Raw genomic sequence first — 288,327 nt, 5'->3', positions numbered from 1 at the left:
AAATGTAAGAGACTATCATGTGAGCACACACAAAACAAAAAAACTATTAAATCCTCCCTTGGAAAGCAACCATCACGAGCCATTGTACTCTGTATGACACCAAGTTATAGTCCCATTCTAGCTAGTGTTTGGAAGAAAACTAATCAAAGTTGAGCTACATTAATGAGATGAGCAGAAACAAAATGTCACTTGTATTTATCTTGCCAATTAATCTGTGACTTTTGGTGCAGCTGATAAATCAAAGGATTTGGTCCCAGTGACATAATCAGAAGGGGGAGGAAAGGTCACATTTATTAGGGATGAGTACAATAGAACACAAAAAAGCTATGTTAGTACAATGTAATGACAAGATATTTCTAAGAGTGATTTTAAAAGATCCTGGAGTAAGAGTATCTTCTGAGCCACGGGTAATTCACAGCAACTCACTTCATAAAGGAAAATTATTGACATCAAATGCCTTCATGATGCAGGAGGTGTGCAAACTGTGCAAACAGGATCCACTGTATACCTATGGCGATCCTTTAAGGTTGATGGAATCCCCCATCTTACAGCTGAAGAATTTTGCCCTCCTGGAGCATTTGACATTGCTTAGCTGCCTTGAGTTCTTTGTTTTGTTTTTATTCCTACACTGTGGTGCATCCACGCTATGGCATGTTGCACAGCCGTTAACCAAAAAATAGGTCAATTTATATTCTTGAATTCTCTTCTGTCTTCTATTGGACTGTCTCTTCCTAGTTTTCTGCTTACCATCCTGGCTACTTTTTCTCAAGCTTTTCTTCCCCGCCCCCTCCCCCCCCCCCCCCCCCCCAGGATTTTCTGCTTCTATCTGCCCTTAAATATTAGTGTCCTTCAGCTTTTGTCCTGGAGGTCTTTCCTCTACAACCCTCTCCCCATCCATGTCTAAGACCCATGTTTCCTGATCCATTTCTTTAGTCCGGCTTTTGAAGACCTGTTCCACTTCAGATTTATAATTTTTAAAGCTGAATTTGTCTTTTTTCCCTGCCTAAAACCTACTTCTAGGTTCAGCATCTCAGTTCACTAAGTTTCCCAAAACAGACACAAAGCTTGTCCTCGATTCTGTCTTCACTCCCTACTGATGCTACCAAGATTTCTTTAAATTTGACCCTTTTTTTTTTTTTTCCATCTTTACTATCCTGGTTCTGGCTGTTGTTACCTTTTTTTACTTGGACTATTACAACAGTCCCTTAACCTCTCTCATTTGCTCTTTCCCACCAATCCCTAAAATCTGTGCCAGTGTGATTTTTCTAAAGATAACATTAACACTCCCCCATTATAAAGTTATTTAATAAGTTGCTATTCCACATAAGAAAAATTACGAACTCTTAAATATAACTTACATAATCATGATCTGGCCCCATCTTAGCTCTTCAACCTTGTTATTTTCATTCTAATACTGAATTATAATAAGTCTGGCTCGTCTTTGTGAAATACATTCCTCTCTTAATGTCTTGTAAGCCACCTTAACTAATGCCAAAGCTTGTTAATGCAGGATAGCTGGTGTCCATGTTCTCAGTCGTGTGGAGAAAATAATCTACAGAAGTAGAGAACAAACTTAACCCGCAAAGACAAGCAAAAATCACCGGCAGAGGTAAGACCTGTGGCATTTTTTTGGTCCTTATATCTTAACCATCCTTGATGCCAGCCGAGTCTACCCATGGGTTGATAAATAAGCAAATCCTACTTTTTCATTTGAGCTAGTTGGAAATGGATTTGTCACTTGCCATCTGAATATTCCTGACTAATACTTAATATTCAGTTCCTTTAAATCATGCTTTCCTGTATCATGGTAAATGTACTATGTACTCTCTGCAGAAAGACTGTTTAATCCTTTTTCTCTCTCTTCTTTGCCTAACTCATTGAGTTAGGTCTCCCCTTAGATACCATTTCCTTTGGGAAGGGTATACCTCCCACTCAACCCCTACCCCAGTCTAGGTTGCATACCCTTTCTATGTCCTTCTAGAACATCCTATATTTCATATTGCAGTACTCACCACAGTATATAAAAACAGCCTATAAATTTACCTATAGTCCTCTTGACATATGTTCTGTTAGGATGGAGACTTTCTCACTTACTGTTGCAACCCAAATACTGATACCTTCAATAAATATTTATGAGATGAATATTTTAGAGTTCTCATCTAAGAATATCAAGTATTTCAAGATCATACAACGAATAAATGGCAGAGCTAGGGTTCCTTCCCAAGAGAATCTGATTCCAATGTTAATTCCAAATGAAGCCAGGGTTGAATGGATCACTATCCAGTGTCACGTTCTGAGTTTCATATATTAAGAAGGTGTGCTTTAAATTCTGCAAAAACAAATCTAGTGGGAGTCAAAAATTTGATAAAGGAGCAAAACCTCAGCCATAGGCTCTTAAAGAGGAACCAAGAAATTGGAATTATTTGACCAGAGAAAGGTATATGGTCAAAAGAAGATGTAACATTGTATGTCTCTCTTCTTAGAAGCATCAACTGTAGCATGAAGAATAAAGAATTTCTTGAGAAACACATTGGTGGAGTTATGAAATCTAGAGAGGTTTTCAAATTAGAATCCATTAATCAATTAAGACTTACAAGAGCCCCCCCCCCCCCGACCGCCCTCAAGCCAAGGAATAGATGAAATATTCTCTTAGAATGTCCCTGGGTCTTGTGACTGACTGCTGTGGGAGGGCCAGTTTTTATGGTGGAGTAGGCCATGTTTCATCCACTGATTGGCCTTTCATCTGCATACCATTCCCCTTCTGCTCTTCATTTGAAGAAAGGCCTAATCCTATAACCACAGACTTGGTCCCCAAACCAATCGTTGTGCTCCATCTGGGATTTCTATGAGGCTTGATAAAAGAAATGCTCTCTGGCTGCTCTGATGATGGCAGGAAACGTACATCTGGAGCTTCCAGGAGTCATACTCCTCATGACAGGGGGAACACCCAGTTGCAGCAGGAAGAAATGAAGCTAATACAGAATGAGGGGCTTGGGATATAAGGGAGGAAGAAGGAAAGTGGGAAAGGGTGAGAGACAGAATGATCAAGAGGATGGTATTCAGATTCCCAGGTTCTGACTTCTTTTGATTTCCCTCCGTCTTTATTCCCTTAGGCAAATTGGAGGTTCTTTTCAAACACATACAACCTAAAGAACACTGATTACTTCATATATATATATATATATATATATATATATATATATGTATATATATACACACATATATGTATATATATACACACATATATGTATACACACACACACACACACACACATATATATATATATATGCTTTTTTAAAATAGTATTCTGTATTAGTTTCATTTCTTCCTGCTGTAACTGGATATTCTCCATGTCACAAGAAGTATGACTTCTGGAAACTCCAGATGTACATTATATAGATAGAAGATAGATGATAGATGATGATGATAGATAGATGATAGATAGATAGATAGATAGATAGATAGATAGATAGATACAGAGAAGAACAAGATTAGGATGAGAGGAAATACTTGGCATTAACTTTTCATCATATTGCCCTAAAGGTAGCAAGTTTTAATAAATAATGACATGTTTTTTTGCCAATCCCTTGATCTTCTTGTTTTTGCTTGGATCTGTCTTTAAGGCCCAGAGAATCTGTGTTGAAAGCTTTGGGATTATTTTAATGAAGTCAAGAATACTCATATATCCTCCTTCTTTAGTCTACACCAAAGATTGGCAAACTTTTTCTCTAAAGGGCCAGATAGTGAATCTTTTAGTCCTTGTGGAGCATAGAGCCCCTGCCACTGTACTGTAAAGATAGCCAAAGACAATGCATAAAGGAATTGGTATGGCTGTATTCCACTAAAATTTTCCATAAACAGAAAGCATGCTAGATTTGGCCTGCAGGTTGTAGACACCTGTTATATATGATCTGAATGCTTGCTGCAAAAATGATTATTTCAATAGAAAATAGAGCATTTTGAGATCTTCAGATATCACAAGCCCTTCTGTTTCTTTCCTATAATCCCTTCTATTTTAAGTTGGCAAGCACTCAACATTATCTCAGCTGCTGCATTTGTACACTATTTTAAGTAATTGGAAATGAAATACTTTTGTCCTTCACCATCTTGGCCGACCTTGTTCTTACCATTCCCTATATGTTACTAATGGAGCTTGAAATTAAATGTCATTTCTGTTTGTCTGTTAACACATACACGGAATTCTGTATAAGGTACATGCCTTTTAAAGAACTGATCCATTGGAAAACATGGGTTTGAGCAAGATGAGATGACTTCTTTTGGTCTGTGTGTTCTTTCTCCTTTTAAGACTTAAAAAATGGGAAGCAATTACCAAAACTGCCCATTAATACATTAATGATAATCCGATTTGTGATCTGCACTCCAAATGCTTTTTCAGGTTCTGTAGGGGTTCTGATTCCTGTTAAGTTTATGCATCCTGGTGGAATTAGACTTTTTTTTTTTCCCCATAAAGGCAACTTGAACATCTTTACATTCCCTTAGCCCTGGCCAATTACCTCCTGTGGTGGTTTTAAGGTTTTTCCACAAAATCTTTAACAGCCATCCCTTTAATAAGTAGAATCTAGTTTCCATTCCCTTGAGTATGGGTTAGACTTAGTCACTGGCTTTTAACAAATAAAATTGAAGGGAAGTGATGGTGTGTGACTCAGAGATTAGGTCACAAAGACAATGCAGCGTCTTCTATGTTCTCTCTTGGAAGCCAGGTACCAGCCTTATGTTGAGACTTACATTTGTGTGGCAAGAAATTGAGGCCTCTGGCTAGCCAACAACCAGTGAGAAACTGAGGCCTCCTGTCCACAGCCGCCTGAGTGAGTTTGGAGCAGAGCTTCCAGCACTAGTCTAGCCATCAGACTACGAGTTGAATGCAACCTCATTGGAAACCCTGAACCAGAACGACCCAGACAAGTCGTTCCCAGATTCCTGGACCACACAAACTGAGATAATAAATGTTTATTCTTTTAGGTTGCGGAGTAATTGGTTACACAGCAGTAGATAACCAATACATCTTCTAAGGAGTGTTTATAACTCAAAGTAGAGATGCCAGTGGTGAAGAGGATACACAGCTGCCTGGTAAACCTGGGTGTCGAGCCAGTTGCTTTGCTGGAAGCCACATCTAGATGCAATGGTGACAGAAGGTGAAGTTCAACTTACTGAGTTAAATAAATTGAACCCGGTTTATTTGTTCAAAGTATTAGATTATTTGGGGGCAGATATTAGTAGCCTCTGACACAGTGTTACTCAACTTGGATTCACACCTGAAGAATTTCTGAACGAGGAATACCTGGGCTCCGCTTCCAGGCACTCTGGATGACCAGCACTGGGGGGTAGTCTGGGCTTCAGGATTTATTTTAAATCCTCAGGTGTTTCTAAAGTGCAGCTAAGATTTAGATTAAGTTAAAAGAAGGAAAGAGTAATGTTCCTGCCCCAACATCTCCCTACCAGATGGTAAATTACAATTTAAATTCTGGGATTTCTAGATAAGGCTTGGCAAGAGAAATGCTCCCTGGCTCCTCTGATGATTAAAACAAGTCTCAGACCAACTCAGCAAAGCAAATATTTATAGGTAACCAGAACAGACATTAAGCTTCCCTGAAGTCTTTATCAAGGCCCAGATCCCCATCCTTTAGGCCTTCTAGACAGGCAAAAGGTGTGAAAGAGTTGCTCAGGACCAATCCTATAATATCCCAGGCACAGGATGGAGCTAAATTTCTGGCCAGATCCTGTGCCTGATAAGCTTACGAGGCCCATGTCTTCCTGCAATGGGCGCTAGGTTTACCAGGTGCACGGACCTCTCTTGGGCTGGGGGGAGGGGTCAGTACCTGTACAGCTCACCCACCTATTTTGAATACAATTCATTCATTTCTAGAATGAAAAAAAAAAAAGCATCTTTAATACCCATGGTACTAACAAAACAATGCTGCTTTAAGTGAAGAGAGTAAAAGATCTTGTGGTAGTGGTCTCTGGAGTATGAGACCACCAGTTTCCCAGCCCTGGATGCATATTAGAGCCACCAGAGAAACTTTTTTAAAAGAGCCCTGTCCTGACCCTGGTCTAATCAAACAAGAAATTCTGACGGCAGAGCCTGGACATTGGTCTTTTTATTTTATTTTGTTTTATTTTATTTTTTTAAGATTTTATTTATTTATTCATGAGAGGCAGAGAGAGAGAGGCAGAGAAACAGGCAGAGGGAGGAGCAGGCTCCATGCAGGGAGCCTGATGTGAGACTCGATCCCGGGTCTCCAGGATCATGCCTTGGGCTGAAGGCAGGTGCTAAACGGCTGAGCCACTCAGGCCGCCCTTTATTTTATTTTTTTTATTTTGATTTTTTAAAAATAAAATTTTTTTTAAATAAAATTTTTTAATTTTTAATTTTTAATTTCATTTATTTATTTGAGAGAGAGTGAGGGAGAGAGAGAGGCAGAGAGAGAACATAAGGCAGGGAGGAGCAGAGGGAAAGGGAGAAGCAGGCTACCCACTAAGCAGGGAGCCCTATTGGAGGCTGGATCCCAGGACCCTGGGATTATGACCTGAACTGAAGACAGATGCTTAACTAACTGAGCCACCCAGGTGCCCAACATTGTTTTTTTAAAAAAAACTCTCAACGAGTCATGATCACCAGGGAGTAGGGTGGCAGGGAGGCGTGATCCTAAGGGGTTGGACACTCAGTGGAGCAGTTTTGGGTGGAGAAACTCTTCTGGATTCTGTGAGAGTGTTACACAAATCTACAGACGTATGAGCACTCTCAGAACTGTACCACAAGGGGGACACCTGGGTGGCTCAGCGGTTTAGCTCCTGCCTTAGGCCCAGGGCATGATCCTGGAGTCCCAGGATAGAGTCCTGCATGGGGCTCCCTGCATGGAGCCTGCTTGTCTCTCTGCCTCTCTCTTTCTCTCTCTCTGTCTCTCATGAATAAAGAAAGAAAGAACTGTACAACAAAAGAGAAGGTCGATCTTATTACATAATTTTAAAAATAAAATGTAACTATTAAATTCTTTTTAAAAGCCTCCACTGATTCTAACGTACAGCCAGCACTGGGAGGCCACTGGGTTGGATTCCTTCAAGAGATGAGCCATCTCAGAACCATCTTCGGAACATGTTTCCATATGGAAAAGTTTCCATAGTTGGGGCACCAGCAGCAGGAACTGCCTACGTTAACAAGCCGCCCCTGCCCCCCACGTCACGTATCCATGTATATGAGCACACCCTACTATCTATGCTGAAGTAGTCTAAAGTAAATCAAAAAATAAATTAATTAAATAAAATAAATTAAAAAAATAAAGTAAATCAAAAATACTCTAACAGTGAGATATAGCTGCCTTTTCCCCATTCACACTGGGGAATGTCACAACATCGCAGTGGAGAATTGCATGAGTCACTAGTTCTATTAATCTCTGCTCGTGGAGAAAACATTCATAATGCAATTGCTTTGCCTCAAAAAACACTGTTTCTCAAACCCATAAACTGTGGTTTTGTTTTGTTTTTTTAATAGAATAACAAAGAATCCCAAAAGGAGAGGAGTTTGGCAGTTTAATTAGTTTCTGAGTAAAATCATAGGAAGAAATAAACACATCTCGTATCACAAAACAGGGTGCAGAGAATATGTGTTTATATCAATGACATAAAAGTTTCAAGAAACAGCTCATGCCTTTTCCGTTTTATTCTATTTCATGGCAGGGTTAGTCATGACTCGTTATCTCGATATCAGGAGGCACGAATGGTGAGAAAAATCACAGTGAAAATAGTCTGGGCCACTATAGCCATGTGTCTGTGCATCTTCCTGCCACGCGGCCAGGAGACACAGGCATTTGGTCCCTGGCTGTATCATTCTCAAGCTTTCTCAAGTTGGGCAAGTTTCTCCACTTTTGTGTGCCTCCACCTGCTTACTCATTAAATGGGAACAACTGCAACAGCCTGTGGGCTGTGGTTGGGAACCACTGAATCCTTATCTGAAGCACTCAATTCCCAAGTTCCTCTTCCCTCCCTTATAGTTAAGACTCACTCAGAGAGAGCCCCATGCAAGCCCTAAACTGTTTCTTAGCTTAGAGGCCACAAGACTAAACCTAACCTTATGGTCATTTTTTTTTTTTTAATGTTGAAAGTCAAGTTTTGTTTGTTTGGTCTTTTATATTATTTATCACGTTTATTTTAATTCCAGTGGCGTTAACATAAGGTGCTGTATTAGTTTCAGGTGCACAACATAGTGATTCAACAATTCTGCACGTGACTCGCCCCTCATGGTGATAAATGTACTCTTAATCCCCTATTTCAACACCCCCGCCCCCCCCCAACCATCAGTGAGTTCTCTACAGTTAAGAGTCCATATGAGACTATAAGAGTCTATAAGAGTTTTATGGTTTGTCTCTTTTTTCCTTTGTTTTGTTTAACTTCTACACACAAGTCAAATCATACGGTATTTGTCTTTCTTGGATTGTAGTGTGGTTTTCTTTCTTTTTAAGATTAGAGAGAGAGGGGAAAAGAGAGAGAGAGAGAGAGAGAGAAAGCAGGGGGCAGGGAGGAGCAGAGGGAGAGAGAGAATATCAAGCAGACTCCCCCCCCCCCCAGCCCAGGGCCCAACACTGGGCTCCATCCCACGACCCTGAGATCATGACCTGAGAAGAAACCAAGAGGCCGACGCTTGACGCTTAACCGAGACACCCAGGTCCCCCCGACTGTTTTCCTTTAATGGTGTGCGTGCTAACTAGGTCTTATATGAAATATTCAAGTATCTTAAAAACAGTATATGTAGTTTAATGCTCAGTGATTCAGGACAGTCTAGGCTGGAGGCGGGAAAGGGGTCAGGCAACTGTTGTGGCCACAGAGGACCGAGTCGTTTTGAGACAGACGGATCAGCCCCAGCACACCCTCCCTTTAAAGAACCAGAGAAGTCTCTCTGCTGTGGATTTGCTGGTGGCAGCAGGTAGTGTCCGAGGGGCAGGGTCATCCCGGCTGAGGAGCGTGTGCCGAGCAGCCCGGAGAAGGGGAGGCCGCACCAGCCCCACTGAGCCCTCGGCTCCCTCCCGGCCCTGGGGGACCTGGGGGATCTGGGGGATCTGGAGGCCCTGGGGGAGCTGGAGGCCCTGGGGGAGCTGGAGGCCCTGGGGGACCTGGGGGAGCTGGAGGCCCTGGGGGATCTGGAGGCCCTGGGGGACCTGGGGGACCTGGGGAACCTGGGGGAGCTGGGGGAGCTGGGGGACCTAGCCCGCCCGGGGGGTGTCCTCACGGACTCAGAGGCCTTCCCCAAACCTCAGCGGCTGGAAACATCTGCTCCACAGACGGAAATAGAAATCATGCAGGATGCAAACTAGTACCACGGGACGAGCCAAGGCAGCTGCCTTCAGGGCTCAGCTTCTGTTTCTGGTATTTGGGGCAGAGGCAGGGCAGGGGCAGGGAGGGACAGGGGTAGGGAGGGACAGGGGTAGGGCAGGGACAGGGAGGGGCAGGGACAGGGCAGGGACAGGGAGGGGTGGGGCAGAGACAGGGCAGGAGCAGGGAGGGGCAGGGAGGGGAGGGGCAGGGACAGGGCAGGGACAGGGAGGGGCAGGGAGGGGAGGGGCAGGGACAGGGCAGGGGCAGGGAGGGGCAGGGAGGGGAGGGTCAGGGACAGGGCAGGGACAGGGAGGGGCAGGGACAGGGCAGGGACAGGGCAGGGGCAGGGAGGGGCGGGGAGGGGCAGGGAGGGGAGAGGCAGAGACAGGGCAGGAGCAGGGAGGGGCAGGGGCAGGGAGGGGCAGGGTGGGGCAGGGGCAGACGCTTAACCGCTTAACCGTCTGGGTCCTAGACAGCGTCCTCATTGACTGTGAAATGCAGACCCTTTAGGATAGGCCTAGCCATTAGCTGGTAAATCTCTTCTATGATGACTTCAAGAGACGGCATTAATTTTACGTGTATCTGAGAACCTGATATAAGCATATGATCTGGTTTAATGAGGAGGTGGCTCAGCAACCTCATCTGTATGGAGAATTGATGAATTAAGAGGTAATACAGGGGAACCCTGGGTGGCGCAGCGGTTTGGCGCCTGCCTTTGGCCCAGGGCGCGATCCTGGAGACCCGGGATCGAATCCCACGTCGGGCTCCCGGTGCATGGAGCCTGCTTCTCCCTCTGCCTGTGTCTCTGCCTCATTCTCTCTCTCTCTCTGTGACTATCACAAATAAATAAAAATTAAAAAAAAAAATTAAAAAAAAAAAAAAAAAAGAGGTAATACAGTATTGTGTATATTCCCTAACCCACAATTTGAGGGGAAATCACTCAATTATTAAACTGCCTCCCTAATACTTTTCTTCCACTTAGAAATTATAATTATGCCTTTACCTTACATATGAAAAATTAATGAACTTTTACGTTTCAATGGCTAGGATAAAGATCTAGTTACCAACTTCATCTCATAGTCTTCTCTTGTGTCTTTCTGTTATTTCCCTAGAGATAGAGCTCCAGTCTATCTTTATAGGTGATGCCAACAGCAAGTAAGCTTTTCTGGTGATTCAAACACACTTAAGTCCCAAATGTAAAATTTGAAAAAAATTCCAACTGTAAATATTACTTTTGTGCCAACTGAAAATCATACATTTTTCCATGTTGCTTGGAAATGTACTTAGCCTCTTCAGTAGTATTTCTTAGAAAGTGAAGAAATAGCTAAAATAACAAAAAGTAGTAGTTCTAGGTTCCTATTAATAGTGTCATTATTTTTAAGTATATTTGAGTTGTGTTTTCAGTATTTAATGTACTTATCAAGTGATATCAGAAGCAAAGTCTAAATGAATCATTTTTCTTTGTCCTTCTTAGTCCAAACTGAAAATATTCCTGGAGTAAAAAGGGAGGACATGGATGAGCAAATAAAACAAATGGTTCAAGTGCTTTTGTATAATCACAAATGGCTTTGTGCAGTTAGAACTGACTTTAGCAATTTTTTCTTTTGTGAACTTAGTCAAATAATTGCCAAATCCATTATTCAACAATTTAACATTTATTTAATGAATGGATTAACTGGAGCTTTTGAGATTATTTCCAAAGCCATTGTATATTTTTATGAACAACCAAGAAGGAAAGGTCATCATTTCGTAAAGATAACGGGAGGAGGCCTGACTTGTCTTTCACTAAAAGTTCTATCCAATTAATTGTACAATATGAGAAACCTAAAGCATTATCTTTCAGGCAGGAAAGAAATGGTCTATTGTTAATGGAGAAACTATGGTATTAGTTTCACATCACCATATAGCATCAAATAATTAACCGGCAGAGATTAAGTTTATTCAGAAGCTTAAATAAGCGATTTACACTGCTTTGAAAAGTGATTATTAGATAAATGAAGATCGTATATGTTTACAATAGAAAAGAGTGATACTATAAAAAATAGTTTTTCTGGTTAATGTCAACATAATTGAGGTGTCAGCAAATTTCTTCTTTTTTTTTTAAGATTTTATTTATTTATTCATGAGAGACAGAGAGAGAGAGATTGGCAGAGACACAGGCAGAGGGAGAAGCAGGCTCCATGCAGGGAGCCTGATGGGGACTCGATTCCGGGTCTCCAGGATCACGCCCTGGGCTGAAGCTGGCGGTAAACCGCTGGGCCACCGGGGCTGCCCAAGGAAGGTGTCAGCATATTTCTACCTAACAATGAACGCATCCCAAAACTTGGCATTAGTGTCTCCATTAGCTTCTGGAGCTGCCATAACAAATTAGCACACGCTGGGTGCCTTAGAACCATGGAAATGTATTTTCTCACAGTTTTAGAGGCTAGAAGTCCAAAGTCAACGTGTCTGCAAGGTTCATTCCTTCCGTTCTGAGGGAGGTTTGGAGGGAGAGTTTGTTCCAGGCCTCCCTCCTGGCCTCTGGTGCTTGCCAGAAATCCTTGGTGCTCCTTAGCTTGCAGCTGTAGCACTTTCCTATGTGTCTCTGGCATCACATGGTGTTTTCCCTGTAAGTCTCTATGTTGTCACATCAGCTTCTTATAAAGGCATGTGCTGTTGGATTGGAGGCCCAGTCTAGTCTAGTACGATTTGTCACTTCTGCAAAGACCCTATTTCCAAATAAGGTCACGTTCTGAGGATCTGGATAGACAGGGATTTTGAGGGACAGTCCAGTAGAATGTCTTAACCATTGGAAAGAAAAAATGAAGAGTTTAAGAAAGTGGCTCAGAATATATTTTTGGTATTCATGTGCTTAAACCAACAAACAAGTGTATTTGGGAAGTATGTTATTAAATTTTATCAGACTAAAGAATTAGGAAATAACTATTAATACTATATGCAGAAAATGTTGGCATAGTCTCCATACACATTATCGGAAAGAATCAATAAATATTTATTGAACATTTCCTATGCCCCAGGCACATCTTTGTAGAATATTGGTCTTTCATTTATCTGAACATTACTATTGATTAAAATATTCATTATATCCACTCTTGATTGCTTGTAATACATAAAGTAGGGCATGAATTGTTGGAAAAAGGAAAACAAGAAAGACCTAGCACTTTTCCTCAAAAGCTTTCAAATAAAGGCCTACTTACTCTATTGTAAAGGTTTGGTAAGTGAGGGTATGACAGGTTGCTACCTATTGGGCAGGTAGTCATGGGCAGGTTAATAAACATTTCTGTATCACACTTTATCTGTAAATAGGGATGGTGAGATGTGTATCTATCTCAGAAGATTGTTGGGAGGATTGAATGAGTATATGCATGAGAAGTGTTCAGAGCCATGCACGAATGAGGAAGCTGTTTATAGGTGTTAGTTACTATTACAAAAGAAAAAAAAAGCTGGTGCATTACCAACATTTAAGGATGATATGAGAGTATTGTGTAAAATCTTTTTGGGACCCAAATATTCTCCATAAAGTGGTTTCCAGAAAACATTGGGTAACCTGATGGTTATAAATTATTTATTTGAGACACCAATTCATTATTGGCAGGAATCATTTGTCTGTTTTAAGTAATGAGTGGATACTTTTTCCTTGGATAATGTAATGATTTATTCTGGAGTTGAGCTTGCTGTTAAAAGCGAATCAGGTGGAAAACTTAAAACACTCGAAGAATTTGAATTCTACTGGTGTGTTTTTGGTATATTTGGGTTTGAATGTTTCCTGCTGACATGTCCTGGGACAATGGTTGCGACAGAAGTCTGTACTTGTCTTCTTTCACCCCATAAAAAGAAACATTGGCCCAAGCAAAATAGAATCGTCACCTTGAGCAGACCCTTGTCATGGGTTTCTGTCCCCAAAGAAGAATCTCTTCTGCCACTGTTTACCTCTCAGACCAACTACTTCCTGGGATGTGTATTGACATAGACAGAAACATACCACCCTAGAGTAGTTAAATTACCCTGATTCTGATGTTTTCTTCCCCCTAGCCCAGCTAAGGCTAGTAGTGAAATTGAATGGAGCCTGGGTGACCCCACAAAGCTTGTATGAGTGCAGTTGTATCATTGACTATTAGGCAGTGCCATTTATTTATTTATTTATTTATTTATTTATTTATTTATTTATTTATTTATTCATTCATTCATTCATTCATTGACCAGCCATACTCAAGGGCATTTACGGGTAGGAAATAGTGGGAGGAAGTGAATTTAGGTGCTTAAGATAGGGACATGCAAAATCTATAGATTGCAGCTGTAATCCACCCAGTGTGTTCATTAAGGTACAACTGGGTGGAGAAATCTGTGCTGGACCGGCTTCCACAACTCCCTGGAGGATGGCAAACCAGAGGTTCCATAGCTACAATTTTGCAACATCCATAACCTGAAAAAGAGGCCGCTGCATCCTTCTCCTATATACTTAAATGTGTCTTCAGTTTCTTCTATTATGCCTACTTCCTGCAAGTGATTTTTATGGTCCTTAAGAAGAGAAGGATAAGAATAAATTTTTACAAAATTAAACTAATGCCAGATACGAGTCTTAAGTATTAATTAGGAAAGCTGTAAAATATCATTTCCTAGGAGACTGATAAATGTTCTAGGTTAAACGGATTCCACGGTAAAGTAAGTTTGAGAAATAGGTTAGACTAAAATTGTTAGGGTAACCATATAATTTATTGTCCAAGCTAAGATACTTTTGAGACAGAAAGGGAGCACTATTGATAACTGTGCCAGAACAAAGGCATACAGCGGGATTGTGCCGGGCAAAAATTGATATATGGTCACCCGACTTATTGCACATCATATTAGAACCTTTAGAATAATAGTAAACGTTTGCTTAGAAAGAAAATAATGTAGAGTATTTTAAAAAATAGATATATGGAACATGTTGAGGGTCTGGGTGAAATAGCATTTGTGAAATGTCAGTTTTAATTGTGTACTTAGGAACAGTGGTTTCTGCATCCCCATCCTCATTTCAAATTTTAAAAGAAAGTACATAAAAACCAAAGGGAATTACCATCTCTATATAAATTTAAATGTCTATGGATGATGTTAAATTCTTTAATGAGGACTTTAATTGTGCAGTATAAATCCTTGGGATTAAAGGTTTCTAAGGATGGCTGATATCCTATTAACTTTTTAATAATGTTATAATACCCCAGGAGGAAATTAGGTCTGTCCCTAAAGAGCATTAGAACAGTCTGCCTATTTTGCCCACATTTTTATCATGGTGACTTTTGATTCTAAGAGTCTTTTACAATTGTTTCAGGAGAATGCTTTATTGTAAGTCCCATTTATTTGTGGGCATCCGATCATTTAAGAGCAGATTTCCTTGTTGCTGAACTATCCCTCTTATAGTGTTGGCAAATATTTCCAACTTTATAAAATGATAATGAGAGTTTAATGGCTTTCTTTACCTTCCAGGAAAAATGGTTTCTAGCACATTAGAGATACAGGACTTTGCTTTCTCTGGAAAGACAAAAACCAAAATTGACCCTAGTTCTCAAGATTTAATTCACCAGTGGTTAATTGGATATTATTCTCAGCATGTTTCAGTCTGTTTTCAAGGAGATCTAAACCCACTGATTAAAAACTAGCAAGATGAGGAAAGAGCAGAGAATCGTGGCCTGAAGCATGAAGAAAGTAGGACACTGTCGTTCAAAAGAAAATTAAGTCTTTCAAATAATGGAACAGCATGAAGAGACAGACTTGTGCTGTTAGCTATACCTAGAACACTGGCTTGAACCGAGGTAGGCAAAGGAAGGCTACCAGGGGGGTAAGAGGCAGGTGCATGGGAAAAGTTAGAGGTTGCTGGGGGAGAGTAACAGTTACAGGGAAAACTCAGCCTGCCTTGGATTAACGGCTGGAACATTGCAGGCACTCCACAAAAAAAGGTCAATATTCGGTGAGTATTTGTTGAGTGAACGAAAGACTCCCAGTAATCAGATCTTCCCTCAGTGTTTTGCTAATGTTAACACATTGACTAGGAAATGCTGTTTGAATGTAGAGATAAAATGATGGTTTAGAACAGCTCTTCTGATTTTCTTAAGATCCTGAAACAGAGGAGAAGATAAAATTTACATTCCCTCCCTTTTCCCTTGAGCAAATTATTAAGATTCAGATTCTTTGCAAGTTTAGAAATGATAATATTTGCTCTATCTTCCTCACCTGTTTGTTTGAGGATCAAATGAGATAGTTGTAAGAATGTATTATGAAAGCATATTAGGTTTTTATTCGGAGGGAATATCAATGATTTCCCTTAGAAAGCCTTTTCTCATCCAGCAAGTGATCAAGTCTTTGCACACAGAGGAGATGCAACGTGGAGACGCATGGTTGCCACATGCGTATATGCTATTATTGGAGCGGCATGAATCAGTGATTCTGAACTTTTCAGTATGCATTAGATTCACCTGCACAGCTTTTACAGCATACCTGTGTCTATGTCTTGCTCCAAGAAATCCTGATTTAATTCGTCTGAATAGAGCCCAGGAACTGGTATGTTTCCAAAGCTCCCTAGATAATTCTGTATGGAGGCAGAGTTGAGAATTACCGGTTTAGACCAAAGCTGGGGGTGGGGAAAGAGAGAAAGGAGAGGGAAATAGAACCTATTGTTTCTCCTGTATGAATTCAGCAAGTATTTACTGAATATCTATTATGTAATAGACATTGTTCCAAGCACGGGGCACATATTAGGATTAACATAGACAAAATCTCTACCTTCTTCTTGAGTTTTATATTCTAGTTGGGAAAGGCAGACAATAAATACCTATTTCATTGATTCTAAGACATCTATTTTCCATAATTTAAAATCTCTAGAACTATTATGTAGCTCATAGTGGATACATAAGAAAGCATGGCAACATAATAGTTATTAGGCAGTTTAGTGGTAAATAGAGCAATGGCACTTATCATTTTGGAGATCTGAGTTTTAATGGAATATAATAATAAAATTCTAGATAGAGTTAAGGGAGATGAACCTCTCCATAATCAACAAAACATCATCCTTTAATCCAAAAGTTGAAAATCTTAATTAACATAATCTTAATTAACAAAGCAATCCTTAATAAACTATCAACCTAAATAAACACCGTGATCCCTTCAGCAAGGTTTCACTTCCCTGGATCAGCACCATAATGCTTTCAGGAATTTTAAATATTTTACTGAACAAATACTGTGAACTTTTTCAGTGTATGTTATCAGTTTTGAGACTCAATTATCCATGAGTTTCTCCACATCTTGAGAAGTGAGGCATTGACTACGTCTTGTTTCAACTATCGTTTAAAGGATGTTTGTATAGCAAACAGCCTTGGAAGAAAGGTAGTATTCCTCTCCAAAGCAAAGGGCAGGCGTGCTTACTGTAAAATGTAATAAAGATAATGTGTCCCTCTAAAACAAGGAATGATTATCTTATTTTCCACTGTAAAATATTCCAGTTCCCTAAGCTCAGGGTTCCTCTTCTGTAGACATCCTGCTGCATGTTCAGGCTTCATATTACCCTTTTTGCATTCCCTTTTGGGAAATGGGGCTTAGGAAACCAGCACAAAAGATGCTTATACTCTAGCTACCACTACTATTGCGATGAATAATAAACTATTCTGCGTCTTTGACCAAGAAATGTTATACCATCAATGGACATTCATGAAATTGTGGTTGGCTGACTGGTTAGCATGCAGGGAAGATAAATTTCAGACTGTTCCTAGTTCTTATCAATTAGTATTCAAATAGGCTTTTTTGAATTTTGCTAATTTAGGATATGGAGATGATTAATAGAATACAGTGTCCTAAGGGGCAAGGCAGCCAACATAAATACTGCTAAACGTAAGTAGTCAAAAGAAACCACAGCTAGGAGACTGAGGGCAGTTTCCCCAATGAAAAGTCATAATCTCTGGCCTGACTTCTAGAGATGAGCCAGTTTTCAAACCCAGAACCCACTTAGTGAAATGAAGGTTGGGTTCCCAGGAAAAAGGGCACTGAAAGACGTGTGGTAGCAATTCCCCAGTATTGCCCCAAAGGGACCCACAAAGTAGCAACATACAATCCCCCTGTTGCAGTTGGGCTAGTTGGGAGTCAGATAAATAAATGGAATCTTGGCCCAGGTCCTACTCATAATAGTCCATAAACCACTGGTGGTCATTTTTCCATTCTGAAATGAATAATTATAACAGGTGTACCCAGCAGTTGAAAGAACCCCCATATTGATTGCCTGGTCTGTGGGATAAGAGTGGTCACAAGGGAGAGGCCAGTTGGAGCTCCCCTATCCCCTGCCAAAATAGTAAATCACAATTATTTTATGTTTCATGGGGGAATGGCAGGGATTATTTCTGCCTTTAAACTAAAGATGCAGAATTGATGGTCCCCATCATATTCTATTCAAACCAGAAAAATCCTGAAGGATGGGAGTAAATTGTGCCAGATGTGTGATGTCTTTGCCAAAACAGGATACCTGGATTAAGGTATGTAACATGCAGCCTTTGATATGGTGAATTCATCCTTTTCTAATCCTTTAGGAAGAGAGTCAGAAATGGTTCACCTTCACTTGGGATGGATAAGAGTATACATTTGTGATCTTGTTCCAGATCTTTGTTAAATTTTCTCTTCTCTCACAATATAGTCAAAAGGACCTGGGCTGTTGAGATAATCTTCAGGACATCACATTGGTTCCTTATAACAGTTATATGTTACATTGACCAGACATGCAAGAATTGGCAGATACATCAAAGACCAGAAAGGGAGGAAATAAAACCCTTTAGGTCCTCAACAGTGTAGGTTATAAGACTTCCATGCTCTGGGGCACATTGGGATATCCCCTCAGAAATAAGGAACCAATTGTTGTACCTCCCACCTTTTAGAAAGAACACAGTGCCTGGTAGGCCATTTCAGGGCTAAAGACAGTAGATTCCAGAGTTGGAAAATGATTCTAACTTAGCTACCGAGTGATGTAAAGGCTGGGAACATTGAAGCTGGCAGAGGAAATACTTCAAGAAAGGAAGGCAAGGGAGGGGAGGAGAGAGAGGAAAAGGAAGGAGGGGGTGTGGGGGATAGGTGACAGACCCGAAGGAGGAGAGGATCTTACACTTAGATGTTTCTCACAATGTAGTTTTTTCTCTCAAAGTGTCTAAGCACTCTCTTCCTCACCATGACTTTGCCAAGGCTATCCTTTTACAAATTAAAATAGGCAAGGTCAGTCCAATACGGAGACATGACAACATTTCCAAAGAGATGAGCTGCTTGGCCCTCAGACATAAATAATCCATCCAATTTAAATATGGCTGGAAAGAAGAATTAGAGGAGTTTTAAGTAGATTTTTATGGCTGTATCACAGAATTATTTCTCACAATACCATTCTTATTATGAAAAATTAAAAATAGCTTAAGTGCTAAGGAAAAGAGAATAGCCAAATAGATTGCTGCATATTCAGACCTCGGGTGGGATACCATGTAGTAATTAACAAGACTGTTTAAGAAAAATGCTCATGAAAAAAATGCTCATGTTATAATAAATCTATATCCATATATATCACACCATGTAGACAGAAGGTATGTAATAAATCATTATCAGTAGGAGCAGCATCAACATATTCATAACAATAAAAAAGAAAAATATCAACCATTTATTTATTCTACAAATAGTTTATTGAGAGTAATTGTCAATATAATATCCATGAAAGCAGGGATTTTTTTTTCTTTCCATATTCCCAGAACCTAGAACAGTGCTTGGTCCATTTTTAGGAGCTCAGTAAGTATCTATTAAGTGCTTTTTTGAAAATTTATGATGGTATACGACATAGTTTCAATTGTTTATAATCTCTTTAAAATACTTTGTCATGGGGCTCCTGGGGGCTCAGCTGGTTAAGCATCAGACTCTTGACTTTAGGTCAGGTCACTATCTCAGGGTCATGGGATCAGGCCCTATGTCTGCTCCACATTGGGCATGGAGTCTGCTTAAATTTCTCTCTCTCCCCTTCCCCTCCCTGCTCGCTCGCTCTCCTGTTCTCTCTCTTGCTCTGAATGACAAAAGACTTTGTCATGGACAACGGGATATAAATGTGTATATATCAGTTTTTATGTATAACCCATAGACATTTGGTTAACAATTCAAGGATTCTAATACACATTTCAGAGGTGATTGGTAATATTTGAAAGACATTGATCCACACTCCAGGAGTATCTACACCAGGGTTTCAGATAAGATCTCTATGTGATTTTTTTAAATAGGGTTTGCTATTTAGCATAAGGGATGCTGGAGGTACTTTCTCATTGGTGGAAGGAGTGATGTTCCAACTATGTTGATCAGATAGAAATACTTTATAGACACATGCAAATTTGCCTGAATGGTGTGTTGAAACTTTCTTCAAATTTTTATTTGAATTTTCACTAACATACAGTGCAATATTGGCTTCAGGAGTGGAATTCAGTGATTCATCACTTAATGAGCACCCAGTGCTCATCATCACAAGTGTTCTCCTTAATCCCCATCATCCATCTAGTGCATCCCCCACCACTTCCCCTTCAGCAACCCTCAGTTTGTTCTCTCTCAGAGTCTCTTATAGTTTGTCTCCTTCACTATTTCCCACCCCGCCCCCCACCCCTTCCCATATTCTCATCTGTTTTGTTTCAGGGGGACTTATTTCGCTTAGCATAATACACTCTAGGTCCATCCGCATTGTGAATGGCAAGATTTCATTCCTTGTGATGGCTAAGTAGTAATCCATTGTGTATCTATACCACATCTTCTTTATCCAGTCATCAGTCAATGGACATCTGGGCTCTTTTCATAGTTTGGCTGCTGTAGATAATGCTGCCATAAACATTAGAGTGCACGTACCCCTCCAAATCTGTATTTTTGTATCCTTTGGGTAAATACCTAGTAGTGCAATTGCTGGGTCCTAGGGTAGTTCTATTTTTTAACTTGTTAAGGAACCCCCATACTGTTTTCCAGAGTGGCTGCACTAGTTTGCCTTCCCTGAAGAGTGTACTAATTCTTGAGAGCTCAGATTTAGATTTCATTATCTATTCTTTTTTTAAAAGAATTTATTTATTCATAAGAGACAGAGAGAGAGAGAGAGAGAGAGAGATGCAGGCCGAGGGAGAAGCAGGCTCCATGCAGGGAGCCCAATGCGGGCCTCGATCCCAGGACTCCAGGATCACGCCCTGGGCCGAAGGCAGGCACTAAACTGCTGAGTCATCCAAGGATCCCCCTCATTATCTATTCTAATTAGAAAGATCACTGCTCTCCACCTTAGAATAGGGTGAGTATCTCTGTCTTAGAATGACACTTCCATGAAGATTGCTGAGGTTTCCTGGAGATAGAGAACTGGTGGTGCTGCAAGTCATGGAATGTTTGCATGTCTCGCAGACATCACTGAGCCTTGCTCTCATCCTTACAGATCCCTGATGGCCAGGTAGCCAGAGAGGAGTCTTGATTACTGTAGGTCACCAGTATTCACCATCAAGAACCTGACAATTGTGAGGACACACATTCACTTGGGTTAGATCACAGCAGACAAATGTCAGCATCATCCCCATTTTATAGATGTCCTCATTTCTAAGCTAAGGCTTAGAAAAATAAGTGATTTGTCAAGGTGATTAAGACTTGTCAGAAGGAGAGGTGGGATGGAAATTGGAGTATCATTCGAACATCCCTTTCCTTGTACTTAAAGTCGATGGGAAAAAGATAGCAAATTATGTTCTTACCAAGGGAGAAAAGGAACACCAAGCCAAAAGTTATGCATTAAAAAAAAAAGCCTAAAAGAAATTTTAGCAAAAATGTTACTAATAGCCAGTGGGATAATGGACAATTATTTTCTTTCTACCTTTCTATAGTATATAAAATTTTTGCAGCATTTTCACATTTATGAAGAGAAAGAAAACCTAAGCTTTGTTTGATTTCTTTTCAAAACATTTTTGGCTGAAGAAACTGTTCTATCCATGTTTCTTCAAAATAGAATATGTAGAGATAAAAATATATTTATAGGCCAAATAAAGTTCTTGTGTCATAGGCCTAAAATATATTTATGCTGTTGACAGAATTTTTGAAATACACAGAATCCTCACCAATGTATTACTTTTTCTATTAGTAGAGTATTTTTTAATTTTCCATAATTCATTTCTTAAAAGCAGAATATTGGTTTTATTGACTAAAATATAGTGTTGCTCATTATTTTAGAGTCACATCAGAAGAAATGTTGAAAAGGAGTAGAACTAAATCAAACCTCTATGTTTTGCTTTAAATTTTCTTGTGCATTGTTTATGTGAATATAATAATAAAATGCATTGCAAATCTTACTAAGGATACCCTGGATGAAAGGAGGTTATATTTATGTTTCCTGTTGTTAATAATGGGAGAACTGTAGTATGTTTCTCTAATATGCAGGTTGGGTTTTTTAAGCTGATAAATTTGAACATTACAAATATGTACATAATTGACACCACAGATGAATAACTCCAATATGGTGACAATCATTACCCAAAATTTTCATTAGAGCAATTGCTCACTAAGTTTTGTATTGTTACTTTTCAATGTGCAAGATATTTTGAAATGCAGGCTTTAAATACACTAAGAACAAAAAGGGAAGCCAACATGATAGTGGGATTTTTTTTTCTGTAAAGGAAGTCGGGTGGATGGGATGGCAACCTTTGATCTCTGACTCTTCTCTCTCCAATTATTTGTGTTCATCATTGTTTTGGTTTACACATGTGCTTGAACCGCATTTTTGCATTATTTTGATTAACTTCAGTAAACATACTACCTACTGGTTGAAACGTATTCTGATTTTGCTAACAATTGCTGGAGTTGTATTACGTTCTTACATAGTGGACTATTTCTATTTCTTTTATACAAAAGTAAATTAATACATTGATTTTGTCATTAATGTAAAATGTCAATGGGTGTATGAAGGCCTCTTTTTTTGGTGGTTATGGTTATAAAATATAAAACGGCTTGTCTGAGACGGGTAGAGAAGTGACTAGAACTGCCATTTAGCACTGCCAGGGAAGAAGACTTCAGCTTCAGTAGTGGTCCAGCTGACTGGTGGGGAGTGTTGCACTAACCTAGATGGGTCACTAAAGTCTCCACCATAACTTAGATTCTAAAGATTTTAAAGCCGCTTGCTCTACAATGTGGGAATATAAACCAGAGAAAGGAATAAGTCTTTGGCTTATTAGGGTAAAAAATGTGTACTGGATGCGAGTTATTCTAGGTAACTTCTCACTGTTTCACTGTAGTGCTCCCTTCCTAAAGCTCTTCCATATAAGGCAAACATTATCTGATAATATTGTCATCCAACACTTGGGCGTCTATTAAAATGCTGCATAATACCTATCCAGCCTAAAAAAAAGCAAACCAAAAAAAAAAAACGAAAATAAATGTTATGCTATAAATGAAAGTTGGGCTCATTTTTGCTTCAACATAGAAGAAAGTCACTTTATCTTTTCCATATAAATGTAACTGATTAGTTTTTGAACAGACAAGAACAATGGACTTTGTTTTCTGTTTTACGCAAGTTGGAAGAACTTTCAAATTATAACTCGGTTGTACCTTGGGTTCTCTGTTAGTGAAACTAACAGTATTTTTAAAAATGTTATAAGTTCCTTTAGTTTGTTTTTAGATAGCTTGTGTGAGTGTGTGCACTGAATTATTTGTTTCAAAAGAAAATCTCCAGCTTCCGGGGATTTCTTAGACTCCATTGTGTCACCATTAATTTTTGTACGGATTTCTTTTCTGAGTAGATTGCCAATTCCTTGAGGAGAGAGACTGTTCTTGTTTTTTTTGTTTTGTTTTGTTTTGTTTTTGTTTTAGTTTTTGTTTTTGTGTGTGTGCCTTGATCCTCCCTAATGCCAGTGACTGCAACACACCGACTAAATGGAATTGAAGTTACACATTTATAAAGAAAGTAAGAAAGAGAATGGGGAGGAGGAAGAGGAAAAAGAGGAGCAGAGGAAGGAAGTGGAAGAGAAGAAAGAAGAGGAAGAGGAGGAGAAAAAGGAGGAGGGGGAGAGAGAGAGAGCAAAAGGAATTGGGAGGGAGAGAAAAGTTGGAGAGAGTCAGAGAAAAACAACCAAGGTATTTAATAGGGAGGAAGTGCCCTCTTAGCAAAACTCAAAGCACCCAGGATTATTTTGCATGCTAGAGAAATAAACTTGCTTTAGGCTGCACATGTAAAAAAAATAAAATAAAATAAAGTCAGCTTCCAATGTAGCGGGCAAAATGGACCTGAGACCATAAAAAATGTCTTGGCCAGAAAAATAAAATGATAGCACCAAATAGGTAAAATGGCAGGGATCTCTGTGCTCTTGACTTCCATTAGCATTTAGGGGAAAAAATTAAACCAGACACAAGAAAGAGTACTTCCAATATGGGAAGAGGATAGAACAAAGGAGGAGTCCTAGAGGGGAGGCAATGAAAATGAGACCTGAAGAATATTATAGCTTTGGGTCCTCAAAGGAGAAAGAGGAGAAAGTCTGGAAGGCAGAGGGCTCAGCATGAGCAAAGGCACAGGAAGGGGCGGCGCTGATGGAAGGGTGTTGCATCGGGAGCAGCTGATACGCAGGGTAGCCGGGAGCTGAACCCAGGTCTGCATTGAACCTAGGTCAGTTAGACAAATGTTTCTTCTCTTCTGGAACTTCGACTCTTGCTCTTAAATGCTCAAAGCTCCTTCAAAGCTTTGAGATATATTCCCTGAGTCCTGCAGCATCAGAATGTAAGGGGGGTGACTAGCGATTTCCCTGGATGGCATTTCTAAACTGAGAGATTGGGCAGAGTGGGGAAGTTGGGGGTTAGAAACTCCCAGGGTTGTCAGTGATTTTAGAGAGCATCTGGTTTTCCTCTTTTCTTTGCAAGCATTGCCATTAAAGCTCAGAGAGGTTAGGCAACTTGGACAAAACAAATAGCCGGCTAGAGTCAGAGCTGAGCCCAGGCCCCGGTGAGCTGCCCTGTGCTTCAAGGGGTCCTTCCTCAGGGTGATGTCATGGGAGAAGCCCAGGTTGTAGAAGGCAGACGGGGCTGGATTCAAGCCATTACTCCTTCCTATGTGAACCAGGGAATTTCATGGAGCTACTGTCAGCTTTTTAAAAGTGAGGATAAACATGTTTGTTTCATGGGTTTGTTTTATTTTTTTTTATTTTTTTTTTTTAAAGATTTTTATTTATTTATGATAGTCACACAGAGAGAGAGAGAGAGGCAGAGACATAGGCAGAGGGAGAAGCAGGCTCCATGCACCGGGAGCCCGACGTGGGATTCAATCCCGGGTCTCCAGGATCACGCCCTGGGCCAAAGGCAGGCGCTAAACCGCTGCGCCACCCAGGGATCCCTCATGGGTTTGTTTTAGTGATAAAATACTATCCTACAAAGGTTAAGGTTAAGAACATAAAAAAAAAAAGTTCTGAAACACTCTATGCCTTGACACCTGCTGCAGAACCAATGTTTGCGCTATAGACTGAATGTTCCCATCCCGCCCCCACCTCCCCCAACCACCCTGGGGGTTCATAGAGAAAACAGCCATTATGAACCAGAGAGTGGGTTCTCCTCCAACACCAAATCTGCCAGTGCATCGACCTTGGACTTTCCGGCCTCTGAAACTTTGAGAAATAAATTTATGTCATTCGTAAGCCATCCAGTCTATGATTTTCTATTATAGCTGCCCAAGCAGATGAAGACAGCTCAGATTCCCCCTCAGATTCAATTCACGTGGAGGCCTAATCCCCAGTGTGGTTCGGAAATGAGACCTTGGGAGATGTTAGGTCATAAGGATGGAGCCCTCCTGAATGGAATTGGTGCCTTTGTAAGAGACCAGAGAGATAGCTAGCTCTCTTTCTCTCCCTGCCATGTTGAGGATGTACTGAGAAGAAGCCAAGTGCAAACCAGAAAGAAGTCTCTTACCAGGAACCAGATTGGCACCTTGGTCTTCGATTTTCCAGGATCTAGAACTATGACAAATAGATGCTTGTTATTAAGGGCACCCAGTTTGTCGTAGCTGCTGGAACTAGGAAATACCCTCATATCTGATGGGAGGATAACAGTACCTACTCATAGAATTTTTGTAAGGATTAAACTGGTCAGTCCCTCAAAAAGAAATTGGTAGGAAATATCAGAAAGGGAGACAGAACATGGAAGACTCCTAACTCTGGGAAAAGAACTAGGGATGGTAGAAGGGGAGGAGGGCGGGGGGTGGGGTGACTGGGTGGCGCGCACTGAGGGGGGCACTTGACGGGATGAGCACTGGGTGTTATTCTGTATGTTGGCAAATTGAACACCGATAAAAAATAAATTTATTATTAAAATTAAAAAAAAGAAAAAAATTAGTTAATCCACAGAAGTGTTTAGGACAGTGCCTAACACGCAGTTATTGCTCAGTAGATAGACGTTATTGTCATCATCATCATCATCATCATCATCATCAATCATCATCATTGGAGCAGAATCTAGGGTTTGAATACTCCTTCCAATGCTTCTTATCTATGTGACCTTGGTGAACTTCTCTGAACCTCAATCTCCTCACCTGTGAAATGAAAACAATAGTACCTGCTTAAGAGAATAACTGTGATGATAACCAAACAAACAATAGTAAAGAGCTCAGAGCAGGCTCCGTGTACACCTAGCACTCCACAAAACTGCTAGCTCCTTTTAGCTGTCTGAGAACCCCCAAAAGATTGCTTTGTGCTTCTCATTTTATATCCAAGTGATATAATTTTATGGACTCTACAAAAACTGTAGAATGACAGTTTAGAACGAGTCTTAATGTAAATATTGAAATAAGCCAAGGAGAAACACTTAACACCCAAAGGTCTGAGTAAAAAATGCTGCATATCCCAACTATTGACCTTATGTGGAGAGTTGGCATTTTTAGTATATGTGGTGCCGAAGCGAGCACGGGAGATGGCATTTTTAAAACTTTAAACTGATATATTTAAATGCTAGTTACCACTAATTGCTTATTCTGAGGAACTGATAATTGCTTCTCTGTGCCCTGAGGCTCTTGTTTCATTAAAACTGAAGCAATTGTAGCTTCTGGGGAGGGAAGGTATTTCAAAGAACAAATAAGTAATTGCTCAACTTGGAGCAATTTCTAAAATATAATTATATAGTCTTTGTGTACATATTTTTAGGGGAAAAGATTTATTTTTAAAATTGTATTCTTTAGTTAAAAATTTATTTTTAGGGGTGGCTGGGTAGCTCAGTTGGTTAAGCATCCGCCTTCAGCTCAGGTCATGATCCAGGGGCCGTCATCCATCATCAGGCTCTCTGCTCAGCGGGGAGTCTGCTTCTCCCTCTTCCTCTGTCCCTCCCCCCTCTACTCATGTTCTTTCCTTTTTTTCCTCTCAAATAAATAAAATCCTTGAGAAGTAAAAATATTTATAGGTATTTATAGATTTTACAGTCACATGGTTCAGAATTCAAGAAGTATAAAAGGATGTCTGGTGAGAATTCTCCCTTGCTCTTCTGAGCTTTATTTATCCACTGCTTTTCTGCACAATCCGTATTACTGATGTTCAGCTTAACCTTCCAGATACATCTTGGAGATCTTACAGATTAGCACATAAAGAGCCACTTCATTATATTCGATGTCTTCGTAATAGCCCACTGTATGAATTTACCATAATTTTTATTTAACCAGTTTCATGTTGATGGACATGTAGGGTTCTAATCTTTCACTATTACAAATTATCCCACATGAATAATCTCATTAAAAGGCCATTCTATGAGAGCATGATCATATCTGCAGTATAAATTCCTTTTTTTTTTTGCAGTATAAATTCCTAAACGTAAAATTGCTATTCGAGGCCATGTGTATTTAAAAGTTGCTAAATATTGCCAAATTATCGTCCGTACTGTTGGTACTAAATTACATTCCAACTGGAAATGTATGAAAATTCTTCAATCTAGATATCTTAAGGTCTAATATGAGACACCAGATTTTTGGCTTCCCCAACTTGAGTTCCCAGAAGGGGAAGGGGTGGAGACAATGGAATCATCACTCCACCTGAATATCTAGTTTGATGTGAGTAGTCACCAGAGAGTTCCCAGTCTGACATGGCTCTGAATTCCACATGCCACGGTGGCCACAGCTTAGCAAGGGCAGGGAGAGGTTCCCAGAACTGTGGGTCTGATGGCAGCTTTGAGAAGCCCCCTCATACCAGTGGAGCACAGAAGAAATACCTGAGAGTTTCTGGGGTACACATAAGGCATGGACATGCTGAGGAGAGCAGTGGAAGAGAAGAGGACTAGGTTTGGGACCAGAAGCCACGGAGAGCAGAGATCTTATAATCTATGGTGATGGCCAGGACTGCTGTTAGCAGTAACAAGAGACACCCAAGAGACCAGATGGGACCTGATGGGTAACTATGTCGAGTGTCTTCTCCTGGGCCAAGCAATGGGGACAGAGAACATAGCAGGAGGAGACACCAGCCAAAGACCAAATAAGACCAGTACCCATCACCCCCCTAATGACAGAGTAGTATTTAAACTTGAATTCCACCTGAGTGTAGAGCAAGGACCCCATACTCTGTGTCTTCACCTCCTCATCTCGGATATTTCTTTCTTGATTTCCCTGATGCTTTTACCTTGGAACTTTTATTTCACTGGTTCCTTGGGTAGTGCACTTCTAGTTGCAGACTGTAACATCTACCCCCATTAATTTAAACATAAAGAGATGAATATTATTGGGAGACTCGTGGGAACTCCAGGGTCCTGGGAACAAGGCTAAGATATAAAACCAGCAGCTCACAAAACTCAGTAGAAACCACAGTCACCACTGCTCACCGCTCAGATTCCATGACGCTGGGGAAGGGATGCTAGCAATCCGGCCACAGTATCCCAGAAGCCCCAGAAACTGCTGTCACCATGCCCACCTGTTTGAAAAAGACTTCTTGTAACAAGCAGTTCCCCTCATTGCTCACTGTCACATCACAAATGCACAAAGACTTGGAACCAGACCATACATGGAGCCCTGGTCAGAAGACGACCTGGAAAATCCTTTGTTAGGATTCCTGGTCCACAGTACAAGAAGAAAAGTAAGACAGATGTCAGGATGAGTGTGCATCAGCCAAACCCAAGCACCGGCCTCACCCCACATTTCCACTGTGACCTTATGCTGAAGAGTTCCAGGTATCTATGTACCTACGCCTCGGGTCTGCATTTTCAGCTTCCTGGTAGACAGAAAAAATGACTTGCCCACAGTGTTTAAGCAAAACTTCTTTTGAAATAACAATTTTTGTGGTGATTCTTTCTCCTAAATCTAGACTTGCCCTCTTATATTGTGCAATTTTAGATGAGGTCTCTGGAAACATGTTTCCACCCCCCACCTCCATTTCTGAGTTTTTATTTGGAACAGGTCTCCGAGGTGTAATCTTTCTGCTGATTGCCAACAGCATGGTTATCTTGTCAGCTGGAAATGAGTGGAAGGACGAACAATTGTTTTTTAAAGACAAGACACAGCAACGTACTAAAATGCAAGGTGATTGACCATAGGGTGCTCTCCTCCTCTACTAAATAAAGTCTTAATTGTTGTGGTTTTTCTGAAGAGGAACATTTACAGCCGGGAGGTCCCTTGATAACACCCACGACCACTGTTCCCACTGGTCTGACCACTTCTTAGAGTATCCTATTCCCAGTCCCTGTCCGCTAGTCATTTCCTGGGTTACCATGGAGCTTTGCTGTTTCCTCTGGGTTTTTTTTTTTTCCTCCCTTTCTCTTCATTCACACATATTCCAAGATTTCTTCTATCCAATGTTTGCTGTTACTCTGTTTTACTGCTAAGACAAGAGTATCTGTGTGTGTGTGTGTGTGTGTGTGTGTGTCTTACAACCACAGACGTTTATTTCTTATCGTGACATATATCCCATATTGGTTGGTGGAGGCATCTGTGCCACTTAGTCACTCTGGGACCCAGGCTTTGAACTTTGCCAGGGCAGGGAGACAACGAGAGGGCCATGCCATTTGTGGATGGTGCAAAGAGTCTGTGTTGGGATGTTTGGGCGAATATCTGGGGAGTAGCACTATTTATGCCTCGGATCATTTCAGATGGACGGAGCAGATGGCCTTCCTGGTAATGTCCTTCAGCCCCATCCTCCTTCCTTTCACACATGGGTGGGAGCAGAGAATCAGGGACCCAGAGGGGACAAGGGCACAGCATTGACCCAAGCGTCACCCCTCCAGGCCCCGGCCCACTTGTTCGCTGGCTCCTTCTTCTTTGTCATTTTTATCTCATTAGTCTGCTGCAGCACATTGTTAGGTTGTGACCTTTATGTTGAAGAGTTCCAAATATATACATGTGTATCTCAGATCTGCATTTTCAACTTCCTGCCCCTAAACTCCTGGTGGTTCAGCTGCTCCAAATTAGTTTTTTTTTTTTAATACATTTTTATGTGTAGAAAGCAGGAAGGGAACACACATTGCAGTAAAAGGAATCCTGTGAGATTCACGTGTAGAGGGAGCTTTGTCCAGTGTGGCTGGAACATAGATTTCTAGTCTGTGAGCCCAAGAGCATGATTCTGAGAACCAACAGCGAGGATATTAATTTAAACAAACATGGAGGTGCCTTTGGGTGGGAGAAATGCAACAGCTTATACAAGGCGGAGGGAATGCATATCTTTATCTCCTTTTTCATTTTCTTTTTTTCCCCCTACCCACCCCCCCTTTTCCTTTTAACTGATACACACTCCCCAAGCACCAAATATGGTTGACCTAGAGGCTGGGGGTTGGGGGGCACAGCCTGAAAGCTCGTGGTGGTTGGGAAATGTTGACTTTCTCCTCTTTGCATTTCATCTTCTTTCTACTTAAAGAAAATTGTGTATATCTTTTCTTTGGTTTCCTGCCTGTAGCTTTTGAAAAGCTTATTCTCTCAACTCCATTGGCATTTTGCCTGCTTGAGGTCTCCGAGAGAAATACTTCCTGAAATGCAGTTCTCTCTCACGCTTTTGTTTTTCTTGGCCAGCATCTGCTTCAGTCTTGACTATTTAGTAAACTTTGTGAAGAATTGTTCAAGGCTTTTGGGCATTAGGAATGGCACATTAATTATTTCATTTTCAAGAAACAAGTGCTTTAAAAAAGTGGAACACGAGTGATTTTAACTTCTCATTATTCTTTTGAAGCTTCTCTAGAAAATGCCCTTTTTTCCTTAGGCACAGAAACTCGTTGTTTAAAGCTACAAGGGTGAATGATTTTATTTTCACTATGGGATTGCTCCTGCAAAAACCAGATATTGATTCTTTTGTTAGATGTACAGTAAAGTCATTTTTAAAAACTTGTTCCTTCTTTTTCTTTAAAGATGAGCCTTTTAAATGCATGTTCCAGCTCTTTCTGATAAATCACTGCCTAACTTTAGTTCTCTACATCATTTCATACTTTTTTTCTGTGTGTGGCAATAACGTGATAGAAAAGGAATTTGGAGAAATGAATACATAAAAGATTGTGTCAAATCTTATGATTTTTCCCTTAAGAGTTTGAGGGAAGCCATTTTGCACAAAGCACTCCTAGGGAGAATAAAGAATTCGCAGAAGAGATTTTTAGTCAAAGAAGGCTTTTCACATAATGAAACAGTAGCATCCTGTATCTTGTATTTATTGAGGAATGATAGAAAACAGTATTTCTCTCTAACAGAGAACAACAACTTTAGATTGACTATATGATAAGGTGGTTGTGCATTTAATTATACATGTTTATTTTATTTGCCACTGATAGGAGTACAGACAGTAATATTTATGGAACATGACTTGGCATTCTCCATCAAAATTTAAAACACACATGCTTTTAGGTGCAACAATTGCACTTTTAGAAAATTGTTCAGCAGATACATCTGCACATGTGGTAAATGACCAATGTATAAGCTGACCACTAAGTCAACCAAGTTGGAAAACGATGTACATGCTCAAATGTTGGATTAAATAAAAATTGTAGCACATCTGTAGAACGGATTACCTGTGTTAAAAAAAAAAAAAAAAAAAACTGAGGAGGCACTGCAAAATGATCCCCAAGGTAGTTTGTTAAGTGAAAAATCAAGGGGCAGAACAGCACTATGACATGCTACTATTTGTCTCCCAAAGGGAGAAATAAGTAAATATATACTTTTGTTACATATAATATACCACTGACATGTTCCCAAAATATATTTGTAAAGACACTCAATAATCCTAAATAACGTTAGCTGCAAGTAGGGAGCAAAATTAGGCTAGGGTGGGAGGCGAACGTTCACCAGTGGTGTTTTGGTGAATGTTCAACAACTCGGTAAGGGTGGAGGAGGGACGGGATTTGTAGTATTTGCAAATTTCCATGGTATAAATATGCCCAACACGTCCTCTTTTAAGATACCAATGTGGTGTCAGTGAACACGGAGTTGGGAAGAGATGTGTACAATGGCCCCTGTGAGCCGGAGACAGCAATCTCCAGCACAACCCTGCCTTTCAATATTTCCCACGTTGCAGCTTTTGCATTTTGAACTATATGAACTTATTCAAAACATAAGAAATCAAAAAAGTAGGTAAAATTTAAAAATCTAAGTGTTCTAGCCGAACCATTTGTTATCCAGTAACCAGATATTTTAAACAGCAGAACCAAGGCTTTGTAATAGCAAAAACAAGAATAATAGACCTAAGAAAAATTATGTATCTTTTCACCAGGTTTCAAATATCACTATTAGTGCTGAAATAAAAAGTAAATTGGAACAGAACTTCAGAAAGATTGTGAGATTTCTGGTTTTACAGTATTTAGCATTATCTTTAATAAATGACTTCAGTATTCATCAGTGTTTGACATGTAAACAATCTCTGAGCAAATGGAGAGAATTTTCTTAGTAGAAAAACCAGTAAGAAGCTCTTTCCTGCAAACTTTCTATTCCATTTCTAGGCCTGAAGATTGACGCTTCCTGATACTTGGTTACAGTTTCCCCTTTCCAAAGTTATTAATTCTCAGTCCCACAAGCAGGGGAGAAATGGATTTAGAGGGCATCTCCTGCTCCCCACCGTAACCAACTCCTCTCCAACCCATATATTATAAGTGCTCTTCACTAGCTTAAGGGTACAAGTATGATCATGACTTTTTTTAGTGAAATTATCTGAACCCCTCCTATAATAGACTTTGCAAGGCTTTATTATCCCCTTCTGTTCCCCAAATGAATCAGGAACACCAAAGGCTTACTTGATCAAGGAAGCTAGCCGTGCTTCCCAATGTCTCAAGGAGAGACAACATAGAAACTGAGTGATCCAGTTGGCCCCAGTCTGGGGATGCCATTGTTTCTGTTGTTGCCCCACTGTGCTAAAACAAGTGAAAGCTAACAGTGTGGTGGTTCCTCAAGAAGTTAAAAATAGAGCTACCTATGACCCAGCAACTGCACTACTGGGTATTTGCCTTAAAGATACAGATGTAGTGAAACATGGGGGCACCTGCACCCCAGTGTTCCTAGTAGCAAAGTCCACAATAGCCAAACTGTGGAAGAAGCCACGATGTCCTTCGACGGATGAATGGATAGAGAAGAGGTGTTATATATACACAATGGGATATTTCTCAACCAGAAAGCATGAATATCTACCATTTACATCAATGTGGGTGGAGCTGGAGGGTATTATGCTGAATGAAAATACGTCAATCAGAGAAGGACAATTATCATATGGTCTCATATGTGGAGTATAAGAAATAGTGAAAGGACCATAAGGGAAGGGGGAAAACTGAGTGAGGAAAAATTAAAGAAGAAGACAAACCATGAAAGACTCCTAACTCTGGGAAACAAACAAAGGGTTGCAGAAGGGAAGGTGAGTGGGGTGGGGGGGAATGGGGTAACTAGATGATGGGCATTAAGGAAGGCATGTGATAAGATGAGCTTTGAGTGTTACATGTTGGCAAATTGAATTTAAGTTAAAAGCGAAACAAAAAAAACAAAAAACCCTAGTTCTACACGATATAATATATCCTCATTCACTCTTGCAGCAATGCTTATGTTAATGAGACCCATATCTACCCCAGAGTTGGATCATTTTGGGGCTTCCAAGATCACAGCTCTTGCATTTACATCTTGTGGTAGAGTCTGCTGGTGTCTCACATACCCTTTGCAAGGCTGTTGTACCCATCCCACATTCCACAGCTCTTAGGAGTTTTTGACTGCTAAGAGCTCACAACTGTCACTTTCTCTAAACACTGAGCTTGGAGATCAGGAGCATCTTGTCTGGGAGGTAACGCTGTGCCTTCTGACCCTGGGGTAACCCGCAGCTAATCACTGACTAATGCTACAATAAGAAGGCCAGCCCCCTTACCTCAAGATGGACTACCCCTGAAGCTAGCACAAAGCCTACAATGCAGCTGAGATTCAATAAAAATATATTGATGAATGAATAAATAAGGAGCTACTTGAATATACGCTGCAGTATACAAAAAGCAAATATTTAATGAAGACAATGTATGAATATTTTCCCTTGGTTTCTAAGTTGCAAATCATGGTAAGAAAGATCTTCCCTTTGAGAGCTTAACAAAAGATTGTGTTCATGTTTTTTCAAGTACTTTTTAAGATTTCTTTTTTTTTTTTATGATCAATGCACACTTGAGTTTTTCACTTTTGTGGCTAACTTGGATCATTATACTACCATAGCTTTATATTTAAGCCATTGTGTCCTCCAAATTTGAAGCCATAGCTTCTTTTCCAGTTTAAACACAAAGGAGACCTAATTATTTTAGGGTGCTTGCGGGTTGCAACATGATTAGAACTGAAATAGTAGGGCAGCCTGGGTGGCTCAGTGGTTTAGCGCCGCCTTCAGCCCAGGGTGTGATCCTGGAGTCCCAGGATCGAGTCCCACCTCCGGCTCTCTGCATAGAGCCTGCTTCTCCCTCTGCCTCTGTGTCTATCATGAATAAATAAACAAAATCTTAAAAAAAAACCAAAACCTGAAATAGTATATTCATGAGATAATGGAAATATGTTTGGAGAAGTGCAGAAAGCAGGTCAGACAAATAAGTATTGCTATAAATAAGTACATACAATAGGCAACCCCCAAAGCGTACTAATTTTGGAAATCAAGCCATCAGCCATCTAATGTGTTTGGCAAGAAGACAGGAGGCTGAAGCCAGCTGACCATTGTAAAGAACAGATGGTTGTCCTCAGGTGACAAAATATGTAACATGAGCCATAGCAGATAATCATCAATAGGTTGAAAAGATCTTAATGACCTAAAATTTATCTCAACTTAACCCGCCTTAAGGAAAAGGACACCCGTCTCCCCAGCTTCCTCAGGCAGTTTATTGTGATGGATAAGCATGTGAAGATCAAATATTGACCTGAGCTTTATTGATAAGGTGGAAGAGGACTGCAGGGCAGAAGGTGCCAGACTTTCTCTGCTCTTGGGGCCCTCAATGTCTCTGGTTCTTTCTTTTTTCTTTTTCCTTTTCCACAGAGTTCTTAGGACAGAAGAAATACTGGACAGTTCAGTGTATTAAGTAATCATATCCAAATGATTTCCTAAGTGTTTATGTCCTAGCAACTCAGTAGCCATTTGAAGAAATAATACACGTAACATTGAAATTAAAAAAAAGATAATATCATTCCTGAAACTGGGCACCACTGCCTTCATTTCCTGTTCCACATAAATTTGGTGTGCGGTACTTGCTTTTTATCACAGCAACTGTGGAAAACCCAGGTTCTAAAAGATCCATCCATCAAAGGAATGTTACGGGGTCTGAAAATTAACTCAGACTTGTAATTCACGAGCCATCTGATAGACACTAAAGACCAGTGTGTTTCCCTCAAAAATATAGACTATCCACAGCTCCCCATAATTTTCAGCCTTACCTTGAGGTGGTTTGGCACAAATTTGGGGAGCTGTGCCTTAGGGCGTTTGGAGGTAAACAGACATCAGAACAGGATCAGGGAACAGAAGAACATCTAAGAGATCATCTCTTTGGATGATCAACACTGAGCAAAACTAAGATTCATTGAGTTGATGAGAGGCCTCATAATTTGTTTGCAGTTACACATCAACATGAATTTGCTGAACTCTCTTTCTAAGGAATAGAATTAGTTTTTTAAGATAAAACAACTTCTTCTCTTGAGATCCCATCAGAATTCTTGAGTAAAATAAGGTCAACCTGTTACTACTTTGGTGGGCATAATCCAGGAGCCATGTAGGTCGGACAAGGTGTGATTTGTTTTCCTCTCGGAGTACACTAAGCTGTTCTTCTGGCATTTTGTTAAAGGACACAGTGTCAGAGCTATTATCTATGAGAGGGGCCAGGAAATGACTCTGCGTCTAATCACTACCAAGCCTGGAGATATTTTATTAGATGAATGAAATATTAGTCTCCTCCATCATCTTAATTGTGTTCCAAATTAGATCCCCAAATTAAATCCTTATCTCCTGTCTTTTATTGCTTAACTTACTTTTTTTAATTTTAACTTTTTTTTTTACTGCTATGACAACATATTCATTGTGTGTTATAATTTATCAAATGTCTGCTGTAATCACTAGGTAAAACAACAAGCTACTTCTAGCTCCTAGGACAATTATGAAAAATACTCCTTTCCCTTCCCCCATGCTCTGCAGAATTTACATGATTCTAGAATGTGTCATCTGTGAAAGGAAAAAGAAAAGGAAAAGATTACTTTTAAATAAAAAGATTTATTTTTTTTTCTAGTGTCTATTTCATCCTATGCACTTTAGAAACCTTGATGAATTTAGAACTTACAAAAAAGTTTTGAAGTATATAGAACAGTCTCCTTTTTACCGGGGAGGAAAATCCTCTTCAGAACTACTAAGTGCTTGAATGGAAATTCAAACACCAATATCCATGGGGTTTTTGTTTGCTTGTTTGGTTGGTTTGTTGGTTTGGGTTGGGTTTTGTTTATTTGTTTACCTTATACTATCTTTAGGACACTTCGACAGAGCAACCTGGTAATTACAGTCTTACATCTGATCTATGTCCCTCTATCCTAGTATCACAAGCCAAGTTTGAGCCAAGTCAGGGTTAGGACCCCATGTGAACAAATCATTTATGCTGTGCCCCCTTAGATTCCAGAGTTGAGATCATGAGGGTATTAACACTTAGAACCTTCAGCAAAGAATCCAAAGAAACATGAGCTCAAGGAAGATCAAGCTTCATGTGGGCAGAGGCCTTAGAAAACATTTATTTCCATTCCAGGATATTATAGCCAAGACAGTAAGAACCAGGGTAGTTAAACCACTGTCTCAAATTAGTAAGGAGTTGGGTTTAGGACCAAGTCACCAAACACCAAATCTAGAGTTCTTTCTTTTATGTCACCAAGTCTTGTTTCTATCATGGGTCTTTTCCTTCCTTCCTTCCTTCCTTCCTTCCTTCCTTCCTTCCTTCCTTCCTTCCTTCCTTCCTTCCTTCCTTCCTTCCTTCTTCCTTCCTTCTTTCTTCCTTCTTCCTTCTTCCTTCTTCCTTCTTCCTTCCTTCCTTCCTTCCTTCCTTCCTTCCTTCCTTCCTTCCTTCCTTCCTTCCTTCCTTCCTTTCTTTCCTTTTTCTTACACAACACAATATTACATGTTCATTATAGAAAAATTTTATAATATAGGTATATAGTAAGTAATAAAAATCGAATTATCCAAAATATTTCCACTCAAGATAATCACGTCTGTTAAGGCTTCTTTCTATGCATGTATATTCATATATATTTTTAAAATATAATTCCGTCATGGTGCCTAGTAATCATTTTTTTGGCCTAGTAACCACTTTTAACCTGATATTTTTAATTCTCTTTTTATATAAATAAGTTTATCTGTATCATAATTTTTTATGTCATGGCATAGTTTGTGATGTTTAGGCTCTTCCAATTTGTTTCTGTATTTCCATAAACCTCTCATTATATAAAAGATACAGATATCTTTCTACCTATCTGTTTGTCTACCTATCTATCACTGATTTATCAAGATATATTCCTAGAAATACAATTCCAATAACAAAGCATGTGTATTAGAGTTCTCCACAGAAATGGAACCAATAGGATGCACATGGATAGAGAAATAAATCTATGCTACAAAATTGGCCCACAAGATTATGGAGACTGAGAAGTCTCTAGATCAGTAGAGTGATTCAGCAAGCTGGAGATCCAGAAGAGCCAATGATGTAGTTCCAGTCAAAAGGCCGTAGGTTTAAAACATAAGAAGAGTCTGTGTTTCAGTTCAAATCCAAAGACAAGAAAAAGCTGATACCTGACTTTAAAGACAGTGAGACAGGAGAAATTCTGTCCTACAGAGGGAGGGTCAGCCTGTCTGTTCTATTCAAGGCTTCAGCTGATTGGATGAGCATCACCTTCACCCCCAGCCTCCCTTAGAAAGAACAATCTGCTTTGCTCAGTGTACCAATTTAACTGCTAATCTCATCCCAAAAAGCCTTCATAGACACATCCAGAAGAATGTTTAACCAAACATTGATATATCCTGTGGCCCAATTAGGTTTACACATGAAATTAATCATCACGTAGAACAATTTTAAAATTTTTGAGTCTTATTGCCAAGCTGGCCTCTGAAAATTCTGTCCCAATTCAGAAGGCAAACGCCAGCAGTGGAGTCCACCCTGTCCTCCATCCTTGCCACACTAGTCGTCATTCTTTTGAAATCTGTGGCTAGTATACAGTTGGTCTTTATTATTCACGAACTCTGCATTTGTGAATTTGCTTACTCATTAAACTTTATTCATAACCTCAAAGTCAAACAGCATTTTCCTGGTCATTTGTGGACATGTGCAGAGTAGTGAAAAACTGTTCCCAGTTGAGGTCAAGCAAGGCAACACAGTGCGTCCTTGTTTCAACACTCAAGTATCTTTTTCATGGTCAATTTAGTGCCACAATTTTTGCATTTGGGGGCTTGTTTTGGTGATTTTGCTGTTCAAATGGCCCCCAAGCACTATGCTAAGATGCTATCTCCTTTTTAAATTTTTATTTATTTTTTATTTTATTTTTTGTTTTTTTTTGTGTGTGTGTGTATGGAAGGAAATGGTGATGTGCCTTCTGGAGAAACTACCTGGGTTAGATTAATTTCATTCAGGGATGAGTTACAGTGTTATTGGCTGTGAGTTCAATGCTAATGAAACAATATGGTTTATCCAGAAAAAGGAAAAGAAAGTTCACTGCTTCTATGTAAGGCTGCTTGGAAAGTGCTAAAGAACATCTGCAGCTTATGAGGAAGTTATGAAAAGAATGGAAAGGAGGCTAAATATGGAGATTCATGAGATGATGACTGATTAAAAACCAACAATAATAATAATGCAAGGTTGATAGCATTGTCGAAGAAATTTATGTGCATGTTCCCAGGGTGAGGATCATAGTAAACCCTTTTAAGCTAGTGTTTTATCATACAGAAATACTGCATATAATTAAACAAATATTACATATACTTAAAGTCATAAATTTCTCAGTTGAAGAAAACTTGTGATCAAAAGCTTTCTGGAATCTAATCTTACATTTCCCCTTGGACCAATGGCTCGGTATTCACTATTCAGTGTTCACAGCTACTTTACCAACTGAGAACCATCATTTCCTCTTATCTTAATTTACATATCTTTTATTATAATTGAAATCGGACTTTTGATATTCAATAACCATACTTATCCTTTGTCAAGAGGCAGTACAATGTAGTACTTAAGAATGTGTTTACTGTCTGAAAGACATTCTGACTTCATGCTCAGCACCAAGACATCTGTGTTCTAAAATGTTTTCTTCCATTCATATGTGAATTTCCTCATATTGCTTTTACTTTCTGAACTTTTCTTTTCACTTATAGAAATGAGGGCATATAGTTTCCAATTCTAAGATTTTTGGCTTTATCATCTGTAAAATGAGGGTGTTATATCCTACATCAATTCTAAATTTATCACCATAATGTATATTTTGGGAATCAGTGACTATTATAATCTTTTACTGGAGGCAGAGTATAACTGGTGGGATGGTCTCTTGAGATGTCTACGTTCTGTGATTCCGTCTTGAAAGGCTAATGTGCCTGAAGAATTTTAAAGTAATACTATTCTTGGGAGTAGTTACATATATAATTTTGGATCTTGGGGCTGGTCTAATTTCCTGGCATTATGTTGACTCAGCTTAGTCAATGAAACCTGGATTCTTATTTCATCAAACAACAATTCCAATTCTTATTCTATATTATTATAACATGATTATCTATTTTGTTCTTTATGTCTTCATTTGTCTCCAGTTGCACATAGAGACAAATCAACCCTGGAGACAAATCAACATTTTCGCTTCTTGATATACTTGACTATGACATAATTGCTGCTAATAAGTGAAGAAATTTATGATAATTTTTGCTAAAGAAAAACACATTTTTTCCTTAGCAAAACACATACAGTCACCAAAACACATACTTACAATGCTCAAATTCCAACTACAGTAAATCTTCAGTGCATAGTATGTAGAAGAGGTAAAGGTAACACTAGAAAGCCATTTTTGTAACAGAATTTGTAGCTTTTCTCTAAGATGTGGAAGTTTTTACTTTGTCCTCTATACCTATCCATATGACCAGATGTTTCGCAGCTGCTTGTTCTCACTTACTTTCTTATAATCAGGCCTAGAATCTCTACTCACATCTCTGTATAAACTGTGCTCTGATATATCTAGCTCGCCAAAGTAAATTCCCAGAAGTTTCCAATCTAGAATTATAACATCTTAGAATTTTTTCTAATTTTTTTTGGAATTACCAATGATGCTTGCATTTAAATGGTTAGATATTAATGATGGGAAGCATATGCTCTAGGAAAGGAATTGATTTATCTTTGTGTAGCAAACACTTGTCATTTTTAGCTGTTTGGTATCTTTTATATAAATTCTCTATATCTTGATAATTTCCCATACTCTGAGTTTTGGGTCTCTAAAGGAGAATCCAGAAACTTCACTTCTCCAGATTGCTTTGGCCAGGGGCCAAAAGCACGAATTCAGATTTTGTCATTCACAGTCTGTAAAACTGATCCAAAAGTAAGCAACCTCAGTAGGTAACATCCATTCTTCTGGAATGGGTGGTAGCTGGAATGTATAGTATTTGGCTTTACGAATGTCTTTAATGGGCCAAATCTCTGCATGTTGGTGGATACACAGCCTCTCCCCTGTTTTACTAACCCATCTAATGAAACCACGAGTTCCCCAGTATCCTTACCAAATTTTTTCTCTACTTAAGATTAATTAGAATGCATTTTGTTATTTGCCTATTTAAAACATTCAAATATTAATTTAAAATGTTCAAAGATTTTGGGGTGCCTGGGTGGAAACATCTGATTCTTGGTTTTGACTCAAATCATGATCTCAGGGTTGTGAGATCAAGCTCCACAGCAGACTTCACGTTGGATCTGGAGCCTGCTCAAGATTCTCTCCCCCTCCCTCTGCCCCTCCTCCCTCAACTGTGTGTGTGTGTGTGTGTGTGTGTGTGTGTATGTGTGTGTGTCTACGCCTGTCTGTGTCTGTTTGCAAGGATACTCATGCTCTAAAAAAAATTCAAAGATTTTTATCAAATACCATACACAAAGGTTTTAAGAGTGAAAGAGTCATAATAAATATCACTTTTCTACCTTTCTTCCTTTCTAGACCCTTTACCCAGACATACTCACTTTCAACAACTTTAGCTGATTTGTCTGATATTTCCCCTCTTTCACATATAAATTATACATATATATATATAAATTTTTATCATATTTAGATATTACCTGTTGATTGTATATTTCTCTTTTATGCTCACTGCTCTTCCTTTCCTCTATCTTCCCAATATTTTTGCAAAACATTTGCTTAAATCATTGGTCACTATTTACTATGTAGCTGTTGTTTATTAATAAATGAGGTAGTATGGCATTATCATATTATACCTTTTTCAGTCTCTTCCTTAGAGTTCTTTGCTTTGCTCCTACCTTGTTTCATTTTATTTTGAATATACCTTTATTAACATACCTCTGTTGGATCACTCAAATACTCATTACTATCTTTTCAAATGTTCAAATAAATCTGATCATTTGTAGATTTTTTATCTGTCTGCCTGTTTCAGTCTGTACTGTTTGCTTTCTAGACTACGGCATGGTTGTCCTGGTGGGTCTCCACTCTGTGGCTGTCTTGTTTTGAGTGCTCTAGTTTAGGCACCAGTCTACTGCTTTCTAGTCTTACCACTATATTTTACCAAGCACATCCTACAGTAGATTCCTGAAAATGGACACATGGGACTCAGAGTCCCTGCACTTTTGTACACTCTGTATTTATTCCTCACGCATCAACATTTGAGTATAATCTTGAATATTTTTCCCATAGCGTTTTTCTATGGGCAGCACTTCTCTTTTTACTGAGAAATAATCTTCTATTGTGTTTTAATTCATTTGACACAAACTCATTATTAACTCATGGCCATTACTAAAGTGAGCATAACTGGCATATGCATTTTTAGGTGGGCATTTTCATAATTGAATATATTTTGCTGCCACTAAAAGAGACTAAGTACCCTGCAGTGTGAAATTTGTGAAATATGTGTCATTAAAGTAGCATGAACAATGTACACTTACCACTCTTTGGTTATCATCTTCAAGACCCAAGAATATTTGGTGAACTGTAAAGAATAACTGGACTTATGACTTGATATCTGTTGCCAGCTGGAAAAATTAGAACTCTGCATTGCATATTATCATTTCTAACACTATCTATCAGATAAATGCTGAGATTCACAGGTGTATGAAGATTCTTTGTGCTATTGTTTGTTGCCAGAAATCCCAGCTTCTCCCATTAATACAAAGACCTTTTGAAATGAAAGCCCAAAACCATAAACTTTAAGATTTTAACATTAAGATAAAAATGATATAACTTTTTATATCTTTTTATATATAACTTTTTATATCATTTTATCTTAATATTAAATGATATAAATGATATAAAGATGATATAAAAAGTGTTAAGTAAAATATACAGGTAGTTTCTATGAAAGTCAGCTTAGATCCTCTAGAAAATTCTGGGCCAACCTATAAAAACATCTCTTTGAAAAATAGCAATCCAGAAGTCTCTAAATATTTTATTTTTAGATAATACATCACATCTGTATTTCAACATTTCCTTATGCAGTATTGTGCACACAGGAGGCACTCAATAAATAATAGTATGTGGAATAAATGAATGAGAGATGTAGTAAGTGTTTAAATAAGAAAAGTCAGAATTGTTTTTTGTTTGTTGGTTTTTTTGCAGTGGAATCCATGTGATTATATAAATTCTGCCTTCATGGTAAATTAGGAAGTTTCATTATCTAAAAATTTCACTTCTGTGCTCGCTCTGGCAATACGTATACTAAATTGGACCAACACAGAGAAGATTGGCATGGCCCTGTGCAAGGATGACATGTAAAAATTTCACTTTCTCCTCCTCCATTTTCTTCTCAACATTGTACTTGGGCACTGAATTCTATGTCGTGTCGTCATCTCTGCCACTTGATTGTGAACTTTAGGAGAATTAGGTCTGTGATTAATTTACCTTTGTCTTTACCTCAGCAACTACTGTTTTACTTTGCACCCAGAGGGAGTTCAATCAGTGTCTGTAGAGATAACTTATGAAGTGACTCTTTGATTGACTATCCACCAAATTCAACAATATGATAGTACCTTTCTAATGAAGGAATAAGACATGGGAGTTACATGGAAAAACATATTAAAGTAAGCAATGGGACAATAACATACAGACAGCCTGGATAAATAGGAGGACACATCTTTAAAGAAATTCATCTAAAAATTTCACAATAATTTAATGATTTTATGATCTTCGGAAGACACCTTTAAATAATACAAGGAGAATATGGTCTTTAACCAATAAGGGGCTTGATTAGTGCCCTGATCTTATTAGGATTAAAATAATACTTTGATAATAGCAAATTAAAGAATTTAATTTCACAAAAGCCTTTTAAAAGAAACAGGCCTTTTGAGGCCTACTCATGCAAATATTTGGAAAGAGGGGCACCTGGATAGCTCAGTCTGTTAAGCATCTGCCTTCAGTTCAGGTCATGATCTCAGGGTCCTGGGATCGAGCCTGGAGTTGGGCTCCTTGCTCAGCGGAGAGTCTGCTTCTCTCTTCCTCTGCCCCGACTCCCGCTCATGTGCACATCCACGTGTGCTCTCTCCCTCTCTTTCTCAAATAAATAAATAAAACCTCTTTAAAAAAAGTTGGAAAGAGAACTTTTTCTTCATGACTAGAGAAACGATGAAAAAATGAATAAAAGAATCAGAGTAAACATAAATATGTTAATTTGAGGGAAAAGTTAGTTAGGTCTTGGAATTTAATTGGGAAACCCACTTGAGATTTTCCAGTTCTTTCATGATCTTATTGTGTTCACTCATCTAATGAGTAATAGCTGTTTATCATTTCTTACAGTAACACTGAAATGAAGCATCATAAAGTTCACCTCTAGAGTGAATGCTGACTCAAATTGCCATGTTTCCTTGCTTACCTCTTTCTCTGAATCTCCTTGGCTGCTAGGTGAAATGAAGATTCCTTGAGAGCAGGGCTTGCTTACTTTGCAGAAGTCTAAAATCATGCCACTGCACACATGGCATTTAGAAGTATTCTTTAATGTTGATTAAAGGGTTTTTTTTCTATTCATTACAGATTTTCTATTTGATTACTTACAACTTGCTATTATATAAATCAGAAGTCCGGTGCTTATGAAATTTCATTAGCTTCTGAACTATTTAAGAGACAGTGAATGTTGTCCTTGGATCAAATTAGTCAGAAGACAGAGGTGATGATGGAGAGTCCAGTCCCATTACAGTTACCATTTGTTTTCCCTTCACAAAGGGAATCTACGTCCCTGACACAAACCTCTCCCTGTGTCTATTTCTATTTAGATGAGATTCAGGCATATGCGACTGGTTCAGTTCAATCTGTCAGAAGATCTGAGTAAGAAGCTCTAGTATCACGAATCCAGGTTAATAGTATAATTTTTGTAGAAGGACAACCCTTTACCAAAGTCATGGTCACACTTATTGAGCAATAAGGTCAAGTTTAAAGCTGAATAACTCCTTTTTTAGTCTACTGGATGCTTAGAAACATTCCAAACCTGGAAACGAATATGTATTTTGTATACTCTGAAAACTTTAATATGTTTTTTTCCTCTCTGGACTTTAAAGTAAAAGGGCTAATGGGGAGGCAAATATATTTATTTATTAATAACTCATCATTAATCAAAAATCATTTATTATTAAAAGCATTTCTCTTCATGCTACTCTGGGCAAATTATAAGGCAACATCAACTTTGGAAAATTAGTTAAGTCTTTCTAATTTCTCTGCTCCAGTAAGCATGTTGTAAGGCTTCTATTTGGTAGTAAATTATTGATAGACATTGAAATAACAATTTTTTAAAATTAGTACTGGAATAATTTAAACGAGTGAAAAAAAAGTACTTTAGTCCAAATGATATCTGTTATGTTCAAATTTTCAGCCATTAAATTATGTTTCTAGGACTGTAGAGAAAATAAAAACTAATTTTCTTTTTAATCATGGCTTCTCCTGATTAAGATAATTAATGTTGGTTATAGGAAATTGGAAATGCAAAAAGTTACAAAGAATAAAAGTAAATGGCCGACTCATATCTTGTATTAAGAATTTAATTTCATATAACATTTTTGGAGGATGGTTTGGCGATACTATTTTTAAAAGCACATAATCTATAACCTAGCAATAACCTCCTAGGTGTTTAAGAAATAACTGTTTTAGTAAGGGAAGATACATCCCTAGAGACAGCCTTGAAATATTTCTCTTAATAGCAAAGAACACAATCAAAAGAAGTTCATTAATAAGAGTATAGCAAAACAAGTTATGGGTTTACATTATTTAAAACTTGATTTATTCAACAAGTATTTGTTAAGAACCTGAATGTGGTAGGAGTAACCTAACTGCTTGGATATGGCAGTAGACAAAAAACTCTTTATCCAATGAAACTTCTCTATGGAAGAAAATAGACAATAAGCATAATAAATGAGTAAATTACGTAGCATGTTGGGAGGTGAGCGGTATAATGCAGTACAATAAAAAGAATGATGTAGATATATGTGTACAGAGCTGAAAATATGTCCACAGTGTATCTGTAAGAAAAAAAAAATAAAAATAAGTTTTGTACATATATATCAGGACTTTTTATAAAAACTACATACGTGAATATATGTGTAAATATTCATAAATGTGTCTTCATAAACTTAGGATTACATCTATAAAGTCATGTTTCAAATTGTTGCTATGACATAACTCCAGTGTGAGATGTGGGAGGAGAGAAGACACATCAATGTATATACACACTGTGGTAGATTGATAGGTGCTTTCTTTTTTCTTTATATATATATATATTTTTTAGTGTTTTTCAAATTAAAATTATTTTTTTGCTACTCAGGTAAAATGATTTTAACGTTTTGAGGGGCTTCTTTTCAGTATGTATTTAAATCTCTGATAACAAGGACAGCCCCAATGGCCCAGCGGTTTAGGCCACCTTTAGCCCAGGGGGTGATTCTGGAGACCCAGGATTGAGTCCCACATCGGGCTCCCTGCAAGGAGCCTGCTTCTCCCTCTGCCTGTGTCTCTGCCTCTCTCTCTCTCTCTCTCTGTCTCTCATGAATAAATAAATAAAATCTTTTAAAAAAATTTCTGATAACGATGAAATAATCCATGGTTCTTCTAATTTCAGGAACTCAGTACCATTTAGTATTGAAGTAAAGCTACGGACCCTCTTGCAAGAAGCCTGCACACACACCCAAAGGGGATTACAGTGATTAATTATCTGAAGCATATCTGGTTTAGAGCTGCTGCTATGAAGTAAAGAGACTAATTTTCTTTTGAAAAACAGACCAAACCTTTTGACTTTATGTTATAGTAATGTCATTTAAAAGAATATTTAATAACAAAAAATATGCAGATCAAATTTGTATTTCTTTTTCTTTTAAGTTTTTTTTTTATTTGAGAGAGAGAGAGATAGCAAGAGAGAGAGAGAGAGAGAGCACAAGCAGGGGAGAGGAAGAAGTAGGTTCCCTGCTGAGCTGGCAGCCCGATGTGGGGCTCCATCCAGGGACCTGGGGATCATGACCTGAGCTGAAGGCAGACACTTAACCGACTGAGCCCCCCAGGGGCCCCTCTATTTGTTTTTCTATATTTGGAATTATACTCTCAATGATCTATTTATGCCTAACAAGCTTACTAAGTCTTAACTAAATATATTAAAATAGTTCTCAACTAATTCTGGGTGCTTTAATGTGGAAAGCTACCTGTCCCCCCCACCACACACAGCCCCATATATGAAGATGTGCCCTTCATCATTATTCAGATATCAGGATTGAGTCTGCATCTGATTTATTGTTATGCTACTCTGTTCAACTAGCAATGTATTTTGAATGTGATGTGCTAATAAATAATCAAGATACAAAATAAATGTATATAATACAACCCTGTACGTCAGCATACTTTTTAATGATAAGCTAAGGTGTTTTGCAAAAAATCATGGATAAACCTTCCTTCCAAACATTAGTAATGTTTCCAGAATGATTAAAGTAAGAATGTTGCTAGGATTCAAAATTTAAAAGGCAGTATGAAGTGATTTCAGTTAGAATAGATTTCTGTCTAAGGTAGGGAGAGTTGAATGAGAGTTTAAATAAATTTTAAACGTAATTTTCTTAGCTAGAAATGTCAGCTATCAAAAGTTGTTTATCAGCGTCAGGTATTTAATGACTGTTGATTAATGATTTTCTCAAAATTATGTCTTGATTTCAGAAACAGTCTTATAGCTTAGTGACATTTTCACTTTGCTGGGAAGGTATATACCAATTTCATTTCTCTATCATGTTCATGTTTTGAAGTTAATTGCAGATCCATGGATCTACTTGACGTTCTCTATTGCTCTGATCATTCAACGGTGCGATTTCTTTTAATTCTAGAGATCTTAAAATACTGGTACAGTTTTACATTTGATCCAGGAGTGAATGTAGCCTTTCCTCGGTGGTAAGGAGAATTAATCCATGGCAATCTTGGTGATACTACGAAACACAAACGAAAATTATGAAGTGTTAATTTCATAATGGCAGAGCTAGCTTAATGCTATCTATGTTAGCAATTTTTCTGCTTCACTTATTCATCTTTAGATAAATACCACCTGGGAACAAGTGCTGTTTCACGTCCCATATGCACAGGTGCACATTACATTACATCAGTTGATTTTAGAGTCTGGGTGTCAGCCATGCTGACTATTAGCCCATAGCTGGGATTAGGTGACACAAAACTATTCAGTCCATCTTGCAAGTGTGACTTGATTCAGGTGGTTTGGCTTGTTTGTTTCATGAACACCGTCTTGGCTCTGTACGTTGGCAGGAGTATTTCAGTTTTACAGTTAACATATAAAATTTTAAATGCCATATTCGGGGAACATTTATAAGAATGTTCCCTGCTGTCTCCATCATTTTCCACCCATCGTCAAAACTTGACAGGTAGCCTTGTGATGAATACTCTAAAGGACCAAGAAAGTTATCTTTCACTAAGATATGTTACCATTGGGATAAATCAGATCTTGACTAAAAGCCAAACCCTTAATTCCGAGTGATATTAGGAATATTACTCATGTCCTGGGTGTGCCAAAATGTCTTGGTTGGCATATTAATGAATAAATTAAGTTTATTGTGGGTTTACTGGAGGAGATTCTGATTTTTTTTTTTTTTGAGATTTTGCTTTACCCGATCTCAATAACAATAGTAAAAAAAAATGATGAGAACTCATCTAAACTAAGCATGTACTATATGAAAGACTGCTAAATATTTTATATGATTATTTTATCTGGTAAGGATTCACCTTGTTATGAGGCAGATAGTGCTATTATTCTCATTTTATTTTTTAAGATTTTATATATTTACTTGAGAGAGAGAGAGAGCAAGAGCACATTAGCGGGGGAGAGGGGCAGAGAGAGAAGGAGAAGCAGGTTCTCTGCTCAAACCCAGGACCCTGGGATCATGGCCTGAGCCTAAGGTAGACATTTGACGGAGCCACTCAGGTGCTCTATTCTCATTTTATATATGAGGAAATAGATACTCTGTGTTATTCATTTTCTTTTGCTTTGTAGCATATCATCACAAACTTAGCAGCTCAAGGTAACACCTACTTATTAGCTCACAGTTCTCTAGGGCAGAAGTCCTGGCATGGCATGACTTGGTTCTCTGCTCAGGATCTCACGGTGCCAAAATCAAGGTGTCCACTGGGCTGCTTTCCCATCTAGAGCCTCTGAAGAAGAATCGACTTCCAACCTCATTCAGGCTGTTGGTAGACTCTCATTCCTTGAGACTATAGAACTGAGATTCCAGTCTCCTTGCTGGAGGTCAGTTGGGGGTTACTCTCAGCTCCCAGAGGCCCCCTACATTTTTTGCCATGTGGCTCCCTATATCTTTAAAGCAGGCAACGTGAATATCTCCTGTCAAATCTCTGTCTCCTTTGTCTTTGACGCTAGAGACAGATTTAAAAGGTGTTTCGGTCAGGTCTATCTTTCTTAAAGTCAACTATACCTTATGACATAATCTAGTCAGGGAGGGACCGTCCTGTCATATTCACTGTTCACACTCATACTAAGGAGGAGGGCATTGTACAAGGGTTGAGTCCTTGCAGGTGATCTTAGAACTCTGCACAACTAAGTTACCTACACAGCAGAGCTGAAAACTGGCCAACTCTAGAGCTTTGCCATATAGTCCCGTATATTGAATTTAAAGAGACAGATTAGTGGGAAATGTCTGGCCATTATATTATTGAATGGTACCTCTTGGAATTCTGGGGCCATCCTGACTAGACCATGTCATCTCTTACTTCATTCTAAACCCATATCTGTTTCATGACCTTTAAATGTTATCACCATGATACATGCCTTTAATTTAAAAAGTCAGGGAACACCATAAAGCTTACTTTTATTTTTTATTTTGGAACAAATTTAACTTACAGAAAAGCTACAAAATTTAGAAATTCCATGTACTTACCATCCAGGTTCCCTAATTGTTCATATTCTATCACATTTGCCTTATTAGTATCTCTATGTGTATATTATTTATTAATAGCTTTGTAGAGATACAATACACCATAAAATTTGCCTGTTAAAAGTGTACAATTCAAGAGGGGGGAGAGGCAGGGAGGAAAGTAGACAATTTAGTTATTTCTACAGAGTTGTGCAATCATCATTCTAATTTTCTTTTTTTTTTTCATCTTTGAAAAGATTTATTGTTCACTTTTGAACACACGTTGCAAGGAGGGGACAGGTCCAGCCTGGGAGCCTGCTCCATCATTCTAATTTTCGAACACTTCCATTATCCCCCAAAGAAACTTTGTATCCATTATCAATCATTTTCCTCCTCCTACCACTTAGCCCAAGCCAACCACTGATCTACTTTTTATCTCTACAGAGTTGCCAGTTCTGGCCATTTCATATAGACAGGAGGTGCTACTGCTGAATAATTTATCGTGGTATTGGTCCAGGGGTGAAATGATACCCAAAGTTGCTAAAGTCTCATTTAAAAAAGAATGTAGTATTAAGTTGATAAAGCATTCTTTCTAAATCCTTTAAAATATAATTTCTGGGACATCTGGGTTCCTATAGTTGATATATTAGTAATTTATTGTCCCAACTTCAACAAATTGTTAAAGATCTTCAGAGTTTTAACAAATTTATTTGCTTATTTATTTTTAAAACTTTGTTTTCCTGGGGATTCAATAGACTTTATTGTTCTTAGGTGTAGCCTGAATAATGACAATTTCCTTTTTTACTGTTTCTTTAAATATACAACATGCAACAATTCTGTATTTTAAATATTTAATCAAAACAAGCTTATAACAAAATGTGTGGCTTTTGGTGACTGGTTTCTTTTAATTAAGCAAAAAGTTTCTGAGTTTATCCATGTTATAGCACCTATCCATACTTAATTCCTTTTTATGGCCAAATAATATTCCATTTTATAGATGTACTGCATTTTATCCATTCTTCAGTTGATAAACGTTTGGGTTGTTTTGCTTTTCAGCTACTATGAATGATGCTGCTGTGAACATGTATGTACAAGTTTTATGTGGGCATAAGTATTCATTTTGGGGAGTAGATACCTAGAATTGGGATTTCTGGGTCATCTGGTCACTCCATCTTTAACATTTTGAGAAACTGACAATCTGTTTTCTAAAGTAGCTGTACTATTTACCTTTCCATTGAGCAATGTATGAGCATTCTAATTGTTCCACATGTTCATCAACATTTACTATTGCCTATCTTTTTAATTGTAGTTTTCTTAGAGCATGTGAAATATTATTTCATTGTGGTTTATTTGCATTTCCCTAATGACTAAAGATAATGAGCATTAAGAACAGTTCATGTTCTAATTGGCAATTTATTTATCTTTGTAGCATTGCCTATTCAGATCATTTTCCCCATTTTTAAATTGTTTTGTCTTTGAGCTGTAAGTTATTTGTATATTCAGGAGTTCTTTATGTATCACTGGTGTCCTTTGAAGCACACCATTTAAAATTTTGATGAAGTTCCAGTTTATCTATTTTATGTTCTTAGTGACTTGTGCTTTAAGTATCATATCTAGGAAAACATTACCCAATTCAAAGTCATATTTGCACTTTCAAAGAGTATTAAAGTTTAGTTCTTACATTTAGGTTTGGATTTTTGGGTTAACTTTTAACATGTGAGGTAGAAGTCCAACTGTATTCTTTTGCTTGTCAATATCTGGTTGTCCAAGCACTATATGTCAAAAGATGATTTTTTTCCCCATTAAATTGCTTGACATCCTGTTGAAAATCAATTGCCCATAAATGTTTGGGTTTATTTCTGGATTCTAAATTCTATTCCATTGATCTTTATGTCTCTCTTTATGTCAGTACCACACATTCTTAATTACTGCAATTTTGTAGTGTGTATGAAATTGGCAAACATTCATCCCCCAACTTAATTCTTCTTTTTCAAGATTGTGTTGGCTACTCTGAGTCTGTTGTATTTCCATATGTTTTTTAAGATCACTTTGTCAATTAAAAAAAAAAATCTTCCAATGGGATTTTGATTACATTGAACCTGTGGATCAATTTGGAAAGTTTTGCCATCTTAACATGAAGTCTTTCCATTCATCAACAGAGATGCCTTTCCGTTTATTTAAGTGCTTTTCAATTCCTTTCAACAACGTTTTATAATTTTCAGTGTGTAGGTCTTGTACTTCTTTTGTTACTTTTATTATTAAGTATTATTCTTTTTGATGCTATTATAAATGAAATTGTTTTTAAGTTCATTTTCAGATTGTTCAAAGCTAGTGCATAGAAATGCAATTGACTTCTGTAGGTTGGTCTTGTGAACTATAACCTTGCTGAATTCATTCATTACTACTACTCTCACGTAGAGTATTTTCTACGTGAAAGATTATTTCATCTGCAAATAGAAGTAGTTTTGACTTTTTACTTTCTATCTGAAAAGTCTATTTTACCTGGCTAGAAACTTCTAATAATGCTTTTATATAAAACATTTTTCTTCTGCTTCAAGATTCAATCCAAGATTGTGGTCTGTGTATACCAATAATAGTTCAATAGACACCTCCAGTCTGGTAGTTTTCCTTAGTGTTTTCTTGTCTTTTGTGACTTTGATATTTTTGAAGAGTACAGGCTACTCATTTGCTAGAATTCTTCAACATTAGTTTGCCTGATGTTTTCTCATGATCAGATCCAGGAAGTGACTTTTGGTGGGAAATCCACAGAAATGGTTCTGTGCACTCTGAATGAGGCATATGTAATGTTGTTTTGCCCCATTACTCATGATAACCTCTAATGTTTTGGTAGAGTTATATCTACTCAGTTTACCCACTCTAAAGTTTGTCAATAAGTGTGTGTGTGTGTGTGTGTGTGTGTGTGTAGGTATATATACATATATATCTCCTGTTATTCAACAAACTCATCCACTTGGCCTATCATCCATTGATGATTCATTCCTGAATCAGTTATTATGATAATTGCTAAATACCAATTATTTTATTTTTATTAGGCCTTATATTTTATATTTATTTACTCATTCATTCATTCACTCATTCATTTTTATTTAAATTCACTTTGCTAACAAATAGTATAACACTCAGCGCTCATTTCATCACATGCCTTCCTTAATGCCCATCACCTACTTACCCCATCCCCTCATCCATCTCCTGTCCTGCAGCCCTTTGTTTCCCAGAGTTAGGATTTGTCTTCCTTTCTAATTTTTCCCCACTCAGTTTCCCCCTCTTCCCTTATGGTCTCTTTCACTATTTCTTATAGTCCACATATGAGTGAGACCATATGATAATTGTTTTTCTCCGATTAACTTATTTCACTCAGCGCAGTACTCTCCAGTTTCATCCACAATAATGTAAAGAGTAGGTATTCATCCTTTCTGATGGCTAATATTCCATTGTATATATAGACCCCATCTTCTTTATCCATTCATCTGTCGAAGGACATCATGGCGCCTTCCACAGTTTGGCTATTGTGGACGTTGCTGCTAGGAACATCGGGGTGCAGGTGTCCCATTGTTTCACTCCATCTGTATCTTTGGGGTAAATATCCAGTAGTGCAATTGCTGGGTCATAGGGTAGCTCTATTTTTAACTTCTTGAGGAACCTCCACACTGTTTTCTAGAGTGGCTACATCAGCTTGCATTCCCGCCAACAATGCAAGAGGGTTCCCCTTTCTCCACATTCTCCCCGACATTTGTTGTTTTCTGTCTAGTTAATTTTAGCCATTCTCACTGGTGTAAAGTGGTATCTAATTTTGGTTTTGATTTATATTTCCCTGATGACAAGTGATATGGAGCATTTATTCACATGCCTGCTGGCCATGTGTTCTTTGGAGAAATGTCCTTTCATGTCTTCTGCCCATTTCTTGACTGAAAGTTTATTTTTGGGTGTTGAGTTTGACAAGTTCTTTATAGATCTTGGATACTAGCCTTTTATCTGATATGTCACTTACAAATATCTTCTCCCATTATGTAGATTGCCTTTTAGTTTTGCCCACTGTTCGCTTTGCTGTGCAGAAGCTTTTTATCCTGATGAAGTCCCAATAGTTCATTATTGCTTTTGTTTCCCTTGCATTTATAGCTGTGTCTTGTAAGAAATTGCTGTGGCTGAGTTCAAAAAGGTTGCTGCCTATGTTCTCCTCTAGAATTTTGATGAATTCTTGAATCACATTTAGATCTTTCAATCATTTTGAGTTTATCTTAGTGTATGATATAAGAGAATGGTCCAGTTTCATTCTTCTGCACGTGGCTGTCCAATTTTCTCAACACCATTTGATTAATATACTATCTTTTTTACATTGGATATCCTTTTCTGCTTTGTCAAAGATTAGTTGACCATACAGTTGAGGTATGGCTTTCCTTCTCCACTTTAAAAAAACACTCATTTTTATATAAATATGGAATTATGAATTCCTTTTTCACTCAGTAAGTTGCAATTATTACTCACCTTATTGATTTTGATGCTAAAATTATTTAACTTTTGGCTAATTGGAGCCCCTTCAAGCTAGCTGCTGTGCCCTTTTCAGTTTCCTTCAGCCATTTTATTATAACAAGATATTCTAGGCTTGTCTTGTACTTTTTCTGTTTAAGCCCCGGAATCAGCCATTTCTCCAAGGAGTGCTGAATGTTTTTTTTTTTTTTTTTTTAATTTACTAAGAATTAAGAATATTATTTAGAAACAAAGATCTAAGTACTAGATGTTCTCATTGCTACTGAGGTATTATTACTTCTGAGCCTCTCAGAGGGCAGAGGTAGGAAAGATACCTTCAAACATACACACATACACATATACTTGCATCTATACCTGTTTCCATATGTGATTTTTAAAAATGAGCTTACACTAATATATCCAAGTATAATCCAACATTACAGGGTTCATTTAATATTTGTCTGTATCTTTCCATATTTGGACCTTGTTCTGTAGATGTTGCTGACCTGAGACTCCTCAAAAAAAAAAAGATAAAAGATAACCAGTATTTTGTAAGAGAATAAAAAGGGGGTGGGGAAGAAGAAGTGAGAAGAGGGAAGGAGAAGAGGAAGAGTCCATAAGGGCTTTGATGAGAATCTGTACAACTGCCAGGCCATGCCCTTCACAATGTCTCCAAAGACAATGACTTTCAACCCTTCAGCTGTTTCTTCTGATATTTAACTTCATGCTAATACTCTTCATTCTTGATTGAAAATAAGAAGTAGATATCAACTGTAGCCTTCCCACTGTAGGGGACTGTTATTTTTTTATACCACTGATAAACTAAACTTTACTTGAGCAATTGGTTCTTCTGAGGGTCTTTTTGAATGTTAACAGATGACATTGAGAGCTATGATTTCTGATATTGCTCCTGTTTCAAATTAATTCCCACATTTTATTGCCACTTGCTTTCCAGAGGAGTTATATGTGGTCAACACTTGCAAAGCAAAAGATATAATTTTTGTAGAAAAGTTTATTGAAAAGATGACTTGATGACAAATTGTATCCTAAAGAGGGATGGATAAGACACTCTGGAATAAGTTTGACTGAAACTAAACATTAGTCAAGTCTACTCAAAATATTTCTGGGTAAAATGTAAGCTGGGTATACAGAGAAATAACAATTGCACAGAAGTAATTAAAGAACCACCCATAAGAAATTTTATAGAATAATGTCAACAAAGAGCTATACTAATAAAAAGCACTACTAATACTGCAAATTTTAAGTATAATTTCCCTTTGGAAAAAAATTTTTAGTACATTTTCCCTGGTGTATTCTTCTATTTCTCCTAATCATTGACTTCCTACCTAGTAAGTATTAGTAAAGGGTAAAGCCTCTGAAATGTAAAAATTTTGAAATGACATTTTTCCTTTTTTATATATTTCAAAACAACTGAATACAATACAAAGCTCAATATTGTGTCGGTGTAACTGAACCAATGTGAGGTTGCTTCCTGGTGAGTCACAGAAACTGCACCAGGTGGTTGTGGCTTAAAGAGCACTTTATTTGTAGCAAATAAGGAGGTCTTGGGAAATGGCTTCCAAAGCCATGACTCCCCCAAGAGAGGGTAAATGGGTACCTTTTGTTTAGGGTTAGGATGAATATTTAGATAAGGAAGCCTTGTCATCATATGTAGAGGTGGACATAAAGTCCCTCACATGCCTTAAGGAAACATGCCTTAGATACATTGTATGTTATGTAAATCAGGCTGATGTTCCTCCTTGGGCAAAGATTTTAGTATCATAATGAGGTAAAGGTAATTGTAGATCATTCCAGAGGTCACTCTGAAGTCCATCTGTACAGGTGCTGGTCAAAAGGTTTTAGTTCAAAAGATCTGGATGGTCTGTGCCACCAGGAGGCTTTGGAGGGCAGTGGCCATCACCTGAGGGGTGGTTTCAGGTTTCATTTGCCTGAGCTCAGAGGTGAGCCAGAAAGAATTGCTTCAGGAAAAATGTGAGACAAATGTTAGTGAGTACAAGCAGGTGGGCAGCAAAGGTCGGTCTCGGGGTCAAGCTGGTGTCAACAGCGCCTGCATTGCAACATGGCTCTGTTGTTACTAAACACAAACATATATTTATGATCGTATTTAAAATCTGATGCCAACCAAGAGCAAATAGTGTTGGTTGGCTTCAGCTGGAGTTAATATAGAGCAAAATTACATGTGCAGGTTGTTCTGTGCATATCAGAAGGAGAGAGATAATAGTACTGTGTCCTCTTTCACTTGGGCCTTTCTTAGTAAGAAGAACACAGGAAACTGTGTGGAGGTTGATTTTCAAAACATCTTCCCAGAGCATTAACTAAACCACAAAATTGCACTCTTTCTTTCTAACCATAGCCGTGTTGTAATGGCGACATTCATCATTCATTATTACTGACACCCAGGGACCATGAGAAATTCAGCAAAACCTTTTTTTAAACCTCAATTTACAGTCCCTGGTGGGGTGACCTTGGACAAGTGAATCAAGTTATTTTTTCAGCACAGTTACCTCGGTGGCTGTACGTGAAGAAGAATATTTCCCTTGCAGGTTGTTATGAAGATTAGGGAAAATGTTTTACAACCGTGTCTAGCTTGCAATAAATGGTAGTTGTTGATAATCTATTCAACACGGAAACAGAGCAAAAGAAAATTAAGTATACAGGCATACACGGAGTAGGAAGGGCGAACTCATTTGCAGTGAAGAATTTGAGAAATGTGTTCTAGGCCCGGAAGAATTGGGTTAACTTATCACAAGTGGAGTGTTTGTAACCGAAAGGTGAGAGGAAGATTTCAGAGGCTTGCTCAAGCCAGAGAGGAGGCAGGCATGTCACACTTTTTTCTACGTCTTTTGTTAGGAGATTCTGTGCTGGAAACTTTGCAAATCAGATTTTGTGCAGTGTGACAGAAAAGGAGATAGGAAGTTTAAAACTTTTTGTTTGGTCCTTCAATACATTCAGAGGCCTTTAAATATTGCCCTTGACATATTTGTATGGATGGTTGAAAGAAGATAAAGCAAATTCTAGGAATGCAATTTCAAAATTTTAGTCACATAGGACACATAGGAGAAATTTTTGCAAAGGAATTGTTTCAGATGGGGCAGCCTGGGTCGCTCAGCAGTTTAGCACCTGCCTTCAGCCCAGGGCCTGATCCTGGAGACCCGGGATCGAGTCCCACATTGGGCTCCCTGCATGGAGCCTGCTTCTCCCTCTGCCTGTGTCTCTGCCTCTGTGTGTGTGTGTCTCTCATGAATAAATAAATAAAATCTTTTTTAAAAAAGGAATTGTTTCAGATCAAGAACTTTCGAGAATTAAAGTTCTCTAATGGAACCAACTTGTCGGATCTTTTATGACTCACAAGATTCAATTTGCTACTGAGATGGCAAGACATTGAATGCAGTTGTCTTAAAAACTCAGGGAAGGAAAACAAGTCTGTTATTGATTTGTTCAAGGAGGTGGTAGCTCAGATTCAAACTGATTATGTGTGTAGTTGGGATGCCAGTTTGATCCGCAGCTGTGTGCACTGCTGGAGCTGAAACATGACTGGGCATGTCTGGAGGACGAGTGGCACTGGTTCACCAGAAATCTATATTAGAAATGAAGCCCCTTTTAAGAGAAAGTCATCCTAAAGGAAAGAGGAGTCGAGGCATGGGGTAGGTCCATTGGCAAGGACTCTGTCACCCAAAATTGCCAAGAGGCAATTTTGCATGTAGCATGGTTGATTTTAGATTTTCAACTCCCTCCAAACCTTCCACCAATTTCCTGGGATTCACGTTTAGGGGACTATAAATCTTCTATTTTTTTTTAAATCACAAATTCGTTTCTCTTAACAGCTATTGGAGTTACTGAGGTATAAATAGTCCTTTTTGTTTACCCATGTGTCACAGTGTAACACCAAAGAGTAATAGAGGAAGGGGGTGTCCCGAAACCCCATCCACCCACTTCCATTTCTTCATGAACTGTGCATGAACTGTCTTCCCTGAGCTGAAGACTCCAGGGAGCCAAGATCCCTTTGGCCACTTAAGGGTTCTAGACAGTGGTGGGGTGCCTGTGAGGGTCGTAGTGACAATCATCAAGAGCTGAGTCAGCTGTGAGCCTCGGATGTTCTCAGATGGGAGGCACCTTCACTTGGCTACATGGAAGAAAAACAGGCCCAAGAGGGAAGAAAGGAAGAAAGTGGCTGACGTTCAGTCATTCAATAAGCAATTGTTATTATTGACTAATTGACTAAATCCCTAGAATATTTGGATGCCAGGCCGTGGAACAGAGTTGCAAGAGCCTGGCAGTCCTCAGGAGCCAGTGGAAAGTCAGTGCCCTGTGGAATATGGAATGTACTTCTTCTTTTTTAAAGATTTTATTTATTTGAGAGAGAGAGAAAGTGAGAGACAGAGCACATGAGCTGGAGGGGGAGGAGGCGGAGGGAGAAGCAGACTCCCTGCTGAGGGGGGAGCCTGACAGAGGGCTCATCCCAGGACCCCAGGATCATGACTTGAGCCAAAGGCAGATGCTCAACTAAGCCACCCAGTCGCCCCTGGAATATACTTCTTAATGTCAACTCCGTAGATGGATTTTGGTCTAATTACTACTGTATCTCAAGAGCCTACACTGGGAACCAGTGCATAATAGGAGCTAAAAAATATTTGTCATATTTGTTGGATGATTATAATCTCCTTTACCATCCTGGGCAGTCTGTCCAGTAAAACATGGCTTAATTGTTAATTTTATGTGTCAACTTGACTGAGCCATGGAGGGGCCAAATATTTGGTTAAACATTTTTCTGAGTGTGTTTGTGTTTCTGGTTGAGATTAACACTTGAATCAGCAGACTGAGTAAAGAAAGTTGCCCTCCTCCATGTGGATGGGCCTCATCCAACCCATCGGAGACCTAAATAGAACAAAAAAGGCTGAGTGGGAGAGAATTTACTTTCTGCCTGATGGTCTTCAAGCTGGGACATTGGTCGTCTGCCTTTGGACTTGGACTCAGACTGAACTATACCACCGGCTCTCCTGGGACTTCAGTTTGCCAACTGCAGACTGTGGGATTCTCAGCCTCCATAATCACATGAGCCAATTCATTATAATAAATCTCTTTATATAGAGAGAGACTGGTTTGTTTCTCTGAAGAAACCAGACTAATACAGATGGATTATATGTAGATTATGCTCATAGCTACTATTGAGAAGCCTCATTTCCTATTGCACAATTCTCTGAAGCCAAACAGAATCAAAAAAATATAATGTCATTTGAAGGAAATAAATAGTTTCAGAAGAGATTCATAGGTTTCAATGATTATGAGCTACACTTTGAGATACGGTGACTGCGCTAGCTTACAAGCTTCGAGGTGTATTTAAGTTGTATTTAGCGTCGCTCTGCTGCAAGTGGACAGAAATCCTATCCACCCAGAAAATGCATTAGTATCTCTGAAGCTTGGGCAACACTTCCCTCTAGGGGAGAGTATTTTCTTCCATGACATTGATGAGAGCAAAAGGGAGAGGTATTTATATCTTCAGTGGTGATGAAGTCCCTGGGTCAAAATTGAGATGTAGGGAAGTGACTCACCAGGATGGCGACAGAGGTTGTAACTGACATTGTTCCTCCCCTCACACACACAAGCTATTCGAGAAAAAGATTCACGGATTGAATTCTAGAATGCCAAAGTGAGGCTGCATTAGAAGGGTAAGAGAAGCGGCCCCCCAGGCAGTACTGCAAAAAGATCTCCCTTAGGCCTGTGGTTCCTCTAATGAAAAAAAAGAACCCACAGGGGAAGACAGCCAGCTCCACCACCACTCATTTTAAGTTCTTGTTAGGAGCACCGACTCTGATCTTGCACCGCGAGGACTGCAGGGCAAGCTGTATGGCTCAGCCACTGGGACTCTGTGATGGAGAACGGGGAAGGCCTTGCAACAACCAGAACAGGGATCTTGGCCAACCAAGTTCATACCTGCAGGATCCAAGTAGTAATCCTGAGCAGCAGTTTTGCTCATCTGCACAACCACGTGGGGGGGAGCATTCTGACCAGGGAACGTGTTGGGTTCTGGGCTGTCCTTTGGTGTTTTATTTGTCTCCTTAGACATCACTCTCGGACATACTACATGGTATGTTTGCTTAGTTTATTTTCTACAGGACTAAAATGGAAGCTCCGTGGGGTACAGTAGTTATTGTCTCTTGTGTTTCTAACTACAACCACAGCACCTAAAACAGTTCCTGATGCACAGAAGGAACTCAGTATACTTTTGAGGGATAAACAAGTAATTGAATGAATACTATGAAGATGTGTCTAGGAGTAGGATATACTGAAATTGCTTGTCACAAAGCCAATAGCATTGAAAAGCTTTTATAAGTCTCCTGAATATGAAACTTATTTGCTTATTCTATAGAAATTGGTGCAGTAGGTATTAATTTGCTCTTCATTTCTCTAAGGCACATTTCCATTGTGCACTTCTGTTTGGTCCAAATGGTAGGAAACCCAGTGTCATTCATCACTGGGCCTCCTTCTCCTTTGCCAGGGTTGTGTAAAGATCCTGGAATCTAATGAAATCCAGAAAATTTGGCAAGAGCCGTTTGGTTTCTTTCCACCGGGATGATGACTGATATACTTGCCCGTTGCTTTGGAGGCAATCTGCTCTGTGGCATCTCTGCCAACGTTTGACAAAGAGACTTTACCAAGCTTAGAGCCTTGATGTCTTGGATATAGGCTCCCTGGTTCACTATGGCAGCATGCCCTCTGTGGTTTTGCTAATATCCATGGTTGCTGCAGGGAGTGAGGCATGAGCTCCTAATTCTCAAAACCTTCAAATATCGTCCCCTTTGAAATCTAAGGGACTAATATTCTCCCAAGGGCTGCTACCACTGTGTTTTCTCTCCCCTTTAAAGAGTTGGGTGTGATCTCTATTTAAAAGCCTTTAAAAAGGTAATGTTGGTTTCTCTCGTGCAGGGTGGGAAAAAGATGCCAAAACAGTCAGATTTTCTATTAAAAAATATTTTGTCAGAAAGGATTTTCCTAGTTTTGCTGAAGGAAATGTCTAAGGTGAGGTTAGCAGCTTTGCTAAGGGCTGGCTGAAAATTACAACGGGATACGCTTGCTGAAATTAAAGAGAACATCAAGGTTTGAATAATGACAATGGTTAACCAAATCTGATTCATGTAAAGTTTTTTGAGAAAATATATTAACGGGAGGCAATAATACAGATTACAGATTTCAATTATGTATTCCTCTCAATCTTTCTATTTAGTTGGAAAGATTTTATATTAAGTGTCAAAGTGCGCTCTGCATTCTGTGCCAGCGTGCAAACTATTGGTTACTGGCTCACAACAATATAATATTGAAGAAAGTACAGAAAGTTGAAGTATTTAGAAACCACTATAGTAATTGGCATACCATCGTATCCAAGCTCATTCATGATCAGAGAATTCATCTTGTTTAATGGAATATAAATCAGTTCAAATGCTGTTGAACACAGGTGTTGACTTGCTTGTGGTTTAATTGTATACTGGTTTTGTGTAATATTTTCAAATTAGTTTGTCAGTTATAACTCAACTGTATAAAAATCTGAGAGCAGGTAACCATTAAATATTTACAGCTTATTTTTAGTTATTTTATTTTTAATTCCGAATTCTTAGATTTACGTTTAAGTTTATTTGATAAGTAAAATTTACATTATTCATATTTAATCCTAATTTACAGATGGGCTTTTTCTAAGCCTAGCACACTAGATTTTTTTTTGTCAAGATAAAAGATATTTTTTTTCTGAATGTGATGCTAAAATATTAAGTATTACCAAGAAAGGAAGACCAAAAGAACCCATACTAGTTTTTTTTTTTTTAAATTTATTTATGATACTCACAGAGAGAGAGAGAGAGAGGCAGAGACACAGGCAGAGGGAGAAGCAGGCTCCATGCACCGGGAGCCCGACGTGGGATTCGATCCCGGGTCTCCAGGATCGTGCCCTGGGCCAAAGGCAGGTGCTAAACCGCTGCGCCACCCAGGGATCCCCCCATACTAGTTTTAATTGGAAAAAATGAGGCTTCATGTATTTGGAGTTTAGTTCTGTGGCCACTATTGATGGAGTAGTGCTGAAACCTCAATGTGTTACTTGTGAAATCTACTGGCCCTAATGAAGTAGCAAAATTAGAAAAACTTAAGCAGGATTTGAACTTATAGCATAAAGAAATATGTTCAGATCTAAAAAAAAATATTTGAAGGAAAACATACTGAAATAAGAACCTGACAGTGGTACATGTTCACTATTTCATACATAAAAAATATATTTCACATATAAAGATTAGTGCTTTATGGCTTACCTATAATGCAGCACTCTATACAATTGCTGAGGCTTAAGCAAAAGACTATATTGAAGATTTTTGCTTGGAAATATTGGGTCGCTCTGCCACACAAAGGGAAATCAAATACTTTCCAGTGACACCACAGCCTGACATATTCACGAATGGGAGAATGCTATGGAAAACCCAAGTCAGAACCAATAAAACTAGCAAAGTATTTTCCGCTAATAATAGATATTGCTAAGAGGGCAATTCTTTTATATTTATATATTTGAACGTGATGGTGATTATTCTGTTAGCAGATGTGATTCAGAACTGAAATTTAATTTAGGAATAAATTCTGATGGCATAGTTGTAACAACAGGAAAATAATCTGGAGCTTTTGCCAGTTTTGGAATGGAATTTACTGCTTCCAACCCTAATAAATGTAGCCTCAGGGGGAAAAAAAGGTGAGCTGAGCTGACCAGGAGACTAAGTAGTAAAAGTTGTAAGTTACGTAAATGCAAACATGTTAAATTCAGGATTATTCCCTTTATTACATGAGAAAGAGGAAGTGAATCACAAACAACAGCTATACATGGTGACAGATGGTTATTGAGGGGGAAGGTTCTGGCCCGATGCTTGAGTTATGGAACAAAGTCTTAATGTTTCTGCAGTGTAAGAAACCAGTTTGGTCTCGAATTTTTAAAGATCTTTAATAAGCTGCCAGGCTTGCTTCCTTGTCTTCTGAGTTGCTTTTTATAAAAACCAACTATTTCCGTGATATTTAATTTTTCCATGCAAGGAAGGAATGGCAACTGTTTTCTAATGGAAAATGAGATCAGAGGCCAAAATGGACACGAGAAGCTTGCAGGAGTAGTTTCTATAGATTTTTATGGCATGTCTCGTAACTGAACAATTTTCTGTGAAGTAGGTGATGATCTTGAAGAAGCAATCAACTAAATAAAATTTCCATAGGTTATTTTTAGAGTCAAAAACAAGGAACGGGGCATCTTTGTTTTAGGATATGGATATACTATTACTATTAATAATTACTATTATTCTATTCACCTTGACTTTTTTTCTTACATGGCTCCCTCCTGTTTAATTTCTAGAAAGATTAGATAGCATAATTTAAAAAATATGTCATTTAGTATTTTTCTTTGCTAAAAGCATTCCTCATTTGACATTCTTCTTTTTTTTTTGGCAAACCCAATTTTTTTTTTTTCCAATTCTGCTATATATGCCTAATCCTTGATGTTGATGGTGTTGGTGGTAGTGATGCTGATGATTCTGCTGCAGGTGACTATAATTTAAATATCTACAGTGTGAGTCTCTTTTGTTCTCCTGGAATAGCAGGTTGTAATCCAGGTGTACCATTGGACTTTCACTCACCAACAGTGCAAGTTTAGTCTCTTGAGATACGTTGGTAGAACCATAAAAGCTTTTAATATGGGATTTTAGTGGAGGAAGATGTTCTGGCAAAAACTATAGTTAGATATTGCACTGCCCCAAATACCACTTTTTTAAAAAAGATTTATTTATTTATGATAGACAGAGAGAGAGAGAGAGAGAGAGAGAGAGGCAGAGACACAGGAGGAGGGAGAAGCAGGCTCCACGCAGGGAGCCCCACGTGGGACTGGATCCCGGGTCTCCAGGATCCCACCCCGGGCCAAAGGCAGGCGCCAAACCGCTGAGCCACCCAGGGATCCCCCCAAATACCACTTTATACGTTTCTCATCCTCCAGCTTGAGATCTGCAGTTAAAAAAAGTCTGATTCGTTTGCTCATTTAACAAATCCTTATGAGCCTATGAAGGTTTATACCGACACTGAACATCATTCTCTCTATTTCTCACTTTCCTAAAAAAAGAACAGTCACCCTATTCTGATGATTAGTGCAGATATATGGTGTCAGCTCTGAGCTTAATAGTCTGTATTGGAGCAGAAGCTGATATTTAGAGGTTTTGGAACCATAATTCTAAATTTTTGTTCCATCCTGTAGATTAGAGAATAAGGTATGTCCCCCACATTTCATTTTGGCTCATCCCTTGTCTCTCGTCTCCCTCTAGTCACCTGTCACCTTCATCTCTCCAGATACTGCACTTTTGTAGGTTTAAAAGACTTCTGCTGTTGAGACTCCAGTGGGGAATGGTGGTGTCCGGGCTTTATAAATACATGGGTGAGGAGGATAAATGTCCGGTGGAGGCCCCAGGGGAAAGTAATCTTGCCTTCTACGCAGCATATGACTAGTTTCCTACTAGGCTTCTTGTGAGGTCCCCTCTGATTGATGAAAACACACCCTGGGCTCCCGGAGACCCTGTATAAATGGGACACGGGTGAAGCTGTGAGATTGCAAGTGATGTAGTGAGCCCACGGTTTGGCCATCACAGGGCCTGCGATGGAGCCAGCGACACTCAGTAGCTGAGGAGCTCGGGGAAGTCACCCTAACCTCTTTGGATTTCAGTTTCCTGAACCATAGAATGGGAATGATATTACTCCAGAGGCAAGTTATGAAGATCCCATGCAATAATCCAAGAAAGGTTTAACATCACATATACAAGCATACTGCTTCATAGTAATAAATATTCTACAGTCCACTCAGGGGTTCACTCTGCAGTTTATCCCTACGGCAGCTGCATCAATCAGTACCTCTCAATGAGAAACAGCCTTTTTTGAACTTTGTACAATTTTCTAGATTTTTCTTGACATTTTAAAAGTCTTTTTGAATCTCTCTCTCTTTTTTTTTTTTTTTTTTTTTGGTTTGTTTGTTTGTTTCTGGTTCCCCAGGGAGCATCATTTCAAATTTAATTTGAGTGCTCTTCAGTGCTTTCCTCTGCTTGGAATTTGCTCTTGCTGTGAGGCTAGTTGCATATGCACACAGCTCCAGGCTGCCTGGGGTTCAGTTTTTACTCGGGTCTCCCAGCTTGGCCTTGATCCTCACCTGACCTCTGGTACCTCCTTGGGAATCTGCTTTCTCCTCCATCTCCCCACCTTGGATCTAATTTACCTCTTTCTCTCCAGTTGGTTAGATAATACTATACTTTTCACTTTCTTCTGTCAGGGAAGAGGGAGAAGGTCTCCCAGTAGAGGAGTACAGGTTTCTACTGGAGAGTTTTCATAGGCTTCCCAGAGTCCCACCCTCCAGCTATTCCCTCCTCACTTCTGGTCTGCTGCAGTTTTCCCTGGCACAGACTGCACCCCTGAAGCTATCATGACAGGATCCTTGCTCATTTACAAAGATTCTTCTTTCAGAGCACCCACCCCCCACTCTCTTTTGTCTAGCACTCTTGTCCCTCATACCATCGAGATGCACCTTGTCTTCTATGAGCCTCTGGAGCAGTATGCAAATCAGAGGTTGTGCCTGGATACCGGATACCGGTGGGTGGACTGATAAATTCCTTATGTCAAAGTACCAGAACCTCACCTAAGATCCTCATTCACTTTAAATAATTTAAGTGCAAATAACAGACCTGTTTGGAAAATAAACATTACATAGGCAATATTAGAATATGCATCTCCTCAAAAAAAACAAAACCAAAAACAAAACAAAACAACTCTTTAGTATTAATACAAGTCCTGATGGATTGACCTTGTTATTATTATAAAATGTAATCTTTTGTTCCTAGCAGCTTTTGCCCTAGCATCTATTTTTTTCTTATATAGTCACATCAGCTCTCTTTTGTTTACTGCTTTCCTATTACATCTTTTTCTGTGCTTTTATTTTCCATCTATTTGCCTCTTTGCATCTAAAATGGGTTCCATCTGGACACAGGTAGTTGGATCCTTTTTAAAAAAAAATTATCTGCCTTTTGACCAAAGTGTTTATTTATTTTTAAAGATTTTATTTGGGATCCCTGGGTGGCGCAGCGGTTTAGCGCCTGCCTTTGGCCAGGGCGCGATCCTGGAGACCCGGGATCGAATCCCACGTCGGGCTCCCGGTGCATGGAGCCTGCTTCTCCCTCTGCCTGTGTCTCTGCCTCTCTCTCTTTCTCTGTGACTATCATAAATAAATAATTTTAAAAAATATATTTATTTATTCATGAGAGACACAGAGAGAAAGAGAGGCAGAGACACAGGCAGAGGGAGAAGCAGGCTCCATGCAGGGAGCCCGACGTGGGACTTGATCCCGGGTCTCCAGGATCGCGCCCTGGGCCGAAGGCAGGCACTAAACCACTGAGCCATCCAAGGATCCCTGACCAAAGTGTTTAATTCATGATAATTAATGTGTTCACTGAGAAGATAGAATAGTGAGATGTGTCTAGGCAACATCTCCTGTTCATCCAATTGACACAAAACAAAACAAAACAAAACAAAACAAAACAAAAAACTGCTATCATCCTTAACTTTACATGCAGACCCATCCAATGACAAAATAAAATATGTCATAAAATATTTTAATTACCAAATAGCATGACCTTAGCAATTTCTTTTTTAAACACTTAAAATTTTTATTCTATCTAGTTGACATTGGAGTCTCATGTACTCTTTCCCAAATTAATGTTTTCTCAATAATTTCATCTGAATCTTCACTTGATAACTTCTTTCTTATTTAAATAAAAGTATCTTAAAAGGAAGCCTCATATCTATGGAGATAGAAATGCCTCTGCCATTTATATAACGTATCTTAAATAGAGTGAGAATCAAACATTGCTATTAAATACTAGCTAAATCCTATTGTCTGCCTCAGACTTTGATTCTGCAATTTACTATCTCTTTCTTAAAATACATTGGCAAGTATTAACAATGTGATAAAGATATCCCAGCCCTAAGCTGGGAATTTTTTTCTTGACTTAAAGGAGAGAAATAAAACATTTAAAAAGGAGAAAACTTCTACCCCTGTGATTTGGTGTTATTTAAAGTAACCACTTGAAATTCCTTGTACACAGTCCATGTTTTGCAAAAATGCTTACTGGTAAGAGCCGGCCAGACACTGCTTACATGTTTCGCCACATGCTCTTGACATAGAAAATATTTGAGGCTTACCTCATTGAACTTTGAGCAACTGAACTTTGCTCATTGAAGCTGGGCAACTGAGGATGTAGAGTAGCATACAGTGGTGCTTTTAAATTGACGTTGGTGCCTAAACAACTCAACAGAATACAACAGAGGAAGACCCTTGTATTGAAAGGCGCTGGATTTTGTATTGAAAGGAGCACTGGTTTCTTTGAGTTGCTATATATGACTTCAAAGCAAAGATAGAAACATTATTTGTGTGACTGTACCCACTCTTCTTTTGTTACTACCATCACTCACTGAACAAAGTCACCCCTTTAGTCCTCACAGGGATGAATTCACAGAATGTTAGCGTTAGTTCAGTGAAGACCTTGAAACTCCATGTTTTTCCCAGGAGCAAGCTGAACCCGGATAGGGGAGAGTCATCCTCTGGGGATCTTCTAGCTGGCTTAGAGCAAAACCATGCCGTCGAACACAGTCCCATGCCGTTCCCTTACACCAGCAATTTCTACCCCTGGTCGTGGGCCTTAGAACACGCAAAGAGGTTAGCAATAACCAGTGACCTCTGAATCTCACCCAGATCGATTAAATCAGAATCTCTGGCGGGTGGGGGGGGGGCAGTTAGGACACTGATAATTTTGAAAAGCTCCATGCAATTCCAATGTGAAGTCAGGGCTGAGAACCTCATTTTATGCCACTCTCTTGCAGAAGAACAGTATTGGCAAATATTAGCTGATGAATTAAAATTTTCTTTTCTTTTCTTTTTTTTTAAGATTTTATTTATTTATTTGTGAGAGACAGTGAGCGAGAGAGGCAGAGACATAGGCAGAGGGAGAAGCAGGCTCCATGCAGACAGTTCAATGTGGGACTTAATCCTAGGACCCTGGAGCTGAAGGCAGGTGCTCAACCGCTGAGCCACCCAGGTGTCCTCGCCCCCCAATTTTTTTTTTCATGCTTCATTTTCCTTTTGTTCCTGAAGTATCGATGATGAAGCACCTATTGCTTAACGGTGGGGAGATAGAAAACCAAGGACGGGGACGCCTGGGTGGCTCAGCAGTTGAGTGTCTGCCTTCGGCCCAGGGCATGATCCTGGAGTCCTGGGATCGAGATCCACACCAGGCTTCCTGCATGGAGCCTGCTTCTCTCTCTGTCTGTGTCTCTGTCTCTCTCACGAGTAAATAAATAAAATCTTTTAAAAAAAAGAAAACCAAGGACTTAAAAGTCATGTTTAGCTTTGATTTTTAAGATAAACTTCAGTAAGTGTATAGCAGAAAGGATAGTTTTGAAAGCAAGGCTTATAATGGCAAGGACTAGCCATTTGAGAGAGAAAAGGTTTTCCTGAGTTCCAATATCTTCAAGTATCCAGAGTCAGATAGAATCAGGCCTGGAGCATAAGAAGTGAAACATAAAAGAGGAAGGATTAAGGATATGTTGAAAGAGTCCTTTCCAACTATACAGGAATGAGGGTAAAAACCACAATGATGATGATAACTTTTGGGGGGTAAAAGTGGGAGGGTGAAAATGGGGGACTGCTGGGAAAGAGGGGTCAGAGAGAACTGGAAGCAAATAAGAAATGCACATCTTAGGTTGATTACCTGGTATCAGTCAGGGTTCTCCAGGGAAATAGAGCAACTAAGATGAAATAAGGTGTGTGTGTATGTGTGTGTGTGTGTGTGTGTGTGTGTGTGTATTTATTTATTATTAAGAAATTGGCTCACACAATTATGGAGGCTGGCAAGTCCAAAATCTGCAGAGAGCCAGAGAAGAGCCAATGTTACAGTTTCAGGCCGAGAACTGTCTGTTTGCAGAATTTCGGTAGCTGAGTGGGTAGAGGGGTGGGTGGGTGGGGAGGTGAAGGAGGGGTGGCCTTTTGTCCCATGTAGGCCTTCAACAGATTGAAGGAGGCTCACCTCAGTGTGGATAGCAATCTGCTTTACTCAGAGCCTACTGATTTAAATGTTAATTCCATCCAAAACAAAAAACTTCCCAGAAACATCCAGTATAATGTGTGACCCACTATCTGGGCATCGTGGCTTAGTCAAGTTGACACGTAAAATTAACCATTGCACCAGCCATACACTCAATTATGCTTATATGATACCTATCTCCTCCTGTCTCCTTTCTGCTCTGTCTCATTCAAAACTCAAGAAAGAGGAATGTCTGCTGCCTGATGGATTTGAGGGCCCAAATGCAAAAGGAATCCAGGAGACAATTCAGTAGTCCAGAGGGCCAGACAGGTATGAGGAACCTTACATGCCAAAGCCTTACTTACTACTAGAATTACGTTTTTAAAAAAGAATGACGTAGAAGTTACGTATTTGATAGCATGGGATCTAAACATGCTAGTACAGGGTCTTGAGTGTTGTGGCTGCTAAATAAAGGTTAGCTGCCCTGGAAACATTATAAAGTATCGGATTCATATCTGGTGACTAGCTTGCTGTTCCAACTCTTAAATCAGAACTAGATTACAGGTACTCTTGTCTAGAGCAGGGGGCTATGGAGTGTTACGTATGAGAAGAACCAGGGGTAGGGATGTGCAGAAACCTTCCCCCAAAGTTTAAAGTATTGGAAAAACAATCATGATAAAACTCATTTGCTTTTTATAAATTTATTTCCTTTCATCAGTAGGCCATTTTCTATGTTTATCCATAATAATTTGCTGAGAGAAAAAGACACAAAGCCTTTTTAAAATGTGTTTTAGACAGATAATGGTTTTAAAAGCAGGGAAAATATATCTAGTCATTGAACAGGTATGGGCTTGCAAAAAGGAAATAAATGAACCTTTTAAAGCACAATTTTTCATCAAAATGAGCTTTACTTTTAAAAAATGATGGCAATACACCCTGTGGATACTTAATATAAATTCATTTGAAAGGCATCCTAGATCTTGTTACCCAGTGATCAATTGCTTTGTCTTTATTTTTATTTTCGAAAGCCAAAGAGAGAAGCCATAATTCTTCTGCATAATATAGACCAATATTAGCTATTTGCTTGAATTTCACAGCTCTGTGTTACAATAAATTATATATTCATATTTGTTTCTTACTTTTTAAAAATATTTGTTCCTAGTTTTATTCCTTACTTTTTGCAACTAACTTTTGCTCCGTAATTAGTTCTCTGTGTTATATAATATGCAGAGGGAATATCATTAACTAATTCTGACCATATTTGGAATAGATTGAGAATCTGTATGAGTGGGATCCGTAGAACTTACTCAAGATATTGTTTTAACTGTTTATAGCAGATTTTTTATGTAGGTGAAATTCAGCTTAATGTTAAATATGGAATCTATCAGTATATTTGTAGGTATGTATGCAAGCAGCATGTACTCTAATATTGAGAATAAAGTGAGACTGGCACGCTATTTAAATGGCACTTTGGCCATGGGACTGAAGAATACCAGAATCCTGCCTCCGAGTAATACCTCCTATAATTTTCTGGAAGGAGATTAATGACACTGACTAAACAAAATAACATTTTTATTACAAATTAGCTCTCTGCCCCTCAAGCCATTGACAAAGTCTAACAAATTATACTGGGATCTAGTAGAACTTACACCCAAGCTAGATACGTGTATAGGCACCATCCTACTGAGTCCAGATTTTATATTTAGAAGTGATGGCTCCTATAAAGCAAAAAGCTACTCCTGCCAGCTCAGGGAAACATGAAAACAAGCAGAAAAGAGCATTTGCTTCACTGTTGTAGCACTGAGTTGGCCTGTACTTCTTGACATGCCTACCTTCCACACCTGGGTGAAGTCTCCTGCTGAGTGAGGGAGTGCAAAGTGTGTGTGTGTGTGTGTGTGTGTGTGTGTGTGTGTGTGTAGGGGAGAGGAAAAGAGAGAGAAAGGGAGGGAGATGATGGGAGAGAAGGGGAGAGGAAGGGGAAGGAAAGGGGAACGGAAAGGCGAGAGATGAGGAGAGAAGCAGGTGCCTTTACTACTTTCCAAGTGTGGAAGGAAGATAATAAGAAAAAGAAACCAAAGCCTCCCGGAAGGCACCACCCATAGAAAACCTATCATAACCTAGGTCCAAGCAGTTTAGCTCTCCCTCCTTGGGTGGAAGGACAGGGGGAGCAGAACTGCTGGCCTGAGGTCTGACTTGTCAGAGAAATGAGTAAGGGAATAGGTAGGAAAAAACCCAGAGCAACCCCAAAGCTAACAACTTCCCTGTCCCTCCATGAGGGAAGTTCATGTCTCAGTGAGATTTTTGGTTTCCACAAGATATTTTTTTCAGCCCTGTAACATTATTTCTTTAGACTCATGAGCTGCAATTTTAAAAAGATTTTCTAACCCTAGAGATTTAACCTAAAGGAGGATATACTCATTTTTCACTCATTCTCTCAATATTCACTGATGTTCAGTTTGTGAGGGGTATAAAGAAGAATTAAGATGACTCCTGCCCTTGAAGGAACTTGTATTTTAGACATTGTCAAAAATAACTAGAATATAAAGTGAAAAGTACCTTAAAATGTTTATAGTTCAAAGACACTGAGAATTTGGAGGAAAAAAACTTAGCCACATATTTCACTTTGAATTTTGTAAAGTAATATAGTAAGTTTTGGAGTGACCTTTTAGAAACTCCAAACAGAACTCAGAATACTTCTTTTGAAGAGGAAAAAAAAAAATCAACTAAGCAAATACGCACCTGCGTGATTCCAGTACTGATGCATCTGCTCCCAAGCTCTAAAACTAATTAGAAACTTGTTTCATATCTGCAATTAGCCTTTAAAAAGATGGGCATCCATTAACACAGTTTGGTAGTATAATGACAAGCAATTAGTGAAAAATTGTTCTATCCTGGAAAGAAATAATAATTGGAGGTAGATGATTTCTAAAGGAATTAAAACATAACATATTTTTTTTAACTTGCTAACTTGATTTTTAAAATCTGGTACAAGGATTATGTTTAGGAATCTTCCTCTTTGGATGTGTGTAGAACCTGAAGAAAATCGTCCTTTTTCTCACTTTCTAGTTACCTTTGCCCTACTCTTCCTCTGTCCTCCTCATCCCACAAATCCTACATTTCCACTGTAATAGAAAAGAGGATATGAGGGTACTTTCAAGAACCTGGAAGTTGAGAAAAATTCCCTACAAGATGGAATTAATTATACGTATTTGAGAGATTTAAACAATCGGTTGGAAGCTGCAGAAGAAGGCAGATACCATCAGTTCAATATAAGGAAGACCTTCGTACAGATTAGGGTGGGCCAAACATAATTTTCTCAAATGTTTATAATTATTCAATTTTACCAAATGTGAACTGGAAAATCCTTTGCTGGATGTTGAAGAGTTGGTATGGGCATTCACTGGGGTCTGGTGAGGAGGTGGACTTGTTGATGTGTATGGTTTCTTCATGCCCTGAATGTGCTTCTCTCACTCTACTCATTTTCTTAACATTTTCTCATTTCTTAACTCTACTCATTTTCTTACTCATTGAGGATTTTCTTAACAATGCTTATCTGCATTGTGGCCTCTGTCAGAAAGTTGTCCTAGCTACACAGATTAGTCCCTGCCACTGTTTTGAACTGAGCCATACAGATAACCATGAGCCTGCACACACATGCCGTTCAGGAAAAGAATGAAACTGAGACACAAAATTAGATGGAAGATGCTAAGTGGCATTAGGTCATTCCTTTTATGCCTATCGCCTCCAAGGTATTGGAGGAGAACTGACTATTTCAGAAAGATGGATGTATCTAGAAGTTTTAGAATGGGAACTTGGGGGGATCCCTGGGTGGCTCAGCGGTTTGGCGCTTGCCTTTGGCCCAGGGTGTGATCCTGGAGACGCGGGATCGAGTCCCATGTCAGGCTCCCGGCATGGAGCCTGCTTCTCCCTCCTCCTGTGTCTCTGCCTCTCTCTCTCTCTCTATGTCTATAACAAATAAATAAATAAATAAATAAATAAATAAATAAATAAATAAATAAATAAATCTTAAGAAAAAAAAGAATGGGAACTTGGTGTGGTTCTGTTCAGTTAAATAGAATATGGCTAGAAGTCTGCCATCTTTGTGCCTACACACAAAATTCCCACAAATATTGCTCTGGTGCTGATAATAGTCCCTGTATATTTCTCAATACAGTATTTCCCAAGACAGTATATATGCTTAGGCCATGGGAGAAAGTAACTCGGGTCTCTAGATATTATAGAAGTTGCAAGGAAGTATTACACAGGTCAAATGAGCAGATTTATTTGAAATCGCAGCAATACCATTGTTGGACATGTCACCATGATGGTTTCTAAAGCTGCTGTCACTATAGTGAGTGATAAACTCAATTTTAGTTTAATGTTATTCAGGGCATTGACCTCCCTCCAATCAATTCCCCTCTGGCATAGATCTAGGTATCACCAACACATCACGGGATAAATGTCAGTCCTTAAATTTAAGGAGATGTATTTGTTGGGAAAGTCTAGGCTATCGTACAGCATCAAATAGAATCACAGAGGTTGATGACATAGTTCTACTTTCTCTTGCTATACATCCCTTAGGATGACTGTTGCTCTGCCCCAATTTGTATTTACCACAGACCCTAGGCTGAAAGAGAAGTCTCTATCTGGAAATTTGTCTGCCAGTATGGCACAAAAAAAGAAAATGTGACAAAGCACAAACTGGTTCTCAAAATTTCTGCCTGCAAGTGACCTGTATCAGACGCACTTATATTTCACTGGTCAAGTCAGGTTGCTTGACACATCTGAATTCAAAGAGTAGAGAAATATACACCTCATCTAGGTCTAGGGGACAATGGATATTGTTTAAAAGTACAGCAATCAACCACACGATGACATTTAGAGCAGGAGTCAGCAAACTATAGCCTGCAACACATTTTTGTAAATAAAGCTTTATTAGGGCACAACCACACTCATTCATTACATATGATGAATGGCTGCTTTTGCACTATAATGGCAAAGTTCAATGGTTATGATAGAGACCATGTGACCAACGAAGCCTAAAATATCTATTCTCTAGTTCTTTACAGAAGATGTTTTCCTGCCTTGATTTAGAAAAGCAGAAGGATACATGCATAAACATCTAAAATGCAATGTATCCTCTTTCTTATTTCATGATTACAGCCCTTTCTGGGGAAACAGGCAAAGTATACATTTAAATAAAAATCAAGTGGAGGCATTATTAAGAAAATGTGCCCTAAGACCAATATTTTTTTAAGTACTTTGGAACTGCAGAAAAAACATCTGATTGAAAAGATGAGAGAGGATTTTTGGAGGAAATAGTGTTTGGAATAAACAATGAAAAGAAGAAAGATTTTCTTATGGTTACCTTCCAGGGAAAAATATTGCAGAAAGAAGGAAAGATTTCAAAAAGGAAGGTTTAAGCTATGCTCAAGGAATGGTGAATACTTGATTATGGCAAAATGCTGGTATTTAGGTTGAATTATGAGAAAAGGTGCTGTCCCTGGAAACACAAATACCATCTTGAATTTTTATTTATCTTTTATTTTTTTAAAGTTTTTTTTTTAATTTTTATTTATTTATGATAGTAACACAGAGAGAGAGAGAGAGAGAGAGAGAGGCAGAGACATAGGCAGAGGGAGAGGGAGAAGCAAGCTCCATGCACCGGGAGCCTGATGTGGGATTCGATCCCGGGTCTCCAGGATCGCGCCCTGGGCCAAAGGCAGGCGCTAAACCGCTGCGCCACCCAGGGATCCCCCTACCATCTTGAATTTTTAAATCAGAACTGTATTATTAGAAGATGCAGCAAGGCTGTTGAAAGTGTTCAGGCTTTGAACCTTGCCTTTGCCATGTAACAGTTGTGTGACCTACCTGTGTCACCTTAACCAAACTATTTCCTCTTTAAGCCTCAGATATCCTTACTAATGACATGAGAACAGTTGGACCCTCATAGTTTGAGGATTTAAATAATGAATGTACAGTGTCCTGTGCCTAATACATAGTAGATGCTCAAAAACTACAGCTATTACTATTACTCTTCTTAAGCCATTGTCAATCCACTTTGACTCTTACAGCCTGGCCCGTTCCTAACTGATATATACTTTCTGGTCTTTGTGCCCCTTTTCTCTCTCTCTCTCTCTCTTTCTGTTTTTATAGAGAGATTAAGAGAGAGAGCGAGAGAGCAAGCATGTGTGTGCAGGGTATGGGGAGGGGCAGGAAGAGGGAGAGAATCTTATGCAGACTCCTTGCTGAGCCCAGAGCCTGATGCAGGGCTGGATCCCATAATCCATTAGATCATGTCCTGAGCTGAAATCAGGAGTCAGACGCCTAACCGACTGAGCCACCCAGGTGCCCCTGTGCTCCTTTTCATGTCATGCTGCCTGACTGATATAACCTGCTGACTGATAACATCCGTCTCAAATTATCTTCCTACTATAAAGTCCTCAAAGTGGCTTCCAATAACTTAAAATTAAACCTCTTCCTCCCACATCCTCTCATATTTATATTTATATAAATATTTATAACATATTTCATTGTATTTTTGGTCTTTGTGTGTGTTGTCTACTTTAGTCATTCATAAGATTCTCAAGGGAAGGAACTGTATCTTGGTCTTGTTAGAATCTTTGTTATGTAATGTTATAAGCAGTTTTTATTCATGGCAGAATGATCCAGAAAATATTTTATTTCATGCTAGGAAAGATCTAATTGATGAACCATCTAGGGAAAGTTTTAGCTCTGCAACTAAGTTGATCTTTATAAATAAGGAAAAATATAAGGTCAGCAGTAGATCTAATTAATGACCTTTCTCTAAATTTGGAAAGCAATGAAATTGAATTGTATTCTTTCTCTTTAAGGTATAGGGAAGGCAGCTTTAAAATCACATTTGTGAAATTTTCTGAACATAAAGAAGCTGTACCATTATTGTTTATTTTCTAAATATTTAACAAATGGTCTAGGAGCTTCCTAAATTTCTGCTGTATCAAAGTTACTCATGATTGACAGAATGTTTAAAATGAAGAATCCAGGGCACCTGGGTGGCTCGGTGGTTAAGCGTCTGCCTTTGGGTTTAGTCGTGATCCCAGGGTTTTGGGATCAAGTCCTGCATCAGGCTCCCTAGAGGGAGAGTGCTTCTCCCTCTGCCTATATCTCTGCCTCTCTCTGTGTCTCTCTTGAATAAACAAATAAATAATCTTTAAACAAGAACAACAACAAAAGAAATAAAATGAAGAATCCAATGCATGTGACTTAAGATCATGTAACTGTCCCTCTTCCTTTTGATAGGTTCAGATATTTAAAGCAGTACTTTCAAAGTAAGAGACTCACAGCCTCAATGCTGGACAGATGAGTCCCTGGAGTATGGAGAAAAACTGAGAGCCTTTATTCATGTTAAATTTTTATGCCATCACTTAAAGATCTCTCTTTTTAATGTTTTTTAATGTTTTTTTAATGTTTAAGTATACTTGTTATTTTCCTAGTATTTTAAATATAAGATTTCTAAATAGAAATATGTGTATGCTCAAAATTTATTTACTGATGGGGTATAGAATTAAAAAAAAACTGGAGGTCACTAGTTTAAAAGAAATCAATATATAAATATATATAATATATATGGTAAGCAACAATATTTAGTTACGCATCTCCTGTATTTGTTAGCTTTTAGAGAACGGTGATTGCTTGCTTTCTACATAGATTGCATTAGGACACAATACATATTTTTGAAAAAATATTGGTTTCTGGTGGTGAAGAATCTTCTGGTAGCTTCAGGATTCCATCCAGCATTTTTAAGTTTGGCAAACAGGAAAACACTCTAAAGCAAAAGTTAAAAAATAAATAAATAAATAAAAATAACCATACTGAACAAAAGCATTGTCTTTCACTACTCTCTTAATGAATGAGTGGACTTGGCCTATTGTTATAAGAAAGACGAGTGACTATCATTTTGCTCTGGTTTTTTTTGTAATCTTTGTAGCAGGGTTATAATAAAATACTATTTATGTTCATTGAGCTGATCTCTCTGCTGTAGCTTGCCCTTTCAGGGAGCTATTCTATAGTTCAGATCGTAAGTATAGATCAGAGAAGTGGGACTGCGTACAATCTGTTTTTATAAGGGAAGTTCAGTTTTTACAAAGTTCTATAATAGAAAAAAAAATGAAGGAACTTAGCCAACCAACCATGAGAGAAAGAATGACATCATGATATATATGCACATTATAAAGGTAAAAGTTTTTTAAAAAGGAAAAAGTAAGGAAAAAACATGTTGTTTAATGACAGTTAAGGAAGAATTCAGGCTGTGAGGTATGAGAAGGGGTGGGAAATATTCTTGTGCTGAAGTATTTTCTCTTGACAGAGAGCATTTTTGAAAATCACATTTCAAATTTACACAGTTACATCCAGGTTCAGGAAGGTGTCCTGCACATCAACCCTGTTAAACAGTAGTCAAATACCTAGCAGTCTTATAAAGCAGTGTTTCCTTTCAAGTGGACAGCTTTCCTAGATCTGGGAGTTCTGTGGGCTCATACTGGAGAAGACACATAGCCCTGGGATTTGCCTCAGATGGAAAATACTGAAACCTGTCAGTAGACATGACATGTCAACCAATGGTGGTGTTGACCTCCTTAGATGCTCTCATTGGCCACAGAATTTTCTCAACACTAAATGCTTCCTGCACTTTATCTTATTTAATCCTCACACCAATACTGTCCGGTTGGTTTTTATCCCCCATTTTAAGTCACTTATCCAAGATCATAAAGCCTGTAGGTGACAGTGCAAAGATAAAAATCTAAGTCTTCCGGCCCTAATGTTCAGACTTAGCTGACAGGAAACCCTAGCTGCTACTTCTTTTCAAAAAGTCAGACTGTGGTGAACTCAGATCACATGGACTTCCAAAGAATAGTAGAAGAGTTTGCCTGTGGGTGTCCCAGGAAATGGGGCTGCCTTCTACCTACTGGGACTTACACTATGAGCTTTATCAGTAATTTTTTTTTTCTCTTTTGAACTGTGCTTTCTTCTTATTGGAGGATCTGAAACAAAGGAGGAAGGGAAAGACAGTCACAACTCTAGGTGACAATGATCAAGAAAATCTTATCCTTAAAGAATTCTGATCATGATGTCGAGATACCCAGGGACAGGATGAATGCTGTTATGATCCTCAAAGTGTGGATTTTGGCTAGGCGACTGAACACAAACTTGGGTGAACTTGGGATTTCAGTTTAGTTCCTCAGCAGAAGTAGATACTCAAATCCTTTCCTCATACTGTGAAATGACCACATCTTTTCGTTTAAAGTAACCCTGTAATTTTAAACTTCTGTTTAAAGTAACCAAGTCAATACAACCTGGCTTTTTATAGCTTGAATGCCAGGCCGTATCCACCTTGGACTCAATCCAATAGAGTTACTGTTAGAAAATAGAAGAACCTCATTATATCCCTCATTCTCACATAACTCTATACCACATCATAAATTTTGAAGACAGATTTATAGTGAGACCTCAGGGCATATCAGATTTCAGACAGTTAATCTTAATTCTATTGTTGTAAGTCACCCTCTGAAGGGAGGCAAGTAACTGATTTGGGATCAAAATAAAATCCCACTTATAAATTAACAAAACTAAAATGTAATACTAATAAATTGTCTTTATGACTGGAAATGTGCCTTTTTTATGAATGAGGTTGAAATGTCCAGCTAAACCTCCTCTGACTGAAGGAAATATAATTTTAAACCTCAAAATGTTATTATGGTTAAATATTAGTTCAATTTTAAAGCAACTGTGCTGCTAGTTTTCACTTACGTAAAAGCAATTTGAGAATTTATTATCACAAAACATGAATTTTGCCTGAAGTCTACAGTCATGAGGGAGACAACGGCAGTAATAAGATTTATGTAGGAACAACAGAGATTAGGATTTTTATTTCGACAATTTTTTGTTGTACATCAGGGGTCGAAGAGGCTAATATTACATAGGCCTCTGGAATATGGTTGTTGTAATGGGAAAATGGCAGTTTGAGAAAGGAAGGTAGTGAGAAATATGTCTTTTATGGAAGTTGAATGTAGATGAAGGACGTAATCATAGACAGGATATGCACCTAGAGATGATCTAAGCCTTTGTATGACTGATTCAAACTGAGATGTGAGTTGATTTGTTATCTGGGGGCAAATACAAGTTCTAGAACTCAGTAGCTTGGTTTTACCCTTCAAATTCCCACTAGTGGCGCTGGGAATTAGCTAGGGAGAAATACATGGGCATCGAATTTTCTGCATACTCCAAGGTGTACATTGCATTATTATCATGAGGAATGTTCCAGTAGTGACAGTGGAATAAAATGGTTTATTCCTCACATGTTTTCAAGGACTTTCAACCACTGGGGTAGATCGAATCAATGACTTCTTTGTAACCTCTTAATGGTGCACTTGTGGCCCAAAGGAGTGAAAATAAAACCAGAAAATAGGAATGTCTGGGTGGCTCAGTTGGAAATGCATCTGACTCTCAATTTCAGCTCAGTTCATGATCTCAGGGTCATGAGATGGGGCTCTGCACCAGGCTCTGTGCTGGGCGTGGAGCCTGCTTGGGATTCTCTCTCTTTTTCTCTCCTCCGCCCCTGCTCACCTTTGCTCTCTCTCAAAACAAACAAACAAACAAAGAATAAACAATTTATAAAACTCTCGTATGGACCACGTAGGACTTGAAAGTCTAAAATGAAGCATCTTTTATTTGTCAAATCACACTATGAGAGAAGCCTAAAATTTTAAAGCAGTCATAAATTAACTGAGAGGAGTGTACTAAAGATTTTTTTTTTAAAGATCAGTTTAAAATTCTTTAGGTGAGATCAGAAGCATGATATGTTCGAAATGTAGTAGGTAAGACAAATATTTGCCAAGCGAATTTAAGCTTGAGGGAACAGCTATTCAAAGCATAACATTCAATGAAGAACATCCACCAAGATGTTTGGGGCCTTACCGTTTCCGGTAATTTTGGTGAAACTCACAAGGGTTCCTCTTGAGCGTAAGGGATTCCAGTGGAGTGCTCCATAAACTGGAGAGCCCGGTCAGAGACTCAATGTGGTTTTCAGCCAAGGACAAATGCTGTATCTGAGGTATCTTTGGCAATTGTTTGAAAGATGTGAGATGGTTTTTGTTCATATTTAAAACTCTGCATCTGAATAAAAAATATAAACACCTTGTCAATTGTCTCCTGAAGAGGATGGTTAACTACCAAATCTTGCATAGGACTAGACCATACCCCCTCATCTAGACAATAACCCCTCAAAAGAGTGACAGTGATGTTTTCTACAACTGTGTTTTGTCAGAGAAGAGAAATATTTGTATGAAAATATTAAGAGAAAATAAGCAGGATCTATGAAACTGTAAGTTTGTTGACTACAGAAATCTGCTTTCTTTTCCAGTGTAGACACTCGGTACCTGGCATGATGGTCCGTGGTGGATTCTCAGTATGTCTCAAATGAAAGGGTGAATGGCTGCATAGAATCTCAGAAATATTGTTGTTCACGCAGACACATAACAACTTGTGAAACAAGTATTGCCTCCAAGTAGTGAGATCAGTTACCTTTTTTCTATTTTTTCATACTTAAATTCTATATTGAAAAAATAGCACTTTAAATCAGGAAAGAAAAAAGCCTTTTATATATAAAAGTAAACTAAAAGGTATCCTTAGGAGGAGAAATGTGTGTTGCACACTTAGGTTGAATACATTTTCCTGACATATCATGCTTCTCAATATTTTTGCCTTAAAGCTGTAATTGTATAAGGCCATGCAAATAGAGGAAATCATTCAAATCTATCACTGACACCTTGCCTCAAGGAAAAATTCCTTTATGTATAAGTTGGGATTTCATACCATGAGAGAAATGCAGAGAACTTATTTATGGCCTTGTATCCCACAAAGACACTTAGTAAATAATGATTGCTAATGGTAAAAATGATATTAAATAGAGAGTTTCCACATAACGGTATTAGAAAAATTTCATTTGAACTCCCCCACCCCAATTGAATTGCAATTTTTCACATCTATTCTTTTCATTTCCTCATTTGCTTCCACTGTCTCTCCATATGGATATTTTACAGTCCTCATCATACATCTGGTAACTTTGGGTTTTTACTCTTTTCCAGGTTACAACATAATCTTTTAGGAGCACTAGCACCATGACGATTTCTAAATGAAAACCCAGCCTTGGCAGTTCCTGTCTCTCTGCCCCTCTCTCTGTCCTCCTGTGAAATCTGCCCTTGTCTGCCAGTCATTCTCTCATTTTCCATGTACATCCCTCTCAGGCTCTGAGATTTACTCTATGACAGATCCCCAGTCAGCAGGATGTTAGGGGTGAAGAGCAGCAACCCAAGTGTGGTGTTCCCTCTACAGCACAAGGAAGGAGGCTGTGAATATACAATACATCAACTCCTTTTTTCTCCCTTGACACACTGATTTGGCGGTTGTAAAAATTTGGATTGCAATTACATAATTTGATATCATATATATCCTATTTCTAAAGAAAGAAAAGCCAAAAGAAAACATCTAGAGAACGCAAAGCCTGGGGCAAGTGTTTTCTTTAATGATTGTGGGTTTTTTCTCTCTCTCTCTTTCTTACATAAGATAGCAAAGATTTGGAGATTTATTGATCTGGATCAGATCAAGTACAGATACTCCAAGTAAATGATCTCCTAGTTCAGTATTTCTAAAGTATGCTTTGTGATTATTAAACATTTGTTTGTTGTATGTGTATTTATATGTATTAAAAATATAATTAATGTATCACTTTTACAACCCTCCAAAGAGCCTGGCAAAAACAAGACAAAAAAACGGCAACAACAAACAGAAAAAAAAAAAAAAAACCCTGAATAAATCAGTATCAACTGCCAGTGACTTTTATTTATAGTAGGGATATTAAGTTTCTTTTGAGAATTTTTCTTCAGGTACTTTAAAATTTGTTATTTAAAAAGAATATAAGTAGGGGTGCCTGGCTGGCTCAGTTGCTAGAGATGTGACTCTTAATCAAGGGGTTGTGAGTTCAAGGCCCATGTTGAGTGTAGAGATTACTCAGAACATAAGTAAGACCAAATGCTATGCAGGTCTATCTAAAGTTTCAAAGGGACTTTGGGAATGCCTGAAGACATCCAGGCACATTTCAAATTCTGACATTTCCTCCATCTCCTGTTTCCCTCCCCTGTGTGGCTCTGATGGTCTTTTTGTGACCCTGTCTCAGTCCATCTCCAGCTCAGAGATGTATCTTAACGAGTTCTAGGATTTACCCTTCCTTCTTGTGGCTGCTTGATTTCCTTCATCCCCTATTTCCCTTCACCCCACTTATTTATTGTACCTGGTGAAGCACACAGCAGCTCTCTACAAAAAAGAGTTCTTAAGCAATCTGGAGCAAAAAAGGCAAATTATTTTTAACGTCAGGAGTTTAGGATCCTTGGAAAACCAAAGAGTCCATATCTTTTTAAAAACTTTTAGTTTGTTTCTGTCACTATTCTCAGTGGCCACCCTCACCCTTCCATTAGAATAGGGCTCTGAAACCAAAGCTCTTGTCGACTACCTGTAGGGTCTCTCCTCAAAGGTGCTCAAAAAATATGGATGACTCACTAAAAATTTCTATGTTACAACAGTAGCATTTACATAATGTAATTGCATTTCCAGTGTGCAATACAAGGGATATGGCAGGCTTTTCTGCTGATATGATCCTATGATTACAAATTACTCCTCTAAAAATTGATGATGATATTAATTTGGAAAGGAATAGATATTTTGTAAAGATTTACTTATTTATTTGAGAGAGAGAGCAGGGATAGGGGAGAGAGAAAGAGAAAGAGAGAGAGAGAATCTTAAGCAAGATTCCATGCTGGAGCTGCATGTGGGGCTCAATCTTATCACCCTGAGATCATGACCGGAGCTGAAATCAAGAGTCGGACACTTAACCACCTAAGTCACCCAGACACCCCTAAAGTGTGGCATTTTGATGTAGAAATTTCCCTTTTTGCCTTGCCCAGGTATCATGTAGCACTATTGCCTTTAAGACCTAACCATATGGCCACAGTAGGTACAGACGATAGTCACATATGCCCAAATAGCAAATATTTGACTTTAACTTAGTAACTAGACATGCTAAAGAGCAGGTACCTTGGCAATCTTATGGCACTTAAGTCCACCAATGAATTATCCACTAACCAGAGGGTTTCGACTCGAATTAGTCTTCTAAGAATCCTGTGAAAATTTGCAACTTGATAAGGGTTCCCCAAATCCTGAAATGAAAGGTTCAAATTCTGAAGGGAAAAATAAATAAAAAAAAGAAAAAAAAGCAAATTCGTTGTCAACCTTTAAAAATAGTTATTAATTTAAAATATGTTAATATGTTATGTAAGCCAGTAGTTTTCACCTTTTTTTGGTGTGCCCTCTAAAACTTTCACACATCCAAACACAATTATGAGGCAGAGATTCATTCTCAAGGTAGGGTTGTTGAAGATCCTGACTGATCCTGATTAGAATTACATACAAGGTTAGAGGTAGGGAAGGCAGGATCCTAAAACTGATTCTGAAATTTTCTAGGGGTAAAGAGTGGAAGGAATAAAATTCTGTTTTAGAATTACTCATTTAAATTATTATCTTTAGCCTCCTTGGAAATACTCAGAAATCACATTTAAAAAGACTTCATCTCCCATGCTAACTTGTCTTTTGCATGTTATGTAAATTATTGTTGTCCCCCCCCAATTTTATCCTGAAAGGAAGTAAAAATGACACCTAAAACATAATAAAAAGATTTCAAAGTAAGACACAATCATTCAAAAGATGGAAGCTATTATTTTGTTTTAAGGTAGCTAGGGATACAAACATAAAAACGACTTTACCATATTTAACAGATATGGATACTTTATTTTTGCTTTTAACATCAGGCAGCTTTGATATAAAGGAAACTAAAGCCACATTTAGTGGTAACACTGCCCTTGTAAACTCTATTCCTAAAAGTCAACTTATTTTATTGCCACAATGTTGCCATCAGTTTTTGCCAATAAAATTAATGAATAAAATGGCAACCCTTTTAAAAAAGTTTGAATCAAAATAGTTTATTATTTTAAAGAAATACAAATATATCTTTAAAAAAACATCAGTAAGATCTTAATATTTTTAGACATTAAACTTAAACTTCGATTCTTTAAATTCCATTTTTCCAAAGCTATAAAAGGTCTTAATTTTGAAATAAAACTTAAGAAATGACAAGAGATCATATCTAGAAATGACAAGAGATCATATCTATCTCTATATTGAATGTCACCTCCTCAGAGAGGCTTTTTTTGGACCACTGTGTTCCAATTACATTTTCTATGATAGAATTTATTTAGCCATTCTCTCAGAGTGCAGTTATCTCAAGGCCAATTAAATTTTCTATAATTTATTAGGAAGGCTACACTGGCCTTTACAATATATCCATAGTTTAAATGGCAGCTATAAAGAAAGAATGCATATGTACACTGAAATGATTACCTCTAAAGATAGTTTTGGGAGTGGAGGTCAAAGTTTCAGATATATCGTTTAAATTTTTTAAACAAATAGGTATATGGTTTAATTTTTAAGAGTAGAATGTATCCATCCATTATATATGAGAATTTTACATTATTTTTAAAAAGAAAAGAAAGCAGGGAAACAATATTCTATTTTTATATCTCCTGCTCCCAAGATGTATAACCTCTGGCAAATCATTTCTTTGGGACTTCCCTTTCCTTTTTGAAAGGAAGGGGTTTAGACCAGACCCTCCCTGAAGCTCCTTCCCACCTCCTAATTTCATCATCCTATAACCTATAAGGTCAGTCTGAGAAGCAGAAGAGCCATCAAGAGGCCCCAGTGAGCAGGATTTAAACTCAGTCTTATTTCTGGAAGACTTCTTAAATTCTTCACATACAATCTGATTACTCCAAAAACAAAACAAAACAAAACAAAACAAAAACAAAAACAAAAAACCCAAACATATTGGCATCCAGCTCTGTTGCAAGTAAGTTGATTTGCTCTTTCATTGCTGCCAACACATCCTTCCCAGGTACACCTGCAATTCTCTGCCTAACATGATTCCATCCAGCAGGAATCAGGGGCTTGAGGAATTGCAGCCCCATCGCTCTGTGTGCTTGGGCTGACCAGTCGCAGAGATTCTTTCAATGCTAGGGGCTCCATCAGCTGGGTCATTTCCAGCACCAACAAATCACAGCTCCTATTTTTCACTGGTAACAAGTTTTATTTGTTCCTGGATAGTTCTGTTCAGACCAGCCTGGCTGCTCCAGCTGATCAAAATTTTAGCCTTAATGTGTCATTCAAGGAATTCCAGATTGCATCATTAACTCCTTGACAAGAACTATTGTCCAGCGTTTGACACTTACTATTATCAAAAAGGAACAATTTCATTCTCAAGTCTTTTAAACTTTTCCAAAGTTCAGCAATGTTAGGATAAGATACAGGTTAGAAAATAAGCAACATGTCATGATGAAGAAGAGGTGAACAGAAGATGGAGAAGCCCAAACCACTAGGTTTGGAGAAAACAAGGAGTTTTGATATTTATGCTGGCAATTGCCCTTAGAAAGAGGGGCTGGGAGGTGTCATAACTAAATCATTGCAAAAAAGTGACTTTTTTCCTGTCTTTTAAGCTCTCACCGTGCAGTCCTCCCAGTTTTCTTGTAGCCATGTTTCCCATTTGTTTTTTTCAAGGACTCTTTTCTGAGCAGGCCAGGTACACTCCTCCTGTCTGAAGAGCAACTCTTCTGTGGAGGGTCCTGGGCAAAAATCACAAGGTGAGATCTTGGAAGTAGGTTTAGGGCACCAGGACGGACTGACATCTTTGCTGGATATTTGGCCAGTTGTCTTAAACTTCTACTCAATAATCAGGATTGAGGAAAACATGAGTTGGCCCATATTATGCCCCAACAGTGTGAGCAGTAAATAATAATTTTTAACCCTACATAAATGTTTCAAGCACATATAGGTTAAAAAAAAATCAGCAATAGAGTGACGTTAGTCTTCATATATTTTTCTCTTCGGGGATATCACTTGTGACTTTCCTTCGGTCTCTCAACTCAATTAGCCACTTGATTCCATCACTTTTCCCCGTGAGAATCTCTCCCCCTCCTTTTCAATGTCTAGACCCTCATATCTTCCTACTTGAACTACAACTATTTCTCTTGGATCACCTCATTTGCAATCTCCTCTCCTTTGATACAAATGATACACATGGCCAGCCAGCTTTCCTAAAACACAGCTTTTTACCACACTCACGTGTTTAAATTTCTCACTGCCTACTGATTAGAGAGAGAAAATCCCCACTTGTCAAGCAAGGTTTTCCACAATCTTATCTCACTCTCCATTTCCAAACTCATTTCCCACTATTTCCCAACCCTGCTGGCCTCCAAATCAGGCTTGCACAAGATTTCCATGATTAGGGAAAGGATATCCTGTTTCCAGTCTGAGGTTGGGTGTTAGGTGATTGTGTGACTCCAGATGACTAATTTTAATTTTCTGAGCTTTAGTTTTCCATGTCTGCAAAAATATAAGGAAGACTAGAATCAAGGGCCCAACATGAGCTGAATATGATGAGAAATTATGTTTGTTTGAAGTTCATAATGCCTTATAAAAATACTGATTTCCAATTTCACTGGAATTTATTTCTCTCTTAGAAAGTACAGCTCTATTGTGATACCCAGGCAAACTTTGGTCTGTTGATTTAACTAGGCCCATGGCACCCATCCTAAACTCAGTGATTTCAATCCCCTCCCAACTCCAACATGACGTGTTTCTATGAGTCCTACCAGATACTATTTGTGCCCACTCCCCCTACTCCATTTTTCTGGAATGTGTCATTCTTAGTTCAGAGGTGAAAAGAAAGAGTTATACTAAAGAAGACGTTACTAAAGGCATCAGGAACAAACTTTGCTTTTGCGACTGTCTGGTCTGGACTCTGATGGGAGATAATGAGTCCATCTGTGAAGGATTTATGGAAGGCAATAAAAGAGTCCAATGTTTCATTATTTTGACACAAATATCAGTTCTTTCCTCAGATGCAGGTGGAAGCCAAGTTGCAACCTGAATTTTCAGGCATTTCTCTCATAATGAACTGTGCTGTTGCCACCCAGGAAATCAGGTAACCCTGAAGTACTCCAACCAGTTTACAAATAAGATATCCTTGTGTGAAGAAATCTTCTTCTTCGTTGATTAGGCTGATTGGAATTAAAAGCCACAGAACTGGAAAAATTGGACAGTCGTCTAATTGTCTGGGTAGACCCTGGGCTCTATCATCTTTAATATGACCACTCCCAAATTTGATGGCTTGCGTTGTGCAATAGATAGCCCAGAGTTATTAAACTCTGCCCTTTATTGTTTGTTGAAGTCCTATCGATCTTCTACTCTTTCAATTATTTTTTTTTAAAGCAGCTTTCAAAGATTTCTTTGAAGTTGGAAGCCAAAGGTTACTTCCACTGTGAGGAGTTACATTAAATTGGATTCTTTCTTTTTAAAACTCAGACATGGTTGATAATTGAAGATCTATCTTAGCAATTGAGAACTACAGTCTGGAATATCTGACAGCCCTGGAATGTTGGATTTCACCTGCTATCTCTGAATTTGTTCTTTGTCCCCTCACTGGATTTGTAACTCAGCAGCAGTGACTGAATTAACTCGCTGAGGGATTTTCAAACAGAAGCATCTATAGTTTAAAAGAATTCCGCCAACAGTTGGCTCTTTTGCTTCATTTAATTGGGAGGAGTTAAGTCAGTCTTGATCTGGCCATCAGAGCCTTGGGAAATTGCTGTTTGTCACACGCCAGATAAGCTTTCTTCTCTTAAGAACTCTTCCCAGGCATACAAACAGGGCAACTGAGATGACTGGAGTAGTTTTGATGGGTGTTTCTAAGCTGGAAGGAGGGTAATTATTATTAGAATGCTTTTGAGAGGCACTTGCTCTCCATCTCACACATGCACACACAAAATTTAAACAAAATGAAGGGCAACGAACAAGGGACATCTATTTTCTTCATGGTTCGAGGTGATGGGATTTTCCCTATGTTTTCCATCCCCTAGATCATGCTCCATTCCTTTTACAACTAGTCACTTGCGAGAGATTGGGTGGTGTTAATGGTCTATGGAAGGAAAATGTTCCGTATCTCTGCAGAGCGATGATGTCCTCTGCATGAATGGCCACTGTGGTCCTTATGTGGAATTGGTTTTGTTGACTGATGACCTCAGCACATGATCTGGTGCTTAAATCAGGGAAGGAGGTAGGCCATTGGTCTCTCTTTACACATACTTGTTTTCTGTTTGCTCCTACATTTTATTCCCGTCATCCCCCAATGTCTTCAGTTTGGCAGTTCTCTCTAAACCCATGCTCAGAATACAATTTCCTTTTGCCTCATTGTAGCACAGTCATCAACCACCACACATGCCCATACGCACACACACACAAATGCCAGCACCCTTAATTGTGTCAGTCTTTCCACTTTCTATTCACGTTTCTTCCCTCCAAACATCCTAAACAGGTGTTCTCATGGGATGCCCCTCAGATCATCTGCAACAGGATTTCATGATAATTTTACAAATGCATATTCTCAGGCCCCATTTCATCCTAATTACATCAGATTCTTTGAGTGTTAGGCCTGGAAAAGTGCATTTCCCATAAGCCTCTGGGTAATCTGCTCCCACACTAAAGTTTAAGAACCAGTGACCTCTGCCCACATTGGTTCCCAGTGTAGCCATCTCTTCCTCTTTGCCTGTGGACTTCTTACGCATGTGACACACGCGGTCTCTACTTCCTTTGGTGTCCTTTCTGCCTTGTTCCCCCATAATTTCTGGCTCTTTGAAAAATATACTCTCTCAGGTCCCCATCAGACAGCTTGAGTTTACCTGTAGTAGTACTACCTACTAATATTTTCGAAATAGGAGTCAGTGCTTAGCTGCAAACAGAGCTGACATGTTTTACTCAACATTTCAGAAAATGATGCTATTTTAAATCTTCCTTTGTCAACTGATTTTGAGTGAAACAAGGAAGGCATTGTGTGGTAAAGTAATGCCACCGAGAGAGAGGGAAATGAGCAGGCAAATATATATAAAGCAACCTTTTTGAAATTAATATTACAATTGTACAATATACAGTATACCTGCAAGTCTGTAAATACAGATGGAAGATAGCCAAGGTATTTGATGTTTTATAAAGATTAAATACTCACTGCAGCTGGAATTATGTCTCATATTATTTTATCAGCTTTCAGAATATGCAAAAAAGATATGAGAAATGTATGATTTCTGTTCTTTTTTTAAAATATTTTATTTATTTATTCATGAGAGACACAGAGAAAGAGAGGCAGAGACACAGGCAGAGGGAGAAGCAGGCTCTATGCAGGGATCCTGATTTAGGACTCAATCCTGGGACTCCAGGATCATGCCCTGGGCTCAAGGCAGCGCTAAACCGCTGAGCCACCTGGGCTGCCCTGATTCCTGTTCTTATGTAATGTAGAATCTATTGAAAGGTACTTAAAAAATCAAACATTATATATATTAGGGGCTACAGATCACAAGTCTTCATACTGTCACACTAACGCACTTGTAAAATCTGATAGAATGAAAAGGAATAGTAAAACATTGGTGTATTCTACCAAACTTAAAACGCTTAATGAAAATATGAAATGAAACTATCTGGTCTATTTAGACTCCCATTTGGTGTTTTAAGAAGCAACGGTAGAATTAAGTCAGGTTAAAATTATTCATCGAAGTGACAGTGTCATTCATGTTCATAAAATATTGTAAATAAACTAAAATTCTAACAAAGATCATTGGTTAAATATATTTAATAATATCCATATGATGGAGAAATATGCAACCTTTAAAAACCGCATCCTGGATAATGTTTAATAGCATGGAAAAAATGCTCACGTTAACAAGATAAGTGGAAAAACTCAAGAACTAAAATCATTTGTACAATTTCATAAAGAAGTATGTGTGTATACTTTTCAGAATAGACTAAATGGAAATAAAAGTCATGGTGGTTATGTCTGGATAGTTGAATTATAGGTTCTTTTTTGTTTATTTTTTCTGGTATTTAATGCTGAACATCTACTATTTATATTATCAGATAGTGAATGTGCTTTAAAGAGGCTTCTTCACGAACTATATCAATAATTCTATGGTCTTGAAATAGGAAATTTTTCTATCTCCAAGTAGTATCGTCCCCGCCACCCAAGTAATGTCTTTAATCCACAAATGAAATCTACTGAGAGCATGTACACAAATACACACACTTGTTCTTTACCTTCTCTTACTCTTGGGCAACGCAGTTGACTTCCTCGAATGTCCTGTTCTACCTCGTGCCAAGTGAGGTACTTAAATGAGTCTGATGGAAGCTTGAAAATAAGAGAAGAGAAACAGCATCTGGAAATACGTGACTCAGTTACTGTTATGTGTAAAAGTAATACAAATCATCAAACATTCAGCCAAGTTGAACTCCCAGTACCTAACAGTGTCCTCATAGAAGTCCGTTTAGTTCATTCTAAACTATGTATTCTTATTCAACTTGGCATCTCCAACACCTGGAAATGATTTATATTTGATGGTAAATGATGACAGAAATATGTATGTGTACCCGTTCGTGAATCCACTTTGCGCCACCTCTGATAAACCATCTTTTAATATTTACTGAATATATATTAGGGGCTACAGATCACAATTCTTCATACTGCCGCCCTAGTACACATATAAAATCAGATAGGCTGTAAAGGAATAGTAAAACATTGGGTTATTCTACCAAATGTAGAATGCCTAGCAAAAATACAAAATGAAACTATCTGGTTGATTTAGATTGGGAAATCTCATTCCATTTTCCATTTTATAACGGTTCTAATTGTTGCAGGTTCTTTATTATATGGGTTCTCCAGCCTCTTTAACTTGTTCTGGTGGTGAAAGTTCTTCCTTTTGAGGCTACGCAGAAGGCACATGAGACTGCTATGCTAAGTGTTCATGACAGTTGTCATCTCCTTCCTAAGTCATACAATTACTGCTCAGAGATCATGGTTTACATATTATTAACTATCCAAGATGAACATATGATTCTCCTTGGGAATAGTTCCAGTTTATTGACATTCCTCTTCAAATGTAGCCAGTATTGAATGAAATATTTCAGGTGGTCCTCTTCCTTGTTCTGGACAGTGTATCACTGACCAGAATATGTGCCAAAATCATATTTGGGACAGTTTTATATTGTTTACTATCATTGAGGTTGTAGTCAGTCAAAATTCCCTGTATATTATAGAGCTTATGATGGTTTCAAGGTTAACACAAACAAAAGGCATATTACTCGGAAAAGAACCTTATGCTAAATACACCACAGATTCAATCTTCTGTTAGCCATCGTCATACACATAAACAAACCCAGAATATTTGATATAGAAAAATGTCATTACAGTATTTGGAACAACTGCTTTCATCTCAGAGCAGCACTTCATATAGCTTCTGTTTCGCTTGAGCTGTAAATTTGTGTGACTAATACTAACATAAAAAACATTTCCACCACTGAATAAGCTTATGGGGCTCTGGATTAAACTAAGTTAAGCATTTCTCTCTGCTACAGGACTCCGCAGAGCCTTTATATGCTAATATACATTGTGAGTCTATATGCACAAAGTATTCCCCTGGACTTTTAAATCACAGAACCTTTTATTCTTAGAGCGGGACGTGGGTCTCAGGTATTTTTGTGAAGTCGAATTTGGAACATGCTGACTCAAAATAAGTTGAAAAGAGGTGGCTTTGTAATAATCATTTATTTTTGATTTTTGGTCTTCATTACTTTACTCACTGAATGACCATGGTGGTTCCAGTAAACATCTCAGTGTCTTTATTTAAAGAACAGAACTAATAACAAAAGCTCTCTACTTTATTAATAACAATATGAAAAAGCTAATTAATACTTGAGTAATTCTATGAGAAAATCTGAGGATTTGCTAACATGCTTTCAAGGAATTCACTCATTCTTCAGAAATATTCTTTAAAAAAACCAAGAAGCACAAATCTTGCATTTTTGAGAATGTGGTCCCTGGACTATTCTTGGTTGTTCAGCTCACATGCTTATGGAAGCTTTTTTCCTTCCAATGTGCTTTTAGATTTTTTTTGTCTTACTTCTATCATAGAATAAGACTTAGAAGTTAAATTCCCTGAAGTTGCCATACCCCATTGCCTTTTTGTGCTGTTTCATGATGACCTTACCAGGAAAAAAAAAAAAAGAATCTAAGCTAAAGCTGTATTTGAAAAGAAAGTTTCCATTTTTGTTTAAAGATTTTATTTATTTATTTGAGAGAGAGCAAGAGAGCACAAGCAGAGGGAGGGGTGGGTGAGAGGGAGAAGCAGGCTCCCTGCACAGCAGGAAACCCTATGTGGGGCTCCATCTTAGGGTCCTGGGATCATGACCTGAACCAAAGGCAGACACTTAACTAGCTGAGCCACCCAGGCACCCCAATAGTTTCCATTTTTCAACTGACATCTAATTTTGTACAAAACCCTGTTTGCTTTTTAAAGGAGTTACGTGGTTGATTTTGCAATTTCTGACCTCATAGGAGAATGAGCCATTGCATTTCTTTGTTTATATTTATGTAATGCGGTCAATATGCTGCAGTTGAGTGACTGTTCCTCCTCCCTAAAGGAATAGTGAATATCTGTGTCTTCCCTTTTCCTTTTTCTTTTTTAATCCTGATGGACCAAGTGATTAATTCATTGGATCTATAAATATTTCAAAGTTGGTATCTTTCATTTCATTTCATTTCATTTCATTTCATTTCATTTCATTTCATTCATTTATTCAAAAATATATACTGTACCCTGCTGTATATCAGGCACCAGGGATATAAAGTTAAATAAAATATGGTATTTGTACTTGAAAAACTCATTTTCTATAATTTGGGAGGCAAATATTTGAGTAACTCATCTCGATCCAATGGGATAGGTGGAACAACTATAAAGGAAAGAAAGGAAACACATATGGTTCCCCTGAAATGGGTTAGGGAAGAGTCTTGGAAATGGTGAGTTTGGAAGGAAAAAATTTTATCTTGTGGACAAAGGACATTCCAGAAAGAAGGGAGAGAAACCTTAGACTAGAGACAGAATTTGAACTCAGTGGGGGGAGAGGAAGGCATGCATTTCTGTTTTTGTGGTCACTCCCTTTTGTGTTCATCTCCACTTTTGTCTTCCTTCCTCCTCTCTAGCTTCTTTCCGTCTCCTTTCTGAGTTGGGACTTAGAGTATCAACCTTTCACACCTCCCCAGTTACACGGGTAGATTTAAGTTTATACACTTAACAAAAAAAAAAAAAGGTTCATTATAAGATAAAGGACATTTCATAAGCTTAGCATTAGGTAAAGAGCTAATTAAGAATAGTTACCAGAAAAAAAAAATATTTACCAGGGATGATATTCCAGAATCCAAACGTGGATGGAGTGTTCTGTTCCTTGACAATGCTGACCAAGCGTGTGACTCATTTGGGTCAGAGTAGTACGACGAACTAGACGGACAAATCTGACTGCTGGTGTTTTGACCCGAGGAGCTGAGGGAAAGAAAATGCTCAAAGTGTGTGTGGATCTCTTTTAAAATCTTTATGTGTAAATTCCTTTATATAGAGCAGCAATAGCAACACATTAGAAGGACCACCTTTTCCATTTAGAAGATAAATGATACCCCAGAAATTGACCTAGATCTCAGCAGGACTTTGACATCTTGTCACAGTCCTAAGCACATTTTTATGGCTAATAGTCACTTATGGCAAATTCTCCCCAAAGGTCAGGGGGTCTGCGTGGACCGCATGTTTTAGAAATGTGAATCGAGTGGTACCCACAACTGCATGTCTGTGTGGTACCATATGAATGAGGAGGTCAGCCCTCATATTGGGACATCATTCTTCCTGGAGCTAGGGCAGCAGATCTCTACAGGCAAGCATCTGCATCCTTAAACTCTCTCTTGGTTTCCCCATTATTTCTGGCCCTTACATTTTCCCTGAAATTTCCCCCCAACCTCTTCCATTTCTACAAATTGGTGGCAAATAAATTAAAAAGTCCGGTTCTTCAATCAGTTTTACTCACTTTGAAAGACTATTCAACCGTTTCTCTTAGCAACGGTCCAGTGCTTTCTGTGTGCCTGCTTTTATACCGCTGAGATATAAAATGCCTTTTCTGCTCTCCTGTAGTCATTCTCTGGTTTATTTTTCATTGTTTTTCTTGCACTTTTCCATATCTCTTCAGGAGTGGTTACAAGTTTCCCTTCCTGTAATTGGTGCTGTACATTATTTCGAGCCAATTTTAAAATAATGTCTAAATATGCTTTTTTTCATGTTAAGTAAAAGTAGACATCATATGTCTTTATTTCTGGCCTCTTTTTACTCTTGATAGATCATTCCTCAGGCTCCAAAAATCTTGAGACAACCTTCTATGTTTTATGGCACAATTATTATGCCTCTGCAGCAATTTTGCTTAAAAGAAACCACATGTCTCCTGTATATAAGTGTGCCTTCATAAAGTACAATATAGAAATGTCTTTTATTTTTCATGTATTAACTGGGCTGGCACAGGAGAAGAGCATAACCGCTACATCATATTCCAAAAATAGCATTACTGAGTCATTGATAAAAAGATAACTGTGCCCTCTTATCAAAGAGAAAATTATTCCTCCATCTGTAACTCAATAACAAATCAAGAACTTGGTCTTAATTATGTGAAAAAGTCAGAAAAGGTATATCTCTCATATCTTTCCCACTGGAACAATTCATTGATCGTTAGATGCTGTTTCTTGAAATCCCCAAAGTGTGTCTTGCCACTGAGACAAATTAATAAACATTAGAAGAATAATAGCAAATTGTGTGATATTTATTATTCCTGAGGCAGGTATGTTCCGTGATCAATAACTGGAGTTTTGGCCAATAACCAGAAAGAGTTGGGAGAAAATAGAATGATATATCGAGATAAACAGAGATCTGACTTTGTTGGCTCTTTTGTCTTCATTAAAATATGCTAGCTTTTTCTGCCAAAATGAAATCAGGAAACTAGGATAATGGGTGTGGCTAAACCTTTGTCAGTGACTGTTATCTTCTTACTCTAAACTCTAGTGAAGGTTACACGGTGATAATAAAATAAGCTAGAGATCTCTCTCTCTCTCTTTTTTTTTAAACTTGCAGTATGAGAAATGGTCATAGTTTGCTATACAGTCTCTCCATAGAAGGCACAGGGGAAAAAAATAAAGCCACATAATTAATAATAATAATAATTTTTTAAGGAGTTGACAAGGGAAATCCAGTTGATTGGGGTTTTACTCTACTTTTCTTGTGTCATGCTACAGACTACAGGTGCCCTTTCAAGGTGAAATGAAGTTTAAAAATAACTGAAAATTATCTCGTCATCTTAGTTCACCTTAGATGATTTTGGGATTTAAACTTGGAGACCTCTTTATGCCATAATTAAAACTTGGTAACACAAGTAAATAAACTGCTAACCCCCCAATCTCTCTTTCTCTTTCTCTCTTTTCTTTTCCTTCCACTTCAGTAAACTGAAGTATGGTCAAGAGTTTCATCTATGGGCAGGTTATCTGAGAAGATTCTAACCAATAGATGACTAGTCGATGGTCTTTCAGCATGAAACCTCTCCTTTGGCTCACAAGTCCAATTTCTGTCCCTCACACCCTCATGTTGTTCTGTGCAGCACACCAGGGTGCAGCGTCTCAAGGGCACTGTGCTGGAATATCGCGGTAGAAACCACAGGGGCATTCTCTAAGTCTTCTTTGTTCTGTTACTTCTGTCCCCAATTTCAAATACAGTTTTTCTTTGGTCTGCTTTTTAGGGAGAAATCTCAGCAAAATAAGATAATTTCTGAATCTGTAGCTTAAAAAAGAAAGAAAAGGGGGCATCTTTCAGGTTATGCCACTAACTCAAATGTCTGCTTCATCTGCAGCTGTCTTGAAGCACACATCACTGAAGTCATGACCTACCAGTCCTAGGAATCTGAGCAACAGATACTGCAGGTACCTCCGCAAGACACTTGGCATCTCTAATGGACAGATCCTTTTCTTTAATATTCGGAAGATGATGTAGACTCTGATGGGTTTTTTTTGTCTGTTGTGTAACATCACTGCTGTGATGACAACTACCACTGTTACAGATGCAATGATATTGCAGTTAACATTTATTAAGCACTTTCAAGGGGCACCTGGTGGCTCAGTCGCTTGAGCATCAGACTCTTGGTTTCTGCTCAGGCCATGATCTCAAGGTCATGAGATCAATCACTGAGTTGGGCTCTGCATTCAGCGGGAATCTGCTTGGGACTCTCTCTCCCTCCCTCTCCTCCTCAAATAAATAAATAAATAAAATCCTTAAAAAAAAAAAAGCATGTGCTATATGCTGGGCATGGTAGCAAGAGCTTTCTTTATGTGGATTAATTCACTTATGCATCACAGTCACCAAATAAAGTGGTGATTATTTTGATGAATATTATCATTTTGCTTATATTTTGATAACATAATCAACATTATTATTTTATAGATGAAGAAGTTGAGGTATAGGGAGGTGGCAAACTTGTCCAAGACACGTTAGTAAATGACCGAGTGCTCTTAGCCACTGGGATTCAGTTTAGATTCATACAAGCTATTGTGATTCTTGAAATAACTGTAAAGCTCTATCATTATTAGGGGGCAGTTGTTATGAAGGAAAATCATTAATACTGATTTTCTCCTTCCGGTTGCTCCACTTAACTACATGTAAATAATTGCACTAGTTAATAGGACATGTAAATCTGAGCAGCTATTATTTACTGAAAACAAAAGTTCAGCCTTGAGTAGTAGAACCTATGGGGACGCCATTCCAGATAACATCAAGCTGTTTTTAAAACTCTCTCCTATCTCCCCTCCACAAAAGAAAATAAAACCAGACACATGCAGTTTAGTTGGTATATTGGTTTACTCATTTTTAATCTTTCTGCCTGCAGTGAACAAACAGTTATCATAAATTACAAATCTAAACCTTTATGAAAGAGAAATTAATTTTATTAATGCCCCAATATAAAGCTGCCATGGAGAAGGTGCCACGGTTAAAACTGTACAGCATTTGTCAGCAGTGATTTATAGTGTCTTTAAAATAGATGGCATTATCAGAATTGGCCATCTATTCTTGGTTTTAAAAAGTGTAGAATGGCCAACAAGAAGGAATCAGGTGAGCTGAGACTGCTGGATAAAAAGCAACAATGATGTAACTTATCAATTCATGAGCACCTTTCATCAGAAGATTGCAGCGTCCTTTACAGTCACGAATGTATACACCTCATAAATCGTCGGCCACACTGGGCGCTATCTGTTTAATTAAAGTGTCAAGTTGGTGATTATGGAACTTTGTAAGGGGAGCGAAGGAGGAAGTGGCGGATGGTCTAATTTCTGAGGAGAAGCTGAAGCTCTCGAGTCGAAAGACTGTTGGACACCCATCCTACAAAAGGCCAGGGGACTCCTTTCAGACACTTAGGGATGTCAGAATTGCATTTGTATGACTCAATTTCGAAGCATTCCATTTATGCTCATTGCTGCATCGTGCAAACTTTGTATTTGGGAAGGAAGGAAAGCACCTCAGTCTTATTTTTAAGTTAGCCAAGGTCACTTTTCCCCAATCTTCAAATTCCCCCCCTCTCTCTCCACAAAATATTAGGTTCTAAAATCTTATGGGATCTTGCTAAGACCAGGCACTTCTGAAGTAAATGCTAGAAAAAAATTCCCATGGACTCTAGAGCATTAATTCTTGATGAAAGGAGAATATTATTCTAATTAATCTAGTCTTTCTTATTTCTTTGGCCATTCTTTATTTTTATTTTTTAATTTTTTTTTGAATACAGAATCCCTGTGCTCTCTCTGCCTGTATTTTACTCATTTGTAATATGGGAATGATTGTACATATCTGCATAGTAGAGATGATAACGAGATAATAGAAATACTCTGAATGGAGTGCTCATAAAGTCAGGAGGAAATCTGATATTATAATGTGTTCATCTGAAATGGCAGGTCAAGTATACCAGGTCTTTAAATTTCTGGTGGCTCTAAATGAAGCTCCTGAAACTAAACTCATTAATTGAGTAAACAATAATATACCAATAAAATGTAGGGGTAGAAAATTTTTCCCTTCTTTTCTTCTAGGTTCTTTGGCTGGTCTTATAGTTAATTTGACATAAGACAGATTAAGAGGAGAAAAACAATTTAATTTCATATGTACAGTTGCCCGTGAAAATATGGAACTCAAAGTGACCAAATTAGACTAAGAAATAGCAAATTTTTGAAGAATTGACAAGTCAAAGAAGTTTGGGCTTGGAGTAGTAAATATTTGTTTATACACCCTCCTTGGCCCTAACTTCCCAGTCTCTGGTGATTACAATGCCTTCCGCCCTCCTGCTACAGGGAAGATACCTTCACATGGGAGATTTATTTCCTGCTTTCAGGAAGACAAAGGAGGATCAGAGTGTCCTTCTTACACCAGCTGTTTCTCAACAAATTTTATTCAAAATAATCATTATCCCAAAGCAGCATATTTTGGGTGGTATATTTTTCTCCCCTTCAGCATTGTTCCCCAAAAAATGTGTTTTACAGATATTCCAGAAGCATTTCAGGACCCACAACCTGGAATCTTAACTGATTTGAACAAATTATTTAGATTGTTGATTCTAAAACCATATAACAATACATTCTGATAAAAGCACAACTAGAGTTATTTCTCTTCTTCTGTCTGAATAAGTCAGATTTAAAATTTATGTGAACTTAGTGTCTTTGAATTTTGCAGTTTTATACAGGATGCATTTTCATCCTGTTCTTCAGCTCCGTGAATATTCTTATAAACACAAATAGGCTCCCAAATTAAAGTACAACAAAGGCAAAAGAACAAATATCTACCAAACTTCTCCAGAGGGAAAGCTTGTAAACCTCAATAACCAGTAGTGGGTTCACTGACTGACACTCATAGAAGCATAGATATAGTAAAATGCCAGAGCAATGAAGAGAAAGAGATTGAGAATCTCTTGTATCCCCTCTACAAGATGATATTTAGAAATTTTGAGAACTTTATTGTAGCCACACATGTAGCTGCTACTTAAAAGGTTTTCAATGCTTGAAGAATGTTTTACTACACCATGTGCTGCTATAATAGAGAATTCAACACATACAACCCTACAGGAGAGAAGAATAGAGACACTACAGGATAATAAGGGATTGAGGTAGATCTTGTGACCAGGGATAAAACTATAAAAAACCTAAATGAAAATGAGTGTATATGAGGAAGGTAGTGTGAATAGTTCTCTTGTTTCATGATGTGCAGAAATGTGATTGAACAAACACTAGCACTGAGAATTTTTTGCTTTTGCTTTCTCTCTCTCAGCCTTCCTTCCTTCCTTCCTTCTTCCTTCCAAATTTAAAGATTAAAATTTGAATTGTAGTTTGGGCATCACTAGTTACACTGTGTCTAAAATTATTCTAGAGATATTTACTCATTTAAAAATAGTAATGCTGATCATAAATACCACGTAATCTAGAGCTCACAAATAAATCTCTGATAGTGTGTATCAAAGGGTGTTAGCAAGTGGGGGGAAATAAAGTATATATGTCTTCACAGAACTTCTTACCCATTTAAGAACCATTTCATATGTCCATTTCTCCAAATTATGACACAGTTTTTAACATTAAAATCAACAACATCGAGGCATTGTTTGAGATATCCACAGCTTGCTGACCAAAATGGAACTTTGGTAAGGGAACTGCTTCAGTCTATAAACCCCACACCTAAACATGATTCCTCTCTTAGCTGTGGGCAGTAAATGGAAGCTATCCATAAATTCCACACATTCATATGAAACCACAATGTACATAATCCTGAAAATTAAAGGCGCAAATGTCATTTTTTGAAAGATGAAAGCCAAATAACACACCAACATAAAGACAAAAAAAATTCAGGGCGCCTGGGTGGCTCAGTGGTTGAGCCTCTGCCGTTGGCTCTGGTGATGGTCTTGGGTTCCTTGGATCGAGTCCCATATCAGGCTCCCTGTGGAGAGCCTGCTTCTCCCTCTGCCTATGTCTCTGCTCTCTCTCTATGTCTCTCATGAATAAATAAATAATATATATATATTTTTAAATAGACAAAAAAAATTCAAGAAACTTGCAAACCCTCTAATTGTATGTTATCTAATAATTGGAATGTTTTGGGAAACACTTATGAAAAGCTATAAAATTTAAAAGTGAGGAAACAAGGATTGGGTTTTGGCCTCTTATTCTGATTTTGGGCTTTATTGAGCTAGTAAAAGTCCTGTTTTTGTCATAGTAACTTCATTTAAACTTAGTTTATAGATATTAACTAATATTAACAAATGTTAACTAGCAGCTGTCTACTTTTGATTTTCTTGCCTTTCTCCTAAATTCACACATGCTCTCCCAAAAAGCCCTGGGTGCCTATAGACATACCATTGCTAATACAGTTATGGCCACTTCTCTCTCTGTCACAGTGATCAATTGAATTGCATTTGTAACTAGTTGCATGGTCGTAGGAGAGAGGGTGACAGTGAAGTTTGCTTCTCTCTCAAAGCAATCATCATCAGTAATACAGGTTGCATGACTTTTTATTTTCAAATGAAATTTAATCCAGGAACCCTATCTAGGTTTGTTTTCTCTCAAGTAATGTCTAAGGTTACTTTTAGCATTTCATCTTTCTTACCTTTCGGACATGTCTGGCTGGTACAGAAAGTTCCTGTGGCCTTCATAAAGCTATTTTTCCAAAGACATTTTTCATCATGTTCCTAGGAGGGATATGAGAGCTGTCCACCAAGAATCTGCTGCCTCTTTTGGGGGTCTTCCATATATTCACTGTGACCAAGGAAACAAGCTGTTACCTAGCAACCTGGCCTTTTAGAAGGTATTGTTACCAACCTCTTAGAGCTCATCAAAGGGATTCTTGTGCTACTGGAGCAGGATAACAGTGAGCATTGTTTCCAGGGAGTTGTCTACACTGTGGTATAAGGGAACCTGGACGACGGAAACAATGACAGCAGAGGGTACAAACCTCTATGGATCCCTGAAAACTTGGCTGTCTTCAGTTCCATTATTTCTTGAATTGTTTGCATCTGGCTTGGGTTTAGCCGAAGTGGTATGTGTGCAAAATATCCCTCCGTATTTGGTTTCTTGCTTCTCTTCTGTAGTTTCAGAACTAGCAGAAGGCGCAAAAGGGAAGTTAGCTAACTCCTGCTTGAACCTTGCTCAGATAAAAATTCCTTCGAATCGAAGACACGGAATTTTGCCTCGTAAAGCACACAAGAGAATAATAGATTTTTATTTCAAAGCAAATGTTTGTGATTTGTCTCAGAAAAAGGAGAGAATATTACATGATATCGCATATCCATTGATTGGTCCAACAAGGTTTTTTTAGTGCGCCTTCTACGTGTAGTAGAGAGCACTGGGAATTTTTAACTTCATGAGCTGATAAAAGTTCTCTGAACCTGTAGCTAGCATGTCTCCTGTCCCCCAAAGAGAAAAATGTTAGCTGTGTTTTTGAAGACTGAGAATTTGATGTTGGCCAAAAGCACAGTAAACACTTCCAGAGTCTTTCCTGCTTCAGAGAACAAGACATTTAGGAAATGATTTTATTCAAAACTTTGTTTCAAAAGAAGATACTTGGCATGTCTTGGAAAAAGCATCATGTTTACCTTTTCATTCCCTTTTTTCATGCAGCAGTAACCCATCCATAGACTGAAAATGTTTCCGTAATCTTATGAATGTGTTTCACATCAAAAGAGCGAAAACATATTCTCCGCATTAAGTTTCTGTTAGAACTTCAATTTTACATTCCAAATGCTTTAGGCTCAAACCTAACATAACAACCTTCCAAGTTAAAAAATATATATAATTTAACATATTGGATGAAGATCCAGAAATTAATTCGTTTCTATCCAAGCTAGCATAGTTTTTAAGGAACTATCAAATGTCTAAAATATTACATCTCAATTTTCTGCATTTTTTTTCCATGAGGGGGCGCCTTTTCTAAGCATCTCTGGAATTTCCCCAAGTCCAAACATTGTAGACCAATATTATCCAAAAATGAATTAAGATAAGTAAATCACAACTGGTCTTAATTTATCTTTTTAGCTTCATAGCCCATAACTATTACTGGTTCTTCCACTGCCCCAGGCAAAAACTATGTAATACTCCAATGGTTCATTTCTGACTCTGTCAGAATCCCTGAATCCTTTCTCTCCCCAGTATCCCAGATGATTCTCATACCATCTCTTCTCTCTTCTACCTCATGATTTCAGACCCATTCTTATTCTCACTGGAACAATCACAAAAGAATTTCCACCAGGTACTATCACCCATTTATCCACTAATTCACATTTACCTGCCCATTTGTTCTGCTTTCCTTACCAGTTATAATTTATAATTTATAATTACCAGTTATAATTTATTAGGGCTTCTGTCTTCCTTCATGAACTGTTCCCTATCCTTTCATCTTTACTGAAGGCCATTGATCCAGACACTCTTCTTCTATATTACTAATTTGTCCTCTCTACTAAATAATTCCCACAAAGATACAAACTTTATATAAAATATATAAATATAAATTTTTACCATATGAAAAAAACAAAAAAACATTCTTTGGCCCACTTCTCCCTTCAGCTTCCATTCCATTGCTTTCCATCCGTCACAGCATGTGGGAAAATGCTTGCTGTATCCAGTTCTCCTCTTGGTCTCTCCTGAGCTCATTTGAGTAAGCTTTTCACTCCACTACTGCACTGAAACTACATTTGGCAAGGTCACAAAGGTCTTCCACGTAGAGAAATTCAATGTTTCAAATGCAGTGGATGGATCAAGGGAATGAGGACTAGGAGCTGGCCATTGAATTGCACTCTCTTCTCTGGAGCACTCTCTTCATTTGGCTTTTAGGACTTCATACTCCACCAGTTTTCTTTCTATTTTATAATCACCTTTGCTGTTCCCTAATCCTCCCCCCACCAATCTCTTGACATCAGCGTGCCTAGAGCTAGTCCTAAGACCATTTCTCTCTTAACTCACTCCATTAATGATCTTATCCAGTCTCATGGCTTTAAAAACCATCTATATGCTAATGAGTCCAAAATTTATAACTCTATCCTAGGCCCCTCTCTCTGTCCTGAATCCCAGGCTCATATATTCACCTGCCTACTTGAACTTCCTCCTGGATATTTTATAGTCATCTCAATCTTAGCATTCCAAAAATAAACTTTAAAATGTCCCGTTTTAATCAGCCCCTTTCAGATCCTCCATTTATTCAAACCCAAAATCATGGAATCATCCTCAGCTACTCTGTTTTCCTCCAACATCACATCCAATCCCAGATGAAATCCTATAAGCTCTACCTTCAAAATGTATCTAGAATCTGACTACTTTTTCACCCATTCCACAGCTACCAGCCTGATAGAGACACCATATTTCTAAGCAGTATTATTACAACAGACCCTTTACTGGTTTTTTGCTTCAGGCCATACCTCCCTACATTCTATGCTTAAACACAGCACCTGGAGTCGCTCTGTTAATGTACAAGTCATGCTTCTCAAAACACTTCAATGGTCGCCCATTTCACAAAGAAAGGATTAGCATCCTTACAATGAGCTACATTGGCACCTATGTATCCGATTTTAAAGAAGAAAAGTGGTATTTCAAAATTGAAATTGGTTTTGATATGTCCCCCAAATAAGGTTTAAACCGAACTAAAATTCTTTGACAGCTCCAAGTTGTTTATGTCAGTTAAGGACAGCTAAACAGTTGGTACGTGCTGTTAGAAAACTTAAAGCACAGTAGTTTCCTTGTCTGTACTGTTCATTACTTGATTTTTTTCATGCCAAACACAGTGACCAGAATATCATAAACATGAAATAAATATTTTTTAAATGAATGAGGGAAAGTATAGGCTCTAGAGTCGTCCTGCTGACAAAATGGAGACAGTTCACAGCTGAAAGGTGGTCATTAAGCTGGAGAGTACTTCACAGTGTAACTGTGGAGAAATGTTTGTGTGTTTTTACATATGCATTGCTTACGGAAAATATTTCAAGAGGCTTCTTTCAATAGAAAATCACTTTTGCTCATAACAAATTGACCCAGCTTTAAAAGAAGTGCATATTTTTCAATAATAGAATGAAGAATAGCTGATGGGGAAACCAGGCAAGATCTGAAAAAAAAATTCCATGGCATGTTTCTAATGTAGACATGGATCCTGTCTCACATTCTATTGTTTGGGGAAAAAATACTCCTGTAAAAAGCTTTCATTTTCTTCCTGTAGGATGAAATTGAAGACAAATTAAGGTTTTGTCTTATCTTTTTTCTGTGGGGTAGAATAGTTATGGGCTTGGTCTAACAGTTTTGACTACCTCGCCTAGGCCTGACATTATTAATAGATACTCAACAGCTGAATGAAACCAATGAATTAGAAGTGCTTTGAGAGATTAGAGGTAAAAACTTGTTTTAGCCTAGAAAAGTCAAAGAAAATTAGGCAAACCAAGGACTTTAGCAACACATGCTAAAAAGCAGACAAAGAGAGCTCTAAACTTTTGTTTGTTTGTTTGTTTGTTTGTTTGTGGGTCAGGACTTCCTAGAAGGCTGAGAGCTCTAAACTTCAATTGGAAGAAATTGTTTTTAGGCAATATAACTGATAGAAAATAGGGGATGGGTCAAGTTCTTGTCATTTTAGATCTTCTTAAGAAAATCCTTGCTTAATATGGAATCTTCAAACATAATTATATAAACATATATATTCACATCTGTATGGTTATATATGTATATATAAAATATAGATTGTTTTTCATCTAAAATTTAACTTACTTGAGTAGCTTCTATTACAGTCATATTGTAAAATAGTAGTTTCTAATTTGAGTATTTTATAAATATGCAAGCAAATTTCAAATTCATTAACTGACATTGAATTGACAATTTTTAACTTTTCAAATAAAGTAACTAAAAACAACAACAAAAATACTATATGCTTTCATCATTATTTCTAAAATGAAAGGATATGTTAGGTAACCCAGATAAAAAAAAAAGTATTTAAAAAAATATTCCTTTAAAATTAGCAAAATATTTCCTTATAAAACTCTGCTATGTTTTTGTTTCTGTTTTTGTTTTTTTTCCTCATTTGCCCTTGGCTTAGCTGACACTAATTTGTGGGCCAGTCTCTGGGTCTTTGGGAGTCACTCTCTGAAATCCATTTTAAAGAAGGAAACAGGCTGCTCAAGTGTGTGCACAACAGAGTACAAACATCCTATTTATTTAGCAGATTTATCATCCTGAAATTCACAGCGGGCCATAGGGCATGTCATACTAATATAACTCATGTGTTCTGGTATGATAACATCGTGTGTACATGAGGGATTTATATGAAGTATGAAGAAGAGTTTCTTGCTTTCAGATAATTAATGGGATGAGTTAACAGCTCAACTCTGGAGAAAAATATGAGTACCGAGTGGTTCTGATAAAAGGTGCAAGAGATCAAACTAAATGATATTTGTGGTTGCCCCAAATCTGACGTTATAATGCTGATTCTTGGAATATTAAAATTTTTCTCATATAGATATTATCTTTTTAGGTTAACACAAGTTAGCTCATGAATTCTAAAGATTTTTCTCTCTACAGTGTAAATGGCACCTAGCCAAATACCAATGAAAATTCACATTTTTGAATTTTCTTTTGCAAAAAACAATATGATATATGCCAAGATTTCTGCTTCATTTTGCCAGAGCCTATTAAAATTATTCACGCTTCCTAGTCATAATATGTTGCTTCCTTAGGTGAAAGGAGATTAATAAATGTTCAACATTTAATGAAGTCACTGTATACTCTACACTTCTTTTACTGCATTCCAGTTTTTATCTCCATATTTTGGTTAATATACTAATGTTGGCATATATCACATCAACTTTCAAAAACAACTTGTTCCTAGAAAGTTTTAAAGCTTTTGTTACTTTCCTCATTGAAATATCAGTTAACTTGTTTTTGTTACTTTCTTGTTTGAAACCAGTTAATTATCAGTAGAATCATTAGGTACTTATTGACAATCCTTAATAATAAGACTCCAATTCTGACTTTATTGTGTTGGATGCCTTTTAGACTGCTACTTTGCTTTATGTTTTAATGTGAGATATCTAGTCTGGTTCTAGAAATAACTCTAAAAGCATCAAGGAATTTCACTGACTCTGAAATAATTTTAATTAACTGAAACTACCATGTAGCTTAGCACCTCTGAGAGAAGCGATTAAAAAGAATTATTATGACAAATACCAAATAAAAATCAAATTATAGTTATATTTTAAATAATCTATTCTTGTTTCATTAAGGAACAGGATTCATTGTTCAATACTATATTTTCCAATGGCAAAATTTGATAGCATAATATGGTGAATCGGGCAAAAAATGCTGAATGGTCATTGCTTACTAAATCACAGGATAAATCAATTTTTATGAAGAGCTTTCATCTAAACTTATTTTTCAGATTGGTTGAAAATTCTATCCTAGTTCATTAAAAGGCATTTTAGCTCCTACTCTGTATGCTAGGCACTGTGCTAGGTAACAGAAATACAAAGTAAACAAGTCAGATTTCTTTAAGAAAGCAAATTATGTAGTGAAGGTAAAAGAAGTAGTAAGAAGTAGCAGGGAAAGTGCTGCAATAAAAGCAACTGTGGAATACTATGGAATCACTTAGAAGGGTCACTTAATCTTTAGGGTAGAGGTGTGTTAGAAAGGCTTTCTGGAAGAACTGGCATCTAGCCTGATGGAGTTAAAGCAAAAAAAAAAAAAAAGGTAGGCAAAGAAAAGGAGAGGAATGCTTCTGGAGAAGGGACAGCATGAGCAGAAGGCTGGCGGTGAGAGACCGTTGTGGTTTGGGCATCACTGGTATTTGAATATGGCTAAGGTTTAAATGGTAAAAAAGATTAAAAAGTGAGATGATGAAGTTTCTATTAGAAATGAACAGAACCAGCAAGTAGAAAATCAGTAAAAACAATCAACTGGATGTAATGGACATCTGTAAACTATTCATCTAACAACAGAATGACATTCTCAAGCTCACATGGAGCATACACCAAAGATAGACCACATTCTGGACCATAAAACACACCTTAACAAATTCAAAAAAATAGAAGTCATACAATATCTGCTCTCAGACCACAGTAGAATTAAAGTAGAAATCAATAACAGAAAGATAGCTGGAAAATTCCGAGATACTCAGAAATTAACACACTTTTAAATTGTACATGGGTTGAAAGAGAAAATTAAAAATTTTTTTGAACTAAATGAAAAAGAAAATACAACTTATTGAGATTTGTAGGATACAGCAAAAGCAGTGCTTCCGGGGAAATTTATAACATTGAGTGCATATATTAAAAAAGAAGGAAAATCCAAAAATCAATCATCTAATTTCCATCTTAAGGAAATATAAAAAGAAGAGAAAAATTATCCAAAGTAAGTAGAAGAAAAGAAACAATCAAAATTAGAGCAGAAATCAATGATATTGAAAACAGGAAATCAAGAAAGTCAATAAAGCTAAAAGCTGGTTCTTTGAAAAGATCAACAAAATCAAAAATCTCTATCCAAGCTGAGAAAAAGAAGAGAGGAAACAAATTACTAATATCAGAAATTAAAGAAGGAATATCACTACAGATTCCATGGACATTAAAAGGTTAATTAAAATAATAAATACTATGAACAACTGTAGGCCCTCAAATTCGATAGCCTAGATGAAGTGGACCAATTCTTTGAAAGACACAATCTGCCAAAAGTCAAAAAGAAATAGATCCGGGACACCTGGGTGGCTCAGCGGTTTAGCGCTGCCTTCAGCCCAGGGTGTGATCCTGGAGACCCGGGATCAAGTCCCACGTCAGGCTCCCTGCATGGAGCCTGCTTCTCCCTCTGCCTATGTCTCTGACTCTCTCTCTCTGTCTCTCTCTGTGTCTCATGAATAAATGAATTAAAAAATCTTAAAAAAAAAAAAAGAAGAAGAAATAGATGCCCTCCAAAAAAGAAGAAATAGACCATTTGCATAAGCCAAAATCTATTATTAAAGAAATTTAATCAATAATAGTCCTCCAAGGAAGAAAATACTAGATTCAGGCGGCTTCACTGGTGAATCCTACCACACATTTTAGGGAAAAAAATATGCTAATTTCTACAATCTTTTTCAGAAGCCAGACACATGGGAAATGCTTCCTAATTTATTCTGTGAAGTCAGCCTTGCCACGCCAAAGAAATGAAAACTATAGACACTATCTGTCACAAACATAGATGCAAAAAGTCTCATCAAAATACTGTTGACTCTTGAGGAATATAGGATCTGGAGTGCTGACCACCCCACATGCCCTGCATAGTTGAAAACTCACATATAACTTTTGACCCCCCAGAAATTTAACTGTTTATAGCTTACTATCAACCAGAAGCCTTGCGGATAATATAAACAACTGGTTAACACAAATTTTGTATATTATATGTATTATATACTGTATTCTTATAATAAAGTAAGCTAAAGAAAAGAAAATCATAAGAGAAAAATATTTACAGTACAGTACTGTATTTGTTGAAACAAATCCATGAATAAGTAGACCTATGTTGTTCAAACCCATGCTGTTCAAGTGTTAACTATATTAGCAAATTTAATCCAACAATGAAATGTATCAAAAAGAATTATATACTACAATAAGTGGAATTTATCCCAGATAGGCAAAGCCACTTCAATATTCAAAAATCAATTAAAGTAATATTTCACAGCTACAGGACAAAGGATGAAAATCACAGTCAAATCAATTGATACAGAAATAACGTTTGACAAAATCCAACACCATTCATGATTAAACAAATGCTCAGTAAACTACAAAAAAAGACAGTGAAGTATTTCTTCTGGCTATAACTTAAATCTTAAAATCAGTTTAAATAGTATTATACTTTTATGGCAAGTTTAGTATATTATTATAGCGAGTTGTATATTTAGGTATATTTTCAATTTAAGACATTTGATCTTCAACTAATATCTTCATATTTTTTGGCTGTTTGGTTCTATGAATTTGAAAAACATATATAGTCGTCATGTAATCACTACCATACCCCAGGGGAAAGCGGTTCTATTATTCCCCAAATTTCCCTTGTGTACCATTCTAGTTGATCCCTATCCCAACCTCCATTGATGGCAACTATGAATTTGTCTTTTTTCCCTATAGTTTTCCATTTCCCAGAATGCCATGAAAATATAATTATACAGTAATAGACTTTTGAACCTGAATTCTTTCTTTTATTATAATGCATTTGAGGTTTACTGATATTGCTATATGTGGCAGCACTTGTTCCTTTTCATCTCTGAGTAATAGTCCATAAGCAAATGGGTATTTAAGTCATTACATAGACCCATGGGTAGGATTATTCACTTCTTAGGTCAAAGTGGGCTTTTAGGTTCATTTTATTTCATTGCCAGGACTTTTGAAAATTGTCTCTGTAATCTTTGCCAATCCTTCTTAAAGTTAACATTTATGAGTAACATTAAGCATGTATACCAAACAAAAGACCACATTAAATTAAAGGTTAGAGGGAGATGGTTTTTCAGACAAATAATTGGATTAAGGAGGGTTGTGGGAGAGTGGCCAGGTAGTAGGGAAGAAGGTTTCAGGGAATGGATGGCACTTTTAAAGGTCAGTCTGAAGGTCACTGGGAGGATCTACTCCATTATCAGGGTCACTAGGGCAAACCTGGTAGGTATTGTGGAAAATAAGGATCATGCCAGCGTTCAAAGGTTAATTATAAAAAAAAAAAAATAATCATGATTCACATACAGATTTTAAAAGGATCATATGTCAAGTATTTTTAACTTACCAATGATGAAATTGGTAAGATGCTCTAATTACTTCAAAGGGAAATTTAAAAAAAAGATATTTATAAATTGAGGATATGAGCATGAACATGCAAATAGAGGCACAACTAGCTTCTTCCATAGTGATTAAGGGAAGTCAGTTGGATCTCTATAGAACAGAATTTACATGCCATTTTATAGGCAAAAATTATTCTGCTTTGTGGGAATTGTTTACAATTTTCAGGGCTGCAAAATTAGAATCAGATGACACAGAAAGGTATGGCCTACAAAGGCCAGGCAGACTACTGCCCACTGGATAAATCTGGCCCACAGTTACTTTTTATAGTCTGTAGCTAGGAATGGCTTTTATATTTTTAAAGGGCTGTAAAAGAAAAAAGGCAAAAAACCCAACAGCAACAAAGCAGAATAAACAGCAGAATATATGTGGCCCTTATAGGAGAAGTCTGCTGTTCTCATTTGTTGACCCTTCCTCTAGTGTAGAGGTCAACAAAAGGTGCCAGTGGGCCAATCAGGTGGCTGCCTGATTTTTGTAAGGTTTTACTGAAATGAACCCCTGTGCATTTTTTATATGCCATCTACTTTGTGCTACAATGAAAGAATTAAGTCGTTGTGATAGAGAAAACTAAAAAATATTGACTTTATGCCCCTTGATAGGAAGAGTTTGGGAAACAGATTTATTCCTCTTGTGAAGATCTTTATTTTGTCCTGCTTCCATGTTTTCCTCTGGTTCTTTTGCTGGATTTATCTCACTTTTTCCTTCCTGCCATCCACGATTCTTTCCCATATGTTTCCCCTCTTTAACTCTTTCTTTCGTCTTTAAATAGCCATATGGTGAGACTAAACTACAATATTTTTGAAATAATTTATTGAATGAATTTTTAGATTCCTTCTTGAATCTTTAGGAAAACAAGGTCTTCTTCAGTCTCACTACCTCCAATGACCAAAGGGTCTGAATTCATTGGAAATTACTTTTCACTGTGTTGTAAATATGTGCCTGTGGTTCAGGAGGCAGTTAGTTAATCACTCTACCCTCAGGGCCAGAGAAGGAATATTTGTTTACATCTCAGTCAGTGAAAACTGGGAGAGTGACTCCATATAATCTCCTTTGAATAGCTCTTTACTCCCACTGGTAGGTGGATAAAGCCGAGGGTGGAAGTTGGGAATCACTACTCAAAGTGTAACATCAGCACTTATCCCTGGATGGCTCAGCAGTTTAGAGCCTGCCTTCCGCCCAGGGTGTGATCCTGGGGCCTTGGGATGGAGTCCTGCCTCGGGGTCCCTGTGTGAGGCCTGCTTCTCCCTCTGCCGGTATCTCTGCCTCTCTCTCTCTGTGTCTCATGAATAAATAAAATATTTTTTAAAAATAAATAAACATAAAAGTATAAATGTAATTGATATATAGTATATCATAAATATAAAGCATTAGCATTCTTAAAACCACAAATTGCCAAGCAGTGAAGAAATTTACAAGGAAATGTTTCCTGACACCCTTCAATCTGCTGATGCTCTTATGCCTCCCTCATTTCTTCCCATTCTTAGGTGTTTTATCTTTGTACCCCGGTACATGTCTTATGTGTCATTTTTCTCAGGATACTGTCCTTTATCCTCTTCTCTTTCCATAGTCTCTGCCTGAGTTTTCTCATCTACTCCTTTTATTATAACTACCAGATGATTCCCAGTCTGTATCTCTAACTGTGAAATATAACTAAAGCTATGCATGCATAACTCCTATTAAATTGCTATCTAGAATTCAGTGTCATTGGGTCAAACCCAACATCGCATCTCCCAGTCCACCCCATATATTCTTATTTCTATATTCTTCCTTATCAAGCGTAAACTCGAGAAACAACCCACACTCCTTTAACCCCATTTTCAACCACTCTTATGTTTTTGTTGTTGCAGAGAAGTATACTGATATTTGCAACTCACATTGAAGTGAATAAAAAAAAGGGGGCAGATGGATGAATGAAGGGATAAATAGAGGGATAGGTATGTGATAAAGCAAGTATAAGAAAATGTTATTGTAGAATTAGGGGATGGTGAGATGGGAGTTCACTGTAAAAAAAAAAACAAACCCTTAAACTTTTTGTATGTTTCATTTTTTTTTTCCACTAAAAATGTTAGAAAAGAAATTCCTTCAACTTGCTCTCCAAATATCTTTAGTGACTGCCATTACTTTGGCCTAGGCCCTCATCATCTCTCATATAAACTGCTATAGTGGTCCATTTGGTATTCTTGACATGATGTTTGTCCTTGCTGGATACTCTGAAAGAAAAGTTTCCTAAAATATTGCTACTCAAAGTGTGATCCACAGACCAGTAAGTAGCTTGCATATCACCTGGGAACTTGGAAATGCAAGCCCTCACCAGACATACTGAATCTGAATTCAAAGTTAAGAAGATTCCCAACTAATTTTTATGAACTTTGACATATGAGAAGCACAGCTCTATATGACATCTATATCCTATATTATTCCCTTGCCTGAAATCCTTTTGTGACTCTCCATTGCTCATAGGGTTATGTCTAAGATCTTTTAGCATGGTACCTACCCAAGGATCTCTGTGACTTGGCTAATGCCTACCTCTAAAGCCTCATCCCTTACTGCTACCCTTATTCCTTCTCCACCCCCCAGTGACATACCTAACTACCATGCTTGCCTATTTTGAACATTTTGAATATTTTCAAGGTATGTGTGTCTTGTCTTTTTCTGTTTCCCCTTTCCCCCAGACTCCCCAGACTTTAATGCTTTGCCTAATTTGACCTTTATGCCTTTCAAGATAATTTAGTCCACACTGCTTCCTTAATATTTTATGTCCATCTTTGTTATATTCCTGTATTGTAATTTTTTTGAAATAAGAATGTAGTGATTAGTGATTAGTTTTCCCAGTAGGCTGGGAGCCTCAGAAAGCAGAAAATACATCTTGTTCATGATTATATTATTATATAATATAATATATATTATATGATTATATCCCCAAGTCTTAGCAATTCTTGTGACAGATGTCAACTACTTAACAAGTGTTTTTTGAACCTAACCCAAAAAGAAATGACCATTGCTGAAGTATATAATTCAATATAGGCTGGTGGTTCAGAAAGACATTGCTATAAGATGAGCAAACAAGTAAAACGAATATTACTATAACTATATTCATTTAGCTGTATCCACCAACTTACTACCTTGAGTTCTTATATCTACATTTCAGCTCTCTGAATTTATTCATAATAAAACAGCTACATCATTAAGTGTGGGTATTCTGAATTACAAATATAAAAGACATGAAAATTTACTGAGCATATATATTTCCTGAGCGTCTATTAGAACAGGGCTAGTCTTATTGAGATATAACATTGCCTTTGTTGCATTTAGAGAGATCTAAGTCCCTGTTTTCCAAAAGTTATAACAATTATATTTTATCACTTTTTATGCATGACAGATGAAAGTACAATGACATATTTATCAACAAATGTAATGAAATGTCATTTAGCTGTTCATTGGCAATCGTCATTGTCAACAAAGCATAACTGAATTATGACTTTTGCCTATAAGATTATTACAGTTAAAGAGAATTAAATATTTTGCTTATGTACCTTTCTACTAGGGTAAATCAGAGTTGAAAGCAAAAGAACAAAAAGATAAAAAATTCTTGCAATTTAAGCCTTACTCTCATTTATGGCCCAATAAAAACAGTTTTTAGGCATATTAGGTAAATAAGAAGATATGTATTTTATTTTTTATTGTATTTTTTATTTTATTTAAATTCAGTTAATTAACATATAGTGTATTATTAGTTTCAGAGATAAGAGTTCAGTGATTCATCAGTCTTATTTAATACCCAGTGCTTATTACATCATGTGCCCTCCTTAATGTCCATCACCCATATACCTCATCCCTCTACGTCTCTCCTCTAGGGGTTTGATGGATTCCTGTCTCATATTTAGGTCTTTTATCCATTTTGAGTTTATTTGGTGTATGGTGTAAGAAAATGGTCCAGTTTCTTTCTCCTGTGTGTAGTTGTCCAATTTTCCCCACACCATTTGTTGAAGAGACTATCTTTGTTTTTTGTTTTGTTTTGTTTTGTTTTTGTTTGTTTGTTTGTTTGTTTTGCCTCATTGGATATTCATTTCCACTTTGTTGAAGATTAGTTAACCATAGAGTTGAGGTTCCCTTTCTGGGTTCTCTATTCTGTTCCATTGATCTATGTGTCTATCTTTGTACCAGTACCATAATGTTTTGATGATTACTGCTTTGTAATACAGCTTGAAGTCCAGGATTGTGATGCCACCAGCTTTGGTTTTCTTTTTCAACATTCCTTTGGCTATTCTGGGTCTTTTCTGGTTCCAAACAAATTTTAAGATTATTTGTTCCAGCTCTGTGAAAAAAGTTGATGGTACTTTGATAGAGAGTACATTCAATGTATAGATTGCTCTAGAGAGCATAGACATTTTAACAGTATTTGTTCCTCCAATCTATGAGCATAGTACATTTTTCTGTTTCTTTGGGTGTTCCTCAATTTCTTTCATGAGTGTTCTATATATAGTTTTCTGAGTACAAATCCTTCGCTTCCTTGATTAGGTTTTTTACTAGGTATCTCATGGTTTTTGGTGCAATTGTACATGGGATTGATGCCTTAATTTCTCTTTCCCTGACTCATTGCTAGTGTATAAAAATGCAACTGATTTTTGTGCATCAATTTTATATCCTGCCATGTTGCCAAATTGCTGTATGAGTTCTAACAATTTTGGGGTGGAGTCTTTAGGGTTTTCCACATAGAGTATTATTCATGTGACCTGTGAAGAGTGAGAGTTTGACTTCTTTGCCAATTTGGATGCCTTTTATTTCTTTTTATTGTCTGAATGCTGAGGCTAGGACTTCTAGTACAATGTTGAGTAACAGTGGTGATAGTAGACAACCCTGTCACATTCCTGACCTTTTGGGAAAAGCTCTCAATTATTCCTCATTGAGAATGATATTTGCTGTAGGCTTTTTGTATATGGCTTTAATGGTATTGAGGTATGTTTCCTCTAGTACAGAAAGGATGCTATACTAGATGCTTTTCTGCATCTATCAAGAGGATCATATGGTTCTTGTCCTTTTTTTTTTATCAATGTAGTGTATCACATTGATTGATTTGTGGATGTTGAACCAATTTTGCAGCCTGGGAATAAATCCCACTTGGTCATGGTGAATAATCCTTTTAATGTACTGTTGGGTCCCACTTGCTAGTATCTTGGTGAGAATTTTGGCATCCACATTCATCAGGGATATTGGTCTGTAATTCTCCTTTTTGGTGGGGTCTTTGTCTAGTTTTGGGATCAAGGTAATGCTGGCCTCATGGAACAAGCTTGGAGGTTCTCCCTCCATTTCTATTTTTTGAAACAGCTTCCAAAGAATAGATATTATTTCTTCTTTAAAGTTTTGGTAAATTCCTCTGGGAAGCCATCTGGCCCTGGCCTCTTGTTCAATGGAAGATTTTTGATGACTACTTCAATTTCCTTGCTGGTTATGAGTCTGTTCAGGTTTTCTATTTCTTCATTTTTCAGTTTTAGTAGTTTATATGTTTCTAGGAATGCATCTATTTCTTCCAGATTGCCTAATTTTTTAGCATATAGTTGCTCATAATTTGTTGTTATAATCGTCTGTGTTTCTTTGGTGTTGGTTGTGATCTCTCCTCTTTAATTTGTGATTTTATATATTTGGGTCCTTTCTCTTTTCTTTTTGATAAGTCTGGCCAGGGGTTTATTTATCTTATTAATTCTTTCAAAGAACCAGCTCCTAGTTTTGTTTATCTGATTTATTATTCTTTTAGTTTCTATTGTATTGATTTCTGCCCTAATCGTTATTAATTCTCTTCTCCTGCTGAGTTTATTTGCTGTTCTTTCTCCAGCTCCTTAAAATGTAAGGTTCGATTGTGTATTTGAGACCTTTCTTGTTTCTTGTGAAAGGCTTGTATTGCTATATACTTCCCTTGTAGGACCACTTTTGATACATCTCAATGGTTTTGAACAGTTGTGTTTCATTTGTTACCATGAATTGTTTAAATTCTTCTTTAATTTTCTGGTTGACCCATTCATTCTTTAGTAGGTTGCTTTTTACCTCATATATTTGAGGTCTTTCCAAATTTCCTCTTGTGATTGAGTTCATGTTTCAAAGTATGGTGGCCTGAAAACATGCAGGGAATGATCCCAGTTTTTGGTACCAGTTGAGACCTGATTTGTGACCCAGTATGTGATCTATTCTGGAGAATGTTTCATGTTCACATGTCTGTGAAGTCCATCTGGTCCAACTTAAAGTCTTTGTTGACCTTCTGCTTAGATTATCTGTCCATTGTAGTGAGTGTGGTGTTAAAGTCCCCTGCTAATGTTGTATTATTATCAATGTGTTTCTTTAATTTTGTTATCAGTTGGCTTATATAATTGGCTGCTCCCATGTTAGTGCATAAATATTTACAGTTGTTAAGTCTTCTTGTTGGATAGAACATTTAATTATGATATAGTGTCCTTCCTAATCTCTTATTATAGTCTTTGGTTCAAAATCTAATTTGTCTGGTATAAGGATTGCCACCCAACTTTCTTTTGATGTCCATTAGCATGATAAATGATTTTCCACTCCTTTCCTTTCAACCTGGAGGTGTCTTAGGGTCTATAATTAATCTCTTGCAGACAGTATATCAATGCATCTTGCTTTTCAATCCAATTGTTACCCTGTGTCTTTTGATTGGGGCATTTAGTCCATTTACATTCCGAGTAACTATTTGAAGATATGAATTTGGTGCCATTGTATTACCTGTAAAGTCACTGTTTCTGTATTTTGTCTCTGCTCCTTTCTGGTCTGTGTTACTTTTGGGTTCTCCCTTAAAGGGATCTGCTTTAATATTTCTTGCAAGCCTGGTTTAATGATCACAGATTCTTTTAGTTTCTCTTTGTCGTGGAAGCTTTTTATCTCTCCTTCCATTTTGAATTGCATCCAAGTTGGATAAAGTATTCTTGGCCTCATGTTTTTCTCACTTAGAACCCTGAATATATTCATGCCAGTCCTTTCTGGCTTGCCAGATCTTTGTGGATAGGTCTGTCGCCTGTCTAATGTTTCGACCTTTGTAATTTACGGACCTCTTGTCCCGAGTTGCCTTCAGGATTTTCTTTGTCTCTAAGATTTGCAAGCTTCACTAATATATATTGAGATGCTGACCGATTTTTATTGATTTTGAGGGGGGTTCTCTGTGCCTCCTGCACTTGGATGCCTGTTTCCTTCCCCAGAGTAGGGAAGTTCTCCACTATAATTTGCTCCAGTATACCTTCTGCCCCCACCCTTTCCTCTTCTGAGACCCCAGTTATTCTAATATTGTATCACTTTATGGTATCACTTTATCTCTTGAATTCTTCCATAGTGATCCAGTAGTTCCTTATCTCTCTTTTTCTCAGCTTCTTTATTCTCCGTCATTTTGTCCTCTATATTACTGATTCTCTCTTCTGCCTCTTTTATCCTAGCAGTTAGATCCTTCATTTTTTATTGCAACTCATTAATAGCTTTTTTTATTTTGACTTGATTAGATTTTATTTCTTTTATTTCACCATAAAGTGATTCTCTGGTGTCTTCTATGCTTTTTTTTTTGAGCCCAGCTAGTATCTTTATAATCGTTATTCTGAACTCTAGTTCCTGCATCTTACTTATATCCTTACTGATTAAGTCTATGGCTGTCAGTACTGCCTCTTGTTCTTTTTTGAGGTCAGTTTTTCCATCTTGTCATTCTGTCCAGAGGAGAACAGATGAATGGGAAAACAATACTAAAATGGCAACAGTAACCCCAGAGAAATATACACTAATCAGATCAGAAGAGACTCAAAACCAAATATAAAATAAAATAAAATAAAAATTTTAAATAAAAAAAGAATATAATCAGACAGGTGAACAGAACAGAGCAATACACTGAATCCTGTGTTTATTTTGGTCTATTTGTTAGAAGACTAGATCCTAAAATGGTAAAGAAAGAAAAACTTATTTGTGTACAAAAATAAAATGAAATACAGCAAAAGGATAGAATGTAACTATAAAAATGAAAATTAAAAGACAAAAAACAAAAAAGAAAGAATATAAACAGACTAGACAGGTGAGCAGAACAGAACAATAAACCATGGCCTGGGTGTATTTTGGTCTTTTTGTTGGAAGAAACGATATCCCAAAATTGTAAAGAAGGTAAAAAAAAAATATAGATATATATATATACATATATATATATGTATATATATATATACACACATACACACAAAAATAAAATTAAACATAAAAAGATAGAATATAACCGTAAAGATAAAAATTTTAAAAGACTAAAAAAGAGAGAATATACTCAGACAAATGAAGATAACAGAGCAATACATGAAATTCTGGATGTATTTTGGTCTATTTTTTAGAAGAAACTACATCCCCAAATTGTAAAGAAAGAAAAACATACAAAAATAAGATTAAATACAATGAAAGGATAGAACTATAAAAATGAAAATGAAAAATTTTGTAAAAGGGTTGATAAAGTAGAAATTGATTGAAAAGGAAAAAGAAAAAAAAGAAAACTGAAAGACTAAGGAATCATGAGAAAATCATGAATTCTATATACTATTTTCCCCTAATGCTGTAGTTTTGCAGTTCTCTAGGATCCTCGAACTTGGTCTTAGCCGGTTGTTCTTGGTGAGCTTCTGGGGGAGAGGCCTGCTGCGCTGATTCACAGGTGTCTTTGCCTGGGGTGGGGCTGGTTGGGGGGTGGATTGCACCGCCCTTGCCAGGGGTCCAGGCTAAGTAAGAGCTCTAGATTGCTCTACGTGGCTTGTGTTCACCGAAAGCTTTCCATGCTTCTTTAGAGGATGAGAGTTTGAGTTTCTATACCCTGTGGACTCCTCTGGTCCACTCCCATGCCACTCCCCCCAGGAGAAGAAGGGGTGCTCTCCCTGGTTCTGGACTTGCTGGGGCCCTGCTCAGAGAATGGCCACACTGACTGTGCCACGGTTCACAGTGTATGGCAGCCCCGAGCTGAGAGTCCACTCCTGGGCTCCCTGACCCCAGCGGGCTTCCCCAGTCGGGTGCCTTGGAACTGTGTTGTAGGCAGGCACCCCCATTCTTTCTGTGACCCCGGGGATTCTGAGACACACTATCCCACCTAGGATTCTGACCCTCGCTTTGCCACCTGAGCACCTTTCAGGCCAGGTAGTCTCTCCAGAGCAGACCTCTACAACTTCGGACTTTGTGCTGGGCTGCTTATCTCTCTCTGGCAGCTGGCTGACATGCTCCTTCCACCCATGGTCTATCTTCCCATATACTGCCTTGGATTCACATCTTACCTCCTACCTTGCAGAATAGAAAACCTATGCTTTTCTACTTGTAGAGTTGCAGCTATTCTTTTCTTGAAGCTTCGATTGAGTTCAAAGGTGTTCACAATGATTTAATAGCCATTGAGCTGAACTCCTAGGATCAGATGAAACTAAGATCTCTTAGTCCTCTGCCATTTTTGGCAAGTTCCCAGGTATGTATTTTAAAATCAAAATATCATTATGTTGGCAGAATTTATCTAACTTTATTTTTTCAATGATTTTTAAAATTTATCTATCTATTTATTTTGAGAGAGAGCATGTGCACATGCGCAGGGGGAGGGGCAGAGGCAGGAGAGAGAGAGAATCTCCAGCAGACTGCCCCCGAGTGTGGAGCTCACTTTGAGGCTCCATCTCACAACCTGCAGATCGTGACCTGAGCTGAAATGAAGAGTTAGATGCTTCCCCAACTGAGCCATCCAGGCACCCCAGAATTTGTCTCACTTTAAGATACCATTTTAGATGCTGATCACATAGAACCAAATAAATATTTTTTATGTAGAACTAATAAATTAATAAACTGAGAAGTGGTGATTCTTCCTTCCAACCTCCTTCCTTTCATTCTCCCTTCCACAATATCTATTCAGCGATTATATCGCACAAAATATGGTGCTAGGCTAGTTTCCACAGATATGAAGATAAAGAGCATCCCTTGATTCATTCCACAGATATTCAGCATCTTTTATGTGCCAGGCACTGTCTCAAGCCTTGTAGATACAGCAGTTAATGGTTGGGGCTCCTGTGCTTGTCGAGTTTATATTCTAATAGTGAGACAGACAAGTGAACAAATGGGTGAGGAGTACAATTACAGACAGGGGCTCTGAGAAACATAAAGCAGAGTATTGGTACAGAGTATGCAAGCTCGGGGAGCACATAAACGATGCTATTTTAGGTAGAAGAGCCAGGGAAGTCCTCTCTGAGAACACAACATTTGAATAAAGAATGGAAAGATCTGAAAAAGTGAGCAATTTAGAGGTTGAGTAGGGGGAGAGGTAATCCAGGCAGGAGAAACACCAACCATGGAGACTAAGACTGAGCTTGGGAAGTTTTTGACAAAAAAGGGCAGGATATTTGGAATGCAGAGTACCAGGCTGCGTGTCATAGGACAATAGGTCAGGAGGATAGGCATCTCAGAAAATTTAATGAGTTTGGATTTTATTCAAAATGTGCTGGGAAGCCATCCCAGAGATTTAGACAGTGAAAATTAGTAAAATGATTTTCGCTCCAACTGCTGAGTGGAGAAAGAAACATAAAGAAACAGATGGAAGAAAGGAGTTAGGTTATGAGGCCATTATAGGAAATAACACAGGGCCTTGCACCCAGAAGGGCCATACTTGGCTGCTCAGCAGCCACCATAATTTTATCTTTGAACTTATGTTCCATAAAGTGAAGTCTGATGGGACAATAGAGCATGCAAGCTGAGGGAGAAGATAGTGAGATATGTATGTCCACCATTCCTTAACAGCCCATTCATATTGATGATGCCGCACGAGCACAGAAGTCCTATGGACCCACAATGCTTGGGTGTTCAGTAAGACTCAAGTCAAGTAAGCATATGATACCGACAACAGAGCTGCTGCTGCTGTTGGTGCCAAAAGACTCAAGATGCCATGGTTTCTTTCACACCAGAATGTGCTTTTAGAGCTGAAGGAAGGCAACAGTGATTTAAGAATCATGAATAATCAAGGAACCCTATCATATCCTTTTTCACTTATGTTCTTTCCCCTGTATTAGCCAGCCGCTTACACTGAAAACGACACTGAAGGAAAGGGAGAGATAGAGCTACCCATAGATGCTTTTCCTTTTACTCCTTCCCCACCTATCTCTAAGCCATAGGTAGAGAATATTGATAGACTATGTGAGGATCAAGAAGCAAAATAAAAACAGTTATGTTAGTTTTGTGCAACATTTCCACTGTTCTGGGAAGAATGAAATATATATACACATGCATGAGCTCGTGTGTAATGAATATGACTTAAAACACCCTTATATTTTCATTTAAATCTGGCATTGCAGGATATGAAGATGAACAGTAAAATTCATGCTGATGATTCTAATTTTAAAATTTTTCTTTACTCATGAACAACATTGAAAGCAAATAAAAAACTCCATGACAAGCTCAGAGGTAGACAGTGAAGGAAAGGAAAAAGCTTTATAATTTAGCACCTTATGGACATTTAGTTTTTGAACAAGGGAACCCACAATTTCATCTTGCTTTGGACAAATTATGTAGCTGACTGTCAGGAGAATATGATGTCCTGGAAGCCAAATGAAGAAAGTACGTCTAGAAGGAGGGAGGAGTCTGTCAACTGTGTCTAATGCTGCTGAGAACTGAGCAAGATGAGGACAGAAAATTGATCATTGCTTTCGGCATGGAGACTAATTAAAGCGAATTCTCTCAGTTCAGATGGTGAAGTTTAGGATATGATGGTTTAATAATAGAACAATAAGCAGAGATGCCTATATACTCATTCTTTTACCTGTGATGTTTGCATTTAAGGATATTGGTTTTATTTATTCTAATTATATTTCAAAAATAAATTAGTATTTGCTCACTGATAAAATGGACTCACCCTAGAACTGAAATAACTTTAGAAATATAAATTATGTACTTTTCATATCTTCTGTTGAAGATTTTCATACATTTTTTCCTGTTATTACTTTTCGCCTTTACTTCGAAGATGCCTACACTAAAAGGGAGTGAGCTATTATTAGATCAAATTTGACACTAAAAAATAGTTTTTTAATAAATATCTATGTCTCCTACTTTGTTAGTATCATAGAAAAGTAGACTGGATATGATGACAAAACTTTGCCCTTTCAATATTATTTCTGTAGAAATAAGTTTTCTAGTTCATTGCAAAATAGCTTAAGTCAGCCACTAGATGGCAGATGTTACCAGAAGCAACAAATCCTTTCATGGAGGGAAAAGTTATTTTTCAGAAATGATTTTCAGAAAAAATAAAATCCTTTGGATCCATCCTCTCCATCTTCCCTGTTCTTAAAGAACTCATTATGTGGGCCTGATTTATGTGATAGTTTTCCTTGCATAGAGATGAAAGGGGTAAAGCTTGTCCCTATACAGGTATCCCCCGCTTTCCAAAAGTTCATGTTATACTGCTTTACTTTTATAAAAACTCCTACATTAGCACCTGTTTTTGCTAACTGAAAGAAATCCAAAGATTTTCACTTTTAAGAACAAAAAAAAACATGTTCTCATACTTTTTATACCGTTCCAGCTTATGAAAGTTTTCATAGGAATGCTTTACTTTTGGATAACAGGGAAAATGTGTCTAGGATGGATGATTCTGAAAGCAATTTTGGAATCTTATAAACTCCATAAAATATAAAGGAGAATCACAAAACTGGATAACAAATTGCATTTAGATGACTAGAAGATGAATGGCAATGCACTGGGAGATTTTCAAGCAAAGCCAAGTGGATAACCTCATTGATCTTGTATCTTGTGTCTTACAAAGAAGGACATGATGTAAAGATCACAACACAAAGCTAATATATTTAGTTCTATGTTAAAGTAATTGTATCACATTAAAAATACTTTGATATAGTGTTAGTTCATTTGATCGCTATGCTAGTTATTTATTCTATATATGGCAGCTCTACTCGCAAAGGGTAGTAAGAAGGAAGAAACTTAAGCTGGTAGAAGAATGTTATGCTAAAGTGTTTAATGTTGCCCCTCAAATATAAAGATTGAATTTCAGAATCTGCTGAAGATTGTGGTTCTAATTAAACAAAGTCCTTTTGTGGAGTTACATGTCACTTGTGTGTTGACTGATGTCTTGAAATACATTTGATTTTTATAAGTTTGTGATTTTCCTAAGTTAATATACTGATCATTCCTTAAGATAAAAGGATTTCTTTTCTGTTGATAATATTGTGGATATTTCATTTCATTAAGATAGCTGTGGATAGCCTGCAATTTTTTCACACCAGATAGCTTTTTTTGATGTTTTTTTTTTGGGGGGGGCAGGGTAGGAGGGGTTTTTTGGTGAATATTAAAAGAAGAGGAATTGATTAACATGATGGGAAATTTTGGAATTTAAAAATAAATAATTGAGGTCAGAAAATAAGCCATACTTCCTACTGGAAGTCTCTAAGATCCCTGAGACTCTCTCCCCACTGTTTCCATGATCTATTCTCTCTTTGTTTTTCCTCCTCTCTCTGCCTGCCTCTTCTCAGTCTCTTCCCTGTTTCTCTTCTGCCTACTTCTCTAATTCTTTTGCTCTCAGCCTTTTCTTATCATTCCTCACTATGATTTTGTACACTCTTGAACTTTTAATTCATTCCTCCTGTTTCAACCACAGTGAAAAAACACTGGTTCTCTCCAAATCCTGGAAGTCAGCATCACATAGAGGTTATATTTAGGTTCTGGCATTAGGCTGCCTGGGTTGAAATGCTGGTTTGACCATTTAATGTTTAGGTGATTTTGATAAATTACAAAGTTCATTGTTTTCTATCCTGGAATTTGAGGATAATAATAATAATCCTAATATCTTGTTAGGTTAGAATGAAACAATTTGTGGGGCACCTGGGTGGCTCAGTCAGTTAAGTGTCTGACTTTGGCTCAGGTCATGACCTCAGGGTCCTGGAATCGAGCCCCACATAGACTTCTACATTGGGCTTAACGGTCAGTAGGGAGTCTGCTTGTCCCTCTCACTCTGCCCCTTTCCCCACTCCTGCTCACTTGCTTTCTTTCTCTCTCTCTCCCTCAAATAAATAAAATCTTTTTAAAAAATGAAGAAATGTGTGTAATGCACTTAGCACAGTGTCTGGCAAAAATTAAGGAACTAATAAACATTTTATCCAGGGCTTTTTTTCTTAAAAAATAGACCCCCCCTGGATGTCTCCATTCATGTATCTTACAGAAACCTTAAGATGATTTATCCAAATCTTACAAATCAATATCTTACTCATCCCCTAAATCAGTTCTCTTTCTTAAAGTCCTTATTTAACTTAACAGCAGCAATATTAGCTAATTTTACCTCTCTAATCTCTCACATTTACTCAGTCCCTATATCCTGTTGACACATCTGGCAAATAATCACCTAGGTTTATTTCCTCTGGTTAATTTCTATTCATTTATTTCTTTTTAATTCTTTCACTCATTGAAAAAATATATTGTCCACTGTAATGGGATCTAAAGACATGCCCATGAACAAGACAGATGGTAGAGAGTACTAGGGAAGGCTGACATGAAAGAGAGAAATTATAAGTAACTCCTATCTTAGTTTGTCTCATCAGTAATTCCTCACCTAGATTTTTACTAAGATCCTTCAATCTCTCCACATTCTGCAACAGCTGTCAAAATTTGCCAGATGTTTCTCTTTAAAACACAAATCTAAATCTTAAAATATTATCCAAGATAATCCAACAGCACGGTTTTTTTTTAAATGTATATGACCCAGTTGTTTTTATTTTTTAGAGACTTTATCTATCCATGAGAGACAGAGAAAGAGAGGCAAAGACATGGGTAGAGGGAGAAGCAGACTCCCTGCAGGGACCCTGATGCAGGACTGGATCCCAGGACCCCAGGATCATGACCTGAGCCAAAGGGAGACACTCAATCACTGAGCCACCCAGGTACCCTGATCCAGTTGTTTTATTTGAAGATTGTAAGGGTGGTCCAATGTTAATAAATCTATCATTGTAATTCATTATATTAATGAACTAAGAAGAAAAATCATGTGATTGTCTCTATATATGTAGTAGATAAGCAAGGGAAAATGTAGCACCAATTCATACTAAAAATACTCAGTAAACTTTCTTAGCATTTTACAATGCATTTATCTTATCCCAAAAGCTGGGAAAACTATAATTCAGTGTTTAATATTTAATGTTGTAATGTTTTTCCTCTAAAGTCAAGGACAAAGATATCTATTATATCCATAACATTATAGGAAATGAAGAGGTAAAACTGTATTTATGAAGAGAAGATGTCATTATATATCTGGATTTTCAAAAGAATCCATAGAAGAATATAGCAATCCATAAGAGAATTTAGTAAAGTAGAAAATTATTAAATAAGGATATAAATATCAATAGTATTTATATGTATATAAATACATACATATATATGTACATATACACATGTGTATAAACAAAAACAATGTATAATTGAACTTAGGACCACATTTACTACAAAAAAATGAGAAAAGAGAAGAAAATACTTGACATAAACTTTGATAAGAGATGTTCAGTATTTATAGAAGCAAAAGTGTAAATTGCTTTTGAAAGAACTAGATCCTAATAAATAGAAAGACCCATCAATTCTGTGAAACAGAGAGGCCAACATCATATAGTTATCAGTTCTTCCGAACTTAAGGGCCAGGAGAATAAGCCAGATCAGATTTTTTTTTTTTAAGGTTCTACTATAAAGTCTCTATGATTCAAAGAGCTTGATATTAGCACATAAGGAGGCAGATGGACTAATGGAAAAAATAGAAAATCCAGAAATAGAGGCAATTTCATAAGGACATTTAGTATACAATATAGGTAGCATCTCAAATCACTGGGAAAAAGATGAACTTTTAAACATGTTGCCGTTGTGATTACTGGATAGCCATATGGAGAAAAATTAAATTGGATCTATTTCTTACACCATGAGCCAGGATAAATCCCCAACAGATCAGATATTTAAATCAAGGGTAGGAAAAAGAAAGATGCATGTATTTGAAAAAGCACTTGTGAATTCCTAAATATGACTCAAAATCTAGAGGCAAGGAAAGATAAGATTGATAAATCTCATTACATAAAAATTAAAAAATTTTTCACAGTAAAAATATGCTATAAGGAAAGTAAAAAAAAAAATGCAAATGATAGCCTAAGAAAAAAATTTTTGCAAAGTATACCAAAGAAGGTATACTGATGCATAATACAAAGGTTTCCCTAAGGCATAAAGAGCCTCTAAAAATCAATCTAAAAAGGGTCATAAAACTGATCAGAAAATTCATAGAAAAAGAAATGCAAATTTCTTTTGACTGTATGAAAAGCTGCCCAACCTCACCACACAATAAAAATGATAATTATTGACTGGGTCATGGGTACATGGATGCTCATTATATACCTGTGTACAAGAATCTGATCATGTCACTCATCTGGGTGAGCACTCCAGATGGCTTCTCATATCTTATTGGATAAAGTCCTAACTCCTTAGCAGGGCATTTAAGACTTTTCTAGAATCAGAGTTCTGCTAATTGTATAGCCTAATCCCTCACTACTACCTAGCTCCACAATATTGTGCTGTGATCACATCACATCGGTTTTATTATTCCCCAAACCAGGCATGTATTTTTCATGTCCATGCCCTTGCAACATGCTATTTCCTCTGGCCATAGTGCACTTTTCCGTTCCCTGCTTCTCAAAATCCAGCCGTCTTTCAAGATACCCTGAAAGCTCAAGATTGGACTTTCCTTCGGAGCACTGTCCTTACCCCTTTAAGTTCCCAAGATGTTTTCTACAGGTGTTTACTGAAGCCCTTGTGCAGTATGTGTGCCTCTGCTGTGAAGATAAGGCACTTTCTTGCCCCAGAGACCCTGTTTAGCACAATGCCTGGCCTCCAAAGGCCTGTAATATGTTGTTGAAATTATATGATTATAATTTTTAAGCATTCATCAGAGACTTCAACCTTTCCTATAAATCTTCTTTTAGGACAGATATCAAGGGGAATAGAAGCAGGAAAATAGATGCTCGCAGATTTTGTTTACTGAGCACCCTGAGTTTGGGCTATTAGTCGGGACTCTTTTGGTTAAGGGACAAAGATTCAATTTGAACCAGCTCTGCAAATAGACAGTTCACTTGCTCCCCGTATCAAACCTTAGAAAGTAAATTTGGCTTCAGAGACTATGGATTTCTCTGTCTCCGTCTGTCTGACATTCTCCCCCGCACATACACATACACACACAGATGCACACGCTTGCACACGTACATACTGCTGCCTAACTCTGATTGTTGCCTTCATCATCTTAAGCCTGTGATCCCCATGAGGCAGGAACCAGTAGCAGGTAGCTCTGGGCTTAGACTCTTGTAGCCTTGCAACTAGCAAGGAACATGCTATTTCCTGCCTCCAGTTAGAAAAATTCTATGCAAGTAGTCCAGTTGGCCTGAGTCCCACGTGTATGCCCACACTAATCTCTGTGACTAAAAAGGTGGAGGATGTGACTGACCCCAGTCTGGCACCGTGCCCCAGCCTGGGCGGTAGTACAGTGTGATTGGCAGACCTCATCAGGACCATGTTTGGAATGTGAGAGAACCAGCTTCCCAGGACAAAGATCTGGTCTGGGCCTACAAAGGAATAACTCTATACCACATATGGGAAGGAAAAACAAACAAGATCAACTATTGGAAGGGATGTTATGTAATTCTTATGATGAAAACTTCCTTATTCTTGATAAATATTGTAACTCAAATGCGTGATAAAAATATACCGAGAGGCGCCTGGGTGGCTCATCAGTTAAGCGCCTGAGGGCAGCTCAAGTCATGATCTCAGGGCGCTGGGATGAGATGATCCTCTCTGTGCTCAGTGGGGAATCTTCTTCTCCCTCTCCCTCTGCCCCTCCCCTTGCTCATGCTGTCTCTCAAATAAATAAAATCTGAAAAAAAAAATATATATCAATCGAAAGAAACAGCTGATTAAGAATCTTATTTGGACACTTTCATCTTTTCTTTTCTCCTTTCTGATTATTTTTAAAAATAAGGATACATCTAAAGAGTCAAATTTCCTAACCTAAACTTTCTAAGTTTGATACATTTCATTCTTTATCAAACATATTCTCTTTGTTCTTTCTTTCACTGGGCCTATTTCTCCTAAAACCAAGTTTAGTATTCAAACAAAAGGAAAGAAATGGAAGAGAGAAAAAAAATGTTCTTATTTATGAGTAAGTTACTGCTCAAAGATGTTTTCAGAGTAGGAAAAAAATGGAGCAAGCAATTCCATGATATTCACTCTTCGCCAACTTTTCCCCAACACCTGGGATGCTATTTATATCACAATGTTCAGTATTAGGAAATTGGGCCTGCTGGGCAGGATTACCACCCATCTCTGGGAATAACTCTGGGAACTGCAGTTAGGAAGCATCACCATGAGATGTTATCCTGCTGGCATGGTAGCCCTAACAAACAGCTTTCTCTTGGACGTATTTGATCCACATACATTGGAGAGCTCATTATGTGCAAAGAACTGTCCTAGGAACAGTGGGTGGACGAGAGAGTGCTCAAGAAGTTAGCCCTCTGTAGAAAGAAAAGTGTGCAAAACTACTGAGGAAGATTTAGAAATAAGCAACATTTCTTAGGCAAATTAAATTTTTTAGAGATATATTTATTTTGCTTATCTGTATTTTCTGCTTTGTTTCTCACAGTGAACATATATTCCAAGGATAATAAAACAAAATGAAATGAAAAGTTATTGCAAAATATAGGAGGGCACTCTTCACTTGGCAGCAAATAGGTGCAAATCCCATTTGTGCCAGTCACCAGCTGTGTGATTTTGGGCAAATTGATTAATTTCTCTAAACTTTGGTTTCCTGGCCAGGAAAATGGAGCTAATAAATGTACCTATCCAATCAGGCTGAGGGTATTAAATAAGATAAAATGTAATAAAGTGGTTAACACTATGCCTGGAATATAGAAGATGCACAAAGTAGATTATGCTCATTATTCTTATTATTAACATGAAAGAAAATCTCATTTGAGGGTTGGGCAAACATTCAATCCAAGAACAAGTGGTACCTAACCCAGTTTATTCTTTCCCAATATTTGCTTAATTATGAATTCTTTAAACTCTTCTGACTGAACACTCTCAGAAGTGAGAAGTGGAGTCTGCGGGCTTTGGCTGCTATTGCCTCCTGTTTACGTCAAGCAGCAGGAGCTGGCTAGGACTTCAGCCCTGTTTCTTGAGAGCCTTAGAACTGAGGGAAACTTGCCATCATGCGAGCCCAACCTTGGGATGAGTGCGGTCTGCACATTTTCCTCTAATTGAATCTCAAGAGGGGAATAAAATTGTGACTTTTCTCTTTCTCCTCGTTTCTATAACTTTACATTCCAAAGGTATTTGGGGGCAGAAGTGGTAAACAGTGACAGCCTCTTATTCGCCTCTTCTCTGTTCTTTCCTCCACCCCACCCTTCTCCTTCTCCCCCCGCCCCCCCAATTCTGGATGGGCTCTTAGTGTTTCTTCCACATGAGGAAGTTAGTTGCCGACTCTCCTTCTACAGCTGTCCCCAAAGTTTGCTCACTGCCAAACTGGGTTTTCTTTTGAGAACTTCATTTCTTTCGCTTAACTAAAATCTATTTAAACAACAGCAAAAATGCACTTTGTTTTATCTACCTTTGAGGTTCTCTGTTCAGACAGTCAGACCTCTTGGCTTAAATTTATTTTCTTCTGAGTCACTTAATTTAAAGTTTTAAAGGATATACTTTGTATACCTCCTTGTCTATGTATCCTCATATCCTTGTAGAGAAATGCAACTGAAAAAAATAACAGCACAATTTTCATTAACAGAATTCTTGGAAAACACAGTGGATGGTGTTCTAAATATGGTAGCTGCCACTACTGGTGCTTCTATTCATGAACATTTGCCATGTGTCAGGCAGTGTACAGGCATCATATATGAACAGCCTATGAGTTGTTATGATCTTCTTTCCCATTTTGTAGCTGAAGACTCTATTCTATGGCTTAGAGTACTATGGCTGACTCCTTGAGCCAAGACCATAGACTAGAGAAGACTCTATTCTATAGAGAAGACTCTATTCTATGGCTTAGAGTACTATGGCTGACTCCTTGGACCAAGACCACCCAGCCAGTGAGTGATGGAGTCTGGAACATTCTAATTAAATTGTGAAGCATAACAGATTTTATGATTTACTCATATCAGATAGGAGTAAAACCACTGAATTAAATATTTCCAATGTGTACTGAAGTCCATTCACAAAAGTATGGATTTGTCCCTAAAACTTTTTTTTTGCATTAGATGAGCAACTTCTTTATTAAGATGATTTATAATGAACTAAATTATGTATTCTTCAAGCATAATCTATGTTACCTACCATTCCAACTTTTGTGATTTTTCCCAAATCGCATTCTAGCATTCTAGCCCTGAGAATTTAGAATATGTCTACTTCAGTGTTTTTCCAACAATGTGCTGAGATGGTCCAGTCCATCAGAGACTGTCTTTGAGGAAGGGGTGGTGTTATCTGACACACCTGGCATTGTCTGACTGCATAATTACTTGACCCTTCCAAAATAATAATGTAGAGATTATTTTAAACCGTGACTGTTCTGTAACTGGTTGGTGAATAAACAGTTCAGCAAATTTGTTGAAGCATCCACCAAACTGACAGCCTAAATGCTTAAATTTTCAAACAGTTTTAGTGGTAGCACAAGTTTGGTTATACGACTTGTCAAAGGAAGGAAAATATGTAACTGTTCATGAGATTTATGTCCATATGTCCAGGATGTACAAATGCCATGGATTTTTCTCAGGTACTCCCAATTTCAAATATTCAGTTTTGTTTTTTTCAAGGTCTGTTGAAATGTCTCGCAAGTAGATATTTTAGTATATAGAATTTTCTATGTACATCTTAGTATATAGAAAAATAAAAACTGGATTAAGGTAGTAAACATTATGAAATTAACTAGTCACAAAAGATGATACAACACAAAAGATGGAGAATCACAAACCAGGGGCTATCTGGCTGCATTAAAAAATTATGATTATTCATGAGAATGCCTGAATGTGTAGCATATATGAGGCACAACTCATTATGAATGTGATACTTTTCCAGTCATAAAGTTTTGTAAAACCATGACAATAAAAAAGGCAATATAATTGAGGTTGCAAAGAAAACTGAGGCAGTCCAAGTTGTATGATGGGATAATTATCATGTCCATTATGGGCAATTACTTTGTCTATGGTCAGAAGAAGTTTGAATTATATTGGAAGGGATGTAGTTAGAATTTCATATATTATGAGCAAACAGAAATCAGTTTTCATCTATTTATGCAATGAATACTGTACATATGAATAGTTACAGAACTATTAGCAGTAGTAGTTGGCATATGAGTGGTAGGGATTGACTGTCTGGGTTCCAATCCTGGTTCTGCCACTGACTAGCATCTAAATGTGGGCAATTCACTTCACTCACTTTTTTTTTTATATATAATTTTATTTATTCATGAGAGACACACAAAGAGAGACAGACACAGGCAGAGGGAGAAACAGGCTCCATGCAGGGAGCCTGACATGGGACTCGATCCCAGGACTCCAGGATCACGCCCTGGGCCAAAGGCAGATGCTCAACCGCTGAGCCACCCAGGCGTCCCTCACTTCATTTTTCTATTCCTTATTTCACTCATCTGTAAAATGGGAAAAATAATCAATCCTGGATCATATCATTGATATAAGGATTAAAGGACTTAAAATAGCACCGGGTACATTTAGTAATACAAATACTGATTGAGTGCCTCTCCCAAGCACTGTTCTTCATTCTAGGGACATCAAGGTGAGCAAGACAGAGAGGGCCCCGGTCCCAGTCTATAATTACATTCCAGCGCAGGAGAGAGACAACCAGAAAACACACATCATAAATAAATCAGATAATTGAAGATTATGATAAAGTGCTAAGAAAACAACAAAAACCTTTTTTTTTTTTAAATGATCAAACTCAGAGCATACCTTGAGAATGACAGTTCTGTTTTACTGTAGGTAATATAAGCACCCATACAAATATATGCGACTGACACTTGGCTTTTGGTGCTCCTTCACAAAAGAACCGTTGAAATTCTAGGTATATCCAATTAATATATTGACCTCTGTTCACCACAGGCTGGGCTCCTCTTCCTTCCCATGTTCTCCAAATTCTATTACAACTTCTCTCTATTGACACCGCATTTATCTTCAGGGCTGTGACCTTCCTACCCCTTGGCCCACTCTGTGCATTGCCACACACTAAGTGCTGAGAAGGCTGCAGAGTCCTGCTAAGGAAGCTTTGCTTCACTCCCAACCTGTTTTATAAAACATGCCTGGGGGTAGAGCTTTTACTGACAGGACAGGTCTTTTCTCTGTGTTTGCACAGTGCTACAGCTCTTACACCCTGCCCCACCCTCTGCTGTCGTATTGCTTTTCTCCTGCCACCTTCCTCTGGGTCTTTGCCCGCTGTCTTCTGTGTGCCGCGATGGGTTGTTTAGCTTAGTTCATCTGGAAGAAAGACTTTTTTATTGGGGTTTGAAATGAAAGGGATGTGGGAAACAAAGGCAGAAGAAAAATTATTACATTTCCTTACTACTCACAGCCCACTGGCAGGTCCTTGAAACAGGCAGAGTGACATTCCCCTAGGGACTCAACTGCCTGGATGTTGACACTTTGCTAAGGGCAAAAGGCAGTCTTAGTCCGACCCCCAGGATCCAGTAAGTCTCCTTTAGCATATAAAAGTTCCTTTGGAAACTTCCCTTATCTCTATCCCCAGCCCTATCCCCAGATACATGTTGGCAATCATCACCCAAGTATAGGACCCACCATGTACATCTGAAGGGTCTCATTGAGTCAGGGACCGGTGGGGCTAGGTAGGAAGGGATAGGTAGGGGGCTATGTGATCAGGCTCACAGGAATCCCAGAAATGCAGAGGTGTAAGGAAACCAGAGATAAGGGAACAAACCAGACCACCCCACCCTGGGCATCAGAAGTGGGGTCTTTTAAAGGCAGTCCCATTGTAACCAGACCCCAAGGAAGAAATAAGCCCATTTTTAAAGATGTTATCAGCAGTCCTTACTCAAACCAAGACATAAGAATGATGAGGCCACAAGCTCCTTGGTCAATTCTAAATAAAAAAACTGTCAATTGGAGGCCCACATTGGCAACCCTGGGGGACCCCTCTCCCTCCCAAGAACTTTTTCTGTATCCTTGCTTAATAAAACTTTCCTCACTCTCCTTTGTCCATGAGATTCATTCCTGGATTCCATGAGACAAGAACCTCTCTCTCCTGCTTCAGAAGCAGATTTCCTTCATTGAACAGAAATGAGAATGCCGTGACACTTCACATGAAACATCATTCCCCTCTCCTTAGCTGTCTCCTTAGCATGTCTCCGGAGCTTATTGCTGAACACTTTTGTGCTCCTGATGATCTAGACAACAATAAAATATAGTGCAGTTGCTGGCGCAAAGTGGGGGCAAAAGATCATATCATAATGTCTATCGTTGGAAAAATAACTCCTTGTTAGATCACGTATGCTGGATTTGGGGTTGAAAATGGAGTAGAAGTCTCTGATACTGAAATATTGTTATGTACATAGCACTGTTAAGAAGCACTGTCTGCTAAAATAATTTCTAAGTATTTGTCTATAATCTACGATGAATTGTAAAGACTGGGTTAGGGAAAACAGAAATAAATTTGATAGCCCTATTTTCCAAGTCAACAGTCATTGAAGTATTTTAAACAAGCAGAAAACATTCGGGAATTTGCTCTCTCTGAGCATCACCCTCTCAAGAGGACAGTTGATCACGGCTTCCTTTTCAGTGTAAACTAAACCTTTTAGTGAGGAGTATTTTTTGAAGTCTGTTTTTCCAATTTTAATGAATTTTATAAGACCATTGTCTGTGAGATTGCAGCATAAGAACTGTATCTCAAAAGGCAGTCCCGAGGACCGAGCTGTCTATGCAGAAATCTTTGAATACTCAAGGTTCATCGCCCAGCAAATAAAATATTTTTCGATTACTTATAACAAAGTAATGCAAATCACATCTTCAAATTATGATAATAACTTAGCCAGGATTTATTTCGCCGCTGTGCTGTGAGCATGTTAGGGGTATTATTTTATTCTCTCGGTCCCTACAAGCTAAATACTAGCATCCTATGAGTTCTTGTGATGTTTGTTAACATGAAGCATGGAAAGGCATCACCAACAAAATCCTTAGCCATTATGCTCACCATTCGCATCGTACAGATGTCTAAAAGCATACACTTTAGGGGAAAAAAATGCAAACTGGATGAACAATTATATAAAGAAGAGATTTCCTTGTATTCGAATTCTCTTCAATGTCAAGTGATTCAAAGTCTGAAACCGTCTCCTCACTTTGTGAGGACATGATTTAGTGGGGCAGGTATTTGTCATTTGGAGAAGAGAGAATACTGTGGCTGCTTATTGTGTTTGAATGAATAGTTGCTATGAAAACATCTTTATTGACAACCACCAGTCTGCTATAATGTATTCTTATTCATTTTGGATGGGTTGTGTTTGTTCCACTTCAAAGATAGATGATGCATTATATGGTCCGTGCCTGCACTGACAAGGGGCTTTTCAGCTCTGCCTGGAAAGTGAGAAGCCACTGGCTGATGGGACCAACGAGAATGAGGCCAAAAACACAGTTACAACTTTAAAAAATATGTGTTTTGAACCAAGGCTCAAGAATATCTTTATTTTTCATTAGGGATTCACATCTTAAGTTAGATTTGTTGCTCTTTTCCCCCTATGGCTCCTTGTCTCCATCCTCACTAAAATAATGGCAAAGGGATGAAAGAATGCATGTCAGAAAGGCAAAGAAACTTGAGAAGAGTCAGTGATTACTATAGTTTTCCAGAGAAAATAATAATAACAAAATGTAGGCTTAGGGGAAAAAAAGGTTCTTGAAATGATTAAATAAATCTTTTTAACCTAGAATAAGTAATTAGCAATTGCTTTTAGCAGTCTTTATTAAAATATTTTTGTTTTTATGAATTCAAAACTTCTTAAATCCCACATTTTTAAAACTTCACCATAATTGAGCGTCATTTGCTTTACACTGACTATATTCAAGAATAATTTAGGAAAGCATTATTCGGATGATTTGTTAGTTTAAGATGGGTAGATGCATTCAATATCTAGTTGTTACAAGCACCATACATATTTCTGCCCTCTAGTGACATGAAATCCTTTATCAAATCCCCTTGTCCTGATTCCTAAAATGATACATGTGAGTAATTCTATGCTGTACAATCACCGCAGACTAGAACTCAGAACACAGCTTTGTCATTTACTAACTTCTGCTCTTAAAGACAGAAGGAAGGGTGAGAGCCTTCCCATCCAAAGCTTGGCTACTACCTCATTCAGTTCCTCCAAACGTCCAAATGACCAACAACCGTCTCCTGACCTCAGGGAAGAAGTGGGCTCGCGACACCCTGGGAGGGGTTGTGCACTCCAGTTGAGGAGAGGAGACTTTTTGCTATGAAGCAAGAAGGGGGAGGAGGACTTTATATTCATAAATCAGCAAACTTCAAAAATGCTATTTGAAACAAATGCTGAGAGCATACATTTGAAAGAGGTTCCTTTTTTTGGGGGGTGGGGGGAGTCCAGTGAACTATTAAAGGTCTATCTTTTTTTTAAGGTTTTATTTATTCATGAGAGACACAGGGAGAGAGAGGCAGAGACACAGGCAGAGGGAGAAGCAGGCTCCATGCAGGGAGCCCCACGTGGGACTTGATCCTGGGACTCCAGGATCACGCCCTGGGCCAAGGCCGAGCTCAACCGCTGAGCCACCCAGGCGTCCCAAGGATCTATCATGTTATTGAGAGCCTAGAACTTCTCTAACCATCAGGCTTTATGAAGCATTTCTCCATTTAATATTCGGTGTCTTCTTAATATTAACTTACCTAAAACTGAAGATTTTGTGTTTAATCAATAAAGTTGAAAAAAGTTTGTTTTTTTTAAATAAGATATTTAATTTATTAATAATCTCAAAAAAAAAACATTTCTTACATGTCCTTAGACAAATCTATTTGTTTTTTTAGGGTTTTTTAAATAATAAATTTATTTTTTATTGGTGTTCAATTTGCCAACATACAGAATAACACCCAGTGCTCATCCCGTCAAGTGTCCCCCTCAGTGCCCGCCACCCATTCACCCCCACCCCCCGCCCTCCTCCCTTTCCACCACCCCTGGTTCGTTTCCCAGAGTTAGGAGTCTTCCCAGAGTTAGGAGTCTTCATGTTCTGTCTCCCTTTCTGATATTTCCCACACATTTCTTCTCCCTTCCCCTCTATTCCCTATTCTATTTTACTATTATTTATATTCCCCAAATGAATGAGACCATATAATGTTTGTCCTTCTCTGATTGACTTACTTCACTCAGCATAATACCCTCCAGTTCCATCCATGTCAAGCAAATGGTGGGTATTTGTCGTTTCTAATGGCTGAGGAATATTCCATTGTATACATAGACCACAGCTTCTTTATCCATTCATTTTTCGATGGACACCGAGGCTCCTTCCACAGTTTGGCTATTGTGGCCATTGCTGCTAGAAACATCGGGGTGCAGGTGTCCCGGAGTTTCACTGCATCTGTATCTTTGGGGTAAATCCCCAGCAGTGCAATGGCCGGGTCATAGGGAAGGTCTATTTTTAACTCTTTGAGGAACCTCCACACAGTTTTCCAGAGTGGCTGCACCAGTTCTCATTCCCACCAACAGTGCAGGAGGGTTCCCCTTTCTCCACATCCTCTCCAACATTTGTTGTTTCTTGTCTTGTTAATTTTCCCCATTCTCACTGGTGTGAGGTGGGATCTCATTGTGGTTTTGATTTGTATCTCCCTGATAGCAAGTGATGCGGAGCATTTTCTCATGTGCATGTTGGCCATGTCTATGTCTTCCTCTGTGAGATTTCTCTTCATGTCTTTTGCCCATTTCATGATTGGATTGGCAAAAGAAACAAAAGCAATAATGAACTATTGGGACTTCATCAAGATAAGAAGCTTCTGCACAGCAAAGGATACAGTCAACAAAACTAAAAGACAACCTACAGAATGGGAGAAGATATTTGCAAATGACGTATCAGATAAAGGGCTAGTTCCCAAGATCTATAAAGAGCTTATTAAACTCAACACCAAAGAAACAAACAATCCAATCATGAAATGGGTTTTTTTAGGGTTTTATTTAAATTCCAATTAGTTAACATACGGCATAATATTAGTTTCAGGTGTGCAATATAGTGATTCAACATTTCCATACAACACCCAGTGCTCATCACAAGTACTCTACTTCTTCTTCTTCTTCTTCTTTTTTAAAAAAATTTGATTCCTTTTTTTTTTTTATGATAGTCACACAGAGAGAGAGAGCGAGAGAGAGAGAGAGAGAGAGAGGCAGAGACATAGGCAGAGGGAGAAGCAGGCTCCATGCACCGGGAGCCCGACGTGGGATTCGATCCCGGGTCTCCAGGATCGCGCCCTGGGCCAAAGGCAGGCGCCAAACCGCTGCGCCACCCAGGGATCCCTCTTCTTCTTTTTTTTTTTTTTTTTTAGATTTTATTTATTTATTCATGAGAGACACAGAGAGAGAGAGAGAGAAAGAGAGCAAGGCAGAGACACAGGCAGAGGGAGAAGCAGCCTCCATGCAGGGAGCCAGATATGGGACTCGATCCTGGGACTCCAGGATCACGCGCTGGACTGAAGGGAGGTGCTAAACCGCTGAGCCACCCGGGCTGCCCCACAAGTGCCCTTCTTAATCCCTATCACCTATATCGCCCATCCCCCCCGCTCCCTCTGGTGACCATCAGTTTGTTCTCTATAGTTAGGAGTCTGTTTCTTGATTTGCCTCTTTCTTTTTTTTCCCCCAGGCTCATTTTTTATCATTTCTTAAGTTTCACAGATGAGTGAAATCATATGGTATTTCTCTTTCTCTGACTTATTTTGCCTTAGCGTAATATTCTCCATCCATGTTGTTGCAAAATGGCGACATCTCATTTTTTTGCTTTGTTTTGTTTTTTAGAGATAGGGAGATGGGCAGAGGGAGAGGGAGAGAGAATCTTAAGCAGGCTCCACACCAGCGTGAAGCCTGAAGCAGGGCATGATCTCATGACCCTGAGATCATGACCTGAGCCAAAATCAAAAGTTGGATGCTCAACCAACCAACTGAGCCACCCAGGCAGCCCAAAATTTCATTTTTATGGCTAAAAGTCATATATATATATATATAATTATATATGTGTATACCACATATTCTTTATCCATTCACCAGTTGATAAACATTTGGGCTTTCTATAATTTAGTTATTGTAGATAATGCTGCCATAAACATTGGGGCACATGTATCCCTCTGAATTAGTATTTTTATATATTTTTTAAAGATTTTATTTATTTATTCATGACAGACAGAAAGAGAGAGAGAGAGAGAGGCAGAGGGAGAAGCAGGCTCCATGCAGGGAGCCTGATGTGGGACTCGATCCCAGGTCTCCAGGATCACACCCCGGGCTGAAGGCGGCACCAAACCGCTGGGCCACTGGGGCTGCCCAGTATTTTTATATTCTTTGAGCAAACACCTAGTAGTGCAATTGTTGGATCCTAGGGTGGTTCTATTTTTAACTTTTTGAGAAACCTCCATACTGTTTTCTAGAGTGGCTGTACCACCACTCTGTGGTGGTGGTTGCATTCCCACCAACCGTGCAGGAGTGTTCCCCTTTCTCCACCATCCTCACCAACAACATTCTGAGAGGTGTGAGGTAATATTGTAGTTTTATTTGGATTCCCCTCCCAATGAGTTGCGTTGAGAATCTTTTCATGTGTCTGTTAGCTGCCTGGAAGTCTTCTTTGGAAAAATGCCTATTCATGTCTTCTGCCCATTTTTTAAAATTGCTTTTTGTTTTTGGAGTATTGGGTTTTATAAGTTCTTTGTAGATACTAACCCTTTATCAGGTATGTCATTTGCAAATATCTTCTCCCATTCTGTAGGTTTCCTTTAAGTTTGGTTGATTGTTTTCCTTTGCCGTGCAGAAGCCTTTTATTTTGATGAATTCCCAATAGTTTTATTTTTGCTTTTGTTTCCTTTGCCTCAGGAGCTGTATCTACTAAAAAGTTGCAATGGCAGATGTCAAAGAGATTACCATCTGTGTTCTCCTCTACCATTTTGGTGGTTTCCTGTCTCACATTTACACATTCCATGTCTTTCATCCATTTTAAATTTATTTTTGTGTATGGTGTAAGAAAGTTGTCCAGTTTCGTTCTTTTACATATTGCTATCCAGTTTTCCCAATACTATTTGTTGAAGAGACTTTTTTTCCCATTGAATATTCTTTCCTGCTTTGTCAAAGATTAATTGATCATGTAGTTTTGGGTTCATTTCTGGATTTTCTATTCTGTTCTATTGATCTATGCATCTATTTTTGTACCAGTACCATACTGTCTTGGTCACTATAGCTTTGTAATATATCTTCAGGTCTGAAATGATGATCTCTCCAGCTTTGCTTTTCTTTTTCAAGTTTCCTTTGGATATTCAGGGTCTTTTGTGGTTCCATATAAATTTTAGGATTATTTCTTTTAGATTTTTGAAAAATGCTGATTGTATTTTAATAGGGATTGAATTGAAAGTGTAGTTTGCTTTGTATGGTATAGACATTTCAACAATGTTTGTTCTTTCATTCCATGAGCATGGACTGTTTTTCCATACGTTTGTGTCATCCTCAATTTCTTTCATCAAAGTTTTATACTTAAAAAAAAAAAGTTTTATACTTTTCAGAGTACAGGTCTTTTACCTCTTTGGTTAGATTAATTCCTGGGTTTCTTATGGTTTTTGGTGCCGTTGTAAATGGGGTTGATTCCTTGATTCCTTTTTTTTGCTTCTTTGTTATGAGTGTATAGAAATGCAACAGATTTCTGTACATTGATTTCATATCCTGCAACTTTTACTGAATTCATGTATCAGTTCTAGCAATTTTTTGGTGGAGTCTTTTGGGTTTTCTATATAGACTACCATGTAATTTGCAGATGGTGAAAGTTTGACTTCTTCCTTGCTGATTTGCATGCCTTTTATTATTTTTTTTGTTTGTTTGACCACTGAGACTAGAACTTCCAGTACTGTATAATGAATAGTGGTGAGAGTGGACATCCCTGTCTTGCTCCTGACCTTAGAGGAAATGCTTTCAGTTTTTCCCATTGAGGATGATATTAGCTGTGGGTTTTTCATAAATGGCCTCTATGATGTTGATGTATGTTCCCTCTCCCTACTTTGTTGAGAGTCTTTATCAAGAATGGATGCTGTACTTTGTCAAATGCTTTTTCTGCATCTATCGAGAGGATCATATGGTTTTTATTCTCTCTTTTATTTATGTAGTGTATCATTTGATTGATTTGCAAATATTTACATACTTACTATTAATGAAGAAATGGTAAGTATACCATTTCTTATTTACACACCTTTAGCACTGCTAGAATCTATTCATCTTTTTATTCTTCCTAGCAAATCTGTAGAAGTCTGGGAAAATAAAAAGAGAAGACAGGAAAAATGTCTGCAAAGTTGCTACAGTCCATCTGTAGGACTGAGCTCATGCCTTACATCAAATTTCAGCTTATATATTTAATTTATTCTGGGGAAGTTCTTCAACCTCTTCTGCAAAATTCAATTTTAATTTATATTTGTCCACATCCTTTCATATGTGATTTGGACAGATGCAGGCTATTGAGTATAATGAAAGCAAATTTCTCAGTGCTTCCCTTGAGCTATTTTATAGTCCTGCTTTAACAAGCAGGAGATAGTCAAGAAGTAATGATTCAGCTATTTCTTAAAGATTTCACAATTCTACATTCAATAAAGAAAATGTGAATTCCTGGAAGGTATAGTATTTGTGAAATATTTAATATCAACCCCTATGGCGGGCTTGGACAAATGCACATCCAAATCTCATAGGATTTCATGTTGCAGAATCTGCTAGTTTGCTAAATTCCCAAATGGGATTTGAGCATCACCATGTGAGTCACAGGTCACTTTAGCAGGAAAGAGTATCAAAATATTTTGCAGTAAAGTTTAACTGTTGGCTAAACTGGCAGCAATGTTTTATTTTTTCAGTTTGGAAGAGCAATGAAGGGAAAGCCTTGGTGCATAAAATCCTGCTTATCTCGCTATCTGGATTATGAATGTGAAAGGATATTACTAAACTCAAAAGCATAAAAAGGCAATATGATGTTCCATCTTTAATTTATTTACTTAATGAATCATAGTGATGGATATCCTAATGTCGAACCATGAGATGCTATGGATTTTAAAATACAAAGATAAAATAAGTGGATAAGATGCTATGACTGGAATATATTTAAATTTTAAGTACTTATTCCTAAACAGAAGCAAATGCTGTCTCAGAAAAGTTAGCCAGGATATGAAACACTAATAATACAAAACTTTTGACGCAAAACCCAAATATCAGCTGTTGGCAAGGATGGAGAGTTTTCTCAGGATGAAGGGATAGGGACAGGTGGGAATGTTTCCCCTCCAAAGGGGTAGGAGGGGACAAGAGGGGACAGGAGGTGATGACAAATTAAATATCGTGGTGGCTACAGTGACTTATTTTTCTGTATTGATAAAAATGCATAGATCATAATTTTATTAGAATAGTAAGTAAGTGTTTAGGAGAATCATAAAATAATATTTAAAAGTGAGACAAGAGAAGAAAAACAAGGAATAGCAAAAAGCTTACTATGATAAGCAAGAACATAGGGAGAGGTAAAAATAGAAAAACTAACAAATAGTGAATATTATAAATGATGAGAATAAAACCAAAATACTAGTCTTCACAATAAATTCAAATGAACTACATTTCCCTGTCATGTAACACTATCAAATTGGATTACAAAATATATACAATGTTTATTGTCTATAAGAAACCCACCTGAAATAAAATGAAGATAAAGACTGAAAAGGATGTGCAGAATCATAAAGGCAAATGCAAATAAAAAAGTAAGAAGGACTAACAATATTGCTATATCAGATAAAGCAAAGCATTCAACAAATGCATTAAATGAGACAAAGGGCTTATTATATCATGATAAAAGCTGTAGTCCAAAATGAGGTTAATATTTTTATTCATCAGACACACAGCATCAAAATATATAAAACAGAATCCTCTGGAACAATAAAGATAATTTAATCACGTAAAGACGTAGTGCATTAAAAATAAGATCAGCAGACTTTTCAAATATTTACAAACATATATATATTTAAAACATTTGTATTCGATGGAGAATGTGAATTATTTTTTTACATTCTCAGAGCATATACAATTGTGAATTATATACTTCATCTCACAGCCACAGAGACCGTATTTTCCAGTCAATCCAATAAAATAGAAGTCAACAACAAAATCATGAATAAATAGCCAAAAGTACTCTTCTAAATAATTATTAAGCCAGATAGCAACAGGATGGCTATTAATGGCAAATTAAACCATTTTATGAGGATTTCACTTCAAAATCTATGGGATTTTGGCCTTGGATTTATTTTTTATATTAACAAAGAAAACCCAAACCTTACCAGTTAAGAAATGCAACTTAAGGAGAAGACCAAATTCTAAGAGCTGAACTATTTTAAGTTTCCAGCTTACCTAGTATATTTAAGGTCATACTACACAGAATTCATGAGGAGGTCTGGAAACAATTCAAGCTGTTTTTCATAATTTCCCTGTCACGGGCAGGAGCGTGAGTCAGGCTGCTCTCATCCTGTTGGGTTCAGGGGCAGAGTCCAAGCTAGGAACACAGAGGAGGCATCTCAGTCAAGCATGGGAACCATTAGGACAACACCCCACGCTGGCTGCTTCTGAACCACTAGCAGCCTCAGCCTCCTCCCTGGTTCTCCTCGAGACTTCCTATCCTGAAAACCTTGTAGATAGGTAGACAAGAATCTGGGAGGAGAAGGCTCACCCCAAGGTGGAACCTCAGGTGAACCGAGAAAGGCTAGATGCCTCAGGGACTTGGGCATCAAGTCATTTAGGTAGAGCTCCACGCACTTTTGTTCCTGGGGGTCATCTACTCACTGAGAACTGGATGCACACTCAGGGGTCTGGATGGTTCTCAGCAGGCTGATGGTGCTGGGGCTATGGGTAGCTGCAGGGAAGATACAGGAGCAGTGGTACAGGTGATTCCTTGCCCAAGCTCATATTGGGAGCCAGCCAGACCTTCAATCCAGCCCCACTCTCCTGGCAGAATTGAGCCTTGCTCTTCATATGCATGCAGAGGGTCACCTTCTGATTTGTACAATGGTGTTGAGGGCCAAGAACATCAACGGTGGTCAAAGACTGCACCACAGGTCAGAGGCTGTGACATTTCTGGGCCCAAAGAGGAATCTGGAAAGTCATGCAGATGAGGCAATGGTGAACTGAAACAGTGGTCTGGCTCCAGTTTTCCACACTGAGATGGGGATGGGAGGAAAAGACTCAATGTCTTCAGGAAAGTCTGGGAGGCCATAAGAACAAGGGGTAGCATTTCCTCCTGTGCCCCCCTTGCTCTCCTGGAATGAAGACACAGTCTGTTAGGTCACAGTGCCATGTGGGCAGGGAGGAAGTTGACTTCCACTGTCTGAGCTGTGGTCCTGGAAGCCCTGAGCCTCCAGCCACAGAAGGAATAGGGTTTCCCCCTCCTTGTGCATCACATGCATCAAATGTGGCCTGAGCAAGTGCCGGGTATCTACCAACAGGGCAGAGCCCTAGGTCAGGCCTGGAGCTTACCATCACCTCAGAGGCTGTGCAAGCCCCGTCCAGTGCCCCCTTCCACTAGTTTAAACAACCAGCTCTGAGGTGGGACAGAGGTTTCCCATTCCTTTGAAACCCAACAGATTCAGTGTACCTTTCAGGGCTCAGTGGTAATCCAGGAGCTTGCTACTTGGTTTCAAGTCTTGGAGTGTCAGCATCCCCTGGAAGACAAGACCTTTGGGTGCTCAGATTTGAGAAGCAATGCCCTACCAGACCATTTCCTCCCTGCCAATGTTTGAGTCAGGCCAACGAGAGCTATGAAATTGTTTTAAACCTGAGATCTTTGAGTGGCATGTGGTTGCTAGATCTTTTTCTCTGATTTACTTCCTGAAAAAGTCTTTAATGCTGAGTGAGAATCATTGTTGGCATACATGGCTTGTTTCTCCACCCCCAACCCTGGAGTCTGGAGTCTGACTCTCACTTTGTAGTCCTCAAGATTCTCTGGGGGCTCTGCTGTTTAAAGAATGTAATGTGAGTGCTCCTCGGTTTGGACAGCGAAGGGATTGCTCCTGATGAGTTTATCCTTTTCAAAGCCCTGAACTAGTTTAGTTTTCATCTTAGAAATTGTCCTGGCATCATATTTTAAATTCATGAGGAAGCACCACCTTCTGCTCCATACTTGTGTTTCCTATGAGATGACGACCTGTCAGATATGCTATGTGTCCTCTCTCTTCTTCCAAAGGAAATAACCCTTTGCAAGCAAGCCAAGATCTACTGGTTTCTTGACTCAGAAATTAACTGCTGAAGAAGAGACAATTTTTTTTTTTGGTTGTCTTACATTGCTATGTTTGATTTAGACACAGTCTATCTTATTTGTATGAATGATTTCAACAATAATAGCGTATACTTTCATCATCATTTTGTTTATAATGAAGTATAGATTGGTAAATAGTCTATTCGTCATAAGCAATATCTCTAAATACCCGTCATATATACATGTTTCCAGAGGCAATCTTTTAAAAGAATGTGAAAGGTGTCTTTTTAAATATGGCATTTTTTTTTAAATTCCCTGGGGCATTCGGCTTTCTCACCATGATACTGAAGAAGTGAGTAGGGCATTCTGTTTAACCAGCTGTGGTCTCATCTCTGTAAAGTTACAAAAGGGGAAAACATGGCCTCTTTCCAAGGATGTTACAGTCTAGAGTAACATCCACAAAATAGAGGAAACTAAATATTGTATGATGACTGTACTTTGAAGCTTGAAGGTCCAAGAAGACAAAACCCATTGCTTGCTATAGGAGTCTAAGAACACTACACATAGCATGTGTGACTTGACATTTCACATAGACAAAGTCAGGCTTTTCAGTGCATCTGAACCCAGAAATAAAGAAGATATCAACCAGCACTTGTGTGCAAATAAAATACAAAATGTCTTTTTCCAGCATTCCTGATTTCAACCATCTTCTCCCTTTTCCAGCTTAAATTTGTCATGAGGATCTCCTATTCATGACAAATACACTGGTTAGAGACCAAGGTCCAAGTCATGAGGCTGGGAATAGAGAGAACCTATAGGACACACATCACACATGGAGAATGAGGAAAGTTGAGGTGAGAATTTTAATAGCACAATAGATCTGATGATCAATGTAATCCACATCCATTGCAAAAAAAAAAAAAAAGAAAATATGGAAAATAATAAAGAAGCATTTTGATTCTAATATATTAATCAGACATCATTGCTATAGGCAATTCGGATTATAATTTATCAGAATTGTGTGTATGTGTGTGTGTGTGTGTGTGCATTTATACCCAAATACAAACCCATGTGTTAGCATTCTGCTGTAAATCTTGGGACTGACCAGGGAGGTGAGAGCAGAGGGATAAGGAAGCTACAGTTCAATCAGTCTCTTTGGGTTGAAATTGCTTTGTCTTGCATCGATTTTTCAGTGCTATCATTTTGATATATGGTATGAAAAGTTACCCTCTTTAGCACCATTCAGTATTCGTTTATGTTGTGTACCCCGTTCTGATGTGAGGTTTGACAAAATGCATGCTGAACAGAATGAAAATGACTCCCTTAGGGTTACCTCATGGTTCTTGATTCAGTAAGCAAATGGAAATTGAGAGTTACTCAGTTATTTCTTAAAAGGCTTCAAATGCCTATATCTGCTTCAATATGAGAAAAATGTCAGGTCCTGCAAGATGTATTTCTGAAGTAATTAATATAAACCTTTTCACTGGGCTTATACATCTCTTAATCCCAAATCACCTATGTATTGCAGAATGAGACTGCTTGACTGAGAGTTTATGTCTTAAAGACATGATTTTAGACTCTGTTCAAAAGAGAAATTTGTGCCAGATATGGGTCTTGATTTATAGAACTCACTATATAGAGTGGGAGACATGAAGAGTATGGAATATACCAATGAGTTTCACGATGAGTATAAATTTCAGGAAAGAGCAAAGGCAACTTGCCTACATGCCTCCCTAAGGAATCCCAATCACTTTCAGATTCTCTCGAGCACCATGTTCACCAGAGAAACCTCCTCACTGAGTCCTTAGCCTAGACTGGAGACCCTTTCACAATACTTTCATGAGAGTATGCACATCTCTATCACTTCCCTTAGCTCCATTTTTTCTCATATCTCTCTTATCTAGGCTCTGAGTGGAGAGCAGGTAATATGACAATCATTTTTGCGTGTCTGTGAAATAGCGTCTGGTAGAGAAAACAATTTAACAAATGCTTTTGGAATGTATGAAATCAAGAGAAGTTCAGAGAGGCAACTGGAAGGTATCATTTTGATTTTCAGATACCAACTTCTTTAAGAAACAGAAATTTCAGAAAGCAGTTGTAATATAGAGTAGAATTAAGAAGATAATCTAGGGGTTCAGAATGTTGTGATATTGTGGTATTGAAAGGTAGATCCATCCTTTCATTTGCAAGTGGGATGCCTTGATTTTCTTCACTCAGCAAAGGTTGATTGGTGGTTTAAGAGATAATAGACTTAATTATTCATTTAATTAAATTAATTAATTTAATTTAATTTTAATTTTAATTTTTTAATTTTAATTTTTAAAGCTGTGATACGAAATTCAAAGAAAAATTTTAGAAACTAGGCTTTATTTAAAGAAGACAGTCCAGTGGCTCAAGGGTTGATAGTCTGCCTTTGGCTTAGGGCATGACTCCGTAGTCCCAGGATTGAGTTCTGCATTGGGCTCCCTGCATGGAGCCTGCTTCTCCCTCTGTCTATGTCTCTGCTTCTCTCTGTGTCTCTCAGGAATAAATAAATAAAATCTTTATAAATAAATAAATAAATAAATAAATAAATAAAAAGACAGTCCATCTGGAACAACATTTCTCTTAAAAATTTTAAAACAAGTGATTTTCTAAATAATTGAATGGTCTCTAATTATTAAGGAGTTGTCTCTCCCAATCTCCTGTTTGTCTCCTACATCACTTTCCCTCTTTACCACCTTTTAAGCTAACCTTTTAAGACACAGATATATTTGTAATAGGCATTTAAGACAGTGTGAAGCAGTTTGACTGTAGGAGGCTTTCCAGAGAAGGGAGAAAGTCATATTATTTGAAGAGGTCAAAGGGAACTCATAATATGGACATATATGATATATAGGCAGATAATAAAATCTTAGCCTGAGAAACATTTCAGAACAATTCTGGAAGAGTACAGGTTAATATATTTGAATATAAAATGGAATGGTTCCAGTTTACAATATAATTTCTATCATCTTAATCAGATCTATAAGGACATGATTTTACTGCATTTTTAAAAATATTTTAAAAAATATTTTATTTATTTATTCACGATAGACATAGAGAGAGAGGCAGAGACACAGGCAGAGGGAGGAGCAGGCTCCATGCCAGGAGCCCGACGCGGGACTCAATCCCGGGACTCTAGGACCGTGCCTTGGGCCCAAGGCAGGCACCAAACCGCTGAGCCACCCAGGGATCCCCTTTACTGCATTTTTATGCTCAAGTTTTTCATAAGCTTTCCTCTTAAGAACCCTTTAGGAATGGGTTGCTTTCTCAGTATTATTTTTAGCCTTATTATCTTCATTTTTCAAATTGAAACCTGATTTTCTTGAGATTTATTTGGATTACAATAGCCTATTATAGAACATAGGAGGAAAAATGTTGTAGAGTTATAAGAGACCTTGTAGCTTTCCTAACCTAATCCTGGACAAGTTGAATAAAAAGACAAGTACTTATCACAGTTTCGTGAAAAGAACAAGCTTTGTATCAAATAATCTTGATGATTGCCCTAACTCTACCACATACCTTGTGGATTTTCTGTTAAGTGGGAATGAATTAAAAAAAATATAGTTGATTATATTAAGTGTTTTAAATATTTTGATTGAGTACCTATTGAGTTAAATATTCCAATAAAATGTGCATTCCATTAAAGCAGGATTTTTTTATGTTTTTCAGAGCCTGGAAACAATGCCTGGAGCATAATAGGTGCTCTATAAAATCTTGTAAAATCAATGAGTTTAAAAGATTAGTTGCTTGAAGGAATAAAACATTTTTAGCATTAAAAATGTGCTGAATATAATTCAATTTCAAATAAACTGGAATCAATGTTATAGCTTCCATATATCCTGATATTATTAAAATGTTTTGAATTTGAGGTGCCAGAAAGTCATTTTGGAGGTTCTGGTTTTATGAGTTGATGGAAATGGAGTTTTTTGGGCTTTAACTTCTGCTTTAAATTTTTTCAGACATAGAGAGCCTACTATATATTTGTTCAAATTTAGGCTTCATATTAATGTAAGTGAGACTGTTCTCCTTGTGATTCATGGGAGAAGACCAAGAAATATGATTTCATTATAGGTAGCAAAATTTTGGCAGCGAACTATCAAATAAATTCACTTGTGAATCTATCCAGCCACCCATCTATTCATAATGGTTCTGTAGTGGAAGCTTGGCACAATGGATAAACTAGGAAGTGTACGGTATAGAGTGATTCAATGAAGTCTTCCTGTTTAATATTTATTATGCACCCCCAGTGTACTAAGCAACACACAGAATACAGATTAGATCACAGTTCTCACCTTCAAAAGTAAAACATAAGCACCTCATAAAGTCTCTGTGAAATGAGGCAACTTGCCAAACCAACAACAAAAAATAAATAAGTTTAAAAGGTAATGACTGCAGTTTTACTCTTGATTCTTGACTCATTCTTGCTCAGTCTGAAGAAATAAATCTGAAACAGCAGATGGGGCATATCCAGCCCGTGTTCAGATACCAGGCCATTGAAAGTAGACCTATCCATCTGCGAAGGGTGACACTGAGCTGCCTTTGTGGAAGAAAAGCTTGATTTGTGTTTTAAGAGATAACAAATTCCATCGATTTTTTTTTTTAAGTTGTGGTACAAAGTTTACAGAAAAGTTATTCCGAAAATTTATCTCTATCTAATTAGGCAGTGACTTACAAAAAAAAATAGTCCTTTCAGGTATTTTAAGACAACAAAGTTTATAAATAATTGTTTAGTAAGTAAGGACACACTAGGAGGTGGTATTTTTAAGCCTGTGGAAAAAGAAGGAGACTTGCATTAGGTATCTTCCCTTTCACTCAATTGTCTAAAACACAAATACATGTATAATAGGAAGTTGGATTTATTCTATGCACATTGTAAGGAACCATTGTTAGCTTTTGTCACAAGATAATCTATAATAACATAAATAACTTTGTTTAAAATGGGTTCTGGGCGCTTGAAATGAGTCTAGACCAAATTGAGATATTCTGTAATTATAAAGTAAATACTGGATTTTGAAGACAGTATGAAGAAAGGAATAAAAATTATCTCTTCAATAATTTTTTATTGATCACATGTTGAAATATATTTTGGGTATATTGGTTTGAAGTATACTATAAAATTCAATTATTTCGTTTTATCTCTTTTATTTTATTTTTTTTTTTTTTCGTTTTATCTCTTTTAATATGGTTACTAGAAAAATTTAGAATTGCATGTGTTGGGCAGCCCAGGTGGCTCAGGGGTTAAGCACGCCCTTTGGCCCAGGGCGTGATCCTGGAGACCCGGGATTGAGTCCCACGTCGGGCTCCCTGCATGGAGCCTGCTTCTCCCTCTGCCTGTGTCTCTGCCTATCTCTCTCTCTGTGTCTAATGAATAAATAAATAAAATCTTTAAAAAAAAAAAAAGAATTGCATATGTGGCTTGCATTATATTCCTGTTGGGAACCAGTGGTAAATGTTGAGTGAAACTTTTCCTATTGCTCTGAAATTGGCTTCTTGGACTCATAGATAAGGACAAGAAGTGCTAATTACCTTAACTTTCAAAGAGAACAGCCAGAAACAGCTAAATCACCCTCTAAACTAAAATATGGGAGAATTATGCCTCCTGCAATCTCAAATTCAACCAAACAATGACTCCCAAGAACAATGCTTATAGACAGAAGCTTTCCCACCTCCTTCCTATGTCCTCATTCCATCCACCCCTACCAGTCAAGTAATGAGGCTTAGAGGTTAAGGGTTAGGAATAAGATCTTGAGGGTCCTTGAGAGAGATGGAGCGATGAATTTTATTTTTATTCCTGGTTGGAGGCTTGATCGGATACCTGGAAACCACTCTGGTGGAACATCAGAATGCAGTAAAGAACATGGTGAATCATTGGGAATGTTTGATTGGTATACCCTGGAGGTAACTCTTGAACTGGAACATGGAGGCTGCTCTCTCTTTCTAGTCTAGAAATGTATGAAAGCAAGAAGCTTACCTAGCAAGTTTGCTTAGCCAAAAGGACTATTTTATAATTTGCCTGTGAAGAAAACTCAAAGGGAGGGAGGAGGATCATCATCCCCAAGTCCTGTGACTCTTGGAAAGAACAAAAGAGGACCATTTTATTTCTCATGGCTTCCTGTGAAAAGGCATGGAGGTTAGAGGAAGGAGTAGAAACTATAAGGTTGTCCAGACATGCTGGCCAAAAGAGGGGCATTCCTCCTCACCAAAAAGCTTACACTCCCTCTTTTCATTTTTCCCAGTGCTGCTTGTATGTGATTGTGGGAAAGGGGGTGATGGTCAAGGGAGGTCAACATAGTCTGTTGTCTGAATAATTGACTGTTCTTTTTATAATATGATATGATAACAGTACTTTGCACTCGTCTTCACCTATGTGCCCTATTTCCAAGCACTTAGCTCTAGTTCCAACATGCTACCACATACTCATTTGTGTCATTGCCCTACTCAAATGCTATTAATGGTTTCCCATTGTCTCTAAGACGAAAATCCTAATTCCTTAAAAGATCAAAGTTAAGGCGTTTGATCTTTACCTTCTTTTCTAGACTCTCTTATCAGTTAACCTCGATCTCTCTGTGCTTTAGTCCAGTAGAACAAACTGGAACTACTTACCTTTACTTGAAATCATGTTTTCAGTCATTCAACAAATATGTATCGATTACCTCATGCATCAATCACTCTTCTAGGCATTAAAGATATAATAGGTAAATCAGACATTCTTCCTCCTAACGCAGAGCTTGTAGTCTAATGACACCTATCTTGGTAAATTCTGTCCCTGTTTTTTGAACATGCTTCTTTCCCTCTTCCACCACAGATTAAATATGACCTTCACTGTGAAGCCTTTCTTCAGATAGGGTATATGCTATCTGGTTTTGTACTTTGTATTTATTGTTTGTTGGAATTTTGTCTCTATTACTTGATTTTCTCCCCACCGAGTCCAAGTCATTGAAGGAGCTGTGTTCTAGCTATCTTTGTATTACAACATCTGGCACTTTATGGCTACTTAAAAAAAAAAAATGTATGCTGAAATGCGTCAACCTTATTGTCTTTTATTTAATTCTGTCTTTCCTTCTTACTTTTGTATTTTTCAGGAGTTATGTAACATCCACAGACTTCACAAGCCAAGTTTAGTTCAGAACAGTTACACAATCAAAATATGCTTTAAAGAAGTCTATTCCAAGCAGCATTGGTTGAACGATTTAACATATTTCTTTCTGTATCTAAACAGTGAAGTCATTCCTGTCTTTTGGGTAAAAAGTAAAGTACATAACTCCCCCAAATTATTCTCAAAATTAAGGATAAACAGCTGCTATCGTTTTGAAAATACAAAACTATTTTGACCATCAGAGGCTCATTTCAATGCATACAAAAATAGAGCTATATATAGCTAACACAGACTTGCATGTTGCTAAGTTATAATCACTGAGTCACTGATTAAGGAGTGGCTTACATCTGGGACTTGTCTTGAAAACAAGATTTTTCACCATCAAAATGGTTATTTTCCTTTCTTCGGTATTTGATAAAAACTAAAGCAATACAAGGTTCCAAATGGCAAATCTGTGACGCTTTCAAAATTGGCCATTAAATTTTATTGATTTACTCAGTACGTAGGACTAAAAAAGAAAATAAGAAGTTATTAGTTGATTAGAGCCCTAGACAATCTCAGAATTAATAAGACACAGAAACATCACAACAATCCCAAGCATCTGAAAGTGTCATCAAAAGAGTGAGGGTCAAAAAAAAAAAAAAAAAAAGAGTGAGGGTCTCAGCCTCCATAGCAGTTGGCATGGTATGCGGGTAGTAGAAGCAGCAGGTAGGATGGGACTGCAAGGAACAAATCATGCAATAAGGTAGCAGTAATCTGTATATAAAATCTAATGAGTACTAACCGAATGGTGGCCAAGGCAGGAGATGACAGCATGGATGGATGATGACATAAGATCAATTATCTGTACATACCCCAATGCCTCTGCTCTGTGCACGCCCCCTGGTTCTCAGCTGCAACTCTACAAAAATGTCAGGAAATGAATCCTGAAATGAATGGGATTTATTTTTACCACCTAGTGCAATGGGCTTGAAGTATAAATCAAGTTGACTTACAGGAAAAAAAAATTACATTTCATATATACTTGGGTTTAGGAGCTGTTATGCAAATATATTGCACTATATTTCTGTGCATCTGTATGTGTTTCTGAAGGACGTATTTCTAGAAGTGAAATGCTGGCTCAAAATTTATGTATCTTTCACATTTTGGTAGGTATTACCAAATTGTCCTCTAAAATTATATATTCTGTTATTTTTCTCCTGACAATGTGTAGAAATGTCCTTTGTCTGATGCCTTTGCCAATACTTATCAATAGCTTCTAAAGATTCATTTACCTAAAATATCTCCTTTAGTTTATTCTCACAGAAATATCTCTTTTGGTTTATTTCCAGAAAGGCTTTGCCCAGAGATAATTGCATTTAGCTCGATTCCATTCAAACCCAATGTCATTAATTCATTTTTATCATCTATTTCCTTTGCTTTGAGGACATGTGGAATAGAGGTGGAGGACAAGAGACTAACATTCATTAAGTGGTTACTTTGAACCAGGCACTTTACAAATAGGATTTTTCATCCTAATAACATTATTTCAGTGGTTCTCCAAGTGTGATCTCTAGACAAGAAGCATCAGCATAACCTGGGACCTTTGTCAGAAATGGAAATTCTCAGGCTCTTCACTAGACTGACTGAGTCAGAAACTCAGTGGGAAGCCCAGAACTCTGTTTTTCTTTTTCTTTTTATAAACTCTCCAGGTAATTCTAATGTACCCTGGAACTTGAGAACCACCACATATAACCTATCTCATAGATGAGAAACTGAGCAAGGTCATCAGCTATATAATGCTGGCCTGGCTTCAGAGCCAGCACAATGTTTTTTTCTTGTGTGGAGGTACATTTTAATAGGTTAAAGTGTAAGACATTCTTTGGGGGAAACAATATGGTAAAACATGATAATATAGAACTTTGAGAAACTAAGCAGAAGGAAAAGCCTGTAGATAACCATTATGGTCAGGCGGATACTGATAGAGAGCACCAGGGCTCAGAACTGGGAGAGAGAGACACAGACTTTGCCAATATATCAGTTGGGACTGAAATTGACCTTGGGTCGGCGATTCCTTTTATTCTCACAAATATGCCAGAAATCTGGAGAAGAGTTAATATGCAGGGTATAAGCCCCTGATTAATGGGTTAGAATCATTGCAGTGCTGATAATGTAGCAAAAGACAGGGGCAAAGTTAGAAGAAGACAGATTTATCTTGTGCTAGAATTAGGACATCTTTGTCAGAGATGATTATTAGTTACTGAAATGTTTTTAGGTTTTTGTTTTCTTAAGAAGGAGAAATACTGCAGGTTTTGTGGTAAAAAGGTTGGGTCGCAGAAGTAAATGGGAAATAGAGGGTAAAGGGCTTTCATTTTGGCAGAGGAGAGAGTTTACTGTAATTCATTGTTAAGGAGAAGAAGTTCTATGAGATGCAGACTTTCACTCACTTGCTTTGCTTGCTCACACAGAAATCAAAGTCAGGCTGTATATAGGGAGTAACTGGCACTGTTCATTTGGCTGAAGAATGTAACCTTGGAAATGGGGCCTAATGGATGCATCCCTAAATTCAAGAGCCCTTTGAGGCTAGAAGCAGGGTAAAGCCAACTTTGACTTCTTATGATATACCTGAGTGCAAAGGCGGATTTTTCTTTTTCTTTCAAATCATAAAACAACTAGAAAAGGAATTGACCAACTTAGAGGAAAGTAGTTTGGGTAGTAGGGTGTAATGCAGTGGTTCTCATACTTTAGGAGCAACAGAGTCACCTGGATAATTTGTTAAACATGGGTTGCTAGGCTGGACTCCCAGAGTTTCTGATTCATTAGGTCTGGAGTAAGGCCCTCAAATTTGCTTTCCTAACACGCTCCCAGGTAAGGTTCATACCAAGGAACACTGGTATAGAGAAAAGAGTTTGGATTTGGGAATAAGAACATCTGTGTACCTTTCCAAGTCATATGATTTCTGAGCACCCTTGGACAAGTCACTTAACCTTTTTTTTTTTTAATATTTTTTTTCAATTTTTATTTATTTATGATAGTCACAGAGAGAGAGAGAGAGAGAGAGAGGCAGAGACATAGGCCGAGGGAGAAGCAGGCTCCATGCACCGGGAGCCCGATGTGGGATTCGATCCCGGGTCTCCAGGATCGCGCCCTGGGCCAAAGGCAGGCGCCAAACCGCTGCGCCACCCAGGGATCCCCACTTAACCTTTTTGATTTGAGATTTCTCCTTTGTAAGTTATGCGTGATGGTGAGGAATACCAGCAACTTAATGAGGTTGTCAAGAATTATTGGGAAGACCAAATGTGATGATGCAGGAAAATGTCTGTGAATGTTGGTTAATAATGCATGTGTGATGGTCAATTTTACGTGTCAACCTGAGTGGACAAAAGATAGAACATTGTTTCAGAGTGTATCTGTGAAGGTATTTCCTAAAAGGATTAGGATCTGAATCAATAGACTGAGAAAGAAATCTACTCTCACCAGTGTTGAGGGCTCTATCAGAACAAAAAGGCAGAGAAAGAGGAAATTCTCTCTCTGTTCTTAAGTTGGGATATCCACCTTCTCCTGTCCTTGGACATAGCAGATCCTCATTCTGACCTTCAGACTTGGACTGAATTATAGCTGGTTCTCCAGCTTGCAGACAGCAGACTATGGGACTTCTCAGCCTCCATAATCGCATGAGCCAATTCCTATAATAAATCTCCTCATATATATATATATATATATCTATATATATATCTATATATATCCTATTGGTTCTGTTTCTCTTCAGAACCCTGACTAATACAGTGTGTTTCTTCCTCTTTATAGTTAAAAACAAAACAAAACTCCTCCATCCACAAATTTATCTCCAGATGGCTCTGCCTTGCTTTTCTCAGGCTGATGAAAGCCAAAGTAGGTGAGCAGTCTATCACAGTGATAAATTGGAAATTCTGGTAGACAGCACTGGTAGCTTACTCAATAGCCACCTCTTCCCCTTTTTCTTGTTCACAGAACATTAATTTTGTTCAAGGATGAGGTAGCTCTGTGCTCAAGGTATAAGAGTCGCTCCCCTAGCCTGGGGATGTGAATCATGATTGGACTAAGCCTGTCTTGGTAACCTCAGCTTTTTCTCACATGAATAATGCTAAGAGGGTCAAATTTATATATTCAATTTATATTTATTCAGTACTAAGTACTATTATTGGTGGGGAGGTAGAAAGATACCCAAGAGTGACTATTAGTCCCAAATGGGAGGCCTATGTTGAATAAATAATAACATAAATAATTTCTGCCTTGAAGTAAAATTACTGTGCATAGTAAGACTATGTAATTGGAATCCTAGCCTGTTCTGGGAGAAGCAGGAGGACAGGGGTGTCAAGGAAGATTTCTGTAAGTGGAACTTCAGCTAAGAATTATGATAGGAGCAAAAATTTTTCAATCTTGCATAAAGGCTATGAATGGAAAGAAGCTTTGTACCTTACACGGATTGGAGATATCATATGTGATCAGATCAAAGAGGGTGTTGAAGGTTATGTTGGGAGTTTCAGACTTTAGCCAAAAAGAAAAAAAATGGGAAGTCACTGAAGGATTTTAGCTTGCAATCATAGGACAGATTTGCATTGAAAAAAAGTACTCTGGCTGCCCATGAAGAGTGAACTGAAAAGAAACCAAGCAGGCATGTGTGAAGCCCATTAATGACACCGCAAAAAGAGAAGGTCAGGGCTTGAACTAAAGCGGCTCTGTCCATTGTGGTGAGCACTAGCCACATGTGGCTACTGAGCGCTTGAATTGTGGTTTGTCCAATTTATGATGTGCTGAGAAGTATAAAACACACTCTAGATTTCCAAGATTTAGCAAGAAAAAAAAAAGAATGTAAATATCTTATTAATAATATTTTTATATTGATTACATGTTAATAACAATATTTAAGATATCAGTTGAGCTAAATGTCATGTCTTATTAAATTTAACTTTACCTGTTTCTTTTTCTTTTTTAATACAGCTACTAGGAAATTTAAAATTATACATGTGACTTGTATGTGTGGATTACATTACATTTCCTCAGGCAGTGCTGATCATCGTGTTGACATTGCAGTTGAAAAGAAGGAGACGTATTTGAAAAGTTTTTAAGAGACTAAATTGACTAATTTGGTAATTTACTATGGAAGAGAAAATTATCTTTCATACTCTCCTCAGCACATCTCTTCTTCAGTATCTCAAGAAATGATATATCAATCCAATAATTCATGCCAGAAATAGAGATATAATCCTTGATAATAATTTTCAAATGTGTTCACATTTGGTCATGTTGAGTTTAATGCTCCCTAGAAAAGATATCTGAGCAGGACATATGAATTTAGGAGTTGCTCAGATGTAGTAAATGAAGCCATGGAAGGAGTGGTTGGGTTCACAGGGAAGCTGAAAGTTTAAAGAAAAAAGAAAGAGACTGAGAAGGAGCTGCTAGAGGGATAAGGGGCAAATTAGGACAGTGTGTTATCAGAAGAAAAGGAGGGTGATGTCATTATATCAAAAGCTACTGAGACAAAAACAGCAGAATGTTGATGATTACTTAAATTCGGTGATGGACACATGGTAGTTCATTGTTCCTATTCTCTCTGTGTATATCAAAATTCCTATCATGCAAAATGGTTGTTGAGTTTTCTGGAGACCTAGAAAGAAAAGGGCTGAAACATGTTCTTTGAAACATGGTGATTCAGCCAAGTCATCCATAAATTTCTATCACAATTAAATTGTACACATTTATAGCTCAATTAATTAAAAACTACAACAGATGTCATCGATCTTAAAGCTCAGGGAGGCTTGTCCAATGAAGGGATACTTTTTGTACATTCCCTCTTCCATGGTGATAACTGTGGAATTTCATGTAATTTGAGAAGGGAGATTGAGATTATAAGAAATGCAAGTACTCATTGTCCACAAGGTGAGAACGAGGATAAGAATAAGAAAGTTTGGATCAGCAATGCCTGGGTGGCTCAGTGGTTGAGTGTCTCTTTGGCTCAGGGGTGATCCTGGTCTGGGGATCAAGTCCCACATCGGGCTCCCTGTGGGGTGCCTGCTTTTCCCTCTCTCTAAGTCTCTGCCTCTCTCTGTATGTTTCTCATGAATAAGTAAATAAAATCTTAAAAAAAAAAAGTTTGGATCATGTCGTTTGAATTTTCATCCTTTACACTGACCCAAAGAAGGAACAAGATATAGAGGTGTGAAACCGAGATTTCAGCTGGATGATAACACACAGTTGCTTCAATTAAGGATAATATATCCCATCTTTGCAGTTTCCTGTTATTCACATTTTAGCCAACAAAGAGTCAGTATTGTCTAAGTCTTTGTGCTTGATATATTATAATTATTGTGATTATAAATTCAATTTCCTGAGATTTTCATTTGGACTATAATGATTCTAACCGTCAGGAATCAATAGATCATGCCTCAATATTTTTTGTCTTCTCTAGGCATGAGTAGACTAGAATTCCAAGAGCAGTGAAAATAAGAAAAAGCAAGAGTTCAAGTTATATCAATTGCATTACAATTTTAACACAATATTTTCTGTAGGAAAACTTATTCTTAAAGTTCTTTAAAAAATGTACTAGAAATATATCTTTTAGTGAAAAACAAAATTTTATTTGCCTATAGCAAGAGAACAAAAAATTCACAAACAGGATATCTGAAAATTAAGTGTTGGAAAAAATTCAAGCTAGCAGGTTAAGTCTGACTATTCAATAAATGCCTTTGAGACAGCTGATCAACTATTTGTAATAATCTATAATAAAATAGAATAAGATTCCTAACACCATATGCTCAAATATACTAAAATAAACTCCGTATGTGTTAAATATCCAAGTAGAAAGTGAAACAGAAATGCGAAAGATTACATAAATGACTATACATATAAGCAGAAAACATAAAGGGAAATATTGATAGATTTAACTTATACATTTCAAGACATTAAAAACACTCTAAACTAAAAGGAAAGGCAAAACACAACATTGGAAAAATATTCACAATGCGTAAGAAAAGGTGAATATATTTAATATAAAAATTTTATAGAACTATAAGAAAAAAGATAAACACCCAGCTAAGATATAGGAAAGATGTGAAAGGAAATTTCCAATAGTAAAAAAAATTAAAATTCAATTTTATGTAACTATTAAAGATTTTTAAGATAATAAATGCTGCTCTGAGAACATGGGCTCTCTCATATTATGTCCATATAACTTAATATCTTTTTGGACAACGATTCAAAATATGCTTTAAACCTAAAAAAACTGTCCATAGTTTTGGCCCAGAAACTACTTATAAAATTATATTTTAAGGAAATTATCATAATTAGATATAGAAAATACATGTAGAAGAATGATCATTAAAACATTATTTAAAATTACGAAAATCGAAACAGCCTGCATTTCCAGGAAAGGAGGATTGATTAAAGAAAGCATTTTACAGAAATACAATGAAATGCCATTCAGGAAAGATGTAAGAACAAATATTTAATATTCCAAAAATATATTTACAATACTATTTTTAAAAATAGTAACAAAAAGCATGGTCCCATTTCCCACACATAAGACTATAGAATATACATTAAGATGTAGAAGTGGCTATTTCAGGATGATAGTATTATGGTGATAAATAATGAAAATTTCTTCTCGCTTTTCGGCTTGTCAGAATTTTTTTCAAGTGTTCTCTTATTTCTGTTTTCAACAATTTACTTTTTAAAACTGTGTCATAGTTCAAATATATAGAAGAGTATAAAGAATAATGTCATAAACATCTCAGAACTGGAAAGTCAAAGTGCCAGGCCTTAATAAGATTTTACTAGGTTGATATCAGAGGTTTTTATTTTCTTTACTTTTTTTTCTCCCCAGTCCCACTTTTTAAAATATTTTATTCATTTATTTGAGAGAGAGAGAGAAGGAGAGGAGAGAGTGGGGGAAAGGGGCAGAGAAAAGCAGACTCCACATTGAGCAGGGAGCCTGACATGGGGCTTGATCCCAGGACACTGAGATCATGACCTGAGCTGAAGGCAGCGGCCTGACTGAGCCATCCAGGCACCACCCCCGCCCCCACTTTTCTTGCTATTTTTCAGAATTAAATAAGATTTATAATTCAAACTACAAGGAAATGAGGTCAGGAATTACTTTCCTACCTTAAACAACTAGAAGAAATTAAATGCGAGGAAAGAACCACTTTCTGACATTGGACAAAAGGCTGTCAGCACTGGGACCCTAGAATCCCAGTACATGTGTCTAGAGGTGAATTATTGGTCTGTAGTACAGATAATATTTGACGTTTTCCTCCCTTGGATACTCTTATTTGATCTCATTTCTAGTGTTTTCTCTTTATCTCCGCTATCCTAAATTTGTTGTTTATCAGTCCACACATGTTTTCATATTTTTACTAGGTACATCCATTTAGTACTATGTGGGTTTGTTATATATGGGTTGAAATTTTATAGAAATGTTATCAGGTATAAGCACCTCAGGTCCAGCATTGTAAACAGCAAGACAATTCTCCCTCCCCAATCACTCACCTGCCTCTTTGGAACTACGGATGAAGAAGATCACCAAAGGAGTTTTAGTAGTTGAACTTGTGAGCTGTTTTTGGAGTCTATGTTTTTTGTTAAATAAGATGAACACAAGCCAAGATTTCAGGCAAACAGTAAGCAAGAAATTTGCCTTCATCTTGGAAATTTATTACAAATCCATTGAACAGTCTGGAATGAACCAAGTCAGAGAGCAAGATCAAGAAAAGTGGTTGAAGAGCAAAAATTAGGACATTAGTCATCGCATGTAGCCTCCTACTTAAGCTGTTTGAGACATTTGTCCCGGAGAAGAAAGATGAGCACACCGCACTGTGGACTCCTGGCTCCACAGAACACAACAGAAACTTTTCTGTTTTGCCACGGTTTACAGTCATTTCCCAGCCACTTTGCAAATCCCCTGTTTTTGCTTGTTGCTTTCCTTCCGCCTTTATTGTTAAAGATGACTGTTTAACAAATAAAAGACTACGATAAAAAAAAGGAAAAAAAAAAAAGAAATGGTATCATACTATATACATATATTTTGCTCAATACTATGTATTTAAGATTTTTTTTCAGATTAATCCCTGAAATTCTGGTTTGTTTTCTTTAGCTGATACGTGTTGTTCTCTTGTGTAAATCTGTGATAACCGACTCGTCTATTCCTGTTTTGAGGGACACTTAGTTCATATTTTATACAATAAGTGGGTATTTATTACTCTTACAAAATCACAGAAGTTATTAAGATTATTGAGCAGTGATGAAAAATATTTCCTGATGGATTCAAAAAATACATTTGGCTACAGTATCTTAGAGGAATTATCTGATTTTGCCACAAAAAATGCATATACCCATATTTAAGTTCTCCTGTAGAGATGAACTGTTTAAACTCCTAATAACTTGAAACATTTTCATCTTTAATTTTAAAAAACTCTTTACTATCTGAAATATTAAGAAGAATTTAAAAGAAAAAACAAAAGCCCATTTTAGAATCTGTTACAGAGGTTTCCCAGGCAATTGCACATCTGGTGACAAGAGACAGTTTTAGCCTTTTTTAAAGGTCAACTGAATTTTAATGTACAATTCACCACCAAGTTGACATAGAGCTACTTATTTTTCTGAACGCAAAAATAGGACTAGTGCTCACTCCTCTACCCTAAGAGCCTGGCACATAACAGACAGCCAGGGAGTATTTGTTGAATAAATTGATATTGAATATATTGATTTTGGCTTGAAAAGAAAGTCTGGGACAGGGCATGTTGGTAGCAAAATGTGGAAATAAGGAGTATGTTTTGCAATAAGGATTATGATGTTTTGTAATAAGGAGTGTGAACAAAATATATGCTTTAAGATTGCATTTTCCTAGAAAATCTGAAACATTTGATTACGATAGATTAAAATGGATTCTTATCTGTCTTGCTGGCCTTTTTATTCAATACCTGCTAGATGACATTAAAGCTTTAATAAAGAAGTTTCAAGTGACAGTATATTGATATATATAAATCAACCCTCCCTTAGGGAAATGCAGGTATGTGTATATTCATATCCTATACTACATCAGCCATCTTTTTATTAGAAAGTTCAAAAAATTGATTTTCTATTAATTCTTTTAAAAACTAATAGTTCAAAAAAATAAAAATAAAAAAATAAAAATAAAAACGAATAGTTCAATTTTATCACCAGTTATATCTTTGTTGTTTACATTTATTCTTATTTTCTTCAATATACACTCATATATCTTAGCCATATTTTCATGTCACAATTCTTGGCAGTTAAACGCACACTTTCCCTCTTTGCCGGGTTTTTATTTTCTATTAGAATAGTGATTAAAACAGAGAGGTAATTTTGAAAGGAAATGAAGCATGTCTAACTAACTCTATGGATGGAACCACTCTTTCAAATATATTGATGAGAATTTGTTACGGATAAATTTGTGAGGGTATAACATTATGTTTTGTGCGTTTAGTTTTTCACTTATTTGTTTGCTCCACAATATCTCGGAGAGAGTGCCTAAATTGTGACAAATTGTGTAGTGACTGTCTTGACTGCTTGGTACACCCGAGCCCCGGGTTCTAACCATGACATCACAACCAATAAGCAGGTTGGTGCAGTGGTTAAGTAATGCTGGCCCTGAAGAAGGAACCGTTAGGACTCACATGTTAGCTCGTACCCCTGTGCATGGTGCACAGCTGCTTTGAGCATTCGTTTCCTCATTCATAATAGGGGTGAAAAGAACACCTAGGGTTGTTAAGAGAATGGTATGGTACAATGTGTGTGTACAGCTCTGGGGCCAGCCCATACAGAAGGCACAGTAAATTCAGGATGATGAGGAAGTTGATAATGATGGTTATATTGGGCAAGAGCTACACTCTCTTTGGGTCTCTGTTTCCTCAACTGTAAAATTCAAGGTTGAACCAAGTTCTCCTTAAGAGCAAATAAATGATTGTTTGGTGCTTAGGGGTCGCTCCTAGCAGAAAACCATTGTACCTCCATTGCCCTTCGAGTAAACTGTGCATCCCGGCAGGTCTTTAAGTGCAAATACACATAAAGAACAATTCTGTTCCTGAGACGTGCACTGGTTAGTTTTCCTTTGGGTGTACAGTGCCCATCTGTGATCCATGTCACATTCATTCTTAGCAGTGACCCTATTTTCTTTAACTTAACATAGTGAAATAAAAGTGGTCTTGTTAGAGTTGAAACTGCAGAGTCACCACTGAAGGAATGGCTGATTATATTTCTTCCCACTTTCAAAAATTTAAGGTCAGCCTCATAAACATACACATTCCTAGAGCGAGATGCATTACTACTTGATATGTTTGTTACTCATAGTATTTACTGAGTGTGTCAGGATTTTATTTGTTTGTTTGTTTGTTGTTTATTTATTTTATTTATTCATGAGAGACACCAAGAGAGAGGCAGAGACACAGGCAGAAGGAGAAGCAGGCTCCCTGCAGGGAGCCTGATGTAGGGACTCAGTCCCAGGACCCCGGGATCATGACCTGAGCCAAAGACAGATGCTCAACCACTGAGCCACCCAGGTGTCCCGTGTGTCAGGATTTTATCACCTAAAAAACAACTATTCATTGTTGGAAACCATTTTTTTTAATATCTATGTTTCAAAGATCATATTTGATGACCTGTCATTTTCCCATACTTTCATTAAAAATTATTTATGTTCTTTTCATTATAGAATTTGGGGCACATAATTTTGTTTTAGACTATTGCTTGTATTTGTTGGGTTTTGCTTGACATTTTGGGTTTCAGGGTTGTACCTGTTCTGTTTTGATTTTGAAATTTATTCTCAGAGCTGATTTTGTATATTGATAGCTTGAACTCAGTTTGTCTCTGGGGGAAAGTGCACACAAAACTGCTAAATTGCTTGCAAGTTTTCCCTCATCTGCTCTGTTATCATTTAGAGCTTCCATAGCCTGTTATATTTTCAAAGTATTTTAGCACTGTTTTAATTTGTGTGATGCTTGTGAAATGAGAATGCCATAAATACCCCCAAAGTAGGTTAGTTTGTCAAGGATCGGTAAACATCTTGATTTTCAAGGGAAAATAAGGGCCCAAACTAAACATCAGAAATAACAGGTAAATGTATTTAAATAAATGCAGTATGAAAACAAATCCCAAGGAAGTGTTCTTTGCAGCCGAGGAAGGGGGAGGCTAATCACAAGTGTTATTTTTAAAAATTGCTTTAATAGGCTCTTTTTAAACAGTACTTTTTCGAGTGTATTATGTTACATACAACAAAATGCACAAATCTTACATTTGCACAGCTCAATTAATTCTGACCATGAGCTTTGCTCCATGACACACCTTGCACAGTATCATAACTGCCGGTGACATGTCCGCCTCTCTCCCAGCTCTTCCTACGACAGTGAGTGAGCTCTCTTGAGGGTTGCTGCTGAGTCAAGTTCACTTGCTTCTCTGTGCCCCCCAGAGAGCCTGATAGGCGCTCAATCAATAGTGAATGAGTGAATAAATAAATAAATAAGCATTCGTTAATAGGGTAGCCTTTCATACCGCCTGGCTGCTTTCACTAGTGGATCAGACCTGGGAAGAGATGAGAGGTTAAAGCAAGTCAAGAGCCCTAGCTGCCTCAGCTGGAGGGGGTGCGAGGCCATCCAGCAGTCAGGTCTCTTTTTCAATGCAGTTCTGAGCTCCTTAGAAAGAGACAATCAGGGGAAAAAATGCAATGTCCTGGGGCAGACCCGTCCAGGAAACAGAAGGCTGCTTCCAGTATTTGGTTCTTGGAGTCAGAGGCAGAGAAAGAGGCAAAAATCTAATCAATACCTGGTAGTTGACCCACTGGGCCTGTGCAAGGGGACTGGCTAAAGGGCCAGCATTTGAATATCCCTCCTGAAAGTAAGGTCCTGCAGGATTTAGCTGTGTTGAGTGAGTGTAACCTCACAAAGATCAAGCATTAATTTAGAAAAAAAATGTGTCTTGCGATCGGGGACCACGCTGTTACCGAGGATAAGTAAGTGTATTGCAGTGTATGATTTTGGTAAAATGTCAAGGAAAAAAGTGAATCGATATACAGCATACTTATGAGAATAAATCGGTCATATATATGCTTAGAGAAGTCATAGTTGGCTACCTGCCATAACAAACAGATTTGACTTTAGCTCCCTAACTATGCCAGTTGTAGTTTTTGCTCATGCACCGGTGAAGTGAGTGTTCTTGGTGTCATGCTCTTTTAGGCATGATTTCTCCAAGTGGCAACTCAGGAAACCAAGCTCCTTCATTCTTGGAGTTCTTCTAGCTCCCAGGGCCTGAGTCCTTCTCCAGACATTCTACATCTAGCCCATGGGTGAGAGGAGGGCAAAAGGTAGAGAATAATAAAATGAAATGCGTATGTCCACTCGCATATCTTTGGCCAGAATTTAGTTAGTTGGCTGTACCCAACTGCAAGGTAAGCTGGAATGTGCTGTGAGCCCAGGAGAAAAAGGAACTAGTGATCAAAGGTAGCTGGGTCTTTTTTTGCCCCAGGGCTAGGTCTATCTTTTCCCTTCTTACCCACTGTTAGGTCTTTGCTCGTTTGTACATTTGTACCACCTTCACCCATTTCTTCCACTCTCCACCCCTGGCCCCCAGCAATCACCAATCCACTCTCTGCTTCTAGAAGTTCAGTTTTTCTAGATTCTACATATGAGATCATATAGTATTAATTCTTATTCTATCTGATTTACCTAACTTAGCATGATGCCTTCATGGTCCATCCATATTATTGTGAATGGTAAAATTTCCTTCTTTTTAATGGCTGAATAACATTCCATTGTGTATATATACCACATCTTCCTTATCCGTTCATCTGTCACGGACCCTTAGTTTGTTTCCATGTCTTGGCCATTGTAAATAATGCTGCAATGGACTTGGGGGTGCATATAGCTCTTTGAGATAGTGATTTTATTTCTTTTGGATATATACCCAGAAATGGGATTGCTGGGTCATATGGTAGTCCTATTTTTAATTTTTTGAGGAATCTCTATCCTATTTTCTATAATGGCTCCACCAGTTTACATTGCCCACCAACAGTGTGCATGGGTTCCCTTTCCTCTACATCCTCACCAACTTGCTATTGCCTGTCTTTGTTTATGAAAGCCACTCTAACAGGTATGAGATGATATCTCATTTTGGATTTGATTTACATTTCCCTGGTAATTAGTGATATTGAGTACCTTTTCATGACCTGTTGGTCATTTGTATGCCTTCTTTGGAAAAATGTCTATTTGGGTCCTCTGCCTATTTTGTAACTAGATTGTTTTTGCTATTGAGTCTTTTTTTAATATAATTTTTAAAAGATATTTATTTATTTTAGAGACAGAGAGAACAGGGAGTAGAGAGAGACAGAGAGAGAGGGAGAGAGAGTCTCACACAGACTCTGCACTGAACGTGGAACCCAACATGGAGCTTGATCCCACAGCCCTGAGATCACAATCGGAGCCAAAACCAAGAGTTGGACAGCCAACCTACTATGCCACCCAGGCACCCCTATAATTGTTTTTAATTTAAAACAAAAATCCAATTCTCTGAAGCAAATGTCTCCTGTTTGACAGCAGCTGGAACTTTTACCTAAAGAAGAAGCCATAGCAAGTGTTGGGCCAGACCAAAGAAGCTGGTGGAGGTAGCAGGGTGGGTAAGAATGACTTGCACCTACCATTTGGGTTGTCAGCATGTGAGTTTGTGCTCCAAACAACAGAGAAGCTGTGCAAAGGATAAAAACACCAAACACATGTGGGTGTTTGGGCATAGCATTCCTCATGTCCCTTGTAGAGGTTGCCCAAGAGGTGGTGGTTCTGGTGATGTTCAAAGATAGAGATCTACCCAAGGCTGGAGGAGTATTAAGGTGTTCCTGTCCACTCCTAGCCCTGGTCGGTGCCTAGAAAAAGCTTATCTGTCCAGGTTCTGGCCATAAAAATTCTTTCTGTACCAGCACTAAAGTAATCTCCCTTACCTGGGACCCAACATCAGGGTCATTGATACCTGTGCTGAGGTTCCCCATAGACTGTTCCAACTGTGCCCTATTAGAGGTGAGAAGCCATTTTCCTAACCCTAGAGACGATGTGTGGGTGATCTAAAAATGCTTTACTAATGGGGAGAGAACTTCTAGCTCACAAGATAAACTCAAAGGCTTTACTGTATCTTTATTAGCCATCAAAGTTATTTTTAAGATCTTTGCCTTTCCTACAGACTGGATAAGCACTTTTTTTTTTTTGCAGTAGGTTATGTGCAGAAGCAAGCGAGTATGAAATTCAATATGATTATGCAGTCACAGGAACATTAGAGAACATATCTTCAGAAATGTTTTCTATCTTCAAGTAAACAATTTCTTACATTTCTTTCATGTTAATAACATCACGCAAATTAGAAAATGGTTTGATTAGTGAAGTAAATTTATCAAGCTGACAAGAAAACTGAAATCATGCATTTTGTAAGATTTTCTTTCAGGACGGAAAAAATAAATCAGCATATCAAGTGAAAAAACAACCACCTAAAGATCTTTGTTGCCTCCTCCTCAGGGTTTATATAGAACTAGACCTCTTTGGGCAGCCTGGGTGGCTCAGTGGTTTAGCGCTGCCTTCAGCCCAGGGCATGATCCTGGAGACCCTGGATCGAGTCTCACGTCAGGCTCCCTGCATGGAGCCTGCTTCTCCTTCTGCCTGTGTCTCTGCCTCTCTCTCTCTCTCTCTCTCATGAATAAATAAATAAAATCTTTAAAAAAAATGAAAAAAAACAGTCTGTTGTTTAAAAAAAAAAAAAAAAGAACTAGACCTCTTTAGCCTGTATGTCCTTAGGAACTCGTCATTTCATCTGTGCCTCAGCTGCACCTGATAGGAGTTCTGTCCTAACATCATCTGCTAACAGGGTTGTCTTCTTCAGCTGGTTTCAAGAGCTTTAAGGGTCTGTTGGCTCTGTGTCCAGTTCATCTTTGTGTCTTTAGTGTGTAATAAATGAACAATTCTTTAGTGAATACATATGGAAAAACTTTAGTAAAAGGAAAATTGATCACTGAAGTTACAGGTAGCAAAGGCTTTCACATACCTAGTCATAAGGATTTCCTTTGTGAAATGTTTTCACTGAGACACTTTTTTTTTAAAAAAAGTAAGGGACAGGGGATGCCTGGGTGGCTCAGCAGTTGAAAGTCTGCCTTCAGCCCAGGGCCTGATCTTGGAGACCCGGGATCGAATCCCATGTCGGGCTCCCTGCATGGAGCCTGCTTCTCCCTCTGCCTGCGTCTCTGCCTCTCTCTATGTGTGTCTCTCATGAATAAATAAATAAAATCTTCTAAAGAAAGGAAAAAGTAAGGGACAACTTAAAAAAAACTGCCTCCAAATCCATGTATGCCAGGCAATCAGTTCCTTGTAACCATCACCTAAGGACTCTGAATATATTATTTTACACATTCAGAGACATGGAGGACCTTCCTTTCATAAATGATATGTTTACCAGTAATGGCAAAAGCAATCTTAAAAGGACCAGCTAAACACTTTTCCCCACGGTTTTGTCACTATAGTTGAATTAGGTTTATAGATGTCCCTTTCATCTGTGTGCTTTGACTATTGGACGTGAATTAGAAAAAACTTTAAACAGGGAAATTAGCAAGAATGGATAGTTCATTTGTGTCTCAAGTACATTACCAAGTGGGATTTTTCTTTCCCTTTTTCCTTTTCTTCCTTTTCTTCCTTTTCTTTCTTTCTTTCTTTCTTTCTTTCTTTCTTTCTTTCTTTCTTTCTTTCTTTCTTTCTTTTCTTTCTTTTTTAATGGTCTGAGCTATATTTTTCTCTACCATTTTATCTCCAGTCTGGCTGGCAATGGAAACCTTTATAGACATCAAACACATCATAGAATGGGTCTAAAGGGCTTTTCTACTGGATCTTCAACCTGGAGTTTTTATTTCCAAAGAGTCCCAAGTATTATTCCTCTAAAAATCTGAATCAGAAATAGGCTAGATGGAATTGTGTCATGAAATGAAGATGATTTTTTTTTCCTTCTAAAGAGAGGATGATTCTGATTCTATTTTATGAGAGTTGCCATTTAATGCCAGGCGTTCATTCTTGGGTGCGCTTTTTACAGTTCCGTGTGGATCTGGAAAGATAGACTGTAATGTTAGCAACTACGTTGTGTCCTTTGTGAAGATGTTTCACCTAACTTCTTTAAATATTGAAATAAAAGCGATTATTACCCTTATCCATTTATTAGGATTACAGTGACATCTTGTGGCATATCATTTTCCATTTTAAAACTTGCTCAGGTATCTAAACACTTCAGTTCTTGCTAAAGAATTTTAACGCTTTGAATGCAATCTATACTGGTGAAAAAAAAATCCAGAAACTACTGCTTAAAGTGGAAGCCAAACGAACAAAATACACTTCATTGTGCTCATGTAAATATTTTTTAATAATTCCAATTGGAAAGATATTTTAAAGATCAAGATCTAGCGATCAAGATCTAGCATTTATTTTAAACTTTCTTCCACTGGTATCATTATGACATAGGAAATGCACTATAAAATGGCTTCAGTGTAATCCATGTAAAGACAATGAAATTAAAAATTAAAAGTCTGCTGCTAAGGAAGCGTTGTGTGATGATAGCTTCTGCGAATTGTTAGACCAATTAATTAAAACAATCTTATTGGCAAAAAGATTTTTATTGGAATACAAAAAAATTTTGCAGGGCAAAATGAAAACTCCACAATTTAAAAATTTAAATCTGATCATTACCAGCCTCCTCATGGACTGCTTCTAATTAGCATGTACAGTATGTAAAGTGAGAATGTTATTAAGCTGCATTAAAAGATGTAATTTTTTTTTAAAAGACAATCTGGATTCAATATCCCCAACTCTTCCCCTGCCCTGGTCACATGGACTTATTTCGGTTATTAATGTTCACTTCTACGTGATGAGGCCGGAAACAATCCCCTTTCAGATATTTTTTTGATGACCAAGTTTAGTCCGCTCCAGGTACTGCGGAGTCATTTTGCTGAAAGTGGTTACCATTTGCAGGTAGCTTGTAAATATTTGCTTTTCTACTTCTTTCTTGCTTTCCTCCCTCTCCTATTCCATCCCTCCCCTCTCTTTGAATTTGAACTTCTAAATAACCCTTCTAATAGCCAATGAAGTCATTCTTTTGGAAATTCTAGGTGACAACATTTCCACTTGCCATGTCCTTTCATAACCGTGATTCCTTCATTAAGTCTTGATGTAAATAACATGCTATTTTATCCAATGCCAGGACACAAGTTGTAAGACACCCCTCTGTTTTATGTACTACTAAGAAAGAAAAAAGTCACTCTCAGTTAAACTGTGGCACATTGGATACAGTAAATGTTTATTTTAAACTCATTCAAAACATTAAGGATGTCTTTTAGATTTATTTGAATAAATTCTATTATATGTCAGAGTTATGTACATTTTAAAATGAAAGTATGCAAAATACAATGCAAGGTAAGCAAAAATACAGTGTTTCTAAAACACAGAGGCCACGTCACTTTCCCTGCAGTGTTTGATGTCTTATTTGCCCACACCCTTGTCCTCAATGCCCCTGAGAACCTTGGTGACACAGTCATGCCCAAACTGCAAGTTTTATCTCTAGAACTGTTGACAACTATTCTACAAATTTGGAAACTGGCACTTTATCTTACAGGAAAAAAAGTCAATGAAAGGTTTTTAGACAATATCCTGGATTTACGATGCTTCCTCAAATAGTCATTATGATTTGTTCTCAAATAGTTGCTGGTGGAAAAGCCAAGGGATTACAGTTAGACAATCGTCATGCAACAAGAGTCCTACATGCACAAGCAATGCCATCTATGTTACGGCTGCCACCTTTTCGGCAATTGCGAGACACTATTGATCACTCTATTTTCATAAGTGTTAAAATGTGAGAAATTATGTGCCTTAGAAGATCTGCAGTATGATAATGTTCATGCTAATAGCCTGCCTTCCATGAGTGACTAATATGTGTCAAATACCTATTCTATTCCTTATGCATATTATATCATTCAATCTTATGAAGTAGATAGATGCTAGTATTTGAAAATATAGATCATACAATTTGTTCCAAGGACACATAACTAACTAGTAAGCGGCAGATCTGGTGTTCAAACTTGGTTCTCTCCCATATCACACACAGCCTGTGTTTTTTTCCATAGCTATCTGGTTATAAATATTTAAGCAGAAAACACCCGAAGAGGGGTCACTCAATCATACAGAAAAAAGATAATCTCTCCATCAGCAATTTTCTTTGAATAACAGACAGAGCAAAGAGCAATTGTGTGAACAAATGTCAGATTTATGTATCCATGAATTATCACAAAACTTCCAGAAAAGGAGAGAGATGAAACATTGTCTCCTATTTGAGAAAGAGAAAAAGAACTGCTATATCAGCTAGAAGCTGTGATGACTGCTGAAGAAACATTTTCTGGAACATGCCATATGTCACACATAACGACTTCATTTCTCCCCAGTTAAACAAAAAACTCTGCAATTTTCAAATAGAGGAAAAGTTCATCTATACTTAATGTATAATAAAGAGTGTATTTGGACAAAGGACAGTAAGTGTTTTATTTGCACTGGTTATATTTTCATTAATTAAATATCCTTCTCACAAAATATATGGATCTTTGTCTCACTCAAATCAGAAACCAATATGAACAGGATGCACCATTAGCTCCTAGCTTATTAATGTTAAACTATCTCCTACACTTTGAACCAAAGTAATTAATGAAAAACAAACAAACTGATTCTTCTGTGGAAATCTCTCTCCTTCTCTTCAGGAGACAGATTTCTTTTTCCATAAGCTATTTTTATGTGCATGTAGAGGCTTCAACAGTCCCTCAAGAATAACTTTGTTGGCAGACATGAAACAAAGCGGCTGTGCTCAGTATCATATTCTCCATGTTTGCCCGCTTAGAAAAAAAGCACAGGGAAAGAGCTCCTTGACATTGGTCTTGGCGATAGATTTTTGGCAAAAACACACGCAGCCAAAGCAAAAATGACACGTGGGACTCGATCAAATAAAAAGGCTTTAGCACAGCAAATGAAATCATCAACAAAATGAAAAGGGCGACCTACAGGATGGGAGAAAGTATATGCAAATCACACGTTGATAAAGGGTTAATATCTAAAATATACATCCAAAGGAAACAGTCGATATCTTGAAGAGATAACTGTATTCTCATGTTTATTGCAGTATTATTCATAATAGCCAAGATGTGAAAACAACCTAAGTGTCCACTGATATATGAATAAAGAAAATGTAATATACATACCTACATATCTATATATCTTCCTTTGCAATATATATATATATATATACACACACACAAATATACAAAAGAACAGTATTTAACCATAAAAAAAAGAAGGAAATCTTGCTGTTTCAACAACATGGATGAATCTGCAGGACCCTATGGCTGAGTGAAATCAGCAAAGAAAGAAAGACAAAGATTGTAAGATCTCAGTCATAATGTGGAATCTTAAAAAAAAATAGTAGAACTCATAAAAATAGAGTAGACTGGTTGTTGCCAGGGGCTGGAGGAAATGGAGAGACATTGGCCAATGATGAACAAGTTGTAAAATGAACCAGTTCTAGGATTCTAAGGTACAGCATGGTGACTGTCGTTAGAATACTATATTGCATGCTTGTGATTTGCAAAGACCGTAAATCTTACCACGCACGCACAAAGGTCAGATATGTGAGATAATGGATGTGTTTCTCAATTTGTGGTAATCATTTCACACTGTGTACGTATATGAAATCTCATCGTACACTTGAAATACACATCAATTTATTTATCAATGATACCTCAGCAGAGCTGGAGAGATTGAAAATAAAAAGATATATTATTGCTGATTTCTTCCCAAAATACATATACAAAGAGAAAGGAATTTCCATAAGATGTGCACAGTGTGCATGTGTGTGTGTGATAACTTACACATTTTTAAAGGAAATGCAACTGAACTATGAGATGTGACCTTTTCAATAGAACAGGAGATATTGAAATCATAAACAAGTCGAAACACTAGGAAAAACCTGGTGCTATTAAGTATTCTATTTTTAAGCACACCACGGACATGCTAATACAAGCAGAACCCATTTTCATTTAAGGGACAGCTAAATCGTGTTGAAATATTTTAAGGTAAACATTCTGAATAGTAGCGTTTAATCTTATATAAGCTAATAAAAATTGCATTTAGGGTTTTATAAAATTCATACACTTGCCTAATGATGTTTACTCTTCCTTATAGGTAACCCATTTGGTTGACTGATGGACATACAGATATAGCAATATATGTAACGCTTAATAAGCAGCGACATGGCAACGAAGAATATCACAAACTCTGAATACCAATAGTGAATCAACATCAGTTAGCCCAGTCTGTGTACATTATAAATGAAAACAAGAGCACTGTTCTACAATAACCTCAGCTTTATGAATAAACTATAAGTCTTCTGAATACATAAGCTGTAAAAGATTCAGTGTTAAGTATTGTGTCCTTGGGTATTCATAAATTTTTTTTTGTGGCCATTGCCTATAAATGTCTCTATATTTTTAAAGCGTACATTTCAAGTGTTCTAAAATGCAGAGGAAGTCTGAATTTTTACATAGTACGTACATGAAAAAAGGAACTTTAGAGTAAAGCCATTTTTCTCTTTTTGTGTAAGTGCTTTGCATTTTTAATGTACACTACTACCCCACCCCCTATATTTCTCCAAGTTGTAGGAATATTATACAGTTTTTCTGTTTCTACATATAAAAGTATCAGACATGCAAACCTTAGGTTACATGGAGTTTTGATACCAACCCGAGTTCATGTACCAATAGCAATCATATCACCCGGGAGCTTATTGGAAATGCAAGACTTCACATCCCACGCCAGACCTACTAAATAACAATCTGCATTTTTAATAAGATCCCCAGTTACTTCCTTACACATAAAGTGGGAGAAGTACTGATACTTTAGGATACTTTACTGATTGGTCTAATTTTCTATAAATTAACCATATCTAAACAACTACTTAGAATATAAGTAAGCTTACAATCTAGTGCTTTCAATATAAGTAAGCATTCCATGTGTATCCTTTATTTTTTGAAATATTTAAGATTTGGTGTATCACAAAGTCACCAAGGGAACTTGTCACAGACATAGATTTTCAAATTTTTCCCCAGAGTTTAGAATTCAGTAGGTCTAGGGTGAAGCCTGGTCTCCCAAAACAATGATTACCCTGAACAGAATCAAAGTTAGTGATAATATCACTTCTTGTTGACAGCTCCAAATCATAGGAAAACATCTTACACACAAGAAAGTCACATGCAAATTGTTTCTGTTAGGTTCTGAAAATGCTTCAAGCTTTTTCTATGATCATTAATCATAGAGTGAAAAACATGGTGTCAAATGGGCCTGGTTCCATTCACGGAACATGATGAAATCATTCTCCCTCAGCTCCTTCCCCACCCACCCCTAGCCCCAAGGAATATCATTATCTTAGCCAAAGGATAACTAAGTAATTTACTGGAGATCTTAAGAAGCGGTCAGGGCCGCACTGGAACTAACTACTTCTTGTGCTAGGAAATAAGATGAATATATTCTGCAAAGTACTTACTAGAACCCTCCAGAGGTCCCAGATACAAATGCATCCAAGAGGCATCAGGTGACCAATGGGAGAAACCGGGATTGTGATACCCCAAGTATGGACATTCAAGTTCAAAACATAAAAATCTTCCACATGGAACAAACAGCATCTCTGAGGGCAGCATTCAGCCCTCGACCTGCCAGTTTCCAGTATCTATATTAGCATGGTTTTTCTTATTAATTTTCTGGTGACCTATCAAAGGGCATACCTTGTATTAATTTGCTCATACAACTTATTTGGGGACTTTTGGGAACTTTGTTGTAATTTGGATTTTACTGCAGCAGCAAAACACGGTGATATAGCAGGTCTCTAATCTACATCAGGTGCTGAAACCCAGGGAGGGTTTAAAGACATAGTAAATAAGCTATAGCCATAATCTAGGGGTTTGCATGGTCCTATTTTTTCTATCAACTTTTATCATAGAGCTTACAGAAGATGTTCATTTATATTCTTTTATCCTACACCATTTACCATCCTCAGAGAAATGACAATTAGAGTTTTTGTGGAGTTGAGTGCTTGTCTTCATCTGACTTGCATCGATCATTATGGTATCATAGTGTAATAATGCTAATTTCCTACACTGCTTTGGTTTTGCGTGATTATGAAAGATTTAAGATGTCCAAAAACATCACCGTTTCCAAATTTTACCTAGAAGTAGCCTTACACTACAACTTGGAAAATGAAAACAGAATTGTTCACATGATCAATATGTACTTTTATTTTAAATACCAGCACAACAAACACAACGACACCACAGGACTATTACCTCAAAGATACTGATAACATTCCTTGACAGGTTGGCTTATAATTTACATACATTGTTTTATCTGGAACTATTTTTAAATATTATCATAAGATATAGTGTAAAACACAAATCTTAAATATACCAGTTGCAAACATAGTGTGTGGTTACTCTTTTGCATATGAAATGATTTAAAGTTCCTCAAAATCATGTCCACTTGTGTTCATTGTTTCAGGATGCATGACTCGTCCCATGAATAGGACTGTACCTGCATTGGGTTGGAAGTGAACAGAACAGGGTGTGAACAGAAAAATTTACTTTCCTTCTTGCTTACAATTAGCAGTGTCCTAAAAATAAAAAAAAATAAATAGTTCTCTTTTTAAACAAATCATTGGAACATTAGAAATCATCGGACAAGTAATGTGGAAAGAATGCTCTTGATTTTAAAAAATTCTCTCTCTTGGGCCTATAAGGAAAGTTCCATTCTCACAAGGGACTTACCTGTTCTCCTGTTCCTGATAAGAAAGAAAAATGGATGGTCCACAATAACTTGAGGATACAGCACAGCCATCCTACTAATTGCAATCATTCCTACAGCACAGAGAGAAAGTAATTACATGTCTGTGGGTATGCAGAGACTAATGAGTAATTTGTCCAAACCATCTATGTTTAATGCAAAGGCAACAATTTACAGGAAACACAATTTTAAAGACTTAGCGGAGAGAAAAAACTGTCAAGGTGGCAACATTTCTACTTGCTCTTTAAACACACAGTTTCCTACCTCCACTCCACCAAAAATACTAGAAAAATTTATTCTGCTTGTCTCAAAATTTTTATTCTCAGTTTCAGATAAATACATATGGCTTTACTAAAATGACCTTTGAGTTACAAAAACGGGGAGAATTAGCAAACACCCAAAACCAAAAAACCAAGTTTCTTTATATTCCCAAATCATTATTTTCTTTTGTCTAAAATGGGGATTTTTACATAGCAAGTCATCAGGCTTCTAGTAAGTGGCCAGAATGGCAGTGATTAAAGGAAAAGTACAACAGTAAGAGAAGCATGATGTTTCCTACAACTGGGAAACTGAATTCCCCTGAGATCCTTATTATGGGATAATCATTTTATACTTGCTGCAGGGTGATTCATTGTCAGGAAAAGGTCAAAATTAAATTACCTACGATTTTAAGCTTTCTTGATGCCCAAGACTACTGTATTTCTATTTCCTCCTGAAAACACTGTTTTAATTGGTGATATCCTTTTAGTGGGCACATTTATGCAGAAGTTTTTTTTTTTTTTTTAATGACAGGTTATATTTTACCAGAGGAAGTAAAAATCCTACTAAAAATTAAACACAGCTATTGAACATGAGATTGAAACAAATCCCAAAAAAATAAACGAGAAAAATGTCAACAGAAAAATCATTCTTATTTAACTGGAGAAATTGGAACATTCAGAATAATAAGGACATTTAATATTTTGTTTTGAACATAGGATTTAGGTCAAAATTTTAGAATTATTTATTTAAAATTATTTTATCAACATTCAGTTAAAATTATTTAAAAATTACTATGTCTTATTTATATGTGCGCTTTTAAAAAATCAAAACTGTTGACAAAATTAAGAAGTAGTATCCATAAAAAAAAAAAAAAAAAAAGAACTAGTATCCAGGGGCATCTGGGTGGCTCAGTCAATTAAGCACCTGCCTTAGGCTCAGGTCATGATCCCGGGGTCCTGGGATGGAGCCCCACCTTGGGTTCCCTGCTCAGTGGGGAGTCTGCTTTTCTCTCCTTCTGCCCCTTTCCTCCACTTGTGTTCTATCTTAAATAAATAAAATCTTAAAAAAAAAAAAAAAAACTAGTTTCCACAAGTAATTAGGTAGGAAGAGGAATGTTTAAATGGGCAACAAGAAAATACTTAAAATATTTAAACAGGTAGCACAGCAGGGAAATCTGTTCTACAGAGCCACTGTCCTTAGAGGTGGGAGTTATTCTGCATCAGGGCATTGGAGTAAGTGCATGCTTCATATTCTATTTAGAAAATTCTAGCTGGTTCAGCATTAGCTTGACTTTTAAGTTAGAGTAGAGTCTTTTTTTTTTTTTTTTTTTTTAGCTTGGTTCTAAAAATGACCCCCACACCCACCCCAGATTGTTTTAGAAATACAAATCAAAAAAGGTGAGAAGATTTTAGAAAATTATAACTTGGCACCTGAGGTTGCAGCAGCTTCTGAGCCTTCTTCATTAACCTCGATGAAGGACTTGTGAATTGCTTTGGAAAGGAAAATCTCCTTGTTATCTGCCAAAAAAAAAAAAAAAAAAAGGGGAGAGAGGGAGAGAGGGAGCAAAAAGAAGCATTTCTTCAGTATCAGAAATAGAGAAGCATTTTACCCTTTATTTAAACAGCTTTGGAAAATAAAAGTGACTTAAGGTACTGATGTAAAATAGAAGAGATAATGTTGTGAGATTATATGATTTCAGAGGAGCCTTGAAGATGTGTTTTCCGATTTGTCCTTATTTCATATTCTCTTGTTAATGTTTCCCTTCATTTTTATTGGTAATTTTCCCATTGTTTATTTCTTATATTGCCAGGGAAAGCAGAATTGTGGCTCTGTTTTTAATAGCAACTTCAAATTAGTTCATAACTCAAGATAAAAACATCTCACACAGTGCACTCTAATCGGAAAATTTTAAAGCACAAAATGAAAACAGGTAGAAAGCCAGATATAACCGGAGTAAGAAATTTTTAAGAATCTAATCTCTAATTAACTGTGATAATAGAAATATCTTTGGCAAAGAAAAACAAAATTGACTTCTAGGTTGTAGAAATGTGAATATAAAAAATTTACTTCCCATTCCAATTAATTGGCTTATCTGAAGATTCACAAACATGCTTTAGCCTAAAGTCAGAGGAAATAACACATTTTCAGTGTTAGGGAGGCTGTTTTTCCCTCAGAGTTTTCTTTCTCTGTATGCTTACTTTCAAATTAATGGCTGAATTGTGTTCTCTCAAAATTCGTGTGTTGAAGTTCTAGCCCTTAAGACTTCAGAATATGACTGTATTTAGAGATAGAGTCCTAGGTTAAAATGAGGTCATTAGGGTGGGCCCTGAGCCAGTAGGACTGATGTCCTTATATGAAGAGGAAATTCAGACACAGATAGATAGAGAGGGAAAACCATGCCTGATGGCTAATTTTATTTGTCAGCCAGGTTATCTGTGCCCAGATATTTGGTCAAACTATTATTCTGGATGTTTTTGCAAGTGTGTGTGTTTTTTTTAAATGAGATTAACATTTGAATTGATGGACTTTTGAGTAAAGCAGTTACCCTTGGGATGAGGGTGTCCTCATCCAATCAGCTGAAGGCTTTAGAACAAAGCCTGATCTCTAAGCAAAAAGGATTTCCGCCAGCTTGGACTCTTCCCTCAATTGCCAGCCCCCCACCCCCTGCAGATTTTAAATTTCCAAATTTACCACAAGTGTGTAAGCCAGTTCCTTAAAGTCCGTCTCTCAGTCTCTCTGTCTCTTTCTCTGTATAGATATAGATATATCTCTCTATATAAATGTACTTCCTGTTGGTCCTGTTTATCTGGAGAACGTGAACACAATATGAGCCAAGAGCCAGCTACAAGCCGTGGAGAGAGACCAGAGTAGATACCAAGCCTGAAGCCACCTTGATCTCAGAAGTCCAGCCTCCAGAATGGTGAGACAACAAACACGTGTTGTTCAAGCCACCCAGTCTGTGGGACTCTGTTACGGCAGCCCCAGCAACCTATGCAATAGCTTTTAGTCTTGGGTGTCCGACTTTTGTCCCCAAGATCAAAATGAGATGAACAAAAAGTAGCTCAAATACATAAAAAGTAAAATAGCACAAGGAAGCAAGATGAAAGATTACTCAAGTTTCTGCCACCACCCCCTCCCCTTGAAGCCCCCTTTTTCCATTCCAGGAGGTCTAATTCAAATTTAAGATAACTTTGTTGCTGATACACCATTCAGTAAAAGCACAGCGCATTTCATATTAGGCTACTTAGTAGGACTTTGTCAGGAACCCAGTCCTACCCACAACATACATTTTCCTTTCAAGGTTTCAAAAACACATAATTATCTCATACTGATGGGGAATGATGTTCAACAATGTTTTTGGTACATCTCTTGCATTGCACCTGCTTATTTTGAATAAGCCCCAAGATAGCTGAGTGGCAACTCTGAATATACTTTTAATAGGGATATTACTTCCTCGGCTCATATTTAGTATTAAGAAATAAGCATTGCTTTATGAAAGAGTCTGTCTCACATATTATGATATTTTCTTCTAGAATGCACTTGATGACTAGAAGAAAAATAAAAAGCAATAGAGCTTTTACATTAAACAATTAAGTATAATTAGCTCCCTCAAATCCAGAAGACTAGTTTTTTGTTGTTGTTTTTTCCCAACAAATAAAAAGAACAGTATAAATTGCATGAAGTAACTAGTCGGATATATTTAGCCGGCAAAACAAATACATGAATTCCAAGAGAGCAAAATATATTAACTATGTAGTAGTTAACTGATGCTCTAACATTTTCAGATTCTGCTGTCCATTTTCTTCAGTCTGCCAGTTAAGGTAGGGTTATGCACCAAGAGCCAGTATTAGGGCCCCGAATGCAAAAGTGACAGGACGTAGCTCCTAAAGGGCAATGAATGACCACGTTGCCAGCTAAGCCCTCTTTAAACATTCTGAGGGGAGTTCTCAAAGACTCCAAATGATGCTTTAGCCACGTTAATTTGCATAGAGGACCTGCCTCCTAGCTCCTAGGGCTGATCTGTTGACTGCACTAGACACCTTGAGAGAAGGAATCTCATCCCTTCAACTCCAGCTTCTGCCACAAATGTATCCTCCTTCAGTCACTTAATCTCCTAAGTGCCCTCATTTACCCCCACAAAATGATGGGAGGATGTGGAGGAGGGATACTTCAAGACACCACGGCAGGTAGATCAAGAAATCAAGGATGCTGAGGGTTCTTCCCACAGAACTAGTTTTTTAAAAGATCGTGAAATGGACAAACCTTTAACAGAGTAATTACCCAAATAAACGATATTAAAACAAAAGAAAACATGTCTAAAGATAGAATTTTTAAAAATCACAACATATATACTTTATATAATTTCCTGCAGATAAATGTGAATCTGCTTTATGAGTTATAACTTATTTACTATGAGCTGCATGTATTTACAATACAATAATTACAGAGAAAGAAAAATATATTTTACAAAACACCACCACAATTGGGTAAGCTTTTTTTTTTTTTTTAAGATTTTACATATTTATTTGACAGAGAGAGAGTACAAGCAGGGGGAGCGGCAGGCAGAGGGGGACGGAGAAGCAGTCACCCCACTGAGCAGGGAACCTGATGTGGGGCTCCATCCCAGGACCCTGGATCATGACCTGAGCCAAAGGCAGACACTTAACGGACTGAGCCACCCGGCGCCCCTGGTAAGTTTCGACATATCTGTGAATCACCTCCACAAATAAGATATTAGAATATTTCCATCTCCCCAAAAGATTCTCATGCTTCTTTATGTAGATAATTTTGAAAATACAGAGATTTTGCATCAACTGGACAATTTTATAGAAATGTATATATTATAAAATTGAATGAAGAAAAGAATAGAATATTTGGATAATCGTAACCATTAAAGTAGTTGAGTGAGTAAACAAAAACTTCCTCTCTCCTCAAAATTAAAGAATCTGAGCTTGGGGTGCCTGGGTGGCTCAGTGGGTTAAGCGTCCGACTCTGGATTTCGGCTCAGGTCATGATCTCAGGGTTGTGAGTTGGCCTCTGCACTGGGCCTGGAGCATGCTTGGAATTCTCTGGCGCTCTCTCTCTCTCTCTCTCTCTCTGGCTCTCCCCACTCCCCCTGTCTTAAAAAAAAAAAAAAAAAAAGGAAAAAGAAAAGAAAGAAAAAAGAAAAGAGAGAAAATCCAAGCCTAGCCGGTTTCCTAGGTGATCTAACCAATCCCTCAAGAAACAGGATTTTCTGTTATAAGTCCATTTTAAACTCTAGAAAGAGAATGAAAGCAATTTAAGTCATCTATGGATAGTCTTTCCCTTATATTAAGATTGAACCAGAGCAGTCTAAGAAAAGAGAATCATAGGCCAAACTCACCTATTAGCATAGAGATGAAAGTCGTTGTTTTTTTTTTTTTTTAAATCAGGAAGTTAAATCCAGCGACATATGCAAATACTTTTCTAAAATGAGTTTTCAAGGGACGTCACAGTGTGTAATGACACAGCAGTCGAGAACTGCTCTGACTTGGCTCCCTTTCACATTAAGCCTTCCTCTGGGATGATCTCATCAGACACAGGCCAGTTTATGCCACACAACCCAACTTAAAGCCCAGTCTCCGTTCTCGTGCTGGCTCTGCCTCCCACCTCGCCGTGGGTACACCTCGTGCCTGCAGACCTCAGGGTGCAACGTGAGGGTACCTCTGCGTCACTCATTCAGCCTGTTTCACTCCACCCACTGTGCTCCAGATCATTTGAACTGCAATCCCCTAAACGTACCGTGCTCGGTCACTTCTGTGTCTGTGCTTCCTCACAATCTTCCTGCACCCTGTACAGTCAGACACCCAATCTACTTCTAAGGCCCGCCTTCTGCTCTCTTCTGATTGCTGTTCTCCACTCACATAGAACTAACCACTCTTTCCTGCGGAACCCAGGCTCAGATTCTGTTAAAGCCTTTGATATATCATATTTGCATTTACATCTCCTCTTCCTGGACTGTGTCACTCACTGCCCTTTGCGTCCCTGGCTTCTGGCATTCGGGCGGCCTAATGGCTGAACTAACCTAAGAAGAGAGTTTCCTGGTAATGTGTAAGTTTCCAGAATTTAACCTAGCATAAACAGAAATCTAGAAATTGGGGGCACCTGGGTGGCTCAGTTGATTAAGCATGTGCATCGGCTCAGGCTGTGATCCCAGAGTCCTGCAATCGAGTCCCACATCCGGCTTCCTGCTCCGTGGGAAGCCTGCTTCTCCCTCTGTCTCTGCCCCTCTCTCTCTCTCTCTCTCTCTCTCTCTGTCTCTTATGAATAAATAAATAACATCTTTTTTTAAAAAAAGGAATTTAGTAATTGTTGAATGAAAGGGACTAGCTATTTCCTACTGTAAGACTTTGGATGTTGTCACTGTATGGGCACCATGACCACAATTCTATTCAGAAGTATGGCTGTGAAGTTTATTCTTGTAATAAATCAAACATGTGACACTAATCTAAAGTAGAAGCTCTAGGAAAATTGACGGACAGCAGCACTAGAGAGGGAAAGAACACAAAGGCCACACACAGGCTAAAAAACAAAAATCCAACCGAGAAGAACTTAGGGAATGGGATCCAACAGACCGGTGGCATCGTATGTATTTCAAAGACAGCAAAATAAAGATTGAATCCAATGTTCCAACTCCTAGGGGGTGATTAAGTGCTACACGATGGGCAGCAAATGTCTGCAGATGTAAGTAAGACCTCAGGACTCTTAACTTTTAGAAAGCCATCACCCCTTTAGATACACCAGTAGGAGAAAATGTAACCAATAAATCACATCACCAATGCTGGGGGGGGTGGGAAGAAAATGAAGCATATTCTCTTGGGACAAACTTCAAGCAGTCACATTAAACTATTAGCTGAAAGTGGCTTAAACCAGGAGGGGTCTGCTCTCACCCCATCAGGTCATACAGGCACATAGGCAAGTCCACAGCTCCCTATGCTTGTCCTCCAATATTGCTCATCCTGATGTAATTATGTGTCAATCAAGGCCGTCTTTCTTGCTAGGCCATTCACCTACTCCTTAAGGGCCTGAGCGCTGCCTGTCCAATTTATCTCCTCCTTGCAATTCTTTGGACACCGCCAGGCACCAAGTAGGCACTCAGATATTTGATGAATCGGAATGGAAGGGGAGTTAAGGAGATTTACACTGACGAGCCTGTCTTATTGATTAGAGAAAAGTTCATCGTTCTCTAAAAAAAGAAAATAAATCAAAGACAAACAAAGCCACACACACACACAGAAAAATTCCACACACTGGCCCCAAGCACCCTTCCCCTTCTGGCCACAGCACACACCGCTGCCAAGTAACTGGTCCTACTTTCCCCTGGGCAGTGCGGAGCCAGGCCTTTCACAAAGGATAAGATGGGAACAGGGCCAGCAAGCCCTAGGTTTCCCAGAGAAGAGCTGGGCAATAATTCAAGCTCTTCTGAAGGAAGCAGGGCAAAATGCTAAGGCATTCATTCAGTCACTGAGCAAATATTTATCAAGTACTCTGTTCGAATGAGATATTATTGTGCAGGGCACCAAAGCCTCCAAGTATCCGTGATTAACATAACGCTGGCAGGATGGCCATCATGCAAGTGGATGCCACCACTTCCTTTGTGGCACTGTTCCTAAACACAGCCAATTTAAATAGATTCCTGCGTCACCAAGGACATGCTTAAAATAACAAAATGAGGAGAGCTCCATAACAGAACCCGAGAATACCAAAAGCGTCTCTGTACTTGACTTGCCGGAATATTTTTAGCTTCAGCCCCACCCATGAACTTTAGAAAGGTTTGTAGAAATTGGGCTCCTTCAAGGTAGGAATAGTGTTTATTGGTGTCTCTGGAGGAGTGTGGTTATAGACTAGCGAATCATTCCTTCCTTCCTTCCTTCTTTCATTTATTCATTTAGGTCCTAGGCACCTCATATGTGCCAGACGTTGTTGATACGCTGGATTTACTATGGTGAGCTCAACACTTCCTTCCCAGGAGGAGGAAAGCAAGCATTAAAGGCCAATGGCAATAAAACAGCAAATCAAGACACGGCCACAACTTTAGGGTCTAGTGAGTGTTACTAAGCAGCAAGAGGAGTTGATGTGTTGGCCGGTGATGAGGGCGGGGAAGAGGAGCTACTGTACTTGAGGTGTTGGGGAGTCCGGCTGAGACCTGAGGAATACGTAGGAGCCTGTCACGAGAACACCTGAAGGTAGTTTTCCAGCAAAGGGAAAAGCTCCTGCAGAGGCAGATCCGAGCCAGGTGTGCCCAAGGACCCAGAAGAAGGCCTGTGTGGCTGGAGGGAGCGGGGTGAGGAGGATCCAGGGGTTTGAGAGAAGCCCCCGCACTTGGAGGGAGGCAGGCCCAGCACCACTTCCCACCACACGCCCCCACCAGCACCTGGCCCACCTCCTTGGGCCCTGAGGACACTAAGTCGTCTGTTCACAAGCCCTGTCTTCTGAGGAGCTCCGAGATCAGAGACAGGTATGTGAACAAGCAATCTTAAGGAAAAGGTGGCATCTGTGGTAGCACTTTGTACTCTGACAGCCCAGACGGGGGAAGGTAAACCGTTTGGAAGGGAGAGTGACCAGGGCAGGCTTCTTGGAGGCGGCGCCATCCGGGCTGGTTCTTGAAGGACAAGTAGAAAAGGGCAAGTCCGAGAATCGGGTCAGGGCATTCCAAGCTGAGCATCATACTTGCAAAGTGAGACAAGCAGCAGCAAGGACTTGCAGGTCCTGATCCGATCGGGGCCTGGTTACGTAATAAAGAGGTGGGGAGTGGCACCCAATGTTAAGAGCTTGCACACCACGAGGCTGGAGAGCATGGGCTTCATCCAGAAGTAACGGGGCACCTGTGCTTTGATTTTAGAAGATGCTTGTGCCAGGAGCTGTAAAGCGTGAATCAGAGGAGCAAGCAGCCAGGGGCCAGAGGATCAAGTTTGCTGGCTGCTAGAACGGGCCAGGCAAGAAAGTGGTGGGGAAGTGGAGGTAGGGCCCTGGGAGAGAAACCCAGTCCTCCGACCTCCAGGTGCAAGGAGACGACCTCCAGGTGCAAGGAGACGCAGAGCCGGCCTGGGTGGGATGGGAGAGCCAGTCCGGCCTAAATCCAAGCTCTTGAGTCTGACCTGAACGTGGCTTTCGCTGTGTCTTCTTAATTCCTTTATCTCATTGGCTCCTTTCGGAAAGCTTGTACTTTGTGCTGAAGGATTTAGGACTCTCCTTCTCCTTCCCCTTCCACCTTCCGAGAGGATTATCTATTAATCCAAATGCTGACAGTCATTCATTTCCATTACAAAAATAGCCCTACTCTATAACGGGATCCTTCCTCGCTGCAACTGGATGAGCATTTTAAATCGAGCCTGAGAAGCAAAGGGCTCTCAGCACTCTCTTGATTCCACGTTTATTGGATGAGCCTTTACCATGCTTTACATTAACAGAATGTAGCGGACATCAAATTGAGATGAAAAAATAAGCACACCAGTGAGAATGGGGAAAATGAACAAGGCAGGAAACCACAAATGCTGGAGAGGATGCGGAGAAAAGGGAACCCTCCTGCACTGTTGGTGGGAATGGGAACTGGTGCAGCCACTCTGGAAAACTGTGTGGAGGTTCCTCAAAGAGTTAAAAATAGACCTGCCCTATGACCCAGCAATTGCACTGTTGGGGATTTACCCCAATGATTCAGATGCAATGAAACGCTGGGACACCTGCACCCCGATATTTCTAGCAACAATGTCCACAATAGCCGAACTGTGGAAGGAGCCTCGGTGTCCATCGAAAGATGATGGATAAAGAAGCTGTGGTCTATGTATACAATGGAATATTCCTCAGCCATTAGAAATGACAAATACCCACCATTTGCTTCGACGTGGATGGAACTGGAGGGTATTATGCTGAGTGGAGTAAGTCAATCGGAGAAGGACAAACATTATATGGTCTCATTCATTTGGGGAATATAAATAATAGTGAAAGGGAATAGAGGGGAAGGGAGAAGAAATGGGTAGGAAATATCAGAAAGGGAGACAGAACATGAAGACTCTAACTCTGGGAAACGAACTAGGGGTGGTGGAAGGGGAGGAAGGCGGAGGGTGGGGGTGACTGGGTGGCGGGCACTTAGGGGGGCACTTGACGGGGTGAGCACTGGGTGTTATTCTGTATGTTGGCAAATTGAACACCAATAAAAAATAAATTTATTATTAAAAAAAATAAGCACAATAAACACAGGGCCTCTCATCTCATCCCTTTCTTCATTCAGCAGGTAGTAGGCAGAAAACACAGAGCCGTGTGCTTCCGAAACACTCATCGGGGCCAGTCCTGGAGAGGTTTATTTTTTTTTATTTTTTTATTTTTTCCTGGAGAGGTTTAAATTCTGGCACAAGGTATGGGCTGCATAAATAATGATAACATGAGATCAGATGTCATATGCAGCATAAGAGAAAGAGTATAGAACAGAGTAGAATTTACAAGGGAGTAAGTACTTCTGGTGGGTGTAGTCGTGTGGCTTGCTGAAGTTAGGGATATCTGTGCTCAAGATCCACCCGGGGGATCTTGGGGGTGAGAGAGACTGGACAAAGTTGGGGCCCCCGGGGGGATGTGAGGTGCAGTGGGAAGGGTCAGGTTGCAAAAGCTGCGTGGAAGGAATCAACCAGAATCAAGGCTAGAGGGAGCTGAGGCCTGAATGCCCTGCCAAGCAACGGGCAGTGCACCGCCAACTGAAGGGAGGCTTTGAACAGGAACAGGGATGATCTGAGAGCGGGTTTTAAGGTGATTAATCTTGGCAGTGGTCGAGAAGACAGATTAGATGGAAAAGAGATTGGAAACCGTTTAGGAGACTATTGAAATCGGTTGGGGGCGGCAGTGAGGAGAGCCTGAAATAAAGGTGGAGGCCACGCATTAGAGAACGAGAGGTCCCAGCAAAGGAGTCTCAAGTCACTCAATTTTTCCTGAAGCATGAGGACGTGGAGCAGGGTTGTTTTTCCCACTGTTCAATCATATTTGCTATTTTTAGAGAAAGATAGCATTTCATTGCCTAATTTAAGAATGAGTCGTGTCACAATAGTACTGAGCCACTTTCTGGGCGCTTTTGAAATTAGGAATTCTACGAAGAAGGCGATTCTTTAAAAGGTTTTCCCATGTTTCAAGTGAGAGTTTTCATTGAAGAAATAATACATTACGCAAGGCAAAATCCCAAGCAGGCCACAGTGACAGATGAAACAAAATCTCCTCTCTCATCTGGGAGCCTCTCTTCTGTATTCTAGAGGCAACCATTGCTATCATTTTCTAAGACATTATTCAAAAATGTTCAATGCATTGGAAAGCTTAAATGCATACCTATATTCCCCCCGCCCCCATCTTTTGAACCACTGGGCCCCCATTCCACCAGTTGACTTTCTTTCTCACAATGCTTCCTCCAGTATGGGGTTCCTTGATTCATCACTATTGACATTTGGAGCTGGATTATTCTTTGTTATAGGGTCTGTCCCGTGCAGGGTAGGTCACCGGGATATAGAAGCATCCCTGGCCTTTACCGGAGAGATGCCATGAACACTCTCCAGTTGTGACAACCCAAAAGGTTTCCAGCTGTTGCCAAATGTTTCCTGGAGGACAAAATTGTCCTGGTTGAGAACCGCTGCTCCAGTAAAACATTTCTATCACTCTTCCTTTTATTAAGTCCAACTGTTTATGTCTTTCTCCCCACAAGTCTGTATCCTTCTTTAGAGCAGGTATGACATCTTAGTTAATTCTTCATTTTTATGATGTACGGTGCTCACACCGACTCATGAAGAGTTATTAAATGAAAGGAATAGACATGACATTGAATGTAATTAATGACTATCTTAACACCATGAAATTCTCACCATGAAATTCATTAAGGTAGAAAATAATAATCAAATACATGCTAATAATTTTCCTGGGTACTTGTAGGGGTTACCAAGCATCACAGACACTTTAATCAGCAGGGTTTTCATAACATTTGGAGAAGCAAAGAACTAGACATGTGAAAAGAACACCAACCATGTAAGGACAGAGCATATGGTGCCCAGTTGGACAATGCAGGGAATAATAAATACCATCGAATTCAGCAAAAGCAGAGAGGCAAGTTTTATAGTTGTGTTCCTAGTTTTCAAATAAATGGTTCATGAATTAATGTGTATGTGCAGTGTGTGTGTGTGTGTGTGTGTGTGTGTGTGTGTGTGTTGGGTGGGGGGAAGGGAGGGAAAGGAAAAAAAAGGAAGTATTGTTTGGGATGGGCTGACATGCTGAGGCTACCAAGGTCCTAACAAAACTAGGACCCACTGAAAGCTTGAGAAATTGACTCTAGACCTTACTCAAGTTATCCTGAAGGCTTGAATTGGGTCGTGTTTGAGGATGGCCGATCCTGGATGTCTCAGTATGTTTTAAGGAGTTAGATGTTCCAAAAAAGGTAATACAGAAGGTGGCCATGGAGAAACCTCTGCTCTCTCCTTCCCTCTCTTGTTTTCTCCTTCAGGGGACATCTACCGTGTGCCAGCTATGTGTCAGCCGTATGCCAGGTACCAGTAACGCAGCTCTGAGTACCCTGAGAAGGATTCCGTTCTGAGAGAGGTTTGATCAAATGAACAGAGACTTCACACATAGACTATATGAACTCTGAAAGATCCAAGTGTTATTTCAAATTTCCAAACCATCTGCATTCATAATAGATACTTATTCTCTATTGTCTCTGGACGTACCAAAGGCAATTAAATATTACGTCATAAACCTCCCAGATATGTCAGAAATTTTAAGCTACACTGACCACAATAATTGATTTACCACTGCAGTGCTACTCCCTCAGGACTGAAAAGCCGCAGATACTCTATGCATGTGAAATAACTGCCTAGATGTTTGGGTGAGACAGTGAGGAATCTCTAATAAAACAGAAAATCGAGCCACTGTAAGAAAGCGGAATGTAATTATCCAGTTGGAATTTGGCCAGTTTGGTAGACAGATTCTCTCAATTCCTGAGGAAGGGAGCATAAGAACTTTAAATTATCCTATGCTTCATCTACGAATATATTTCTGACTCAAGCACAAAAGTACCCATTAGCTTTTGAATCTCCACCAGTCCTACCTCCTTGACAACCCCTCTGAAAAGTTCAGAGCTCTAGGAGCTTGGATGTGAGCCATGAAAACCTTTACTTGGGCAAAATTTGCATTTCTCTGCTGGACAGGAACATTTATACAGTAGACATTTAGAAAAACTCTACTAGGGTTTTGGAGGTAAGCTCTCTAAATGAGGGGTAGAAGTTGTGGTATCAAATACACCAACATCACCTCGTTGCTGAGTGCTGCTTAGAAAACAATCTGTCCAATTCTAAATCTGGGAGGGCAAGGCCTTTTTTGATTATAAACTCCATGATAATTTCCTGAAAGCTATGAACCCATCTCCACTCTTTTCTTTCTTGTGTATGTGCGTGTGTGTGCGCGCACCCACACATGCATGCGAGCGCACACCTATATGCGATTTCAGGGGTAGAGCATCTACTTCACTGAATTCAATCCATGGACCCTCATACTCCAGGTTTAGAAGATATTATTCGGTTGGCTAGATTTTCTATAAGCTATTACTTCAGGAGAGGAAAACTAAATTCTCTCCTGTAACGCATGAACTGCTAGGGAAACTTCTATGCCTTTGTTCTCTCTGGTTGGAGAGTTGGGTCCAATACATCACATATAAAGAAGACTTACACATTAAGTTCCTTTTTAATCTCAATCTATGTCTCCACCATATATATGTATAGATCTATATGTCTCTATCATGTATATCTATATATCTGCCTTTATCACATCAAAAAATAGATTGTTTTATGGTCCATATTCTATAGAAATGATAGAACATCATTATATAAGCTAAGTCTTAAACTTACAGGTGCCATATTTCAGTGATAAATGTCTTGGGGTTAACTGCTTAAAATATTTCCAAAAGAATTTTACATATTCTAAGTACTTAATGTTGCTAATATGTTAATGATTTTTACTCTGAACAAATTAGGGCATGTGGATCAAATAATTCAACTGGGATTTTCTCTCACCTTGGGATATTTAAAATAAATTACTCAGCACCCAATATGCCAGGTATATTTTGAAGCTACTTCTTCAAAACCACTCTTTTTTTATTGAAGACTTGAGATAATCTTTACATCTCACTAGATATTCTTTTAAAAAGTGTCGACTTCTCACAGCAGGCACACATTTATCCTCTCTTCTTTCTTTCCTATATAATTTACTGTAACTGGACACACTGAGGTATTAAATCAACACATTTATTGATTATCTACAAGGCATTGTGTCAGATAGAATGGGGAATTTGAATACATATAAGACAGATCTTCTGGAGAGGATCTATTGTTGAAGATAAGACATGGACCAAAATAATATAAACTTAATGTTAGGACTATTATTTACAGTTTTGTGTATAGAAAGTAAATATATTTGTTATAGTTATCTGGCAAATGATAACCTTATTTTACCTCAGAACTCTGTAGTAGAGGGTTGGGCAGCATCATTTAAAAAAATATTGATTTATTTTTGTAGAAGGAGAGAGAAGTTTATTGAACACATTATAAGGGAGCAGTGGGCAGGACAGCAGAGGAGAGGCTGTCTGCCAGGAGGCCAGTGGGTAGAGGCTGTTTTTAAAGGGAAAAGGTGAAGACATACAGTGACGTATGGAATTCTCTCTTTTCTGGTAATTGTGCCTGGTTGTAAGTAGCCCATTGGTCAGGGCCCATGGATACTTTGAGGTGGGCAACCTGATGGGCCTGTCTGTATTCAGCCAGAGGGTCACCTGGGGACCCTTTGGCCTTGATCAAGTTTCTATTGCTCAAGACTGTTGCCTACCAGTGGTCTCTACATCCCCACCCCCACCCCGCCTGCCTCGAACAATTTTCACCTTAAATCTTTAAGGTGATGGAGAACATCATCATTTTACAAATCTTTTATGAAATAATATGTTAAAAAAATAGTGTTTATTTCCTACCAGACAAAGCTGTCAAATTTGCATTTTTGATGAAAACTTCAGTTATTCCAAGAGCCTTCAAAACCTCCTTTAAATCAATTTCCTGCTCCACTGTGAACCTAGAAAACACATAGGGGGAAAAGCATTTAGTTACAGGATTTTTAAAGTATTTAGTTACAGCATCCCGTTGCCTGGGACAAAGAATAAAAACGTTGGATATATTTAATGGTAAATTATGCTAAAACTGGCTTTTGACTGCAAGTAGAATTTGATTGTGCTTATAAAAAGAGGAGAGACCAAAAAGAATAATGTATCAGAATAATATTAAATGATTAAGTAGGAAAACTATTTGATGTGGACACGAAAGTGTAATATATATGGTGGAATAGTGTTTTTGAGCTCAAGAGCGTAAAACTTACGTTCTTTCAAAATTGTGTGACCCAGTAATACATCTGACTTTTTTTTTTTTAAAGCTGGCAATGGCTAGGGGATCCCTGGGTGGCTCAGCAGTTTAGTACCTGCCTTCAGCCCAGGGCATGATCCTGGAGTCCCGGGATCAAGTCCCACATAGGGCTCCCTGCATGGAGCCTGCTTCTCCCTCTGCCTATGTCTCTGCCTCTCTCTCTCTGCCTGTGTCTCTCATGAATAAATAAATAAATAAAACCTTAAAAAAAAAAAAAAGCTGGCAATGGCTAATCAAATATTTACATAACTAAGGCATGTCATTCTTTTCTGAGTGTCCTGCTCAATTCCCTGTGAAAAGGGAGAGAGCTATTGTTGTATAATGGATACATCTTCCATTTCAACTCCATAGACTCAGAGAAAGAAAATATAAAATCTGTCATGTTAAAAATATATATCTTCGTGAATATATTAACCTCCAGGACCTGAGCCTGTTTTCCTGGTAGCATCACAGAAACCATATTAATCAACAAAAGTGAATTAAATATTACATCTTAAAAACTGTACACTTTTACAATTATATTAGAGATTCCTTTATAAGCAAAAGAATAACAATTTTTTTGTTTTTTGTTCTAATGGGCTTTATGAATTATACATAAATGTGCATCACATTTACAAGAAATAAAACATTACTTAAAACTGAAATGAAAGTAAGTGGTCATGAACAGAATATTAATTTTAAAAAATAGTTTCCACAGAAACCCTGATTGGTCCTAATATAGAGTCTCTCCCAAACCAATGGATAGTATCACCCATGTTTCTAGTGAAAAATATGAAGTAAACACGGCTGCATTAACACACAAGTGTGGGTTTTTTTTAATGCAAAGGTTATTACTTTTTTATAAAAAGTAAAAACCAGTAGAAGTAAATGTTTCTTTTTTTCTAAGATTCTGCTTTTTGATCAATAAAGATCATAAATGTAAGTTTTTAGACAATGGGCTGTATCCTTAGAAAAGTTATACCTGTAAGAGTCACTAAACATTATGTCAGCATCATTTCTGATGCCTAGTTTTAAAAAGAATGACACATGTGTGGAATGGTTGCTATAAATAAGACTCAGACATCCAGAGGAATCACCAGGGGAAAGTAGTTTTACCAGGTTCATGTTTATGGGGAAAATAGGACAAATAGAGAAATAAATATATAGCAAACATATTAAACCAAGTACTGAATTTTATCTGTATCCTACACTTTACCTTGAATTTAGCATTGTTTCTTTTGTTTCCTGCAAAAAGCGGATGTTGTTTGTGAAAGTAGAAAAGGGGGATGAGTATGGAATGTCTTAAAGAATACATTCAATGGCTTGATTAAGGTGTTTTGTGTGTGCGTGCTTTACGTTTGCTATTGATTGATTGATGATTGATCACTTATATGGAGATTACTATATACCAAAAACTATTCGAGGACTTTAACAGATTAATTTAAATATTGCTAAAGCCCTTGGAGGTAGGTATTATTATTATTATCTTCAGTTAATAGAAGAAACTAAGGAGAAGAAAGATGAGACAATTTGACCAAGGTCATACGGCTAATAAATGGCAGAGCAGGGGCAGGGATCAAGGTTGTATTCTGTATGTCCTGATCCACCTAAAATAGGAAAATGAAGGAAGAGATCAGGAGAAGATACTTTGTGCTTCTTAAGAACAACCTGGTTTGTTTCTCATTTCTGAGGCTTGCTGTGTCAGGTGAGCATTGTAATTTAGCCAGATTGAATTTGGGCAAGTTCCTTAATTTATGAGCTTTGGTTCTGGCATGTAGGAAATGACATTAATAATACCTGCCTCATAGTGTTGTTCCAGGAATTGAATATGGTTTATAAAAGTCTTAAAAAAAAAAAAGATTTTATTTTTAAGTATCTCCGTACCCAGTGTGGGGCTCAAACTTAAAGCCCCGAGATCAAGAGTTGCATGCTCTACTGACTGAGCCAGCCAGGTGTCCCAAAGGTTTTTAGGTCTTAGGATGGTGCCAGTATGTAGGATGCATGTAATAAAGGGCAGATTGTGTTAACTGCACTCATGATATTGCAGTTCTGTATAACATTCACATTACTATAGATGTTAAGGTATTACATCTTTGCATTTTAGTAATGGTGGAATGATTTGATTAAATAGCTATTTAATTCCTGCTGCTTTAGCTGTAAATTAGTCAAATCTAGTGTCTTTTTTATTTTAATATCTGTAGTATCCAACATAGGACATTACACATAGGTAGAAGTGGAAAAAACCGAGGTGACCATGAGAGTGTTTGTTTAAAGTTGAAGAGAGAATGTGAACAATTTCTACTTATCCATTTCTTGTCAAACTGTTGAAAAATAGCTATGATCTATTTACTACCTCTTTCTTAATATAGACTCATATTCACATAAAGTAGCATTATCCTCTCCCATACACTGAGGGCTCACTGTGTCCCAGACACTGCACAATCCTTTTACAAATGGTATCTCATTTAATCATCCCTCTCAGGGATGATAAATCTCACAGAACCCTATGAGGTTATGTATTGTTATCTCTATTCTACAGAAGAACAAACTGAGGTTCAGACAAGCTAAGCAACTTGGCCTAATCACACATCTAGTAGGTAATAGAATGAGGATATGAGCTAATAAGGTCTGTCTGACTGCAAAATCCTCTTCCACTAATAATTATAATTCTAACAATGGCTATTTAAAAACTATCAAAAACTACAGGTAGATTTTACATTTCACCCACTGAATTTATTTATTTATATTTAAAGACTTTATTTACTTATGGGAGAGAGAGACAGAGACAGAGACAGAGACAGACATAGGCAGAGGGAGAAGCAGGGAGCCCAATGCAGGACTCCCTCCCGAGACCCTGGGGATCACGCCCTGAGCCAAAAGTAGTTGCTCGACCACTGAGCCACCCAGGTGTCCCCACTGAATTTAAAAATAAAAAGCTACAACACTACTTTTTTAAACCCAATGACATGGCTATTCTAATAATGTCATCATGCATTTGCAACTTTGGAAAGAGAAACACTGGAGACTGAGATTTGTAGAGCAAATGTTGGAAAAGAATACATATCTATTACATGTAAGGAGATTTGTAAAACTTAGAAGCAATTAAGAAATTAATCAAGAAACTGTGTAGACAAACCTAATCAAAAGCACTCGTATTAAAGAACAAAATCAGATGGCTGCTTGTATTAGCTTTCTTTTATAAACAAGAAACTAAAGTACCTGGTTTCTAAGACAGTCATTTCAAAATAACAGGATGGTCTCTGGTTACAAAACAGAAAACCACTTTATATCCATTGATTTCTAGCACTCTGGTCACAAACGACAAATCTGAGACTACAAAAGTCAGAGTGGAAAGATACAATAGCCAGGTACCCCTGCATTCCAAGGATTAAGATTTTTGACTTTCATTTTAGAACAACCTTCTTGCACTTATACAATGAAGAAGGTAATGTTCTTCAGAACAAGGTTTTTAAACAATCTTACTGGAAGAGACGTATATATAAAGCTACCCCTAGATTACCACAAGGTGAGTACTAGGACTTAAAATGTACACTGAAAATAAATAAGAATAGTGATAATAGATAATAATTATATGATGATTACTCTGTGCTAGGCATTTTTCTAAAGTGCTTTTTAGATATTTTACATATATTTTTATCTATATTAGCCAAACTATTTTTGCTACCATGAATAAATTAGGAGAATATCTGGTAATCTCATTTAAATCTTAGAAATGTATGACTGTGCATAAACCTTTGGATATTTCACTGGATTTGATGATATCACACAGGAATAGCAATTTTACCCTTTCCTACATAGAATTTTATATTCTGGATAAAAATACAATTTCAATTCAGCATCTGATTCCTGTGGGACTTATTATTCAGGGAGGTAAATTATAAAAATACAAAGGTATCCCTTTGCCCCTCTCAAAATGCCCTATACCTTTTAAGAAAGGCATTTGTGGAGCACCTGGGTGGCTCAGTGGTTGAGCATCTGCCTTTGGCTCAAATTGTGATCCCGGGCTCTTGGGATTGAGTCCCACATTGGGTTCCCCACAGGGACCCTGCTTCTCTCTCTGCCTATGTCTCTGCCTCTCTCTCTGTGTCTCTAATGAATAAATAAATAAATAAAATCTTTAAAAAGAAAGAAAAGGCATTTAAAACCTATATGCATAAAATCTAATATAAACAAAAATAACTGTCAAGTAGGACAAGAATGTGATCAAATTCTAGAAATGCAAAGTTGCCTTATCAGAGTAATGTCTCTATGTGAATAAAACTATACAAACATCTTAAGACAGATACTTCAGTAAACCTAGGATATGGCTATTAAAAAATGTTTACCTTTGCTAAAATGAGGTCACAAGAATCATTACCCTCAATGAACATTTAATGGATCCTAATGCTGTAAAATGGGAGGGGTAGATCGTTTCCTATTGATTATTACTTATACATAAGTGTTTGAAAACAGTCAATTTCTTAAAAAGGGAAACCAGATTCATGTTATCTATTTAGTCTTTCTTTCTATGCATTAACCATGCAGAAGAGAGTTCATAGAACTTCTGGAGAAATGGATACATCGTAATTAACTGTGCCTAGTTTAGTATGAGGCATTAATATGAGCCAGCAAGCAAGCTAAACTATTTCATAATTGAAGAGTATCTCTTAGAAAATGAAAATTTAATTTTCTTCTGCTGCCACGTTCAATTTCTCTGTGGACAGGACCTGGAGGCCACATTTTCTAGTGAATATGGTTGAGTTAGAATATATGATACTTATTAAGCATTCACTTAAAATTCTGTTAAAATACTCCTAAATAACTTTGCATCCTCACAGAGTTGAAGCATTTGGACATGCTGCACTTAATTCATGGAATTTAATAAGGGAAGCATTAACACTGCACCGAATTCCTCATATTACCAGAAAGAACTCCTTTAAAAATATACAGAAAAGCACACAATATCAATATCAGCCAAAGAAACATGAGAAGAGCATTTTAGGCCAATGCAAAAATATACATAGAGACCCAGAGGCAGGCAAAAAGCAAGCTATCTGTAGCATAAGAGTAAGCACATGGATAGTACATGCTAGAAAGTGTTTGTTGTGATGAGTAGCCAGAGGTGGGCTTGAGATGAACATGGAGGCCCCACATAGATTTTATTATTTAAGCCACAGGGAGAATTTTAAGCTTTTTCCTGCTTATTTATGGTTGCATCTTGGCACCCAGCACAGTAACTTGCTTGCGCTTCTTCCAACAATGTCAGGGATTATTTTCTCTCCAGCTATAATCAACTTTAAATATTAATGAAATACACAAGACTGCCAATGTAAATGATATTCAGAGATGATCTATTGAGAAATCTTCTAAAATGAAGCTAAGAATATTGACTAGGATCTGAAACTAGGTCTTGGTAAATAGTACTGAGTGAATCAATAAATGAACTTGTGTCTCTGGGCAGATCCGCATGAGTACAAACAGATACTTTTTAAAAAGGAGAAGGAAGAGAAGGAGGGGAGGGGAAGGGGAGGAAAGAGGGAGGGGAGTGGGAGGAAGAGAGTAGCTAAGACTTAAAATTCAAAGGCAGTGGCAAGAGTTTTTCTGAGTCAGAACCTACATTGAAATCTCTCCCTCCATGCTGTCGGAGGGAGTCACACAGGAACCTCTTACCTGGGCAGGTACACTTCCACTTTTTGTTTCTTCACAGAGTTTGCCCATTCTTCAATCAGCTGTGCTTTGACCAACGGCTCCAGAGTCGCCAGCGGAACTTCCTGTCTGGACAATACCAGCATCATACTTATTTCATCTCCCTCATAGGGTATTTCTAGAACTTGGTAGATACCACCAGCTTCATTGGAGCCATCACTAAATTCTCCTAAAATACAAAGAAAGTTGATAAAAGGCCCATATCAAAGCTCAAATAAAAGGTTTAGTTTGTTACAACTTTCTTCCAAGAGAGTGTATAGTGTATAAGAAATTCAGGCATCTGGGAAAAGGGAGGTTGTTGTTGTTGTTGTGTTGTTTTAAATAGGCCCTGAAATCTTTGGTCCTAAAAAATGTATTTTTCTTTTAGAATTTCTTTTAGAATCCCCAGAATCATATCACATTTGTCATAATATGTTCCCTAGACTTAGTTTTTATTTTTAAATGAAGATACTTCAAATGAATATATATTTAAAGAATATCTTTAGAAACAATGATAAGTCCTGGTTAGAAAAATAAAGCCCTGCATCCAAGTTAGATGTAGTTCACATTTGCTAATACCCACCTGATCTCTACAAAGGGAAAAAGTGACCACATAATACCTGGGACTTTATTATTACCATAGCTAAAAGTTTTGAGGCAGAGGTAGCATAGTCAAAACAAAATCTATTATATTCTTCAAGAGTTTTCTAGTGTATTTGTGGTGTTTAAGTTCTCCAAATTAGGTAATGAGGTTAGTTGGGGAATGGGCTTTGTATTCTAATGACTTAGCTAAATTCACCAGGATTCCATAAAAAAATAAGGAAGTCTTTAAAACAAATGGTCCTGTTGCTACCTTAGATTTCTCCCATTTTCAAAAAAAAAAAAAAAGTAATGCTTTTGTTATGAGTATTTTCCTATAACTGATCTAGGTCCTTTAGAGCATTAAACATTTTGGTTCTCAAATATAGTGTGTAAGAATACAGTTCAATGTAGTGTGGAAGAAAGATTAACACCCTAGGCTTCTGAAAAGTCCAATGAAATATCTTTGAAAAGATATTTTCAAAGATGTTTCAGACACACACAGTCTGAAAGCAAATTTTTAAGGAAATGCTTGTAATTCAAAGAGTGGTAAGGAATCCAAAGCAAGAGCAAAGGGGAACATATGGGTCACTGACAACCACCCCAAAGTCAATGGCTTTTTGGAATAGCTCAAAATGTTCTTATACAAGGTCAGGTGTTCACATGTGAATAAAGCCATTCTGCAGGTGTAATCAACTTTATAAATTAAATAATTATATTGGAAAACTGTCAATGCATATAATATTCATTCGGGATCTAATTAGAGGACTTTGAAAATGGAGCCAAGGAAATTGAACTGTAGCCCAAACAAGATTGACAAGATACTTGAGTAATAAATATTTCATGTTCTTTCTTAAAAATGTGTTAATATACTACAAGGGAGGCCTTACCATAATAAAATTCCCCTTGTTGATACATCATTGGAATCTGGACTTCACTTTCATCATCTTTAGTGAAGGAAAAGGTTCTAGTATTTTCAGGTCTAAACTGTGACTTCCAGTTCCCTTTGAAATAGACAGCATTGATGAGGGCCAAGTGAGTGCCAGCATCAAAATCTCTTGGGGACACCAAATCTTTCAACAGATCTATTCAGGGAAAAAAATGAATAGATGAAAGTTCATATTAAATTTGAAGGTGAAAGGGGACCAAAAGATTATCAAACTACCATGTAATAGAGTAATCCAGAAAAACTGTATACCATGACCAAATTTACAATAAAAATTAAAAGTATCTTGCTTTCAAAGGAAAAATGTTACACACACACACACACACACACACACACACCATACATGATTAAAACGTCATCAAATAAAAAAAAAAAAGTCATCAAATTCAAAAATTTACCATAAATTGGATATCTTATTTCTATCATTTGAAATATTCCTTTACAAATCTATGTATAAAGGTACTGGGTCTTTGTTGACAGCTAAAAATGTTTAAATAGTTTGGAAATAGCTTTTAATAATTCAATCTATTCCAAGTGGATTATTATTCTTGACCTAATCTTTGAATGTTAAAATACAAACATAAGTTTCTTTAGCCTACATTTTAATGTCATAGTTGAAAAAGGACCAAAATTTATATTTTCTCATTTTATTAATCATAGCATTTTTTGGGGGGGCTTACAGAGTTGCCCCAGAATTTGGGGGAATATAGGTCATAGGGCATGTGTCAGGGCTTTTGATTGTTGTTCCAAAATAACATACGTTAGATTGACATTATTTGGGGGAGTTTTGACAATATGAATTAATTTTAACAAACGTTTTTTTAATCTGCTTTCAATTTGGCCTCATTAAAAAAAATCTTATTTCAGTATTTTGATGGTAAAGTTAGAAAATAAAATGGTAAGTTATGGGGATGCCTGGTGGCTAATTGGTTGAGCATCTGCCTTCAGATTAGGGCATAGTCCTGGGGCTCCCCAATGGAATCCTGCATTGGGCTTCCTGCATGGAGCCTGCTTCTCCCTCTGCCAGTATCTCTGCCTCTCTCTCTGTCTCTCATGAATAAATAAATAAAATATTTTAAAAAATGGTAAGATATGAAGCACTTGGAAAGCTTGAATACATTATTAAAGTATAGATTAGAAACATTTATTATTTTTTAAAGATTTTATTAAAAAAATTTTATGCTCAATGTAGGGCTCAAACTCACAACCTCAAGATCAAGTATCACAAGTTGTCTCCACCAGCCAAGGTAGCCAGTTGCCCCAAGATTAGAAATAAATTTTAAAATAAATGTATCTCTTTCTAAATCTCCACCTACTGGGGCTTAAAATGAGGTGCTCTCTTTTAAAGAAATCCTGTAGAAATTTTTTGATTGCCAATCAAGTTCTGTCATTTAAAAGCACAACTCTGATTTTTAACTCTTTCTTATATTCTATCTTAAGTATATTTTTAAGAGCCCCACCAACTGCCATTCTAACTGGTATTTAGCTTATTAAATAAGTCAACTCAAGCAAAATTCCATACAGTAGTTAAGATTACCATGCAGAGGAAAACCATGATTGGAGTGACAGATTTCAGACTGGTTTATCACAGTGCCAAAATTCTTCACATGCCAAAAGATTTAAGTTCTTTCATGAATGTTTATTCATATGCAATGCCTCTAAAAAGACTGTAGTCTATACAAAGTAATTATTAGATACTCAACTAAATGCTATCTCACGTTCAAAAATTCAAATGAAGTGAAGGGACAAATAATTTCAGAAGTAGAAGAGAGTTAAAACTAAGCTACCAAAGAGAGAAAGGAACCAAATGACATACTATTTGTGTTATTCTCCACCCACTTATTGATAAGGTTGGCCACGGCTATATTTTGACTGAAGTCCACATGATTCACTTCTGCTTTAAAGTATTTTTTCAGCATTTGCAAAAATTCCTCATTGACATGAAATCCATTTTGCACAAAGAGAGAATTGGCAATTTTCATCACATACTGGCTCTCTTTAGCAGTTACCATGTTAGAAAAATCCTTCAAGAAGGAAAATTCGTCACCTGCAAAATGACAAACAAGTTTATTAGTGTTACAAATACAGTGAACGATCACGGGGAGTGGAGAAGCAAGATTGATAGACAGGAGCCCAAGGGAAGAGCACTAGTTTATGCCCCACATCGACACGATTGAAAGGTTCCAACATTTGTGCTTTTTCTAGATTTTCAAATTAACTTTTAGTATTATAAACTGGCATTATTTTTCTTTTCAATTGATGTCTTGGTAGAATCTATAGTGATTTTTTAGTTGTCTCCCAAGTACTTAGATTATTGTCATTAAACTGGTCTTAATTTTATAATTAATAGGAATAAGAATTAAGCTTAATTACCTAATTTAAAAATCAAAATATTCCTTGAAATTTTATTTTCACTGGACTTTTTTGCTTTAAAACTATAGAAATCCATTAGTAATCATTGAGTTCTTAACTTTTTAATGAATTGATTCTCATGTATATTAAAAACATTAGAATAGAAATCATACATCATATCAAAATGATTACAGAACACCTTCTGGCTAAAAACTTTCCCCAATACATAAATTTTCATAATAATAAAATATTTTTAAAAATTATTGCATCCTAATCGGAAACTAATGTTATGCCATATGTTAACTAATTGAATTTAAATAAAATAAGTACAAAAAAAAAAGGAAAAATTCTTGGATGCTATTTATTTATTTATTTTCTTGGATGCTATTTAAAAAATAAAGATACAGTTGGTTTTAAGCAAAAACTTTTGATTATACTTAGAGAATCTTGTTGCTTCTCTTCATAGCAGTTATCACAGTTGTAAATTTTCATTTATTTATGTGATAATTGATTAATACATGCCTCTCCCTCTAGACTGGAAACTCAGTAAGAACCATATTTGCTTTTATTCATCACAGTGAGGTTTATTTAAATAATTGTAATAATAAAATCTACAATTTCCTTAGATTAACTCAGCTAAGGATGGAGCTAGGAATTAATACCTTTCCTGGGTTTCCTAATGGTTCTCCTAACTATACCATCTCAACGAGCTCACTTTCTCACACTGTGTGAATAATGCTACCTATGGCATAAGACAACAGAACTGAGTTGAAAGTCAAACCACCCTGACAAATTAAACCTAAGCACTCTCACCATTTTTCAGGCTGTCATATCCCATTGAATGACGAATTTCCTTCAAGGTAGACCCTTGGGCCCCAAGTTCCATCATTCCCATAGCGAAGGTAACACTCAATGGAGAGAAAAGAATATTTTCATCTTCCCCAGTGGCTCGAAGATGGTTATACATATTCACCGACAACTCAGCAATGGTTTCATCAGGGAAAGTGGCCGCTAAAGCCAGACTTTGCAAAACCAGCAAAGAGAAGAGTCCGAGGAAAGCCATGATGGGAGTGCTTAAGCCTGGAAAAGAATAATTTCCATATTAATTATTAATTACCTCTGAGAATGGAGTGAAAGGCAAAAAAAAAAAAAAAAAAGAAAGTAAAAGAATTATTTCTTGACAAAGTTGTAAAGTAAACCAAGTTTTTAAGCAATATACAGTGTTAAAATCTCCTAACAGAAGCCCTTTTTAAGGATATGTTGGAAGATACTATTTTGTAAAAGTCAATTAACAGTCAAATGAACAAATGCCATTGTTAAATTCTGAGGATATTTCCAGGAAGAAAGTAGCCCCGGTCCTTACCTTCATGGGGTTAAACATTCCAATAGATCCGTATATAATGGATAATTACAGACCATGTTTGGTGAGGCTAATTTATCCATTTTTCATATCTTCACCATATATGTTCTGGTCAGGATTTTGAAACAATTTACTCTATCTTACACTAACCTAGATAGGTCCAGGAAAGCTACAACAGACACCAAAAGGTTTAAGATGAACTCATGAAGTCAGGCTTTTGAAAATGGTCACTACCCATTTACTGTAATTTATAAAACTAATGCACAGTGCAACTGGGTCGCCAACAGGCATGAAAAGATCACTCACACCTGCTGCAGGGTCCAGTTTATTCAGCCCCGGCTGCAGAACCCACAGGAAGTGGTAATCCAGAGAAAAATCTTCAGCTCATCCTCATGCGATTTTCCCTTCCAGGGTGGCTCCCTGTGAGGCTGCTGCTCCCACCAGGGATCCTGGGCAGGGGGGGAGCCTTCTACGGTACTGTCCTTTTAGACTCAGGCTGATAGCACCATTTCAGTTCACACCAACTAATTGATGCATTTATTATCTATCTATCTATCTATCTATCTATCTATCTATCTATCTATCGATTGATGCTTCTATTTAAATGAGTATTTCTAGGGATGCCTGGGTGGCTCAGCGGTTGAGCGTCTGTCTTTGGCCCAGGGCGTGATCCTGTAGTCCCATGATCGAGTCCCACATCGGGCTCCCTGCATACAGCCTGCCTCTTCCTCTGCCTATGTCTCTGCCTCTCTCTGTGTCTCTCATGAATAAATGAATAAAATCTTAAATAAATAAATGAGGGTTTTTTTAAATAAATGAGTATTTCTAAAAAAAAAAATTAAAAATAAAAAAAATAAACGAGTACTTCTAAATATCAGATTTATCTGGTTCTTGAACCATTTTCTCTTTGGAAGGGAAAGTGCCAGTGCCCAGACATCCCTGGATAACATTTCTCTTCCTTTTGGCACACCAGTGTTCCCGAAGCTCTGTCTCCCCACAAACGGCAAGCACTGACCAGCAGGCAGCTGGGACAGAGCGGCCTCTTTCCTTGGATTCTCCCACTTTGTCACTGAGGCATCTAAAAGCTGAACTGCCTCTGCAAACAATCAAGTAGCTTACTTGTTCATGATCTTTAAAAAATATATATATATTTATATATGTATTATATATAATATATAAAATATATATTATATATACATATATATGTATATGTATGTATATGTGTATGTATGCATGTAACATACAAACAACATGCAAAGTGATACTGAGCAAACACATATGGAAAATTGTGTTTCAATTAACTTTACTCAGTTAACAGAGCGCATACACAGTTTACTTAAGAGTAAGATGTTTCTGGCAGGCTTTTGAGTCCGAATATTCTCCTCCCTCCTGTAGTGTTTTTAACTCCAGCTTCCGAGAACTGCCTTGTTAGTTTGTAGGTCCTTCGCATTTTAGGGTTCAGTTTAAGGACTCAGTTGGTTGTTTTTTTTTTTTTTTGTCAGAGAAACTTCAAGCATTGCTCCCATCCCTCTGCTTTTGCATTAAGGTTTTAGATCATTCTCCTTTGTCTAGAAAGGTGAGGCTCTGCCTGTATGTAAATACAAACTCTCACACCCCACGCTATGGGAGACAAGGCTGGCTGCCTGTGGGAGGTCAAGTGCACTGCTGCAGAGCAGCAGCTGTGGTGCATGCAGTGCTGGGACTGGAGCCCCAGGGCAGAGAACCCAGCTGCCCTGCTAGCTAGCCTAGGGACTTAGGTCATCAGTGGGAGCCTGTCATGGCATTCTCTCTAGCTTCTGTACTCCATGGGATTCCACCAGAGGGTGGGGGTACAATAGGGGAACTTTCTCAATCTCTAGATTTGGTTGGAAATTTAGCAGGTACCCTTCTAAGTTGAAAGACACCTTAAAATATATCCAGTATTCAATACTTAGGATGTAATACTGGTTAGTAGAACTCGGAAATCCAAGTCAGACTCACAGGCCTGTGCTCTTAATCATGACACTGTACTGCTGTCTGACATACCCTGCAAGCCTCAAAGCTGGGCCTCATTACTTTCATTTAATGTTACCTTGTGTAAGACCAAGAAATTGAAGTCACTGTACGGTCGTGGTGTCTGTCATTCAGTAACATAGCTATTTGGAAACCATTACATTTAACATGAGTATCAAGTTTGAGGTTAATAAAAAGATTTCATTGATATAAAACAAAAACCACAGGATGCCTGAGTGGCTCAGTGGTTGAGCATCTGTGTTTGACTCAGGTCGTGATCCCGGGGTCCTGGGATCGAGTCCCACATCAGGCTCCCTGAGTGGAGCCTGGTTCTCCCTCTGCATGTGTCTCTGCCTCTCTCTGTGTCTCTCATGAAAAAATAAATAAAATCTTAAACCCCAAAAAACAAAAGCCAACCTGTTGCCAACCAACAAGCAGTCCAGTAAAACAAGGCCAAGTTTATTATATTTGTCTGCATTTTTATTTATAAATGAATGTACCATGAGATAAATTGGTGAACATATGATGTATGACCCCTGGCAAATCACATGTGTTCTCTCAGTCTTAGTCTCCTCGTTCATAAAATAAAGATGCCAATCCCTACTCCACACACTCAATGAAGAAATACATGATAGAGTAGATATTCGAAGCACTCATTTTAAGCTAGAAGTTATATTAACAAGAAACCATTACCATTAGAGAATGTATTTCCTAGATTTGTATATTTGCTGAGTCAAGAAGAGGCTACAGAGCCAAAATGAGTATTTTATCATTCCCGTTGGCTCATCTACTGTGGCACTATTAGCCATCCATGCAGCCAAAAGTGAAAGATGTACCATGAAGGTACCAAAATGTATAAGCACAGGACCTTGTCCTCAAGGAACTCACATCATTGTATAAGAACATTTAATCTATTACAGTGGTTCTTATCTTTTTAAGAAAAGAGATTGTTTTAAGAATCAGGAGATGGGGAAATAATCTCTTCAGAAAATGCATGCATGTGGATAAGAGAACATGACTTTCACTGGCCAGGATATTTATTGGCCTCCATTTAGGAATCTATAGTCTATAGCAGATGGTCCAGATGCAGAAAGAAGCAGTGTTTGGTGGACCTACAGCTCTGATGCGTTTCCTTAGTGGGGGAAAGAGATGTCAAAACCATTAATGTATCTGTAGGCTTCTGGCAGACTTCTGGAAAGATCACCCCCATGTGTTTGTGAGAGAGGGCTCTTCCCAGGGCAGTGAGCACCAGGCCACTGATTTACATGCTCTGCTAGGAAATTAGAAGTAGTATGGCTATGAACGGTGGGAGCGAGTTATATCAGGAAACTCTTTAGTAAAGATTTCAAGAACTGTGTTCTGGAAACACACATTTTGTCTATAGTTAAGTGATCTTTCCTTCTTTTAAAGGCAAAATTTCTAGTGTGCAAGAAAAATGACTTCTAGAATGGTCCAGCCTTTCTGATCTTACCTACCCCACCTAGCTCTTCACCTCTGCTGCCTCTGACTATTCCTTCTGAGGATTTTTTCCTGGGGAGGAGGGAAAACTTCCTTCTCTTCTTCTACCTTCTAAGTAGGGAGCATTTTCTATGGATCTATTCCCAGCCCTCTTCTCTTCTACGTAATGTTCCTCTCATGCCGGTGAACTTCTCTCATAACAAAGATATTTCAACTACCATCCTTGCTCATATTATTCCCCAATAAATTGTTTGTTTTAGCCTTTAACTCTTGCCAGCACTTCAATTTCAGGACAGCTCAAACACAACTCTGTCTTATCAATCAAATCCATTCTTTTTTTTTCCCTTTCTTTTTTAGAACATCAAAATCTGACTCTTCTCCATGTCCCTTTCCCTTATGTTCAATGAGCTGTCAATGCTTATTCCAAACTGTGTTCCTGACACTTCTCCTATCCATTATCCCATGACCATTCCCATGGCCAAAGTGGCAGTTCTTCCTCTTGCATTCGCAAGGACTCCATCAATGGCTTTGATCCATTCTCTGAAGCCCAGGTCACTGTCATCTTTAATCCAATGTACATATAGTCCCTGGATGAATTATTTTGATGTACTATGATGAACAGGTGTTCCTCTATTTACAAAACCTCACAATCTTCCTCCTGTAGAGTAAAGCCTCAAATCTTTAGTCTTACTGTACTATGATCCAACATGTTTCTACCCACTACTCCCCTTCAGGGATCCTGCATTTCAAGCCAGACTCCCTTTTTGCAATACATATTCCAGAATTTCTGTCTCCTGTTGCTGGCTTGCGTAGTGCTCTTTCTGGAACTACTTCAACCGGGTTCCATATGTTCAGATCCTAACTACTCCTCAAGGTTCTGCTCCACTTCCATTTCCTTTATGAATACCCTCCTAGTTCTTCAGTTACAACAGCAATTTCCCTCTCCTCTAAAATGTTGGCACATTTTATCTCTACCTCTCCAACAGCACATTGCTTCCTTCTATTACGGATGGATAATTCTGTGCACGAGGCAGCTCTTTTCCTAGGCTTTTTGAAGACACAGATGGAAGTGCATTCCTCTTTGTATATCTTAAAATAATCAGAATAAGCATTTAATGCATTACACATCGTAGGTGCCAAATATTTATTGAATTAATATAGCTCTAGATGTAAAGGCTCACAAATGTTGCATTAGAAGGAACAGCAAGAGTAGCGGCTGCTTCTCAATTCTCAAAGCTAATTTAATCTTAGTCCACAGGTAGTAGCTCATTTCCATTTTTTATTCCCTTTGATAAAGTGTTTCCTTATTGAGTCTGAGACCATCTTTCCAGTCTGACAAAGTGGCACTGTCACCAACGCTGGCATAATGTGATGGCTGGACATGGGATGCATTAACAAACAAGTGCACCACCTTGAAAAATCACAAAAGGTGCTACCCAAATGTTACTGGATTAACATTAGTCTACAAAATGCCATGGCCCCACCATTAATCATAATAATCAACACATTCTAAAATGAATTACTCTCATATGGAGCATTACTTTGTAGATTCATTATTTTCAAGCTACTGAATAAAATGTCTTTACATAAAAACAAGGGGCTGCAGAGCCAGAATAGTACTAGATTGTGCTGTTGGGCTAAAAAAGGCAGAAGCAATTGAGCTACGAATAAATTGCCATTAACTCTTGCATCCTTTCCTTCATCTTGCCTGCGGTAGGATAGGTTGTGGGTACCTGTATGTGTGTATTCTGCTTTGAAAAAAGCACTTCATTCAAACAGGTCAGGGAATTAAATCTTATAGTTGAGGTGTGAGTGATCACAGAGTGGAAAGCTAGCAAAATAAGGAAGTCTTCGAAAAAAAAAAACTTTCTTAGTAGTTAATCTTATTTATAGAAAGATTGATTATTCATAAATGCAACTTGTTGCTTCTTTTGGGTGCTCCAATTATTTGAAATGTAAAAAAAAATGGTTTCATATTTGTGAACGAGAAAAAAAGGAAAGTATTCTTTGCTGAAGAAGATCCTTTCTCCAACAACAACAACAAAAAAAAACAGCCATTGAAAATAATTAAGGAGAAAAGTACCTAAAGTGCACTATCTTGAAGCACTCTGGTCTATTAAATCTCGGATTTTTGCATGTAGTTATTTTTTTTAATTGAGGGAATCAGTATAAAGCTGTTAGATTTTTAGTTTATTAAGTAAATACACTGAGATGGGGGCAAAACAGTTTAACAAAAATAATGCATCTTATAACCACATAAAAGAATGAACATTTCGTCATGAAAAGAAGACAGTTCTTCAAAGTGGATATGTTTGAAGTCATGGTTTCACTACTTTTCTTTCTCCTCTCTCCCACCCCGCCATAGGTTGGCATTGAGTGTTTGGAAAACACTGCTCTAAGTTTGGTTAGTACTAGTTCACATGGTGAAACTTGGACAGGTTAATCTCCTGACTTTTGTTCTCTGATTTACTAAGAGAAAGGGTTGACCTAGATCAGCAGCAGTGAAGCTGGAAAATTTGTCAAAGAATTTGTCATGTACCAAAAAGGAGTCATGACCTTGTGAAACAATCTGTACTTTAGCAACCTATAATTTAGCAAATTTCCTCAACTGCAACATGTGTAGTCCTCCTTCCTCTACCCTCCCACCCCCAATTTTAAGTCTTCTGAAATTAGAGTAAATCCTATGATCAATGTCCAAAGAAACCAGTCAATCCTCAGAGATGCAAACTGTGCCACTATGGTCATTTCCTGTGTAAGTGTCATAGCCTGGATAAGTGTAAACTTTTGGCTACTTGTTCACCCTTGTTCCTTCAGTTGACTTATTTTCATTGATGCTGCCTCCCACAGTTGAATTTTTGCTAAAACTTGGTTCCTGAATTGTCCTCAATAGCACTATACTCTATGGCAGCACTAAAAATAAAAGGGCCATGGACGCAGTGGACAGAGGGGATAATGTAAATTTACTGTAAGTGATGCAAGCATTTATCACTCAAGAAATGAACTGACTCTCTTGTAAAACAACCAAGTATTTTACAAGGGATCCACAAATATAAGACCCAAGTACATCAACGAATTTGTGCAAGTAGAGATATCTCTTGTCCTTGGGATATATACAAAAAAGAACTGTCTGTTGGATGCCAAGCAGCACAATTAGAGGCAGAAAAATTTGCCAAATCTCTTAATATAAATCACAGTGTTTTCAAAGCCAGGAAGGGTGAATGATCCATGTATGTTTTGTGAAGGACTATTGCTCAGGTGCTAGGCTTCCTGATAACTTTCAAATTAGCTGTATAAATGTGTGGAGGGGTATGGAGGTGAAACAGTCAAATAATCAAATGGAAGTAGAGAGAATACACCAGTAGTCTTTGAAATGCCTTAAGATTATATTTTCAATCACAAAAGTACTAAAAGTTTCGCTCAGAAAACGCATTTTGAAAAGTATCATGCCATGTGCCTGATAAATAATGGCCAGAAATGATTCAGAAGGATGAAAAGTAGGCTCAGACTTAAAATCTTAGTTAAGGGCATAATATGCTAGTTATAAATAAAGATACTCCATTATGCTAGTTTTGAAAAGGAATTGTACATTTTTCTCCTTAAAATGTTCTTTGTCCCCCACCTCAAAAAAGATGCTGCTAAATTGAGGTGTATTTTAAAACCAAGGGACCAGAACCAAGGAGATAAAGGAGTGCTGAACGTTTAATTCTGTAATCACAGAATCTATGAAATTATTATTCCTTCCACATTTTTCTCTCTCTCTCTCTTTTTTTTTTGCTTCTCTCTCCAAGCTATCTAGCCCACTGTGATTCTTCCCATAGTCTCTTACATTTTGCAGAAACCCACATCTTTATGTTCTTTTTCCTGTTCTGTTGAATCGAGCAAAAAGGAAAGCTATCAGGTATCTCTCAACCAAGGAGTAAATGGCCAGGTAAATCAAAAGGACAGAACTCTGGAGAAAGTAAGCTGCAGATATGTAACTTACTAGGAAAAAAAAAAAAAAAACATAAAAGACTTGAAAATGGACCAAGATGATTACTGGATGTCTTCAATGAGAAACTGTGAATTATCTAGGACATACCCTTCCAGGATATCTGACTATGAGTTTTGGGCCCTTCATCGTCTTTGAACAACTTCTCAGCTCTCTAAGTCGAAGATAATTGATAGTGATGCAAATGATTCTTGTCTATAAAAATGTACAGCATACATGTACGATTGAATGTAATTGATTATTGCCCTGTGGATATTGACCAGTTTTGCATCTTTTAAGCAAATATGTTTCAGTATTCCTCTTGAGTTTATATATTCATCTACTTTTTCGTTTCTCTAATGAATTGGTTCTAACAGCTTACTGATTCTCTCATTAGTTAATGACCTAAATAAAATCTTTGATATCTGTTCATTTTATATTTGAAAGTCAAGATTATAGCCTTTTAAAAATAATTATCCTTTAATTTTAAAAATCCTCAACTCTTAGAAATTTTTCTTTCAAAAAATGTTTGAAATTTTTTTATCCCATATCCCATTATGGATTTTTTTTTATCCCATATCCCATTATGGATTTTATTTTATTTTTTTTTATTTATTTTTTTTTTAATTTTTATTTATTTATGATAGTCACAGAGAGAGAGAGAGAGGCAGAGACACAGGCAGAGGGAGAAGCAGGCTCCATGCACTGGGAGCCTGACGTGGGATTCGATCCTGGGTCTCCAGGATCGCGCCCTGGGCCAAAGGCAGGCGCTAAACCGCTGCGCCACCCAGGGATCCCTCATTATGGATTTTATATTTTATCCCATATCCCATTATGGATTTTATCCCATATCCCATTATGGATTTTTTATCCCATATCCCATTAAATATGGGATACTCCAGTGATCAGAGTAGGAAGAAACTATATTAGTCTTTTCTTAATCACTGAATTTTCCTTAATTATTGGTCAAATTCATACTGTATCGGTAGTACCCCAAAATAATCTAGGAGAACTCTGTGGCTTGGAATTACTGATCACATAGCAGCTAGCACCAAGCTGGCGGTGGCGGTGCTACAGGTCTAAAATTTTTGGGTATTTTGCATGCATCCAAGAAGCAGGTTAGGCCTAGGAGAGTCAATGGTGGCTGCTCATTTAGGGACTAACCAGTCCTGGAATAAGTTGAGAAACAACGAAGGGAAGATGTGCTAAAACTCTCCAGAATTTCTAACATGCTTTGGTAAAATATAAATGTATTAATGTATTAAGTCTGAATTCCTCAGCAAAAAGAGAGAGGCTAATTGGAATGAAGATGTATTGTGACTCACAAGATCTCCTCACAAGCTTCCAAGGAGATCTTTGGAGTTTTTTTGGCACCAAACTTCCTCTAACTAGTAGGAGATAAGGGTTATAAACTTTCAAGAACATTTCATAACAAAGATAACCTCGTGGGAAATTGTTTGACTTAATAAACATATGATGAACAAATAAGTCTCTAGTAAAACATTTTCCCGTTAGGCCATAACAAATCTCTAAAATCAAAACCAAAATACTCAATTATTTTGTGTCCTTCAAAAAGTTAGAAAAATGCAGTCCATTAGCACTTTCTGCAATGATATAAATATTACATATGTATACATGTCCAATAAAGTAGCCATTTGCCACTTGTGGCTATTGGGTGCTTGTAGTGTGGCTAATACAACTGAGAAACAAGTATTTTATTTAATTTAATTTTATTTAACTTCAGTAGCCATATATGTAGCTTGTGGTTCCCATATTTGACAAAACAGATCTAGAGATAGGCCACACAGATCTGCTCTTCATAACGTTGCTTCTTGACCAAATAGACCTAATACAAATGTTTAAAACAAAAACAGAAAAATTAGTAGCATGAGCTTGACAAAACAGGTCTCTTTTCATAAGATGTTTTATTTATAATCATACTCTTTTGTTTTTCCAAGAGATTTCAGTTGATAAAGAGGCTCCATTTGGAATTCCAAAGGCTTTTGATTAAAGCAGGTGACTACTGGGGAAAATAAAGTCAATGCAAACAAACATCAGTGAGCTGGCGATCTAGCTCTTCTGGAAATGTGACTTGGGCTTTCCATAAAATGGTAATGAATAATTCTGTTTGGCACAAGCAGGGAGACTTTGTCCTTGCCAATGAATGACTTCCTTTGGAATACTGTCAGGGAGAGCTAAACAAGTGACACACAAGCCCCAAGGCAAGATTCAGGGAGTAGTTTCAGAGAGATGGGTGAAAAAGTCATCATCAATCAAGGTCATGTGTGGCTCAAGGCCATTTTGGAACTAAGCCAGGCATTAATGGTCTTAGCTTACCCATTAATGCTTTAAGAAATCCTTGCTGATTGCTCTTACCCAGCCTATGGGCTTAGCTGTTTAAAAGACTGCAGAATGTTCTTGCTGGAAACACCTTGATGAGACCCTCATTTTGGTGGTGAGGAAAGGAGTCGTTTGTACCAAACAACTTCTTGTACACAAAGGATGTTTAATGAGCTACTATAGATGCTAAAAAGCATTAAATTTTTTATTTTTAAAAAAGATTTTATTATCCAAATCCTAGAGAAGAACACAGGCAACACCCTTTTTGAACTCGGCCATAGTAACTTCTTGCAAGATACATCCACGAAGACAAAAGAAACAAAAGCAAAAATGAACTATTGGGACTTCATCAAGATAAGAAGCTTTTGCACAGCAAAGGATACAGTCAACAAAACTCAAAGACAACCTACAGAATGGGAGAAGATATTTGCAAATGACATATCAGATAAAGGGCTAGTTTCCAAGATCTATAAAGAACTTATTAAACTCAACACCAAAGAAACAAACAATCCAATCATGAAATGGGCAAAAGACATGAACAGAAATCTCACAGAGGAAGACATAGACATGGCCAACATGCATATGAGAAAATGTTCTGCATCACTTGCCATCAGGGAAATACAAATCAAAACTACAATGAGATACCACCTCACACCAGTGAGAATGGGGAAAATTAACAAGGCAGGAAACAACAAATGTTGGAGAGGATGCGGAGAAAAGGGAACCCTCTTACACTGTTGGTGGGAATGTGAACTGGTGCAGCCACTCTGGAAAACTGTGTGGAGGTTCCTCAAACAGTTAAAAATATACCTGCCCTACGACCCAGCAATTGCACTGTTGGGGATTTACCCCAAAGATACAAATGCAATGAAACGCCGGGACACCTGCACCCCGATGTTTCTAGCAGCAATGGCCACGATAGCCAAACTGTGGAAGGAGCCTCGGTGTCCAACGAAAGATGAATGGATAAGGAAGATGTGGTTTATGTATACAATGGAATATTACTCAGCTATTAGAAATGACAAATACCCACCATTTGCTTCAACGTGGATGGAACTGGAGGGTATTATGCTGAGTGAAGTAAGTCAGTCGGAGAAGGACAAACATTATATGTTCTCATTCATTTGGGGAATATAAATAATAGTGAAAGGGAATATAAGGGAAGGGAGAAGAAATGTGTGGGAAATATGAGAAAGGGAGACAGAACGTAAAGACTGCTAACTCTGGGAAACGAACTAGGGGTGGTAGAAGGGGAGGAGGGCGGGGGGTGGGAGTGAATGGGTGACGGGCACTGGGTGTTATTCTGTATGTTAGTAAATTGAACACCAATAAAAAATAAATTAAAAAAATAAAAAAATAAAATAAAAAAGATTTTATTTATTCATGAGAGACACACACAAAGGCAGAGACATAGGCAGAGGGAGAAGTAGGTTCCCTGCAGGGAGCCTGATGTAGGATGGAATCCGAGATCACGACCTGAGCCAAAAGCAGAAGCTCAACCACTGAGCCACCCAGGTGCCCCTAAGAAACATATAAATTTTAAATGTGCATGTAATTCTGAGAATTCAATTCACTCATTCAATTTAATTAATTCATTCAATAACTACTTATTCTTGACAACTACACACCAAGTCCTCTTTTTAGGTGCTAGGGATACAGATGATAACAGAACGATACAAGAGATGTGTTTTCATGATATTTTCCTTCAGGCATGAGGTATACATTCTTTAATAAAGGGATCTCTAGCTTGTTATTCAGAGCTTTAAAAATATTGGATTTCCTAATTTCTCAATATTAATATATTTCTTGTGTAGTAAAGTTTTTAGAAGCTGGATATATCCCTGAAAAGCTGAAAATACTCAGATATAAGGTTGCTTCTCAATTATTTTGTTAATGGAGGGAGTACTAGCCTAACTTACCCTCCAGTCATTCGCTAATGCTTGAGTATATCCTGAAGGGCTGGGAAAGGAGGTAATACAACCAGAGAAATTATTTAAAGAAAACATTCTCACAGAAAGACTTTCAGAGCATTCAAAGCTAGTTTTAAAGCTGTCTTGATAATGCACAGTCAGAACTGCAGATACAATATTATAATGTGATTTCATTTATTTATTTGAGAGAGAGTCCCCCAGCATAAGTCAAGGTGGGGGGCTTTGGGGGAGCTCTGGGCAGAGGGAGGAGAAGCAAACTCCTCGTTGAACACAAAGCTGGCCTGGGGCTCCATCCAGCACCCCTGAGATCATAACCTGAGCCGAAGGCAGATGCTTAACTTGCTTAGCCACCCAGGCACCCCTAGACTCACGGGTTTCTAACACCAAGATGATCATAAAAGGTATTAACATTAGGTCGAATTTTGTGAATTTGCCATTTTTATGTCAGTGTGGTCAAATATCGGCACGTTCATACACTTCAGCCTATTTAGTGAGAATTTACTGTATCAGCCTGAAGATTATAACTTCCATATGCTGTTTGCTACCCTTTATTTCATACGGTTATTTCAGTGTTTTGAAAAGTCATCCTATCTCAGATTTTAGAAATGCATACTAGTTTAGAAATCTTGAGGAAAATTTCTTATGATTTTCTCTTAGAATTCTTTTTACTTTGTGCTAGAAATGCTAGAAACGGACAGAAAGAGCTCTTTGACACAAAACAGCAACCTAAATTAGGTGGCTCTTTCTTTAAAACAAAAAAACAAACAAACAAAAAATATGTGTGGCTTACTAACCGTACCCTGGGGAAATTAAGTTACCTACATTATTTTCTAGACAGTCTTTTGCAGGACTACTATGGGGAAAATGAAAGTGAGAAAGAATGTGTCAAAAAATAATTTTGCTGCTTTGTATTTTAATATTCCCATAAACGAAAAGTACAAAATTACCTAGAATTGACTACTTTTGTGTTAATGTTACCTGAAAATATCCACCTGTTAACTCTATTTATAAACCTGCCATACATATTATTAATAGGGGGATTTCTAAAAAAGAGTTTGGTTTCCTCTTCCTGTTCATCACTGTCAGTGTCGAAAAGGCAACTTGTAATTTGTACTGCAGAATGTGGGCAAACAAGTAAAACATTAAGAAGATATAAAAACGCTCCATGAAAGTATTCTGGTTACATTTCCCTATAATTTTCAGAACCACATTTACAATATAATAACAACTTTAGGAAGTGTGTAGAAAGATGAATTAAGGAAATCAGCCAATATTAATATCAGATGTCAAAAAAAAAGAGAGAGAGAGAAGAAAAAGTTTGGGGAGATAGTGTACTTCTCCTGCACAAAGCCGTTTCAAGAAATCCAACTAGCAATCAATCCTTCTCACTTTCAGAAATCTGGAGTCCTGGATTTAATTATTTTCTACTGAATCTCTTCTAAGTTTAATGGTCCTCACTGACAGGAAATGGTCTCTTACCAAGCTCCTCACACACAGCAGCTCAAGGCTTCTCCCATCGTTAGGCAGGTAAAATGGGAGGGATGGTTTATGGATCTCATGTTGAGCACCAGCACTCACTGCCCTGGCACCCCCGTGGGGGTGTGTCACTCTCCTTAGTTAACCACTGAAGGATCCCAGAAGCATCCTGGTGAAATGCAGGCAAGGATGTCAGCTTTTCACTTTGTTCACTTAGGGTCCACTTCTTCCTTGTCTTAAACGTCATTGAAAGTTAAAGCTAGGTGTGTCAGAAATTTCAGAAAATATTTTTAGGGCTCCAAGATATGTGTCAGGATCTATCTTGCAAATGACTTGTCTATAAGTAAATTAGAATAAAATGAAACAGTTCTCTCAAGTTGACTTTTTAAGAAATACATACAGATAATTGGCCCTGCAGGGAATGACTGAATGATGGGCATCAGGTTATAGATTTGACACTGAAACAGATCTATAGGTCTATCTTTTAAATACACAGTTTAGTCCCATTAAGAAAAACAATGAGAGTCAAAGTTCAACTTGAGTTAAGCTCAAGAGAGGCTACTCAAATAGGACGTCATATTTTCTCATTTCTAGTATTGCTTGAGAGTCTACTTGTGAGGGCCTGTGAGCTTGAAGACTAGGGAACTGTTAATAAAATTCAAGAATATGCTAGGAATATCTAAATTTCAAAATGAAAAGAGAAATTTCTTCTTATAAAATAGATCCTCTGACCTCAGTTTTCTCCCCAGAGACCAATTAATTCTGGGAATCCTACAGCTGAAATCATATAATGGATCAGTCACCTATACATAATAACAAATTATTGCTAATCCACCTAACAAGCAAGAAGGCAACCCCATTTTGCAGATTAAGAAACTGAAACTGAGTAAGATATTTTCACCATGTTCATAAGGCTTACTAAGGAGTGAAAAGGGGATCTGAGCTTTTATCTAGAGGCTTCAAAGTCATGTTATTTTTTAAAAGATTTTATTTATTTATTTGAGAGAGAGAGAGAGCGCAGGAGGAAGGGCAAGGGTAGGGGAGAAGGACAAGTAGAGTCTCCGAGTGGGAGCCCAAGATGGGGCTCAATCTTGGGAATGTGAGATTGTGACCTGAGCTGAAATCAAGAGTTGGCCGCTTAACCAATTGAGTCACCCACGGCCTACCACCCCGTGCTATTTTCACTAGGCCTTGCTGCCCCAGTTGGATGGGACTTAGATGTCTCTTGGTCTACTTCTCGTACTGAATGCAGGAATCTACACAGACTGACTCTACTTAAATTCTTTGTATATATGTCAAGTTTGTGTTTGTGTGTATGTGGGACATGCCAGTTTTTGATTGGCTTCCATGCTGGTAAAGTATCTTGAAATGTTTAGATGCAATCTCATTCCTTTTAACATATTGATCTTATGTTTGCTACATAATGCTACAAAAGGCTTTAAGCATAAAATAAATTAGGATCTTAACTGTGATATAGTATATTACAGTATTTCAACTTTTTAAACTATAAAAAAGCTAAATCAGTAACACATTCACAGGCAACAAATTTCAAAAGACATGAAAAGGCTTATAGTGAAGACCTTCTATCTCCTATCCCCTAGTCAGCCAGTTTCTCTTGGTGGAACTAACCTGTGTTATCATCCAGAGATACCTGGATGTATATATAATATGTATATATGTATATATAATATATATATTATGTATATATATTATGTACCTTATGTATATATAATATATATATATATATTGCCCCTTTTCTTTCTTACAGAAATAATAATATACATCCTATTTATACTGGTTTGCAATTTCATTTTTTCATTTAGCAATATATCTTGAAAACTATTTGATATCATTACATAAAGAGCTTCCTCATTTTATTTCATTTATTCAATTTTTAGCAGCTTCGGAGCATTTTACTGAATGGATATGGCACAATTTACTTAATTACTCTTCTACCAATAGGAATTTAGATTATTGCAATCTTTTGCTCTTATAAATATTGAGGTAATGACTAATTTCAGAAATATATCATTTCACAGGTGTGCAATTATCTCTGTCGTGCAAGTTTCTCGAAGTTAAATTGATAGGTTAAAAGACACTTACAACTTTGATAAATATTGCCTAACTGCCCTCCATTGAAGTTGTATCCTTAAAAACCCTGGGAATATACTTAGAAAGAAATAAGGAAGACCTATACAAAAGAAAAATTGAAATGCTGCTGAAAAATAGACACACAAAAAAAGAAAATGTTTCATCTCCTATGTAACTCACTGCCTAAAATAAGGACAGATGAACATGTTAAACAACACCATAGGGGGAGAGTCAGCAAGATCCAGGCAGTGAGAAACTGCGCAGGACAAATGAGTCAGTTTCAACAAGTAAAATACAGGAAGAGAGGGCAGGGATCTGGGGAGGCAGGAAGCCAGTAGCTTCAAAGAGACTTCAGAGACATATCAACAGATTGCAATGCCTGGCTTTTATTTGGATACTGGTTGAAACAAACGAACATACATGATTAAAAAATCATGTATGATGTAATGAGACAATGGGGGAAATGACTGGGATAAATGGAAATGGACATCTTAGAAATTTTCAAGATCATAAAGATATTACTCTACACATTTAGTGCAATTTCACTAAAATAGTAACCTTTAAAATTATACAAGCCATTCTAAAATTCACATAGAAAAAATTAAGCAAGAATACAAAAAAAAAAAAAACTGGGGAAAAGAAAACAGTGATGAAATACTAAAATGCATTTAAAAACTATAATAATTAGAACAGAGTGGTGAGGGGCGCCTGGGTGTTCAATAGTTGAAAGTCTGCCTTTGGCTCAGGTTGTGATCCCGTGGTCCTGGGATCAAGTCCCACATCAAACTCCCTGCAGAGAGCCTGCTTCTCCCTCTGCCGTGTCTCTGCCTCTCATGAATAAATAAATAAAATCTTAAAAAAAAAAAAAGAAGAGAATGGTGAGAAATATAATTAAGTATATGATAAAACTTGGCATGTCCAATCGGTGGAATAAGAGATCATTCAGTAAGTGTTAACCAGTGTTGGAAGAATAGAATATCTATATATTAAAAAATAAAGATAAGTACTTTGTACTTTAAATCGAAATATGTACCAGATGGGTCAAACTTAAAAGTTTAAAAAAAAAAAAAAGTTAAAATGAAAGCTTTGAAATTCCAAGGAGAAATCCTGGGAACTTACAAATATATTCATATATCAGTATACATACATACACATATATTTTCCATACATATGAGCATGTATATATAATATGTATATGTGTATATGTTACATCTATGTGTGTTGTGTGTGTGTATATATATATATTTGTGTGTGTGTGCATATGTACTATTTAAAGATTTAAAGATATATTACTCACACATGGTGTTGAATTAGAAAAGGCCTAAGTGTGTCAAAGACCAGGAGCCATTAAAGAAAAGATTAATATGACTATAGGCAAAAATAAAAAATCTGTACAGCAAAAACCACATGAGTAAAGTCACAGGCAAGTGGCAAACTAAAACATCTCAGATTACAGATAAAATGATAATTTTCCTACTTTATACAAGACCTCTATAAATCAATAAAACAACAACAACAACAAAAAACCCTATAGAAAATTAGGCAAAGGACATGAATAGATCTTTGGCCAAAAATATATTTTAAAAGTTTTTAGAGATGCCTGGGTGGCTCGGTGATTGAGCATCTGCTTTTGGCTCAGGGCATGATCCCGGGGTCCTGGGATCAAGTCCCACACTGGGCTCCCTGCATGGACCTTGCTTCTCCCTCTGCCTGTGTCTCTGCCTCTCTCTCTGTGTCTCTCATGAATAAATAAATAAAATCTTAAAAAAAAAGAAAAACTGGAACAATCTTGTAAGTTTTTAAAAACAGTAAAAAATAAAAATCCATAAAGATACACACTTTGTATTGAAGCTTGTATACTTAACTCAGAAGGGCATACCTTGGTCCCTACCCCAGAATATTTGCTTTTATTTTATATACAATCCTAACAAAAATGTTTGTTTTGTTTTGGTTCCCTCCCTTTAGCAAAACAAACAAACAAACAAACAACAGAGAAAAAGGCTGCATATTTACTTTAGGAAGAAGCCACAAAAGTGTTGGTCTATAGCAGATGAGAAACTATGCAGATCTGACAAAAAGACTTAAAGCCTAGGACGTAATTTACTACAGGCACATTTCCTATGAGAATCATGGTATTACTGCAGCACCCAGTGCAAGATATTCATGAGGATGCCCTTCAGCCATCTCCAAAATAATTCTTACTCTGTTTAGTACATCCCTCCATATGGGATGTCTGATAGATGTCTGGTAAGCTACCATAAGCCATCATAAACAAAATATTGGGATATTTACCAAGATCCATTTCATTTGTCTGGAAAACTCAATTGTACAGAAAAACAAATTTCTCCTGGGACACAACTAACCGCGGTATTACCGTAGTTTAAAAGACAAATAATAAATTGTCATTGGTGTGCTTATGTTTTTTTACCCCACAGGTCAGATTTTCCAGGCTTCAATAATTCTGAATTGAATGAAACCTAACTTACCTTGTGATTACTTACTAAGGAATAGTTCTGTGGGTTTATAACCTTATCGCAGAACATGTCGTATTTCAAAATTACTTGCCTTAATGTAATTACGTTAATGAAATGAAATTATGTTCATATTTGAATCTGCATGGCTTCATAATGGCAGCAGTCAGCATCATCTGCCGATGGCTCTCTGCAGCATCTGTGGCAGGAAGGCTTTCCTTGGTTGTGGTTCTTTTGATGTACCCTCACTTTTTAGCAATGAACATGGTTGGCATTTTAAAAGTCTTCATGGATTTTTTTTATTTTTTTGCAATTAAGCCACTCATGTAGGCAACAATAGGTGTCCTCAGAGGGACGAGTTACTTTGAAACTGAGAGTCTCGTATGCTTAGTGTGTGTGTGTGGCCTCTAAGGATCATTAATATCATTAATGTGAGGCAAAAGTCCCAGACTAAATGGCTTCTGGGGAAGTATAATTTATTCAGAATGACATGACTCTAAAATGTTTTTATAACCTAATATTAAAAAGGGAGCTAATAAAACTATTTCTCTAAATCAGCACTTCCCAGCATGTGGTCTGGCGACTTGTGCATCAGAATTTCCCAGGAGAGGAGGAGAACGCAGGGTAGGGGCCCACATCAGCAGCCTCATGAATCAGAAATTCTAGATACGGGCCCCAGGATTTTTAAGAGATATTTCAGGGGATTGTTTGATGTCCTCAAGTATGAAAACCAAGTTGGTGGGATGCCAATGAGGATATGCCCGTCCGTGGAAGTGAGGTGAAAACAAGCCTGATGAGAATGAGCTCTGGAGGAATGGGGAGAGAGGGTCAAGGAACTGAAACACAGCCCCTTTGAAGAACAAAATCCGGCAGTAGCTAGATGGAGATGTAGTCACTAGAGGGTCTACTTTGTTTGCTTGTTTGTTTGAGGTACAAGAGAAAACAGGATGCTTATCTCCTAGTACCAACCCCCTGCCTCCCCAGAGAGGGGGGATTGACGATTCAGGAGTTCAGGAGGGGGCTGTGCCAGGAGTGGTGCTGTGAGGAGAGAGGATGAGCACCTGCGTCCAGGTAGGGGGTGACCTTGCACAGAAGCACAGATAATTCATCTATAGACACGGGAGAAAAGGCAAAGTATGTGGGTACAGATGCCTTTGGGTGGGGACCTGTGGTAGCAGGAGCCTGGAAGATTTTTAACGGATTCCCTTTTCTCCACAAAATAGGATGTAAGGTCATTGGCTGAGAACAAGCCAGGGAGCAGGTGCTGGAGAACCTGCCTTCAGAACATTTTCCACTGAATTTACTCATATATAAGCACTGTGCTTGGTATTTCTGCTGAAACATATGGAAATATCTTACGCACATACTCTTGCCAAGGCAGCGTTACTCATCTTTGGTTAGAATTAGCTTGGAAAGTAAACTGTGCAAGTAATGAATTTTGAAAAATAAATTAATACAGATTGAAAACCTTCTTCTCTGCTCCCACTTGTACTGTAAATTTATTCCCTCAAAATTATTTCATGTTCTGAATGTCATTGAGGAATTTAGTAGATCGCTGAGCTGCACCCCAGAAGTGGGTTTCCAACCATAATTTAATTGGAAGGGTTGTAACTAAGTTTGGCCATATGGGACTGCCAGATGTAATCAATGCGATATAAGTTTGAAGAAGACATTATTGAGAGTGTCTAAGCACATTTTATAAGCAATGAAAGCTATCATTTATGCAACAGAAATCACTCTAATGTCTTATGAAATTAGGACACCAGTGGAATATGTAAGTGTTAGAGGGTTAATGTAGATCAGGTAATTTTGGTTGAAAGATAACACACTATTTAAAGACAAACGTAAGTCAGATAATGCAGGTGTTACTTACCACTCCTCCACCCTAACACATTAATCAAATTTGTAAGGCTAACACGGCTTAAAGTTTTTATACTAACACAGTTAATGGTACATTTGGAACCTGATACAATTGGGACTTTAATTTTATTAAAGAGAATCTGGGCAAGTTCTTTAGCCATTAAGTAGAGGCCCACAAAGTTTTTAATCCGGGGCCAATGAATAGCTTTAACACGCTGGCATCGCCACTCCTGAACTTCTAGCTTGTTATTTGGACTCTTCAAGACTTGAAGGTGCTGCGACTCAGTGGCTAATCTTGCAATGAATAAACTTATAACAAAACTGTGATTCCCCAAAGCCTATTATTCAAATAATCGAAGGCAGGCGCAAAACAACCACAAAAATGATACCTGAGTAAACCATAAAAGCAGCATTCTTTTCTCCCCCTCCAGCTTAGGCTGAAGAGGGCTCTTGTACAAGCGAAGAATTCATCTGCATTAACTGTGGTCCGGGAGTAAATGTTGTACATAAAAAAAAGTATTAAATCTTGCTGAAATATGGATGCATATATTTCGTATGCTATCAAAACAATAGCACTCCAGAGCTAAAGATTCAAGACTGCCCACCATCCAGAGATGAATCATCTGATCTTATTCTCCCTGAACTTGGCCACTGTTCTTTGCAGAACTGTGGGGGAATAAAAACTGAAATGTTAACACCTTAAATCATCATGATGTTGACCTCATGCCCTGCACAGGCGAATGAGAACACAGGTGTGAAACCCATGAGGAAAGGCAAATTCAGATCCTTAGAACTGTGTAATCTTTGACATTAGATAAATTCAGGAGAGATGTTCCACTTAAGGAATCCATACAGTTTAAGTAGCTTAAGGATTTTAAAGCAGTCAAGACTGCACATGTGCGCACATGCGCGTGTACATACACACACACACACACACCCCATGCACACTTTAGAGCAAGGCTACCAGAACTGAAGATTCTCGTGCTACCAGCTTATGAATTTTCAGCCCAGGGGCACAGTGCGGGAGGATTGGAGGCCTGACCTATTCTCTGGTCAGTTGCCTTCTACTGCCCTGGTGTCAGGACAGCTTATGATGAGCTCCAAAGCCAGGCAGGTGGGTCCTCTCTAGACTTTGGTTATCCAGCTGGTGGGTGGCTCTTCTCCAACCAGAACCATTATGACTTTAGTAAGATCTGATTGATGGCACCCCACAGGGGAATTGATGAGCCTAGCCAGCTGGACTACAGAGATATTCGGGTAGCAAGATTAATTTAAGCTTGCCAGTGAAGCAGGACGTAAGTGGGTTCTAAAACAATCCCCAGAGCCAAGTTACTATGAAGAAACTAAAGTTGACTTTTCAACCGTCTGTAAGTGGCCTTTCACTGGTGCATGGGCACTAAATGTTCACAGAGAAGTAATAAACTGGACCGTGAGGATGCTAGGCTTCAAGGCCAATTCTGTTGTACTGGCTGCCGTCTTTTGATGCTGAGTTACTACTGTTCCTACTTAGAATGATATATTTCTAGCCCTTTTCACCTGGCTACCTTCTATTGTTCCTTCAAAAATCACCTCATTGGAGTCGCCCCCCCCCCCAAAGTCATTTCCACTTTTGTATGCATAGTGTTCAGTGCAGGGTTTTGGCTGGAAGATTCTAAACAAATGTCTGTCGAATGACAGAGTAATAGAGAAATAGCTATGTTTGTGGACTATGAATGACAAGACACTGGATTAAGAGTGGGACGACTTGAACTTGAGCTCTAACTCTACCGCTCACTAAGCAGCACATCTTTCCCTCTTGGTGTTTCCAAGTCTATTAAGTGGGAATCATAGTGCCTTCTCCATCTTCGTGGTAAAGTGGTTATGAGAACAAAGGGGCTGTGGCGAGAACAAGGAATCTAACAGAACATCTGGATCTCTAATAAGTAGCCTTGGGCAAATCGCTGGAACAGCTGGCATGTATTTCCTATGTCAAGTGTAGATAAAAAAACTTATCTCTTAGGCTTGGTTGATAAAGGGCCATTCAAAATATCAGAGTGTTATGGTCTTATTTATTTAAAAAAATATTTTCAAATTTTATTTTATCTTATTTTTTTATATAAATTTATTTTTTATTGGCGTTCAATTTGCCAACATATAGAATAACACCCAGTGCTCATCCCGTCAAGTGCCCCCCTCAGTGCCCATCACCCAGTCACCCCCAACCCCTGCCCACCTCCCCTTCCACCACCCCTAGTTCGTTTCCCAGAGTTGGGAGTCTTTCATGTTCTGTCTCCCTTTCTGATATTTCCCACTCATTTTTATTCTTTCCCCTTTATTCCCTTTCACTATTTTTTATATTCCCCAAATGAATGAGACCATATGTTTGTCCTTCTCTGATTGACTTATTTCACTCAGCATAATACCCTCCAGTTCCATCCATGTCGAAGCAAATAGTGGGTATTTGTCGTTTCTAATGGCTGAGTAATAGTCCTTTGTATACATAAACCAATTTTAGATATACAAAGACGTTAAAAAGAAGGTAGAGTTCCCATATACCTACCCTCTACCCAGGTTACCTAGTTTCCCCGAATGCTAACATCTTATATATAACTGATGCACAATCATCAAAACCGGGAGATTAACTCTGATATGTTGCTATTAACTGATGTATAGACCTTATTCAGATTTTTCTAATTATTCCACTAATGTCCTTTTTCTGGTCTTGGATTCTATCTGGGGTCTCACACTGCATATAGCTGTCATATCTTCTTAGTCTCTTCCTCTTGTGTGTGTGTGTATGCGTGAGTGTGCACATGAATGGGTGGTGGGCAGGGCAGGGGGAGAGAGAGAGAGAGAGAGAATCCCAAGCAGGATCCACTCCCAGTGCAGAGTGCAGAGGCTAATGTAATGCTCAATTTCACGACCCTGAGATTATGACCTGAGCCAAAATCAAGAGTCAGATGGTTAACCAACTGAGCCACCCAGTGGCCCCAGTCTCCTCCAATTTTTTAAAAAAGTATCTTATGGGTAGATATATTAAGACTGCAAATAACCGATTTCTCAACATATTTTCGGCCACTAATTTTCACATCCATTGATTATTCTTTTTTTTTAAATATTTTATTTATTTGTTCATGAGAAACACAGAGAGAGAGGCAGAGACACAGGCAGAGGGAGAAGCAGGCTTCCTGTGGGGAACCAGATGTGGGACTCAATCCCAAGACCCCAGGAACACGACCTGAGCTGAAGGCAGATGCATAACCACTGAGCCACCCAGGTGTCCCTCCGTTGATTATTCTTATCTACGACAATTAACACGGTGTTTGTCAAATGGTGATTTTTCTACTTCCATTATTTTTTGTACATTCATTAATTGGAATTCTACTGTAAGAAAGAGCTATGCCTTTTCTCTCGTTTACTTATATATTCCAATTATTTATTTGTATCAGTATGGATGCATAGGCACTTATTTTATTCCATGGGTTATATAGTCCCTTGCTATCATTATTTTGCCTTTCAGATTGTCCTACATTTGCTATGGCCTTTTCAGATGGCTCAACTTGCACAGATCAGTGCCTTGCAAAAATCAATCTACCCCAAGAAATGCCAGTTTGGAGATGTGGCATATGAGAAAAAAATTAAAATGTATAACTAAAAAAAAATGTCTGGGGTATCAAGGACACAGGGATCCACACATCCAGATACGTGTGGGTGTATGTGTGTGTGTGTGTGTGTGTGAGACAGAGACAAGAGCAAGAGAGAGCGAGTGAGAGAGATTATCATCACTTTAGCCTACTTTATAAACTTTTTGAAAACAGATAAAGCCAGCCTTGAGTATGATTTGTGTAATGTAAATCCCTGTGCAACAGACAGGTGATCGTGTTTGTTCATAAAGTCACTTACTAATTCATCACACAGACTTCTACTTTGAATGTTTAATATGTCCCTAGCACTGTGCAAACACCACGGATATAAGCAACAATTACATATTGTCTTTAGTGACCTTGAGGTGCAGTAGAGCTGAGGTCCTTTCGAAAAGCTGAAATGTTCCAGGTGGTGGTAGGAAAAGCTTTTGGCTTTATCAGTAAAATAGGAGGGTTAGTCTCTACCTTTAAGATTCTTTTCAGCAGTAAAGTCATTTGATACTGTGATTCCCTAACTTGATTATTTAAAAATTGCTGTTCCATGTGCCTTTCTCTCAAAATATTCTAATCAGTAATAGATGCACTTTTCTCTTTAATAAATCCTTTCTAGCTATTTAAATACTCACTGAATCTCACAGAGCTGATCCCCTATGGGTAGAAAACCTCATTTACATACAGCCCTGGACTCTATCTTTCATGCTGAGGCTTAGACTTGTGACATACGAAGAGTCAGTGGAGACTCAGAATACATTATTTTTAAAGTCAGAGACGGACAGTTGGTTGCATATTGCAGTTACTTAGTTTTCTTTTGATTAACGGAAATCAAATAGCTAATCTAAATCATTATAGTGGTAGACTAGAAATTGCTTTTATGGCTATAGCTGCCATATTAATTACAAGGAGCATTTGCCTCTCTACCTCTTCCAAAATCAGAAAGATGTCTTATGACTGATGGCCAGATACACTTACTTGGAAGTTTAATTTTTTAAAAAATCAGAAAAACTAACAGCTACTTGTTTTAATAGCTAATAATAGCTAGTACTATAATCTCAGAGGTTACAGAGAAGTAAAAAACAGATGATATTTTAAAGATATTTTAAAGAAGACTATGTCACATCAAATTCACATTTTATATTTACTACAATTTCAAATATGAACAGTGATACTGGTCTGCATTGTACATGGTGCCAGTCCTAACCACAGGCTTCTTCTAGTTCCCTCTCTCCCAACATTTTAATCTAAAAAACAGGTCTTTTTATAAAGTATAATACCACAATGAGCTCTTTTGAAGGAGTCTAATACTGTCATTTAAGTTTTTTAAAACGAGAATGTATTTTCACATGTAAATTGATTTAAGAATATTAAATCTATCAGCATCATTGGTTACTTATCTATTCCACATCAGAGGTGACTGGGGTGTTGCAGATAAAATCTTAACTTACTCTAAAAGGAGGTCAAGTTAGAGGGATTACCACAATACCATGTGCTTTCTTTCAGTTTCTTAATGAGGAAGTGCTTCCAGACTACTGTCCTGAAACACATCATGGATTAAAATATTAAAATGTATCCTTCTGGGGGATCCCCAGGTGGTTCAGCAGTTTAGCGTCTGCCTTCGGCCTAGGGTGGGATCCTGGGGTCCCGGGATCGAGTCCCATGTTGGGCTCCCTGCATGGAGCCTGCTTCTCCTTCTGCCTCTCTCTCTCTCTCTGTCTCTCATGAATAAATAAATAAATAAATAAATAAATAAATAAATAAATAAATAAATAAATAAAATCTTTAAAAAAATGTATCCTTCTTCCCTTTACAGATATACTTATATGTAGATGGGGGTTCTATGTATAATGCTTAAAGGAGGGGTATGACCCAGCAACCTGCTAGGCTGGAAAGGAATAGATTTGCTGAATGAATATATTTAGAAAATATCAGTTCAGACAACAGAATGGCACACTGTGCTGCCTCAGGCTGCAGGAAAGTTATCAAAGATGTTTGTGAACAGCAGGAAAGAAGGAAAAGAAGTAACTCAGGAAGACCAACGAGGTGGTCCGTGACAGGGAAAGAAAAAAAATGTGAGGGGGAATCCCAGGAAGCACACAACTACTGGGACCTGGGGGTGGAGGCTGGGGACAGGACAGAGTCAGGTTTACCTTGAAATCCAGGGGTGGGTGGGCATGCAGACCAGGAATGAAAGACTGAGAAATCCTAAAGTGGAAGGAAATGAAAGGATTTAGCTGTTCAAATCTGGGAGCACCATAGAGTGGCAGCAGGAAAATGACAAATGCTACAACTTGCTACAACTCCAGGGAATCATATGGGTACGTTCGATTAACTTCTCCTCTTGAATATAGGTCTCCCAGAAGTAGTTTTACTGCTAATGGATTCATCTGATTAGTGGACACTCCCAGGGTGTCCCCGAGATGTGTAAATTCAGATTTTGCACTGTGGATTTTCTTAAAGCCGGGTCATAAACCTTAATGTTATTCTATGTTGACATTTAAAATATTCAAAATTGAACAGCCTCCGTATACTATAGAAAGAACAGCTTTATGCTAGAAACTGCAATTTATGAAAATATATGCTCCACAGAAGTAGGGCACTTCGAATTGCTTAAATATTTCAATTGCATAAATAATCCAAATGCTTGTAAACATTTTACAATCATAGACCAGTAGAGGGCTTTCAGGGGCACTTTCATCTATTCTAATTGTTGAAGTTGTGTCTTGTAGTTGGGGGTCTGGCTGGGATGTGTGGCTCTATTGGTTGATGAATTCCCACTGCCCCAATTTCTGGAATTTGTGGACATCCTGTGGCAATTCTAACCCTCATCCTTCTCTCTTGCCTGGATTTCATGCCTAATTAACTGATATAAAAATGACTGCAGAGCTCACAAATGCTTAAACTGAGATAAAACAAAGGTAAATGTGGCATAACTGAGTCTCTTCTGCTCGGTCACTGGAAGTATAAATAGTTCCCTTGAAAAAGGAGCTTGAAGTAAGGTTCATACGTGATTTCAGAGAGGAAAAAAACTACTCTCTTGCTCCCTTCCCCTTGTCTAAAAAAAAAAAAAAATTAAATTATGGGCTAGCACCTGTCTTTAGAATTAAATCCAAGCTAATAGATCCAGAGGACCACTTTATTGAGCACATATTATGGTATTTCTCACCAACAGAAAGACAGTAGCATTGCTACATAATCATTGCAGTTCCATATATATACATATATATATATATGGAACATACATAGAGATGTGGACAAACACACACACACTTGACTAACAACATTAACAGTCTTCTGATATACAGCCCTTATTTATCAGATATTCCAGTGCTATTGGTTCTAGGCAGGTGTTTCTTAACTTTTGCTTTAGCAGACCTGAGGAACAGGACATACTCTAGAACAGCCACTCTGTAGTAGGCAGTGGAGATGAGGGGAGTGAAGTTTAGGTAGTTTGAAAAAAAAACCTCAACAGTTATTCTAATACACCTATCTCACTGACCCTCATTCTCATCTCTGTGGGAGCCCAGAGCTTTAGAGAATAAGTGGTGTAAAATATATATATATATATATATATATATAAATATATATATAAAATATATATATATAAATATATATATAAAATATATATAAATATATATATAAAATATATATATAAAATATATATATAAATATATATATATAAAATATATATATATATATTTCTGATCTATCTATATATATTTATCAGAATTGCATTTTGAAGAAGACATTAGGTTTTCTGGCATTTATTGAGTACCTGCTATATACTAGGCACTTACTATGTTTTTCTTTTTTTTTTTTTCTTTTAAATTAAACCCCTCAGTGTCATGAGGCAAGAACTACAAACGAAGGAACAGTTCATTCATTCAACAAATATTTATTAAGCGTCTACTATTTACCAAGCACTTTTCTAGCTGTTGGGGACACAGTAGTGAACAAGAGAAAGTATCTGCTTTCAAAAGCTTACAATTCAGGGCCTCAGAGAAGTTTTGTTAACTCACAGGAAATGAAGACGAGATCTGGGAGCAGCCCATGTTCCAAGTCCATATACCGTACTTCCAGAAGGCTGTCATAGCACAACCTCTTCTGAACAATCTGGTCTTCTTCAAGGACAAACATCCAAGACAGATTGTTTTTCACCTTAAGCAGGTAGCATGTACTATGTTCTGGGCCCTCACAGTGGTGAACATAGCAGACAAGGCCCTGCCTCTTCGGGTTAACACCAACCAAAGAAACATACATGGAAATACCGAATTGCAAACTGTGTTAAGTGCAATGAATAAAACATACTGTGCTATATGAAAGACTCACGGGGGCTTACATCATATTGGAGAGGGGATCAGGGTAGGCCTCTCTGAGCGATGAGGCTGAGAGCTGAAGGTAAATCAGAGTTTTAAAGAGGGAAGCAGTATTCCAGACAGAGGGAATAACATGAAGGCCCGAGGGCAGGAAAGAGCTTTGTGACTGTTGAATGGAAAGAAAACAGTGAACAAAAGGGAAAAGAGGAGGCCAGCTTCAGTAGCAAGAGGCTAGATCATAATATGGGCTTGTAGGTAGAAAGGATGTTGTGTTTCCTCCGAAATCTATAACAATTTAAGAAGCTGAGGTTTATAGGATGGACTATAGGGAGTCCAGAGTAGAAGCCTAAAGACAAATTGAGTGGTTATTACAACAATCTAGGTGAAAGGAGATAGTAGCTGTATTGATGTAGGTAGAAAAAGGAGCAGACCAATTCTGGACATTCTTATTAAGAGAGAGACTAGACAGGAGACATAGGTAACAGAAAGGAAAGATGGCTTCTGGGGTTCTCCTAGACCACTTGGGTGGGTGAGAGTACCCTTCTCCAGATGGAGAAGGTTGGACCAAAACCAGAGAGGGGTAAGAAGTCATAAGGAATTTGCTTTGGTTAGATAATTCTGAGATGCCTACATGACATCCACTTTGGGAGTTAGGGAAGCTGTCAGATTAATAAGGTCAGAGTTTAGAGTACAGGTCTGGGACAGAGATATATTTGGGAATTGTCAGCATTATAAGACTATCAGGATGGATGAGATTTCCTGGGGAGTGTGGGGGAGATGGCCTAGGGCCAAGCTCTAGGAAATTCCATTATGTACAAGACTTGGGAGGTGAAAGAGAGAAAATTATCATCCAGGTGAGAAGAGGGCCTGGCAAAAGGGACTCAAGGCATGTTTATTACTCACCTAGAAACAAAATTATATTTTAGTCTCTCTTGACCAACACATTCCAGTTTGGAACAGTACTAGGTAGGCTGGAATAGCTGATGTATTAGGTTGAACCGTGTGAATAGGGTTTTTTTCTTTTTTTTCTCTCTTTGGTAGGTCAAAAACAGTCAACACTTGGCAACTTCATGAAGTTCAACCTAATACAAACACAATTTGCAACAAAATCCATTTAAATCATGGGATAGGATACAGTTCTAAAATGTTGCCCTTTCATATGTGAGAAGTAATCTTACATCAGAGGCTCCTCTATTACCTTAGAAATGGCAAAAGACATGAAAACAAATCATACAGGCTAATGCTACTTACCACTTACCAATTAGTTCTACCCTGACAATCAAGCTGACAGCCTGAAAATGCCACTGACAACCTATCCCCATATTCTTGATAACCCCAGTAATGGTATTCCCTGGTAAGTGCATTCAGCAGGGTAAGCACTTGCGATTTCACACGTCTCCAATTTTCCGTCTGGCTTAAGAAAAAATCTCTTCACTGAGTTGTCAAGGCATGTGCCCTTCTGACAACTGCACTTTCTTAGTTTTAGTTTTTTTTTTTTCCCCTCTCATTTATATCACTGAGAGGGTTTACACCATTGATTCATTGTTAATCTGTCTATACATAAAAATTAAATAGTAAACAGTCATTTAAACAGTTTATTGGAAGTAAACAGGCTCTGAATAGGGCTTAAAGGCCTAACAAATAAATAAAGTGACTTTCACAGCAACACATTTGGCTGGGTCATGAAGCTTACTTCATAGGTTCTGAGGTTTGGTGTTTTGGTAGGAATTCTGGGTCCATTTGATAAATGAGATCTTCCTGTTAAAGGTTTTCATTTACAACTTATTCTGATGGGGAGAAAGAAGAAAACATTTCTTAAAATATCAGCTGCTGTACTATTAAACAAATACATAAAGAGAAACTTGTGGTTTTAAGTTGTCAGCCTTACAATCAAATGCTTGCCTTTACTTGTATGAAGACAGTAATTACTCTGGTTTATTATATATTGTTACTGATTCTCAGTGATGGATTGATCATTCATGCTAGTTAGCTAGATGAACGTTATGTTTCTATAAGGGTGAAGCACATAAATACATGTTTTGTGGCACTTAAGAAGCAGGTATCAAACCAAAAACTAAAATTTTCCAATTAAGGTGACATAAAAGGAAGGTGATATGAGCATAAGCTAGAGCAACCACAATAATTTTAGGACTGAAAAGAGAGGAAATGAGATAGTATTTTAATTAAAATTGACTTCTTTGCTCTAAAGGCAAAAGGAAATTTTTACATAGTATCGATGTCTCAATAAGCCATTACTTTTTATAAATATGAACTAAACTGAATGAGGATGAATAAATACAATTCCCTTAAGACAAACAGATTTAAATACTTCAGTAGATTCGTAATTGTTAACTATCTTTTTAGGTTTCTGAATTTATAGTTTAACGTGGTAAAGAGCATATTAAAATCCTCCCATCTTAACCATTTTTAAGGGCAAGCAATTGTTACTTTTTGAACAATTATTCAGACTCATGAATAGTCATTCTTTCTTTCTTGTCATTCTTCCTTAGCCACTCCCCTTACCTCATTCCAGGGGTCACAAATTGAAATGCCTACAAGAGGTGAGGGGCACAAGGTAAATGACCCTAAGCAGCTCCATATAAGACAGAAGAGAAATGGTGGTGATTATGGAAAACTGGTATTTAAATACAGTAAACACACACACACACACACACACACACACACACACACACAACTTACCTGTGGGCTGACTTCCGACTTGTTTTGTAATCTCTGTACCATAGCTATAACACACAGGATAAACACTGCTGTGTTCCCCAAATTTCCCCTGAATTTCCATCATCATTACTGCCATCTCTGGGTCCGCAACTTGCTTCTGCTTCTTCCCAAGTCCATTTCTGTCCTCTTTTTATTTTTTATACGTTTATTCACTCATTTCCCTTGAATCCAGATCTGATACCAAACCCATACTTTCCTTTCTAGATTGTTTTATGTATTTTAATTCTACACAATCAGTACAAATAGGCTCATGTCATGGCTATTAAATGTTCAGTAGGAATCACATCTTTACCAATATAAAATACCCTTTTCCACCAAATTAAAACCCTTGCCTTGAATTGTCTTGTTTTAAAAATATGGCCACGTTGAATTTTTAAATTAATTTTTGTCTATTACTGTTTTGCCATCTTTTGACTTTAAACTGGTAGCATTTTGCCTAGTCTTGTCTCTTTTAAAAACAAATAGTTTGATTTTGTTTTTCACCCAGCATGGTAATTTCTATCTTTCAATAAAAGACTAAATCTATTGGTAATTTTATTTTATTTTTTTTTTATTTATTTATTTTTTTTTTTTTATTTATGATAGTCACAGAGAGAGAGAGAGGCAGAGACACAGGCAGAGGGAGAAGCAGGCTCCATGCACCGGGAGCCTGACGTGGGATTCGATCCCGGGTCTCCAGGATCGCGCCCTGGGCCAAAGGCAGGCGCTAAACCACTGCGCCACCCAGGGATCCCTATTGGTAATTTTAATATAAGTGTTTAGCACTTTGTCATGCTTATCTTTTTCTCTTTGCATTGATCGTGTTCCTTTCCTATGTTCTGAAATATATATTTTCTATGAATGTGAAGAAAAAAACATCTACTGAATCCATGATGTATACAATAAGGCATTTAATACACTTTCTCATATAGCCTCCTGAGTTTTTGAAGTGATCTGAAGTATTTGATCCAGAATACAATTATTAACTTTTTCCTACTATAGGAATCTTATTTCATAAGAATTAATTTTAACATCTTGTTTTAAAACAATAGTAGCAACTATATAAATGTCATTTGTTTCATTATTTCATAGTCCCAATCTTGAATTCTTATCATTATTTGGCAAGTATGTATGCATTTTTTGTTGTTGGTGGTGATGGTGGTATGTGTGTCTTTGTATGACTAAAAGATTGTTTTTTTGTTCTCATGAACATTGAATCACAACCCAGCTGGATAAGCAGTTTTGAATCATAAATGTATTCCATTGCATTTCTGTACACAGTGGTCTACTGCCTCCCATTACTAAATGCTGCAGAAGACAAATCTAATGACAAGATGATTTCCACTCCCTTTGTTTTTACTTGCAGTTCTTTAGGTTCTCCTTCCTCTTCATTTTAAAATAAAAATTAACAAATGAAAAAACAACTTTAACAAAGTATGGCTAGACCTTCGTCTCTATTTGCTAATTTCACCTGGTGTTCTGTGACAAAATTATGTAAGATGAGACTATTTCCTTCTATTTTGTCTGCAAGACTGGGTTCCTTATAATTCAATCTTCCATAACTCTTCCCTATATATATATTTTTTCAATTTTATAATATATACAGTTGGCCTATGAACAATGTGAAAGTTAGGGATTCTGACCTCTGTACGGTTGAAAATCTGTGTATAACTTCTGACTCCTCCAAAACTTAACTACAAATAGTCTACTGTTGTTCAAAAGCCTTACGGATAACTTAAACAGTCGATTAATACAAACTTTGTATATATTTATATACCGTATTCTTTCAATAAACCTAGAAAAAGAATATATTAAGAAAATCAGAAGGAAAATATATTTGTAGTACTATATTTATCAAAAAGACCTGTAAGTGAACCTGTACAGTTCAAACTTGTGTTGCTCAAGGGTTAACTATACTCACAGTTTTACATGCACATTTTTAAAGTATATAGTTCAATGGGTTTTAATATATTCATTAAGCTGTACCATCACCACTATTTATTTTTGGAACATTTCATCATCCCAGAAAGAAACCTTATAACCATTAGAACTGATCCTACATTTCCTATGTCCCTTGGTATTAACCTATTTTGTCTTTATGGATTTGCCTATTCTGAATATTTTATAGAAAACATAGCCTGTTGTGTCTTTTTTTTTTAGCCGACTGTTTTCAAGAGACATTCACATTGTAGCATCTTTCAGTTCTTCATTCCTTTTTATGGTCAAATAATATCCCATTGTTTGGCTATACATTTTATTCATTCATTGAGCGCCTTTTAGTTTTTAGAAGGGGGAGGGGAAGAGCGAGGAGAGAATTTTTTTTAAAATATTTTATTTATTTATTCATGAGAGACAGAGAGAGAGAGAGAAGCAGAAACATAGGCAGAGGGAGAAGCAGGCTCCTTGCGGGGAGCAGGATGCGGAACTAGATCCCAGGCCCCCGGGATCATGCCTTGAGCCAAAGGCAGATAGATGCTCAACTGCTGAGCCATCCAGGTATCCCAAGGAGACAGAGATTCTTAAGCAGGTTCCACTCCCAGCACAAAGCCCAACACGGGACTCCATCTCACAACACCTGATATCATGACCTGAGCTGAAATCAAGAATCAACACTTAACTGACTGAGCCACCCAGGCACCCTTTTACACTGCTTTTTGACTATTAATAATGCTTCTATGTAACATTTGTGTACAGGTTTTCATTGGACCTATTTTTTTCAATTCTATAGGCATATGCCTAGAACTTAATTAATAGGTCATATACTAACTATATGGTTGACATTTTGAGTACTGGCTAAATTGTTTCTCAATGTGGCTGCACCGCTTTGTATTTCCACCAGAATTTATGAAGGTTTAATTTTCTCCACATCCTAGGACTTGTTACTCTTTTCTATTTTACTATCTAATGGATATGAAGTAGTATCTCATTGTAGTTTTTGATTTCCCTCTCCCTAGTGACCAATATTATGTATCCTTTCATTTGCTTATTGGGCATCTGCATATCTTATTCAGAAAGAAGTATCTATTCAAATCTTTTGCTTACTTTGACTTTTTTATTTTTGAATCATAAAAAAAAAAAAGTTCTTTATGTCCTTGGCTATCTCTTCCCAAATATTTGATTTACAAATATTTAAGCCCTTTCTGTGGTTTGTCTTCTCATTTTGTCTTTTAAATCACAAAAGTTTTATTTATTTATTTATTTTTTTTTAAAAGATTTTATTTATTTATTCATGATAGTCACAGAGAGAGAGAGAGGCAGAGACACAGGCAGAGGGAGAAGCAGGCTCCATGCACCGGGAGCCCGATGTGGGATTCGATCCCGGGTCTCCAGGATCGCGCCCTGGGCCAAAGGCAGGCGCCAAACCGCTGCGCCACCCAGGGATCCCTAAATCACAAAAGTTTTAAATTTGATGAAGTTCAATCTGTATTTTCTTTTGTCACATCTAAGAAACCATTGACTAATGCAAGGTGATGACAATTTGCTCCTATGTTTTCTTTGAAGTATTTTATAATTTTAGCTCATGTTTAGGCCTGTGATCCATTTTGAGTCAGTTTTTGTACATGGTGTGAGGTGGACCCAATTTTATTCTTTGCAGGTGGATGTCCAGTTTTTTTTTTTTTTTTAAGATTTATTTATTTATTCATGAGAATAAGGAAAAGAAAAAAAGAGGCAGAGACACAGGCAGAGGCTCCCCGTGGGGAGCCTGATGTGATCCCAGGATCTTGCCCTGAGCTGAAGGTAGACACTCAACTGCTGAGCCACCCATGCATCCCCAGTTGTTTCAGTATTATTTGTTGAAGACTATCTCTTGTCATACATCAATTGACAACAAATATAAGGGTTTGTTTCTGGACTCTCAATACTGCTCCACTAATAAATACATGTTTGGGTACACTGCATTTTCACATAAATTTTAAAATCACCTTGTCAATTTTTTCAAAAAAGATCTAATTTTATTCATTGGATCTACAGATTTGGGAAATAGCACCATCTTAACAATACTGAGTGTTTCAACCCATAAACAGAAGATATTTTTCAATTTATTTCGGTCTTTTAAAATCTCTTTTAGTGATATTTTGTACATCGTTTTATGTTTTTGGTGTATAAGTCTTGTACTTCCAAAGTATTTAATATGTTTTGATGCTATTTTATTTTTCTTAACTTTGTTTTTGGATGTTCTTTGCTGGTATATAAAAATACAATTGATGTCTTTATCTTATATCCTGCAACTTTGCTGAACTTATTAGTTTTAATTGTCTTGTGTGTGTGTGTATGGCCTTTCTAGAGTTGTCTATATGTAAGACCATTTTGTCGGTGAATATAGATTTACTTCTCCCTTTCCAATCTGGATGTTTTTATTTCTTTTTCTTGCCTCATTACCCTGGCCAGAATCTCTAGCACAATGTTGACTAGAAGGTGAGAGCAAACATCCTTCTTATTCTTGATCATAAAGTAAAATATTCATTCTTTCACCATTAAAAATGGTATTAGCTGTTGCGTTTTGCATATATCCTTTATTAGGTGAGGAGATTTTCTATTCCTAGTTTAAGTATTTTCATCATGAAAATGTGTTAAATGATGTGCTTTTTCTTCTATTGATGTGGTACATAACACTGATTGATTTTCATATTAAACCAACCTTGCATTCCTGGAATGAATCCTACTTGATTTTGGTACATAATTTTTATTTGTTGCCAGATTTGATTTGCCAGTATTTTGTTGAGGATTTCTGAGTATATATTTATATTTTCTTTCTTTTTTTTTCCTGTTTTGGTAGTAATTTGCCCATTTCATCTCGGTTATATAATTAATACCATGTAATTTATCATAGTATTCCTGAATAATCTTTTATTCCTACAAGATTGGTAGTGATGTCTCTTCTTTAGAATATTCACTTTTTTTTTTTTTGACTATTCACTTTTAAATACACTTTCTTCTAAATTCGAAGTCTCTTAGCTTCTTTCTTAATTGACTGACATGGCTTCCTACAATATTTACTATGTTGTTCATATCCTTTTTTTTAAAAAAAGAGAAAGGACAGAGACATAGGCAGAGGGAGAGGTAGGCTCCCTGCAAGGAGTCTGATGTGGGACTTGATCCCAGACCCTGGGATCATGCCCTGAGCCAAAGGCAGATGCTCAACCACAGAGCCACTGAGGCATCTCTATGCTGTTCATTCTTAAATGTATTTTTTTAAAGGTTTTATTTATTTATTTATTTGAGAGACAGAGAGTGAGTGAGAGAGAGCATGAGTGGGAGAACGAGCAGAGGGAGAGGGAGAAGCAGGCTCTCTGCTGAGCAGGGAGCCCGATGCAGGTTTTGATCCAGGGACTCTGGGTTCATGACCTGAGCCTCAGACACTCAACCGACTGAGCCACCCAGGCACCTCTCTTAATTGTATTTTAAAGTTTGCACTTTACTTTTCCATATATTGAGGCTGTTTCACTTTTATGTCATTCTCATTATACCTATACAATATTTTGTGCAACACTTGAAAATTTTTTACAATTAGATGATACCATTTCCAGTTTCCTGAACATTTATTTTAGAAGCAGGATGTACTTAAATTTAGAGTTTTTAGTTTTCATTTGAATTAAGTTATAGTTCACTTAAAATAATAAATCATAACAAAATAAAATCTATCATTTAATAAAATAACATTTATGAACATGCCAGATATTCTGCAATGCACTTTGTATGAAATCTCATTATACCAACATAAATAGCCTTTGAGTCAAGTTACAGTTTACAAAACCAAATTTGAATCCAGTTTTGTTGGACTGCAGAGCCCACATTCTTTAACTAATGGTTGACAAACTTTTAAAAGGGCCACATAGGAAATAGTTTAGGCTCTGGGCCCTGTGGTCTTTGTCACAATGACTCAATTCTGCTGTTGTATCAAGAAAACAATCTTCATGATATGTAAATGATGGGCATAGCTGTGTTTCAACAGAATTTGATTTATAAAAAAAGTAGTGTGCCTGTAGGCACAGTATGCCACCTTGTGCTCCTAACCAACACCCCACACTGCCCTTCTTTCTCAGAGCCATCCCGACTGCCACATTAGATCAATTTCTTCTGCTTCTGGACTTCTACTATAGCAGCTGTTGTAATACCAGTTTTAAGTCACATATTTTTATGTAAATGTGTTTTTATATAACTGTGTCTTCTTTTATTTACTGTATTAAAAGATTATGCCAAGGAGTAAATGACTTAATATATTTTGTTCTATCTCTCTAAGGTACCCAAACCCATACTACAAATTGTAAAAGTAGTTTAATATCTCTGATTAGGAGAAGTTTTTATGTTGAAAAAGTATGTATTTGTTTCCATTTTCTTATTTTCAACTTTTTCCTCAGACTTTCCTAACCTCAAGGAATCACTGGTTATCAAAACCGTAAGTCAAAGATGTGTCCTTGTAAGAACTAGTCAAAATTTAGGTAATAATTACTGAATGGATGTCAGTAATATTTTTCACATTTTCGGAATGAGTAATAACACCATTTTCCAGGATTACATTTTTTTTAGAGTGAGCTCCTCTCTATGAAACAATGGCATGTTTTCCTTTTATAGGCAGCTAAACGAATCTCTAAAAGGAATCAAATATCCAATTGTTCTTTCGTTTGTATTCTATCTGTAGTCTCAAATGCAGTCTACTTGGAGATTCTTTGATACCTTGAGTTTTAAAGCAGATTTATAACAGAATCATCCTTTCGGGTATTATTGTCTGTAATAAAAAGTATAGGTCAAGTATTAAACGTGGTATGGGCCAGATGACCTTTAACCAGAGATATCATCGGTCTCTGATGAATGCCTTCGCTCAGAGACTTGAAATTTGGTAGTCATAGAAGTGAAAACTTAGGTTTAAGAAGGTTAGCATTTTCTAACCTGGGTGGAAAACAACAAATAAGCATGAGGCAGAAGTCAGGATGAGAGGAAGTACAATTTAAAATTAATATAATTTTAATTATCAGACAACAGTTGAAACTATCGACTGGTTACCCCCATTTTCAAGTCACTTTTTGCCTACTTTACCCACCACAAAAGCCCAAAGTCATTGATACTCTAGCTTCCCTTAAAGCTAGGGCCACCCAGAAGCTAGGGAATAGTAGATCCACAGGAGACATTTGTAAGAGGAGGCTGTTGGGAAAGCTATTATTTCTTGCTTAAAAGAGAAAGACTTGAGTGGTACAGTCATTCCTTATCCTTCCCGCCCTGAACTAGAATATGTTATTTGGATCACCAGGAATATCCATCTTGTAGCAAGCACGAGAAAGGACATGAGGATAAAACCCTTACAACATTGAGCCTCTAAACCAAAAGTAAACAACTTCTTTTAGACTTCTTGTTTTGGAATAATAAATCCCTATTGTTTTATGTTATTGTATGTAAAACTGGAAGCTGAAAGCATTTCTAACTGACACATACTATAAAACTATTTTTTAATTGTCAATTATTCTGGGGCCGTATAATATAAGTGAGAATTTGCTGTTTTAGATAATCTTGGTAGTAAGATTTCTTCTGTAAAATGTTTAACTTTACATTAGTAATTATTAGCTAAATCTGCTCTTATGATAAAAAAACATGAATTATTAGGCCTTTATAATTTTAGGTTATTGTCATTTTAGTATAATTTTTAAAAAGTTCCCTGATTTAGCAAAAACAAAAATTATATACCATCGTTATGTGGCTGTAAGGATACTGGTGTTATCAAAATTATATCCAGTATTATATGTCAAATGACTTATGATATAAAATACAATTTAATCATTTAATCTGCTTTGAACATAAAACAAGTGATTTAATATATGTAAGGAATTTAGGATATTTTGTACAGTTTCTTAACTGGACGGCTGATTATATCTAAAAAACATTAATTGCTTCAATGATTTTAGATTGCTTTGTGAAGTACTCAACAATTAAATGAATGGCAAAATTATACATCATAATACAGTGTTTATAGCACATTACTAAAAGGTGGAAAAACAATAAAGTTTATTAATTCTTCAAGTTACATAGGGTTAAAGACCTTAAATAAAACTAGTTAGTTTTTCAAAGCAAAATTTAGGTCATCAAGAAAATAACAGAAGCAATCCAAAGTGGGCAACATATCAAAAGCACTGCAGTGAGCTGTTCCGGGCCCATTTAAAAGAAGCCAAGCTGCTAGGAGGGAAATGGATTTGAAGTTGTTAGGTGCTCATTAAATTGCTAGATTGTGCAATAGATATCACTTTGTGACACTCGAGTTACTGTTATTGACAACTCTGATATGAGATAGATCTGGGAAAAACAGTACACTTAGGAAAATGAGATTATTAAATCAAAATAAATTCCATCTGCCTTCCTTCCCACACTAAATTAGGAGTGGTGAGGAGCTCAGAAGGCTCCTTTCCTAGGCAGAACCAGGAGGAGGTCTTGAAGCAATGGCTGGAGCTGGAGGTACCATGCACACTTCAGCAGCTATGAAGTACAGAAGGCTAGCACTGAGCACTGTTAATGCCAAATCTCAGAATTCATCCCTCCCCCATGCTTGCTCAAAGATGACAAATGCCTGTATAATTTAGGTTTAATAAGCCTGAAGCAGGCCTCCGGATGCAACCATTTCACTAAAAACTGAACACCTAAGACCAGTTAAAAATATTAGTTACAATAAAGCCTCATATTACATTTATCTGTTTTCCTCTAAGTCTCTATTTCTGTGTCAAGAAAGAAAAGTCATAGAAAATAGAAAGTATGTATGAGTGTGTGGGGAATGTTACTTAAAGGTATATCTTTAAGTCAGCAAAATTTTAGAGGCAAAGAGAGACCAAACTCCAAAAGGGATCCAATTAATAACTTTATATCTAAAGTATACTCATATGTAAGGTTGCAATTGATAGCAATGTTTGCTCCATTCATTCACAAAGTCAATAGTAGACACCAATATTTATATTTAGCTCTATTTAAGCAACTGTTGTGGGCAAAGGGCTGCATTTGGTGCTAAAACAGTTGTCTAAGAAAAAAATCACTTTTCTAGTTGTAGCTGTTTGTGAAAAATGTAAAACAGTGTTTCATTATAGGTTGTCAAATATTAAACCAATTGTTACCAAGTACAGACTTTCTATAAGGCTCTTAAATAGAAAGGCAAATGAAGCTCAGTTCTGAAGTTACTAAGCATCTTGTGAAGAAGACAGTTATGAACTCAGCTAACTCTATACAAGGCACAATGCTAAGCATGAAGAGTAATGCCGAAGCAACATGAAGAATGAAGGCTAATCATCGATTCTAAGCCAATCTGTATCTGTTTGCATGCTGGAAAGATGTTTAAAAAGTAAAGAAAAGGCAGTTAAATATCTGCTATTATTAAATTTACTACTAAAAAACCATTTGTAATTAACTCGAATTCTCCAGGTCTTATAATAATGAAAGGACAATCGCATTTGAATTCTTCATTCTAACACTAATCAGGTTAATTTGTTTCTGGAAGGCTGAATGCAAAAGACAATAAATGCCCAGCTCCACATGTGTTTAAATATAGTCTGCCTTCCTTTCTTGTTTTTTGTTTTTGTTTTTTTAAGAAATGATAAGAAAAATGGAAGAACAAATTCGCTTTTTACAGAATGAAATATGTGTTTCATGAATAAGCTTCAACAAAGGTACCTTACTCAGGTAAAAGGGTACTGAGTCATAGGGTTCCCTGGCTAGAAAATGCAGACCTTGTTTGCCACCAATCAGAGAGCCCTTTCCCCTCATCCGTATTCCCTATCTCTGGGATGAATTTAGAAATGTTGGCACACAAAATTGTACATCACTCTTTGCAGCTCACACAATGTGAATGAAATTGGGCCCAATGGACATTTTTGCAAAGGCCAACCAGCACAAAGACATTCTCAGAAAGCCTAATGTATAGTAATTATTCTGTGAGGTCAACTTAACTCTTGTCTATCAAAATGCAAAATGTCTCAATGTGTACATTAAAAACATCTTAGTTTTTAGTTTTAATTCAGTAAGCGGTTATAGGGCCACTTCTTCATGTTGAGCAGAGAGGATGCTCAGAATAAGCAGGAGATAGGAAAGAGGTATGTTGTCTCCAGGAGCTAATAATCTAGTTATTTAAACACACTTACTGAACTTCAAGCACTAAATTTCGAAAACATCAGAAGACTGAAAACAAAACAAAAACAAATCCCTACCTTTGTATAATAATTAATCCTGATCCCCCAAAGCAGTACTTAACCCTTGGAAGTTTGCTGTAAAAAGGAGGGGGGGCGGTGTTCTTGCTCCTCTGTAGGGTCTGATTCAAGAATCTCTGTTACTAAGGTGGGGAAACCCCTTTTAGGTTTTTACTTGTTTTTTAATATTATGTCCAAATAGTTCATTCACTTAGAAGTGAATGTATGAGCAGAAGATCTTTTTTTGCTTTGTTTTAATAACCCATGATTACTCAAAATCTAATGAAATAATGTCAGTCTGACTCCTGTTTAAAAGGACAATATAGGAAAGTACTGTTTCTCACTATGGGTATTAAGCTTCTGGAAATGATTGGGGGGGAAAAACCCAGGGAACCACTTATAGGCATTTAACAAAACAGATGGAATCTCTTTTCTCTCTTGCTAAGGACAGTTTCTCAAACTGTTTATCAAATGGTACTTTTCATATTTATCCCCTTCTATTAATCACCTTCCCAACACATCAAAACCATTTGATCTTGAACCTTTAAGTCTTGTTCTTTTTGTGCTGCATGCATCAGTGAATCCTCCTGTTAGAAAGAGAAATCCATGCTACTCAATTATTTTCACTCAGTAAGTTTACAGTCAGAATTTGGAATTTTAAAAAAGTTCAAAATATACTGTAATTTGAAATTAACGAAGTCTTTTGGCTAAAGAACAGTGATCCCCAGAGCATTGTTCGTTCCAGAGAGACATTCTGCACTCTGTTGGTTTTTCTTTCTCATCATATCATATGCTAATAGCTATACGCAAGTAGTAAAAATCAAGAGCAGAATAAATAATATGCTTTAACCTAGGTAGTGCTTTACATAAAATTATAAACTGTCACATAAAGAATCATCTTGACACCAATAACATCATACAGTCAAGAAGTCTTTAGATTATCTGAGATTTAATGTGAATATCAATTTAAAATCTCTTGACACAAGCTCAAGGTAACAAATACCCAAGTACTATACATTGCTAAGGATTTTCTCCCTTATAAAAAAACATGGTCTTACTCCCAAATGATACAGGAACCCAATCTCTTTTCAGTGACAAATTAAAGGGTATTCAAATCTTGGAAGCAGGCAAAAAAAAATCCAGTACTTTAATACTACAAACTCATCCCACTCCTAATGAGACTCTATGATACCTCACAGCAGAGGACCCAGAGATAGTTCTAATTCAAAGTACATCTGAATTTCAACTGTTTTGATATTTTTTCTATCCCAGCTCCTTATTAACTGATTCTCAATATTCCCAGTATTATTATTATTGTTATACAGGGTAAATAAATTAGTGACAGCAAGTGTTCAATTTTACAAAATCAATCAGTGCCAGAGACTAAGGAAGATGCTAAGACCCTGACTCAGAAGAATCTACTTTATCATAAATAGCAAGGGTAAAAACAATCTTTTCCAAGCCTCACAATACTCTAGTATCCATTTTTTTTTTCTCCTAAGATCATTTACATAGGGTCTCATCAGCTATGTGGATTAATAGGCTCTCCTGTGATACAGCAAAGATAATCTCAGATCCTTATCATGGCTAAGTTTAGTGGCTGCTATTGCTTTTTCTTTCTTCTAAGCTCTGCTGCTTCTAATACCTGATCTGCTCGGGGACAATCTAAAAGCAGCTGTTTCTCTAAGATCTGTCCATCTATATATTTCTCTGGTGTGTAAGAATGTGGCAGGGGGTGCTGGAGGGGAGGAGTAAATACACTGATAAGTCATTTAGGCTTATCAGTAAGTAGCACTCAGTAGGATAGAACTTTAACCTGTGAACAGAATTCCTTCTGGCCATTTCTTTTCAAAAAGGAATTTTGTGTGTGTCACAAAAATAAAATCCGAAAATCCTAAGTAAGTGAGGAAAGCATGCAAACACGAAAATAAAAGGTAATTTCTCCATTGTATTGATCCTAGGTAGAAAAAAAAACAAAAAAAACAAAACAAAAAACCCAGATTATTCGCCCAGACCCGGGAGTACACAACTGTCACAATGAAAGCATTTCAGAGCAAAATGTGCTGCAATATGCTACTATGATTAAAAGCCATGTAATCTGAAAGACCTCTGTAACAAAAGGAAAAATAGCTATTTACACACTTTTCTAAAAAAAAACAAAACCAAAAAAAAAACAAAAAGGCTGCAGTTTTGTGATAGTTACACAAAGGGAGGTGTGACTTTCACCTATACCTAGTATTAAGACCGTATTTTCATCCACAGGTATTTGATAACATTCGAAGAAATTGCACATGGTTTAACACTAAGAATAAACTACTATTTTATGATACTATTACATGTGTTTTACGCCTAAACCCGTCACAACACATACTGGGGGTAATCATTTAGCACACACTCCCTAAACAGGAAAGATCCTCACACAGTTTTTTCCTGTACTTTAGTTTTTTTTTTTTTCCCCAAATGTACAATTACCAGCCCCAAAAGAGAGGATAAGGAGCGGCAATGAAGTACACCATATGTTCCCACTGTAGGCTGAGTCCTAGTCTTTGTTCCAACATCCTAGAGCCGCTGTTAGGAAAGCTAAGTATCCATCCATCAAAGCGGTTTTACGGTATTGCGGGCAAAGTTATACTTCTGATAGGTTTGGTCATCTCGATTATTCCTGCCTGCATTTGCTTCCTTAATACAAATCCCTTTCAATTTTGGGAACCTGCGGTAAACCGCCCTGGAAAACAGGTCGGTCGCAGGACAACCTGATAAAGCAACGCACAGGGTAAACACTGAAGAAGAAATGCAAAGTTATTTTCCTAGTGCAAGAGTTTTGAAGTAATTCCGTATCAATGACAAAATCTTTTTTTTTTTTTCTTTTTGCCAGCTGCGCACCTACCCAGATATCATCCACCTCATCCTCAATTAGCAGGGTTTCGCTCAATCTTAACATCTCCCAGAACAGTTTTAATGCTATAACTCACACCAAAGACCACTAACCACGCCCTTTATACCCAGAATCAAGCCACCTTTTGCTTCCCCCCCCCCCTTACAAAGTCCAAAATGCACATCCGATTTCATCTAAGAGGGTTCGCACCGGGTCCCTACCCCGAGTCGGAGACCCTAGCTGCGCCCGGAGGATTCCCCTGGAAGTCGCTGTCTCCCGGGCGCCGCGGGCCGCGCGGAGGGGGCGCCCACGCTTACCTCCCACACACCTGCAACCCCTGGCGGGATGCTGGAGCCGATGCTCGCGGGACCGCGCTCCGCTCCGCCCGAGCTCCTGCTCTCGGCTCTCCCGGGAAACTAGAGTCCAGCCTGCGCCTCGGGCTGCTACAGGGACCCAAGCTCCGCCTCCCGCTCCTCCAGTTGGCGAATTCGGCGGCTGTCGCTCCTCCCCCTGCTGCTCCTGCGGCCGCCCCGGCTGGCGGCGGCGGGAAGCGGCTGCGCCCGAGCCTCCCCGCTCCCTGCGCTTCTGCAGCTGTTCGGCCGCTTCCCTTCCCCGGGCCCCCCCGCCCCGCGCCGGGCTCACACCTGCAGCTGCTTCCTGCCCTGCCCCGCCCCGGGCGCCTCCTCGAGAAGCCCAGGCTCACCCGATCCCTTCCCGACGCCGCCTGGCGTGCCCGGGGCTCGTCCGCGATCGGGGAAGCCGCTGCTCGGGCCTGGACGCATCCCCCCTCCCCTCCCTCCACCCCGGCGATTCCCCGCTCGGTGCAGCGTCCGCGGCTCAGCCGCCCCACGTTACCCTCCTCAGGACCTCCCCCCCGCACCCCCTTCCTTCCTGGGCCCTGCCAGCCCGCCCCCACAATGGGTGAGCCGCCCGCAGGGCCGACCCAGCACCCTGATTGGTGCAGGTGAGGGCTGACCCCGCCCTTCCTCCTCCTCTCCGACACCCTCTCTCCGCGTCTCACCTCCTCCCGCAAAGGCAGGGAACTCTCCTGCTATTGGCTAGAGCTGTCCCCACCCATCGCCTTGGGCTCCACCGCACGGCCTGCCGGGAGTCGTAGTCCGGCCCGTGTCGGAATGGCCGCCGACGGCGGCTGGCGGGACTACAAGTCCCGAAAGGCCCCTGCGCGACTCCGGCCGGGCAGGATTCCGGACAACGCCTGGTTCCTCTCGGGTCCTTCCGGCGTCGCCGGAGTGAATTGATCCGGGAGTTGAAGAGGGCTCCGAAGGTGGGAAGTGAAGTCAGTGCCTCAGTTGCCGGTAAGGTGTGGCCGCCCCGTCCCGGGGTGCGGAGCCCCGAGCGGCGCGGAAGAGGGCGGGGGTCGCGCGGGGGTCGCGCGGGGGCCGTCGGCTGGGCTGTGGCGGGCGGCGCGGACGCGGCGGGGAGCGGGGCCCTCTGGGCGTCAGCGAGGGTCCCCGGCGCGAGCGGCGGAAAGCGGGTTCGTAGACGCCGCCTGCCCGGTTCGGGCCCGGACGCCTCCAGGAAGTCTCCTCCAGGTGGGGGCGGGAGGGGGAGGCGAGCGTGGCCTCGGGTGCCCCGGGAGGAGGGAGCGGGCGGATGTGCCTGGGGTGGGGTCCTCCGAAGGTGTGGCCTGGGGCGCGGAGAGGTGGCTGCTGCTGCTGCCCTGCGCTTGCAGGTCGGCTGGGGGAGGAGGGGCGGGGAGGGGCGCTGGGGAGTGGCTCTCGGGGTGACCCCGGCTGTGCCCTCTGGGGAGGAAGAGTGCGCCGTCGGCTGACGGGGCTCTGCGGGTTCAGGTCCAGTTCCCTGACGTGGCCCCTCTCCGGAGGCAGGTCTTGCCTCTGACCCCCGGGGGGGGCAGTTCCCAAGGTACCTTTACACCCCTTGTGCTTTCAGAGACTCTGTTCTCAGGCGCCGACCAGAAGCCGAGGGGACAGGCGACATGCCCAAGGTCACACACCTGGGGACAGGTCTGAGTCCAAGCCGCTCATAATCCAGTTTCTTTCTTTTTTCTTTTCTTTTTTTTTTTTTTAAGATTTTTATTTATTTACGCATGAGAGAGACACACAGAGAAAGAGAGAGGCAGAGACACAGGCAGAGGGAGAAGCAGGCTCCACGCAGGGAGCCCGACGTGGGACTCGAACCCGGGTCTCCAGGTTCCCACCCCGGGCTCAAGGCCGCGCCAAACCGCTGAGCCACCCGGGCTGCCCTATATAATCCAGTTTCTGACTCAGAGGTGCCCACTCACCAGAAAGAGCAGGGAGGTTGGGTGTTTTTTGTTTTGTTTTGTTTTGTTTTTTTGAAGTGAGTAGGGGGAGATTGCAGAGTAACGCATTTTATGGTTTTCTTAGGAGCCCTTTGTGAGATGAAGAGTTTGTGTGTGTGTGTGTGTGTGTGTTTTCTGAGTTGGAGAAATTCCTCCATGAAGGAAGGACACACACTTTTTTTTTTTTTTTTTTTTTGAAAAAGAAGACTGAGTTGCAGCTGACTTACGGATGTATTAAGCGATGGACTACATTTCAAACGGTAGAGAATGACCTAGGAGAATGTCAAAATACATCCCATCCTCATATTTAAGAGATACACCGCTTTCCCTCCCTACCTTAGGGCTGACTGTTGCTACTCTCACTTGAGTAGAGCCGGCAGTGGTAGTGTGGGAATTCTTTCACAAGACTTATTTTTTATTTATTTTTTTTACGTTGTGTTCAAGTCACAAAGCATCAGGAGAGGTGACTGTGCTCCTTTACTAGAAAAGAGGGTACGTTGCATTTCTTGGAAGTAGCATCACATTTTTTGTTGTTGTTGTTGACTCCTGTTTCCTTGTCCCCCTCATTTTCTGGACTCCAGTGTGTTGGTGAGTTTTTCTTAGCTTAGTCCATGACTTTTAATTCATCCTATTTAAAGAATGGGAAAAATTGGACATTTACATTTTATTTTTAAACATTTTTTTTAAGATTTTATTTATTTATTCATGAGAGACACAGAGGAGAGAGAGGGGCAGAGACACAGGCAGAGGGAGAAGCAGGCTCCATGCAGGCAGTCGGACGTGGGACTCGATCCCTGGTCCCCAGCATCGCGCCCTGAGCTGAAGGCAGGCGCTAAACCGCTGAGCCACCTGGGCTGCCTCACATTTATATTTTCTATTGAGCAGAGAGCAGTATGCTTGTAACACAGTTTTCTCCTTTATAATTGTTAGTGTGACCATTCATAGCTTATGAATATTATCTTTCATAGAATCTTAGGTGTGTGTTTTTTGACATGAGGATTTCCTTTGTGTTGTTTACATACAGTAATTCAGTATCTACTGATAGCTAGTAGTTAATCGTGGTTTAGTGTCATGTAAGTTGACCACTGAAATATGCTGCTTTTTGAATGTACTCTGCAAACGTAGGTTCTACAGTGTATGACTTTTGAATGCAAAAACACTTTCTAGGATCGTAATATTGCATATTGCTCCCCTTTGACTGAAGTTAAGATGGTCTGGAAATTAGTATGACCTTAAAAGTAGAATATGATCCTATAGAAAGAAGTAGGAAGAATAAGAGTAATGTAGCACCATGAGTAATGCAGTACACAAGGAAGGAAGACCAACTAACCAAATGAACCAGTGGGGATAACTGGTTCCATGCTATGTTATAGACGGAAATGGTAGTTTACATGGACTTCAAACTGAACATGAGTGAGTGATGGTAAAGCAAAAATGTTAACATGTTTTCTAGACAGCACAGGAGGTGTTTCCTTTTTGTTGAGGGAAGTGTGAAATGAGTTCTCTAACTTTTGGCATGCAGCTATGAGGTTGTGGAATGAGCTTTTGAACTACAGGAAAATTTGGAAATAAGTAAAATTAATTTATTTTTTTAAAGAAGATTTTATTTATTTATTCATGAGAGACACAGAGAGAGAGAGAGAGGCAGAGACACAAGCAGAGGGAGAAGCAGGCTCCATGCAGGGAGCCCGACTTGGGACTCGATCCGGGGTCTCCAGGATCACACCCTAAGCCATAGGCAGGTGTTAAACCGCTGAGCCATCCAGGGATCCTCCAGTAAAATTAATTTAATGCTAGTTTTTTTGTTCTGGGTTCAGTTCTATCATTACTCTTCATCTCTGAGGTCCATCCTAGTTTGGATAATTCATCTATATTTAATGATGGAGTAAGGTTTTTATTGTATTTATCATCTTTCAGTCACAGGCTGGTACCCTGTGGTCACTTTAGATCTCAGCACATTGAAGAATTTAGGGTTCCCAGAGTTATGTGTATAATTGTATTTTTATAGTAGTTTGTAGTTCACCAGTATCCACATTTGTTCTCAGTTTTGGTTTTGCAGGAGCCTTGTGTCAGCTTTTGGATCTCTTACAGGCCTTAGGATGTTTCCCATGTGCATCTGTCTTTAAGGGTAGAAGTTCATGAGAACAGGACTCTGTATTACTGCATTCCCAGTAGCTAAAATAATTGAGTACCTGTTTACAGTGTATGTAGTTCAGATTGGTTAAACGTAAGGTCATGTAACTAGTGACTGGTGGGATTAAGGCATAATCCAGGTCTTGTGACTGTAGATCTTACTGTTATAGAATGAAGACCCAGTTCCTAAAATTACTTATTTCACACGAGAAAAGGACTTAAAATGACTTAAATATTCAAATTCTCTTACCTTCTTACTTTTTAATGCTCGCAGTTTATCCTTTGCCTCCTTTTCAGCTTTCCATCCTATCCCCAGCCTTTCTTATTTACTGCACCTTTCAGTTACTATATAGCAAGTTCCTTCCTGATTTGGGAACCTTTCTTTGTGTTCCATCTCCCTGGGGACTGCACCCTCTCCCCTTCCCAAATCTGACCAACTCCTAGTTCATTTGCAGATCTCATTTAAATGTCATTCCTCAGGGGAACTTTTCCTGACCTTCTTTGACCCCTCCTTCCTGAAACTAGAACTTACTATAGTAAGTTCCCAGTATATCTTCACCATGCTTTGTAACTTTTTTGTAGCATCATCACAACAGGAACTTAATTGTTTTTTTACTTGTTTGATAAATGTCTCTCCCTCACTAGACTATAAGCTCCCTAGGTAAGGCCCTCTGGTTTGTCATGTGCCTTACCTCACTAACGCATATCTGGCCTGGAGTTAGTTTTCAGTAAATACTTGCTGAATAAGTGAGTAAATGATTGAATGAATGAGTGCATTCATGCACACGCCTCTAGCACTCTGTTAGGGACAGGAATACAGAAACAAGTAAAACAGACTTGCTTTACACCCTTAGATGAAAGGACTTATGATAGAAATTTTATATAATTTGTAGAAAGATGTTTGGTCTTTTTGGAGGCCTCTAAAATCAGGATAGATTGCTTTCTATAGGGAAATGACAAAGGAGTCCTTTTCTATTACAGCAAGCTTTGTGTAACGGCATTTTGGAGATCTTATCCCTGTCCTGCTTTTTGCAAACAGCATTCATTATAACAAAATACAAATGTGGAGGAAACTAACTTTTAATGGGTTCTGTGCTTTACTGATGTGATCTCATTTTGTCCTGAACAGAATCCATGCTTTTTCTTTTCTCTTTGTTTTTTCATTTTGTTTTTTTTTGTGTTTTTTGTTTTTTTTTCATTTTGTTTTTAACCATGATATCTCCTTTGAATTTTGCTTGTAGTATCATCTGCTTTAAACAAGGTGACTTTGTAAAATTGAATAGTGCTTATTTCAAAGGGGCTTATATTTTGGGTTTCTAGAAAATTTTCATATTTCACTGGGTCTTAAGATGATACTTTATTTGCTTTAAACCAGATACTTAGGAGAGTAAAATGATCATTATTTTAAAACATGCAAACTAAATTTCAGGGATAAATTTTGTGTTAGGTTTTGGTCATGAAAACACATTCTCTAATCCTTTGCAGTACTATAATAATAGCATAGAATAAATTGAACAGCTCTGAATTGCTGTAACCTTATATGCTTTCATGGATTTACCAATTCCCTCTCCCACGAGAGATTGTCCACAAATGATTGCTGGTATTTGGCTTTAAAATTTGATAATGCTCCCAGTTTTCATTAATAAGCGTAAGTCTTTGATAAGTCCTAACCTGAATTTTTTTATAAAAGTCAGTTTTTATGTTATTTCCTTACTGATTTTTTTTATCCAAGAAATTCATATTTACCTGGTATAACCAATATATGGAGGATAAATCTGAAGTACTGCTGCTTACATGTTTTTGGATTATTAGGGTCATTATGATAGGGAATATTACTAAAAATTTTAAGCTAATTTCATGGTAAGTAGACCATAAAAGGGATTTTGAAGTTAAATAGTGTGATTTTATTTGTATGCACATATGTATGTTTCTGCATTTGAAATGTTACAGAAAGAGCCTTAGATACTGATTTTTTTAGGACACATGCACAGTGTAACCAATGAAAACACCTTAATTGCAGCAGTTAGAAATAATTTATTTGCAGAAAGGTAAACAATGTAGTTTGGTCTATTTTTGTCTGTAGGAAGAGGAAAAATGCAGTTTTTGTTTTTATTTTTATCTTTTTTTTGAAAAATTCAGTTTTTAAATTTTAGCTACAATATTGCATCTCCAATGTAAGTGTAATATACAATCTTATTTTTCTTTCTTTTTTTTTTTTTTTAAGATTTTATTTATTCATGAGAGAGAGAGAGAGGCAGAGACACAGGCAGAGGGAGAAGCAGGCTTCATGCAGGGAGCCTGACGTGGAACTCGATCCCGGGTCTCCATGATCGTGCCCTGGGCTGAAGGAGGCGCTAAACCACTGAGACACCGGGGCTGCCCCAAATCTTACTTTTCAAGATCGCCCTTATATTTTTGGTTTGACTAACTTTTTTTAACTGCTCAAAAAGTGAGTTGAGTCTATACAGTCTCAATCTTACTCTTCTATAGTTGCTTAGAATCAATTGTTGCTATTTAAAAGAAAGGGGGGGAAAAAAGGATTTTAGCAGCAAGTTTATGAATTACTTGGGTAACAGCAGTGCAGTATATTAAATGATAGGCACTATTGTTTACTCAGGCCATTCCCTTGGAAATAAGTTTACCAGAAGTAAGTATAGATTACATAATGATACTTTGGTTCATTTCTTTGCCAAATATTACTGAGTATATATTATGTGTGAAGTTACCTTAAAAATTTGGAATGAACTGGGATATAATCTGATAGCATTTATTGAGCAGTAACTCAGTGCCAGGCATCACACTAAGCATGTCACATGACGTCATATAATCCTTGGAGCAGTCCAATGAGGTAGAGGCACTAATATCCCTAATTTAAATTAGAGAAAGTGAAGTATAGAGCGTTTAAGCAACTTGCCTGAGGTTATACAAGGAGTAATTGCATGGAATTAGGATTTGAATCCAGGCTGCCTCACTCAAGAGACTGTATTTTAAATCTTTGCCATGAAAATGATGTAATGATTGAGCTCTATTGGAGGGCAGTTAAATTTAGAGTTGCAGTTAAAAAGAACTTTTATATTAGATGGTAAGGTTGGTATGGTAGGCAAAAATTACTTATATTCAAATTCACTTGAAAAAATCTTTTAGGGAGTTACTACATTGGAGACTAACCTAACTTTCACCCAGCCAGTTTTCCTTTTAATAGAATTACTTTTCCTGTGAGTAGTAGGTGATATATATGACTTGTTATCCAGAGCCATGTGGGAAAAGAAATATGTATAACACAGAAATGATCTGCTCATAGAGGTACTGTGGCTCTTAAGTGGCGGGGGGAATAGCAGATCCCTGGTCTGCCCTGTCTTTCATTCTGGGGCTTATGTTCATGAATTGGAATTATGATCACTTAGGGATTTCAATAGTTCTTTCTTTTTTGTTTTTCTTCAAAAAATGTAAGCATGTGTGTTGAGCTTGTATACAGTAAGTATATGTATAACATGAGGCAGGTATGCTCATGGAGTTATGCAAAGTGGCAGCTTGACATGTATTTCCTTATTGTTCTCTTCCCTGAAAGACTGCACCACCCTGAAGGGCACGGACTCTTTCTGACTTTTCATCACCACATCTCCACCTAAGACTTGCTGACTTAGACTGCAGAGAACTGCAGTAGCTATTAGGAAATGGAGAAAGGAATAAAAACTTCTCTTTAATGTGGTTTCATTTAGTGGGACAAAAGAGAAGGGGATGGGAAGACTTACATGGGTTACCTAGCCTTTCTAATGTTTTTTTTTCTAAGTTTTCTTTCTTTTTATCTTTTGACCTCTTTTACCCCTTTTCTTACATATTAAGTACTTCTGCTTGCATCAGTTCATTTGATAATTTTGGGTCAGAGCTGATAGAAGGAAAAAAAAATGTATAGTTTCTCTAACATACTGTTTGGTCCCTGGTACTGAAACACACCTCCTGCCTTATTCAGCCATCTTCAGGATGAACTGAACTCCGGTGGGGTTGGAGTTACGGAATGACAAAACCCTACGATGTTACTTACACCCATATTGTCGTCTTGGACTTATATAAGGTTACTATGACAAAAGCCATTTGGGAATGGTAGATGAGTCAGACCTGGCCTCTAGGTTGCAAATGCTCCCTATACCAGTTCACAATGTTGCAAGGTTTAATTAATTTAATTCCAGAGAACTTTGAATTTTGCTGTGGTCACTTATTCAGAAATATCTATCCTTTTTTGGATGTCTTTATCCATAATAAAATCGGCATTCTGGCAAAGTTGTCAAAACTCCAGATTTGTGAGGTGCTATCTTAAGTTTGGTGTGCCCTCTTAAAAAATTAATTGCAATTTTGAAAGGAAAGCTACAAGAGGAACAGTATATACAAGCAGATATCCTTTTGTTTTTGTGCTAATAGCATTTGTATTTGAGATCATTTAGGAGCTAAAAGTGAAGTTAATGGCTATCATCAAGGTAAAACCTTGTCCTTATTAGCACCTAGCTTTAAACAAATGACCCAGTGAATTTGTTATCTGGAACTAACAATTTTATCAGCATTTGAGAGCCTTGTGTCAGTGTTTTGGTGCAAAGAAATTTTGGAAGGTAAGGTGAAGAAAATATACATTGCATTTCATAGAGGACGTTAGGCAATTAAGAGTTATTAAGATAAATGGTAGGTATCTAAGATTTTAAGTGATACAGAGTAGGTGGGCCTAACCCACGTGGTACAGTCTCCTTAAATCGTACCTTCAAGCATAAAGAACAGCAGGGATAGTATGAAGGTTTAAGTTTAGCTCAATTTCTAAGCGATTTTAAAAGAAAGCGTTAGCATTATATTGGAGAAATTAAAACAAAAGAGATCACAACTACCAATAAAGAGGAAAATAGAAAGATGTACCTCACACTTAATGGCTACTCGGTTGAGCGTTATTTGATTCATGAGTTACTAGATTAAGAACTGTATAACAAAAGATGAACATATTCAAGGGGATGAATTTGTTTCCTACCTTACAACAAATGTTTTCATTTAAATTTTGTTCAGGCTAGGATTCAACAAAAATTTAGGCTTTGGAATAGAAAGAAAAATTAAGGATTGTCACAACTAAAGAGATGTACTATTTTCCCAACTAACAATGAATTAGTTGTACAGAAATATCTTAGAAGCCAGTTGCTACTTTTATTATTGTTCCCATTTCCTATCAGGTAATTCATGGGTAAAAAGTCCTTTGGTTTTGTTGACAGCTATTTATTATACTAGGTTTTTGCCCTTTTATGAATTATCTTGAAATCTTTGCATCTTAATTTCAGTCTGCTACACAGTCGGCTTCTGGACTACAGTTTTCTCTATTAAAGTTGATCTATTTACATGGAGAGAATAAAAAGTAATTTTTACATAGGCTTGACAGATAATTTTAAAATTTACTTGTTGACCAAATTCTTTTTAAGTATTTTAAAACCATGTAACTTGCTTTGGATGTTATATAACTTTTTTTTTTTTCTGGTGGTCCAAGTAATTTATTTATGCCTCCATTGGGCAAATGGGGAAGAAAAAAATTTTTTTTAAATATGCTATGTAAAGTGGCCTTTGTGACACTGTGATACCAATAAGAGGTTGTCATTGTGTGTGCTCTGCAGGTGTGAACTGACGTGAGGTAAACAAGGTGCCTAGGATGCAAAATTTCAGGAGGCACTCTCTCACAGAAGTCAGAGCTAAGTTGTGTGCTCTAGGTGGTCTGGTTTGCCTCACCCTAGCTTCAATCCTATTGCCATGTCAGGTGCATAGAATTTTGTCTAAAATGTCAATAACTATGAATTAAATGCTTATTGTGTGTCAGCCACTGTATTAAGTACTTCCTATGCATTTAGTACTCTTAATAACCATGTAAGCTGAGCACTTTATTATTTTCATTAATTTCTCAATAACTTACATGCTAACACCAAGCTGAGCAAAAATTGAAACTCAGGTCCTTATTTCAAATTTAGTGCTCTATACTGTCCATCCGTGTGTAGAAAAATTTAACTCTTGTCCATTTTATAGATTTCTGTGTTAAGAAACAATACTCCTCCCACCCCCCAAGAAACGATGCTCTCCAAAATATGCAGGTGCACACACTGACATGATGCAGTTAACTTTTAAGGTGAATGAGTTGGAGGTCTCAGCAGCACCAAATTGAGGATCCATAAATTTGTGCTACTTAGTACCACTTGGAGTGACCTTGAGTCAGAGTCCCATTGCTGCTTGCTTCAGTTTTCAAACACTCTGTGTGGAATCTGGAGGTCTTGGCTGTAAGCAGGTTGACCCATGGATGACATAGAACAGGGCAGGTTAGTCTAGAAGTAGTTTCTTTGGCAGACTAACATGTCCTGTACAGTAGGCTATAGTAGCTTAGTAGCATATTTGTTTAAATTGTCTATCACCGTTCTGTTTTGTTTCTTAGTGTGAATTTCTGTGGACATTTTTTTCTGTAAAATTTGGAGACTGGATGAAATACTATATAATGGTTGTTTTCATTTTAAAATTTTAGAGTCTTACATTTAAATTTCTTAAATGCGTAAGCATGTGACAAGAGTAAGGGTAAATTTACTAGTGAGAGATGAGATGTAGAACTGAGTTATGGAAAAGTCTAGGTCCAGAAAGGCTTGCCAGCGCTTACCCTTACTTTTGGGACCACTCATTCCCCTTTGTTCTTAGTAATGCTTTGTTTATAATGCTTGTGTCCTGATTGTCCTAGAGCGTTGTTAAAGAACCCCTATAAAAGGGAGGGGTTGAGGGGTTGGTAAACCAGTTACTTCATCCATTTATTGGAAAAATGAACAGTTTAGTGTGTTTTATCTCTCTTGATAAAATATTGTATTTGAAAAACAGTTCTGTTTTTTTTTTTTTTTTTTAAGATTTTATTTATTTATTCATGAGAGACAGAGAGAGAGGGGGTGGTGGGGGGCAGTGGGCAGAGACACAGGCAGAGGGAGAAGCAGGCTCCATGCAGGGAGCCTGATGTGGGAGTCAATCCTGGGACTCCACGATCACACCCTGGGCCAAAGGCAGGTGCTAAACCACTGAGCCCCACCCAGGGATCCCAAGTTCTGCTGTTTTAAAGAGGCTTAAAATCACTTATCTTTCAGGCATCCTTAAGATGCCTGGCTGGATGATTTTGCAGGAGACCTGATTTCCAGAAAGAGATCTGATATTTCATCTTAGATTAAAATGTAGTTTTAATAGCTAATATTGAGTAATTATTATGTGCCAGACACTGTTTTAAACACTTTATCTGTAATAACTTGTTGAATCATCAAATCAATTTAAGAGAGACTATTATTGACATTTCATAGATGAGAAGACTAGCACAGAGAAACTAGATAACTTGCCCCAGATCAAGTAAATAGAGGATCCAGGATTGAATCTAGGGAACTGTAGTTCTAGAATCACTATGCTTATTATTTTCTCTCTAATGACAGTACTATTAACATAAGCTAAGTGTAATGAAAGCAGTCCTATTCCTCTTATTCTGTAGGCAACATTGTGAATTTGGAAGTGCTTTTTAGAATCTTAATATTCCATAGAAAACTAAATTACAAGTTTTAAGTGACTTTTCTAAGTGTATGTTTAGAACCAAGTCTGCTTATTAGTAAAGGAGTATCTATCTGTGATAGATGTGGGAATTAACAAAGAATGATAAAGAGAATGGAGTTAAATTTAGAGCACTTTTGCATTTTGTCTTCATGATCATTGTGTTCTAATCTGCCAGTGTTAACTGTCTTCCAAGACATCTTAGCTTTCTGATAATGTTTTAGTTAGAACCTCTGTTACTTCTTAATTAATAGCTTAGCAAATGCTTGTTTGGTCAATCCTGTTAACAGATTGAAGACTCCTTTTTGATCTTGTTTTTTAACAAACCATAGCTGGAGTCCTTCAACCAGTTAGTGGTATCAAATACCTGGAGATTGTATTATAATCGTGAGGGTGCCTTTAAAAATTTGATCGAGAGGTTAGACCTCCAATGATGTGATAATTCGTAGTGGAATGTATGCTTTCTTTAAATAGTTATTTAAAAGTGCAAAAACAGTGCATTGTAGATTATAGGTATTTAATATAGAGGTTTTATGGTTTGATTTAGAAATCACCTCATCTTTTATTCTAACCACGTATCTTTCATGTATGCAGCTCATTTTTTGTCCATTTTAAAAAAGAAACTAAAGCATGCAGAGCTGAAGTGCCTTGCCCAGAGATAAGATTGTTTATAGTGACAGTACCAAAATTTGAGCCCTAGTTTTCAGACCTTAATACTTGGGCTTTTTTTCCATAGCTGTGCACAAATTATCCACTGATATTTTGAAAACATCTAGAAAAAAAAAATTGACATACATAAACAAATATGGTGGCAGTGTCATATGTTATACTTAATCATTATCAAGGGACTGTTTCTAGATGTTCCTATATGGACAATTCAGTAAAAAAAATGAACTGCCATGGTGCATGTTCAAGGAGATAGAGTTCTGCATAACCTTATTAAAAAAGAAAACTGTATGGAAGACCTCGAATTATAGAAAATATAATTTGCAGAGGAAAGAGAGGGATGTAGGTATATCTTGAAGACTTTAAGCTTATTTTGGTCTAAGTAGGATCTCCTACCGAACCCTATGCCTCTGCCTCCCTTTTTCTGAGCTTGCTTCTCTTCTGAGACAAACATTTTGTCTCTTGTTTGCAAGTGGCTACATTTTGAGGTGAGAAGGCCCTAAAAGGTAGGTTGTGATTATCAGACTCATCTTTTCATCTGAGCTAAATGGCTAGACTGAGCTACATAGCCTTAGAATAAATTTAGTTTTTCTAGGAGTCTGATGGGTATGATTGATAATTCCAGGTGCTTGAGAGAACACAAAGAATTGTCAGGTACTTGAAGCCTTGAATCAACTAACTATTGGGGAGGACCTCATTACTAGAATGCATAAATAGTTTTTGTGATCTGATAAAAAATTTTTTTGATTTCCCATGAGATTACTTTTGAACCTGTGGTAGATCATAGTAATAAAATTTTATTATTAACTGAAATGTGGAATACCAGAGCCTTTAAAATGATATAATTTTATTCCCTCTTTGTTTCTGTTGGGAAAACAAGGCCAGTCATTAATGTGAAACTTCCGCAAAGAACCAAAAGAACTCATGTCTCAGGTATTAGTTTTATCCATATCCCTGAGCCTGGCCTTCGCAACTAGTTTTTCGGACTCTCTAGGCACTGTTCTCTCCACACCAGTGATTTCCAGCTTGTCCTATTCAACCTAGAATCATCAGGGTTGTCTGCTAAAAATATAGCTTCCTGGACCCTATCTTGGAGATTCTGATTGATTCATCTTGGGAATGTTTTTAATAGGCACTGAAGTGATTGTGATGGCTTAGGTTGTCCAACATTTGGAAGCTACATCACTCCTGCACCATTTCCCATAGATAAAGTTTTGCTTTGTGCTAAAAGCTAGATAACTTTCTGGATCTTGCTTACGTGTAAAGCAAGGCTAACCTTGCTGAAGAATGTTGGAAATTCTTGCGCTTCGAAAATTTTGTGAACCTTTAAATTATATTCCAGTTTTGTCCCCTGATCTAAAAGATATCCCCGCAGTCCTAATAAAAGACATTAGAATGTATAATCTGATTGTTTTATTTTTCTTTAGTTTTGTGTGGTTTTCATGTAAATTTCTGTTGGAATTCTGATTTTAGTTAATCATCTGATGCTAATATTCTTTTAGCTTACTATACTAGGAAGAGCTTGGGATAGCAAGAGGTAGTAAAATCTGGTAAATGTGACCTATGTTTTGCTTTGCTAGGCTTGATATTAGCAAGACTGATTCAACTTATAAATTGCCCATCTCTTATCTTGTTAATTTGTTCATTCAACAATTATTACTTAAATGCTGTGTGCCTTCTACACTGACTAATGTCTCTATGGGGGGGGGGAGAAATATATTTGTAAATGGTGGCATAAATGTGAATTCTGCTTACTGTTAGAATGAATAAACCTCTTTTAGCTAAATGTTCATGAACAGATTGGAGATCCAACCAAAATCAATTAATAAATAAAACTTTCCCTCTTTAAGGAGAAATTAAAGGAATTACAAGAATTTAAGATCAGGTGAGAGGGCTTAATTCTTTATTTGACTATGAAGAATAACAAGACAAATACACTTGCCTACAAACGTTTTAAGAGAATTTACTTAGGAGCCTTCTTTTCTCCCCAAGAACTTCATATTTCAGTACCAGACTTGTTTGTCCACTCCTTATATTTGTGAGTAAATAAATTGAGCTCTAGAATTATATCCTGCCCCGATGGATTAAAATAAGGTTCTCTAAGGAAATGCTGATTCTGAGCCCTGAGATATAGCTGAGTAGATTTCTTTAAAGGAACAGACTCCTGTTGGTTCTTGGGCAGGGCAGGACAGAAAGAAACTCCTAAGACTGAGTTTGGCTGTGGGATGGTCAAGAACTTCTTTTTGTTTTCCTCTCACTAAACAAATGATAATTTAGGTCTTAAGTGCAGGAAGATATGTAAAACTTACTCATCTTGTGTCAGAAATTAGCAGTGCTATTTTGAACATTCAAGGAAATAAAGGGGAAAGTATAATGAATAGGTTGCCTGTATTCTCTCTGTATGGTATCCCCATTTCACAGAGGGTGTTTTTGAAGAAAAATTTGCTTAAAAGTATAACCTTTTGTCATAAGTTATTGACATCTGTAGTTGTGGTTTTTAAAAAAATTTTGTGATGCTAATTCCTTGGGAAACAAAGCTTACTTTGAAACTGAAAACTTTCCCCCTGTGCAACATGTTTGAAATGGGCAACTAAGTAGCTCTTGCCCTGTTGCCACCATACCCACATTAAATTTATTATTTATTATTACTTAGCAGTTATAACCATGACAAGTCAATTTTTGGACTGTGGTTTCTACTGTACTACATGGTAGATGAGGGGACTTTTTAAGGCCTTTCTAGATTTGGGATTTGGGAGTTACTAATCTTCAGTTGGCTCTGCATGCATGCTCAACACTCATCTCAGAAACCAGCATGCCTAAGAGAGCTAAAACTTGGGTAATGTGCTGCCCAGGGCCTGACCACACCCATGGGGAAAGGAAGAAACCTTCTCAGAGGGACAGGGCCCTAGCCCTTGCTTAGCTCAGTTGACCCTTGCTCTTTAGGTTAACAGGCATTTGTTGCTTGGAGTAATTGCAGGTTGTCCATTGAACCATTTCAAAGAAGCATATAGAAGGAATAACAGCCTATTTTAACTTGAACTAAAATTGGCAGAACAATTTAATATTTAAAAAAAAGCCTTGTTGAAATTGTTGGTTTTTAATCTCATGTAAACACTAATGAAACTGAGTGGCTGCAATTTGTGAATAGTGTGTTCTGAGAAGTTCAGTTGTAAATTGGTTCTTTGGAACATCTTCCATAGGGACAATATTAAAAGGTAGGTAAGTGTGGTGTAGGACAGCCACCTATTTAGCTCATGATATTACTATAATACTTCTTGATGACTAATAATAGTAGCTGATAGTACTGTAAGTTAGTTTTAGAGAGAAGTACATATGTATGTGTCTAGTTTTCCTTAAATTTGAATCATAAATATCTTAAGTGAAACTTTCCTGATGTGGGATGATAATATTGATTCAACACCATTAAAAAAAAAAAAGAATCAATGCCACTATTTACAAAAGGGAAAAAATAAGTATTTCAACAGGTTTAGTGGGATAGATTGCTAGTGCCAGCAGGAGTTCTGAAAGGGGCTCTAGCCACTTTTACTGATCCCTTCACTTCTGTTTGCCTTTATATATGAAGGGATACATATGTGCTGAAAAGAATAAGACAAACATGGTCCAATTGAGCCCACTTTAGTATTTGACCTCCTTTTTACTGAGATCACCTCTCTCACCCACTGTTGCAGGTCCTACAGGTAGTTCTCTCCTCCCCCCCTCCCCAGTATTCAGTGATGTTATTCTTTAAGCATTATTCATGACCTCATCAAGAAATCCAATAATTTTTTAAAAAAATATTGTCCATGCTCGGGAGCAGTAAAACTTTTGACCACCTTCTCTTTGAAACACCTGGTTTCTGTGATGCTTGTTGTCTCCCCCAGTTCTCCCATAGTAGTATAGCATCCTAACTTCTGCCTTGTGAGACTGACAGTTGTTCATTTTCTGGCTTTCCTTTCATAGTATAAACTCCATGAGGTCAGAGACTGTCTTGTTCACTGCTCTGTAGCTAGTCCTAGGCCTAATTCTGTATAGGTAAAGAAGAATATTTGTTACATGAACAAATGATTTTTTTCCCCCTGTTAACCCATGAGCTAGTTCTTCAAGGTCTGGTGTTGGTTCTGCTATTTCTCACTTTTTTTTTTTTTTCCCCACTGATACTGATGCCTTCAATTACTGTCTACGCTGAGCATCCATATCCATCATTTTGACTACTATCCCTGAATTTCAGCCCCCTTTTTTCCCCTAAGTTTAATATGAAAAGGTATTCACAATTTATTTCTAAGGGGGAAAAGTAGATTACCAAATGGCCAATTAAGTAGTTAAATAGAAACAGCAGGATAGCAGTTGATAATTACCTTCTTCCTCTTGCTACTTGCTTGGGCCCACTTAGTCTTTTATGTAACTGTACTAGGTCTCTTAGTTTCCCCTGCCATTGCCATCAGTGTATGTTCCTCTATCCTTAACAGTCTACCCAAAGTAATCTGCTTAAATAAGTGATCTGATCAGGTAATAGTTTTCTCTTACCCTATGGAATAAAACTTAGGAATTGGCCTATTTATTTTTATTTCTTTATTTGGTTCTGTGAGGTCAGAGAGTAGCTTTCAGCCCCCAGATGAAAAATTATCCATATTTAGAACTACCAGAAATGGGACTAAACTGTTTGCATAGGTGTCGAATTCCCCTTCACTGGTAGATATTATAGAAGGATAGTAAGCAGTTCTCAAATGGGATAGGTTATTAGAGCTTTTTGAAGGTCTACATACTCTGGGCCTTTGATTATATCTTTTAAACTGCTTAGGTCTTCCACATCTGGCCCAGATAAGTTTTAATGATCAGGACCAAATCTTAATCACCCCCCACTGCATCTTGCACAGAGTGGGTGCTTAACACACATTTATTCAGTGAATGGGTATTTTCTTGGGTATAGGTATGCTGAGGTTCTTTGTTTCTACTTCAAACTTAAGTTTTTTTATGTGGAATTATTATTTCTGGATTGAGAATATTAGGATGAAGTCTTGATCCTCTGCATGTGTGTTCTTAGTCAAGTCATCATCTCAGAACTTGCTTTTCCATAAGATTAGAATGGCGGTTAATGTAAGTTACTGTGAGGACTAAAAGTGTTTTATGATCTGAAAATGCTTTATAAATGGTAGAAATTATTCAAAATTGATGGTTTTTAAATACATATACCAATATACATTGTTTAAAATATGGTATGTCACTAATACTACTCTTTCACTTTAGAATTAGGCTCATCTTTTAGCCTACCAAAGCAAATAAAGATAGTGACTTTCTCTTAAAACCCAGCATATTTCCTCAGCTCTTTAAGGCAAAATTTCTCTCTTATATTTTTGAACTCTCAGTATTTTAATTCTAAACTAACAGTGTCAATGGATCTCTCTACTTAGTTTTTATGCCACATTTGGACAAAGATTCAGAAATACCACTGGCAAAATTAAATAACATTTTCCCCCAAATAGACTGCATTTGATAGAATTTTCCCAGTTTTAAAATTTTCTTTAAATCTTTGGTGCTTGGCTATGTTTCTGTTATTTTTAGGTGGCAAAATCAGTGAGCTATTAGCAAAAAGATTTTAATCTAACCACCTAAATTCTTTTTTTCTTAATTCTTAAGGCAGTTCTCTGTAAATATTAATGCTTTATATATTTCATAGTTCTAGTTTTACGTTACGTATAAATGCTATATAAATGCTATAATTAGACATTTTGTTGATACTTTGTTGTATTTGTGTATGAGGGAACTAGATGCGTCATTATTCTATGGTGCTTCAGGGAGCACTCTCTCTTAGTTGAAGATGAGTGGGTTCATGAATCACATCTTTGTGAATTAGTACCTAACAAGGGAAAATTAGTGTAAGAAAAGGCAGATTCTTGAGTCTGAGGAGGAAAAGAGATGGCTCACTGATCAGGAGTACCTTCACAAGTAAGATACATTAGCAAATCAGCTCTTCATAAGATAGGAACACAGGAAAATAAAGCTATTGGTGTTTGTAGTTTTCCCTTAATATAGTAAATCTCTGTTCTTTCTTCCCTTTTAATCAGATCAGTATATATTTTGTGCCGTATTCTTTTATCACACAAAAAAAGAAGAAATACTGCAGTGAATGAAGATTCCTCTGCATTTTAGCACTGCTTTTTCTACTGTAGTTGGCTTTTGAATGAGGATGACAATGGAAGAGATGAAGAATGAAGCTGAGACCACTTCCATGGTTTCTATGCCCCTCTATGCAGTCATGTATCCTGTGTTTAATGAGGTAAGTGCGTGAACATTTCCTCATGTGATCGATCATCTGCAATTCTTGATGCCTGCCTCATTTATTCCTTTGTTTGTTCCTTCATATAACAAATACATAAAGGAATTTCATCTATGTGTTAGGCATTGTATGTACCAGGACTGGACATAAAACAGTTGAGGGGGTTTGGGGGAGACCTAGATATGTTGCTTCCCATCTGGAGGTTTCACTATAAAAGGAGAGACAGACATTGAACAAAATAATACAAATAATTATATAAATGGGAAGTTGTGGTAAGTGCTGTGAAGTCACAAAAAAAGTGTGTCACCTAAAATAGGTGGGATCTATGTTCTATGTTAGGGGTCAGGACCAGTCTCACTGAAGATGAGACATATATGCTAAGATTGAAAAGAGATAAATAAGGGTTAAACAGTTGGGTTTGGAATGTGTACATTATAGGTAGCCAGAAGAATGTGTACAAAAATACCCTGATGAATTCTAGTCAGTAGAGACAAGACATTTTACTAATAAATGGAAGATACCTTGCTTTAGTATCTAAAGATGTAGTTGCTTTTTTATTTGAGGAATTTTCTAGGACTTAATACATTTTCAGTTTTTCTTTTTTTTAATATTAATATGCCAAGGTGTTAGAGAATTAGAGCTGGAAATTCCTTAGAAATAATTTAATCACGCTCCTCCTTTTAAATGGTGAACCAAGTTCCTAATATGTGAAATGATGTTCCTGAAATTACGTAGGGCTAAATCTAGGATTCTAAATTCAGTGGCTTCAGCCTTAGCCTTTCTGTTTAATTAGGGTTTTTGTTTTTGTTTTGTTTCATTTTGCTATTAATTATAAAGCTATCAACACCATTGATCTTATTGTTACTGCTGTAACCTGGAAACCCTCACCATTTCCAGTGACGATTCCTTTTTGTAAAGTTATTTGTATAGGAGTAAGATTCTGTATTTCAGAGCCATTTCTCCCACATTATTATATTTAATAATAATGTATTTGCTGCCTTTGTGGTCTTAAGTCTTGGGGACAATAGAAAGTGATTCATCTTCTAACTTGGAAATCACAGACCTAGTTGCCATTTCAGACATACATTTTGAAATTTCAAATGCTATCTATCAAATAATGTTATTAGGTTCAGTGACATAAAAGAATACTCAAAAACAGTAGCTTGGATAGAAGTTATTTCTCTTGCATAAAAAATTGTGGAGGTAAGTGGTCCAGTGTTACTATTATTATGACTCAGTGTCCTAGTGCCTACTTTTTTTTTTTTTTTTTTTTTGCCTACTTTCCATTATCAAGGTCACTTTAGCATGTGAGATGGCTGCTGAATCTCTACTCATCATGTCCTCAGTTGTTGTTTGGAAGACACAAGAAAGTGGAACAGGAGGTGGGATGTTACTTCCAGCTAGTTCAGCTTCCTTCAAGGAACCTTTCCGAAAGTCCTATACAGGACTTCCATTTACATCTCATTGGCAAGAATTTAGTCTTATGATCACACCTAGCTGGAAAGGAGGTTGGGAAATTTAGTTTTGTTACTAAAGAGGAAGCAATAGGAGGCATCTTTTGAAAAACGTGTCCCTGTTATACTGATACTATAGTAGCATTGGAGGCACTCTCTTAGGGCTGGTAATACCCATCTCTGGCGGGTATAGCCAGCCTCCCAGTAATTAATTCCACCATTTTGTTTTAATATGTACCCACTCATTATAAGACTACAGTTCTTGTTAGAAGCAAGTGCTTCAGTTCTGTTTAGTAAATATTTACTAAATGTCAGCCATTTATTTGCTGAGTAGTCTGCTAGGGTCTGGAAATGTGGAAAAGAAAAAGGCATTATACCTCTTCTCAAGAACTGTAGAGAACACAGATGTTGAAGCAAATGCATTATTTTATTATCCTTATACCTTACCTTGAGGCAAGAAGACAGTCACTCAAGCTATTAAATAATGTACGTTGATGATTAGTATTTTAACATCTCAGGTGCTTCAAGACCATTATGGCAGTTCTACCCAGAGGTGCACCTTCTTCTTGGGTCTGTATAGCTAGCTATCACTATGGGCATTTGGGCCAAGTTATTTGGGGCATTTCTATATTTATCTAGTGTTACGAGTCTTTACTTAAAGAAAGGACAATTTACATTGCAGAGCTTCTGTTTGATCCTCTAGGTTAGTGAAAAGGAGTAAGAGAAGCTTTTTTCCTAACAACTAGAGTGGTCTTTTCTTACATATGGAAAATGGATTTTATATGAATCTTGCCTTTGGAAAATAGTTATATAGGATATGAGATTCTGATAAAATGAACTATTAGGATTAATACTGATATATTTTCTAATTTATTAATGTATAAGAAAAATTAATTTGAAAGCAAAAGAAAGGCTATGAATGGGCTGGTAAATCTCTTCCAGAAATAAAGGCAACGATTCTCGACAGATGATACCTAAAAAATATGTGGGTTAATGGGACCAGAATTAGAATGTTTGCCAAATGTTTCATAGTTGGTTCAAGAATTAATTGTTAAAACTGATTTGAGGGATCCCTGGGTGGCGCAGCGGTTTGACACCTGCCTTTGGCCCAGGGCGCGATACTGGAGACCCGGGATCGAGTCCCGCATCGGGCTCCCGGTGCATGGAGCCTGCTTCTCCCTCTGCCTGTGTCTCTGCCTCCCTCTCTCCCTCTCTCCCTCTCTCCCTCTCTCCCTCTCTCCTCTCTCTCTCTCTCTCTCACTATCATAAATAAATTAAAAAAAACTGATTTGAAAATCAAATGGCTAGATAAAGCAGACTGAGCTACTATGTCATATTGTCAGGGTCTAATTCTTGAATTTATGATCTAACATTATGGCAACAAGCATTTTATAAAAAGTTATTTCTGCCATGTTATTTAAAAACAAGTGTGTTCAGAAATAACAGGCTTTTAGGAATAGTGGTAGTAGGTCTCTTTAATAAGGATATGAAATCTGTGGCTTGATTTAGGAATGAAATAAAATGTACTTTCAAATGTGAAATGCTCAGTTGAAAAGAATAAAAAACTGGCGTTGTTCTCTGACATTCCAGTATATTAATTTAACATCTAAAATGAGACATCTCTGATCAGTTAAACTATAGTTCAAACATAGATTTTTCTACAGATCTACTAATGGGAAAATTAGAATTTAGTTTGACTCTGTTTTTCTATGTTATGTGGATTTAAAGATAAAATGGTGGTCAAATTAATTTTATAGAAAGTAGTACCAGAGTAGAGATGAATGTTTAACTCTGGAGCTAAATTATGCACTTAATTTTGTCCACAGTGTATTGTAAGAGTTAAAAAAGCTTCTGCATTCTCACCTTAATATTACATCCATAGTATCCACGGTAATCTGAAAGTCATCTTGTAGAACAGATTTTTAGATAGTAGGGCATCCTTACACCTGGGAAATTTGAGTACTGTTACTCCAGTTCACAAGCAAAGTCATATGTGGCATTCTGGGAGTCTGATGCTTGCTAAACTTAATGAAGCTATGCCAAGATAGCTGAGAAAGGAGTAGTCTTCTTAATCAGCTGCTACAGAGTTCAGAGTCCAAGTATATTGCATGTGTTGTAAATGTACTGTGAAATAGGTCTCCCAGTTACCTTATGGAATAGTGAGTTTATAGAAGCCTCATGACAGATCTTAGATTAGGTACTCATGTGCTGTGTTACTTTCTACTGATTCTTTGTGCATGGAGGAGAGAGGTAGGGTTCAATTCTTCATTCCAGGAAAAGATATACCATGTATCATCATTTCCTATGACTTTTTAGAGGAATTGATTTAAGGTGATGTATAATTTCTGAAGAAATAGCCATTGTATTTTGAGATAGAAATAAACAGTTTTGCAACCAAATATGAATTTTATATCACCAAGGGTTTATATGCTTGTTTATAAATCACACAAAAATGGTATTTCTAAATAAGTAATTAATACTCTATTCAGAAGCATCCAGCCTAGTTCTTTCTGCCAACTCAGCAGAATATGCAACTCTTAATTTTATCCAATAAGCAAATGAAATCTGGGAATACTTCTCCAACTTCACATACCTAGCTATCCCCCCCCCCTTTTTTAATTTAAAAAAATCAAACCCTCAAATTGGAGCATAGTAAAAACACACTTCTCCACAGTGAATGCCTGGGTTTTACCTGCAGTACCACCATTTAGAGGTGATCACAGTTAATATCTTGTGTAAAAATTGCCACTCTGTCCCTTACTGTAGGCTATGTAATCTTATCTTTCCTTATTTATAAGATGATGCTAACCCATAATATACTTATTTCTCATAACTCTGTGAAATAAATGACTTAACCCATAATATACTTATTTCTCATAACTCTGTGAAATAAATGACTTAATATATTGTAGTGCTGAGAATAGTACTAGGAATGTAGTTATTCAAGTCTTTCATGCAATTTTCTGGTAGAACTGTGATCATTCCTTAGAGTTTTGCATTCTTGTAGGCAAAGATTTTATTATTTATTTTAAAAATATTTTATTTATTTATTCATGAGAGGCAGAGAGAGAGGCAGAGGGAGAAGCAGGCTCCGTAGGGGAGCCTGAAGTGGGACTCGATCCCAGAACCCCAGGATCACGATCTGAGCCAAAGGCAGACACTTAGCCACTGAGCCACCCATGGTGCTCCCTCCTAGGCAATTTTTAATGAAACATTTTTATAATAGGTGGCTCTGCTTACTTTTTTTTTGCTGGACAACATGGTGACCCCAGAAATGGATTATTTTAGAAACATTTACTACATTTAATATGTATAAAACACATGATTGCATTGGTCTTTTGTGTGGTAGCACAAAAGTTATAGGTAGCCTCGAGTCTATGTACTTTTGTTCTAGCTTTTTTTTTGACCTGACTCACCTCATTTTCATTTGAGTCATAGAGATGAACCTTTTATTCTTGTGCCTTTTTTTTTTTAAGAGTTATCTGTTTATTTAAGAGAGAGAGCATGAGCAGGGGGAGGGGCTTTGGAAGAGGGAGAAGCGGACTTCCTGCTGAGTGGGGAGTCCACCACTGGGCTTGATCCCAGGACCCTTAGATCATAACCTGAGCTGAAATCAAGAGTTGGATGCTTATTAACTGACTGAGCCACCCAGGTGCCCCTTTTTCTTGTGTCTAAGCCTTGTTTGAATCCTTTAAAAGAATAGGATCGATAGTTTTTGTGTGGTGGGGGAAAGATGTCAGCATGGAAAAATCATGCTTGATTTTGAGGAAGCGAGATTTGTAGATAATTTAGAACCAACCTAATTTTTTTTTTTTTTAAGATTTTATTTATTTACTTGAGAAAGTGAGAGAGCACAAGCAGGGGGAGGGGCAGAGAAGGAGAAGCAGGCTCCCCATTGAGCAGAGAGCCTGATGCAGGGCATGATCCCAGGACCCTGGGATTGTGATCTGAACCAAAGGCAAATGCTTAACCCCCTGAGCCACTCAGGTGCCCCACTAACCTAATTTTTTTGACCTTAAAAAAACAAAAGGAGGAATACTTTCAGAGGATTTAATGCAAGACCTGCAAAACTTGAGCAACCAAAGAATTAAATGGATTTTGTTTTTAAATTACAGGTGTAAGACATGGGCTTGATAACTAGAGAGTCAAGTATAGGAATGAACTGATATCTTTGGAGGGACCAGTGCAATAAATGCGGTCCCTATGGGATCAATTTATGTGTAAGCTTTTGAAATATTTTTATAAACATATGAGAGTTAAATTTGACAAGTTTGCAGTTAATAGTGCTCTCAAGTTTATGAAGAATAAACTACAGGAGGAGCTCACAAAACTAAGAGTGGGGAGAATGTGAGGTTGGAGTGAGAGCTCCACTGTTAGGTTCATTTCCCTCTAGCTGGGACTTCAGGAGGCACTTTGCCTTTTTGATAAGATGCGATTTGGTCCCCTTTTCTCTTGTGTTCATTCCCTTTTTTTCCTTTACCCTTTTTTTCCTTTACCCTTTTACTTTTCCTTTACCTTTTACTGGTGACGTGGAATTCCTAGATGGCTGAAGCCCAAGGAAAGCCTCTCCTAGTCCAGATATCCCTTAATGCAAGGTGTAATCATATGTTCCCTACTCCTCCTTTGAATTCAGAATCAATTACTACTAAGAAATGATTGCATTAGCTCTTTAAAGATACCCTAGCCAACAACTGTAATCCCAAATGCTAAAAAAATTACTAGGATAATTAGTGGAAGTTTTGGAAACAAAATGGTAATTCTTTTCTGTTCTAAACTTAATATAAAAACATGCCCATGTATGTTACCAACTCTGAAGAAACGTGTAAGTGGGCAAATGGCCAAGGAAGGTGATTTTAAGAGGGTACATTCTTCAGGGACCAGTTCAGACCTCATTTCCATAAAGACTTTTTTTTCTACTTCAGCTGATAGTGGTCCCATCAATATCCATGTAGCTGCTTACTTAAATTGATCTTCTGGGGTTCCAGGACTATAATCTATTTTTTTGTATCTCTCACATTGACTTTTTTTACACATGATTAGAAACACAGGGATTTGTTTAGAACAGAAAAGAATTACCATTTTCTTTTGTTTCCAAAACATCCACTAATTATCCTAGTAATTCAGGTGACTTGTGCACAGGTTTTGGAGCCAGATAGATTTGTTATGCATAAATCCTGCCTCTTTGTGTACTAGCTATTGAACTTGGGTAAATTTATGCAAACTGAATTTCTGCCTCAGTAGAATAGAGATGATGATAGCTAGAGATTGTGAGGTTGAGATACTCTATATAAAAATATATAGCAAAATTCATTATATGTGCTAACTAAATGATAACTGTTATTAGGATACTACCAGAAGCTAGTACTGTCATGAAAGGTAAGATGAACATGATCTTTAATCAAATCATCCATCACAAGTGAAAGATCTAAAAGGGAAGCACTTTTTATTAGGGAAGATAAGAACATATCTTGCTGTCTTAAGTATTACAGACTACAAATTATAAATAGATTCAAGAACAATTTAGATAAATTATGGATGAGAGATTAAGTTCAAATAAAAACAATAGATATGTGCTGTATGCCTGGTACTCCCTGGGCAATAGGGATATCACATGAGTAATAAAAGCCTAGTGGGTTTATTGGCAGACGTGTGGGTATATAATGTATCCCAAAATGACTCCCAGCAGAGTTCTGGTTGAGGTGCTTCACAGCTCACAGATTTGATTTAGTATATGCCTGACCTTTCCCTTTCTTTTCCAAGATACACATATGTAAACTTAATCTAGAAATCTGATGTCTGTCTTGGCTAATTTTATTAGTTCTTTGCTGACTTTTCTGGGCCTCTTTTACTTGCCTTGACCCTTTCACATACCAGCCAGGGCAGTACAGAATAAGTTAATAATGCTGATACTTGAAGGTACACATCTGACTCAGACCTTTGACTTGTTGAAAGAGGTCAGAGTGTGGTGTAAACCCAAATAAGGAAATGGTTCCTATCAGAGTGGAAACATTCATCCTGTCTGTCTGCCTCTCCCTCCCTTACGCAAGATCTTGAGATCAGAAGAGCTGTATTATAATTTTAATCTTAAATAGTATTTGTTACAATTAAATGAATTCTGTGGAAGAAGAAAATTTTTCATTTGTGGCAGCATACTTTAATTTTATAAGCTTATATATTGCTTTTTTGCTGTATTTGTCTACCTGGTCCTCTTGTGTCTTCTCTTTTACCTAGTAAGGCAAGGTTAGATTTTACTGGATTTGTAGAAGCCAAGTTTAAAACTGAATTAAATGGTCTTTTATTTATTTTTGGAGATAAAGTATTTATGTTGGCATATTTTGTTGCTTTTATGCTTTAAGGTGTATAATTTGTAAGGAGATAAAGTTCTCGGCATTTCTGTCATGTTTAGAAAAAAAATTGGTTTAATAAAGTGTAGGCGATTCCTTAGATATGTATATGTGTATATTGTCTGTAAAGGAAAACTTATATTTATTACCTCAAGGATTGAAAGGAATAGTTATTGCAAGATAGGATATGTTCATAGGTTTTGGTAAAAATATTCCACTGGCATAAAAATCCTATCCAATTTTTGTTTACATTGTTTTTGAACATTTAATATTGTCCCCAGTAAAAAAATCTATACATTGAGTTTTATTGAGTTAATTGGCCCAGTCTTTAGGGATTAAAAGAATATGAATTTAACTGAAGGTGGTTACTTTAAGCCTAGCAGTTAACTCTTCAACAAATGGCATTATTTTTATGGAATTGTATGTCTCTTTGGCTTGCTGAAAAGTGAATTCTGTAAAGTGTACGATAAAGACATGTGTCATTCAAAATTGTAAACCTCACATATTTGATACTATTTTAAAAGCTTTGATATTGAACTTTTGATTTAGTATTTTAGGTAACCTTTTTTTAATCTGGATAAAATAGAGGACAGATGATCCGCAGTCTTTATTTAGGATCAACTCTTTTGTCAGTACCATTTGCTATTTAATAAAATAGACTAAACTCAGCTTAATCCTTGGCTAAGGGATTGTAAAATAATTTAAAAGGGGTGAGGTAATAAATATAAAAAATCTTAATAAATGTTTTCTTGTTGTTGGACATTGTCTATTCAGAGCATACCCAGTTTGCCCTATATTTGCAACAGAGCATTGGGAGTTGATCTTGAACCGTATTTTCAATAATTGAAGTAAATATGTTTATTCTTTCTATGGGGACTTAATACTATTTTGCATTCTGGATTTATCATAAATCTACTTTCAAGGTAGTGTGTCTTTTTTTTTTTAATGGAGAACTCATACATCCTTAATTTTTCATGGTTTCTAACGAAAATTTTAGATAACCTGTGTATTTGAAGAATTAAGGTGATTTAGAATTTGCAAGTATTTTTGTTTATTGAATGATGGATTTATCAGTGTTATTATTATATAATGGAATATCAGAAATGTGCTTTTTCTAAGAAAATTGATTCTAATAGCAATTTAAAATTTATATTGCAGCTAGAACGAGTAAACCTGTCTGCAGCTCAGACACTGAGAGCAGCTTTCATTAAGGTGAGGTACAAATAATTTATTATGATGATTAAAATGTATGTTACTTATAAATCTGAATACCATGTGATAATTGCCACTTTATTTCCTTTTAGTGAAAACCTCTTCACCTGTCTCACATCTGCTTTAGTGTACTCTGTAAAGTTTAAAACACTTGCCAAAAGTGAATTAAAACAAATGCTGTTTCCTTAGCATTCATCTTTTTGTTACTTTGTGCTTTGGAAACTGACTACTTTGGAATCTTCTCTCTTTAGGTTTAGAGTATATTTTTGAATTTATTTTTCTATTATTTGACTTGATAAAAACTGTTGTAAAAGTATAATTCAAAAAGATGTTTTCCATATAGCTTAATTACAGAACATAACCATTAAACAGTGTTTTTGATGGGAAAACAAGTCCTGTGTGTGGAACATATTAAGGATACCTTGCAAATACACAGCCAAGTCACTCAGAGTGAACTTTTTCATTGTCTGTAGACTTGAACTGTTTGATACACGTTGCTGTTGAGTACTTGAAGTATGGCTAGTTCAAATTGAGTTGTACCTCAAGTATTAAATACGCACCAGATTTTGAATACTTAGTATAAGAAAAAGATTGAAGAATAACTCCATAAGGAGTATTTTATATTAATTACATATTGAAATGATAGTACTTTGGATGTATTCTTAAAATGATTTCACATGCTTATTTTTACTTTTGTAACGTGGCCACTGGAAAATTTACAATTACAACGAATGATATTTGTTGCTTGCGTTATATGTCTGTTGGACAGTTCTCTTCTATATATTGGGTGCATTCTTTCAGATAAAACTTCATCGATCCCCCTTCCTTTCCCACTGTATATCAGGGTGCTCCAAACATCAATTTTTGTTTATATTGTGTATGTTTGTTTCCATCAATAGCTAAAATAACATATCTCAGGTTAAAAGTATTTTAATGTTTAAATCTAGAATACATTTATCATCAAGTTTTATTGGATTAAAACTCTAAATCCATCACGTTTGATTTCTTTTTTATTGCAAAGATAGTTTATTGAAACCATTCTTAATTGCTAGCACAGCTATCACTAGACATCTCTCTTACCTCACCAAAATAATTTACATTGTATGTATTATATTAAAACTGTTTTGATGTGATTAATACTCTAAAATGCAGTGCCAGTGTATGCATACATAGTAGCTTCATTAAAATATGTTCTGACACATCTTTGGGTTAATGAAGAGAATGAATGAAGCAATACCAATTTGTTTTTCTTTTTTTTCCTTGAGCTTCAGTGTGGCTCTGGAATGGCATATTTGGTTATTAAGGAGGCATGATGGAAACTATTTTAAGCTAACTTGCTATTTTGTTTGTGGCCGAAGAAAGGAAGGAAAGGCGACCTATTGCACAATATGGTATTGATAAGGCAAAAGTCAGTTTTTTAGCTTTCTTGATAGCAAGAACAGAGAGAAATTTCTCCTGTGGATCAGAGGACTCTGAAGTGATAGATCTATTTTCAGTATCATTTCTCAAAGAGGTAAAATAATGAATTTCATTAAGCTTTTTCTCATAAATATCCTTATATATAATCTGATGTTTTAACTTAATGTACAATTTAAAAGCAAACAGTGTGTTTAAAGTACGTGGCTATAAAAGGCCTTGTTAACGTATGGATAAATTTTATTATCCATGGCACTGATTGTTAACTGGGGAAAGTGGAAGTTATTGTGAGAGGAAAACAAATTAGTCAGTTTGGCATTGATTTATTTTTATTATCAGATTTAATTTGTTAAATTTCAAATGGAATTAAAAGGGTGTGCATTAAAAAGATGAAGATTTTTGCATTTTTAAAACTACAACTTATTTGAAAAAGATTTTAAAAGCCTCACCCAGGGGTGCCTGGGTGGCTCAGGTAGTTAAGCATCTGCCTTTGCTCAGGTCATGATCCTGGGGTCCTAGGATCGAGCTCTGTATCGGGCTCCCTGCTCAGCAAGGAGTCTGCTTCTCCTATTCCCTCTGCTCCTCCCCACACTAACACTTCCTCTTTCTCAAAAATAAAATAAATAAATAAAAGGCTCACCTTGCCATATATCCCTATATGAATAGGGATAATAAACTGAAAATATATATACATATTTCTAGTTCTTTGACCACAGTGTCATTTATCAAGGTTTAGTATTTATTTTTATTATCATGAAAAAATGGATAAAAATTATTCCCCAAGAAAAAAATACTAGTGAAAATTATCTTTTAAGATATCTATTCTCCTTTGTTCTTTCCCCCTCTGGAAAGTTCTGATAGGTTATGCTGTTGAGAATCACTGAATCACAAGAGTGGACGTTACTGCCTTTGGGGATAGTTTTTTCTTACAGTTGGATTCTTCATAAAAATTGAACTTCCACAGAACTCAGTTATATTCTGAGAGAAAATGTTAAAGTATAGATAAAGTCTCCAATTTAAGCACAGATCTATTTATTTTGTCAGTCAGAGGAATTGGGTAAATTTAAGACTTTTAAAATGAAAAGTAAGTACTAGGATTTCAGCCAGAAGATACTAAGACAATTGTTCCCAAGCTAGGTGCCGAGGCATCCTGGCACCTCACAGCAAACTCAGATGGGCTCCATGAGTTATTTTCAAAATTTAAAGGAACACAGTGATACTAAACATTTCTTTGACACTATGTGAACTATGCCAGTTTGGTAGTTTACAATTTCGTCAGCGTATTCGATTGGGCTTCTTCCATTATGTCATATCTTTGTGGAGTTGGAATTTTGGCCATTGCTGTGATAAAAAGTAAGTACCACAAGAATATCAGTGTTCAAAAGGAAATCAGGGTGGCAAGGTTTAGAAATTATGCAGTGCCCGACAGGTGAATGCATCTCATTAGTAAGAATCATGGTTATTTAAGAATGAAATAAAATGTTTTTCTTTTAATTTACATATTTTTTAAAGACCACTAAGTTGTTAGGACACAAGTACTTACTAAGTTATTTGAACTTAACTACTTAATACATAACCATTATTAAGGTATTTTTCTTAGCAATAAGAACATGTGTAAGCTGAGAAGGTTAGAGACTTCCGTAAGATTTCTGTAATGCTCCAGTTTGGGCACTTTGAGGCTCCACGCCAGCTTGGTATTGAAAGCTTTATTCTCAGTCTTCTAGCATGTAATGATTCTGACAGTTTATTATAACTTAATCAGAGAGAGATGTTTTTCTGCTGGCATATTCTGTAAGCACGTGGAGAGTGCTCTCCTACTTTGTAAGATAATTCATTATATAGGTAATTTAATGCTATTTAGAGAAAGAAGATAAAGCACAGTTATCAAATACTGGCTTATACTGTATGTAATTTTGTGGCAGCTCACCAAATTAATAATGTTGATAACTTTTTTTTTTAATAGGTAGTTTTTTTTTAATTTTTTTTTTTTAATTTATTTATGATAGTCACACAGAGAGAGAGAGAGAGAGAGAGAGAAAGGCAGAGACATAGGCAGAGGGAGAAGCAGGCTCCATGCACCGGGAGCCTGACGTGGGATTCGATCCCGGGTCTCCAGGATCACGCCCTGGGCCAGAGGCAGGCGCTAAACCGCTGCGCCACCCAGGGACCCCATGTTGATGACTTTCTTAACCCATGTTTGTACAACTTTTCCCTTAAAGGTAACTCTTGTTTTGTAAAAATGAATTCTTTCTTGAATATATTCATGGAAGGAAAAATCAAAACATGCATAAAGGAAATGGAATTCAGTAGGATACGCTTTATCGTTATTAATCATTATCAAAGTGATTTCCTTGAATAGCATGTGACAGCAGTTAAGTGATCCCAAGATTGAGATAAATGTGAATATTTTCTTTCCCCATTCCATTCCAAAACCTTTCAGTTTTTGATACTTGAAGCCTAATGAGAAACAAGATGTTATAATGGAAAGGGCAATAGGAATGAAAGAAAGCTGGATCTGCAGTGATACCAGAATGGAATTGAAAAGGCAGAGGTTAAATGTGCTTGACATATGTGGAAGCAAATAGATTGCTGTCTGCTTAGAATCATAAATTGTGTTTCTTTTTGCTGTTTAATATTGGACAAAGATGATAGGAAATCATCAGCATAATGATTAAAATTAGCAGGTATCCTAAAAAAAACAAACTTAGAGTGTCATTATAAAATTTTTAAAAATAATAAAATGGAAAGAATTACTGGGAGAAAACCAAAATCTGAAAATTAACTCTGGTAAACTCAGAGCTTTCTATGTTCAGTCTTGAGCTGGCTAGAAGATTTTAGTGCCCTAGTGAGTGTAAGTAACAAAGAACTAATGCAAATTCATCAATGAAACAAGCTCAGGAGGTAGCAAAAGTATTAAATGATGTTTGGTAAATTATTCTTGCTACAGGTATTTTGCTACAAAAGGAAATACTCTTGCCACAAAAATAAAATAGGCAATGAAAATCTTTATGTGGAAAACTAGTTAAAGGATTAGATAGCTTAAATAAAACCTACAAAAGAAATCCTTTTTTTTTGTTTGTTTGTTTTGCTTTTGTTTTTCCTGACATTCTGTTCATTTAAATGCAAAGAATCTGCAAAGTACTGGTAAGATAAGTTATTGCTTGATCCTTAAATTGGAATATTAGCTAATGAAAAAAAAGCTTAAAATCCTTAGTGTATTTAAACTACTGAACAGAGTAATTGATGGATTACTAAAATATATATAATCTTTTATTTCTATTTTTGTTACCAGTTTGATTGCAAGTGAGTGTAGAAGAGAAATAGGAAATGTTAAGTACTTTATGTTCAAATGGCAAATGGGACCATGACTATAATAAGAAGTCACCCATGCATAAGCTCTGGCAAAACATAAGTGAATGCCATCATCACACCTACTTTACAAAGATTTCTGCTTTTGTAAGTTGATCACTCCCAGAAGTTTCCAGCAGGTTCTAAACAATTAAGTTTTGGCTTTAAAGTGCTGATTGAGCTTCTGTGTTTTAAAACTAGTTTTCTCTTCTTTATAGGCTGAAAAAGAAAATCCAGGACTCACACAAGACATCATCATGAAAATTTTAGAGAAAAAAAGTGTAGAAGTTAACTTCACAGAGTCCCTTCTTCGAATGGCAGCTGATGATGTAGAAGGTAGTCAGAATCTTGTTTAATTTTCTTACAGTTGTTGAAAAGCACTTCCTCCAAGTCTTTATTTGACGAATGGGCCTTCCGCCCCTCCTGCTTTCCTCTCCATCCTTACTGTTGTTCTTATTACTGTAGTGATAGCAGGAAAAAATCTTTATCAATTACTTTGTGTTTTTGAGATTTCAGAAATGTGCTGAAGGTATTCATAGATTATTTGGGTTTTGATATCAGGAATCCATTACATATTCAACATAAAGGTTTTTATTAAGTTCATTTTCTCCACTGACAGATATATGTTGCCATTATATTTGTTATGAATGTCACTACTTTAAGGTTGCCTTATGAAATACAGCTTCAGAGGCCTGATAAATTTGATTGAGCCTGTCTTGTTTGTTTTTTTAAGATTTCATGGAATTTCCATTTATCCCAAATTGAAAATGTTTATAATTTTCATGTTCTCATACTTTACTTTGGAGAGAGCCAAAATTATTTCTGAACTAAGTTGAACTTTAATGAATTCTGCTTGTCTTTCCTAGTCATCTGACCTTTCTTTCCCCCTTCTACATCTTTAACCAACACTGGGAATTTGTAGACTTGAATTTGGCAGGGAGTTGCATGATGCTATCTGTCTATCTATCTACTTATTTATATATTTAAAAATTTATTTTATCAGAGTATATGATTGAACGACCAGAACCAGAATTCCAGGACCTAAATGAAAAGGCACGAGCACTTAAACAAATTCTCAGTAAGATCCCGGATGAGATCAATGACAGAGTGAGATTCCTGCAGACAATCAAGTAAGCAACTTTTGGCTTTGGGTTCTTCTTTATTTCAAAGTGCTTCAAAGGAACCACTCATCCTAGGTGTTTTATTTTGGTATGACATTAATTTTAAATTGAAATATTAATTTTTAAATTTTTAAATTTATTTATGATAGTCACACACACACACAGAGAGAGAGAGAGAGAGGCAGGCAGAGACATAGGCAGAGGGAGAAGCAGGCTCCATGCACCGGGAGCCCGACGTGGGATTCGATCCCGGGTCTCCAGGATCGGGCCCTGGGCCAAAGGCAGGCGCTAAACCGCTGCACCACCCAGGGATCCCTGAAATATTAATTTGAAATCAAACTTGAAACTTTTAAATGCTGCATATTGAGTATTAACTTCTAAGCTGTGGTATTTGGCTTTAGAGTGTGATAACATTTTTTAGAATATTAATATAAAAACAGATGAAATGTACATAAATTGGAATGTAGTTTGAACCACAAAAAATAATGCAAAAATGTAACATCTTATTAAAGTGAATAAAGTTAGATAGATTATAGTATTGGTAACAAAGGACACCAATATTGTTTTTTTGTTTCAGAAACGGTAGAAGTCATTAGGATAAGTAACGTATTCTTCGTCTTGAATAGTGTTTTTAATTTCGGCAAACTGTAAACCTCCAAATCCTTACTTTTGGGGATGCAGGTTACACAAGACTGAAAATATGCATGGGGCCAGGAGGCTGACTGGTGAGCAGCAGCAAGAAGGGTCATCCTTGAATCCTTGAGTAGTGGTTCTCAAACCAGGGGCACTGTCCTCCAGGATTGAGAGGGTGGGAGAACTAGGGGAAAATAGATAATTTCTAGATAAGTAGAGTCTCATCATTTTCTTCAGCCTCACTGCAGATAAAACAAAAAGATTGGGGAATTAGAGTGGCAATATCGGTGCAACCTTTTGGTTAAACCACAGGTAGAAATTGCTGAACAGGAAAGATTCATTAGTACAGGTTTTTTGTTTTTATTTTTTATTTATCTGTCTATCTATCTGTCTGTCTGGAAGAGGCTGTGTTGTCATACTTTGTATCTTTAAAGAATGCAAAAAGGTTCACTTGTAAATATTAACATCTCTTGGAAATAGTAGTCTTTGTAATTCACATTGCAAGATGCTATTTTAGCTAGTTTGGGCACCTGTTGTGAGTGCTATGGGGAAAAATATCCCATTGTAGAAAGTAATGCTTTGTGATGGGTACTCAGCCCAGCTATCAAAGAGCGATCCTCTTCTTTTAGGTCTTCTAATTGAGAACCTGAAAGTATGAAAAAGACTTTTCATTGCCTAGCTAAAATTCATGTCAGAGAACAAATCCTGAGGTAAATATTTTACCTTTATAGAAAGCCTCAGGTTCCTTTAACTATTTTTAATATGTGAAAAAGGAAGAGAATTAACTGTTTTGGATTTTTATTTTTAGTCTAACATAAAGTAAACATATTTTGCTCATAAAAGGATAAATTGCCAGTGATCTGGAGCATGGTTGCTTAGACAACTTATTTTTAGAGTTTTCAAATAATTTAGTAAGATATTAATTTGTTTTGATGATCATATATTTACAATCTATACTACATTTCTATGAAGATCTGACATTTTAAAAATAATATTTTTATTTTTTGCAAATTTTGCCTCGTGTCATTGAAGGAGAGGTTTATGGAATCAATATCATCTTAATGATAGTAGTCACTTGGATTATGTTCTCAGTGCTTTTTTAAGCACTTTACGTATATTACTGTATTATAGCACTGCTATAACAGGTGAAGAAGTTAAGTAACTTTTCCAAGATCAGAGAGCTGGTAAATTGGTAGATCTGGGTTCAAACCCAGGCAGACAGACTCCATGGTCTTCTACTGCTTCTCAGTCTGAGATATGTCATGCAGGCCTAACCCAGTGATTGAAAACAGTTTCTGTAATCTAGAAGAGGTGTGATAAAGGATATTTTAATATAGAATGCCAGTAGGTAAGAGAGAGAAGAGTGTTGTGGTTGAACCTGGGGTAGATATGTTAGGCCCAGAGCCTTCATCCTGCTATTTTGACACCATCTTACCCTTCTGGGGAGTCCCCAGTGCATCTCTGCTAAACCCGTTGTGGCTTTAGAGAAATAGGTCTGAAAAGCACTGTATAAACAGCCACATTTTAATCATAAGGAAGTTGAGGTCAGGAGCCGAAGAGTCTTATCTACAGTCATTGACAGAGGCTGAATTTAGGGGTTTGTCTCTCATTTTAGGGGCAGTAGTAATATTTCACTTTTGTTTTCTGGAGCATACTCAGCACAACTACATTTAAGAGTATTGGCAATTAAAATTAATTTCTTAAGCATTTTAGGAGATATAATTGGCCATGGAAAGTTTGTTGATAATATATGTGAGACTACAATTCAACCGCATATAAATTAACATAGATTGGTAAGCTGTAAAATTATTCATATCTCTGATATATACTGACACATTTTGATACATACATGGTTGTTGAACAAATTAGTGGATAAAATTGCACCAAAATAAAAAATGGCTTATCCTTTAGGCACAACATTACTGTGCAGTCACTGTTTTTTCTTTAAAATATTTTACTTTTTCATACTTAAGGTATCTTCTTCATTTATTTTAGTTTCAATAAGTATGTGTCAGGTACTTTTATACCAAGTACTATATGTGATTTCATAGGTTATATTAAAGTAGAAAAATGATTCCTGTCAGCTAATAAATATCCAGGTATTTTTGTATATGTTAGCAGAGCTAGGTTTGAATTTCTATTCTAAGATTTAGCTGTGAAGATGAGGGTAACAGTTGTAAGAATCGAGGGAAAAGCTATACATAAAATGCTTCACGCAGAACCCAATATATGCATTCACAGCACATACTAGCATTGTGAAATAAGAGGTTTTTTTTTTTTTTTTTTTTTTTTTTACCCTTTTCTCTGTGGAGTTGATTAGGAAAAATGATCCAGCAAACAAATATGTTAAAAGTGCTTTTGATTAATGAATGTTTCTGTTTGACTACATTTAAGCTTATGCAAATATTTAATAAATATAATTCATAGGGTTTTTTTTTTAGGTCTGATACATCGTAATGGATGACTAGTAGAGACTTGTGACTTAATAAACCAGAAAGCCATGCGTTTATCTATTTACTCTTTATAATCTGCATTTACATATCCACATGCTAAAATTCACCAGAGTTTGGTTTCCCTGATGGTTTTCAGAGTAGCTTTTCCAGAGGTGTCCAGTCTAGACCTAACTATAAATAGACAGCATAGGAATTTCCTTCCTTTCGAATGTTCACATAAATATATAAATTTGGGTTACAGGATTAGAAAGCCTCCTATTCCATGCAATTTTTTTGATAAGATATATGTTTACATTCATCTGATGTCTGTTGTCCTCTTTTGAGTATATATTTCCACAAAGTTATCGCACCAAAAGCTGCAAATTGCTAAAATTTCATCCTACTGTACCCATACTATATGTCCCTTTTCACAGAATCACTTAGCTCCAGAATTGTTTATAATTACACTGTAGTTATTTTACCCTCAAGTTTTCTCCAGTTCCAATTTGTTTAATTGTCTGAAGTATTTTTTAGTGCTGATTGTTTTCTCTTGTAGGAAATAAACCCTTAGTAATATAATTTAGCTTCCCTGGTGCAGACCTTAGTGCCTTAAATGAAAATACTGTTCTGTGTACATGTAGATGATGTAATATTTTATATAAATTGCCACAGATATTTTTAGAGAAGATCAGGCCTAGGGATAAACAGTCTGGGTCTTTTGATAGAGTTCTTTATAAAGCTCTTTGGCCACTGATAGGTTGGCCAGAGTCTTGGTTCTAGGCTCTAGATTCCCAGACATTGGGAAATTTGGTTCCTCAGTAAAATCACCGGGGGGGGGGGGGTGGGGTGGGGTGGGGTGGCTTATTTTTTAAGTTTTAAAGTACAGGTATATTCCCAGTATTCATGATAAGTCTGGGGGTATCATTCAGAAAACTCTTGCTTTTTTTGTTTTTCTTTACAGGTGAGTGAGAACTCACTGCTCTTTTGACCTAAGGAATCTATTGCATATGGAGCATATGTTCAGGTTGTTGATTAGCCCTGAAAGCACAGTTTTATAATCCCTTTTTAAAGCAGAATTTTAGGGCACCTGGTGGCTTAGTGGTTGAGCATTTGCCTTTGACTCAGATTGTGATCTTGGGGTCCTGGGATTGAGTCCCACATCAGGCTCCCTCCCTTCTCCCTCTCCCTGTCTCTACCACTTTCTCTGTGTCTCTCATGAATAAATAAATCAATCTTTAAAAAAAAATAAACATCCAAACTATTAGGTATGTAACTTGAAATGCTGATAAAAACAGAAGTGAGTTACATATAAATTTTACGTAATTGTTCATGACATAGCAAAAGTGGGGAATATAATATAGTAGATTGAATTCAGCTACATCAGAGAAAGGAAAAATTGTAACTGGAAGAGATGAGAAGCAGAGCTAATTCTTAGAAATTTGAGTAAGTAATGCTGAATGAAATGTTACTGATTTGGGAAGATTGAAGTTGGTTGTAGAATGTTTGGTCAGCTGTTCAAGAGAAGAGACAGCATCACAGAAGGGTACAGGCTTAAAAAAAACTCCAGCCAACTAGTCAGTCATATGTTTGTGCTTGATGCAGTGCTAGTAAGGTAATTAACAGTGTGATTAGTAATCCTTAAAAAAATTAAAATGTATGTATATATATAAAATAACACCTCTCTTCTAGATATAACTGATTTTAAGAAAATTCTTTTTTCCTTATCCAACAGGGATATAGCTAGTGCAATAAAGGAACTTCTTGATACAGTGAATAATGTCTTCAAGAAGTATCAATACCAGAACCGCAGGGTAAGTTTAGTAGACGCCTTACAAGCTGCCACTTTACATTTTGATTTACATTTAGTTGTTTTATTGAATTAAATACTGAGATGGCTTGATTATTGAAAATAGTTTTGTATCATTAACCAGTGGTTTTGTCCTTGAGTTAAAACATATTTAATACTTGTAAAAATTTTAATCTGTAATATAAAGTCCATTCTATATTCTGTGTAATCTCTTATCTTTGATTTTGGCTTTTGTGTTATTTCTCTTATTTAATATTTCTTACTCTATTTGATGTCCATAGGCACTTGAACATCAAAAGAAAGAATTTGTAAAGTATTCCAAAAGTTTCAGTGATACTCTGAAAACCTATTTTAAAGATGGCAAGTAAGTAGTCTCATCATCTTTTTCTTTTAAAATTAAATTATGTGGTTTTATATAATATGAAAACCATATAAATTAAGCCCTTTTACTATATTGTTAATACTCAAGCTACCTAGTCTCTAAGATAGACTATTAAAAATAGATAGTGAGAGGTTGATAATCCAGCCATAACTAGACTAGAGCAGAAGTTGGCAGACTTTTTCTGAAACAAACCACGTGGCAACTATTTTGACATGGTGGGCTTGTGGGAACTACCTACTTCAACTCTGCTGTGGTGGTGCAAAAGCAGTTATAGTGTGAAAACAAGTGACATTATGGCCATGTTCTAATAAAACTTTTATAGACTCTGAAATTTGAATTTTGTATTATTTTTGCCTGTTACATAATACTCCTTTTTTTTATCTCCCCCATTTTAAAAATACAAAAGTACTCTTAGCTTGCAGGCTATATAAAACACAAGGAGTGAGATTTGGCTTAGTGGCCTACTTCACCAGCCCCTGAATCTGTGGTTCTCAAACTTCAGTAGCATCAGAATTACCTGGGGGGCTTATTAAAAAACAGATTGCTTTTGGAATCCCTCTCCATTCTATAGGTCTTGGGTGGACCCCAAAATTTGCATTTCTCTTTCTCCCTTTTTTTTTTTGAGAGAGAGAGCAAGTGAGGGGAGGGGCAGAGGGAAAAGAATCTCATGCAGACTACCTGTGGAAGCCCAATGTGAGGCTCCATCTCACAACCCTGAGATAATGACCTGAGCCAAAATCAAGAGTTGATGTTCAACAGACTGAGCCACCCAGGGACCAAGAATTTGCATTTCTAAAAAGTTTCCAGATAATACTGATACTGACAGGTCCCTTAAGAACAAAGCAATGGAAAAAAAAAAAAAAAAGCAATGGTTCTCAATCCCATTTGCACATTAGGATCATCACTTTGGTTTATTAGTTTTTTAAAATTCTAGTGCCTTAGTCCCAACTTCAGAGGTTCTAATTCAGATAGCTTGGAGTGGGGACCAGGGTTTAGGTCTTTTATAAAAAGTGTTAAGTGTTCCAGGTGATTTAAAAGTGCTGCAAAGGTTGTGACCCACTGTTTGGAAAGAGGGAGGCTTTTACTGTCATTCCATAAGATAAGTAGTATACTAAAAAGGTAAATTGGACATTGCTTTTAAATTTACATACAATTATCTATAGAACAGTCTGGGAAACCCCCCCAAAATAATGTTTTTACATACACATTTTACACATGTACATATAATGTATAAGCTGATGAAGAGGCCCTGTCTTCTGTAACATTGTACCTTATGTAGAGAGTTCTTTGTACCTCAAGTAGAATACTAGAAATTTTGTAGACAAGATCATTTTCTCTCACTGCTTAAAGTCAGAAAAGCAATCTAAATGGTGATTATTTCATGTATAATTGGAAGGGATCTCTAACATTTTATTTTACCATTGAAGTTTAAAGATCCCTATATCCATGTCGAACATTACAATATTATTATAGTAATATTTAAAAATAATAAAAATATGTTAGAACGGTCTGTTAATTTTCAGTCATTTTTAACAGTTCCAGTAGGTTGAAATCCTTACGTTTATATTATGAATAAAAGATACTGAGCTACATTTTATTAATGGTTTTGTTACTGTTCAGATAGTCTAGGGGAAATGCTCCTTGATGACTTCGTTTTAATAAGCTTGCAGGTGTGTTCTGAAAATAAACTTAACATCTGTTTTTCCTTGGTCTCCATTGCTAAGCCAAAATAACCAAAACACATTAAAAGAATAATTTACATGATGGGATCATTATTTCTGATTCTAATTAAGAATTATCATGAAATAAGCACATCAAAAGGTAGAAATTCCTTTAAAGCCTAATTTTCATTAATCTGGAGTTATGTACTCTGTGTATGGATTATTCAGGCTCTCTGCTACTACTGTTTCTCCAGTAGCATCTTAATAATTATTTGTATATGAATAATGTGCCACAAGTTTTGTACCTGTTTTCTCAAAACTGAAAAATGTTAATAGAGCCTGACCTATGAGCCATCTTCCAATAGGGGGATGAATTTGCATTGATTTAATTAATTCTCTCTGGCCCCTCTTTTTTGAGAAATGTCTAGGATGAAGATACAAGTTTTAGCTATGATATTGAGAAACTGATAAGAGCACACAGTGGGACTAGGGCACAGTTCTTTGTTCCAGTCACATGAAGGTGGACTGATAGGAGAAAGGTGTGCAGCACAAAGTAATTTTTTAAAAATATTTTATTTATTCATGATAGACACAGAGGATTCAGAGACATAGGCAGAGAGAGAAGCAGGCTGCCCATGGGGAACCTGATGTGGGACTCGATCCCAGGACCCTGGGATCATACCCTGTGTCAAAGGCAGATGCTCAACTGCTGAGCCACCCAGGTGCCCCAGCACAAAGTAATTTTTAAGAACATTTTTAAATATATTGTCAGCTCTTAAATACTGAGACCACATGATTATTTTGTTTTAAAAGTAGATTTATTCTAAAAGTAGTTTAGAATTCTCATAGTTTTTTATTTTGTTTTTTGTTTTTGAAAGAAAGTAAGAGAGATTTGGGTAAGTCAAATTTGAAGTAATTAGCTTTTTGTTAAGTATTTATTATGTCCCTTGATGTAGAGATTTTGAGGCTGAGAATAATACTGGAGCAGATATTATTTTGGTAACTTGTATGAAACCAAAGCTGGAGACTACATTTGAATCCTCTTTGGCCCATTATTTGTTCAACCTAGGCATGGGATCTGCTTGTTGAGGCGCCACCTATCATTAGCAGCCCACCAACACCTTATTGCCAACAGAACCACTAGGGGGCAGTAATTCCTAGATAGTTTCAAATGATGCAGGACCATTCAATTCCAAGCTAGTATAAAACATGTTCCTCAGTACTAACTTGACTTTTTTTTTTTCTAAATTGATTTCATTGCTACTGTTAGTAGATGACATCAAGTATAAATATTTTAAAAGGATGAATTTTTTGGGCAAAATTAATGGTTTTCTTTTTTTTTTTTTTTTAAACAGGGCAATAAATGTGTTCATAAGTGCCAATCGACTAATTCATCAAACCAACTTGATACTTCAGACCTTCAAAACTGTGGCCTGAAAGTTGTATATGTTAAGAGATGTACTTCTCAGTGGCAGTATTGAACTGCCTTTATCTGTAAATTTTAAAGTTTGACTGTATAAATTATCAGTCCCTCCTGAAGGGATCTAATCCAGGATGTTGAATGGGATTATTGCCATCTTACACCATATTTTTGTAAAATGTAGCTTAATCATAATCTCACACTGAAGATTTTGCATCACTTTTGCTATTATCATTCTTTTAAGAATTATAAGCCAAAAGAATTTACGCCTTAATGTGTCATTATATAACATTCCTTAAAAGAATTGTAAATATTGGTGTTTGTTTGACATTTTAACTTGAAAGCGATATGCTGCAAGATAATGTATTTAACAATATTTGGTGGCAAATATTCAATAAATAGTTTACATCTGTTAAACATTTCTTTACTTGAAAATACATATATATATATATGGATATATATATATATGATCAGAAGACCAAGATGACTTGGTGTAATGTCTAAAGAACTTCTAATGGGAGCTTACTAGCAGTTTATCAGATAATAAAGCAACAAGAATTCTATTTTTTGGTCCTTAATCACTCTGGGCAAAAGGTAGTCAATGGAAATATTTTTGTTAGTTATTATATATGAGGTACTGAATATTTTTGCAACCTGTTTTGAGAGACTTATGAGAAGGAAATGGCAACTTATAGTGTCTTCACACTATAATGTCACTTCTTGAACTCTATGACAATGTAAAGTTAAGTTTTTCTGATATGCTGGGCCCTAATAAGCTTTGTACCTTTTTTCCAAAAATAGCCACAACTAATAGTAATTTGAAGTTTTATCAATGCTAGTTGGTTTGAAATTGTCATGAGTGTTATAAATGTTATACACACTCTTTAAATATATAGAGCTTTGTTTCACCATAGAGAAGTTTTAAGGAAATTATGTATCAAGTGATCGTGTTAAGTGATTTCATTTTTCAATTATGATAAAATAAAGGGAAAATCAGGTTTTGTTTATCTTTTATAAAGATTTTAAATGTTAAACGAA

The 288,327-nt window shown here is 37.5% G+C and overlaps 3 protein-coding genes, 2 long non-coding RNA genes and 1 other non-coding gene across 15 annotated transcripts; 3 read left to right on the top strand and 3 right to left on the bottom strand.

Moving 5' to 3' along the window:
* Nucleotides 1-42,581: 42,581 nt before the first annotated feature.
* LOC112646029 (U6 spliceosomal RNA) lies at nucleotides 42,582-42,686 on the top strand. Its single transcript, XR_003127441.1, has one exon. It is a non-coding gene; the product is annotated as a U6 spliceosomal RNA (small nuclear RNA).
* A 4,416-nt stretch (nucleotides 42,687-47,102) lies between these two features.
* Nucleotides 47,103-100,742, bottom strand: LOC112645922 (uncharacterized). Of its 4 annotated transcripts, XM_025425495.3 has the most exons (8): nucleotides 100,593-100,742; nucleotides 93,290-93,431; nucleotides 90,157-90,247; nucleotides 85,522-85,640; nucleotides 83,008-83,150; nucleotides 79,837-80,034; nucleotides 77,839-77,903; nucleotides 74,476-76,690 (listed from the first exon to the last, which is right to left on the bottom strand). In XM_025425495.3, exons 1-7 carry the CDS (start codon nucleotides 100,601-100,603, stop codon nucleotides 77,852-77,854), a joined length of 756 nt encoding a protein of 251 aa, XP_025281280.1. In that variant the 5' UTR covers nucleotides 100,604-100,742; the 3' UTR covers nucleotides 74,476-76,690; nucleotides 77,839-77,851. The 4 variants fall into 4 exon arrangements, with proteins under 4 accessions (XP_048961744.1, XP_025281280.1, XP_025281278.1 ...); XM_049105787.1 differs by lacking the exons at nucleotides 74,476-76,690; nucleotides 77,839-77,903 and adding an exon at nucleotides 47,103-47,320; XM_025425493.3 differs by lacking the exon at nucleotides 77,839-77,903.
* Nucleotides 100,743-141,121: 40,379 nt separating this feature from the next.
* On the bottom strand, nucleotides 141,122-152,394 carry LOC112646016 (uncharacterized). Of its 2 annotated transcripts, none has more exons than XR_003127428.3 (3): nucleotides 152,171-152,394; nucleotides 143,667-143,733; nucleotides 141,122-143,331 (listed from the first exon to the last, which is right to left on the bottom strand). It is a non-coding gene; the product is annotated as an uncharacterized LOC112646016 (long non-coding RNA). The 2 variants fall into 2 exon arrangements; XR_003127427.3 differs by having other exon boundaries at nucleotides 152,241-152,394.
* Nucleotides 152,395-169,681: 17,287 nt separating this feature from the next.
* On the bottom strand, nucleotides 169,682-245,992 carry SERPINI1 (serpin family I member 1). Of its 4 annotated transcripts, XM_025425488.3 has the most exons (11): nucleotides 245,457-245,698; nucleotides 231,089-231,182; nucleotides 230,299-230,477; nucleotides 201,330-201,596; nucleotides 199,981-200,211; nucleotides 198,109-198,303; nucleotides 196,625-196,829; nucleotides 190,534-190,631; nucleotides 176,972-177,058; nucleotides 175,265-175,354; nucleotides 169,682-175,031 (listed from the first exon to the last, which is right to left on the bottom strand). In XM_025425488.3, the coding sequence occupies exons 4-11, from the start codon at nucleotides 201,577-201,579 to the stop codon at nucleotides 174,955-174,957; spliced, it is 1,233 nt and encodes a 410-aa protein (XP_025281273.1). In that variant the 5' UTR covers nucleotides 201,580-201,596; nucleotides 230,299-230,477; nucleotides 231,089-231,182; nucleotides 245,457-245,698; the 3' UTR covers nucleotides 169,682-174,954. The 4 variants fall into 4 exon arrangements, with proteins under 4 accessions (XP_025281273.1, XP_025281272.1, XP_025281270.1 ...); XM_025425487.3 differs by lacking the exon at nucleotides 231,089-231,182; XM_025425485.3 differs by lacking the exons at nucleotides 230,299-230,477; nucleotides 231,089-231,182; nucleotides 245,457-245,698 and adding an exon at nucleotides 245,843-245,992.
* On the top strand, nucleotides 183,211-185,754 carry LOC112645921 (uncharacterized). Its single transcript, XR_003127333.3, has 3 exons — nucleotides 183,211-183,360; nucleotides 183,455-184,020; nucleotides 184,405-185,754. It is a non-coding gene; the product is annotated as an uncharacterized LOC112645921 (long non-coding RNA).
* Nucleotides 245,993-246,316: 324 nt separating the features above from the next.
* Nucleotides 246,317-287,706, top strand: PDCD10 (programmed cell death 10). 3 transcript variants are annotated; one of them, XM_049105627.1, is made up of 9 exons: nucleotides 246,324-246,455; nucleotides 247,051-247,124; nucleotides 263,848-264,059; nucleotides 273,016-273,069; nucleotides 278,052-278,169; nucleotides 278,837-278,963; nucleotides 283,752-283,830; nucleotides 284,108-284,190; nucleotides 287,225-287,706. In XM_049105627.1, exons 3-9 carry the CDS (start codon nucleotides 263,964-263,966, stop codon nucleotides 287,304-287,306), a joined length of 639 nt encoding a protein of 212 aa, XP_048961584.1. In that variant the 5' UTR covers nucleotides 246,324-246,455; nucleotides 247,051-247,124; nucleotides 263,848-263,963; the 3' UTR covers nucleotides 287,307-287,706. The 3 variants fall into 3 exon arrangements, with proteins under 3 accessions (XP_025281276.1, XP_048961584.1, XP_048961585.1); XM_025425491.3 differs by lacking the exon at nucleotides 247,051-247,124 and having other exon boundaries at nucleotides 246,317-246,455; XM_049105628.1 differs by lacking the exons at nucleotides 246,324-246,455; nucleotides 247,051-247,124; nucleotides 263,848-264,059; nucleotides 273,016-273,069 and adding an exon at nucleotides 277,804-277,941.
* Nucleotides 287,707-288,327: the final 621 nt, after the last annotated feature.

This window comes from Canis lupus, chromosome 34 (genome assembly GCF_003254725.2).
Source record: "Canis lupus dingo isolate Sandy chromosome 34, ASM325472v2, whole genome shotgun sequence".
NCBI lineage: Eukaryota > Metazoa > Chordata > Mammalia > Carnivora > Canidae > Canis > Canis lupus.
This window is presented reverse-complemented; position numbering and strand designations above follow the sequence as displayed.

Bases quoted from the DNA above. Each gene is read 5' to 3' on its own strand.
- LOC112645922 (XM_025425493.3), bottom strand. The intron at 85,641-90,156 runs GTAAAGAACAAG...ATTTTTGCCCAG, and splicing joins TTGCCCAAGAGTAAGAGAAG to GACCCTCCACAGAAGAGTTG. The intron at 83,151-85,521 runs GTGAGAGCTTAA...TTTTCCCTTCAG, and splicing joins AAAACTGGGAGGACTGCACG to AATTTGAACCTTTCATTTCA.
- SERPINI1 (XM_025425485.3), bottom strand. From the start codon at position 245,921: ATGCGTCCAGGCCCGAGCAGCGGCTTCCCCGATCGCGGACGAGCCCCG. The intron at 201,597-245,842 runs GTGAGCCTGGGC...ATTCTTTTCCAG, and splicing joins CGGCGTCGGGAAGGGATCGG to GCTTAAGCACTCCCATCATG. The intron at 177,059-190,533 runs GTAGGAAATAAA...TTTTTTTGGCAG, and splicing joins AAATTTGACAGCTTTGTCTG to ATAACAAGGAGATTTTCCTT.
- PDCD10 (XM_025425491.3), top strand. From the start codon at position 263,964: ATGAGGATGACAATGGAAGAGATGAAGAATGAAGCTGAGACCACTTCC. The intron at 264,060-273,015 runs GTAAGTGCGTGA...TTTATATTGCAG, and splicing joins TGTATCCTGTGTTTAATGAG to CTAGAACGAGTAAACCTGTC. The intron at 273,070-278,051 runs GTGAGGTACAAA...TCTTCTTTATAG, and splicing joins TGAGAGCAGCTTTCATTAAG to GCTGAAAAAGAAAATCCAGG.